The 285,509-nt window shown below is 48.9% G+C and overlaps 7 protein-coding genes and 1 long non-coding RNA gene across 19 annotated transcripts in view; 5 read left to right on the plus strand and 3 right to left on the minus strand.

The window, feature by feature from the left end:
- Positions 1 to 44,599: 44,599 nt before the first annotated feature.
- On the minus strand, positions 44,600 to 162,395 carry SMARCD3 (SWI/SNF related BAF chromatin remodeling complex subunit D3). 9 transcript variants are annotated; one of them, XM_075042351.1, is made up of 14 exons: positions 161,777 to 162,395; positions 158,825 to 159,018; positions 107,066 to 107,283; positions 103,909 to 103,951; positions 82,908 to 83,030; positions 71,256 to 71,378; positions 69,322 to 69,417; positions 68,719 to 68,820; positions 66,555 to 66,716; positions 62,873 to 62,970; positions 54,590 to 54,725; positions 52,260 to 52,382; positions 48,854 to 48,955; positions 44,600 to 48,755 (listed from the first exon to the last, which is right to left on the minus strand). In XM_075042351.1, the coding sequence occupies exons 3-14, from the start codon at positions 107,272 to 107,274 to the stop codon at positions 48,702 to 48,704; spliced, it is 1,371 nt and encodes a 456-aa protein (XP_074898452.1). In that variant the 5' UTR covers positions 107,275 to 107,283; positions 158,825 to 159,018; positions 161,777 to 162,395; the 3' UTR covers positions 44,600 to 48,701. The 9 variants fall into 9 exon arrangements, with proteins under 9 accessions (XP_074898452.1, XP_074898469.1, XP_074898460.1 ...); XM_075042368.1 differs by lacking the exon at positions 161,777 to 162,395 and adding an exon at positions 160,304 to 160,570; XM_075042359.1 differs by lacking the exon at positions 161,777 to 162,395 and adding an exon at positions 160,298 to 160,570.
- An 8,554-nt stretch (positions 162,396 to 170,949) lies between these two features.
- CHPF2 (chondroitin polymerizing factor 2) lies at positions 170,950 to 175,259 on the minus strand. 2 transcript variants are annotated; one of them, XM_075042410.1, is made up of 4 exons: positions 174,571 to 175,259; positions 173,344 to 173,908; positions 172,716 to 172,898; positions 170,950 to 172,430 (listed from the first exon to the last, which is right to left on the minus strand). In XM_075042410.1, exons 1-4 carry the CDS (start codon positions 174,843 to 174,845, stop codon positions 171,168 to 171,170), a joined length of 2,286 nt encoding a protein of 761 aa, XP_074898511.1. In that variant the 5' UTR covers positions 174,846 to 175,259; the 3' UTR covers positions 170,950 to 171,167. The 2 variants fall into 2 exon arrangements, with proteins under 2 accessions (XP_074898511.1, XP_074898520.1); XM_075042419.1 differs by lacking the exon at positions 174,571 to 175,259 and adding an exon at positions 174,223 to 174,458.
- A 269-nt stretch (positions 175,260 to 175,528) lies between these two features.
- ABCF2 (ATP binding cassette subfamily F member 2) lies at positions 175,529 to 186,615 on the plus strand. The gene is made up of 15 exons (XM_075042434.1): positions 175,529 to 175,655; positions 175,969 to 176,137; positions 178,546 to 178,758; positions 179,692 to 179,874; positions 180,207 to 180,378; positions 180,533 to 180,628; positions 181,748 to 181,850; positions 181,942 to 182,037; positions 182,146 to 182,265; positions 182,823 to 182,912; positions 183,148 to 183,258; positions 183,519 to 183,581; positions 184,051 to 184,179; positions 185,023 to 185,226; positions 185,998 to 186,615. Exons 2-15 carry the CDS (start codon positions 175,984 to 175,986, stop codon positions 186,133 to 186,135), a joined length of 1,872 nt encoding a protein of 623 aa, XP_074898535.1. The 5' UTR covers positions 175,529 to 175,655; positions 175,969 to 175,983; the 3' UTR covers positions 186,136 to 186,615.
- Positions 186,616 to 190,632: 4,017 nt separating this feature from the next.
- On the plus strand, positions 190,633 to 191,667 carry H2BK1 (H2B.K variant histone 1). Its single transcript, XM_075022417.1, has 2 exons — positions 190,633 to 190,752; positions 191,431 to 191,667. The coding sequence occupies exons 1-2, from the start codon at positions 190,633 to 190,635 to the stop codon at positions 191,665 to 191,667; spliced, it is 357 nt and encodes a 118-aa protein (XP_074878518.1).
- A 3,798-nt stretch (positions 191,668 to 195,465) lies between these two features.
- LOC142037850 (uncharacterized) lies at positions 195,466 to 199,155 on the plus strand. The gene is made up of 3 exons (XR_012652449.1): positions 195,466 to 195,845; positions 198,100 to 198,211; positions 199,008 to 199,155. It is a non-coding gene; the product is annotated as an uncharacterized LOC142037850 (long non-coding RNA).
- An 8,276-nt stretch (positions 199,156 to 207,431) lies between these two features.
- On the plus strand, positions 207,432 to 216,358 carry ASB10 (ankyrin repeat and SOCS box containing 10). Of its 2 annotated transcripts, none has more exons than XM_075042446.1 (5): positions 207,432 to 207,859; positions 212,657 to 212,924; positions 213,481 to 213,985; positions 215,338 to 215,451; positions 215,711 to 216,358. In XM_075042446.1, exons 1-5 carry the CDS (start codon positions 207,547 to 207,549, stop codon positions 215,894 to 215,896), a joined length of 1,386 nt encoding a protein of 461 aa, XP_074898547.1. In that variant the 5' UTR covers positions 207,432 to 207,546; the 3' UTR covers positions 215,897 to 216,358. The 2 variants fall into 2 exon arrangements, with proteins under 2 accessions (XP_074898547.1, XP_074898555.1); XM_075042454.1 differs by lacking the exon at positions 207,432 to 207,859 and adding an exon at positions 210,339 to 211,391.
- A 17,566-nt stretch (positions 216,359 to 233,924) lies between these two features.
- On the plus strand, positions 233,925 to 241,633 carry GBX1 (gastrulation brain homeobox 1). The gene is made up of 2 exons (XM_075042477.1): positions 233,925 to 234,711; positions 240,824 to 241,633. The coding sequence occupies exons 1-2, from the start codon at positions 233,925 to 233,927 to the stop codon at positions 241,342 to 241,344; spliced, it is 1,308 nt and encodes a 435-aa protein (XP_074898578.1). The 3' UTR covers positions 241,345 to 241,633.
- Positions 241,634 to 249,803: 8,170 nt separating this feature from the next.
- The window catches only part of AGAP3 (ArfGAP with GTPase domain, ankyrin repeat and PH domain 3), a 152,370-nt gene continuing 116,664 nt past the window's right edge, over positions 249,804 to 285,509 (minus strand). For both annotated transcript variants that reach the window (XM_075042498.1, XM_075042489.1), the window contains exons 12-18: positions 272,130 to 272,303; positions 267,282 to 267,443; positions 253,952 to 254,106; positions 253,323 to 253,413; positions 252,743 to 252,965; positions 251,396 to 251,651; positions 249,804 to 251,110 (exon numbers count right to left, since the gene is read on the minus strand). In XM_075042498.1, the coding sequence (XP_074898599.1) occupies positions 250,883 to 251,110; positions 251,396 to 251,651; positions 252,743 to 252,965; positions 253,323 to 253,413; positions 253,952 to 254,106; positions 267,282 to 267,443; positions 272,130 to 272,303 (1,289 nt within the window). In that variant the 3' untranslated portion in view covers positions 249,804 to 250,882. The remainder of the gene's footprint in view (positions 251,111 to 251,395; positions 251,652 to 252,742; positions 252,966 to 253,322; positions 253,414 to 253,951; positions 254,107 to 267,281; positions 267,444 to 272,129; positions 272,304 to 285,509) is intronic.

Raw genomic sequence — 285,509 nt, forward strand, 5'->3', positions numbered from 1 at the left:
GCGCTGCTGCCCGGCCGCCGAGTCCGCGAAAACTACAGCTCCCGGCATGCCCCGGGAGGCAGCCTGCCCTGCTGCCTGACCCCGAGGGGACGCCGCTTCCGTTTCCGCCCACCCCCACGCCGGCGCAGCCGCAGTCCCCGCCGAGCCCCCAGCGCCGGTCCGGGCGGCTCCAGCGCGCTCCCGCCCCCGCCGCCGCCCCGGCACGGCGCGGCCCCCCCCCCCGCCCGCCCGGCTCCAGCTTCGGGCAGCGCCCGCCGCCGCCGCCCCGGCACGGCACGGCGCGGCCCCCCCCCCGCCCGCCCGGCTCCAGCTTCGCGCAGCGCCCGCCGCCGCCGCGCCGGCACGGTGCACCCCCGCTGCCGCTCCGTGCGTGCGATACGGACCCCGCCGTCCTCCTCGGGGCTTTCCCCGGGACCCGCCGGGCGACTGCGCAGCCCCGCCACGGGGCCCGGTGAGCACCCCCCCCACGCGCACGTGCTCCCAGCCGCCCTGTGAGCCGCCCCCCCCTCCCCCGCGCGCACGTGCTTCCAGCCCCTCTGTGAGCCCCCAGCTCCCCCCCCCCGCCCCCGGCCTCGGCACAGGCGGCCCCCACCTCCCCCGGGCCACCCCCGCCTCCGACGTTCGCGGTCCGAGGGGCGCCCGGCCCCGCTCACCTTCTCCCGAGGGGCAGCCGCAGCCCGGCCACCGCTCCGCTCCGCTCCGCTCCTGCCTGGGCTCCCACCGGCCCCGCCCCGGCCCCTCCCCCGGCAGCCCCCCTTTCCAGGGAGGGGCCGTCGCCATCAGCCTCACTGCCCGCACCTGCGGCTCCTCCAGCCCCGGCCCGCAGCTGGGGGACCGAAATCCGGAACAAAACTCCTCAACACCCATGGGAAGTTAAGCAGCAGGCACTTCCTTGATTGAATGAAAGATGGCAAGAGTCACCTCATTTGGAAGAGGTGTTAACTGGGGTCAAAATACAGATTTTAATACCCATCTTATTTTAGTTCTAAGACTTGGCGATTGCCAGGTATCATCTTTTCCATTGACCCAGGTCCACCAGCGAGGCCACAAGGGAGATTTCTTCCAGAGAGAGGATAGAGTTATTAAGTCTAAAGTCCACGATTTGCTTTTCTCCTTCATGAAAAGATGAGTGGATCATATATCATCACTAGTCCCCCAAACTGTTAACCCTGAACTTTTCACCTGTCCTTTAATACAGTCAACTCCAAGCTAAATTTTTTCCGTCATTAAGAGGGGACCAAAGATCATGTAAAATATTATTATACTTTCTACAAATACATCCCCATCTTAGAGCTTTAGCTACTAGAGAAAGTCGCTGGAGTTTGGGGTCAGAGGAGCTGCAAGTATAAACTTTCATACAGCTCTGTTTAGGATGTGTGATTTTTCTCTGGTTGTCTAAAGCAGTCTAAATTTCCGTAGACGGTCCCGACTCTGGGTGGCTCTAACAAGGATCCTGGAACTCCAGTAAATTCTAAACAGCGTTTTATATTTCAAATATGATGCCAAGTTCCTTTTTGCACTTGTCTCTACGGTTTTGGCAACTGACAGACCCAAGGGGTGCCTGTACAAGTTTCTCCCGAAGGGCGATTAAATTAATTCTTTTGTCCATGAGGTGGATGGTTTGGTAATGTTATAATTCACAACGCTATAACTCCTTCTTTCAAATTTAAAAAAAACAATTGCCTTTTAAATCCATCCCATTTAATTTGCTAAAATGATTCTCATTGTTCTACATCTGTTCTCAAGTTTTGGTTAAATTCAATGTCAGTATTCTCCACGGAACTCGATTTTCATCTGACTTTGGAATCGGAAGGCAGGCTGTTACTGAGGTTAAATTTTGTGTCTTTACCAAACTTTGAATCAATTACAAAACTAGATTTATTTTTTTTTTTAATCCAAATTACAAAAACGGTTAACATCAAGATTAATAGCTCAAACAATAATTGTTTCATTTTGTTTATCTCATGTTTAGAACCCCTCAAAAAAAACCCACATAAACCCTATAAACACACAAAAAGATTACTGCCCTCGACAATATTCCTAATAGCAACCCCAATAGTATAAACTTTACACAGCTGTTTTCCCAAATAGATAACGTGAAACTTACTTATAGATTTTCAGGTTTAAAGGGCCAGTTTCTTTAGACTTCCAATTTCTTGTTGGTGCTTTCTTTATTCTTGAATAATGAAGCCAAGGTTCTTCTCCCAGACCTTTACTGCTATAAGGGTTGTTAAAATGACTCGATACGGTCCTTTCCACTTCTCCGTGGTTTTATATATAGTCAATCTAATCTCCTGGTCGGAAGGGATGCGCTGCTACGTCCAATTCTAAGGGTCCAGCTGTGGAGACATACTGACAAAGTTCCTGAAAAGAATTGCTTAAAGAATTCATAACACCTTTTAAAAACCTATCTCCAAAGGCACTCAAGATACTCAGAACATAGGACTCTTGATATGGTCTTTCATACAATATTTCATAGTGACTTCAATTTTCTTTCTCTTCTGGCTATACTCTGATTCTTAATAGAGCCATGGGTAATGCTTTAACCCATGTGAGTGAGGTTTCCTGACAAATTTTACTCGACTGTTGCTTAAGGGTATAGTTCATTCTCTCCCCCCCCCCCCCCGCCCCTTGCTTGTGGTCTATGTGGGGTGTGATAGTCTCAATCTATAGATAATACTTTGCTCAACTTGTCTCCTAATCTTTGCTATAAAATGAGGGCCATTGTCAGATGACATTCTTACAGGCACCCCACATTTTGGTATTATCTCTTTGAGCAAGACTTTGACTTCTTCCCTTGTGACAAGGGAAAGCCTCGAGCCACCCAGTAAAGATATCAACTAAAACTAGGATAGATCCTTCTTTTCAAGGCAATTCTATAAAATCAATTTGCTAATATTCTCCTAAAAAAATTTCCTTCTTTAATAATCCCAAAGATGATCTTATTACTGATTCGGGGATAATTTTATATATAAATTTCACATCCGCTTATAATTGTTTAAGCAATCTTTGTCATATTTCGCTTTCTGTTCCCCAGTATACTTTGTGATGTTCAGCTCGGGCAACTTCTCTTATTATTGTGGGTGGGACTATTATTTGACCTGTCGGTGTTACAGCCTATCCTGTTTCATTTTGTTAGCCTGCAATCTAATAATTAATTCTTCATCTTTTTCGTTATACTTTGGAGTTTCTTTAGGCAACTTTATACTTTTCTCTGGAACGAGTGCTAGGATGCCTTTTTCTGCAGCCTCTTTAGCAGCTTTATCAGCCAGTCGGTTACCTGCGTTCGGACCGGTCTTACCTAACTGATGTGCTTTACAGTGCATCATCGTGACTGCTGTTGGTTTTTGAATGGTTTCTAACAATTCCGGTATTTGTTCTGCGCGCTGAATGGTGGTTCCTTGTGCAGGTAACAGTCCTCTTTCTCTCCGCATCGCTCCATGTGCGCGTACTGCTCCAAAAGCATACTTTGAGTCTGTCCAAGTGTTGACTCGCTTTCCTTGACTTAGTTCCAGAGCTCGAATAAGAGCTATCAATTCAGCCTTTTGGGCAGATATCGTCGAAGGCAAAGCTGGCAACGCAATTACCTCCTCAGTAGTTATTGTCTATCTTGATAAACGTTTTCCTTCACAGATGGAACCGCTTCCGTCGGCATGTAGTTCCCAATCCGTTTCTTCTAGCGGCACATCTCAGAGATCCAGTCGGCTGGAGTAAACTCTTTCGATTGTCTGCAAGCAGTCACGTTCCAGTTCTCCTTTAACTTGAGCAGTTGTTGAAAACGCAACAGGGTTAACGGTGGTAGTAGTTTTTAGGTAAACATCATCTTGTTCCAGCAACACCACTTGGTATTTCAGCATCCTGCTAGGGGATACCCAATGCCCCCCGTTTCTGTTTTAGCACAACAGTTATCATATGGGAAACGTACGGTAATCCTTTGTCCTCAGGTTAAACTTACGAGCTTCCTGGATCAGTAGCACAGTTGCAGCGACGGCTCTCGGACGACCAGAGCATCCCAGACTCACATTATCTAAGCGCTTCGAGAAGTAGGCCGCAGCTTGCCCACTTGGCCCTAAATATTGGGCCAGGATACCCAGAGCTATACCTCTTCTTTCACGAGCAAAAAGTTCAAGTGTCTTTGTGAGATCTGGCAGGCCTAGGGCTGGCACCCCTATTACAGCCTGTTTCAATTCTTGGAAAGTAGCTTTCTCGGCATCGGTCCAATCCGTTGTTTGAGGTTTTGAGCTGCTCCTATAAAGGTCAGGCCAGCAAGCCACAATTTATCATCTACAGGTGACACCACTCGACCATTCCCGGAAATGCTCGTCATTAATTTTTTTCGTCTTAGGTTCGGGGAGATGACAAATTGCCTCTTTTCTCTCAGTTCCCAATTGTCTCTGCCCTTTTAGGATTTTAAAACTCATTTACGTAAGTTTCTTCTTTCTGGGTTATTTGTTTTTTTTCTTTTGACGCTCGATATCCACCGATTCCCCAAAAGTTCAAAAAGTTAATAGTTAACTTTGTGCATTGTTCTTCCGTCTCAGCTACAATTAACAGATCATCCATATATTTCAGCAAGATTTCTTGATTATTTTCTTTCTTCCATATCTCTAATTCTCGTGCCAATTGATTTCCAAAAATGGTAAGACTATTCTTAAAGCCTTGAGGCAAGACTGTCCACGTATATTGTGTTTTTCTCCCAGTCTCAGGATTTTCCCATTCCAAAGCAAAAACCTCTTGACTATTGGGATCCAAGGGAATACGGAAAAAGGCGTCTTTTCGGTCTAACACTGTGAACCATTCTTGTTTCTCCGCTAGGGTTGCTAACAAAGTATAAGGATTTGCTACTACCGGATGAATATCTTGTACTATTTGATTTATTGCTCTGAGGAGGTCTTGAACTAATCTATCATCTTTTTCATTAGCCTTTTAACAGGCAAGATCGGGGTGTTATATCTGGATTCACATTCTGTTAACAATTTGTATCTTAAAAATTTTTGTATTACCATTACTAACCCTTTCTGACTTTCCGGTTTTAGGGGGTATTGTTTAATTCTTACCGGATTCCATCCCGGCTTTAAATCAACTCTCACGGGTTCTGCTTTTCGGAGTTACCAGGAACTTCCCAGTCCAGACGATTGGAATTACAGCATTAGACTTTGACTGGTATAATCTTCTGCTGTCAGTAACCATCCTGTTAACAACAAAACCAATGCTTCGATACGTTTAGTTTCTGGAATTAAAATTTTAATCTCTCCATTTTGAAATTTAATTTCTGCCTCTAAGTTCTCAAATAGATCTCTCCTTAACAGGAGTTTAGGAGAATTTGGCACATACAAAAACTGCCGAGTGACCCGTTGCTTTCCTAATTTCATGGTTAAAGACTTAAAGAAGGGTCTAGTTTCTCGTTCACCTGTTGCACCGACACCACCAATTTCTTCAAAACTTAACTCTCCCTCTAAGGTATTTAAAACTGAAAAGGTGACTCTAGTGTCAATGCAAATTCAATTTTCTGTTCTCCCAGTTTAGCTGTAACCAGAGGTTCTGCTGGGAGACTCCCTTCCGGTCCCCGTCAGATACGTTCACTTAAAAAGAACAAATCTACATATGGCACTTTATTCCAGTTACTCTCTCTCCTACAAAACGACAGTAATTGCAATATAGTATTGTAACTCAAAGTTCTGTTTGTTTACCATTTTTCCTGCAACTCACCCCAACGTGCCAATAAACATCCCGACGCTGATGTTTTTGGTATCTTTTCATCAGCAGTTCCATTTCCTGCACTCTTATTCTTAAACAATTTTGCTAATGCCATTATACTTATATACATTCAAATACCAAATACCAAACAAATGCAAATGACAACTGTCCCAAATAATACACAAAGTCCAACCCAGCAATAGCTTTCGCTTATGACTTACGGGCAGACGCCTAGGCTTCCACTGCAGACGGGTACCCTCCAAGCCCCAACCCTGCGAAGCTTTCGCCACGCCTCACGGGCAGGCTTTCCAAACAAATTCCAAAGCAGCAGCGCCTCACCTTTTTTGCAGGGAACGCTGCGAGGAGCTTTGCGAGTCGAGGGTGACGGTTCTCCCCGAGAATGCCTCGGTGCCGGCCGGAGTTCGATCGACACTCGATCTCGTCCAGTCTCACTCGCAAGGTCCCATCTGGGTCGCCAAAACCGTTCCCAAAATCCAGAATAAAACTCCTTAACACCAACGTGAAGTTAAGAAGCAGGCACTTCGTTTATCGCAGCGCTGGGGACACGGGGGATCGCTCCTCCAAAGGCGTGCCCCACGTAGTATCAAAATCCACCAGTTTTCACAGAGTTTTTCTGTCAGGTCATTGTTACCTAAGCTCCTTCTGTAAAAATGCATACTATGCTCGTTCTTAAATTTAACCTTTATAATGATCGGTCCTTTGATTATATAACCTTATCAATAGCCTTATTTAAAAACAATCATTGGTCAGTTACACTTAGCTCTGCTGACTGGCATCTTCGATCCTCAAATCGAGATGGGAAGGGTAAGGGGGTTTCCAAGCAGCAAACTGGTGTCCACGACAGTTTCCTTAGTTTCCTGAAACAGAACGTAGAAAAGCCAGTAACTTCCTGGTGAGGTTTCTAGGGTTAGCTCTTTCAAACTTTAACAATATTAAGGTTCCTAGAGTCACGCGTAACACAGCTCCTAAAGTTTCTATGGCTACGTTTCAAACTTGACAATCCCATACGTTATGCTTCACAATTTTACTTCTTAATCAAACCTAACTCTTCTATGTGATTAAATTTTGATTTCTTTACCAGAATATTTGCAACAGCCGGAGCCCAGCAGGAACAGGGGGGGCACGGCCCGACCCCCCCAGCGCCTCACCTCCTCCTCCTCCCCTGGGCTCCCTCACGGCCCCTCGCCCCGTGCAAAGGGAGCGCAAACGCAGCCCGGAGGGCAAAGAGGACGGCCGGCCAGCGTTTATTCAGTCAGTCGCGTGCCTATCGAGTCCCGCCAGCGAGTCTGCTCCGGGGCTCGGGGCGCCCCCCCGGCGCTCCCCCTGCCCCTCAGACACCTCTGATAGCATATTTCCATACATTCTGTATGGCCCGTCTAAATATTGGGATGGTTTTAATATTTTGTACCAGCTGTGGAAACTGGTTTGCTGCTAGGTGACTGCAAAAGTGAGATTTGGTAAATAATTATTAGAAATCTTATACTAACACTACGATTGAAACAATAGACAAAAGTACAGCCAAGCAATCGACTAGCAGAGGTAGGTACTCCTAAGTTTTGCAGTTCTTTGCTCTTATGACTAGATGTTCCTGGACGCCAGATGAGAACAATGCTGAAACTGACCACACGTGATTGAAACTGCGTTAAGCTTCAAGATCAAAGAACAAGGACGAGAATAAAGACTTCAAGGACAGCCAGCAAGAACTTCAAATGGGTCCGTGGTGGTAAAAGCAGCCCTTTGCCTCAAAGGGATCCTTCATTGCGCGTGATCGGATGTAGGCAGTACTACGATAATCAGTTATAATCATTTTTATGTATACGTATTCTAATCTGATTAATATGCCATTAGTTATTCTCTATAACCTGTTTGTGCTAAAGCTGTGGCATGCACGCTAGGTGGAACTATCCCCCGTGCATCCAGCGCTGCAATGAAGAATGCCTGCTTTCTAAAACTCCAAAACGAGTCTTAGGGAGTTTCTTCGACCGGCTTTTCAGTATCAGAGGTACAAGGGAGGAAAGAAAAAGAAAAAAAAAAAAAGAAAAAAGAAAAAAAAAAGGCAGCGGTGTGGGAAAGAGAGGGGACCAGGGGAGGGGCAGGGCGGGACCAGAACGCAGAAGAGGGGAGTCAGGGCCCCGAGGGCCCGGGGCTCACCACAGCTCTCGTTCTTGGCGCTGCCAGGAGAATTTGCCAGTTCAGACGCTTCTTTCTGCCCCTCTCCCGCTCCCCTCCTCTTCTGTAACTCCGGCGGCACGGCCGTCCTCCCCCTAGGAGAACACGCGTCTCGTAGGTCTTGCAAGACGAGGCTTCCCAGGCACGAAGCCTCGCTCGCTCGCACACTACGTGGCCGTACCGCACCGTCGGTGCTGCATACGGACCCTGCGGACTACAAAGAGGGATCCTTCCACACGCGGAGAGGCAGGCTCTCTCTTGCCTGCAGCGGGAGGCAGCTGCCGGCCGGCCGGCCGGCCTTCCATTTCTGCTTCTCTACCTTTCTGTGGCCTCTCCAGCTTCAGCCGCAGCAGCTCCTGCCCGCAGCCGGTAAGCGCCCCGCCTGTCCCTTCGTGCTCCCGCGCCGCGAGGAGAGGGAGGCCGGGCAGCGACAGCCCGTGCCAGCTTTCCTTGCCGGCGGCGTTTCCTTACCGGGAGGAAGCAACGAGCGCGGCGGCACCTCCCGCCGGTGCCGCATTGCCGTTACAGTCGGACGGCACGTGCAGGACCGGGGCAGCCCCGCGCACTCGCAGCCTCCGAGCTGCAGTACCGACCATTGGTCGCGGGGTGGCAGCGGCGAGCGCTTGGCACAACGCGCCAGCGCGCATGCGCGGCACCCCAGCCGCAGTACCGAGCTCTGCTCAATAGGTGGCGGAAGAGAGCGCAGGAGAAACGCGCCGCTACCGCGCATGCGCGGCTCCCGAGCCGCTGTACCGCGTTTTGGTTGCCGGGCAACAGCAGGAGGGCGGCAAAAGGCGCCACCGCGCATGCGCGGCACCCGAACGCCAGTGCCGCGTTTTGGTTGCCGGGCAACAGGTGGAGCGCCGTAAACCGCGCAGCCGCGCATGCGCGGTGGCCGAGGCGTCGTGTCGCGCTTTGGTTGCCGGGCAACAGCGGCGAGCGCCGTAAAAGGCGCACCGCGCATGCGCGGTTGCCGAGCTGCCGTAACGCGCTCCGGTTGCTGGGCAACAGCACGAGCGCCGTAAACCGCAGAGCCGCGCATGCGCGGTGGCCGAGGCGTCGTGTCGCGCTTTGGTTGCCGGGCAACAGCGGCGAGCGCCGTAAAAGGCGCACCGCGCATGCGCGGTTGCCGAGCTGCCGTAACACGCTCCGGTTGCTGGGCAACAGCACGAGCGCCGTAAACCGCAGAGCCGCGCATGCGCGGTGGCCGAGGCGTCGTGTCGCGCTTTGGTTGCCGGGCAACAGCGGCGAGCGCCGTAAAAGGCCCACCGCGCATGCGCGGCTGCCGAGCTGCCGTAACGCGCTCCGGCCGCTGGGCAACGCCAGGAGCGCCGCCGCGCATGCGCGGTTGCCGCCACGCCGTGTCGGAGCTCCGGCGACTCGGGGGAAGGCGCCCGTTGGCCGCGCCTGCGGGGTGCCCGCCTCCGTCCCCTCTTCCCTTCTATCGGCTCTCGGGGAACTGCCCGGCGCTGCCCTGGCCCGGCTCGCCTCCGGCGGACCGGGAGCCTGCCGCGGCGGCCGCTTCGCAGCTTCCCGTCCCGCCAGCCCCGGCCGGCCAGGAGGCACCCCTCGCCACCGCCCCCGCCGGAGCGGATCGCTCGCCTCACCCGCGGTCCCGGCGCTCGCCCGCTGCCGCCGAGACCCGCGCCCTGCGCGCCGCCACGGTGCTCCCGGACGGCGCGCCGGAGGGCTCAGAGCCGGCGCGCGAACGCCGGGCTGCAGTACCACACTTTGCCCACAAGGCGGCAGCACCCGACGCGGCGGCGCTGCTGCGCACCTGTGCGGTGCCGCCGCTGCTGTTCCGCGCTTTGCCCGCTGAGCGCCCGCCCACACCGCGCACGTGGGGCGGCACCGGCGTTTCCTTACCGGGAGGAAGCAACGAGCGCGGCGCCACTCTCCCCCCGTGCCGCACTGCCGTTACCGTTGGACCACGGGTGCCGTTACAGGGGCACCACCGCGCCTTTGCAGCCTCCGAGCTGTAGGACCCCATTTTGGTCGCCGGGCAGCAGCATCCCCACAACGATCCTCTTCGGAGCAGCGGCTGGACGAGGGATGACTGACAGCTCAGCCCAGCAGAGACCAGACACAGGCGGCAACTACTTACTGGGGGCACAGGGCTTACGTTGCCCTGCCCTTTCCCCACTCGCAGCCCAGGCAGTCATCTTCATCGCCTCCGTTCCAAAAAGCACCCGAGTGCCTGGAGCGTTTACAGCAGTCAAGTGCAAAGAACAGACAAGTCGGGTGGTCGCTTCTGCCCCTGCCCTCCCCACCCCATTATCTAGAGAGGAGAAGCAGCACAGGGAACCTGCAAATGGGGGGGGGGAAGCGGGGGGGGTGTCCCCTGGAGCAAGCCCCAGGGACTGCTGTATCCCCTCTGCATGTGGCATCAGGGTTGCGGGAGTGACAGCAGCCAGTCAACAGATGCTGGCGACAGATTTTAAAAACAAAAAATAACGCCTGGTTCAGCTGACAGCCTGAAGGCAGGCCACAAGAGACCCAAAGCTGCTCTGTGCCAGAGGGGCAGCTCTGTTCAGCAGGAAACGCCGCGTCCCAGCGCACCAGATGCCAGCGGCCCACCTGCAAGCGAGCGATACCCTGGCGACCCTGGGGCTCAGTTGGGGTGGGCGCACCTTTCCTCACCTCCGTGCCGTCAGAACTCTGCTCTCCCAATCCTGCGCGCACGCAAGGCTTCTTGTGCGGGGCTTGTCTCTTATCGAAGAGACGCTGCACGGTGTTACTTACCGCCCCGCCCTCCGGCGTGCAAAGGAATCAGCGGTGAAGCAGGGATAGCAAAGAGGCCTGTCGGGATAGTAGTAGTCCTCAGCAGATGACCGTAGAGCCCTCGAGGTTCCATCTTTGCTCCCTACACGAGGGTGGCTCCGCACTCCTTGCCGCTCCCGCCAGCAAGCGACACAATTGCCCTTTGCTGCCTGCAACACGCAGTACCTGCACGGCCCCAGTACTGCCGCTTACAGAGCGAGAGGCGCTCGCTATAAAGCGGCAATGAAGAACAAGGACGGCCCGTCAAGATGGCAGGACGAACATAGAGAGCCTCCAGCATTAGCCAGGCAGGGCTTGCAACTCACCTCGTGTCGTGGTTTAACGCCAGCCAGCAACAAAGCCCCACGCGACCGCTCACTCGCTCCCCCGCCCCCAGTGGGACGGGGAGACAATCGGAAGGGCGAAAGTGAGAAAACTCATGGCTTGAAACGAAAACAGTCTAATCATTAAAAAGAAACAACAACAACAACAACAACAACTTGCAAGGAAAAGAAGAAGAAAAAATGACAGAGAATGGGGTGCAGGCAGCATGCCAGGGGTCTGGAGCCTGACGGATGATTGGGGGGGGTGGTGGTGGTGGTGTGGAATATGGAGGAGGGAAAGGAAGAAGGGGGAAACGGGGGGGACGGGACAGGAGACAGAAGAGCAGGGGATGCAGGGGGAAACAACTCGCATGGGTTAAAAACTCGCATGGGTGAAGGGGGCGGGCTGGAGCAGCAGGGGGCATATGGGGGAGAAACACATGCGGGGGGGGGGGGGGGGAGGGTAGGTGAGGGTACAAAGGTGCATGGGGGGACACGGGTGGGGATGACCTACCCCAGGGAGTCCACCCAGGATGATCCACAGCAGGTAACTCGCCTGGGATAACCCGCAACAGAGCATCCACAGCAGATAATCCACACTGGGAGGACCCCCAGCAACGCCCCTCAAACTGCCTGTGCTTCACCCCCAATCTTCCCCAAACTGGGGAGTTTTCTGCTTTTTCAAAATACTCAGTTTGGGGTGTGTTTCAGTGCTTTTCCACAACATAAAAAGGGGTGATCTTTTGGTTGCGGTTTTGTGCATGAAAATGGGGTGGGTTTTTTGCTTTCCAGCTGCACAAATCCAGGCGGATTTGGCTTTCCCAGGAGTCCCAAATTTGTTTGGTTTTTTCCGTTGCAGACCCAGAATCAGGGGGTTTGGGGTTGTCCTGGTTTCGGCTGGAATAAAGTTCATTTTCTTCTGACTAGCTGGTACAGGGCCATTTTGGATTTAGAATGAGAACAATGTTGACAACACCCCGATGCTGTAGCTGTTGCTAAGCAGCGTTTAGACTAAGTCAGGGACCTTCCAGCTTCTCATACCGCCCTGCCAGCAGAGGCTGGGGGTGCACAAGAAGAGTCGCTGAGCTAAAGGAGGATTCCAGGTAAACAGGTCAGCTTGAAATACACCACCTCCTTTACAAGTTAAGAGCGATTTGAGCACTTAAAATCAGCACTTAGGCTAATTGATACCACTTTGAACACCTTCTTAGCATACAAGTAAACACTCTCGCCGGTGTTGGAAAACGTCTCCTCCCTTCCTTACAGCACTGCTGCAGGGAGATAACCCTGGGAGGCTGCGGGACGAGGTCGTACACAATCAGAATCTACGCTTACGGATCCACCGCAACAGCTGCAGCCCTTGCGCTGCTGCTCCTGCTGCTGCTTTGCATCTTGCTTGTTTGGTGAATAAAGCTGAAAGCGAAGTGGAAAACTTCAAAGAGCAAAATGAAAAATAAAGAATAAATCTCAATCATTCACTTTACACTAAAAAGGTGTGCCCATGTTTATATACATCCAATAAAAATACTTATACTATAAAAGTATTTGATTTTCCTTTTCCATTACCTTAACTTGCACAGCTCTGAATTCATACCATTAAATTATCTCTCTCCAAAGTACACGGTTTTAATGGGACTAGGGGTTTTTGTGCGTGTTGCATAACGCGGAGGGACACCTGGCCAGCTGAGCTGCCCAAGAGAGGTGCTACTGAACTGCCAGGGAAACGCACCATTGAAAGCCAGACAGAAGGAAAGTACTTCAGAGCACTCCGTCAAAACATCAGGAAAAAAACCCATAACATTCAGTTGCCTCTCTTTTTAAATGTTTAGACAAATACCTAACTGCTTACATACACCTAACAAATCATATACTACAGCTATTTGGCAGTTACAGTTTAAACAATGCAAGTCAATTTGTAAAATCCCCGCTGCTGCAATACCTCAGACTACCAAAAAGGACTGGTGGGTTTCGTAATGCTTTTGGCAGTACTGAAGCATGCAGAGCAACACATTTTCATGTTATCTCGACTGTTACAACTGAGAAACCAAAGACCAGTGATGCCATCAACTTTAGGAAGATGGGCTGTGCTTGGGTCTTTGGAAGGAAATTGACCTTTTTTTTTTTTTCCCTCTTTTTTTAAAGAGAGTGAAAAGTCTCGTTACTGATGACTTCTACTGTCAAGTCAATCACCTCTGAAGATCCACTCTGATGGGAAGTTCCTAAAACAAAATTTCTTTGAGAGAGAAAGACTTCCATTTTGGAAAATCTCTTTCCAACTGAAGTCAAAATTACACACTGTAGGTTAAAGGAAAAAATACATTACTGAAGCAGTAACTCATCAAAACCACCTCAGGAATCACTGTCACTAGTTACAAGGCTACTAATGCTTCTTGGGAAAGCCTGGCAAAGCCTGGCAAACACACAGATGCGACGCCCATTTGTCCTGTTTTGCCCGCGTCTCTTCTTTGACCTTGACTGCTTTTAGTACAGATGCTAATTATCTCCGTAACGTTTTTGAGTACTACTATAAGATATTTAAAAAAAAAAAGAAATCATTGACTGTAAAAGCATAAAGGTTTTATCATGAAAACAAAGTCTGTTTCTTCTGAACAGCTGAACTCTTACGAACAGTTTCTTCCCTCTTTTAGTACAAAATTAGTTTCACAGTATCATTTACTAGCAAGCACACAGCAACAGAAGATTATGCTTTCAGGAAGAGAAAATAAACTGAGGGAAGTAAACTTTGTATAGGTGTAACATGCTCCAGAACAGAACTTATTTTTAGTATTTCTGTTAAAATATTTCATGTAAAAAAAAGTAGAAGGAGAGCTGGCACACTCTCAACGTTAAAGTCCGTACCGCAAGTACCTTTGGAAAAACGCAGACACACATCGTAGGCGTACCTTGTACTTGCAGGCCACTACGGAATCTTTCCATCTGTCTCGTACCGTCACGGCAGAAGAAAGGGCAACCACGGCAAAACGGTGCCAGCTGACATCCAGCTGAGAGAAGAAAAAAAACCATTAGCACAAAGCTGGGTAGGAATCCAAAGCTGCTGCCTTTTTTTTTTTTTGTGAAGGTTTGTGAAGACAGTACGACTGAGCGGAGGAAAAACTATTTTTGCGTCATCTTCGGTACGGTTGTTGACACGGGCCACTAGAGCTTTTGCATTTTTCAGACAACTGTGCCTTTTCTTTTTTTTTCCCCCCTTTCTTTTTTGACTCACTGGCAACTTTACTTTCACTAGAACTCACTTTCCTAGATACACGCAGGTGACAGACATAGAGACCTACCTACATTTTCTCAAGCCTTAGTATAGCCGAGGCTTCATCACCCTATACGTCCCAAGTTGAGTATTTTTGCTAAGGAGCACAGCAACACATCTGTCCTTGTGAACTGCCTCGTTGCAAAAAAAGAATCCTTTTTTCCAGGCCGTTGCTCCAACCGGGCAAGATCTTTTAAAACCGCAGTTGTGCCACCAAACCCGCTCAGGGTCCCTCCTAGCTTTTGACCGCCCTGAGATTTAACAGGCACACGCTCCATTCCATCTTCCAACAGCAAAAATACGTTAACGCTCTCGGACCCAGAGCGCAACCCTACGGATGTCCACGCACACACCCTGCCGTTTTGATGAGGAGCCACCGAGCACCCCTGCGAGCACAGCTGCACGCGCCAGATCGGTTTCCCCTACGCCGCGAGTTACCGGTTCCGGTGAACGTAGTTTCTGACGCTTTAAACCGAAAACCGTATCTCGACGCTTCGCCACAGTAGAAACGACCCATCGCCACAACGCTACAAAAACGCAGTAACACCAATTGCAAACCCACAGCAGCAACAGCTCCAGAAATATTGAGACCAGGAACAAGGGAGAAAAATAAAACAGCTTCATCTCACGCACAGGGGAGCGGCAGGCAGAGAAAAGGGTAGGCATTCTGAGCCCTTACAGAAAACAGGCATTCTCCTTCCATTCCTCAGCCTGTCCGTGAAGGTCTAAATACCGCAACACTACCACGGCAACGTCGAGAGCAGGGAACAGCAGCCCAGCCGCTGGACTTGCCACTGACCCACGCTATTTCCGTAGCAGGACGCGTACGCAGAGGGACACGTTTTGCCACACACAGCCCTGAACTTCCTGAAAATTTACATTTACCAAAAAAAGCCACTTGGAACATATTGCCAAACAACATTCGGCAAGAAAGCTTTGATGCGTTTGACACACGCAAGTTTTTGGTCACTTGCTATTTGCTTCCTGTTGCTGCTGCTGTTCTTCCTTCAGAAATTCTACTCGTAGCCCAGTTATTCACTACCGGTTCAAGCATTTGCCTTCCTGGTATTACCAGCACATTCACAGAGGCAAATAACTTACTTGCTCTTCTACAATTATCCAAACGACAATTACAGCCATGAAAGAGAAGGAGAGGTCAGGCAGCAGAAGAGCTCTGCAGGCTGGCACCAGTCAATATTGCACTCTCGAAGAACAAACAACAACAAAACAAAACCGTGACCCTGTATCCTTCTTTTTTTTTTTTTTTTTTTTGTTCCCCCTTCTTCTTTCAGAGCTCATCCCTGCCTCAGCATTTTGTCTTGTCAGAGCATGAAGCGCAGGTGATCCGTACCCTGGCGACTTTTGCGTGTGATGAATGCCTGTTCAGAAATAGCCCAGATCTGCAAGACTGGTGTCATTTCTATGGTTTTAATCATCATAACTCACATTTTATTTACTCACGCATTTGTGAGGAAACTAATTAACTTTTAGACACTGCCTCTCCTTTTTTTGAGGGGTGGGGGTGGAAATGTGTTAGAGACTGAAAAACATTACGATTCAGAGCTCCCAACCACGAGGGAGTGGTGGAGAAATCAATGAAAGCAAAGACCAACAGCAGCAACATCAACTGAAAGTTGGCTTTCATTCCGATCACGTACTTAAGCGACTCTCCTTGCAAGTCTATGCCTCGGTCCTAGGAATGACTAGTCCCTTTTTGGAAGGACAAACTTTTTCACTTAAAAGTCCTAGACTGAAGACTCCGCTGAATGGAATGGGGATTGTGCCACGGGACAACATGCCATCAACACTCTTAATGGGGAAGGGAAAAAAAAAAAAAAAAAACAAAAAACCCAAATAAAAATCAAGTACCAGTTCCCATCATGTTTCACTCATTACATTTCTACTGGCATCTAGGTGCTCAAAAATGAACTACAGGGACACCACATATTCCTAACAATTCAGTTATACATGAAAAAGTAAAAGGCTATTTCCAACTTGCCCATAAAATCAGTATGAACAGAGAGAAGAGAAACACTCGACCCCCTAAAGAAGCTAACAGGCAGCTCTGAATTTACCAGACAGGACATTTCATTCTTTCACCTGAAACAAAAACACATCAAGAGACCGGTTCAGGAACAGGGCACGATCTGCTAACAGCAATTTTTCCATCAGCTTTTCGGCACTAGCAGCAAATTTACCTTCTCTGTGGGTTTAACGTGGAGCATCTGTAGTGCCCTCGAACTCGCAAGTGTTTCTCTCCGCTCCCCCAGCCCGATACGTGCGATTACCTGAGCAGCAAGCAGAATTAACCACGCGGGATTTTCTTCGTGTGACGCGGAAGGTGACGCTGGGAGAAGAGGAGACAAAGAAATGAACCTGCTTGTCACACCCAGCCAACGGTGAAAAGACAGGGGAGGATTCTGCCGGAAGGGCTCTGCACCCCAGGAGCTCTCGCCAGCCGGTTTCTCTCCCCTTTGCCCGGTACCGAGGGGACGACGACACCTCGCCCGTGCCCCCTCGCGGGGGGGGGGGGGGGGGCTGCCCCAGGTGAGCCGGGGGACCCCCACCTCGCTTCTGCCCGCGGGAACGGACCGGGAGAGACACTCCACGCAGAGAGAGGAGCGTGGTGTGGATTGCATGCCCGAGGGAAGAGGCCGGGCTCCCCGCTGGCAGAAGGACAACTCACCTCCCTGCTGCTCGGAGCTGCTTGCTGCGGACAGCCCTGCCTGCGCCCGGCCGCTCTTCCGCCGTGCTGGGAGCGCAGTCCGGCCGACGGACGCTCCAGCGAAAAGACGCTCCAGCTAATCGCGCCCCCTGCTCGTTACAGCCGCAGGTACTTTTGCCTCTGGCTAATGCACGCTCCAGACAGCGGACACCCCGCCTCGTTCCAGCTCCCGCTTGCTACAGTTCTGGCTCCTTGAAGCCCCAGCTCCGCACTGAAGCTCCGCCTGATTTCAGCTGCTTCTCCTTACAAGCTCCAGCTACGTGCAACGGTCTGGGCTTTCCATAAGGTTGCATATCAACTGCTGTCAGAACTGGAGCATTAGGATTAAACATCAGAGTTACACGCCAAGTAAATATGCGTTAAGTTTGGGCGATTAATTACTTAATAACTATTCTGAGCGGCGCAGAAAGAAGAGCTGGACTCAAAGAGGGCACGTGGGGTGTGAAAAGCGCCTTCCCCCCCCACAGACCATCGCAGATGTTGAGCTCGGCCTGCTGCGTGCCGGCCTCCCGAACTTCGGCGTCCGACACAACCAGACCCCCATCTACGGGGAGGGACCACGCACCCTGCCCGCCCCCCGCTTCCCCCCGCAGCCCCCAACACCCTCCCACCCGCCTGCAAAACCAGCCAAGCCGGCTCCCGCTTTTGGCCCCCACACCACCTGACTCGGGGCCCATTTGGGAGCCAAAAAACCCGGCTGCTGAGCCTGTTCTCAAGGCTCAAACACGCAGGGCCGGACCTCTGTTTCTGGGCCCAAAGCCGCCCAGCTCGGTCTGTTTCCGAGCCCCCGAATCAGCCACGCGAGCCTGCTGTCAAGCCCCAGGAACAGAAAACTTGTTCTCCACTTCTGACCCTGCATTGCCCACGGGCGACGCCGAGCGTAGCCACCCCACAGCCCTGCACCCCCGGGGCCCCACGCGCAGTTTCGGGGAGTGCTCGGGACCTGCAGAGGGCCCGGCCCCACGCCTCTGCAGGGCAGCCCCAGCACAGGCAGGGCGTCGCTTCTCGACTGCCGTTTCAGGCTTTATTTCCCCGCCATCACCGGCACGGCCAGGCCCCCCACCCCAGACCTCCCAGCCGAAGCACCCCCACGGGTAGCCGGGCCCAGCCACCCGGAAAACAAGAAAACCAAAGAGGGAACAACAAGACAGACAACGTGGGGAAAGGCAAGGAGAAGGACACAGAAACAGAGAGAGCGCGGGAGGGATAGGGAGCAGGACAGAGAGATGGAGCAAGAAAGGAAAAAAGGACGGGAGGCAGAACCAAGGGAAAGAGAGACAAGGACGGGGAGCAGGACAAAGGGACGGAAGAGGAAAAAAAATTAGCGACGGGCTGCAGGACAGAGAGGAAGGGATTAAACAGACACAGGGAGCATGACAGAAGGACAGAGAGGAGACAGACAAAAGGGACAAAGAGCAGGCCAGCATCGGAGGGGAAAAAAAACCAACTGCAATGGGCAGTGGGAGAGAGATATGGAAAAAAGAAAAAAATACTGAGGAACAGAAAAAAGAAAGCAGCGACAGCTAGCTGGACGGGGGGACACAGTCAGAAAGGGCGGGAGAGGGAACCGGGCAGAGAAAGACAGACAGAAAAGGTAGCGCAAGAAAGCAAGGCAGAGGGACAGCAAGGCGGGGCGGGGGGGGGAAGGGACAGGGGTCTGGACAGAGATGGAGAACTAAGCAGCAGGGACAGAGGAAAAGCGACAGAAAGAGGGACAGGGAACATGGCAGAGAAGGAAAAATCAGGACAGCGGCAGGACGGAGATCAAAAACTGGGACGGTCCTCAGGACAGAGAGGAATACGAATACGAGCAGGGAGCGGGACAAAGGGATACAGCGAGAAACGACGGGACAGGAAGCAAGACAGAGCGACAGACAAGAACGATGACAACGAGAGAGAGAGCGCGAGAAAGACAAAGACCGTGAGAAGCACGGGGCGGTGGGGAATTTAGAAAGAGAGGTATCAGGAGCCCTGCAGAGAGAGGGAGGGTGAATAAAAAAGGGGCAGGAAGCAGCACAAAGGGTCACAGAGAGTAAGAGATGAACAGGAAGAAGGACGGGGACAGCGAGATCCAGAATGACAAAAATAAAGAGCAACAGCGAGCAAGACAAAGGGAGAGAGAGAGAAACAGAAAGTAGGAAGAAGAGAGATAGGAAGGCAGGGACACAGAGCAGCACATAGAGGCGCAGAGAGGAAAAGAACGCCAGGGGAACAGGCCAGAGAAATTGGGAGGCGGGGAAGAGGCGGATGCAGATCAGGACAAGGAGATGGAAAAGGAAAAAACAGCAACTGGCTGCAGGACAAAGACGGGGGTGGGGGTGGGGAGAGGAAGAGGGAGCAGGACAAGAGAATAGACAGAAGAGGAGAGGTACAGGGAAGCAAAATAAAAACAAAACAAAACAAAACAAAACCCCAAACGTCACAGCACCATGAGAAAGCGAGGGGGAGGCAGGGAGGGACCGGGACGCACAAGAGGAGCGACAGGGCCCCGAGGGCCCAGGACTCACCACAGCTCTCGCTCTTGGAGCTGCCAGGAGGCCTTGCCAGCTCAGAATCTTCCTTCTCCTTCTCTCCTGCCTTCCTCTTCTGTAACTCCAGTCGCTTGGCTGTCCTCCACATAACGGAACACGCGAGCGCCTCGCAGCTCTTACGAGATGAGGCCCCCTAGACACGTAGCCTCGCTCGCTCGCTCACTACGTGGCCGTACCGCGCTGCTGGTCATGCATACAGACCCTGGCGGTCTGACCTGCTGTGGACTACGAGGAGGGATCCTCCCACACCCAGAGAGGCAGGCTCTCTCTTGCCTGCAGCGGGAGGCAGCTGCCGGCCGGCCTTCCGTTTCTTCTTCTCTACCTTTCTGTGGCCTCTCCAGCTTCAGCAGCTCCCGTCCACAGCCAGCAAGCGCTCCGCCTGTCCCTCTGTGCTCCCGCGCCGCGAGGAGAGGGAGGCCAGGCAGAGACAGCCCACGCGAGCCTGAGGCTGCCGCAGTCAACGGCATCCCCGGGGACGAGCGGACAACCGCACTCACAGCGTGGCCTCTGGGAGAGGGAAAGAGGCAGCAGTGACCGTTATTAGCGTAGCTCGACCCTGGCCGGAGCCCCTCCTTCCGCAGGGGCTTCCGCAGACGCCGCTCGTTCCCCGCACCGCTGCTAACGGCACCCACGTTCAGGGAGACTCGAGAACATCGGAGAGCCAGCTTGCTGCCCTCACGACAGGGCTCAGGGGCTGCCTGCGGCTACAGCACAGGCTTCAGGGGAGGGGCTGGAGCTGGGGGCAGCCGCACGGGCCGAGCGGGGCCGGGGGAAGGCGCCGGGGGAGCTCCGGCAACTCGGGGAGGTGCCCGCTGGCAGCGCCTGGGGGGTGCCCGCCTCCGTCCCCTCTTCCCTTCTATCGGCTCTCGGGGAACCGCCCGGCGCTGCCCTGGCCCGGCTCGCCTCCGGCGGACCGGGAGCCTGCCGCAGCGGCCGCTTCGCAGCTTCCCGTCCCGCCAGCCCCGGGCGGCCGGCGGGCAGGAGGCACCCCCCCGCCACCGCCACCGCCCCGGCCCCCGCCGGAGGGGATCGCTCGCCTCACCCGCGGTCTCGGCGCTCGCCCGCCGCCGCCACGCTGCTCCCGGACACCGCGCATGCGCCGGAGGGGCCGGAGCCGGCGCGCGAACGCCGGGCTGCCCCACGCGCAGGACGGCGCATGCGCCCGGGAGGCGCGTCCGCACGGCTGGTCGGGGAGCGGGCGCAGCGGGAAGCCCGCGGAAAACCACGCGAAACCGGCAACGCTCCTGAGTCTGACCTGGTCGGACTCCGGGGGCCGCGGCGGCAGCGAGGACTACGCCGCGCCCGAGAGCCGCGCTGCTGCCCGGCCGCCGAGTCCGCGAAAACTACAGCTCCCGGCATGCCCCGGGAGGCAGCCTGCCCTGCTGCCTGACCCCGAGGGGACGCCGCTTCCGTTTCCGCCCACCCCCACGCCGGCGCAGCCGCAGTCCCCGCCGAGCCCCCAGCGCCGGTCCGGGCGGCTCCAGCGCGCTCCCGCCCCCGCCGCCGCCCCGGCACGGCGCGGCCCCCCCCCCCGCCCGCCCGGCTCCAGCTTCGGGCAGCGCCCGCCGCCGCCGCCCCGGCACGGCACGGCGCGGCCCCCCCCCCGCCCGCCCGGCTCCAGCTTCGCGCAGCGCCCGCCGCCGCCGCGCCGGCACGGTGCACCCCCGCTGCCGCTCCGTGCGTGCGATACGGACCCCGCCGTCCTCCTCGGGGCTTTCCCCGGGACCCGCCGGGCGACTGCGCAGCCCCGCCACGGGGCCCGGTGAGCACCCCCCCCACGCGCACGTGCTCCCAGCCGCCCTGTGAGCCGCCCCCCCCTCCCCCGCGCGCACGTGCTTCCAGCCCCTCTGTGAGCCCCCAGCTCCCCCCCCCCGCCCCCGGCCTCGGCACAGGCGGCCCCCACCTCCCCCGGGCCACCCCCGCCTCCGACGTTCGCGGTCCGAGGGGCGCCCGGCCCCGCTCACCTTCTCCCGAGGGGCAGCCGCAGCCCGGCCACCGCTCCGCTCCGCTCCGCTCCGCTCCTGCCTGGGCTCCCACCGGCCCCGCCCCGGCCCCTCCCCCGGCAGCCCCCCTTTCCAGGGAGGGGCCGTCGCCATCAGCCTCACTGCCCGCACCTGCGGCTCCTCCAGCCCCGGCCCGCAGCTGGGGGACCGAAATCCGGAACAAAACTCCTCAACACCCATGGGAAGTTAAGCAGCAGGCACTTCCTTGATTGAATGAAAGATGGCAAGAGTCACCTCATTTGGAAGAGGTGTTAACTGGGGTCAAAATGCAGATTTTAATACCCATCTTATTTTAGTTCTAAGACTTGGCGATTGCCAGGTATCATCTTTTCCATTGACCCAGGTCCACCAGCGAGGCCACAAGGGAGATTTCTTCCAGAGAGAGGATAGAGTTATTAAGTCTAAAGTCCACGATTTGCTTTTCTCCTTCATGAAAAGATGAGTGGATCATATATCATCACTAGTCCCCCAAACTGTTAACCCTGAACTTTTCACCTGTCCTTTAATACAGTCAACTCCAAGCTAAATTTTTTCCGTCATTAAGAGGGGACCAAAGATCATGTAAAATATTATTATACTTTCTACAAATACATCCCCATCTTAGAGCTTTAGCTACTAGAGAAAGTCGCTGGAGTTTGGGGTCAGAGGAGCTGCAAGTATAAACTTTCATACAGCTCTGTTTAGGATGTGTGATTTTTCTCTGGTTGTCTAAAGCAGTCTAAATTTCCGTAGACGGTCCCGACTCTGGGTGGCTCTAACAAGGATCCTGGAACTCCAGTAAATTCTAAACAGCGTTTTATATTTCAAATATGATGCCAAGTTCCTTTTTGCACTTGTCTCTACGGTTTTGGCAACTGACAGACCCAAGGGGTGCCTGTACAAGTTTCTCCCGAAGGGCGATTAAATTAATTCTTTTGTCCATGAGGTGGATGGTTTGGTAATGTTATAATTCACAACGCTATAACTCCTTCTTTCAAATTTAAAAAAAACAATTGCCTTTTAAATCCATCCCATTTAATTTGCTAAAATGATTCTCATTGTTCTACATCTGTTCTCAAGTTTTGGTTAAATTCAATGTCAGTATTCTCCACGGAACTCGATTTTCATCTGACTTTGGAATCGGAAGGCAGGCTGTTACTGAGGTTAAATTTTGTGTCTTTACCAAACTTTGAATCAATTACAAAACTAGATTTATTTTTTTTTTTAATCCAAATTACAAAAACGGTTAACATCAAGATTAATAGCTCAAACAATAATTGTTTCATTTTGTTTATCTCATGTTTAGAACCCCTCAAAAAAAACCCACATAAACCCTATAAACACACAAAAAGATTACTGCCCTCGACAATATTCCTAATAGCAACCCCAATAGTATAAACTTTACACAGCTGTTTTCCCAAATAGATAACGTGAAACTTACTTATAGATTTTCAGGTTTAAAGGGCCAGTTTCTTTAGACTTCCAATTTCTTGTTGGTGCTTTCTTTATTCTTGAATAATGAAGCCAAGGTTCTTCTCCCAGACCTTTACTGCTATAAGGGTTGTTAAAATGACTCGATACGGTCCTTTCCACTTCTCCGTGGTTTTATATATAGTCAATCTAATCTCCTGGTCGGAAGGGATGCGCTGCTACGTCCAATTCTAAGGGTCCAGCTGTGGAGACATACTGACAAAGTTCCTGAAAAGAATTGCTTAAAGAATTCATAACACCTTTTAAAAACCTATCTCCAAAGGCACTCAAGATACTCAGAACATAGGACTCTTGATATGGTCTTTCATACAATATTTCATAGTGACTTCAATTTTCTTTCTCTTCTGGCTATACTCTGATTCTTAATAGAGCCATGGGTAATGCTTTAACCCATGTGAGTGAGGTTTCCTGACAAATTTTACTCGACTGTTGCTTAAGGGTATAGTTCATTCTCTCCCCCCCCCCCCCCGCCCCTTGCTTGTGGTCTATGTGGGGTGTGATAGTCTCAATCTATAGATAATACTTTGCTCAACTTGTCTCCTAATCTTTGCTATAAAATGAGGGCCATTGTCAGATGACATTCTTACAGGCACCCCACATTTTGGTATTATCTCTTTGAGCAAGACTTTGACTTCTTCCCTTGTGACAAGGGAAAGCCTCGAGCCACCCAGTAAAGATATCAACTAAAACTAGGATAGATCCTTCTTTTCAAGGCAATTCTATAAAATCAATTTGCTAATATTCTCCTAAAAAAATTTCCTTCTTTAATAATCCCAAAGATGATCTTATTACTGATTCGGGGATAATTTTATATATAAATTTCACATCCGCTTATAATTGTTTAAGCAATCTTTGTCATATTTCGCTTTCTGTTCCCCAGTATACTTTGTGATGTTCAGCTCGGGCAACTTCTCTTATTATTGTGGGTGGGACTATTATTTGACCTGTCGGTGTTACAGCCTATCCTGTTTCATTTTGTTAGCCTGCAATCTAATAATTAATTCTTCATCTTTTTCGTTATACTTTGGAGTTTCTTTAGGCAACTTTATACTTTTCTCTGGAACGAGTGCTAGGATGCCTTTTTCTGCAGCCTCTTTAGCAGCTTTATCAGCCAGTCGGTTACCTGCGTTCGGACCGGTCTTACCTAACTGATGTGCTTTACAGTGCATCATCGTGACTGCTGTTGGTTTTTGAATGGTTTCTAACAATTCCGGTATTTGTTCTGCGCGCTGAATGGTGGTTCCTTGTGCAGGTAACAGTCCTCTTTCTCTCCGCATCGCTCCATGTGCGCGTACTGCTCCAAAAGCATACTTTGAGTCTGTCCAAGTGTTGACTCGCTTTCCTTGACTTAGTTCCAGAGCTCGAATAAGAGCTATCAATTCAGCCTTTTGGGCAGATATCGTCGAAGGCAAAGCTGGCAACGCAATTACCTCCTCAGTAGTTATTGTCTATCTTGATAAACGTTTTCCTTCACAGATGGAACCGCTTCCGTCGGCATGTAGTTCCCAATCCGTTTCTTCTAGCGGCACATCTCAGAGATCCAGTCGGCTGGAGTAAACTCTTTCGATTGTCTGCAAGCAGTCACGTTCCAGTTCTCCTTTAACTTGAGCAGTTGTTGAAAACGCAACAGGGTTAACGGTGGTAGTAGTTTTTAGGTAAACATCATCTTGTTCCAGCAACACCACTTGGTATTTCAGCATCCTGCTAGGGGATACCCAATGCCCCCCGTTTCTGTTTTAGCACAACAGTTATCATATGGGAAACGTACGGTAATCCTTTGTCCTCAGGTTAAACTTACGAGCTTCCTGGATCAGTAGCACAGTTGCAGCGACGGCTCTCGGACGACCAGAGCATCCCAGACTCACATTATCTAAGCGCTTCGAGAAGTAGGCCGCAGCTTGCCCACTTGGCCCTAAATATTGGGCCAGGATACCCAGAGCTATACCTCTTCTTTCACGAGCAAAAAGTTCAAGTGTCTTTGTGAGATCTGGCAGGCCTAGGGCTGGCACCCCTATTACAGCCTGTTTCAATTCTTGGAAAGTAGCTTTCTCGGCATCGGTCCAATCCGTTGTTTGAGGTTTTGAGCTGCTCCTATAAAGGTCAGGCCAGCAAGCCACAATTTATCATCTACAGGTGACACCACTCGACCATTCCCGGAAATGCTCGTCATTAATTTTTTTCGTCTTAGGTTCGGGGAGATGACAAATTGCCTCTTTTCTCTCAGTTCCCAATTGTCTCTGCCCTTTTAGGATTTTAAAACTCATTTACGTAAGTTTCTTCTTTCTGGGTTATTTGTTTTTTTTCTTTTGACGCTCGATATCCACCGATTCCCCAAAAGTTCAAAAAGTTAATAGTTAACTTTGTGCATTGTTCTTCCGTCTCAGCTACAATTAACAGATCATCCATATATTTCAGCAAGATTTCTTGATTATTTTCTTTCTTCCATATCTCTAATTCTCGTGCCAATTGATTTCCAAAAATGGTAAGACTATTCTTAAAGCCTTGAGGCAAGACTGTCCACGTATATTGTGTTTTTCTCCCAGTCTCAGGATTTTCCCATTCCAAAGCAAAAACCTCTTGACTATTGGGATCCAAGGGAATACGGAAAAAGGCGTCTTTTCGGTCTAACACTGTGAACCATTCTTGTTTCTCCGCTAGGGTTGCTAACAAAGTATAAGGATTTGCTACTACCGGATGAATATCTTGTACTATTTGATTTATTGCTCTGAGGAGGTCTTGAACTAATCTATCATCTTTTTCATTAGCCTTTTAACAGGCAAGATCGGGGTGTTATATCTGGATTCACATTCTGTTAACAATTTGTATCTTAAAAATTTTTGTATTACCATTACTAACCCTTTCTGACTTTCCGGTTTTAGGGGGTATTGTTTAATTCTTACCGGATTCCATCCCGGCTTTAAATCAACTCTCACGGGTTCTGCTTTTCGGAGTTACCAGGAACTTCCCAGTCCAGACGATTGGAATTACAGCATTAGACTTTGACTGGTATAATCTTCTGCTGTCGGTAACCATCCTGTTAACAACAAAACCAATGCTTCGATACGTTTAGTTTCTGGAATTAAAATTTTAATCTCTCCATTTTGAAATTTAATTTCTGCCTCTAAGTTCTCAAATAGATCTCTCCTTAACAGGAGTTTAGGAGAATTTGGCACATACAAAAACTGCCGAGTGACCCGTTGCTTTCCTAATTTCATGGTTAAAGACTTAAAGAAGGGTCTAGTTTCTCGTTCACCTGTTGCACCGACACCACCAATTTCTTCAAAACTTAACTCTCCCTCTAAGGTATTTAAAACTGAAAAGGTGACTCTAGTGTCAATGCAAATTCAATTTTCTGTTCTCCCAGTTTAGCTGTAACCAGAGGTTCTGCTGGGAGACTCCCTTCCGGTCCCCGTCAGATACGTTCACTTAAAAAGAACAAATCTACATATGGCACTTTATTCCAGTTACTCTCTCTCCTACAAAACGACAGTAATTGCAATATAGTATTGTAACTCAAAGTTCTGTTTGTTTACCATTTTTCCTGCAACTCACCCCAACGTGCCAATAAACATCCCGACGCTGATGTTTTTGGTATCTTTTCATCAGCAGTTCCATTTCCTGCACTCTTATTCTTAAACAATTTTGCTAATGCCATTATACTTATATACATTCAAATACCAAATACCAAACAAATGCAAATGACAACTGTCCCAAATAATACACAAAGTCCAACCCAGCAATAGCTTTCGCTTATGACTTACGGGCAGACGCCTAGGCTTCCACTGCAGACGGGTACCCTCCAAGCCCCAACCCTGCGAAGCTTTCGCCACGCCTCACGGGCAGGCTTTCCAAACAAATTCCAAAGCAGCAGCGCCTCACCTTTTTTGCAGGGAACGCTGCGAGGAGCTTTGCGAGTCGAGGGTGACGGTTCTCCCCGAGAATGCCTCGGTGCCGGCCGGAGTTCGATCGACACTCGATCTCGTCCAGTCTCACTCGCAAGGTCCCATCTGGGTCGCCAAAACCGTTCCCAAAATCCAGAATAAAACTCCTTAACACCAACGTGAAGTTAAGAAGCAGGCACTTCGTTTATCGCAGCGCTGGGGACACGGGGGATCGCTCCTCCAAAGGCGTGCCCCACGTAGTATCAAAATCCACCAGTTTTCACAGAGTTTTTCTGTCAGGTCATTGTTACCTAAGCTCCTTCTGTAAAAATGCATACTATGCTCGTTCTTAAATTTAACCTTTATAATGATCGGTCCTTTGATTATATAACCTTATCAATAGCCTTATTTAAAAACAATCATTGGTCAGTTACACTTAGCTCTGCTGACTGGCATCTTCGATCCTCAAATCGAGATGGGAAGGGTAAGGGGGTTTCCAAGCAGCAAACTGGTGTCCACGACAGTTTCCTTAGTTTCCTGAAACAGAACGTAGAAAAGCCAGTAACTTCCTGGTGAGGTTTCTAGGGTTAGCTCTTTCAAACTTTAACAATATTAAGGTTCCTAGAGTCACGCGTAACACAGCTCCTAAAGTTTCTATGGCTACGTTTCAAACTTGACAATCCCATACGTTATGCTTCACAATTTTACTTCTTAATCAAACCTAACTCTTCTATGTGATTAAATTTTGATTTCTTTACCAGAATATTTGCAACAGCCGGAGCCCAGCAGGAACAGGGGGGGCACGGCCCGACCCCCCCAGCGCCTCACCTCCTCCTCCTCCCCTGGGCTCCCTCACGGCCCCTCGCCCCGTGCAAAGGGAGCGCAAACGCAGCCCGGAGGGCAAAGAGGACGGCCGGCCAGCGTTTATTCAGTCAGTCGCGTGCCTATCGAGTCCCGCCAGCGAGTCTGCTCCGGGGCTCGGGGCGCCCCCCCGGCGCTCCCCCTGCCCCTCAGACACCTCTGATAGCATATTTCCATACATTCTGTATGGCCCGTCTAAATATTGGGATGGTTTTAATATTTTGTACCAGCTGTGGAAACTGGTTTGCTGCTAGGTGACTGCAAAAGTGAGATTTGGTAAATAATTATTAGAAATCTTATACTAACACTACGATTGAAACAATAGACAAAAGTACAGCCAAGCAATCGACTAGCAGAGGTAGGTACTCCTAAGTTTTGCAGTTCTTTGCTCTTATGACTAGATGTTCCTGGACGCCAGATGAGAACAATGCTGAAACTGACCACACGTGATTGAAACTGCGTTAAGCTTCAAGATCAAAGAACAAGGACGAGAATAAAGACTTCAAGGACAGCCAGCAAGAACTTCAAATGGGTCCGTGGTGGTAAAAGCAGCCCTTTGCCTCAAAGGGATCCTTCATTGCGCGTGATCGGATGTAGGCAGTACTACGATAATCAGTTATAATCATTTTTATGTATACGTATTCTAATCTGATTAATATGCCATTAGTTATTCTCTATAACCTGTTTGTGCTAAAGCTGTGGCATGCACGCTAGGTGGAACTATCCCCCGTGCATCCAGCGCTGCAATGAAGAATGCCTGCTTTCTAAAACTCCAAAACGAGTCTTAGGGAGTTTCTTCGACCGGCTTTTCAGTATCAGAGGTACAAGGGAGGAAAGAAAAAGAAAAAAAAAAAAAGAAAAAAGAAAAAAAAAAAGGCAGCGGTGTGGGAAAGAGAGGGGACCAGGGGAGGGGCAGGGCGGGACCAGAACGCAGAAGAGGGGAGTCAGGGCCCCGAGGGCCCGGGGCTCACCACAGCTCTCGTTCTTGGCGCTGCCAGGAGAATTTGCCAGTTCAGACGCTTCTTTCTGCCCCTCTCCCGCTCCCCTCCTCTTCTGTAACTCCGGCGGCACGGCCGTCCTCCCCCTAGGAGAACACGCGTCTCGTAGGTCTTGCAAGACGAGGCTTCCCAGGCACGAAGCCTCGCTCGCTCGCACACTACGTGGCCGTACCGCACCGTCGGTGCTGCATACGGACCCTGCGGACTACAAAGAGGGATCCTTCCACACGCGGAGAGGCAGGCTCTCTCTTGCCTGCAGCGGGAGGCAGCTGCCGGCCGGCCGGCCGGCCTTCCATTTCTGCTTCTCTACCTTTCTGTGGCCTCTCCAGCTTCAGCCGCAGCAGCTCCTGCCCGCAGCCGGTAAGCGCCCCGCCTGTCCCTTCGTGCTCCCGCGCCGCGAGGAGAGGGAGGCCGGGCAGCGACAGCCCGTGCCAGCTTTCCTTGCCGGCGGCGTTTCCTTACCGGGAGGAAGCAACGAGCGCGGCGGCACCTCCCGCCGGTGCCGCATTGCCGTTACAGTCGGACGGCACGTGCAGGACCGGGGCAGCCCCGCGCACTCGCAGCCTCCGAGCTGCAGTACCGACCATTGGTCGCGGGGTGGCAGCGGCGAGCGCTTGGCACAACGCGCCAGCGCGCATGCGCGGCACCCCAGCCGCAGTACCGAGCTCTGCTCAATAGGTGGCGGAAGAGAGCGCAGGAGAAACGCGCCGCTACCGCGCATGCGCGGCTCCCGAGCCGCTGTACCGCGTTTTGGTTGCCGGGCAACAGCAGGAGGGCGGCAAAAGGCGCCACCGCGCATGCGCGGCACCCGAACGCCAGTGCCGCGTTTTGGTTGCCGGGCAACAGGTGGAGCGCCGTAAACCGCGCAGCCGCGCATGCGCGGTGGCCGAGGCGTCGTGTCGCGCTTTGGTTGCCGGGCAACAGCGGCGAGCGCCGTAAAAGGCGCACCGCGCATGCGCGGTTGCCGAGCTGCCGTAACGCGCTCCGGTTGCTGGGCAACAGCACGAGCGCCGTAAACCGCAGAGCCGCGCATGCGCGGTGGCCGAGGCGTCGTGTCGCGCTTTGGTTGCCGGGCAACAGCGGCGAGCGCCGTAAAAGGCCCACCGCGCATGCGCGGCTGCCGAGCTGCCGTAACGCGCTCCGGCCGCTGGGCAACGCCAGGAGCGCCGCCGCGCATGCGCGGTTGCCGCCACGCCGTGTCGGAGCTCCGGCGACTCGGGGGAAGGCGCCCGTTGGCCGCGCCTGCGGGGTGCCCGCCTCCGTCCCCTCTTCCCTTCTATCGGCTCTCGGGGAACTGCCCGGCGCTGCCCTGGCCCGGCTCGCCTCCGGCGGACCGGGAGCCTGCCGCGGCGGCCGCTTCGCAGCTTCCCGTCCCGCCAGCCCCGGCCGGCCAGGAGGCACCCCTCGCCACCGCCCCCGCCGGAGCGGATCGCTCGCCTCACCCGCGGTCCCGGCGCTCGCCCGCTGCCGCCGAGACCCGCGCCCTGCGCGCCGCCACGGTGCTCCCGGACGGCGCGCCGGAGGGCTCAGAGCCGGCGCGCGAACGCCGGGCTGCAGTACCACACTTTGCCCACAAGGCGGCAGCACCCGACGCGGCGGCGCTGCTGCGCACCTGTGCGGTGCCGCCGCTGCTGTTCCGCGCTTTGCCCGCTGAGCGCCCGCCCACACCGCGCACGTGGGGCGGCACCGGCGTTTCCTTACCGGGAGGAAGCAACGAGCGCGGCGCCACTCTCCCCCCGTGCCGCACTGCCGTTACCGTTGGACCACGGGTGCCGTTACAGGGGCACCACCGCGCCTTTGCAGCCTCCGAGCTGTAGGACCCCATTTTGGTCGCCGGGCAGCAGCATCCCCACAACGATCCTCTTCGGAGCAGCGGCTGGACGAGGGATGACTGACAGCTCAGCCCAGCAGAGACCAGACACAGGCGGCAACTACTTACTGGGGGCACAGGGCTTACGTTGCCCTGCCCTTTCCCCACTCGCAGCCCAGGCAGTCATCTTCATCGCCTCCGTTCCAAAAAGCACCCGAGTGCCTGGAGCGTTTACAGCAGTCAAGTGCAAAGAACAGACAAGTCGGGTGGTCGCTTCTGCCCCTGCCCTCCCCACCCCATTATCTAGAGAGGAGAAGCAGCACAGGGAACCTGCAAATGGGGGGGGGGAAGCGGGGGGGGTGTCCCCTGGAGCAAGCCCCAGGGACTGCTGTATCCCCTCTGCATGTGGCATCAGGGTTGCGGGAGTGACAGCAGCCAGTCAACAGATGCTGGCGACAGATTTTAAAAACAAAAAATAACGCCTGGTTCAGCTGACAGCCTGAAGGCAGGCCACAAGAGACCCAAAGCTGCTCTGTGCCAGAGGGGCAGCTCTGTTCAGCAGGAAACGCCGCGTCCCAGCGCACCAGATGCCAGCGGCCCACCTGCAAGCGAGCGATACCCTGGCGACCCTGGGGCTCAGTTGGGGTGGGCGCACCTTTCCTCACCTCCGTGCCGTCAGAACTCTGCTCTCCCAATCCTGCGCGCACGCAAGGCTTCTTGTGCAGGGCTTGTCTCTTATCGAAGAGACGCTGCACGGTGTTACTTACCGCCCCGCCCTCCGGCGTGCAAAGGAATCAGCCGTGAAGCAGGGATAGCAAAGAGGCCTGTCGGGATAGTAGTAGTCCTCAGCAGATGACCGTAGAGCCCTCGAGGTTCCATCTTTGCTCCCTACACGAGGGTGGCTCCGCACTCCTTGCCGCTCCCGCCAGCAAGCGACACAATTGCCCTTTGCTGCCTGCAACACGCAGTACCTGCACGGCCCCAGTACTGCCGCTTACAGAGCGAGAGGCGCTCGCTATAAAGCGGCAATGAAGAACAAGGACGGCCCGTCAAGATGGCAGGACGAACATAGAGAGCCTCCAGCATTAGCCAGGCAGGGCTTGCAACTCACCTCGTGTCGTGGTTTAACGCCAGCCAGCAACAAAGCCCCACGCGACCGCTCACTCGCTCCCCCGCCCCCAGTGGGACGGGGAGACAATCGGAAGGGCGAAAGTGAGAAAACTCATGGCTTGAAACGAAAACAGTCTAATCATTAAAAAGAAACAACAACAACAACAACAACTTGCAAGGAAAAGAAGAAGAAAAAATGACAGAGAATGGGGTGCAGGCAGCATGCCAGGGGTCTGGAGCCTGACGGATGATTGGGGGGGGTGGTGGTGGTGGTGTGGAATATGGAGGAGGGAAAGGAAGAAGGGGGAAACGGGGGGGACGGGACAGGAGACAGAAGAGCAGGGGATGCAGGGGGAAACAACTCGCATGGGTTAAAAACTCGCATGGGTGAAGGGGGCGGGCTGGAGCAGCAGGGGGCATATGGGGGAGAAACACATGCGGGGGGGGGGGGGGGGGAGGGTAGGTGAGGGTACAAAGGTGCATGGGGGGACACGGGTGGGGATGACCTACCCCAGGGAGTCCACCCAGGATGATCCACAGCAGGTAACTCGCCTGGGATAACCCGCAACAGAGCATCCACAGCAGATAATCCACACTGGGAGGACCCCCAGCAACGCCCCTCAAACTGCCTGTGCTTCACCCCCAATCTTCCCCAAACTGGGGAGTTTTCTGCTTTTTCAAAATACTCAGTTTGGGGTGTGTTTCAGTGCTTTTCCACAACATAAAAAGGGGTGATCTTTTGGTTGCGGTTTTGTGCATGAAAATGGGGTGGGTTTTTTGCTTTCCAGCTGCACCGATCCAGGCGGATTTGGCTTTCCCAGGAGTCCCAAATTTGTTTGGTTTTTTCCGTTGCAGACCCAGAATCAGGGGGTTTGGGGTTGTCCTGGTTTCGGCTGGAATAAAGTTCATTTTCTTCTGACTAGCTGGTACAGGGCCATTTTGGATTTAGAATGAGAACAATGTTGACAACACCCCGATGCTGTAGCTGTTGCTAAGCAGCGTTTAGACTAAGTCAGGGACCTTCCAGCTTCTCATACCGCCCTGCCAGCAGAGGCTGGGGGTGCACAAGAAGAGTCGCTGAGCTAAAGGAGGATTCCAGGTAAACAGGTCAGCTTGAAATACACCACCTCCTTTACAAGTTAAGAGCGATTTGAGCACTTAAAATCAGCACTTAGGCTAATCGATACCATTTTGAACACCTTCTTAGCATACAAGTAAACACTCTCGCCGGTGTTGGAAAACGTCTCCTCCCTTCCTTACAGCACTGCTGCAGGGAGATAACCCCGGGAGGCTGCGGGACGAGGTCGTACACAATCAGAATCTACGCTTACGGATCCACCGCAACAGCTGCAGCCCTTGCGCTGCTGCTGCTGCTGCTGCTTTGCATCTTGCTTGTTTGGTGAATAAAGCTGAAAGCGAAGTGGAAAACTTCAAAGAGCAAAATGAAAAATAAAGAACAAATCTCAATCATTCACTTTACACTAAAAAGGTGTGCCCATGTTTATATACATCCAATAAAAATACTTATACTATAAAAGTATTTGATTTTCCTTTTCCATTACCTTAGCTTGCACAGCTCTGAATTCATACCATTAAATTATCTCTCTCCAAAGTACACAGTTATAACGGGACTAGGGGTTTTTGTGCGTGTTGCATAACGCGGAGGGACACCTGGCCAGCTGAGCTGCCCAAGAGAGGTGCTACTGAAGTGCCAGGGAAAGGCACCATTGAAAGCCAGACAGAAAGAAAGTACTTCAGAGCACTCCGTCAAAACATCAGGAAAAAAACCCCATAACATTCAGTTGCCTCTCTTTTTAAATGTTTAGACAAATACCTAACTGCTTACATACACCTAACAAATCATATACTACAGCTATCTGGCAGTTACAGTTTAAACAATGCAAGTCAATTTGTAAAATCCCCAGCGCTGCAATACCTCAGACTACCAAAAAGGACTGGTGGGTTTCCTAATGCTTTTGGCAGTACTGAAGCATGCAGAGCAACACATTTTCATGTTATCTCGACCGTTACAACTGAGAAACCAAAGACCAGTGATGCCATCAACTTTAGGAAGATGGGCTGTGCTTGGGTCTTTGGAAGGAAATTGACTTTTTTTTTTTTTCCCCTCTTTTTTTTAAAGAGAGTGAAAAGTCTCATTACTGATGACTTCTACTGTCAAGTCGATCACCTCTGAAGATCCACTCTGATGGGAAGTTCATAAAACAAAATTTCTTTGAGAGAGAAAGACTTCCATTTTGGAAAATCTCTTTCCAACTGAAGTCAAAATTACACACTGTAGGTGAAAGGAAAAAATACATTACTGAAGCAGTAACTCATCAAAACCACCTCAGGACTCACTGTCACTAGTTACAAGGCTGCTAATGCTTCCTGGGAAAGCCTGGAAAACACACAAATGCGACGCCCATTTGTCCTGTTTTGTCCACGTCTCTTCTTTGACCTTGACTGCTTTTAGTACAGATGCTAATTATCTCCGTAACGTTTTTGAGCACTACTATAAGATATTTAAAAAAAAAAGAAATCATTGACTGTAAAAGCATAAAGGTTTTATCATGAAAACAAAGTCTGTTTCTTCTGAACAGCTGAACTCTTACGAACAGTTTCTTCCCTCTTTTAGGACAAAATTAGTTTCACAGTATCATTTACTAGCAAGCACACAGAAACAGAAGATTATGCTTTCAGGAAGAGAAGATAAACTGAGGGAAGTAAACTTTGTATAGGTGTAACATGCTCCTGAACAGAACTTATTTTTAGTATTTGTGTTAAAATATTTCATGTAAAAAAAAAAGTAGAAGGAGAGTTGGCACACTCTCAACATTAAAGTCCGTACCGCAAGTACCTTTGGAAAAACGCAGACACACATCGTAGGCGTACCTTGTACTTGCAGGCCACTACGGAATCTTTCCGTCTGTCTCGTACCGTCACGGCAGAAGAAAGGGCAACCACGGCAAAACGGTGCCAGCTGACATCCAGCTGAGAGAAGAAAAAAAAAAACATTAGCACAAAGCTGGGTAGGAATCCAAAGCTGCCTTTTTTTTTTTTTGTGAAGGTTTGTGAAGACAGTACGACTGAGCGGAGGAAAAACTATTTTTGCGTCATCTTCGGTACAGTTGTTGACACGGGCCACTAGAGCTTTTGCATTTTTCAGACGACTGTGCCTTTTTTTTTTTTTTTTTCCCTTTCTTTTTTGACTCACTGGCAACTTTACTTTCACTAGAACTCACTTTCCTAGATACACACAGGTGACAGACATAGAGACCTACCTACATTTTCTCAAGCCTTAGTATAGCCGAGGCTTCATCACCCTATACGTCCCAAGTTGAGTATCTTTGCTAAAGAGCACAGCAACACATCTGTCCTTGTGAACTGCCTCGTTGCAAAAAAGGAATCATTTTTTCCAGGCCGTTGCTCCAAACGGGCAAGATCTTTTAAAACCGCAGTTGTGCCACCAAACCCGCTCAGGGTCCCTCCTAGCTTTTGACCGCCCTGAGATTTAACAGGCACACGCTCCATTCCATCTTCCAACAGCAAAAATACGTTAACGCTCTCGGACCCAGAGCGCAACCCTACGGATGTCCACGCACACACCCTGCCGTTTTGATGAGGAGCCACCGAGCATCCCTGCGAGCACAGCTGCACGCGCCAGATCGGTTTCCCCTACGCCGCGAGTTACCGGTTCCGGTGAACGTAGTTTCTGACGCTTTAAACCGAAAACCGTATCTCGACGCTTCGCCACAGTAGAAACGACCCATCGCCAGAACGCTACAAAAACGCAGTAACACCAATTGCAAACCCACAGCAGCAACAGCTCCAGAAATATTTAGACCAGGAACAAGGGAGAAAAATAAAACAGCTTCATCTCACGCACAGGGGAGCGGCAGGCAGAGAAAAGGGTCGGCATTCTGAGCCCTTACAGAAAACGGGCATTCTCCTTCCGTTCCTCAGCCCGTCCGTTAAGGTCTAAATACCGCAACACTACTACGGCAACGTCGAGAGCAGGGAACAGCAGCCCTGCCGCTGGACTTGCCGCTGACCCACGCTATTTACGTAGCAGGACGCGTACGCAGAGGGACACGTTTTGCCACACGCAGCCCTGAACTTCCTGAAAATTTACGTTTACCAAAAAAAGCCATTTGGAACATATTGCCAAACAACATTCGGCAAGAAAGCTTTGATGCGTTTGACACACGCAAGTTTTTGGTCACTTGCTATTTGCTTCCTGTTGCTGCTGCTGTTCTTCCTTCAGAAATTCTACTCGTAGCCCAGTTATTCACTACCGGTTCAAGCATTTGCCTTCCTGGTATTACCAGCACATTCACAGAGGCAAATAACTTACTTGCTCTTCTACAATTATCCAAACGACAATTACAGCCATGAAAGAGAAGGAGAGGTCAGGCAGCAGAAGAGCTCTGCAGGCTGGCACCAGTCAATATTGCACTCTCGAAGAACAAACAACAACAAAACAAAACCGTGACCCTGTATCCTTCTTTCCCTTCCCCCCCCCCCCCTTCTTCTTTCAGAGCTCATCCCTGCCTCAGCATTTTGTCTTGTCAGAGCATGAAGCGCAGGTGATCCGTACCCTGGCGACTTTTGCGTGTGATGAATGCCTGTTCAGAAATAGTCCAGATCTGCAAGACTGGTGTCATTTCTATGGTTTTAATCATCACAACTCACATTTTATTTACTCACGCATTTGTGAGGAAACTAATTAACTTTTAGACACTGCCTCTCCTTTTTTTGAGGGGTGGGGGTGGAAATGTGTTAGAGACTGAAAAACATTACGATTCAGAGCTCCCAACCACGAGGGAGTGGTGGAGAAATCAATGAAAGCAAAGACCAACAGCAGCAACATCAACTGAAAGTTGGCTTTCATTCCGATCACGTACTTAAGCGACTCTCCTTGCAAGGCTGTGCCTCGGTCCTAGGAATGACTAGTCCCTTTTTGGAAGGACAAACTTTTTCACTTAAAAGTCCTAGACTGAAGACTCCGCTGAACGGAATGGGGATTGTCCCACGGGACAACATGCCATCAACACTCTTAATGGGGAAGGGAAAAAAAAAAAACAAACCAAACAAATAAAAATCAAGTACCAGTTCCCATCATGTTTCACTCATTACATTTCTACTGGCATCTAGGTGCTCAAAAACGAACTACAGGGACACCACATATTCCTAAAAATTCAGTTATACATAAAAAAGTAAAAGGCTATTTCCAACTTGCCCATAAAATCAGTATGAACAGAGAGAAGAGAAACACTCGACCCCCTAAAGAAGCTAACAGGCAGCTCTGAATTTACCAGACAGGACATTTCATTCTTTCACCTGAACCAAAAACACATCACGGGACCAGTTCAGGAACAGGGCACGATCTGTTAACAGCAATTTTTCCATCAGCTTTTCGGCACTAGCAGCAAATTTGCCTTCTCTGTGGGTTTAACGTGGAGCATCTGTAGTGCCCTCGAACTCGCAAGTGTTTCTCTCCGCTCCCCCAGCCCGATACGTGCGATTACCTGAGCAGCAAGCAGAATTAACCAGGCAGGATTTTCTTCGTGTGACGCGGAAGGTGACGCTGGGAGAAGAGGAGACAAAGAAATGAACCTGCTTGTCACACCCAGCCAACGGTGAAAAGACAGGGGAGGATTCTGCCGGAAGGGCTCTGCACCCCAGGAGCTCCCGCCAGCCGGTTTCTCTCCCCTTTGCCCGGTACCGAGGGGACGACGACACCTCGCCCGCGCCCCCTCGCAGGGGAGGCTGCCCCGGGAGAGCCGGGGGACCCCCACCTCGCTTCTGCCCGCGGGAACGGACCGGGAGAGACCCTCCACGCAGAGACAGGAGCGTGGCGTGGATTGCATGCCCCAGGGAAGAGGCCGGGCTCCCCGCTGGCAGAAGGACAACTCACCTCCCTGCTGCTCGGAGCTGCTTGTTGCGGACAGCCCTGCCCGCGCCCGGCCGCTCTTCCGCCGTGCTGGGAGCGCAGTCCGGCTGACGGACGCTCCAGCGAAAAGACGCTCCAGCTAATCGCGCCCCCTGCTCGGTTACAGCCGCAGGTACTTTCGCCTCTGGCTAATGCACGCTCCAGACAGCGGACACCCCGCCTCGTTCCAGCTCCCGCTTGCTACAGTTCTGGCTCGTTGAAGCCCCAGCTCCGCACTGAAGCTCCGCCTGATTTCAGCTGCTTCTCCTTACAAGCTCCAGCTACGTGCAACGGTCTGGGCTTTCCATAAGGTTGCATATCAACTGCTGTCAGAACTGGAGCATTAGGATTAAACATCAGAGTTACACGCCAAGTAAATATGCGTTAAGTTTGGGCGATTAATTACTTAATAACTATTCTGAGCAGCGCAGAAAGAAGAGCTGGACTCAAAGAGGGCACGTGGGGTCTGAAAAGCGCCTTTCCCCCCGCCCAGACCATCACAGATGTTGAGCTCGGCCGGCTGCGTGCCGGCCTCCCGAACTTCGGCGTCCGACACAACCAGACCCCCATCTACGGGGAGGGACCACGCACCCTGCCCGCCCCCCGCTTCCCCCCGCAGCCCCCAACACCCTCCCACCCGCCTGCAAAACCAGCCAAGCCGGCTCCCGCTTTTGGCCCCCACACCAGCTGACTCGGGGCCCATTTGGGAGCCAAAAAACCCGGCTGCTGAGCCTGTTCTCAAGGCCCAAACACGCAGGGCCGGACCTCTGTTTCTGGGCCCAAAGCCGCGCAGCTCGGTCTGTTTCCGAGCCCCCAAATCAGCCACGCGAGCCTGTTGTCAAGCCCCAGGAACAGAAAACTTGTTCTCCATTTCTGACCCTGCAGTGCCCACGGGCGACGCCGAGCGTAGCCACCCCACAGCCCTGCACCCCCGGGGCCCCACGCGCAGTTTCGGGGAGTGCTCGGGACCTGCAGAGGGCCCGGCCCCACGCCTCTGCAGGGCAGCCCCAGCACAGGCAGGGCGTCGCTTCTCGATTGCCGTTTCAGGCTTTATTTCCCCGCCATCACCGGCACGGCCAGGCCCCCCACCCCAAACCTCCCAGCCGAAGCACCCCCGCGGGTAGCCGGGCCCAGCCACCCAGAAAACAAGAAAACCAAAGAAGGGACAACAAGACAGACAACGTGGGGAAAGGCAAGGAGAAGGACACAGAAACAGAGAGAGCGCGGGAGGGATAGGGAGCAGGACAGAGAGATGGAGCAAGAAAGGAAAAAAGGACAGGAGGCAGAACCAAGGGAAAGAGACAAGGACGGGGAGCAGGACAAAGGGACGGAAGAGGGAAAAAAATTAGCGACGGGCTGCAGGACAGAGATGAAGGGATTAAATAGACACAGGGAGCATGACAGAAGGACAGAGAGGAGACAGCCAAAAGGGACAAAGAGCAGGCCAGCATCGGAGGGGAAAAAAACCCAACTGCGATGGGCAGTGGGAGAGAGATATGGAAAAAAGAAAAAAATACTGAGGAACAGAAAAAAGAAAGCAGCGACAGCTAGCTGGACAGGGGGACACCGTTAGAAAGGGCGGGAGAGGGAACGGGGCAGAGAAAGACAGACAGAAAAGGTAGCGAAAGAAAGCAAGGCAGAGGGACAGCAAGGCGGGGCGGGGGGGGGAAGGGACAGGGGTCTGGACAGAGATGGAGAAATAAGCAGCAGGGACAGAGGAAAAGCGACAGAAAGAGGGACAGGGAACATGGCAGAGAAGGAAAAATCAGGACAGCGGCAGGACGGAGATCAAAAACTGGGACGGTCCTCAGGACAGAGAGGAATACGAATACGAGCAGGGAGCGGGACAAAGGGATACAGCGAGAAACGACGGGACAGGAAGCAAGACAGAGCGACAGACAAGAACGATGACAACGAGAGAGAGAGAGCGAGAAAGGCGAAGACCGTGAGAAGCACAGGGCGGTGGGGAATTAGAAAGCGAGGTATCAGGAGCCCTGCAGATAGAGGGAGGGTGAATAAAAAAGGGGCAGGAAGCAGCACAAAGGGTCACAGAGAGTAAGAGATGAACAGGAAGGAGGACAGGGCCAGTGAGATCCACAATGACAAAAATAAACAGCAACAGCGAGCAAGACAAAGGGCGAGAGAGAGAAACAGAAAGTAGGAAGAAGAGAGATAGGAAGGCAGGGACACAGAGCAGCACATAGAGGCACAGAGAGGAAAAGAACGCCAGAGAACAGGCCAGAGAAATTGGGAGGCGGGGAAAGAGGCGGATGCACATCAAGACAAGGAGATGGAAAAGGAAAAAACAGCAACTGGCTGCAGGACAAAGACGGGGGTGGGGGTAGGGAGAGGAAGAGGGAGCAGGACAAGAGAATAGACAGAAGAGGAGAGGTACAGGGAAGCAAAATTAAAAAAAAAAAACAAAACACAAAAACAAACCCCAAACGTCACAGCAGCATGAGAAAGCGAGGGGGAGGCAGGGAGGGACCGGGACGCACAAGAGGAGCGACAGGGCCCCGAGGGCCCAGAACTCACCACAGCTCTCGCTCTTGGAGCTGCCAGGAGGCCTTGCCAGCTCAGAATCTTCCTTCTCCTTCTCTCCTGCCTTCCTCTTCTGTAACTCCAGTCGCTTGGCTGTCCTCCACATAACGGAACACGCGAGCGCCTCACAGCTCTTACGAGATGAGGCCCCCTAGACACGTAGCCTCGCTCGCTCGCTCACTACGTGGCCGTACCGCGCTGCTGGTCATGCATACAGACCCTGGCGGTCTGACCTGCTGTGGACTACGAGGAGGGATCCTCCCACACCCAGAGAGGCAGGCTCTCTCTTGCCTGCAGCAGGAGGCAGCTGCCGGCCGGCCTTCCGTTTCTTCTTCTCTACCTTTCTGTGGCCTCTCCAGCTTCAGCAGCTCCCGTCCACAGCCAGCAAGCGCTCCGCCTGTCCCTCTGTGCTCCCGCGCCGCGAGGAGAGGGAGGCCAGGCAGAGACAGCCCACGCGAGCCTGAGGCTGCTGCAGTCAACGGCATCCCCGGGGACGAGCGGACAACCGCACTCACAGCGTGGCCTCTGGGAGAGGGAAAGAGGCAGCAGTGACCGTTATTAGCGTAGCTCGACCCTGGCCGGAGCCCCTCCTTCCGCAGGGGCTTCCGCAGACACCGCTCGTTCCCCGCGCCGCTGCTAACGGCACCCACGTTCAGGGAGACTCGAGAACATCGGAGGGCCAGCTTGCTGCCCTCACGACAGGGCTCGGGGGCTGCCTGCGGCTACAGCACGGGCTTCAGGGGAGGGGCTGGAGCTGGGGGCAGCCGGACGGGCTGAGCGGGGCCGGGGGAAGGCGCCGGGGGAGCTCCGGCAACTCGGGGAGGCGCCCGCTGGCCGCGCCTGGGGGGTGCCCGCCTCCGTCCCCTCTTCCCTTCTATCGGCTCTCGGGGAAGTGCCCGGCGCTGCCCTGGCCCGGCTCGCCTCCGGCGGACCGGGAGCCTGCCGCAGCGGCCGCTTCGCAGCTTCCCGTCCCGCCAGCCCCGGGCGGCCGGCAGGCAGGAGGCACCCCCCCGCCACCGCCCCGGCCCCCGCCGGAGCGGATCGCTCGCCTCACCCGCGGTCTCGGCGCTCGCCCGCTGCCGCCGAGACTCGTGCCCTGCGCGCCGCGACGGTGCTCCCGGCGACCGCGCACGCGCCGGAGGGGCGGGAGCCGGCGCGCGAACGCCGGGCTGCACCACGCGCAGGACGGCACGCTACGGCACATGCGCTTGGGAGGCATTTATGCACAGCTAGGAGGGGAGCGGGCGCAGCGGGAAGCCCGCGGAAAAACACACGAAACCCACAGCACAACTACACCTCGTGTCGCGCAGCGGTGTCCCCAGCGGCGGCAGCAAGGACTACCCCGCACCGCATGCGCCTGAGAGCAACGCTACTGCCCGCCTGCGAAAACTACAGCTCCCGGCATGCCCTGGGAGGCACCGTGGCCGACCGGAAGCTCCGTGCCCCGGGACTACAGCTCCCAGCATGCCGCGGGAGGCAGCCCGCCCTGCTTCCTGACCCTGCGGGGTCACCGTTTCCATTTCCACCCACCCCCATGGCGGCGTAGCCGGAATCCCCGCCGAGCCGCCAGCGCCGCACTTGGGGCTCCTCCAGCCCTGGCCCACAGCTGGACCCCCCCAGCGTCTCACCTCCTCCTCCCCTGGGCTCCCTCACGGCCCCTTGCCCCGTGCAAAGGGAGCGCAAACGCAGCCCGGAGGGCAAAGAGGACGGCCGGCCAGCGTTTATTCAGTCAGTCGCGTGCCTATCGAGTCCCGCCAGCGAGTCTGCTCCGGGGCTCGGGCCCCCCCCGGCGCTCCCCCTGCCCCTGGGACACCTCGGCACTCGGTCCGAGAGCCACGCTCGCCGGTCCGTCGGGGAACGCACGGTCGGTCGGCTGGCTCCTGGAGCGATGGGCTGCTGGGTAGAGGCGAAGGCTGCCAAAAACAAGGAGCAGGACACTAGAAGAGAGGAGAAAATCAGCAGCTGGCTGGACAGCGGGGGTGTAGCGAGAAAGTGGGGAGCGGGACAGTGAGAGAAAGAAAAGGACAAGAAAAATGACAGGCACAGCAAGATGTGGGGGAAAGGGAGCAGGACAGAGAAAGAGAGGCAGAAAGAGGGAGTGGGAGCAGGACAGAGAAGGAAAAATAAGGACAGGGAGCAGGATGGAGATGCAGGAAAAACCTCGCATGTGCAGCATGACAGGGATTTAAAAAGAATAGGCACAGGGAGCCAGACAGAGGGATACAGTGAGAAATGATGGGACAGGGAGCAGGACAGAGCAACTGAGAATGAAAAAGGAAGAGAGAGCATGAGAGAAACAGGGTACTGGGGGGGAGAAGGTCAGATAGAAGGACAGAGGGAATGAGGGTCAGGGACCAGGGCACTGGGACAGAATGAGAAAAAAAGGGGCAGCAAGGAGGACAGAGTGGTAGAGACACAAGGACAGAGAGAGAGAGAATGACAGGGGACAGATGGGGGCAGGGAGCAGCAGGGAGGGTTGGAGAAAGGGATGGGGAGCAGGACAGAGGGTTATAAAGAGAAAAGTAAGATGAGGGAGAAAGACTGAGGAGCAGAGACAGAAAGGTACAGGGAAAAGGACAGTGAGATGGAGGAAAAAATAGGGTCAGGGAGCAGGACAAAACAACGGACAGAAAAAGGAGAGGAAGAAGGAAGGATAAAGATGGGGACAGGGAGTGGGACTTACGGGGAGAGAAAAAGTAGGACAGAGAACAGGGGAGAGGGATTGCATAATACAGAGAAAGATGCAGATTGGGACAAAGAGATGGAGAAGGTGAAAACAGTGATGGGCTGGAGGACGTGTTTCTGACAACCTGTCACTCCTGATGTCACTTCCATGGCCTCAAAAACGGGACACAGCACAAGACAGAGGAATGACTGAGCGAAAGAAAAGGCACAGGGAACTTTTTAAAAAGAAAAGAAGAAAAAAACAAGAGAGTGCAAAATAGTGATGGGGAACAGGATAGGGATGGGGAGCAGACAGAACAAGAGAGGAACAAGAAGCAACAGGAAACTTAAAAAAAAAAATAAATCTGCATTCCTCCTCTCAGAATTCTGGAAAAAAGAGCCTGCCTGTTGCTGCTCCAAAAGGAAAGGGATAAAATGTGTGGGACTGTTGTTACTGCAAGACGATTGCTACTTGATTTTCCTTCTCCATGAGGAACTGTGCAGACACTCATTTTTTCAAAGGCAAAAATAACTTTTGTTTATCTCAGCTGCTGAGATTTCCTAGACAAACTTCCAAACAGAACTTTCCCCATGCTAGGTGGAGTATCTATATAGACATGCAGGAGTTTTTTTTCAAGTCTGTTTGCTTTCTCCTCAGATAAAGGTTACTACTTCTGCTTTCACTAAGCTGCTGAAGTAATTCTAGGTCTTCTTTTCCACTTTCACCCTTCTTTCTACTCTTCACCCACCCCACTTCTTTGTGTCATTCTCTCTTGAAAGTCTGTTGGGCTAAGAAACCTTAACCCAGAAACAAAACCCTCTTCACTGAGCTGGTGAATTGCAGCTTGCTCCTCCTGACAAAGGTTTCTAATATTAGTGGCTGTGTAGTACCTCTGTTGGAAGGCTGCTAGCTGTTTGCACAGCTTACTCCAGGCTCCTCTGTAGTTAGAGACTAATTTGTGCCAGAGCTTAGCACTAGTGACTAAAGTACATGAAGACTTAGGCCACATGAATTGTACTTTAACCCTTGTTTTTATCTATGGAAATGTAACCAGTAGATAAGGAAGTATAAATAAAATTTTAACTATAGGATATTCTGTAACAAAAGATAAGGAAATGTCTCAAGACACAGACAAAAAGGGTGTCTGGAGGCTGCGGGAGCAAATGAGAAGAAAAGATCCCAGACTCTGCAAACAGGAATGGATGAGTGTTAAGTGCTATCAGGAAATCAAGTCACCTATAGAGACTATAAAATCCAGTAACAATTGACAGGCAGGGTCCCTCTTCAGAGGTACCCAGCTGGAGTTGTAACTACTATGACATATTAAGCATAGCAGAAGGAACTCTGATTCTTTTATTAAAGCGGAACCTAGGGACAAGCCCTGTTGAGGTGGCATCCGCATAATTCCTACTATGGTCTAGATGGTCACTGTATAATTCCTACACCACCTCTCAGCATCCAAGCTCTAGCCCCAGCTGCAACTTTTTTGTTGACTACAACTAATAACAGTGATAATGTGAAATGTACTCCAAATGACCAAGCAACTGACCCGGAGAAGAGCCAGACCTCTCCAACGGTAAGGATTTCTCACTTAGTATGGAAATGGCTGAAGACGGAATCCAGTGAAGAAACAAATTCACGTAAGAAAGATCTAAAGAGCAACAGTTCTCACCTTTGTCAAGTCCCATGAAAACCTGTATATGTATGTACCTCTGTGTGTGCGTGCAGGTGCGTGCACAAGTGAAACAGAAATCCCAAAACGCAAGAATGTTATCAGGAGCAGAAAGAAACCAACTGTACCTGTCTTTGTTAAGACACATAAGGTTAGTGCAAGAGATACAAAGAAACAAAGTATTTATTGTTAAAAGCTTTTCTACGAATCACTCGGCATCATACAATGAAGATATGGTGGCTACAGAGTAGAGGGAGTGTCTCTCTCTCTCCCCACCCCCCCCTTATACACGTATTTGCTCACTCTCACAAACCCACAGTTGTATTTTTTTAATGGAGTTCCTTTCTTCAATGAGATTGGAAAAGGTGTTTATCATACAGGATCTGGCAGAACAGATACATCCTATTAAACAACAGAGCAGTTACAGAAAGGAGACCTCTTTCTTCAGGAAAAAAGAGCTTTCTTTTCCCCCTCATCTCTTTGCACTGCCATAAAAGGGTTCTCAACACAAAAACAGGCCAAAAAGTCCCCAATAGCTGACTAGCATTGTGGCAAAATTAGGAGCCCTAGGATATGCACCAGTATTGATATATGCACTAATATTTTCACTCAGCTTCCACAGGATAAATTCTAAACAATGTGGTGTAAAAATCTGCCAGCTGAAACAATGTCTGCATTACAACTACCAACCCTGCTAAGTCAAACAACTGAATCCCTGTTAATAACAGTGGAAAATGTTTTGACAATGTGTCTCAGAGTTATCTGCAGAACATTTGGTTCTGTCCTGCATGCCCATTTCCTGGGCTATATACAAGTTGAGACTGGCTCTCTCCCACATGCTCTCTACATGTATACATACACACATGCACACAAATACTGACTCACATGGACTGTGCTATTTCCAACAGTACTCTGCACATTATCCTGTGCTATGTCTTACTGGCACTTCAGTGGCGCTCTGCTCCATCTTTTAATTTCGTTTTCCACTGCTGTATTCTTCTCTCTATTCCATAATCAGTTTTTTCCCTTTAATTTCTAAGAAACACTTGGTCTGAATGCTGACTCATGGCCAACAGCAAAAAGGACTAAAGAAAGTGTTTCAAACCTGCCATGTCAACACTTCAGCTCCAAGATATATTTCCCTTCTATTGGTGCTCCAGAATTCTGCTTTAACCCTTTCCTAGTCTGATGCTATATTTTCTAAGAATCTATATTACCATGGATACATGCACTACTATGCACAGAAAGTTTTTTTGCAGCATGCACAGATTTGTATTGTACTGTGGCAGCAACTGAAGACCCCCAAACATCTTCTTGTCATCTTTTGTACACACAAAAAGACAACCATCCTGAACTTAGAATGAATTAATCATTCACAATCTGCCACAATTACATGCCTGTTCAGTACCACTGCCTTTCATTTTCATATGCCCAAGCAGCATTTGGTCCAATTCCTCCCTGTATTGATCCATTATTTCTCTTCAAATATAATTTCTCTTTTTTGCAAACAAGCAAGCTCCTGACTGCACTCCTGGAACAGAGGACAGAACTCCTCTCTGCGTCTCTTCAGTAAAAGGCCCAAACTGCTTCTGAACACAGGAAAAAAGCATCAAAATATCAAACCCCAGTTTGACCAAAGGAAAGACACGTGACGGCTATTCCTAAGACTCACTGTTGGTGACTAGTCTTTTTATGTATAGTAGGAATATGGACAGTGGGACATAAGAATTTAGATTTTGGACTGCCATCTTCAGTGCCATCTACAGTGGCTGACTCACGTATGTGCATGCATGTGTGCGTGTGTGCACGCACACACTTCGGTATAGCATTGGTGCTTAAGATAGATTCACCTTCCAGTGATGCTGTTGTGAACGCTGGGCAGCAATACCACATTGGTTTTGTTAATTTTCTCTGAAAGAGACTTGGAAACAGATCCGTCCAATTCTGCAGAGAGATTCTAAAAGCAGGCTGGACTCCATTATGTTGCCAGCTGTGGCACATGACTGAAATTTCTCTGTACAAATATTTGTCACTTCAGTTGGAAAGTTCTCAAAAAACAGAATTCCCTGGCAAACATCCTACAGGCATCTATCCCAGTCCCACGCCCTTCTCACATCCTTCTACATCTGTCTCTGCATTTCTTATTCCTGGAGACTGAATGCATCTCCTGAATGTAGCTGCTCTGTTTACCACATATAGAAAAGAGTTTTATACACTGGACAGCATGCACACAACTGACACAGCAGCGCAATAAATATGGAAGCACAGTAGCAGATGACCCCCACTGTTTTCCCTCATAATGCTTGCTTGTAGTCCAATTAGTGGAGTCCTAATGTAAATGAGATTTCAAGTCATTCATTGTCTGGCAGCCTCACAGCCCCTCACTATACTTAGTTTAAGATTGCAGGATTTCACATTTTACTGTAAAAAGAGGTTTTAACACAAAAAAGTTCCAAACAAAGCCATTCCCGGTAAAAGGCCTCAGGCAAAAAGGTACAGCTATGCTTTTTCTCACACCAGTGGTTTTGCATGATGGTACTGCCAATATATGACTGCACTCAAATGTAAATTTTCCAAGACATCTCTGAACACAATGGACAGAGTAAAAGCTATGGCACTATTGTGAAAGCAGAGGTATTAAATAGAGGGGTGGAAGAGAAGACTGTCTCTTCTGTGACTGGACAGAAGAAACTTTTAAGTTCAACTAAGAAAGAAATTGGCAAAGATAGCAGAAGAGAAACGGACAATACTACAGCAAAATGCATTAGTCATAAGAGTTGCCTCCCTTCTGTACCACATGTGAATTCGATTCTCTTTCCAAGAAAGTGAAAGAAAGGAGATGAAAAGGAGAAACCTAGGAGAGGGTTTTGAGTGCCACATCATCTGGACAAAGAGTTATACTTTGGCAGCTGCTTTTTGGACTAGAAATCATGTTGGGCTATTAATTACAAACTAATCTATGCACTACAAAAAATGAGGTGGTGGGAAGGATTTAATGAAGATGTCCCTGCTTCCAAGTAACATGGTATAAATTCCCATAGTCTGAAATTTATTGTACATTTACAAAGAAGATGGTTTCCAAGGGATATGTCCTCTGGGCTATTTAAGGCTGATAGTGCTTTATAACTCAACAGCATCCTATATAACCACTATGTATCATGTATGGGGGAACTAAATAATTCATAGTAAGAGGCAGTTCACCTATGATCAAAATGTGAGACCAATCCAGAGACTCTGTTAATATCTTGAAGTAAAGAGAAAACTGCCATGTTATATGAAGTTAAGCTTCTTGGATTCTGCACCAACTTAACAATTAGGGAAGTCCTCTTCAGTGCTGATCCCTACTAGCACACAGAGAAACATTTAAGAAATTTTGTACTTTACATATATGCTTGTTGTTAAAATCTGCTGTGTTCAAGGCAGGTATCAGCAAAGTACCATTAAGTTATTTTCATTTTCTCAGAATGACTCATTTCTTGCTTCAACCTCAGCTTTGCTACCACTGATACCAACAATGCCTAAGAAGCTCTTATCCCAGGGGTAATTCTCTTCCTCTCAGTACAGCATATTGATCATACCCATCTAGTGATATGTAATTCAGTCTACCTTTCAATGCAGGGGCAAGGGAAAGAGGAAGTATTAGAGTTTGCAGAAGGGATGTCCTGACTATACTTCTTTCTTCCAGAGGGGCTCTTCATTCCAGGAATGAAAACCCTCCTAGTTTGTTCTTTCACATGGTGAGATGGCTTCTTGCACTGCTCCAGCTGAAATAAAAACTCTGTTCAGGAATATAAAGCATTCCACAGCTATAAGAAAGACTATCTTCTCTAATTCCAGAGAAGTTACTATTTGAGACTCTTAGGTAACATAGGATGAGAACTGCATTTATTTCTCTAAATCTGTAGTCTCCTATAACACCTATCTCAACCTCCCCCATCAATGCCACCCACGATTCTATGCATAGCCCATTAGGATTTGCTGTGTAGTGTCTGAACTTTCCACTAAAACTTAATGATGCGCGTTGATGAATGAACCTTTTATCTTCTTTGACACTTGTACGGCGCTGTCTGTGGCCTGGAATGGTTTGAGACACCACCCACGGGCAAGATTATCAAGGGTCACACTAAAGCTGGTGTTCTGACTGGTGTGGTGATGGTACATTCTCATCCAGTCAGGAAGCAGGTCCATGTGTAACAGTGAGCTAAGTAACACTGAAAGGTCCACTGGTTTGGTGGTCATGATGCCAATGGGATCTTGTGAGCAGTACTTATGTGTTGCGCACTCCCAGAGATTGTTCCAGTTCCTGCCGGCGCTGCTGGATCTGAAAGAAAACGAGAAACTGCACAGTTCAGCAGATTCAGTTGTTCAATGGCAAGAAGATTCATTTATAAGCCAGCAGTGTGGATAATTCCTTCATACCTTGCAGTAGAAATATCTGCTCACAGCCTCTTGAGACCATGGCTCATGATAAAATTCAGCTCTGCGTTCTTCCTCTGGGTTTCCAACTACATCAGTCATCACCTATGACAAAAATAAAAACATTTTTCACTATAGCTCTTCTACCACATAGAGAAACATTCAGATTTACCTAGAGTAAAAATTTATCTACATTACTACATTAAAAATGTTCAGGACTGTTCTCTAAGCCCAAGGCAAATGGACAATGAATGGCAGGTGTGCTTACTACCAAACCAAGATGGTTGCATACAAACTGTCAGCTGTGAACAGCTCCTAACTTCTGCTTCTCAGCTGTGGCTAGGAATAATTCTAGACACCAGTAGTTGCCCAGGCTAAGTGCCACGATCTCTAACAATTTAACAGCATGGACAGTTTAGATCCAGTGCCCAGGAAAAGTTCCATGGCACTATATATTTTATTAGCCTATGTATCCAAAGAACCTCAGTAGTTACCCATAAACAGGGTAACAGCTTGAAATTGTTAAGGTATTCACATCAGATTGAAGCACAAGTCTATACTACTGTTGCCCTTATCTCAAAGCATACGTTACCTTGATTTTAAGTAAAGCTCTGATGGGGAAAGTATTAAGGAAAAATAACTATTAAAATGCGAGGAACAGAAAACTCTAATAATTCCAAAATGGCCAAAGTGCTGAGCTGATTTTTCAGTCTCTATGCAACTGCCAAGAAACCAAGATTTGAAAAACTTGTAAGTTAAGGAATTAGTGGATGAGACCACCTGGAAAACTGCCGTTAGGGACAAAAGAGCTGAACAGAGCTGGCAGCTCTTTAACGACATTTCTCCTACAGTGAAAGAGCTCTAAATTCCCATGTGTAAGAAACTGGACAAGGAAGGCAGGAGACCGGCATGGCTCAGTAAGGACCTCTTGGTCAAACTAAAGTGTAAGAAGGAAAGGCATAGGCACTGGCAGCAGGGACATGTATCTTGGGAAGAATATAGGGATGCTGCCTGGATGTGTAGGGATGGGCTCAGTAAAGCTAAGGCACAGCTGGAGATGAATTTGGCAAGGGATGCAAAGAATAATAAGAAGGGCTTTTACAGGTACGTTGGCCAGAAAAGGAAGATTAAAGAAGATGTACACGTCCCCGGTAAATTAAACAGGAAAGCTCGTGAAAACCAATATGGAGAGGCTAAGTTAATAATTTTTTTTGCCTCAGTTTTCAATGGTAATCTCTTCACACATCTCTCAAGCCCCTGAACCTCAAGGGGGAAAGAAGTCCCTCTCATCACAGCAGAAGATCAGGTTTGAGACCATCTGAGGAACCTGAACATACTCAAGTCCGTGGGACCTGATGAAATGCACACCAGGGTCCTGAGGGAACTGGCTGATGTAGTCACTAAGCCACTCTCCAACACATTTGAAAAGTCATGGCAGTCAGGCAAAGTCCCCAGTGACAGCAAAAAGGGAAACATCACATCCATTTTCAAAAAGGGTAAAAAGGAGGACCCTGGGAACTACCAACCAGTCAGCCTCACCTCTATGCCCAGTAAGATTATGAAACAGATCCTCCTGGAAAAATGTCAGAACATATGGAAGGCAGGGAGGTGATTAGAGACAGCCAATGGCTTCACCAAAAGCAAATTGTGCGTGACTAATCCAGTGGCCTTCTACAATGGAGTAACTGCATTGGTGGATAACAGAAGAGCAACACATGTCAACACCTGGGTTGGGGCAATCCTCCGTATCAATAAAGGCTGGGGGATGAATGGATTGAGAGCAGCCCTGTGGAGAAGGATTTGGGGATAACTGTCAACAAAAAATTAGATACAAGTCAGCAATATGTGCTTGTAGCCCAGAAAGCCAATTGTATCCTGGGCTGCATCCAAAGCAGTGTGGCCAGCAGGTCGAGGGAAGGGATTGTGCCCCTCTACTCTGCTCTCCTGAGACCACACCTGGAGCACTGTGTCCAGCTGTGGGGTCCACAGTGCAAGACAGACATGGAACTGTTGGAGTGGGTCCAGAGGAGGCCACAAAGATGATCAGAGGGCTGGAACGCCTTTCCTATGTAGAAAAGATGAGAGAGTTGGGGTTGTTCAGCCTGGAGAAGAGAAGGCTCCAGGGAGACCTTATTGTGGCCTTTCAGTACTTAAAGGGGGCTTAAAAGAAAGATGGGGACAGACTTTTCAGGAAGGCCTGTACTGATGGGACAAGGGCAATGTTTTAAAATTGAAAGAGGGTAGGTTTAGATTGGATGTAAGGAAGAAATGTTGTACGATGAGGGTGGTGAGACACAGGAACAGGTTGCCCAGGGAAGCTGTGGATGCCCCATCCCTGGAAGTGTTCAAGGCCAGGCTGGATGGGGCTTTGAGCAACCTGGTCTAGTGGAAGGTATCCCTGACCATGGCAGGCGGGTTGGAACTAGATGATCTTTAAGGTCCCTTCCAACCCAAACCATTCCATGATTCTATAAAAAAATAAAATTCTGATGACTATGCCTCCAGCATCACAGAATTAAGGGTAAATATAAAATTATTAGCATCTTTTGCACAGTAGTACTGTGCAATCACAATTCTAATGACAGTAGGGCAGAACATTATAGAAAAGACCCTTATGGGACTGGTTGTCAGTCAGGGAGAACACTGAACAACTGTCGTATGTATGCAGCTAGAGAAGCTCCACAATACCTTAGTTTGTAAGTTCTTCAAGCTAAAGGCTGCTTTATTTAAACGTTCTTTCAGATGCCTGTCTTAATAATAATAATCATAATCTTAATAGTAGAGCTTTGGAAGACTATTGACTAACAAACTAGACATTTATATTTGAAAGACACAATGATTTTATGAAAATAATTTCATGGATTCGTTAATACAACTGGTTTTGAAGGACCTGAGTTAAAGACACAAAGTGTGAAACTTTATGAGGAACAAATTATTCGTTTTTGCTGGCAAACAACTGAACTTCTTTACATTCCATTTCTTGGGTATCTCAAAGCTAAGCTCAGAGGCAGCTGATATTTAATCTGCCTATTTCTTACATAAGATTAAATTATGAACTACTAAAACACCCAAATTATGTTATTGTACTATAGGATGCTCCTACTGAGTTTTATATAGCTTTAATTTTACACAGTACACCAACACAGCCTTGCACTTTGATCTTACTGTCCAACCACAAATTCACCTACCACCCCCATTAAGCACCACTGTTCCACTGGAAGTGGAATACAACCTAAACTGTCTTTCCTGCATACTGTCTGCTCTGAGATTGCAGTATTCCACTCATTGTCTGTCTTCCACCAATTTTTCATCCTGGATGTTTTAGCTATACACTCTATATACATCTAGATAAAATCCTTACTTAAAAGTTCTGGTTCCACTATTCATTCTTCTTCAAACCTTAGCTCACCTTAAGATCCCTACTTTGGGACCGGAGAAGGTCTTGGATGTATCCTTTGGGATCTTTGGAGAAACTCAGCATGAAATCACGTTGTATTTTTAACTGATTTATGGATTCGATTGTCTCATGAATCTGACAGAAAAAAAACAAAGCAGATGTTACTTAATCCCTCCCATGCTCCAGTGACCCTGAGGTCAACCCCATTAGCATCTTTGTGCTTCTTGTAATGTGCAAAGGTGACAATTCTACACCGCAGACTTGTGCAGGTTCCCATGGCTTTTTCCCTTCAAAGAGGGAGTTAACCACAATCCTGCAATTGCATTTTGGTTTCACTTGTACTGCAGTACAAGTATGTACAGGATTCTTCTCCACTTCCTGCGTTGAACTGCTGGATGGCATGCTATATACAAAACTGAAGAGCTAAGTCATGTCACTGTAAAATGTAATAATTTCCTGTGTATAATCAGTCTTTCTGCCAAGTCTGTGATTCTTCTGCAAAGGTGCTATATAAATATGCCTTTAAACAGTGCCCAATGCAAGAAAGCAGTTATTCTCCTGGTTAATCATCATCCTATATTCAATACCCTGCTGTGATCCTTAAAATTTCTAGTGATTGCCTTATCAAGTCCATGTTAAATAAACTCACATAACAGCCATGACTTCTAGACTTTTTCTTAAGAGAAAGCCTACTAAAGTCACAATGGCTGCAAAGAGAAGAGTGTGAACAGGGAGAAATCAGGAGTGTGGAAGTTTTATAGAAAATTAGTCATATATTAGAGAATACATGAGAAATACTATGAAAGAAATGAGTATTAACATGCAGGGAACAACAAAAACTCCAAAGAGAAGTCAAGGTCCTATAATCATCCTGGATAACAAAATCAGGTATGATCAATGGGAGGACAGTTAATGAATCATTTGGACATACACACAGAAAAGCAAACTTTTGCTACCCTGTTCCTCTAAATTTCTAGTTTGAGATTGTAAACCTATCTTGTGTAATTTCATGTATACATCTATTTTGCCAAAACAGCTAATGTGGCCAGGCACATGGGAGAAAATAATCCTCCCTTGATCTGGCTATCCCATCAAGGTCACCACTGTAGGCACAACAATATCATATGTTAACAGAAGAGAGCGGCTGTCAACTTAAAATCACTCCTTATTTGGGAAAAGTATGTAGCCATGCTGAAGAGAAATCTGTTGGCATGCACCGAGTTTCCACTAGAGGACTCTGTGGCAGCATAGCAGTAAATGGTACAGATGATAATAATGCAGCAGTCAATGCCTCTTTACCCAGAAGTGACTTCAGTAACTTTACTAATCACAGCTTGCCCTCTGCTGTAGCAAATGCTCAAAAAAGAGGTGATACAGACATGGGAAAAGGTGAGCTGTACTAGAAACAGAACAATCCTATGCATGCTGTATGCAAGCTTATATAGGCTGGGAACCAAGTGGCCAAGCAGCTGCCCTGCTGAGAAGGACCTTTCTCAAGAGCCGTAAAACAAAAGATGCCTCAACAGTTACCACAATCCATAGGATTGCTAGTGTCCAAAACCCCTTTAAAATCACATGAAGACCACAGTTTAACATATTTGTTTGTATTAGAGGTAAACAAACAGAAACCGGGCCTGACTGTATGTCACATAAATCATCTCTGGTCCACGATGTCACACTTCTTCCCTTGCTCTGAGAAGTCACTTTTCTTTATACCCTACCAAGCTAAATCAGCCATTTACACATGTGCCAAAGGCTGGCTAACAGTCCCCGTGACATGAACCCCTAATGCAGTCTGCAGAGCTCACCACTGCTATAAGACAGATACTATTATTTGAAGTGCGCATGATCCTCTTTCAATAACCCTGAAAACAAGTCTGCCAAACTGCTCCAAGTGATTTTTCTGCCATGCATTTTCCATATTTGCACCTGTGGCAGAGAGCTGTTCTGCAACCGTGCATGCCTAAAACACATCTGGAGTATGAGATTCTCTTAGCTTTGCCTTATAGCAATTTAGCAAGATACCATGACTTCTCAATAAAAAGTCACAGTCAAACAGTTCAGATGATTCTTGACTGTCAGGGGACTCATTATACAATGGAGCACAAGTCTGTGAAACTCTGCTTCTACCACCTGGACAACTGTGTCAGGCCCTGGATCAAACCCTAAGCGGGAATGCCACTCACCCCTCTGTATTCCCATTCCATGTGGCTCATGAAAGCACATCCAATTGAGAAGTCCCTGTCTCACGACATTACTGTCTTTGACGTGTGACACCAAACCCACATGAAGGTACACAATGAGTATATATGCCATGTGATACTTTACTCCTGGGCTAGTACCTTGTTGTCCAATGCTGTAATCTCCTGTTGGTTAGCTGTTGAGAGAAGAAAACTACTCATCTGTCCCTTTAATGGGTCTTCAACTTCTACATCTATGTCATAACAAGCCGTCTTCTTCTGATCGTTGGGGTCAACACTATGGAGAGTAAAACAGAATATCATAAGAACTGCCATAATGAATCAGAATAAATATCCATCCAGCCCAGAATACACAATTCGATAAACCCTGTTGCAGATGCTGTAAGAAGAGTTTAAGAATAGGGTATCTTTATACATTTGTATATCCTAGTACATCCTCTCATCTTTCATCAGTCAGAAATCGGAGACTTTTTGAGCTGGAGCTTTTGTCCAGACCATCAACTTTAATAGCTACTAATGGACATAGTCTTCATTAAATTGCCTAACATCTTCCTGAGATCCGTTATAACTCTGGCCTCCAAAGCAATCCCCAGCGGTAAATACCATACTGGCCTGGTCTCTGCTTGACTGCATCTTTTTTGAGATAGGGTAAGTCGAACTGTACACTACCATTCTGGATGGAGCACATAATGACATTTTATTTGGTTCTCGATTCCTTCTCTAATAATTCCTAGCACTGTAATTGTTTTGGCAGCTATGCAGCATTGTAATGATTCCTAGCTACTTCTTAAGAGGTAGCAGTGAATTTGGGGACCACCACTTTGTTTGTAAAGTTGCCTGCTTAATTCTTCAAAGAATATAACCAGTCATGCCTTCCTGTTACAGAAGTCATATTGATTCTTCCCCAATAGATCACATGTCTGTTAAGACCATTCTCTACTACAGTTAGTACCAATTGGCTTCCAATATCCAGGATTGGTCCCAGTATGTTTTTGGCATCACATTAACTATTTACCACCCCGCTGGTACTGAAGGAAATTTCAGTAATAGGTAACACATTGTAGAGAATCATAGCATCATTTAAGTTGGAAAAGACCTCTAAGATCATTGAGTCCAACCATAAATGTAGCACTGTCAAGTCCACCACTAATCCATGTCCTTAAGCACCATGTCTACATGTCTTTTAAATACCTCCAGGTATGGTGACGCAACCCCTTCACTAGACACCCTGTTCCAGTGCTTGAGAACCCTTTCAGCAAAGAAATTTTTCCTAATATCCAACCTAAATCTCCCTTGCCGCAACTTGAGGCCATTTCTTCTCGTCCTATCACTTGTTACTTGGGAGAAGAGAGGGACACCCACCTCACTACAACCTCCTTTCTGGTAGTTGTAGAGAGCGATAAGGTCTCCCCTCAGCCTCCTTTTCTCCAGACTAAACAGCCCCAGCTCCCTCAGCCGCTCCTCGTAAGACTTGTGCTCCAGGCCCCTCACCAACTTGGTTGCCCTTCTCTGGACATGCTCCAGCACCTCAATGTCTGTCTTGTAGTGAGGGGCCCAAAACTGAACACAGTATTCAAGGTGTGGTCTCACCAGTGCCAAGTACAAAGGGACAGTAGTTGGTAGTTAAGCAATTTTATGAGAGTCCTGCATGAAAAACCATTTACAACTCCTCATTTAGTGTGTGTTAAATTTATTTCTATTCGATATCTTGGTGTGAAAAAGTTTTTCAGAGACGGTCTTTCCACCTGCCCTCCAAAACCCAAACTGCACAGGTATGGGACCTTCCCTAATCTCTAAAGTCAACACTGATTGGAAGAATGAGTTTATTTTCTTATCTGACTTTAAGCAGCTGACTTCCAACAACAGGCTTTTTAAACTTCATTAATTTCTCAGTTTCAGTAGTAGGCTTCCTACTTCCAATATATTTAAACCAATCTTACTATTTTCTTTTTCATCTTTAACTCTTTGGCTTGTCCTATCCTAAATTTATATTTAATTTGGGGGGGTTTAGACTTAACATTTACTTTCTCTTTATCTTTAGACTAAAGTTTCTTAGCAAGAAAACGGTTTTTCAGCCCAGTATTTGGTAAATCAGACTTCAGTCATTGTCACTTGTAATATAAAAGTACTGGCTTCTCAACACTATTTTTAAAATGTCTAGGTTGTGTGCATGTGCTGCAGGTAGTAAAAAAATTGGCTCAGGATCTCATTGAGCTTGTTAGACTTGGGGGAGCAGAAGAACTTCCATGGATGGATTTGCTTTAGGAGTGTTGCAAGAAGGTGGAGGGAGATGATCCTTCTTTATACTCAGCACTGGTGAGGCCACACCTGGAGTACTGTGTTCAGCGCTGGGCTTCCCAGAACAAGAGAGGTATGGACCTACTGGAGAGAGCTCTGCAAAGGTCCATGAAGATGACTAAGGCATTGGAGCACCTCACACCTGAGGAAAGGCTGAGAGATCTGGGACTTTTCAGCCTACAGAACAAAAGGCTTTAGGGGGGAGGGAGAAGGAACTCAGCAATAACTGAAGGGAGAGTTTAAAGAAGATGGAGCCAGGCTCTTTTCAGTGGTACCAAGTGACAGGACAAGAGGCAATGGGTGAAACTGAAACACAGGAGACTCTGTCTGGATACCAGGAAACACTTTTTTACTTTACGGGTGACCAAGCACCGGCACAGGTTTCTCAGAGAGGTTATGGAGTCTCCCACGTTGGAGATATTCAAAAGCCACCTGGACACAGTCCTGGCCAACCAGCTACAGGTGACTCTGCTTGAGCACAGGAGGGCATTTGATCAGATGATCTCCAGAGGTCCCTTCCAACCTCAAGCATTCTGAGATTTTGTGATGCTGTGGCCTTCTGCAAGTGAATCAGCAGCAGAAGGAAGACTAAGGAAAACCTGGGTCTGGGTCTGGTTCTGCCGCTGATGTTGAAAGCCATGAAGGCTGCGGCACTCAGCGTTGTCTTTGCCTCCATTTTGTGAAGAAAAGTGAAGAAAAGACAGAGCCAGCCTCCTCTTGGAGGTGCACAACAACAAGATGAGAGGCAACAGAAACTCACTGCAATGTGGGCAGTTGACTTAGTATAAGGAACTTTTTTAAAACAAACAAACAAACCAACCATGATGGTACCAAAACGTTGGAACAGGCTGCCAAAAGGTGCTGTGGGATGTCCATCCTTGGCTGGAGGTAGTCAGAACCCGACTGGACGAGGTCCTGAGCAACCTGCTGTAATTTGAACCTGTTTTGTGAAACAGTTGGTCTGCATGACTTGCAGAGGTCCTTCTGATCCAAACTATCTTGTGATTACTGAGGCTTAAACAGCTGTCTACCCAAATCATGGTTTTGCCAGATATTCAGTGAATCCTTTGTGTTGTTTGAGGACTAAGAGGTCACTTTCAGCCTGTATGTTACAGAGACTAAATTACAGTTAATTTTAATTTTGTTTCTGCAGCTGCAAATACATGTTGTATGTACTGCATGTGTTGCAAGTAAAACGTACAAGTAATATATTTAAATTATGAGCACATATGCAAACAAGGCTTACAACTCCTCAGGAGGGTTACAAAGGAATCAGCAGAATGCTAGTCTGTCTAATATCCTCTAAGTATATTTAAGGATATCTCCAAATCAAAAACTGTGGAGGACATTAACACTGACCAAAAGTAAATGAGAACAGAGCAGCCATACAGCAACAGGGACTCTCCATAAAGCTCGGCTACTCAAGCAAACTTTTTTTATGCAGCCAGATGGAGCCCAGTAATGACATTCACCCTTCCAGAACACTGGCTAACTAACCTTAACACCTCTGAAAACAAGAAATTAAGATCTACACTTCATCTTTGTCCTTCCCTTACTTCAGACCTGGCACTAGCCACCAGGAAGGGCTAATCTGTCATTACCAAACAAACAAACAAGTCATGGATAATCCAATCCACCTTTCAAAATCCTCAGTTCAAAACAGGTTAATGGTACTACTGTAACAGATGAAGTATCTAAGGCTATGGGAGAGGTAAGGTTGAGAGACAGAGAAATCTTTTGCTCGGCCAATAGCATGGCTGGAGAAGAACAATTCTGGAAGAGGCGGCCTTCCTTCACATTTGAGGCTACCATTTCACACCTGAGACTAGCAGATTCTGCTCAAAACACTGATCAAGATCAGCTGCAGGTTTCTGTCAAAACGGCTAGAGTACCTCATGTAGAAAGTACACTGACTTTAAGCCAACTGCAAGGTCCGGGGTGGTACAAAGTCAAACTAGTAAAACTTGGTAACATATTTGAATTGTCACAGGGAGTTAATGCTAGATCTGATATATGCTCATTACATTTCTGCTTCTGTATTTGCAGCTGAAAGCAACATTTATCTTACCCTTGAACAATGGTGTGAAATAGAAGTGTCAATCTTCAGATCAAGTACATACAGGAAACAACTGCTCTGAGTGTATGATAACCTAGTTATCTGCTAGATGATTTGAGAAAAGGATGGTCACCATCTATGAAACAGAAGCAATATTACTATGGAAAGAGGTGACTGGTTGTTGTTCTGGCAAAACAGAAACCTTGAGGAACACTGCTAGTAGGAGACAGAAACAGGAGTACCGTAATGCCTGTGCCTCTGCTAAATTCAATACAAAAGTAATAGGCTGAAGTTGTCAGGCCTATACTCTATAGGACATGTACCAGCTCCTCCTGGTCTTGACAAATACTATATTAGAAAGTACAAGAGAGGCAGAAATAAGAACAAACTGTTGCTTGTGCTCTGTCAGCTTCATCTGCTTCAAGCATGTCTGAATCACTGCTTTCCAAGACAGACTCTCATACTGCCAGATTCCTCGGTTAGAAATGTACTGCGCTCATCTGCAGAAAAACTAATTTTGCTGTGTCATGACCACTGTATTGGGCAACTCAGATAACACTTTGGAGCAATAACTGTCCTTCTCCCTGTGTTTATTTACTGTTCCATTAATCTTACCCATAAATTTTACCATCAGATTTCACATATTATGCATGACACTGGGGAAAAAAAAAAAAGCTACGTCGTGCTGGGCCGAGAACTGATCCTTCTGGTCCCACTAGAAATGACCCACTCACTGATACGTCTCCAAATTGACAGTGAGGGACTTTTTCATTTAAGGTAACCAATAAACTCACTCATACTGTAAGATTTTTAATTGAGTTGTCATTGATAACAGATCACATGACTTGAAGAAATTCAATAGTATCAACACAATTTCTGTTATCAAAGAATCCTGTGATCTCCTCAGAAAAAGGCAGGCTTGTTGAACAAGATTTAATTTTTACAAAGCTGCACGTGGCTTTATGAAGCACTGAAGTGCTCAGAGGTCTTCACTCCAGCAGAGGCACAAGGATCCCCTCAAATAATGTAAAACTTAACACAGAGATCAAGAGAAGCCCAGGCAGGGAACAAAAAGATCCTTCCTCATCTAGAGAGCAGGAAAACCTTCCAGAGGGGAAGAGAGATTCCCCAATGCTGAATTTATATTATGCTGTCTGCCTGTCACCAAGAAAAGGAAGGGCTGTGAGTGACCCTAACTGTCACTAACTGGCAGCTGTCAAGCAGAGAGGAGAACATCAGGAAAATTTTGTTTAATCAACTGAAGTGCATTCTCCCCTCCTTCTCTGCACCTGCAGCAGAGAGTAATCTCACCCAGCAATCCTTAGTGCAGAGGGGAATCCCCAGTCTTCACTTCCCAACCCTCAAAAAATCATGTTCTAATTCAAAAACTTTTTCCCTCTCCTTTTACTTTGACGTCCCATTAACTCCTAGTCCTATCCCTCACTTAGCCCCAACTTCATCATAACCACCATCATTCTAATAATGCTATTGTGTTGGGGAGTAGTGCATTTCTAAATTTATTTAGAATCTTTATTCTGGCTGTCTCATTACCAAATAAATATTAGCAATATTACTACCACATCAACCCTGTTGCATTTTTTTTCTTTTTCAAAAAGGGCAGGTGGTTGGTGCCTGCAGAGTGGTTCTAAAATACTATTATTTGTAGAATGAGTTTAGATTACCTCATGTTTTAGTCTCTCTGCACATACTTTAAAACTAGAATGAATAATTGTGATCTAGTTGACCTTCTTGTAAAAGGCAGGCTTGAGGATTTATCTGAATTAAGAGCACACATATTTAAATCACTAGTGATGACAAATTCCCTGTAGCAGTGTGCTGGTTTTGGCTGGGGTAGAGTTAATTGTTCTCATAGTAGTTAGTATGGGGCTGTGTTTTGGATTTGTGCTGGAAACAGTGTTGGTAACACAGGGATGTGTTTGTTACTGCTGAGCAGTGCTTGCACAGAGTCAAGGGCTGTTCTGCTTCTCACCCCACCCCACCAGCGAGGAGGCTGGGGGGGCACAAGAAGTTGGGAGGGGACACAGCCGGGACAGCTGACCCCAACTGACCCAAGGGCTATTCCAGATCATATGATGTCATGCTCTGCCATAAACTACAGGGCAGGCACTGCTCAGGGACTTGCTGCGCATCAGTCAGTTGATGGTGAACAATTGTTTTCATTTGCATCACTTGTCTTTCTTGGGTTTTATTTCCCTCTCCTTGTTATTTTCCTTTTCATTACAATACTAATACTAATAATTATTATTAGTATTGTTGTTGTTATTATTATTATTAAATTATTAAACTGTTTCTATCTCAGCCCATGAGTTTTCTCACTTTCACCCTTCCGATTCTCTCCCCCATCCCACGGAGGCGGGGGGTGGGGGTAGTGAGCAAGCGGCTGGGTGGGTCTTAGTTGCCGGCTGGGGTTAAACCATGACAAACAGTTGGCAAATTGTTTCCATGGTTGACTACATTCACTCTGAAAAACTTAATGCAGGGGGGCAGGGCAGAGGGTCTGTGAGAGTCTGTTTAAAGCTCAACTGGACTAGGCCCCTAAGTATCCTGATACAATTTGAACCCGCTTTGAGTTGGGAGAGGGGAGAGCTCTAGATGACCACCAGTGACCCCTTCTACTGTACGTTATTCTGCGATTTTATGGGTCTGAAAATTACTTACTTCCTTTAAATTCAGTGCCAGACTTCCAGATTTATTTTAGCTTAGCTTGAGACTGTAAAGACTCTATTGCAAAAGTATTCCCTATTCTCAGGAAATTAATAATTCCACCTTCCGCAGCCTTGTGTCAGTGCAGTGTAATGCTGACAGGTGCTGTGTGGTGCACACAGTGTTATCAGAGAATACTACTATACACAAGGTCCTGCTCTTTAGCTTGTATCTCACAGAAAACATAGTGCCTCTAGAACCTCTTTGCCAACTCTCTGCCCCTGGAAACATAACCATCGGTTCCTTGTCATTTTTCTCCAAGACAATGACTATGTACCTCTGCGGACCTCAGCTTATTTTGGTCCATCAAACAGGTCACTGTGTTGTCTTCAATGACGGTACGTACGCAGCTATCAATCTAAATGGTAGTCAAGCTGCTTTTTCATTAGTCTGTTTTATATATTCAAATGAATCAAAAGCAAATTTTATTTTGATAGCCTACGTAATATTTAAACTTCTTATCACATATATTACAGATTTAAAATAAAGAACCCAATTTTAAGCATATTGAGAAATATTTGTTGTCAATATTCTGTCAGAAACAAAATCACTATGCTTAGTATTAACAATCATGTTTAAACACCCAGAATCAGTGTTTTGACCAAGACCACAAAGGAACTTGGGAAAGACTGAAATACCTTAACAGCAAGGTTGCAACCCCCAAAAGTCTCTTCATCCCCCCTGCCACACACACAGTTGTCACTTAAATGTGGAATGTGCTGGAAGTGCCCTAGATAGCTGAAAGTTGTATTTCATCTACTATGCCAGAAATACATCTGTTTTGACAAGGATGCCAGAAGCTCAGTATCTTGGTCACAATGACCTTCTCTTTTATTGTAAATCTTTTGAGATCTAACTAGTTGGCATTCTTAGAATAAGACTAACACCCAGATAGCTGACCCAATCCCAACAAAGCATGCATGGACTGGCCACTGTGTTTGAAACTGTAATACTGTTGTACATTTCACATAATAACTCAGTGATTAGAATGACTGCCCATGACATACAATATCTTATTTCAATTCCTTTTTTTCCCCTCTAAGTGCATTCAAATTCTCATTCCTCTCCCCTTAGGAAAGAAACCTGACCAACTCCCTCAATGGTATTCTAGTAGGGATAAAAATAGGAAGTTGTTTTGCATACTCCTAGAGAATTGGTGCCATTCTACTGAAAATAATTCAGAATTATGTAGACCAGAATGACACAGAGAATGAACACACAAGTCCAAGGTACTCACCTGGAAGTTATAAAAACTGGGTTCTGGTCCCTGCTACTGTAGCTGTTTCTGTATTTTTATATAGTGAGTGTTTTGCACATGACAATGCTGAGCTGACTGACCAGCTTACCTGATGATATGGTTTATCACTATAGGGTCTGGTGGCAGCAGCAGGTTAGTCAGTCTCTGAGGAATCTCAGAAAACTTTAGCCGTGGACAGTCAAAGATCTGGAATACAATAAAGCATGTTATCCTTGTCCAAAACCTAACTTGCAATTAAATGAGAAAGGAAGAAATCAACAGTTCAAAAGTAAGATGATTTTGAAAGCTATAATTCTGGCTCCTTGCACAGAATAAACTTTTGGTGACTTTTGTCCCTGCAAATTGCTGCTGTACTTACAATCTGGGCTAGCTGACAGATGCATCAGCTGACGACAATTTCAGGTGTCCCACTTTTGGTTTAGCTGTTGAAGGGCACAGGCTACTTTAATGGGACATCAGGATGAACTGTATCAGTAATAGGAGAGAAGTGAACGCTTCCTCTCTCACTAAGGGTTTGCAGCAGCATCTCATAAAGAAAACAATTTATTTTTTTACTGGAGGAAATATAAAACTATTTCCACCTGTCAGAAGAGAGACACTACTTGTAGTATTGTATCTATAAACAGAAACAGGCTTTGCAGCTCTGGAGACAAAGGATGCAGGCAGGGTAGAAAAGAATGGACTATCAGGTTGTAGAACAGACATATGAAGTCAGACTGTTCAACTAGGATGCTGTGGTTCCTCAGACAGAGTATCTTCTGAAATCCGTAATTTTCCTTCTGGAGTGAGGGAATGTGGTAGCAGAAAAACCTAGAAGCCAGCTCTGGCTTTTGAAATACCTTTGGACACTTTTTCTTTCTTTTGCTTGTAACACAGTGGATTTCAAATCTCCCAGCTTACATAAACAGTGTTTCTAAACAGAAAAGGATCCTTCTTCATGAACTCTAAAATCTGTCTAACTTGCTGGACTTATCTGCATCCAGGAATTCAGCCAGCTAGTTTCTAAAGAGCAAGGAGGTAACCAAATCTACTGAGTCTGTAACTCACTCTTTATTTCAGTTCTGAATTCTGACACTTGACAGAGACAACTGTGGAATTCCCACTCAAAATCTTTGCATACCAAGCTCCATCCAATCTGCAGTGACCGCTGGTTCAACACCCATGTCAAACTCCTATTGTGGATGCCCAAGAGATGAGAGCTTTAAGAAGGGAAAAGGGAGCAAGGGCACACAATAGTGAGAGAAGGGGTGGGAGACTGGAAACTAAGGCTGGATGGAATTTTCCTAAAGCGTCTAAACTTATAACCACTGGCTCTGAAAGCCTATATGGCTATAGTAATTCTGATGCGTGAGGTAACTCATTCAGTGATAATTTTTTAGTCTGTACTGTATTGTGTCATTAGATATAACCATAAACACAACAGTGCAGGATTTAGAAATGCTGGCATACCAAATGAGAAGACCGGTATCTAAAAGCAAATGCTAGAGACACTGATGTGTTATGTTCTGCTCCCCTAAGTGATCTGTGCACTTCCAGCTATGACCATGATTTTTTCCAGGAGTTACATGTCTAAAACTATATAGTCTACAGAAATATCATCACACTGGAAGGCATTTCTAACCCAGTTCCTTTACCCTCCATATCTCAATCTTAGAGCATTAGGGTGAAAAACAAAAAAACTCATCATGAAATGTTTCATTTGATTTAAAGGGATTCATGTTCCTAAGTACTAACATCAGTTTTGAAAGCAAAATTAGCTACTTATGATAATTTTGCCAGAGACGTAAGGAAAATGGAAACACTCAAATCAATCCCATTTATGATTTAAATCTATGCAAGCACTGCATTCTTATGAAAACTATTCCAGATTAGCCAGCTCTTGCAGGGATTGAGGCTCAGTATTCTAGAAAAGGAATCTGCTACTTCTCAACTCTCTCATCTGACTAATCCTTGGAGGATGGGAAGACAACTGTCAGGTCTGATGGTATTCCTGAAGAGTTCTAACGCAAAGGAGACCTATGAGGTAATAAGCCTCTGATGAGATACACAAAGAGAAGATGGCTTCAGCAAGTTCTTATTCTAGCAAAGTTCTTAAGCTGAAAATTAAAATAAATAAAAGTGAGAAGGCTCTCCTGCTTACCATAAGTAAGGTATGAACTGCTGTACTGGATCAGACAAAGGATCTACTACACATCTACCACACTATCCTGCCCTTGATAGTGGCCAAAAGAGGATACTAAACGAAACATGTAAGAACAGGAGAAACATATACGGGTGCTTCCCCAAAAAACCTCTCCCAATCTCCACAGCTTTGCAATTACCTTGCATTTACAATAGCCAAAGATTTTTTTTCCATTGCTTTGTCACTTCTGGAACCTATGTACACTTTTCGTATTTGTAATGTCCTATCACAAGGATTAATTTGCTACCTGCCAGTTTCAGCTGATGGCCTCTAATTATCTAATTATTTACCAAAATAAAAAATAATTACTTCTTGTTCACCTTTTCCATTCTGCTAATGATTTTCCAAATCTTTTTCACATTCCCTTTACCATTTCCTCTTTGGGCTGGCGCAAACAAAACTGAGTCTAAATTGGCTATAGATAAATAGAGAATGGAAATCAAATCATCTAAGCAACAGAGCGAACAACTTTGTAATTTTGCCAAAAGTTTTTACAAGGTTTTAAGATGGAATTTTCACTATATATGAAAAAGACTGCATGCTGTAATTCTCAACCCCCCCCCCAAACAACCAAACAAGAGAGTGACTATATAATCCAGATCACTTTGATTCTATATTCCTATAACTAACCATGAATCTCACAATTCTTTTGTTGTTATTTTCAAATGTGGAAAAACCCAGTGCTGCCTTTAAGTTTATTTCAAGCATTGGTCACCTTAAACCATTGTAAAGCAAATTAATATCATAAAATAAAAGCTTAAAAAGAAAACTAGGACACAACTTTCATTGCAACATTTACTTTCAATGCTCACTGAAACATTATTCATTTATTATAACTGTCAGTACTTTCCCTAAACAGAAGTCTGTCACAAACCCTACCTTCAGGTACTTTCAAAATAAATTAGGTAAGCCTGAAGCTACAGAAAAACAAAGCAAATTAAGATAGTGATAGCTCAGATAACATTACCTTTACAAAATAAATACAATCATATTTACGGAAAAGGTGGAGATGCTTTTAAGTGACCTTCTTGGTTAATTCTAGAGGTCATTGTGAAAGACAAAAAGTCTTAACGTACTACTTTCAAAACATCATGCAGATCATTGAGGGCATTTTGTAATCTGAAGCAGACTTAGGAAAAGATAGCTTTTCTAGTTATATCTTCCATGTCTTCTGCCCTTCATAAACAGGGAAAGAAAAGGGAAGAAAACAGCTCTACATATGATTCAGCAATCAGAATCAGAAGATTATTTCATGTTTCTTAGTACAAAATGATCCATCAGGGGGGAAAAAATAGTAAATCAATACAGTGGAACAATTAAAGAAGGTCTTCCTTCCTGGAAAGGCCACAACTTATGTGGGAGCGCTGAACCACCAGATGTGGTTTTTTGACAACACTGGCACATGGGGAGGGTGCTTATTATATTAGTTGTAGTGATTGTTGAAAGCCATTCAGTACTGAGGATACTACAAATCATATGGGGAAGATAAAAATCAGCAAGATAAAAATCAGCAATTTTCATCCATTCAATCTGCGGATGGATATTATAGTTTGCCTCTAAAGAGCTACTGCGTCCAAAAAGGAGTTACCTGCTGGAAGTACTTGTCGCAGTTAATGTATTCCTTATCATGGGAGTCTTGCAGCTTATTTGTTTTGATGTACTGCCAGAGAGCCTGGATGATGGCTGATCGGGTCTGTGTGTGTATCCCCAGCAAACGGGCTAATCGCGGGTCCAGTTTAAACTGTGGAGGCTGTTAACAGAAAGAGAAAGAGATGGAGATGGCAACAGAGAGAAAAGCAGACAGATACACAAGTATGAAGTTTCAGCTTTAATTCTCAGGGGGCTCTGTTCCTCAGGAGAAGCACCCTATTCAATGGCAGAGATTGCAAAAATACAAGTTGCTCAGATGTGTACCACTGTCGGTGCTCTGGAAGAACTATCCAGGGTTTGAAAAGAATGAGGGATGCTCCACACATGCTATGCACACAGACTATCTGTATCACGTGCTTTAGATAGTAACAACTTGCATGCAGACTCAGGAAAGAACTTTCCTTTTCAACATTGATGCATAATTTGACTTTAGGGAGTGGAAGAAGAAAAGGAACGGTCCTTCCTCTGAACTACTGGAGGTTAACCACAGATACAGAGAATGAAGTCAGGATGATGCTTCTACTGTTGCTACTAACTGCTCAGCTGCCTCACATCAACAAAGTACCTTGGAACTCTGTTTTTCAGGCAGGTTCCCACCATTCTGCTGCATACCAGAAAATTTACCCAACCACAACTAGTCAATGGAATGTATTTCTTCTCCTGACCTCTGTGATACAACTCTTCAACTACCCTGTTCTGCATCTCTAGTAATATACATTCCTTGGATACTGTGGAATTTGGTGCCTCTTCAACTGTGTACCCATACTCAAGTTTAATATTTGCCACATTATTAGGCAAGGATTACCCTGTTGGGTGCCAGGTCACCCAAAGCTAGCTTTATAACAAATCAAGGCTTAAGGATAAGAGAACACCTATTTTAAAGCATAAATTTATAATAATGGTGAGCATAACAAACATCATTAGATTGTCTTAACAATAAAGATTCTCACTGGTTATATCAGCATTTCAGTTAATTCATACGCTCCCTAAAATTAATAAATTTTTCTGTCTGTCAACATAAAATGTGAGTGTCTTCATCCTGGAGAGATGCTATTTGCATGGAGGGGAAAGAGAATGGCACAGAATGAGTTCTTAAAGTTATACAATCAAAATGTGTCTGAGACTGAACTGCCATTGAAGAGGGAGATCCTGTCTCCTCTCAGCAGTGCATTTCTATCAATTTCTTAGGACAGCAACACTTCTTTCAGGGATGGTTTCAGTCAGGTTAGTGAGCTCCACAACTGCAAATCTCCATCATTTGTGCCAAGAGAATGGAGACTGTGGCAGTGCACACCCACAACTGAAATGAAAGTGGTCTTTTGGAGCAGTTTAGCTTTACAGCAGCTTAAACCAGTTTGAGACTGTGCCCAGGAACCTCTTTTATACTCTATCCCAAGACAGAATAAACTAATTTTGCCTATTGTTTTTTTTGTTTCCTGTGACTGGGATCAGGGAATTGATTTGCAAGTAAGTTTTGTTAGCTTTCAAATGGATCAGTTCCCTGACTTGTTTGTGTTCAGTCGACAAATACTACTAGTACAACAGAACTAATCCTGACAAAAGAGAGGAAGCAGGAATGCCTAACAAAGCCTAAGAGTAATGGCAAATATAACCCTTGCAGGGCAATATTGCCTTATGCCAGATTAGGGTGACAATTTTACCAAAACTTAACAAACCACGAAAGCTGTGTAGTCTGCTCTGAAAAAAAGGCTGCCACAGCTCCACAGCTAGTTCAGGTACCACTAGCAAAAGCCACTCCTTTGAATTTCTGTACAGGACTACACACATAACTCATGAGCAACTTATCTATTCTCTAAGAAGCCTGAGGTGGAAATGCATATTTTTTCTGCAGATGGGCAATAAAAATACTAATTATCATAGTGCCAAGAACAATATTTTGGTAGGCTAGAATAGAAACTTACTTGATGTGTCCCCTTTACATCTTAAATAATCTGTCAGTTTGGTATCATTCTAACCTCAATGGACTACGTGACATTCTGAGTCCAAGTATATTGTTTTTTGATGGATGTGACAGGATGAATTTGCTCTGTTGCACTATGTCCCAATGGCTGTATTTTCCACGCTAAAAGGAGTGCACTGACCTGGTAGTCCAACATGAGGAGTAATGTGCACCGCACGCTGACATCACCGGGTCTTTTCACCTGGAAGCCATCTGTCTCCTGGGTTGTGGGAGTTCTGTGCCACTGCCAAAGGAAAAAACAAGTAAGACGGTCAGTCTTTTTTTCACTGATGTCCACACAGGTGTATCTTGCACAGTAGGCCATGCAAGAATAAGACAAGTACAAGCCTTCTGAAGATCCTGCAATTAAAAAAAAAACAAACAACACAACACCCCCCAACACCCCCCCCCCAATCATTTCTTGCTCTGCCCTTACAATTCAGCTTTAGTGCACAATCTGTTCTGCTGTTAGCATGCTTTACTTGTTAGGAAAAATGCACACAATTTTTTCATCATTTCATACATTCTGTTCTAAGGTGGCACTACTTCACTACCGCATCTATGTTAGACTATATAGATTCTGTTAGGAAAACACTCTTAAAAAGAACGGAATTTTGAAAACTTTGAAAATACCTTAAATGAGATAATGAATGCAAGGTAACTTAAACAAGGTAGACAACAGGTACATAGCTGTTTATCTGTGCTAGTATCAGGTTTGTATGCAAAGGGTGCACGACCTTCTTACCTCCACAAGATGGTTGTCAGGTCCATAAAGATCTTTGTCCAGTTCAATAACCAAACTCTTAAAAAAAGATGAAAACTTTCGTTTCTGTTTGCTGAGCTGCACAATCAGAAGAAACAGAAATGTTTAAGGCTGCATATATTAGCTTGTGTTCTATGCTTCATTCTCAGGCTTTCTCTTTCTCTTGAACATTAATTCCCATATAGACCACAAGTGTGATCAATCTAATTGAGTTTTCCCTCTGACAAATGCAGGGTAAGATGCAAAAATCTCAACAGTGGTGGAACAGTGCACACTTAAGGGAAGATTTCCCTGACTCTCTTAATGTTGTTGGAAAGGACTGGCTTGTAAGGTGAACATGGCACCCGTGAGAGCGGGTCCAGAGGAGGCCATGAAATTGATCCGAGGGCTGAAACACCTCTCCCATGAGGACAGGCTGAGAGAGTTGGGGTTGTTCAGGCTGGAGAAGAGAAGGGTCTGGGAAGACTTTATGGCAGCCTTTAAGTACTTAAAGGGGGCTTAAAAGAAAGATGGGGGCAGACTTTTTACCAAAGCCTGACAGGACAAGGGCAACGCTTTTAAACTGAAAGAGGGTAGGTTTAGATTAGGTATAAGGAAGACTTTTATGATGAGGGTGGTGAGGCAGTGGAACAGGTTGTCCAGAGAAGCTGTGGATGCCCCATCCCTGGAAGTGTTCAAGGCCAGGTTGGACGGGGCTTTGAGCAACCTGGTCTAGTGGAAGGTGTCCCTGCCCATGGCAGAGGGGTTGGACTGGATGATCTTTGAAGGTCCCTTCCAACCCAAACCATTCCATGATTCTAAGGCCACTGTATACCTTTTATTTTAATAGCTTCGGGTTTTTGATGAATGCTGATTTCTTGGCCTGATTTATAAGATGACAGTAAATTTTACAGATTAATCATACACTAAGTAAAAGTACTTCCTTTTACATTTTGCCTTTCCATTTAATTATCAGTATTCACTGTTTACTACACAGCTCATACTGTCTAAATTAAAAACTGAGAGATCTATAATCACATAATCTGACTTTCCACAGAATACAGTCCACAGGATTTCAATGAATGTCTTCTATTTAATACAGATAATCTTTTAGAAACACATCCTCCTTCGATTTAAAATTTGCCAGTAATTGAGAAGCTATTTTGTTCCAATAAAGAATCTCCTTCTTCTTTAAAATATCTGCTCTAATTTCTAAGCTGAATTTGCCTAACTTCAACTTCCAGATGTTGTGCTTTGTCACCCCTTTATCTTCCAGCAAGACTATAATTCTGATTCACGTACAGTTATTTCCAGACAAACAGACGTGCCTTGAAAGCCTTGCCCTCTCCATACATGCATGTTCTCTATCTGTTTATCCTATCAAATACTTAGCTTGTGAAGTCTATTCAAATAGGTGACACCTGTGTTAGGAAAGTCCAGCCTTCCCCGAGGAATGTTAAATCCATCACTGAGGTTTCTGAGGACTTCAGAATGACAAAACTTTTCTTCCATCTTGCTCTGACCATCCATACATCCTCTTGCCCTCCCTAGGAACATAAACCACTCGCTTGTCCTTGTTATCCTACTCTTCACAACATGCAATGCCTGCTGTAGGTCTGACTCATCACACCTCTCGTGACCTGAAGCCTGCCATATCTTTTAAGGGAATCATCTCGGCCCTATTCTCTCCACCTCCTCCTACCTGTCCTGTCCTTAAGTCTGCTCCATTTCCTGCTGCCCTCCCCACCGCTCCCCAACATTCCCATTATGGCATTATCCCTCACTCCGGCTGGACATGGCACCTTCCCAGCAGCAACAAGCCAATGCTGCCATTCAGAGATGTCTTGTCTGAGTTGATGTCCCCAGTAAAAGTCCACCACCCCACAGGACAATCTCTAGATCCTTGCCAGCCCCAGTGAAGCACAGGTAAGTCATACGTCATCCAGGAGTTTCCCCTCCACTCGCAGCTCCCATGAAGCAATGCTGCCATCAGAGTCATCAGCGTCAGATTTTGCAGGATTAAATGTGTTGGAGATGTAAAGTCTCAGTTTCCGCTTTTGCTGTTATACAAATAGAGAAAAGAAAAATACACATCCGGTTTAAGTCCAAGACCTGAGGAAGCCACAGGAAAGGTGGTAAGTTACACATTTAGTAGAGAATCTGCATGTTCAGTACCGTTGCACCAGGTTATACTAGAATTTAAGATTTTAAGAAAATACACTGAAGAGCTGATCCGAAACTTCCTTTCAAAAACTACTGGCCATACAAACATGCTAAGATCCACTGTAAGTGGAGAAAGACAGGAGGTTGCAGGGCCAAGGCCATGAGGCTATACATCCTGTACTTTCGGATTAGATATTTGAGAAATCATTGTAAGAAAAGCACGATATGATGCCCTTCCTGTCTAGATCCTAGCTAGATTGCTAAGACTCAGTTGCAAACCTCTTGCTACATGAGTGTCTTTCACAGTTGCATCAGTTCTGATTTGTAAATGGCATTCACAAATACAGCTAATGCTGCAAATTACATGCTGGGCCCATGCTCTGCCCATCTTCATTCTACCGTCATGCAGAGCCTGTTAATAGTCCTCCTATAGACACACACTCAAATACACACACACCCTCCTGCTGCCTAACCTTCCTTCTTTAACTGCCTTTCACCCTAATAAACATGTTGCAGCTCCAACTTGCTGTGAGACCTGAGTGGAGGAAGGCACTGTGCTTCATCCCTAACCCAAGTGCTCAAGTCTGTAAGAGATACAATCACGCCCATCTGTTGTCATTTTTACAGGCTTTCTAACATTTCCCAATCACTGTACTGGCTTATGGCTATGTTATTGCTCAGAGCCCTTCTCTCCCGTGCACCATGTGGAAAACCTGGCCATTAACTATGATGCATGGATTCCAGAAAATATATTGCCAAAAATTTCTTTGGGACTCTAATCTCAAATATCTGTTTATAATATAATGACTAAAAGGCTACAGTTGTCCAGTTAATGCAGTCAAAACAACCTTCATTCAACATAAGAAAGGAGTAGTCTTATAAAGCTTTCATACTCAGACATACACACATATAGGAGAGAAGAAAGTTGTATACATCAGGTCAGGAAACTAAAAATCTGATATGGCATAGAGGAATGTGGGAGGCAGAGATAGATGTGCGGCTAAAGAGGAAGAAGAAACTGACTACACTTTGCCAAATCTAGAGAAAACAGTGACATAAAAGTTTGATGGAAATGGAGTGTCAATAGTATGCACTGACGGGTAAGAGGATTTTCAAAAGTGCCAAGAGTCCAGAAAATAACAGGTTGACACAGATAAGAACAGGCAGATAGGTAGAAAAATATTCCTAGAAATCTTTATTCTTTCTCCATCCTTTCCTACAGGATTTCTGTTGCTAAAGTGCTCTTTCATTATATAAGATGGGTTTTTTTAAGGCCCCAGAATCTCTATTTGTTGTGGAGGATTTGTGAAGGATTTCACATTTCTAAATTCACAACTCCTCAAATTAAGTTGCACATTTTGTGCACTGTTCCTAAATTTTATCCCCACCTGGATTATTTGCAAAACTGTATCTATATACATAAGCAGCTTTTTTTTTAATAGTTCTTCCTAGATACTCCACCGACATTTCAGGTTTATATCACTGATTCCATTTCCTCTTCTTTTGATTTCCAAAGACATTATCTCCATTCTCCCTTTTACCCTGGAAACTCCTCTCCTCATACCTCCCCATATCCAGATAGGAACTGTGTCTGTTTCCTTCGAAGTCCGACATTTTCATCACTAAGATCATCCTCTGCAATAACATCCCTATTCAAATCTGAGTATTTTAGATGTCTTCCTTTCTCCTAGCTTTCAGGCTCTAGCTGCCTTGTACAGTCCACCTAAACCCAAGTTAGTAACAATGCCTAACTCCACTGTGAAATACAAAATACCTCTCCTTGATATTTTCCACTGTTTCCCTTTGCTAACCCCTTATCATTTTTCTTTCAAGTCAAGCACAAGCCAGATGCAGCTTACATTTCAGAACTGGTCTCTTGCTGTGTTCGCTATACTTTCCCTGCTCTGCCAAAGTCAGAGTCTGCGTATCATTTGTTTGTTTGTCCCACATCTCTCTCTTCAATTTACAGTGTTTTTTTCTACACAATGAATTATCTTTCTCAGATTTAATCCTTTCCTCACTGTAATCCCTATAAATCAGCCCACTTCTTCCACATTGTCATCAGAAAGGAACTTAGAATAATTATGAATAAAAATCCTAAGTAATGGCTATCTCTAAAGTTACCTTTTGTCCTACTTTCTACATATCTTCATTTTAGATCGAAAACCATTTAGCCTTTGACTCCCAACATGTTGCAGACACTACTGACAACCTGTAAGTACTATAGAATGCTGAGCCTTTAGTCTCTGCTAAGAAAAGACATTCTATCCAACATGCAAAATGTGTAACTTGCACCCTGGGGGCTGTCTTCAGATTTTGGCCCAAGAGGTACTGCAAATTTGCAGCACTGTTAAGGCAGTGATTGTCTCCCAAATGCAACCACTGAAAGATCCTTGCTTCTGACTCATCAGGAAATCAGTCAAATAGCACAACTGCACAGCTGCAAGAGGATCCCAACACCAAATGGGCTTTAAATCTAACAAAAATCTTTATTAGAACACAAAGCAGAATAAGGGAACATAAAGAAAGAAAACTCACATTTGCCTGGTAAAAAGGAATTAAAAAAAAAAGGTTTTGTAAACCAAATTTTCTCTGCTCACATGTCCTTGAAAATGGTTCATTTCTTCAGGCTTGCTCTTATTCCAGCAATTGTGTGATTTCCGGAGTTGCAGAAAACTCTGTAGGGTCATTTCTGGGGAGACACAGAGAATCCTCTCTTTTTATTCCTTAAGATCCATCTGTGTTTGTGCTATTGCCTTCTTTCAGGAGACTCCAAATTTCTGCTTTTTCTTCCGGCTTCTTACTGAATGAGGCAGTCCCTCATCCTTTCTGCCTCACTGACTGGCCTACCCTGCACTCCAGCTGGCACAATCTTCCCCTCCCTCTGAGGGCTCTACCAGGCCAAGTGCACCTTAGGACATGGCAAACATTAGCCTTCCTTTCTACAGCTGAGCCACCACCCTTAAAATGAACCTGCACAGCCAACTGCAATCAGGTGTCAGCCATCACAATTGTCATAACCAGTATCTCTAGACCTGACCTGCAAAGTGCAGCCAGATCTGCCAAAGATGTTCTGGCAAGCAGTCTAAAAAAATTGTGGAAAAGACATTTGGCCATGAACATTGCTTGAACAGCCAAACCTGTCCTTCTCTGTACAGCACTGTGCTGACCCAGAAACATTTAAGCCTCCACAACCACTTTTCTGAAGCTGCTGCCAACATGTCCACCTCCCGTTTGTTCCCTTATGAGTTGCTGCTCCATTTTTTCCTTCTTTCTGCCCTTCCCAGAATTCCCACTACCACCTCCTCCTTACACATGTCTAGTGTTGCCAGCACCACTGGCTCCTCATAAAAGCTACCTGGGAACAGCTCTGCTCAAGACATTCTGGGAGGCTGACTATCTACCAGTTCCAGAAACTAGACAACAGCATTTGAACTTGCCCTGCGTACGCTTATCACCAACTGTGGTAATACATACTTTGAGCAGTGGCATTAAAGAAAATACACTTAGAAATCTCCAGCAAAACATCAGAACCATAGCTCTACAAATGAACGTTTTCTTTGGACCAGCAGGGTCCTTCTCCTCTACCATGACTTTTCTCCTGTCAGCTGTGAGACACTACCATCTCACCTGATGAAGAAGATCCTGGCAGAGATCCAAGATTATAGTCTGAATCCCTCCTGAAGGAATCTACCCAGTGAGTAACAACTTCAGCACTCACAGCTATACTGCTAGCATAAGGAGGTCCAGTCTTGGAAGATGGCAGCTCAGAGATGATATAGATAGTCAAAACTGAGCTCAAGAAAGAAGGAACACCAAAATGGTGCTGGCTGGGGTTTTATAGCCACTATACAGACCATAAAGCCTCCTTGGCTAAAGACACACACCCAAAATCACTGCACTCAGTTCACTTATCAGTACTCCTGGGTTCCACAATAATGCCAAGTTCATATCCAGAAAGCTCTGAAAGTGAGGTATTCTTCCGTCTCCAGCTGAGCAACTCCATCTCACCCAGACGGGAAATGATACATCAGTTACCTACAACTTGGTTACTCTGCAGCTTAAATACAGCAGCGCAACATACTTGGGCAAGAAGCCGCTGCCCTTCAACAAATTCTACAAATTTCTTAGCGATGCACGTTATAGCACAGATCTAAAATCTATTCTCCTCTCTGTGTGGTGGCTTCTCAGAGAACGGAAAAGCAACCAACCAAAACCTGAGGCCTTGTTTTTTACTGGTAGGATTCTCAGAAGCTTGGGGCAAAAACTGAAGAGAAAACTTACAGCTCTAGGGCAAGAAGAAAGCATCACATTTCACCTCTTCAGACACACTGAAAGTTTGCCACCCAGAAAGACAAAGCCCAACAGGGGGGAATATCACAGAGACTTGATCAACGTTGTGAATCAAATAACCTCTTGCTGAAGTTAAAGTTTTCTTCAGTGAACTCTCAGGCAGGACACAGTACCTCCAGGTCACTTCCAGGGAAGTTGTGCTTGGGATTTCAAACAAATTAACTAAGTTATCAGCAGATAGACTATTGCTGACTGAATCAAGGAAATCTGGCTGCTGATCCTATGAATAGTATTAAGAGCTCTCTATGCACGTCTTAAGGATGGATTTCTATGTACCTCAACAAAGCATAAAAACCTCATGCATAAAGCACAGTAAAGATTAAAATCTGTGTTTCTGTCTTCGTATGGTCTCACAAAAACTTTTTAGGAAGGAAAAAGAACCATCAAAGATAAAAGTATCATGGAGACTAGAAATCAGGAGACAAAAAGAACAATGACCACCAATAACAAGTGTTCAAGTCTGACCATTATAAAAGAATCGAATGAAACAGAGACTGTTCATATAAGAACTGGAATATAGAGGTATTGCTCACCCAGAGTAGCAGCAGACAGATATGTCAAAATTTGTAGAAGAATCAAAATTAGTTGGGTAACTCATGACAACAAAAGATGGATGAGAACTTAAAAATGGCCAATCCAAAGCAGGAAAATCAGTGACTTGGTAGAATATGCAAGTGTCATGAGTACTAAAAGGAACTATCCAATATTTACTGAGTTCAAAATTGCACCAACACATGAAAAACACCTGTAGACAGTTCTATAAAAACTTCAACAACAACAACAAAAAAACTCAAAAAAAAGTCAAACAAATGTTATAGAGGAATAAAATGGAGACTAGTATGCACAATAGTCTATAAAATCAGTTATAGCAGCTTACTTAGCAGTTGTATACCATACTCTCTCAGGAAGAGAATCAGGAGGTGTATACTGATGGGTGATAAGAATAGCTAGGTGCACTGAAAAATTCTTTCTCTACAGTGATTGGGAGGGCTGAATTTTTTACCTAAGAAAAGAGAACATTAAAGAACCTGGAAGACGTATTTAAAATATGGGCTGATCTAAAGAAGATTAGGTGTTTGCATTTTCCTTATCTCACAATGCAAAAAGCATAACACATAAAATTATGCCACAAGACCATAAATTCAAACCTGATCAATGGAAGTATGTCATGTATACTATACAGAGCATAATGAAGCATAGTTAACCCATAGAACTCATTGTCACAGAACACAGATTTAGAACTTGCAGGTTTATAAGCAAGAAGAGACTTTATTGTCCAGTTCAATTTCCTGTGCAACACAGGCTCTAATCATTCATCAAATAGGGCAGCTCTTTTTAAAGGACATCCAGTGTTGACTTAAAGATTTGACAGAATGAAAAATCTATTACATCTCTGATATCTTGTTCTAGTGGTCATAAATATGCATATTAATCAGCCTCAATTGGTCTATTTTTGAACTGCCAGTTGTTGGACCAAAGCCAAAAGCTCTTTAAACAAAACAAACAAACAAACAAAACAAACAAACAAACAAAAAAACAGGGAGTGACTATATTATGTACAGATCCCAGGAATATCCAGTCATATCAATATATGAGAATTTAAAAAGATGTCAGACCTTTCTGTGTCTTAATATAAACTGATCTCTAATTACTGGAATTTAGGTGGAACTGTCACCTACAGTTGGAAGGGTTTCTGGCACCTTCCTATGAAGTATTTAGCATTGGAACACATTACCCAGAGAGGTTGTAGAGTGTCCCACCTTGGAGATGTTCAAAAGCCATCTGGACATGGTCCTGGGCAACCAGCTGTAAGTGGCCCTGCTTGAGCAGGGGGGTTGGACAAGATGACCTCCAGAGGTCCCTTCCAACTTCAACCAACCTGTGATCCTGTTACTGGTCACTATTAGTAAGGACACTGATTCACACCAGCCTCATAATTCCTGTTGCTACTGCATGTGGGAGAAGGAGGGTGATTATGCAAGACTTAACCATGTTCTTATCAAATACTTAAGCTAGTTTGTGATGGGTTGAAAATGCACATGTACTTTGCCTGTTTGTGTCGGGCCTGATTAACTTTTTGCCCAGTGGCATGATTCGGTCCTAACTAGTTAAAAGCAGTGTAGCATGGTAAGGCTGCGGGCACAGTCTCTTGACAGTGAGTAACTATCCAGACAACAAGCCAACCAGTAATGCAGTAACACTTCTTGGTGTGGTCCCGTTGGCAACTCAGTCCTCTCAATAATAACATGTGTAAGAACCCCCAGATCAGTCTATAGAAGACAACCTGGGAACTCCTAGGCCCAAGTTCAGGGGTATCCAAAAGGAGGTGGACTCACCTAAAGCCCACTGACTCTGAGGTGACCCTCAAAGATTGGGTGACTGCAGATCAACGTACATGTTAAGGCTAAGGACAGTAAGACAACCACAAGCCATGACCCAACTCACCCAATGTATAACCGCATACTAATCAGACAATATACCTGTTGCTGGACTGACCTCCTCACACTAGCGAAACTGTAAGCTATTTGGCTTTTTTTTATTTTGTAAATGTTATGGTTGACGATTAAAGATGAGAAAATTCCTAATAAAATTCCCTCAATAAATTGTTTTGTTTAAATTGAAATTACCATAAATTCTGTTCTGCCTTCAGCATATTTCTACTTTAAATGACTTGTGCAGACATTTCCCCTGAAGAGCTTTAGAGTATCTTATCAAAACCACTGTAGTGCTTGATGGAGTACACCAATGGGCCCTAGGGTCACTGAGCTGTCAGCAACAGTAAGCCCAGGTCACAGGTCTGTATCATGTAATGCTTTTCAGAACCCATGAAGATACAATTTCAAAAACGAAATCTCTGTTTCTGCTCCTTGATTTGGAGCAATTTTGCTTCTCTGACAATTACGACCTCTTTCTAATTTCAAGCCTAACATTTACTCAGTCACCTTTTCCCCATTTGTTCTTGTGCCAGCATTGTCCTTCAGCCTAAATGTTGATACTTTTCTTCCCCTCTACCAAAAAGACAGCCACTCCCAGTTCCTCCCCAATTTTTTTTGTGTTCACATATAAAAGCCGAGTGACACGCACAAGGTGAATCTTCCTTTCCCTAGATTGTTGCAGAAGCTCTTTTTTCACATAATTGTTCTAGTTTGAACTGTTCATTTGGTGTATCGATGACACTGTATTCCAGCTTTAACAATCAGATGAGATGCCACTAGGGTCTTCTGCAGCAACACTAGACCTTTTCTGTTGTTACAGGGAATTCTAGTTAACTGACCTATCATAATTTTTTTTTCTCTCAGTCACATCATATTAAGATTGTTATTATCAAAATAATAAACCTCACTTTTAATGATGTTTCAAATCAGTTGGCAACTATTTTATAGCAGAAATTCCTCCAATTAATCCCAGTCAGCACCAAGACCAACATGACAACCACAGAAAAGGAAGTACACTGCCCATGTGCCGCAGACCTCAAAGTGCAGAGGGGAATCTACAACAGCTAAAAAGTGATAGAGCTGCCACTGCTCTCAATTACCTTGAATTTTCTTTAGTAATCCCCACCTCTTTCTCCATAATATCCCCTGAAGAATGAATAAAATGCTTTGCTCAAGTTGGGATAAATGATACCTACTGCATTTGTTGACTGAAGTGAGTGCAGGTTTGATTCTAAGAGCTCAATGACAGTAGGGTTCAGAGTATGACACAAAAATCTCCACAAATTATTTATTCTTCTGCCCCTAAGAATATCCCTTGGATGCTTGAGGTTTAGAACTCATTACACGGAAAAGATGAGAGTCTCTTAGAACAACAGAACTGCAGAGCTCCTGTATGAGGTGCTGCAGACACAAGGCATACTGAGCAAAAAAACCCAAAAACAGTCTTGCCTGAGAGGGCAGAGAACCAGGCAGAAACCTTAGGATTTCAGAAAAAATGCAAAATCCCTTCTGCTGACAATCTGATAGCAATTCCTCAGTCATCTTAAAACCTGAAAGTGGGGAACCTGGGAGTAGATCATTTAGTTTGAGGAACCACAACCACACACAGGTCTGGTAAACTCCACGTCCCACACCAGTTCACTGTGAAAGAGTGACAGTCCCTGGATAACAGTTTCTGGTTTGGGTGAGACCAAACTATTGTTCGTGGTGCCAGGGCTTGGAGTAGGAGCCTTGCTTGTGGGATGGGTCACTAGATGCCCTTCTTTCAGCCAGGTGACCCCTGATTCAAGACTTGGGATGAAAATCATCTCAGTCTTAAAATTACGTTTATGTCCACAACTGACTAGTTATCTCAGGCTTAGTTAATCAAAAGAAACAGGCACTTTTTAGGGTATGATTTATCTATATTCTTTTAAATATCTACTTCTGTATGAGAAGAACTGTGCCCTAAACTCCATTGCCTACACTAACTAAACTGTTCAACTATAAAGGGAGCCCAGAGTAACGAACTTACATATAAATAAATACAACATAGATGTCTATACTTAGCCAAATAAATCCCACTCCCAAAGTCCACCATGGCCCTAGCTGTCCAGATTTTCAGTAATGCATTCTTCTTTAATGACATCTACTCATCTGAAGTTGAGCCATACAGTTTCTGTTTCCTTCAGGCCATGGAACTTGCTATTTCTGTACCTCTAGCCACACTGCAGTCAAACAAACCTGCCTGCCTGACTCCCCACTAAAAAGTCCTTCCTGGAATTCTGAGTGTGTGAGTGGGTGGGTCTTCCATAAAGTCAGTGCAAGGACTCCTGCAATGAGTGGCATGCAGCAAATGCTGCTCTGCGGGCAAGGAATTCTGAGACTCTTGTGATAGATGTAGTCCAAAAACATAGGACTGACAGGAGAGGAGAGAACACACTAGTACGCAATAGGCAGAAAAAAGGGAAGGCAGGATCTAGACTGGAAAAGCTGGCAGCTGAGAGGGGCTGCTGACAGTGGTAAAGTGAGCTGGCAGGTGGTGAAGGCCGTTTCCCTCCCTTCAACCAACCTCACGACCCCAAGGCCTCCTTGCTTTCTGAGCAATCCCGCAGCTGTCATCTGTTTCAACAGTGCAACTGTTCACAGAAGATCCAAGTAGGACCAATAGGCCCAGTATATTTTATGCACTGTCCTCAATCAAAAGCATTTGAAACATCCCCCCCTAAAATTTCTCCAGAATAATAGTCTTCAGACAGAAAAAAACAGCCTCAGCAACACTAGACCATAAACTTGTGGTTCCCAAAGACTGCTTCTAGCTACAACTCAATTGCTGTGAACAATGAGATAACTGCAATTACAACTGAAAATTCTGAGGAGTCCTGCATATTCCCTACATATTATCACATACCTCAGACAAATTTAAATTTTTCCCAGGATTACAATCCCAGTTTGGGAACCACTGTTTTAAGGCAAATATTTCAAAATTACAAGAGCTTTGATAAGAGATGGAAATGCAGAGGTAATTTTTACTGCTGTTACCAATGCTCCAACTATAGTATAATGAAAATACTTGACATCAGAATAACCCAATAGGCTTAGCTTTATTTTGACAGGTCTTGAATTTCACGGATGCTACGTGCTAAGTCTAGACATGAATTTGAAAAACATCTGTTTGATCATTCTTTAGATGTTAACTAGCTGAGTAACTGATACTTAAAATGTGTTTGCTGAGCCCTAAATGGAAACAGAATTTTCTGTCTACAGTTTCTCTAGACTGTTGTGCCTCCTATAGTCTTCCCCATTAACAGGCCCTGAATATCTCCATCGTATAGCTTAGAGCTGGCACCTCATGTACTGGTCAATTCCCTAGTTAAAGGGATTACCACAGAATAAATGTCTTCCTGCAGATTTATGAATGAGAGTCTAAGTCTTCAATTACTTTTAAACATGGCCAAGTTCCTAGCTGATTTAAAATAATGGTGTTCTACCCACATTAAGAAGCTAAGGCAAATTATTCCTTTTGAAAGTCCAATCTACTATATACAACACTTTTTGACTACAAACTTGTGATTTAAACCATCCACACTTCAGTTTCCTATCTATAAAATAGGTATGTTAATGGAACTTAATTTTTCCATTTTTTTTCTGTTTCATACATATCAACTGGAAAAACATCAGAGGTAAAAGCCTCCACATCTTATCAGATACCTGTACAGTGACAAATAGAATGGAATCTTGATCTTAGTTGAGCTGATACCCATTTCTGTGGTACAGACAAGAATGACAGCTTTATTCACAGTAGACATACAGCTACAAAACTCTTCATACTACAGGATTTATTACATGAATAATATGAGCATTCAATACAGTCACAAGAACTTAAATAAGACATGAAAAGAAATTCTTCACAATGAGAGTGGCCAAACATTGGAACAGATTGCCCAAAGAGGCTGTGAAACCTCCATCCTTAGAGATTTTTAAAACTCAACAAGGCCTTGACAACCTGGTTTTGAGCAGGAGGTTGAACTAGATGACTTTCACAGTTTCCTCCTACGTAAACTTTTCCATGATTCAGTTGAATAGACTCAGAAAACTTAGGAAAAGACCATTTCAGAAGGATATTATGAACAGTGAAGTGCTGGACTTGATCTAATAGAAATTGCAGAAAATATCATCCATTCTTTTCTTACATGAATCATCCTTTTACAGACTATGTAAATGTGTACACTTTTGCAGGATCTTCAACAATTTTTCTGTAAGTAATTCTTCCCATTATATATTCTGTTATTCCACAACTTTACCTTTTGACTGAATTCTAACAGGAAATGTAACACCTCTCTTCAGACATGCCTCTATTCTCTTATTTTCTTCTTTTTAATCATTCTAACACAAAGTTCCAAAATCAGTGTTTATTTATCCAGAAGCTATTATTCCCCTTATTAAAGGCTTTCAGAACCTAGAGCTGGTAATATCCACAGAATTTTATCCACCGCTTTTTTATGCATGCTGCTTCCCAGCTGCTTATTCTTGGGAGCTTTCTCTGATCTGTTTCAAAATATCTCTGTTAACAGGACTTCTACTGGAAAGATCATTCCACCATTTAATACAAGGATTATTTTTTCCCCCTAACTCAATCTACAAATTTTCATGACATACCTTCATTGGCCTCTTCAGCGCTTCCTGAATATCCACACGCTTCCGCATAATGGTCTGGTCTAGTTTGCGTTCAAAGGCCAACAGATCCATGTAGGCCTGGGACTCAGGAACCAGCTCCCGGATCTGAGAAGGAAGCAAGGAATATCCAAGCACTGGAAGCAAGAATCTACCATGTTCCAGAGCAGTAATACTGACACCTTCCCAGCCCTTAGACTGATGTGCTCAGAAGGAGTTATCCCTAAGACAATAGTTCCCAATTAGCAGGGCAGGTCTCAGTGGCATGGTACAAGCATACGACTGAAAAGCTGGAGCACAGAACTAAAGCTAATGAACTCTGGAAGACCCCAGCTGGACTCACAAGGCCTGAATCATGGCTGCTTCTTTTCAAGTGAGGCTTAGCTACAAGCAACCTGGGAGCCACTCCTCTCAGCAATGTAAAGGACAGTATATTTGTCCTGTTTAAACTAAAAATGTTCTGGGTCTCTCTAGACTGACAATAAAGGGGGTGTGTTCATGTTGATTTTTTTAAAAACAAGTGTTACCCATGGTAAGTAAAAACTGCCATTTAGGAAGTCAGCCTTTGTCAATGCATCTTCTTGGCTGAGGTGCAACTGACCTTCACGTCCAAGTTTCAACATGACCAGCTACGAGGTGTCAACTTACAATCTTGCTAACTTTTACTGGTACTTTAATACATTAGCTAAACTACATTAGTTCTATTAACAATCCCCCTTTTTATTTTCCCTTTTCCAGAGAAGTCAGCAGAGGAGGTGATATGAAGTAGGTTAGGAGGAAGACCTAATGATCTGAGCTTAAAAATGGGCAAGTATACCCTTACATGAAAAAGTCAGTTCTTAATTGAGAATAACTCATGCAGGCACACCATAAAAGAAAGGAACTGTAAGTAATTATAATAAATCTACTGGACTGCCTTGTCTATTTCTACAATATTCACTCTAGCTTTCATCTATATAACTAGAATATTTAACTGTTAGAACACTTCTGTTCTACAGGAATTAAAAGCTAATTAGCATTCCTGTTTTGCTTTAGAATCAGAAGTCTACATTTTTAATTTGGTGTAAGACACAAACACCTACAGGAGAGACACCAGGCATACACCTGTTCACTGTGTTCTGCAAGGACGCAAGAACTATTGCATGAGGTCATCCCAACAGTCGTCTATCCTAGTACTGTCTCTGACAGCATTTGAAAGTTGTTGCCCTTTAGAGCCTAGAACAGCCTGAAAAACAGCATTCCAGAACCTCAACAGACAGTGCGTGAAGAAGTACCTCCTTTTGCTCATTCGAACCTGCCATCTGTTAGCTTCATTTCATGCCATCTTCTTGCATTTCTGGAGCAGCAGTGGGCAGGCATTCCCTATGCACCTTCTCCATACTGCTCATACATTTTACAGTTTTTTGTCATCCCTTTCTTAATATTTTTCTTTTCCAGCCTGAAAAGGAACAATTCCTCCCTTCTGCATTTAGACTGATTGAGACTATCAAACAAATGTCTCTTTCAACCTTATTTATTTGTCTATTTGTTTTGAGATGCTATAACACCTGTTCTATTTACAGCAGGACTGACACTTTGGAGAAGCAGAAACCATGGAGCCAAAAACTCTGTTCAGCTTTAGCTGAACCACTATATTTTTAACTGCTTGTATTCTTTCACAAAGTCTTAGTATCAGCAGAATAATAAAAGAACATGAACATTTTCAAGAGCAAAGCACGAAGAGCAAGCATTGCCCTGGAAACATCGAGTTGCCAGATAGCTTGCAGAATAAAGACAGCTAGGCAATACTTCCTCCACACAGTGAATACAAATCTTTGGACTCAACAAAATACCTCAGTGCTTTTATCCTGTCCCACACAGAAGAAAAAATTCCTCAGTTCCTTCCCCACAGAGGAAATTAACCATGCTGTACTGCAGTCAATTAAAAATTGGACCCAGAACATAGTTTCAGTCTTTTAACTCCAAGTTTCAGCAGAGTCAGTTCATGAACTCCTAGGCACATGATGAAGCAGGGAGCTGGCCTACACAGCCCTCAAGTTAAAGCATATACTACAGCTGTAATACAACCTTTCCAGCTGGTTCACAGGGTACTGGACTTGGGTTCTAATGAAATTTCTAATAAGTTTGTAGGAACAGCAGTGATCTTCAATAAGTATTTCTATTCCATGCTTTTACATCTCATACCACATGGAAGTGAAAGGGTATTTCCTATTCCATTCCTATAACCAAACTGGATGTTAAACATTATAAGATGTTAAGAAAGCATAAAGACTTTAAAATCAGCCAACAAAGATAATGCTGTATATAATTCCTTGAACTGCAAATGGCTGCAGGTTGGGAGAGTATTTAGGAGAAGAACTGTACTTGCCTGTGTTTGTAATCTTCTCTAGGTATGTGTTACGGTCACAGTGAAGACGGGATACTGGGCTAGATCAAAGATCCACTCAGGCCAGTTTTGGCTGCTCTTACAGTCTTTTGCTTTCTCACCATACTATTGGAATAATCTTTTGGAGGCACGATAGCGTTCCAATTTCATACTCTTCCCCAATTTTCCCTCAAGAGTGAGAGAAAAATTAAAGGGGAGCCCCAGCAGTATCATGTCACAAAGAAGAATTTTGTTTCTGGTACATTTTAGCTCAAAAAGATAAAGGTACTCTTACACTTCAGCCAGTAGTACCTACTTCATTTTTCAGTTTTCTTCATAGGTAATTGAACCCCAGTTCTTTGGTGTTTATGTGATAAGGATCAGTGCAGCCTGCCTAATTCCTCCTTCTTGCATGCTTTGCCCTAACTGAAAAGTTCATAGCTCCATGCAATTCTCCTCTCTTCTTCTACAAAAGTTCTAACTACATATGTGTAAAGAGTATTACAAGACCTCAGTTCTCCATTCTGGCCTTTATCTATTTCAAAAAACTGCAAAAAGCACTTAGCAGAAGCATCTCACCATCTGAGGTTTTGAAGCATGTATGTTAAAATTTATCTTAGAATTATATGGATAACTAGAATAGATTATTATTAACATTAGTAAGATAGTGTCTTTCTAGAGGCTGGGGTTGTCTTTTTCCTATAGTGAAAATTCAAATGTTTCAAATTTAAAAAACATTAATAAGAACAGATTACTATTAAGTTATGCACTTTTATCCTTGACTTCCACAGATTTTTTTTTTATTGATGGTGACAAAAGAATGGAAAAATTATAAGAGTGGGGACTGGGAGGACAATGTGCAGGGAACAGCATGATAGGAGAGGCTCTCAGTTTCCTTGTAAAAGCAGCACACTGCGGGGGGCCCACCACACATGCCTGTAAACAAATGTGCAAGGCTTGTGAAACAGAATCAGAAACCAGTGAACAGCTGCAACACTACAATCTCTGGGATATGAAAAATATCATGGGATAGCTTCTATGACTGGCACAGTACAACACCTTGGAAGGCAATGACAACAGGCTGCACACTAGGGAAGGCTTCATCCAAATGCTAAGAATTGCACTGGAACAGAAGATACTGCGATGGCCACGTACTACAAAATACCTAGTCAAGAAGGAGACAAGTTCTTAGACATCTGGAGGAAGCACCGTGGTTGCAGGCCCGCATACTCATGGGGGAACTTTAACCAGCCTGACACCTGCTTTGAGGGCAGGAGCACTGGGCACAAGCACTACAGGAAACTCCTGGATCGGATTAATGACCATTTCTTGCCACAGGTGATCAACAAGCCAACAAGGGGAGGTGCTCTGTTGGACCTGTTACTCACAAAGAACAAAGAGCTGGTTGGGGATGTGAAGGTTAAGGGCAGCCCTGGCTGCAGCAACCATGAGATGGCAGAGTTTGCAATCCTGAGAGAAGCGAGCAAGACCTGGACTTCAGGAGAGCAGGTTTTGGCTTGTTCAGGGATCTGCCCAGAAGGATCTTATGGGACAGTGGGGATCCCGGAGGACAAAGAGGCTCAGGGAAGCTGGCTGAACTTCAAGGACAACCTCTTCAAAGCAAAGGGGAATGATCAGACCGATGGGCAGAAAGTTGAGCAGGCCTGGCAGGAGGCCAGCAGGGTTAAGCAGGGAATTCCTGCCTGGCCTCAGATGCAAAGAGGGAGTGCACGGGGGTGTAAGCAGGGATGGTCTACCCAGCAGGAACAGCACAATGGTGCCCGAGCATGCAAGCATGAAATTAGGGAAGTCAAAGCTCAGCTGCAACTGAACCTAGCAATGGACGTGACGGGCAACGAGAAAGCCTTCTGCAAAGCGTATCAGCAGCAGAAGGAAGACTAAGGAAAACCCTGGTCTGGGTCTGGTTCTGCCGCTCATGTCAAAAGCCATGGAGAAGGCCGTGGCACTCAAGTGTTGTCTTTGCCTCCGTTACTCCTGGTAAGTCCTGTCCTCAGGCCTCCCAGGTCCCTGAGCCTACGTCAGAGTCAGGGGAGCATGGCTGCTCAGAGGGACCTTGGCAGGCTGCAGGAACAGGACGGCAGCTCAGCATCAGCAAAGGCAAAGACCAAGTTCTACTCCTGGGATAGAACGATACCATGCAGTGGCACAGGTGGGCATCAACTGGGTAGAAAGCAGTTTTGCAGGAGAGGACCTGGGGTCCTCATGGACAACAAGTGGAGAATGAGCCTGTGAGGTAAGCCAGCCGTGACAAAGGTCAACTGCAAAATGGTCTGTATTAGCGTAAGCGTTGCCATCAATTCAAGGAAAGAGGCTATTCCTTGCTATGGCACACTTGTGAAACTGCGTCTGGACTTCTGGGCACAGGACCACAAAGACGTGACGTCCTGGAGTGAGGCCCGCAGAGGACCACCAGGATGTCTGGGGGCTGGAGCACATGCCTGCCAAGAGAAGCTGCAAGAGCTGGGTTTGTCCGGCCTTGAGAAGAGAAGGGGAAAGGGAGATCCTGTTGGTGAGTGCAGCTGCCATATGGGGTGGTGAAGAGAAGACGGAGCCAGCCTCCTCTTGGAGGTGCACAACAACAAGATGAGAGGCAACAGAAACTCACTGCAATGTGGGCAGTTGACTCAGTATAAGGAACTTTTTTAAAACAAACAAACAAACCAACCATGATGGTACCAAAACGTTGGAACAGGCTGCCAAAAGGTGCTGTGGGATGTCCATCCTTGGCTGGAGGTAGTCAGAACCCGACTGGACGAGGTCCTGAGCAACCTGCTGTAATTTGAACCTGTTTTGTGAAACAGTTGGTCTGCATGACTTGCAGAGGTCCTTCTGATCCAAACTATCTTGTGATTACTGAGGCTTAAACAGCTGTCTACCCAAATCATGGTTTTGCCAGATATTCAGTGAATCCTTTGTGTTGTTTGAGGACTAAGAGGTCACTTTCAGCCTGTATGTTACAGAGACTAAATTACAGTTAATTTTAATTTTGTTTCTGCAGCTGCAAATACATGTTGTATGTACTGCATGTGTTGCAAGTAAAACGTACAAGTAATATATTTAAATTATGAGCACATATGCAAACAAGGCTTACAACTCCTCAGGAGGGTTACAAAGGAATCAGCAGAATGCTAGTCTGTCTAATATCCTCTAAGTATATTTAAGGATATCTCCAAATCAAAAACTGTGGAGGACATTAACACTGACCAAAAGTAAATGAGAACAGAGCAGCCATACAGCAACAGGGACTCTCCATAAAGCTCGGCTACTCAAGCAAACTTTTTTTATGCAGCCAGATGGAGCCCAGTAATGACATTCACCCTTCCAGAACACTGGCTAACTAACCTTAACACCTCTGAAAACAAGAAATTAAGATCTACACTTCATCTTTGTCCTTCCCTTACTTCAGACCTGGCACTAGCCACCAGGAAGGGCTAATCTGTCATTACCAAACAAACAAACAAACAAGTCATGGATAATCCAATCCACCTTTCAAAATCCTCAGTTCAAAACAGGTTAATGGTACTACTGTAACAGATGAAGTATCTAAGGCTATGGGAGGGGTAAGGTTGAGAGACAGAGAAATCTTTTGCTTGGCCAATAGCATGGCTGGAGAAGAACAATTCTGGAAGAGGCGGCCTTCCTTCACATTTGAGGCTACCATTTCACACCTGAGACTAGCAGATTCTGCTCAAAACACTGATCAAGATCAGCTGCAGGTTTCTGTCAAAACGGCTAGAGTACCTCATGTAGAAAGTACACTGACTTTAAGCCAACTGCAAGGTCCGGGGTGGTACAAAGTCAAACTAGTAAAACTTGGTAACATATTTGAATTGTCACAGGGAGTTAATGCTAGATCTGATATATGCTCATTACATTTCTGCTTCTGTATTTGCAGCTGAAAGCAACATTTATCTTACCCTTGAACAATGGTGTGAAATAGAAGTGTCAATCTTCAGATCAAGTACATACAGGAAACAACTGCTCTGAGTGTATGATAACCTAGTTATCTGCTAGATGATTTGAGAAAAGGATGGTCACCATCTATGAAACAGAAGCAATATTACTATGGAAAGAGGTGACTGGTTGTTGTTCTGGCAAAACAGAAACCTTGAGGAACACTGCTAGTAGGAGACAGAAACAGGAGTACCGTAATGCCTGTGCCTCTGCTAAATTCAATACAAAAGTAATAGGCTGAAGTTGTCAGGCCTATACTCTATAGGACATGTACCAGCTCCTCCTGGTCTTGACAAATACTATATTAGAAAGTACAAGAGAGGCAGAAATAAGAACAAACTGTTGCTTGTGCTCTGTCAGCTTCATCTGCTTCAAGCATGTCTGAATCACTGCTTTCCAAGACAGACTCTCATACTGCCAGATTCCTCGGTTAGAAATGTACTGCGCTCATCTGCAGAAAAACTAATTTTGCTGTGTCATGACCACTGTATTGGGCAACTCAGATAACACTTTGGAGCAATAACTGTCCTTCTCCCTGTGTTTATTTACTGTTCCATTAATCTTACCCATAAATTTTACCATCAGATTTCACATATTATGCATGACACTGGGGAAAAAAAAAAAAGCTACGTCGTGCTGGGCCGAGAACTGATCCTTCTGGTCCCACTAGAAATGACCCACTCACTGATACGTCTCCAAATTGACAGTGAGGGACTTTTTCATTTAAGGTAACCAATAAACTCACTCATACTGTAAGATTTTTAATTGAGTTGTCATTGATAACAGATCACATGACTTGAAGAAATTCAATAGTATCAACACAATTTCTGTTATCAAAGAATCCTGTGATCTCCTCAGAAAAAGGCAGGCTTGTTGAACAAGATTTAATTTTTACAAAGCTGCACGTGGCTTTATGAAGCACTGAAGTGCTCAGAGGTCTTCACTCCAGCAGAGGCACAAGGATCCCCTCAAATAATGTAAAACTTAACACAGAGATCAAGAGAAGCCCAGGCAGGGAACAAAAAGATCCTTCCTCATCTAGAGAGCAGGAAAACCTTCCAGAGGGGAAGAGAGATTCCCCAATGCTGAATTTATATTATGCTGTCTGCCTGTCACCAAGAAAAGGAAGGGCTGTGAGTGACCCTAACTGTCACTAACTGGCAGCTGTCAAGCAGAGAGGAGAACATCAGGAAAATTTTGTTTAATCAACTGAAGTGCATTCTCCCCTCCTTCTCTGCACCTGCAGCAGAGAGTAATCTCACCCAGCAATCCTTAGTGCAGAGGGGAATCCCCAGTCTTCACTTCCCAACCCTCAAAAAATCATGTTCTAATTCAAAAACTTTTTCCCTCTCCTTTTACTTTGACGTCCCATTAACTCCTAGTCCTATCCCTCACTTAGCCCCAACTTCATCATAACCACCATCATTCTAATAATGCTATTGTGTTGGGGAGTAGTGCATTTCTAAATTTATTTAGAATCTTTATTCTGGCTGTCTCATTACCAAATAAATATTAGGAAAGGAAAGACAGTGCCACAAGAGAAAACTTTTATCTGTTTATAGTCACAGAGTTAAGGGAAGAATACCAAAGAGTTAAGCTGTATTTTGATTTAAAGCAGAGAAGAATCGTGGAACCAGGACAGATGCACCTGTTAACTTGCAGCTAAAAGACACAAGCAAGATTTAGAGAGATTTACTCTGATTTCCCTACAATGCTTTAAGCAGAATGTCATGAACGTTTCCCAGTTATGAAATACAGAGTCATGGACATTTAAATCTAAGCTAAACTCTCTCAAGTACACCAAAGGAACAACTCTGCTTCAGTCTCCAAGGCTATAGAGAAAGATACACATTATGTCAAAACTGATCTAATATGTTCATTCCAAGCTAACTACTGCTGTGGCTGGAAGAGTACTAAAAAGCATCATGTGAACTCCAAATTTATTCTTCTAAGTATCAAGAGACCTAGCTGCATCACTTCTGCAAGAAAATTATGTCCCATCCATTCCTTAAAGATGTCAGAAATAATGGAAAAAAATAAAGGAACACAGGTATTTTAGACTTTCAAGCCGTCCTTAGGGATATAATCCTTCACAAGAACTTTTTGAGGAATTCACAGGGACACATAGATAAAAAGCAAATACTGGCCATGTGTTGCCCAAGAAAGCTGAAAAGAAGCTGTAAGATAAAAGATTCGATTTTCATCACAGCCAAGTGATCTACTTTCAACAACTTTGACTTGGCAATGATCCAGAAGAGGAAAAAGAGACATAAATGCATTAAAAGGTGTAAAATTTTTAGTTAATCGTGACCTGAAAAGACTGTAAGACACTTCAGAAAATACTTGTTCTGAGTTTGCTGACTGAGCTGCATGGTGGCAGATGAGTTGCAATACTGAACAGACACAATGGAATGCACAGTAACCCAAGCAATTTATGTGTACTGGTGGGTACTAATGAGACCATGGCTACTGATGAAAGTGACCGAAAGTCTGGATAAGTTAATGAAGTCATCTGCATGAGGAGCAACAAACAAAGATGCAAGGTATAAAGAAGAGGAATGGTTCTGGCGCTTTTCTAATTTAACCTGAATGTAAGGAACAAAATCTACAAGTGACACAGGATGGGGAAATCAGAAATAAAGAGGAGGACAGGGATATGGATCCATAACATGGTGAACTAGGAGAAAGAAAACAAAACAAATTATTAAAGGTATTTGTACAATCAAAAAACAGAAGAAGCAAAGAATGTAGGACATAGCTACAGCATGGTGACTCTCACTTCTTCCCAGGGAAATCTTAAAAGGATTTAGGAAATGGTAGGGGAGGAAACAATAGCCCAGAACACCACTGTAGCCTAACAGGCCAGTGCAGTTTTTAAATACATGAGCAGGAAGACATGGAGCAAGACTAAGGATTTTACAACTACTGCCATGCTTGGCAATATCATAATCACTAAAAGAACACCACAATCACAAGTGAAGAAATCTACTGACTAACTCAAGAAAATTCTGAGAAATGCTATTGAGATGACTAGCAGACAGGAAAACATCCTCTATAATACAAGTTTCCATGAAGCCAATTAATTTAACTTCACTTATGAGTTTGTATCTACCTACACAAAAAGAAAAAGAAGTTTCTCTGCCTATCAAAGTGACAACACAATGAACTTGAAATTGTTTAACTTCAGATTAGAAATAAGAGGAAAATCCTTAGGAGTGAGTATAGCCAAACACTGAAAAATTTTGACAATGACTGCAGGGAATATTTCAACATTAGTAATTTTAAATACATATGTTCTTACTTACAAGTAAATCCTCAGGCCTGTCCTGTAGAACTTAAACAAAAACAAAACAAAGTAGCAGTAAATTCTCATGATAAGTTCAGACTTCAGATTGTCTGGTTGTATGACACTAAAAATAAATTACTACTTTTTTTTCTCCCAGATCAAATATCTGCTCTTTCTTTTCAAAGTCTTCCATAAGAAGGCTTGCCACACTCTAGTAAAATTAAATAGAACTCTCAATACAACTATTAGGAGTTGATATACAAGTATGCAGACCATAAAGAACAGACAGAATACTGATAGGAAATGACAGAAAAAAAAAATCAGTGTAAGCGATGGAAAACCTGAGCTTAAGCTGGAGATAGAAGTTTTCTTGAGTTGTACTCATTGCCACCGACACATCTGAGATCAGAGACAGAAGAAGAAACAGATGTGAGATTTCCCATTTCTGCAAAAAACAAAGCCATCTCCCACACTCTTTAACGCTACTTGAACAGACTGCAAAATATAGGTCTCCAATATCTCCTATTGCAAACAGGTTAGCTCTTGATTCCTCTCTTTTGAAAAAAAATTATAGTAATCATTTCAGCAACTTCTGCCATCAGAAAACACAGGATCCAGGAAGTGCATTTTTGGCATAGAGAGTTTTCTAAAGGGAGTTTTTGCATTTTCATTAGCATCCCTAGGTGAAGCGTGGACACCACCAAACCTAAGAAGTCTATCTCTGTCAGCCTCATTGACCTCCAGTATGACTGTATGTATAAAATCTTTCCTGCAGACAGTGTATAACCCATTCTGCCATAAACTTAACATTGTAGGATACTGAATTCTGAAAGAATTTGAGTCTTTTCAAGTGGAGCCCTGACAGGAGTAATGCTGGCTACAAAAAACTTGATAAGCGCCTCAGCCTTCCCTGGCCTCCACAAGCCTTCCATGTTGAAGCAGTCAGTACTTCTTTGCTAGTCAAGGCATATCAGAAGCATCTACCACAGTTCCTTCCAACAGAAGACAAAACCAAAGTCACCTGCATCCTGGGAACAATCCGTTTGAACTTCTAAGATTATGCTGATGAACAGTCCTCAAACAACACAAAGGATTCACTGAATATCTGGCAAAACCATGATTTGGGTAGACAGCTGTTTAAGCCTCAGTAATCACAAGATAGTTTGGATCAGAAGGACCTCTGCAAGTCATGCAGACCAACTGTTTCACAAAACAGGTTCAAATTACAGCAGGTTGCTCAGGACCTCGTCCAGTCGGGTTCTGACTACCTCCAGCCAAGGATGGACATCCCACAGCACCTTTTGGCAGCCTGTTCCAACGTTTTGGTACCATCATGGTTGGTTTGTTTGTTTGTTTTAAAAAAGTTCCTTATACTGAGTCAACTGCCCACATTGCAGTGAGTTTCTGTTGCCTCTCATCTTGTTGTTGTGCACCTCCAAGAGGAGGCTGGCTCCGTCTTCTCTTCACCACCCCATATGGCAGCTGCACTCACCAACAGGATCTCCCTTTCCCCTTCTCTTCTCAAGGCCGGACAAACCCAGCTCTTGCAGCTTCTCTTGGCAGGCATGTGCTCCAGCCCCCAGACATCCTGGTGGTCCTCTGCGGGCCTCACTCCAGGACGTCACGTCTTTGTGGTCCTGTGCCCAGAAGTCCAGACGCAGTTTCACAAGTGTGCCATAGCAAGGAATAGCCTCTTTCCTTGAATTGATGGCAACGCTTACGCTAATACAGACCATTTTGCAGTTGACCTTTGTCACGGCTGGCTTACCTCACAGGCTCATTCTCCACTTGTTGTCCATGAGGACCCCAGGTCCTCTCCTGCAAAACTGCTTTCTACCCAGTTGATGCCCACCTGTGCCACTGCATGGTATCGTTCTATCCCAGGAGTAGAACTTGGTCTTTGCCTTTGCTGATGCTGAGCTGCCGTCCTGTTCCTGCAGCCTGCCAAGGTCCCTCTGAGCAGCCATGCTCCCCTGACTCTGACGTAGGCTCAGGGACCTGGGAGGCCTGAGGACAGGACTTACCAGGAGTAACGGAGGCAAAGACAACACTTGAGTGCCACGGCCTTCTCCATGGCTTTTGACATGAGCGGCAGAACCAGACCCAGACCAGGGTTTTCCTTAGTCTTCCTTCTGCTGCTGATACGCTTTGCAGAAGGCTTTCTCGTTGCCCGTCACGTCCATTGCTAGGTTCAGTTGCAGCTGAGCTTTGACTTCCCTAATTTCATGCTTGCATGCTCGGGCACCATTGTGCTGTTCCTGCTGGGTAGACCATCCCTGCTTACACCCCCGTGCACTCCCTCTTTGCATCTGAGGCCAGGCAGGAATTCCCTGCTTAACCCTGCTGGCCTCCTGCCAGGCCTGCTCAACTTTCTGCCCATCGGTCTGATCATTCCCCTTTGCTTTGAAGAGGTTGTCCTTGAAGTTCAGCCAGCTTCCCTGAGCCTCTTTGTCCTCCGGGATCCCCACTGTCCCATAAGATCCTTCTGGGCAGATCCCTGAACAAGCCAAAACCTGCTCTCCTGAAGTCCAGGTCTTGCTCGCTTCTCTCAGGATTGCAAACTCTGCCATCTCATGGTTGCTGCAGCCAGGGCTGCCCTTAACCTTCACATCCCCAACCAGCTCTTTGTTCTTTGTGAGTAACAGGTCCAACAGAGCACCTCCCCTTGTTGGCTTGTTGATCACCTGTGGCAAGAAATGGTCATTAATCCGATCCAGGAGTTTCCTGTAGTGCTTGTGCCCAGTGCTCCTGCCCTCAAAGCAGGTGTCAGGCTGGTTAAAGTTCCCCCATGAGTATGCGGGCCTGCAACCATGGTGCTTCCTCCAGATGTCTAAGAAAGGCTTTGTCTCCTTCTTGATCAGGCAGATTGTCTGTAGCAGACAGCCATCATGCTGTCACCTGCATAACTTAACCTTGGTTTAAACTAAAGTCAGTTAAAAAAAAAAAAAAGATACAGAAAAGCATGCCCTTCAGATTGAGGTTTCTTTCCACGTGTAAGTTGGTTTTCTTTTAAACGTCCCAGAAAAAAATAATAAATAGAATTTCAAGTAGGAAATAACAACTGGAGCTGCATTCTTCACTACCTGAGCAGGACAAATAAAACTGTTTCAGCAATTTGCTTTTAAAAAAAAAAATCATCAGTCACTAATAAATAGAGATTTGGCAACTTCCTTAGAATTATGCTAGCCTGTAATTTTCATCTTTGAGAGAGGTAATAAAAGCCAAGACCTCTTGCTCCCCCAAGTCTGACAAGCTCAATTAGATCCTGAGCTAATTTTTTACTACCTAGAGTAGACACACACAACCTAGACACTTCAAAAATATTGTTGAGAAGCCAGCTTGTTTACATTACAAGTGACAATGACTGAAGTATGATTTACCAGATACTGGACAGTTTCGCTGCTAAGAAACTTTAGCCTATAGCTTATTGACAAAAGTGTCTCCACCGTTGAGGCTTCTATGGTGGTTAAAGAAGAATAGCTAAGGGCTGACACTCCTTAGAAATTGTAACTCAGTGCCACCTCGAGAGTCTCGATACCTAAGAGAGAGCATTTCAGGGAGGATTTCTGACTGGCTACCACAGAGCCAATAATGCAGTCCAGTAACATGGTAAAAACAATTAAAGACTGTGTCATTCTGAATTTCATGGCCACATGCGGATACCATTCAAAAATGCAAAGATCCTGCAACACTACAAGCAACAGTTAAGCAAGTCTTTCACCCGCCACTCATGGTAATCAGTTATGAGCAGAGACTAACGTGGGCAGATAGAAGCAATACATATATGCACCTAAGCTCTACACTGTTTATATTTGAATGTTTAATTACATAAAAGAATGCTATAGATCACATCTATGAATTAGGATTATGAGGAGTCCTTATGAGTTACTCTCAAAGTTCTAGTAAAAGCAATTCAATAGCGCCTTTGTGTTCAGTGGCCAGGCAGCATCTATGACCCAGCCAAACCCCTGAGGCATACAGTCCAAAGAAACAACTAGACAGGTGACCACAGCATCAATCAGCACGGAAAAGCATCAAGTCTAGAGCAGGGAGTCTGACGGCATATGAAGGTAACATTTCTGGAGACTTCTGTTGGAGATGTTCTATGGAACAGCAGCTGGATCACAAGTACCAGCTTGAACGGATGTTGGGAGGTCTCTAGTCCAACTTCCTGCTCAAAGCAGGGTCAATGAGGAGGTATGTTGGGGTCTGAAAACTTTCAAGGGTGGAGATCCCACAACCTCTCTGAGTTCCAATGCTTGACTGTCCTGTTGTGAAAAGGTTTCTTCTTACATATAGCCAGATCCTCTCCTGTTTCAACTTATGCTCACTGGCTCTCATTCTCCTGCCATGCTCCACTGGAAAGCCTGGCTCCATCTACTTGACCATCCTCTCTTAGGAGCTGGCAAGCTGCTGTTAGGTCACCTCAGAGCCATCTTTCCTCCAGGCTGAACAAGGCCAGTTCTCTCAGTCTCTCCTCATGTGCTGATCCAGCCCTCTGACCAACCTAACAACCTTCTGCTGAACTCAGTCCAGTTTGCCAATGTTTTTCTTGAAATGGGGGTCCCAAAACTAGACACAGTGCTCTAGCTGTGAGCTAATGAGCAAAGAGGCGTAATCAAGTCCCTCAATCTCTTGGCTGTGCTCCTGGTTCATACAGCCCAGGACGCTGTTAGTCATCTTTGCTGCCAGGGCACACTCTCGCTCATGCTCCGCTCACTGTCCACCAGGGCCTCCAGGGCCTTTCCAGCAGTGCTGGTCCCCAGCCAGGCAGCCCTAGCAAGAGCTTACTGCCCCTCACTTTCCCAAGGAAGAACTTTGCATTTGACCTTGTTGAATTTCATAAAGTTCCTGTTGGCTCATTCCTCCAGCCTGTCCAGCTCCCCCTAAATGGCAGCCTGTCCACAAGCATATTGACTGGTTCCCCTCACCCCGCCCTGTGATTTGGTGTCATCTGCGAATTTTATAAGCAAGCACTCCACTGCCTCCTCCCGGTCATTGATAAAGATGCTAAGCTGAACAGCTGCCAGGATAGATCCCTGCAGTACTCTGCTTGTCACTGTCTTCCTGGTACAGTGCAACCTATTAGCCACTACCCTCTAAGCCCAATCATCCAACCAGATGGTTGTCCACCCATCTAGACCAAAATGTCCCAACTTGGATACAAGACTATTATGGGAGACAGTGTTGAAAACTTTGCTAAGGCCAAGGTAAGTTACATCCACTGCTATCTCTTGCTCACAGATCCAGTCATTTTATCAGGGGAGGCAATCAGGATGAACAGGCATGATTTACCTTTGGTAAATCCATGCTCTCCTATTACCTTCTTCTCCTTCACATGTCCAGAAATGTGTTTCAAAAATTTGCTCCACAATTTTCCCAGGGACCAAAGTGAGGCCGATTGGCTGCAGTTCCCTGGATTGTTCTTTTGGCCTTTTCTAGTCATCGGGAACCTGCCCCGATTTCCACAACATTTCAAAGGTGATAGAGAGTGTCCTTGCAAGGACATTGGCCAGTTCCCTCAGCACCCTCAGATGCAGCCTGTTGGGTACCATGGAGTTCTACAGGTCGAGTTTTCTCAAGTAATCTCTGGCTCAATGCCTGTCCAGTACTGGCTGTTCCTCTTGAATGTGTTCACAAGGTATGGGAGACATCGTTAGTGCAGACTGAGACAAAGAAGGCTTTGAGTACTTCAGACTCATCTGTCTCTGTCATCACTGTATCACCCAGCCCACTCAGCATCATACATTTTCCTTAGTTAGCCTTTTATTACTAGTCTAACTGTAGAGGCTTTTCTTGTTGCTCTTGACGTCTCTTGGAAATCTCAGCTCCAGCTGAGCTTTGATTTTCCTGATACCATTCCCTATACACCCAGGCAACATTTCTAAATTCCTCTTTTGTAGCCTGTGCCTGCTTCCACCTCTTGTATACTGTCTTTTGACGTTGGGACCTCCACTGTGAGTTCCCTGCTTAGTTAAGCTGGGCCCCTCATAAATCTGCTCATTTTCCCGCATATCAAGACAGACTGCTCTTGTGCTTGGAGGGTCCTTAAAGACCTGCCAGCTTCCCTAAGCCACTTTGCACTTCAGAGCTGTTTCCCATGGGATCACATGTACTAGTTCCCTGAATAAGCCAAACTCTGCGTGTCTGAAGTCTGGAGTCTGTACTTCGCTACTCGCCTTCCTCATTCCCTTCAAGATCCTTCCCCTGTACTCAGCACTGGTGAGGCCGCACCTTGAGTACTATGTTCAGTTTTGGGTCCCTCGCTACAGGAAAGACACTGAGGTGCTGGAGCGTGTCCAGAGAAGGGCAACCAAGTTGGTGAGGGGCCTGGAGCACAAGTCTTAGGAGGAGCGGCTGAGGAAACTGGGGCTGTTTTGTCTGGAGAAAAGGAGGCTGAGGGGAGACCTTATCGCTCTCTACAACTACCTGAAAGGAGGTTGTAGTGAGGTGGGTGCTGGCCTCTTTTATCAAGTAACGAGAGATAGGACGAGAGGAAATGGCCTCACGTTGTGGCAGGGAAGGTTTAGGTTGGATATTAGGAAAAATTTCTTTACTGAAAGGGGTGTCAGGTATTGGAACAGGCTGCCCCGGGAAGGGGTTGAGTCACCATACCTGGAGGTATTCAAAAAGCACGTAGACAAAGCACTTCAGAACACGGTTTAGTGGGCATGGTTGATGGTTGGACTCAATGATCTTGAAGGTCTTTTCCAACCTAAATGATTCTATGATTCTATCTTGAACTTCATTATTTCACAGCTGCTCCATCCAAGGCTGCCAATGATTATCACATCTCTAACCATTTCTTTCTTATGAGTGAATAGCACATCCAGGTGTTCCTCACCTCTGGTTGGCTCAGATGGAGCAAGAGGTGGACAACAGCCATGCAGTGACCAAACAAAACAGGACAGCTATTATGGTATGGGATCTGTGCAAAGAATCCCATATGGTGGTCAGTGAACAGCAGCAGGAGTTGACTGAATATTTTTATAAAGGAGAATGAAGTAGGGAGGGTGAAAAGAAGAGGACAGCTGTACAAAAACCTATCAGCACAGCTAGACAAAAAGTCCTGATGAGAATTTGGGGCCCAGTGAGAAGAAGAGTAGCCAATGCTAAGAGACAAGCATGCCATTGAAGGAGAAGCAGTTTGCTGTTTCAAAGTTGCACTCCACTCAGCAAGTTAAATGAGGAAAAGCAGAGACACACACAGCTATGGAGTCAGAGTGATTTTCAGCTGAGATTTTTGCATCAGAATGGGTAGGCAAGGAAGCTGAAGAAACAGAACAGTGAATCACAGTCACGGTGCCTGGGAAAAAATGTAATGACTCAGAACTAAGAGAAAAGACACTGACCAGAAGTAAAGAGGAGACAAGGCCTGGAGAAAGATGAGGCGCAATCTGATGTGCAGTCATGTTTCTCTACAAACCGTTTGTGGCCTGAGGTTGAAATTGAAGCACACCTGCTGGACTTGGGTCACAAAGGCCACATCAGCTCCAGAGATCTAGGTCTCCAGCTATGAATGAAGATGCCTATGAACTTTCCTGAAACTGAATGAGAGTTGTGGTGACCTGAGAACAAGGATCCAGAGGTAAGAAAAATGGGGTGAGGTATAGCCTGCTGCACAGAACTGGAGTTAATGTTGAATACACTGTAAAAAAATGCTAAGCCTTGTTACATTACAGTGTGTCAGCCTGGGCTTAACCAAGTCTATCTTTTCATTAAAGCTGGATTTTAGACAAAAGATATGCAGTAGATCCAAAAAACTTGCATTTAAGTAACATACAGTCATAAAGGGAACCACTACTTAAGACTGAAAAATGGGAATTAGAACAAGAACAATAATGTGGTAAAGAACTGGCATAGTAAAAAAGTATTAAGCAGGAAGTACCTCATGGACCATTTTTGAAACTGATTTTATTTAGATATTTTCCTTAATAGCTCCAGCACAAAAAAGAGAAGTACGCTAACAAAACTTAATAATGACAAATTTGGGTGGTACTGTCAATACAAGGCAGAAGACAGTACAGAGAACGTAAGGAAGCTGAGAATCATATAATAGAAATGGGATGAAATACACCATTACAAAGCACAGGATCAAGTTCCTCAGAGTCTATATCCATAATTCCTGCTGGGAAAGGGAATTCATCAGTTGCAAACAATATAAAGCAGAAAAAGTTGTGAGTATTAGTCAATCACAGAATGACCATATGCTGTATCAATGTGATGAGGCCATAAAAGATAAGATGTGATCCCAATTTGCATCACTAGTGACTTCCAGTAGAGATAAAAATGCATTAGTGGCATTCAAGTACTGGTGATACTGGTAACCTGAACACTATGTATAGTTCTGGTCTCCTAAAAAGGTAGATTTAAAGAGGTTGGAAAGAGATGAATTTAGCCTGGAATAGAAATAACAAAGGAGTGTGAGCGTTAGAATTGTGCAGAGCCCCTCTTACTTGGCAAACTAAAAGCACTTGCCTTGCCGAGCCTAGCAAAAAAGAAAAAAAAGCTGCTGGATCTAAAGTATCTCAGAAGTAAGGAACCTGACTAGTCTTGAGGCAGTAATTGTGTCACAGCTTCCATGACAGAGGGAACCAGACTGGATGTGCCAGGAGGTCCCATGCAGTTCCATAATACTATCTTCCCACATGTAATAGGTTGCTAGGTCGAACTTTCTCATACGATTATACCCATGCAAAATCAAATCCTTCTCAAATAGCTGTACTGTAGCAGCTGAGCAACCCCATCCAACTAGCAATATGCTCCAGCGCTATAGCACAGGCTTGATCAGAAAGCCTGGAAGCCCAACAGCAGGTTATCTGTGCCAACTGCCTGACTCGCATCACTATTACTTACCCAAGACGGTTTTCCAGAGTAAAATGTATTTAGTATCTTCCCCTCTCCCCTTCACAGTTCCCAGGAAACACAAGCAAGAGCCTGCAAAAAGTCTGTGGATAACAGATGCTGATTGGCTGGAAAATACTCCAGAAGTAGCTCCGGAAAGTTGGAAGTTTTACCCTGTATTTCGTGTGCATTCCACAGCCACCAGTGCAAGTCTTCCACTTGACAGGACACCGATGCACACAGCATTTTCCCGTCCCATGAATGGTAAGCGTAAGGAGGTTCTGATACGCTGACTGCAGCCTAATGGACTGCAGCTTTGTTGCACTGATAAAAACTCCATTGCAGACAGAACTCTAGCCATTTATATTGCCTTATCACTTTATCAGTTAAAATTATTGGCTGCCAGCAACAAAGACACTGAAAAGCAAGAAGACTTGGTGACAGCATGGTTCTGAAAGGTGCTAGCATCTGTATAGGTTTTTGACATACTTTAATAAGGCTCTACCTATTTGTCTTGGTTTTGGCTGGGATGGAGTTAATTTTCTTTCTAGTAGCTGGTATAGTGTTATGTTTTGGATTTAGTATGAGAAGAATGTTGATAACACTGATGTTTTCAGTAGTCGCTAAGTAGTGCTTATACTAAGTCAAGGATTTTTCAGCTTCTCATGCCCAGCCAGCAAGAAGGCTGGAGGGGCACAAGGAGTTGGGAGGGGACACAGCCAGGACAGCTGACCCCAACTGGCCAAAGGGGTATGCCATACCATGTGATGTCATGCCTGGTATATAAACTCTGGGGAGCTGGCCTGGGTGGGGGGGATTGCCACTCGGGAACTAACTGGGCATGAGTTGGCGAGTGGTGAGCAACTGCATTGTGCATCACTTGTTTTGTATATTCCAATTCTTTTATTATTGTTCTTGTCGTATTATTATTATTTTTTGCTGTTGTCGTTATTTTCTTCCTTTCTGTTCTACTAAACCGTTCTCATCTCAGCCCATGAGTTCTACCTTTTTTTTCCCCGATTCTCTCCCCCATCCCACTGGGTGGGGGGGAAGTGAGTGAGTGGCTGCATGGTGCTTAGTTGCCGGCTGGGGTTAAACCATGACACTATTACAGAGTTTTCATGGATTTGATAAACAGAGGCACAAGTCTTCTGTTGCCAAAAAAGTTTGGTTACCTCTCTTCTGAGACCTTTTTATCTTACAAAGGCATCAGGAAAAAAAAAAAAAAAAAAAAAAAGGGGGTGCCTTAAAAAGGACATATATATTGAAAGTGATAGCCTCACTACACAGGATGTATAATTGTCTGTGAAAACAATTTGTGTGGGAAAGACAGAACTGACAGCACAAGAAACATAGGTTTTGTTCTAAGAAAGTACGGACTCTGAGCAGAGCAGGAATGAGGCTTTAACACAAACACCATGGAGGCTGTGAGTAGTTCAAAGGTCTGGATTTGATGGTAGCTTAGTCCTTTCAAGACAGCAACGTGAGAGAACTAATGGCTAACCTACGAGAGGCTGTGCTTTCAGAGGGTAGCAAGAATTACAAGAAAAGAAGTGATAACATGACATCAGGAGTACCAAAGTGGGTTTACCTCCTCAGGTGGCTGGCACTAGGTACCTCTGGAATGTCACATAAGAGAAACTGGAGGCTGCCAGCAAGTTTGGGTTTACAATAGCAGTGGAGAGGTAGACTCGAAAAGGACATGGAGATCTGCACACCTGTCAAGGGGATTCTGAGCCCAGAAAAAGCACCAGAAGCCAAAGAAACTGGGACTAGGATGTGACAAGGGGGTGTGTTTTGAAGACTAAGGAAGCTTGCCTTTTGAGACCAAGTAGGTTTTGGGGGAACTGTACTGAAGAGGTCACAGGAAAGGAAAAGTCTGGGAATAATGAAAGAGAAGGGGAGCAGAGAGAAATTCCAATGTTTAAAAAGGAAGTAGAAGATTGAAGCATTGAGGATCAAGCCTAGGCAGACACCAAAAGCTTAGACATATCCCCAGGGATAAGAGAATTAATAACTCTCCAGACAATGCAGGCTCCTTGAAGTCTGTTGTTTACATGGGTCCACTTTAGTCCTACTAGGACACAACCACGAAAATTAGAACCTGGCAGCTCTACTGGGCCAGAGAGACCTGAGAATGAGCCCATCTCCTACAGGCACAGCTGTGCTCTGAACCAGCTTTTGGCCAGCCTCAAAAATTGATCAAAAACATCCATAAGACCCAGAGGGCCCCAGCGTCAAGTCGTGTACTTCGCAGCCCAGCACCACTGTCCATCCAGCAAGTGGCAGTGCTGGCTCGGCTAATCCAGTGCACAAGGATGACACAGGCCAGGCTGTACTCCACACTCCCAGCCCCCAGCCCCAGCCCCAGCCTTGCTCTCTAGACTTTCACCCACTGCCTACTTACTTTTTAATTAGATTTTTAAACAAAAAGTGAAAGTATTTTCTAAAATCCCTCTAATTACACTAAGATGCTAAACTGATTGTGAAGGGAATAGGAAATGAAAGCGACTCACCCTCTGAGGGAGAATTTTGTCAGCCATCTTCCTCCTCTTGGCACTGTACATTTTTTAAAGAAAAAAACACGTTACCATGGTGACAGATCTAGGAGTAACGAGGCCACCTGCTAAATTATCCTGACATCTCCACATGCTGGTGCACAGCTGTGCATGCATCAGCAAAAGGGTCTCACCCATGCCCAGGACCTAGGACCCCTTCTCTCAGCAGCCTAGGGAGGTAGTTAGCTAAGAACAAATCAGGGCTGTCTGTTATGCATCTTGGAAAGAAGTGTGCAAGTTCTTTGATCACAGCATCTTCTACAGTGCAGGGCGGCTATGTATGCAAGTGCATGTGCACATGTCGTCTATAGATACAGAAAAAGGATGTAGGAGGACAGCACGCACGTGTGGAAGTGTGCACCGATACACCTATCCATATGCACATGTAAGTAGTTGAGTGCCTGTAAACAGAATGTGAACTTGTTCAAACAGATGACATGCATTCATTCATTCGTGCCCAAAATTGAGTGCTGATGAAAACACACATATATATGTGTATTTCATATGATGTATGAAAACACACATATACACACACCCTTCCCTAGGTATATACACTTGTTTTACTGTAACAATTTACATGAGTGATATACAAAGGTACGTGGGCTTATGTTTCCGTATTTGTTCATCTTTATGAACGCACATGTGGGAAGATATGTGTGCCTGCAGTGTATATACATAATGTGTCCACACCCATACATAAGGACATTTATATAGCTATGCTTTTAAAAACATACTTGTGTTTGCGTACGTACACACAAATGTATATGTGCCGAAGAAACGGTACTGTCAGGAAGATTGCCAAATACATTGTCTTTTGAATTCTTCAGATTCTAAGAACCATTTGTGCCCACCAAACCTGTCACCTAGCTTTCTCTAACAGGGCCAAGAGGGAATTCAGGCCTTATCCTTCACCTCTGTAATTTGTGAGGCCTTTATCTTAAGCAGGAGATGAATCACTCCATCTGTGACAGACAAATGGGAGAAAGCGAACCGCCTGCTGCCTGCCGCTCTGCCATGTCACAAGGATGCCCCTCCTTACTGTTTTCATACAGGAAGTCTGTCAGCAGCCATGTCCACGTAAAAGCTGTTTCCACACACATCGATGTGGCATACTCCCTTCCTACTTTTGCTAATAATAAGCCTGGCCTGAAATACTGGATTCTTAGATTCTTCCCCATCCCCATATAAACCAAGCCTGAGGAACTCTTTGTGCCCAGAGGTGCAAACTACACCCTTCCTCAGGGTCAGAAAATTCATCTACACAGTACACCCAACTTCATAGGTGAGCAATGTCCCTTTGTAAAACTGCAGGAATAATAGGACTGGAACGTTACATGGTGTGAATCTCCCAACACCTTCCACAGCTCACAAAATCGAATCTGCACTGAAACACTTCACAGAATCTGGAAGTAATGCCTGAGCAAGTTCCACCCTCCCAAAGGGAAATGGGATATGCATGCACCTGCAACAACCCCAAAGGCTTGCAATTAAAAAGCAAGTAACAAACAAACCAAAAACCCCCAACAACTTGGGTCTCAACTAGTTCTCCAAAAGTCTATTACAGAAATGAGATTTCTGTCTCCACCAAACCTGCCAAGAAAGGACGACTACACCTTCTTGGCCCATTTGTGCCATAAAACATAGAACTCAATTACTCCCAGAACTGGACCCAAGGTGCCAGAAAGTTTGCCCGAAAAACCAGAAAAATTTCAATGGGAAACGACAGGGAGGTGGAAATGAACAAGGGGAAAACGTTCAACAATCAATCTGGAGGGAAGGCATGGCAGAAGAAACAGAGAAACTTTCCTGAGTACCTAGGAAGCACTGGTGTGAGCTGAGATTACTGCTGGGTTCCAAACTAGAAGCACTGAAGTTAAGAACTGGGGAAGGGGAACTGCTTCCTTCTGTGAGTTAGGCCATCAACTTTTAGAAACCACTCTTCTTTAGTGATCCCTGGAAACTAGTTAGTGACGAAAGTTTACCTTAATTATCCAATTATTTACCTTAATTATTATTTGAAGGCTAGGCATTATTTTGTGCAGTTTCCTGGAGTACCTCCTGGGACGTGCTGTGGAATGTGCATTTTGGCTAGTGCTGGGCAAGGCCTCCAAGATGCACATGCATCTCTTGTGCTCACATGCTGCACTCGCACGCGTTCCTTCTGTATTCAATCTTATTAAATTGTAATATGTTAATACTCTCAGGATTGGTGTCCTTTCCAGATGCATCACAGATATAAGCATTCCCAAGTCTGGCTTGCTGATCCAAGGCATATAACCTGGACAGAGCAGGGCTCCTGAAGCACTGAGCTTAGAGAGTCATGTTCTACCTACAGCTAGATTCGATGACACCACCAGAACACTGTCTGAATCTATATATACACCTATAATGATTCTGCAAAAGGCAGACCACCTAGATGACTGCACCCTACATATTTATCAGGAACTGGCTCACGCTTGGAACTCAAGACTGCCGAGGTCTAATAAGTTGTAAAAAGAAATTGGCAAACTGTTACTTAGGAGAGAATGCATTCAGCATTGTACAAAGTGAGCATATGTTAAAAAGTTCCTTTTAAAAGATCCCTCGAATTCTATGGAATTATCTCCTTTGCATCTCTCTCTACTTTATATGTAGGAATGCCTGTGACAATTGCAAGTTTTATGACCACTCTCCTGAGTGCCCATAGTACAAGTATTCACATGACGAACCAAACATTTTTTCCACTTGTCTCATTTAAAACCATTTTGTTAGCCAGTCAGAAATCAGAGGAACTATACAGAACAGATAACAAATAATACAATAATTGTACTATATTAGAAGAGAACTGTTCATTAACTTTAAAGGCTAAATATAACGGCCAGATTTATAGCCCAATAAACCTGCGAGGTGAAAGCATTATAACTGCAAAACCAGACGTTAGTGAAGGTCAGTTTGTTCAAGACCATTCACAAAGTAAAGAGTAAAATTTACCAATGTTTTTCCTGCTTTAAGAAACTGACAACTTATAAATATTGTAGTCTGCCTCATTCGAACTTAAAGGTCTTACCTATTGCTAAAAGGTATCATTTTTTCTTCCTCAAATTGTCCTCCCATGTTTTCTTTCCAGAACACTCACCTCCTAGTTCGGTTCTGAGTAGCTTGCTGCTGCTGTTGCACTTGCTGCTGCACTTGCTGTTGCTGGACCTGCTGTGGTGCAGTGCGTTTTCTTGTTGATTCCATCACAGTCTGAGGCATCCCAGGTCGCACTGAGGGGCTTCCAACGTATGGGGGGCCTGGGGGACCCATGGGAGCCCCCTGATGGGGCATTCGAGCTCCTGATGGCATCCCAGGTCGCTAGAGAAGAAGCGAAACAGAAAGAAGAGCCAGTTTGGTCCCCGTTTCTTCAGCTGCAAAGACATTTGTACATAATCAGACACTAGCTCCAGCAGCTTCCCCATTTTGACCATCCTGATAAGCACTAAGCAGCAACACAGAGCACATGAGCTCTGGACTGGTATTTCCTGGACATTGTAAAGAGGCATTCAGTGTTTAAGTAGAGAGGAAACAGGGATGAAAAATACTAGGCTTGGGAAAACACTCAGTGGTCAGTAACATATCCAGGCCAGCTTACAGCAGAAAGCTCTACCTTCAGACCGAAGAAAAAGCTCCATGGCAGCTACACACAGTCCAAACTGGTGCAGTTCACATGCTAATCAAAACTACAAGCAAGCTCACATTTACAGTGCCTCAGATTTTGCACTGACTACCAGGCTGCTTTGATCAGTAGGGAGACTGTAACAAGCAAAGGTGAACCATGAAAACACTATGATAAAACGTTTTCCATTAAAAGCCCTCTCCTTCACCTACACTGGAGAGCAGTGTAAGTTCACAAAGTGACAAGAATCCTTTAAGAAAAGGTCACGTCTCTGATCAAGCCTCTTAAATAAAAAAAAAAAAAAAAGCGGTCATTTGTCAGCAGCCCCTGCAGGCATTCTAAAGTCCTGACATTTATGTTGACTTCAGAGTGCTCTGAAGAAACACTTTTCGGTCAAATCACAAGCTTAATGCTGTACAATACACACAGTAAACTCTATTCTAAATACTGAAAGTTTATAATCGTCAAGGAAAAACACCAGTAAAATAATCACCACCTGTAAAATGCAATTTAAAACAGAGAGAAGAGCTTAGTTTCATTCTAAGAATTATCAAGATGTTTATTATATGTCTGCGTATATGTGAATATTCAGACAAATACACACACACTCCATAGGCATTTGAGCCAGTATGTGAATAAGAATAATCATACACAAAAGCCTTTTGAAAGTCAAGTCCCTCTACAAAGTCTTTTAAGGAAACCAAGAAGCAATGGCTTCCATTATGGATAAATAATTGGTTGAAGGATAGAAATGAGGTAAAAGTAATTGGTTTTGAAAATAAAAAGAAGGCACATGCAGAGTTTTGCTGGGACTCAGGCTTTTCAGCATATTTATAAGCAACCTGGGGAAAAAAGGAGGGGGGAGAAGAAGCAAGGAAGTGAAAAAGTTTGTTGGTTTATTCAAGCTGGCAAGGATGAAGGCCAGCTTCAGAGAACTGCAGAGGGACTTTATGAGACAGAATGAACACTTAAAAGGAAGATGAAAATGGATTTCAATACATATTGAAGTGAATTACACAGGAAAAAACAATCCAATCATCACATACAAAACTGTTGCCCAACAGAAGCAAGATCTCGGAGCTTAATCAGTAACTTCCAGGGGGGAGGGATCAGTTCACTGCTTACTAGAGGTCAAAAAAAGCCATTAAACAAAAGAAATGACAAGGAAGGGAACAGAGAACATCACTATGCCACTGTCCATGGTTTGCCCACATGTTGAATGCTGTGTGCAGTTCTGGTTCCTGCAGTTCAGTAATGGTAGAGTAGATCTGAAAAAAGTACAAAGAATGGCATGAAAATGATTAAGATACGGAACTGCATCCACATAAGTAAAAGTAAATATACTATGATCTTCCACCTGGAAGGAGGTGATCCAAGGTAATCTAAGGGGGCATTTGCTAGATAGAGATCTGCAAAATCATGAGTGGCCTGGAGAGGGCAGTTGGGGATTGACTGTTCACTGCCCCTTCCAGAATAATAAACTATGGCCATCAGAGGAGGCTAGGAGGAGTCAGGCTCACAGACAACCAAAAGAGGGTATTTTGCCACACAGTGGGTACTCAGCCTGCAGAACCCGTTTCCAAAGGGGTGCTAACGACACAGAAAACATATTTGGCTCAGAAACTTCTCTGAGTTATCAACAGCTAAAGATTGAGAAAGTACTTGGGAGAAGTACACTAGTGGTCTCCAAAGTGAGGTGCGTGCACCCCAGAGGGTATGCAAGACAGTCCTTTGGGGGGTGGGAAGAAAATGGGTTTTGCGCTGTTAATAAAATAAAATAAATATTTTAAAAATAGTTTATTTCATCTTTATCTCATCTTTTTATAATTTCTGAACATATAATTATGATAGATATTATAATAATGTATAATTCTAAATATAATTTGGACCTGCATCTCCAAATTAACCACCCATATCCATTGTAGTCCCCAAAGCCCCCAGTTCAGTACCCTCCCTGATCATCACAAGTCTTAGATATTCCTGGCGCTTGTATGCATGAAGGAAAACGGGAGAAAGAAAGAAGGGGAATGACTGATCAGCAAAGAACCAATGGCTATAATTGGTACGGACAGAGAAGGAACGCTGAGGTAGGAGAGAGACCAGCACAGAAGCCAAGCAGGTGATCTCAGCAAGTATTCACGTAGGAAACCGATTGTGGGCATGGCCACTGAGCAGAGAAGCAGCAGGAGGCAGCAAACAGGCAAAACTGAGGCTTTGTGCAGAGCTGGAAGCATCTTCTCCCATAAACACGGAGCTATGAAAACTGCTGGAACAGAGCAGCTCTCTCCATTCCCACGTACTCACCCCCACCCTCTGACCCAGGCAGAGTCAGCAGAAACAAATGGCCCAGAAAATGCTTCTCACTTGAGCTTGTATTTAAGATCTCTCTGTTGTCTGTCAGTCTACACATTGTGGCCTTCTTCCAGCAAAGAGCAGACCATTGGGCCTGCTGTTGCCTGTCAATCAGCCGGGGACATTTGACAGTCATTCAGAAGAGACAAGATCCTGAGCACAGCCATCTCATATTCATCCCTCCTGGAGACTGTCTGGCCACAAGGATCAGACTGCAGGCCCACTTTTCTGTTTCTATAAAGGATACTTTAAGGCCTGGAGAACAAGCTCAGCAAGCCAAACCTACTCCCAATCTAAGTCTGACATCTTTGAACTTCCTTCAGTTCCCTTTGTTAAGTATCAAAATAGAGAAATGTAGAGAAAGGGCAAAACTGAGAAAAAGGAGACAGCTCTAGCAAAAGCATATTCAATCTCACCCCTTGCCTGCCCCATTCCTTCCCCTCCCTTCTCATGTTCCTATCTCCAGTATCACCCGTAGATAAAATATTACTCACTACGCAACTGCCATCTCCCTGCTGCAAGCCCACCAGACTCCCAATATACAGAAATGCTTTCTCTATCTAAACTCTTCTAAAAGAACACACAAGCAGTACCTTACCTTATCTAAAAGCTTACTTTGCTCTCAAACACATCTGCAAGACAGTGACAGACAATACATCAAATTTTTCACAATACTGACATAAAAAAAAAAAGTCTTGACACTGAAGAGTCTTACAATACCATTATGTCTTTTGAAAGAGATCTTGAAGATGCACCTGTCTACGGGTTAGGATCTGTCTCTCCCCTCTTCCTCAGAGGGATGGAATCTGTCCCGAACAAGTATCATCCATGGTGAAGGCTGCAGTGCAAAACAGCACTGACACATCCTCCTTCCTGGGAAATCATCTACCCTAGACCCCTCTACCCAACCCAACTCTGTTCTTTCCCACAGACCTATCCCCTTTTTTCCTCCATTGATTCCCTATACATGTTTTACTCTGCACTACTTCAAACACTTTACTGGACAGAGGGCAAAACCATTGTGGGCCACAGAAGATGAGAGAGAACACAGTACATACCCAGCGGAAGGGACCACTCTCACACTCTGAGAAGATGAAGAAAAGAGTACAGTGGAGCTGCCTGCAGAGCAGCTAGGCAAGGCCAAACAGTACAGCAGACAGACAAAGGCACACAACCAATATTTCATGCATGCATACTGGTCCCTAAGAATTCTGCCGATTGCCTGCATTCCTCTACTCAGTCCATCAGTGCCCTGGCTACACCCTTCCAAAGCTGAGCATACTGTCAGTGCAGCAAGCATACCACCTCCCCAACAACTGCTGTCAAGTCCCTGTCACTACCTTCCACTGCCCAGTTTCCCAAGCCACACATTTGGCTTTTCTACTTTCTTCCCTGCCTGAACCTCCGGTCATATCAGAGGACTGCTTCTTTTCTCTTCCTCTTTGTCATTCTTCAAGTGAACTTCTCCTGTCTGATGACAGAAATGAGACAACATTGGAGTGGTGCTTTTCTATGTGTTTCTACTGCAGAGTCTTTTCTCAAGGGACATCAACATCGTAGCAGCCAAAATGCTGAAGCAGAAAAAAGGAAGGTTCCTGTCTGGACATACCAGATAAAGGAAAATAACCTGGAGAACTGATGGGTAAAAGAAAGCATCAAGAAAAGAAAAGCAAAAACACCTACAAGACCCTCAGAAAGGGACTGAACAGGGAGCAGGGAGTCACTACAATGCACTATAGCACTGAGCTGTGCCTACAGCAATCTCCTGTTCTCAAAGACATACTCTATCCATCTTGGCACCATGCAGGAGGACTCTGATGGCATGCAGTGAACATCCACAGCCTTCTTTTTAACAGAGAAACTGACAGATTTTGACAAGAAGAACAACAATTACCAAGTATACAAACAGCATTTTTTTTAAACTAAAAATAGAACCTACCTTGGCTAGACAACACATCGTGTCAAGGCATTACAGTAGCTACTCATTTCTATAAGGCAAAAACATAAGCAAGAGGAGATGCCAGATGCTGTCTGGAGATAAGAACGGGTCACTAGAAGTATCTGGAACAGTTAAGAAATATAGACTACACTGATATTGTCTGATGGCAACAGGTTTCTGACTGCACAAACAGTTTCCCAACTGAATGTGCCATTTCAAAATGGAGTCTTAGAACTACAAGAAAAAGTTGTAGACGGCTTCTCTCCTCTCCTATAACTAACTACAGATGTTACGTCATAGGAGTTCCTTTTCTTTAATGTCTATGAATCTTTTAGAGATTTAGTAAGCAGAAACACCAGTATTGCAATTCTTCCTGCTTGTCTGCCATATTCACCTTCCCCCATTTCCCCAAAGCTCTCACATCCTAGAATCAAGGTCCAAGTGTTCCAGGTTCCACCCATTTTTAAATAATGTTCATGACAATCCAAAAATCTTTAACTTAGTAAACATCACATTTACAGAACTGTGAACTGTATCTTGAGACAAAGTTAAGTGACCACCTTTCTATTGCATGCATGTCCACTCACAGCTCTGAGTAATCAGACACCAAACATCAAACCAAGCACTTGGATGCAACCAAAGAAAAAAAAAAATTTGGAATTGAAACTAACAAACCTTATATACCATACTTGAGTTCCATCAGCTTGCTTGTTTTAATAGATCTGATCACATCCACTACTGTGATATAAGGTATGGAATGGATTTTGTGTGAAGAACTACCAGAATGTGCCTCCTGACTCTGTAAAAAGGATGGCTTTGGGAGAGGAGAGGTAACAACAGAGCTCTGCAACATCATGACTAGCATGGCGAGAGAAGAGGCTGATCAACAGCTCACTGTCTCTTCCCTTACAAGAATTAGACAACAGCTAGCAGCTGGCAGGATCAGGTACTTCTTTATGTAAGATAAGCTGCAAAAATTCCTTACACAAAACACTGTGAATGCTAAAAGTTTATATGGGTTCAGGAAGACATCAGTGGACTAACCTACATAAATAAAATCCATATAGAGGTACTAAACATAGAGGGTAGCTTTGGGTCCGAAAGCTCCAGAGCTACAAAGTGCAGAGTATTTGGAAGACACATCACTAGGTTTTTGCCTTGTTCCTGTACCTCCATGCAGTCTTCTGCTGCTCCCTGCAACTGGGAACACTGGGCTAAACGATCCAGTGTGACTGTTTTCATATTGCTACGGTGTTTCTTTTTAAAAAAAAACAGAATAGCAATTGAAGCATCTCACAGATCAATTACATCTGTGCACCTATATTCATCAGCAAATCCATTCTCTCAATGAGCAACTCAAATTTGTTTAACAAGCCCATATTGTATAAAATCACATTGATCTCTGTTAAAGCCCTAGCTAGAATTAATATGATTTTCTTTTCTTAATTACATGTGAACTTTTCTGTATTTGTTAGCCTGTAATTAGTCCAGGGCTAGGAAAGGACAAACCTTCAGTTTCTACTGGCAGCTTGCTTACATGGTTGAATGCTGTACAATGTTTTCACTCTACCAGTGTTCTGCAAGTACCTTCCCAATCAAATTTCTTCATTGCCGTAACGTCCCTTGATTTTTGCAGGCTGCCCTACACTTAGCTCAAACATCTCCTTGTTTAACAGCACAGGGAATACATACGCAGCAAACCATTGACTCCAGTTCAGGCCCTGTTCCCTGACAATGTCCTAGCACAGAGAACCGTGCAGACAGCCCTGTGTTAGGGAAGTGGAACAAACTGCCCCCCCCCAAAAAAGACAGTTCATGAGGCTCTTTTCTAGCCTTTCTACTGTTAGCTGATTTATGCTCTGACAAGATAGTATTTATATCCATGATAATATAAAAATTAGTGGGATATTCTTCATTAGCAAACTTCTACTTTTTTCAAACCTAACATTCTCCTCACCTCACTACTTCTAGTAGTGATCTCTACAAACTGATGACTGGCTGGAAGAAACAGCCACTTTTAACCACTTAAAACAGATCACCATTCAATTTGGGGAGAATATCTTTAGTTCTTCCCACTCTAATAAAACAAATATAATTTTTATAATATACTTGAGGTCATCCAGTCCTTCCTCATCTCAGAGAAGTATCACCAGTATATCCATCATCTTTGATAGATACTCACTTCTTTAACCAGTGCCTAAAAGCCTCCAGTGACAGAGATTTTACAATTTTCCAAATCAGTCTCCATCCTTAGATATTATAAAAAAATCCTGTTCTCTTTCAATGAAGTCTTCACAGGCCTCCCACTACTACTGCCCTCTGAGTTACCCCTCTTTCTGCTTGTTAGTCATGCAGATGACCAAAATCAGAAAAATGTTCTTGTAAGTGTACGCCACGGATTTACTATTGCTTCTGTATTATTCTCTGCCCCATTTCTTAATCAGGCTAACAGTTTACTTGCTTTCTTAGTAGCAGAGGCTGTATGAGGGGATGCAAAACTTGTTTATGAAATTCATTGCTCATCCCCTTTTCCAAATCACTGATAAAACTATTAGACACTCCATACGTATCTTTGGGGCACGAGACCTGTCTTTTTGTCTGTTTTAACATTGGCAATGAGTTATTTATCACTATATTAAATATTTGTTTACATGATGGCATGCTTTGAGACCCTTCTTTCACTGTAGTAAATGCCATGTCATACAACAGTTTCTGTACTTACCATAAAATTCTATGACTGGATTTGAGAGGTAGATAACCAGACAAAAAGAAGACTGAGGATAAGCAAAGGAGTCACATAAGTGATACATAGGTTTGTATAAATTAGCAGTCTTGGTGTGTAACTAATATTAAACTGTAGACATTAGCAGGAACTATGCAAAAACACATCTTAGCAGAAAATAAATATGGATAATGACTTATGTTAACAGGAGGAGCTTCCTAAGCATGGCACAGAGGACAAAGAACAAGATAGCTATGGGAAAAAGAAGGTGATTTGAACTGACAGCAAGTATATTGTAAATACAGATATGACTTGATAGTTAAGAAAGGGACATAGACCTTTATAGGTGTATCTTGTGTATAAAAGGCAAGAAGATTGGTTTTGGAAGGAAGATAAAGTGGGAACAGAAAAAGGACACAGAAGCAGATTAAAAAGGTCAGAACAACAGGACAAGAAAACGAACCTCTCAGCAGCTTCTTGTGTGAAGATGACACAGGCAAGGTCGACAGTACAAGGCACCAAAGAGAAGATTGCTGCAATTGAGTCACAGGAAGACAGATGTCTGGACAAAAGCTTTGGCAAGATCTGCACCATGGACCTTCTCAAGGCTATATGGGAAGAAACCTGTTTGAGTAAGAAAATGAAAAAAAAAAGCAAGAAAGAAAGAAAAAAAAAAAAAGGGAGACAAAGGTAACATCCGTTGAAGGGATCCAGTCAGCAGAGAGGCCTATGATAGGCTCTAGAGGACAGAAGAAACTGAGAAAAGGAAGGGCATGCAGGAAGATTAATAACTTGGTTCGGGTCAACAAAATTTAAGGCAACAGCTGGACACCCAGAGGGAGATGTCACAAAGACAGCCTGAAATGTACTACTGGACAGCAGAAAAAGCATCAATAAAGAGATAAATCAACATAAATGTGGTGATTAAAGCCATATTTATCCATAAAAGTGCTAGACGAAGAGCAGAGAGGAACAAAAAAAAAGGACAAAGTAAAGGATGAAGCCTTTGGGAGAAAAAAAAAAAATTCTCTCTTCCCACAAATACAATGTGCAAGACCCTGATGAAACAGAACAGGAGTAAAAGAACTGTAAAAATAAATAACTGAAAGAAATTTAATCTTTTTAAAAGAAGAACTGCTAACCAGAGGTGTAACAAACTATCAAGAACTCAAGCAGGATGAGAACAGAGTTATCACAGTTGAGATTTTTAACCATTAAGAGATTTCACCTTTCAGAGGTATCCTATTTGACTGGGACAAACAAGGAAGAAGACATCTTCTAAGCTGGCAATATGGAAAAGAACAAAGGCAGGATCAGGTGCACAAGAGCAAAGGGCGAAATGACCTTAGCAAAGCAACATATGTTTCCAGAAAGATCAAGTGAATCCAAGAGCTAACTGCCCTTAGGAAATACTACAAAATTATCCTATTCATTTAAGTGTTCGCATGGCAAAAAATTTCCTCACAACATTCTACCTGTATTTACCTCTCCCTCTCCCCATTTTTTTGGGGGGGGGGAAGAACCCTGCAATAACCAAATCAAATAATGTTATCACAGATAAAATAAAAAATAAGTAATCTGAAGAGGTGATTTTTCGCCTTAAATTACAGCAGAATCTGACTCCAAGGAATTCCAGTAAAGTCTGCTATGTAACTTGATTTTTCAAGGAATTAATTCATATGATGACACACTGTAGATGGTAATAAAACTCGATAGCCAGCAATATGTAAACTCAAGATAATAGCTGTGATGGCACATTCTCTTATTTGGTAGGATACAGGACCTGAAGAGATAAAATGAAGTTATAACTTTTTAAATAATTTTTAAGTAATGAAGACTGACTACCCCAACCTGTGTTTTGATCAAAATGAACCTGAGATGAGGGAGAAACTAAAGGAAAGAACAAACAAGGAAGCAAAGGCAGAACTAAATGAGAACATAATGGAGGAAAGGAGAGGGTCATACATGAGGTGTTCAGGCAACAGAATTACAGATGAGAAGCCCCAGCCACACTAACAAGTAGCGGGAAGATGACAAACAAATGCAGATAAGGCAGACTTCTCTAGCATCCAAGTAAGTAATGGAAATGAGTTCTGCTATATTCATTCTGGTATAAATTAAAAATTCCCATGCTTAAGAGGCTAGCATGCTACTTTCACATGAAGTCCATCTAGATGTGGAAGAAGCAAATTCATATAACTATTTTTGCCACTCTTCTTGATACTAAAGGAAGACCACTGATGTGCAAATGCCAACAGAAACCGTGGAAAAGGCAAAAGCATCCTATATGCCCACCCCTCCCAATTTGCCTATGGTTCTGCCCAGCTGTAGCCATCCTGAGCCAGACTACCTTAATGAACCCACACATCCACAATAAAACCACTGCTACAGACCTACACACCGGCTCTTCAGTCATCCCTGTACATCTGCCGCTCTCGCAACAGACTGCTCCTGCACACTGGCACCACATGACCTGTTCACGGTTCTCACAAACACAGAATGCCACCTAAAAGTCTTTAGCCTTGCAAGTCCCACCATATCCAGGATCTGCAGGACACACACTAGATCCTACAAAACTGGAGTAAGCCTGAATTACAGAGACAACTTAGGAGCCTGCCGTGAGCTCCGCACATTTCTATGAGCTTTGCACAAGAGCCCCCACCTGATGTCTTCAAAAAGGTGTCACAGAAGTGCCAGAATCCTCAAGAGAGAAAACACTCAGGACTATCAGTAACGAAACAATATCTGCATTCCTTGGGGCTCTTATTTAACAGTCTTATTTTTGTTAAATGTGTATAAATACAAGAAATCCAAGTGTTATAAATGGTGACTCCTCTCAATCACTAGAGAGTCATTTAAAGAACATCGTTTCCAATGGCAGCAAAACAGGGTTAGCATTTCCCCTTAAATGGAGATCGAAGACCTGATTCTTAAAAGCTGGAAGATTTTTAAAGACCTGAAGGATTGCTTTAATTAAGCATGGCACCCTGAAATTCTCTCATGGGTGAGTTCCCATAGACTGTTACAGATCTGCAGAGCTAATCTCTTCAAGCCCCTGAAAGTCACCTGTTAAGTAGCCAGAGGATACATAAGAGCCAAGACTGGAGACAAGAACCAGAGGCAGTACCACAAGGCTTCATCAGCCTTTCATCAGAATTGTTTTTCAAAACACAAGTTTGATTACAGAACGAAGTGTCCTACAAGCCCATTTGGGTCAGATCTAGTGCAGATTCTGCACCATGATCAGGCTCAAAAGCACGCTATTCACCATTCATGGAGAATCAAAGCAAAAATCACAGCACACATCCCCCCAGACACAAGCCTGTATTATCAATGAATCAGTGCATATTCTGGTGGCTTTACAGACCCCGGTGCTCTCCTGGCAAGGCAGTTACCAGCGCCCCAGGAGCCCACTGCAGGAGCTGATCCAGCCCAGCACAGAGCCTCCAGTTTCCACTCATCCCTCTATTCAGAGCCAGCCAGCTCACTAACTTTCCCGACTCACCACCCCATGGACCAGAAACTCAAAAAGTTTGCTTTTCGTAGCTTTGCGAGCCCCTCCTGTAACTTCGTCTGTAGCCATCAGGGTCTGCTCAGCCTCTCTCACTCTCTCTCTTCCTCTTTCTTTCCCTTTTCTGCCTTTTTCTCCAACTCTCCCCTCTGAGTCCTGCTGGGCTCTCACACTTCTAATAGCGCGGAGTGGGGAGGGGGCCCCTTCAGGGCCTTCCTGACGGCCCACTCGCGCTAAGCCTCAGCTGCTGCATTCCTCCACTGATAAGCCAGAAATAGTTTGTGCTGCCGGGTTCTGTGTGTTTACTCTGCAGGGACAGAAAATCCAGCTTTTTAAACCTCTCTGTCCAAACAGGAGAGATAAGCAGGAGGCATACTGAAAACACGTCTCAGCTTTTTCATAGCAGGGCTGCAACCTCTCCTCCTCTGCACCAGGGGATGGTAAATTCTGGGGCAAGGGGGAAGGGGGAGGGGGCAACTTCAGCAGTGACATAAAACTCAGTACCTCACAGAGAGTGTTTTCCCATTAGAAAATGCAGCAGGCGAGCAGTGAGAAACAATGGTTTTCCCTTGCTCCCACTGCTCCTCCTGCTCTGCATTTCCAGGCCTTTTCCCCAGGGACCTGGCGGGCAGCACACAGAAACATTCACTGGCAGGATTTCCAGCATGCGAGACTGAGAACTAACCCCTTTGGACAAGAGAGAGAAACAGCAGGAGGCAGAAAGCTGGGAACAGGGAGGGACAGCGTGTGAGAGCGAGGGGAAAGAAAGAGTGTGAGAACAGCGGGAGGAAGGGGGCGGGGGGCAGCATGGCGGCACAACGCCTGACTTGCTTCCACGTTCCCAGCCGCCCACAGCCTCTCTTGCAGGGTGACCGCCCTCAGGATGCTTTGGTACCACTGTGACGGATCCATTAGAGACCCCAGATGATTGACAGACGCAGACAAATTATTAACACCACAGCTGCCGTGAGACATCAGCAGCTCGCCGCTTATCACACAAAGCCCTGTGCGACAACGCGTGTCATCCCAGGACACTGCTGGGAACGCGGAGCCCACCTGCCACCCAGGGGAAGGGGGCAGAAAGCAGCAGACCACCCCCTCCGCGACCGCTTGCTGCTGCAGCGGCCCTGGACGGACGTCGGCTAGCGCAGCGCCAGACGCTGGCAGCACGGCGGCCATTCTGTGAGCAGCAGCGGTGCTGGCTCCTCCATAATGGCAGAGCAGGCAGCAGTGGCCTGGGGCACCGATCTGCTTACCGACAGCTCCTTGTGTGTCTGCGGCTTGCAAGGGGCTGATGTTTCCCAGTGTGCCTAATGCAGCAATAGACGAGATGTTGCCAGGTTACGAGAGGGGTTTATTCTATTCCTCTACTTGAAATTCTTGTCTAGGGGCTGTGAATTTTCTGGCGAGACTGCAAACAGAAGAGAATCAGATCTGAAACAAATAAATAAATTTCTGCCCTCAACCAGTAATAAAAACAAGCACAGAGGAGACACCATGTTAGCCAGCAGCAAAGAGCAAGCCATGAAGATCATACGGGCTTTTGCACATGGGGATGACGGCAACAACTTCCACTGATTTTTAGGGTGACCCCAATCCAAGTGTCACTGTGTGGGAACAGCCATAGGAATCACAGATATTTTGGGAGGGTGTGCATTGTTATCAGCTCCCCCTCCCCCTCTCAGTCCCTCAGAAGGAATATGCCAAGCAAAGCGGTGTGGCCTTATTCAGCGCCTAAACTATTCCTGGGGTTCTAGCTGACTTGGACTAAAGGCACGTGTAATCTGGAACCAAACTGCTACACGCCTGGTGAACTTGGTAGCGTTAGGTTAACGGTTGGACTTGATCTTAAGGGTCTTTTCCAACCTAAACGATTCCATGTGTCAGCATGCCTGGCAAGGTGGCACTGGGCCTGCAATTTTTTTTTAGATCCCAGAACCACACTGAAATGTTGGCTCCCATCTCGTGAGCCCTTTCCCCTGCTCCCGGCAAAACAACACGAGTTTTCTTTAGAGACAGCGCTGACTGTTGGCTCCTGCGCTTGCCAGGGAAGCACCAGCCTTCCCTGCAGCGGGGCTACCAGCACGGGCCTGTGCAGGTGTTGCTATTCCCATTCCTTAAGGGGAACCCTGCAGCCGCCCCCGCTGCACGGAATGGCACAAACGAGAAGCTCGCGGCACGCTCAAGCCCGCCCCGGCTGGCTGGAGAAGGCTCCGGGCGAACAGCCGCCACGGCCTCCGGCCGCCGGCACCGCCCGGGCCGAGGAGCACGGCCCGGGCCCTGCGCCCCCGCCCGCGGGAGGGCGGCCCGCCCGCCCCGACTGCGCACTCGGCGCGGCGGAGCGGGCAGGGGCCGGCGGCGGCGGGGCGCGGCTGTAGGCTGCGGCGCGGCGCGCAGTCCCCCCTCGCGTCCCCCCGCGCTCCTCCGCCAGCACCATCGGCACCGAATGGCAACGGCGCGCCCGGCACGGGCAGGGCGTGCGCCAGCCGCGGTCCCGGGCGCGCCGCTGGCGGGCGGGAGGGAGGGCGGGCGGAGGGCCGGGCCGGGCCGGGCCGAACCGAAGCGACGCGAAGCGGGCCGCCCGCAGGTCCCCGCGGGCCCCGAGGGCGGCGGCGCGCATGCCCGGCGCGGCTCCCGTGAAGGTCAGCCGTGGCCTAGCGGGGGACGCGCGGGCGGGGACGGCCGGACGCGCGGGAAGGAGCGGCCTTAACCCCTTCCGCGCCGCGCCCGGGGGGGGGCGCCACCGCCGAGCCCGCCCGGGCCGGGGGCCGAGCCGCCGCCCCGGGGACCGCGACCGACCCCTCCCGGCGTGCAGGCAGAGCTGCGGGGCTCGGGGAGGGGGGCGAGCCCACGTCGCGACGGGGGCAGGCGGCGGCGGCGGCGCTGGGGCGGGGGGGGCGGCTCCGCCCGTCCGCGCCCCCGCCGGGGACGGAGCTCGGTGCCGCGGGCAGGGCCGGGCCGCGCCGCGAGCCTCGGGCCTCGGCGCTCGCTCGCCGCTCCCCGGCGGGAAACGTTGCCGGCCGGGCGCTGCTGACGCCGGGCTTCCCGGGCTGGAGGTGGAAGACAGAGCAGAGTCGGGCAGTTCGCAGGCGTTCTGCGATTCCCGTGACACAAATTCGGTTGGCGGCGGCAGCCGGAGAAGACGGCGAGCAGCCCCGAGCCCCGGACTCGCCGCCGAGCTCGCTCTGGCGCTTAACGCCCCCGGCGCGCCGGGCCCTGCGGCCCCGTTGCCGTCATTGTCGGGACGGAGCAACCCGGGAGGCGTGCGTTATGGTTGCGGGTTTTAGGCTTTTCTATTTTTCCGATTGCTTATAGGTAGCGTAGTAAGCTACAGTTGCTCCCCTCTCCATCAACAGCCGGCTGCTTTATTAGATTCTGGAGCAGGAGGATACATGATGAAGTGTTGCTCAATTTCCATTTAATACCATACTGTATGTATTGTATTCTATCTGGATGATCTTAACAGGCATTACACAAAGAGATTTCCTCAAAAGAACACCAGATTACAGGGTCAGCCACTTGAAAATTGAGCAATGGCAGACTCACTGTAGCCAGACTGAATGAGTACAAGTCAGCCCCCCCCCCCCCCCCCAATCATGTAACAATAAATCTTGGCTCTTAGTTTGTATGATTGTAGTTCTCTAAGTACTTTAGAAATCAGTAGAAGTAGCTCTTTTGTTTTGCAAATGGAAAATAAGGTACAAATGGATGGAAGTGAGTTGCCCAACATCACCTAGTTGAGAATGAAACCTATTTCCTGTGATTCTTCCACTCGCCACAATACTGTCAAGGAAAGCTACTGTGTAATGCATTTGCACAGAAGGGTGAAGGTTACAGTGCAAGGGTGTCTTCTCCCAAATTAAGAGAAAAATCATAAAATTTTATTTTAAATTGTTTCTTTTTCTATTTTCCCCACATGTTTTTTTTCATAAAGGTGTAGAAAAGAAGTGTCTGTTCTTAAAAAAAGTGCCTGGTTCAACCCCAGTCTTCCCCAGCTGCTACAAGTATCCTGGCAGCTCCCAGCCATTTCTGGTCTAGATGTTGGTGGCATGGGACTCTCTCCACAATGCTTGTGTTCCTTTACTAGTTCTTGGGGGCAGAGCACACTCTGGGGCCTCCTTTCATGCCTCCCCTGCTTACTTAAAGCTCACTTTATGCAATATTCCTAGCCCATTTTATTTCAAGGAAAGGCTGACATTCTTCCTCCTGGGGCTCTGAGAGGCACCTCATGTGTTTTGGTTTTACTTTTGTGCTATTATTCAAGCTTTTAAGATTGTTAAACTAAGATGGTCAGGTTAGAAAAGATACGAACAAAGTTATTTTGGGGAGATATGTTTGGAGCTGCCTTCAATTTTTTGATCTGTAGGTAATTAAAGTAGTACATGAAGGTGGTGGTTGCCTTCAAGAGACATGGTTTCTCTCATTCAATTTTCACTTAAGTCAGTAGCGCTCTGTTCACTGAAACTTAAAATATTCTCAACAGTTTTGGAATTGATGTGATATAGCATAGAAAACATGCTGAAAAACAGACAGAAAATATCCCAAGATTGAGGCTCTGCTTATTCTAAAGAAATGACCACTTGTTCCTGAGTTCAGAATTACTCAATATTCTCATTAACAATGTGGATAATGAACTAGAGAACATGCTTATTAAATTTTCTAGCAACATATGGTTTGGAGGGATTACAGGTATGCTAGGAGAGATGATTAAAATTAAAATCCTGAGAAGCTGGAGATGTGGTTTGAAAAAACAGGACGTAATTCAATCAGAAATAGCACAAAGTTCCACATCAATATAGAAATCGACAACTATATAAATGGAAGATTGAGAACAACTGGCTGTAGATATTTTTTTCAGAAAAAATATTTGAGGATACAATAGATCATAAACTGAATGTGAGTTAACAGTACTACACTGACACAAAATAAGCAGGTAAAAAAAAAACACAAACAAAACACCAACGGAAGAGTTGTAACTCAATGCTGCCCCACTTCTCTCATCCCCTTGGTGGCAGCATAAGCAGTGACAACGATACCCTAGATTCTTCTTTTTCTCCTCCACATTGTCCCTATCCCTTGTCCTCTCCAGGGCAGAAGCAGTCCCAGCTCAACATTTCCCTGAGTCTGCAAAATTAAATTTTGCCAGTATTGCTGAGAAACCTTTCCAAACTAATTCTTCTGTTGTGGTATGAATTGTTAATATCTCAACCAAACTGTCCTTTGCAGTTTGTGGCTCTGTGCATCAGAGAAAATATGTGTGGGAGAAATCAAGATGGTTCAGGGGAGAACAGTAAGAGTGATAACTGTGAAGCCCAAAAAGAGAGAAAACAAGTGGCTTCAGATATTCAACAGGCTGCAGCAAATACAGGGAAGAGCTGCTCCCCATACATACACTACAGGAAATAATGGATTGAAATTTCTCCCCAGAAGATTTACATAGATATTAAGGAAGAGTATAGCAGTAAAAGTAGAGATGTTCTGGGATAGTTTGTCCAGCAAGGATGGGAATCTCTGTCACTAAAGGTCTTTCAAGAATAGGTTAGACAAGCATCTGTCCAGTAGATTCTGACTTGGGGCAGGACAAGGGACTAGCTGATTCCCAGAGGTTCCTTTTGCCTTATTTCCCTATGGAAACTGTATGGAATTTCGTAAGACAAAGATACGGCTTTTTTCCATCCAGGGTGGTTTCCCATGACAGATTCCACAGATCTGATGCAAACAAGTTTAAGCTGATCAAAAAGGGTCACTTATATTTTTTATTTTGGAAAAAAATACACATCTGATCGCTACAACAGTGTAATGCCAGTTATCCTCTGAGACTTCCCAATTATCATATAGCTTTTATACTGTGGCTTTTTGCTCTTTCCTTGACTCACATATCTTCAACTCCCATCTTGCATCACTGTCTCATAGACCTACCTTTAAATGTTAGGCCCTTCCACTAACTTTTTAAAATCTATCTGCAATGAATAAATGCCATAAGCAATTTGTAGCATGCATAAAGAAAGAAAGACGACTTGAAATAAAGACAAAAAATAATAAATGAAAGCAAAGAAAAGAATTTGTCTGTCTCCAGAGGTCCCAAACATTATTCTGCAGAGGTAGAGAGATAATTACAAACTTACCTCCTGATTATTTTAAAAGCAATCAAAGGCAACAGCAGGGATGCCAAAAGATAGTAATACTATAGGATGCAAAATAACGAGTAATGAGTATTATCTTGATATCAACCATACTTGTATTTTACCTAACTCTGCACAATTCTGTGTGACCTCATAGTAAGCTGTCTAGCCCTACTATGCCTCTACCTCCACTTTTCCATCCTCACCAAACCCACTTTCCACAGCTTGTGCAGTGACATCTATACATGGCTTCTCACATCTTAGCAAAGCAGCAGAGTGCTACAGGCAGCAGTCCACAATACTCTTTTTCTAGCCAAGGGCCAAAGCAGAGCTGCAAACTATGAGAAGTTAGTAGAAGACTTTGGTCCTGGAAGGAGAATAGAGAAGACATGAGATTGTGTGGGAGTGTGGATTTCTGTTTTTCAAAAGTGAAAGAAATAGAGGAATTCTTGGTGGGAAATCCTGGGGGAACAGACAAAAAGACCTGTCAACGACTACCCCCAAACTTACTGCCCCCTAGTCCAAAAAGTGTAAGTATCTTCATGATACTTGGCGATTAGAGTGATGGGTTTGGGGTGTGTTTGGTAAGAGCATCATAAAGGATTCACCTGCTATCACTAATTGACAGAACACAGATGGGGGAACCACTGGGTCAGTAAGTCTGCTGTTGTATAATCAATAGCAACCACGTCATATGTAACCCTTTCAGACATAAATTTATTGCATAGCACTTTAAACCTTGGTATTGCTATGGCAGAGCTGCTAAAAAACAGAGTTCTTTGAATAACTGAGTATGTTCTTTTAGTATATCTGGCTATTCCAATTTATTCTTTTACCAACATTGCCCTTAATGGTTCTTCTCTGTGTCTAACTTTTATGCTCCGAAGCATTTATACATAGCAGTCATACCCACACTCACTCGTCCTTTTGTCACCAAGTGAAACTGTTATTTGGTCTCTTAAAACCGAGTGCCCATTTCTCATCATTCCATCAGCCTCTTCCATGTCAATCCCAGTTAACCTGTCTAGAACAAGGGCAAACAGAACTGCACCTATAGTCTCCAGAAGGTCATGTACTCGTGTGGCATTAATACTTCTCTTACCAGCACAAATCTCTATCAAACTTTGCTGGGTTCACAACTGCCTTCCACAACAGTATGACAGTGATAACCCCACATTCTCCTGCAAGTGGACTAAGGTACTGGGCTGTTTCTCTTTCTTAATCACGGGCATTAGATAAGCCTCCAGCTTAGAGTGCTGATTTCTGTTAGCAAGTCCCTAAATGCATGACTTTGCACTATAATGTCATTCAGATATCATCTGATTTCTATTTGTGTAGTCTTTAGAGTCATCCAGTTCTTTCCATATAACTTACTCTCTTCTGCTTTAAAGATACCTGTCTATTTTGCATCATCAACAAATTTAATTGCTATGCTTCCTCTTTTTATGCCATGGGCATTACTGAAAATATTAAATGACATCAATCCCAAGGCAAATACTGAAGAAACTGCAATGTCTTTTGTGTCATCTTTACTGAGCTCCTTACCTACCTTGCAATTCTTCTATTATCTGTCTTCTGAGGTCCCAATTAAATTTTCAGATAGTACTGTATCAAAGGCTTCACTGAATTCTAGATAACTAAGACATACACTGTTTCCTTTGTGTAGAAAATTAGCTATCTGAGAAAGAGTAGGTTAGTAAACTTACGCTGCTTTTTTATCCCATCTACCATCTACGTCCTCCTCATGCTTGGTTATTTTCTCTTTCAAAAATCATTCTTGAGCCTTCCATGGACTTAGGATCAGACTAATGCAACTGCCTAGAGTATTCTTGCCCTTCTGTATTACAGGAAAACCAACAGGATTTCCTGTTTATCAGGAAAAGAAAAAATTAAAGCCCATTTTGATTAATATTAATAATGCTAGGAATTATATCCTATTCTCACTGAAAATAATTTGAAAAGTATCTATAGTTTAAGCAAATCAATAATAAATAAATACTGACTGAAGGATGTATTAATATGCAAAGCTACGTAAGAACTGACAAACAGTCTTAGAAAGCACTAGGAGACTGGAGAAAACCTGTAACCAAAGAAGAAAAACAGAGCATTCTTGGCATAGACTGTCTAATAATCCACCTCCCATTTCAGCTAAACTACTAGAACAATTAATAGGTGAATACAACCACATCAGACTTAAAGCACAATGGAACTAAGAGCAACACGTAATATTGGTGTTCATAAAAAAACAGCATTGCCAGACAAGCCCAAGTGTCTTTTTAAATTATTTTATTTGGCAGAATAATTACAACAATTACAAACAGATTACCTCCCAAAAAAGTCAAAGTTTATCTCAAACGGTACATAATTAGAGCAAACATCAATGACACTGGAAATGGCAGCCAGTGGGAAATGGCAACTGTAACTTAAAAGCAATGTAGTAAAACATCATTATATGCCTGAAGTTCTTAACATGAACATAATTTGCATGCAATTGTCAGGAAAAATAAAAATTACTGAGAGGTCAAAACCAGAAGGGTATAAACAAATGATAAAAACAAGTGGAAGGGAAGTGGCTGCTAAGGACTCCAAGGATGGTTGTTATATCCAGATTGTTTTACCATCTTCAAAGATCTAAAAGGGGGAAGTAAAAGACATGTGGATTAAATCCTCAAATGAGAAGATTTTTGGAGAAGTTTCACAGCCAGTCAGGACAGAGGATAAAAAAAAAAAATCAAATGGACCTATAAGGTGGTAGAAGATAAATCCTGAGGTGAAAGAACTGTGTTATGTCTGTAGCAGCAGGTGAAATGGTTTTCTAATCTTTTCAGCATTCCATTCACCTAGTACATAAATACATATATGCAGTCACAGGAATACGGAAATGCCAGGCACAGCAACTCATGACACAGAGACACGATTACAGTAGCCAGGCTTCAGCTGGACAATAGGCTTTCAACTGGGGCTCTTTTTGAGCAACTGAGTGTTGCAAAAGTGGAAAATGTCTGGCTCCAGCACAATACAGTGGTTTGTCTCCTCGCCTCTCTCACCAGAGCATACGCACAGCAGGCTGTCAGATTACAGCTTAGAGCAACAAACTGCACTTGACAATGGGGTCATGAAGTCGTAAAGTGTGCACAGTAACACACTGCATATGCTCCCAGGAAAAAAAAGCATGTCTAAATGACAAGGCACGTAAATGGTGGCACAAGTTACTTGTTAAATGGGTTTCAAAACATACATAGAAGAAACATAGGCAGAAGAAAGATAAGTTGAATAATTATGGCATTCAGTGCTTTGTAAAATAAACAGAGTTTACAGTGGTAGAACTCAAATAGCAGAGGGGTGCGTTTGTGTGTGGATGTGAACTGTGAGAGGGAGAAGAGTTATGCGTTGTACCTTATGTCATATTATCTGTCACATTTCACAATTCTTCCCATTCTTGGTACTCAGTTGCTTCCAGGGCCTGAGAGTACTAGGAGGTACAGATAAAAACAATGTAGTCTCTGGCCTTTACAGTTTACAAATTAAGTCAACAGATGGAAATAGAAAGAGAGCAATGGAACAGAGAGAGCACTAGTCATCCTGACAGGCAGTGGACTTGGCGCACCAGCTGTCTGGCTATGCTTATTTTGAATAGCCACCAAATTCCTACTCTGTGCACCCCATCCTTGGCACCTGTTTTCTGATCAATTTACACCCAGCCTGCAACTTGAAACCATAGAAACAACGTACTTGTGGGGGATTTTGACTACCCTGTTCTCCCTTGGGAAATAAGTATGCTTCAAAGAGATTCCCTAGTGCTCAGATGCTACAACCCAGCTAGTACATGTACATATCATACAGCAACACTGAGTGTTCATTATAAATACGATGCCAAATAATAAGACACAAATCTCTGCTAAGGTTATAGAAGGGCTTTCTAAATTGTTAGTTAAAAGCCCGAGATACCAAGCAAATTAGAAAATTATTCTTTAAATTCCTTTAGTTAAGATCTTGGATATTAATCTGGAGTAGGATATTCACCTAGTCTAAACAAGCATAAAACAAACTTAAAAAAATAGTGAAAAGTTTATGTCATGGAAGGTCAATAACCATAAGAAATATGGGGAGCACAATATTGGGGGGAAAAAAATTCCAACACAAAAAAAAAGCTTGTCAGACTCCTGTTCTTGAGAAAAGCTTCTTTTGTCTGTAACGTAACTGATTCCTTTCCTACTGCATCTGATCTGTACTAACTCTTCCACTTGGCTGATTTTGTCTTAACAGTTACCTTTTTTCAGTTTCTCCACCTCCTTCTGCTATTCAAGTCAATCCTTCCTTCCCCCAGTCAAACTCCTGCCATTGCATATCTCACCACTGCAATTCTGTCTTTTCTGAACTTGGCAAATACTTTTTTTACTCTGATTAAATCCACTTGGAATGCTGCTGGTAAAAATTTGCTCTGAAACTGTCTAAAATGCCAAATAGAGGAGTAAGGAAATGCCCACTTCTGCATCCCTCTGTCTTATCCACTTGCTGATTTTACCCCACCCTATGACGGCTTTGCTGTGCATTTATCCTGCCACTTATCTCCGGGATGCCTTGCCTCTTCCACAGTGCTGCAAGAAGTCAACAATCACAATTCCTCATAAGAAATAATTTAATCAAGAATCAGTTGCAGGCCTATACCCCTCTCCTTGTTGTTGCCTTACTTTAAGGCTTAGCATTGTTCTTCCCTATTTCCCCCTTTATATGTTCACTCCATTTCTCTATCAAAAGACCAATTCTGTGAACTTCTTGCACGCTTACGGGACACAGTTCTCTGACATTTCAAACCAGACAAAGCCCTGAAGAATACCTTTGGAAAATGACTGTTCTGTCTGGCAGCTGGTGAAGAATGAACCACATATAACTAAAATAGTTAAAGAGTCTTTCAGCTTGTAAGCCTGTTGCAGTCTCCCAAAATAAAAATGGTTAGGATCCTTCCTGCAGCAAAGCATGCAAGAGAGCAGGAATCAGTCAAATGCTCTTTCAGTCATTTGCTTTTGGCTAGAGGACAGAATACACTCTCTTAAGACTTACGAAGATGTGACGTATTCCCTTGATTCCTATAGCAACAGTGCAGTATCTACTCCTAGACTGGTCGGCCACCTCTCTCTCCTCACGGAAAGCTGCTCTGTTTCCTTTCCCATCCTAAACATGCACTGAATTCTAAGGTGGCTGACAACTCACAAGACTGGAGTGCTGTGATGGATGGATACAAGCTCTTTAGGAAGGGCAGGCTGGGAAGGCAAGGAGGGGTAGTTGCCCTTTAGCCAAGAGATCGCAGCTGGAGTGCAAAAAGTGAATAATCTGAGAGCTCATGGGTCAGAATTAGCAGGCAGACCAACAGGGGTAGGTAGCATTGTGGTGGGTGTCTGCTACAGACCACCTGCTGAGGAAGAAATAGATGAGAACTCAGACAGCAGAAAAATCCTCATGTTCACAGGCTCTGGTCCTTATGGGAGACTTTAATCACTCCAATACCTCTGAAGGGATAACAGAGCAGGGCACAACCAATCTAGGAGGCTTCTGGAGCACGCTGAGGATGAATTCCTACCACAGGCAACTGAGGAGCCAGACAAGCAGAGGTGCTCTGCTGGACCTGATTCTTATAAATAAGGAAGAACTAGTCAGGAATGTGAAGGTTGGGGTAGCCCTGGCTGGACCATGGGACGGAGGATTTTAGGAACATGAGAGGATGGAGCAGGGCAGAAAACAGGATCACAGTCCTAGACTTCAGAAGAGCAGATTTTGGCCTGCCCAGGAATCTGCTTGGAAGAATCCTATGAGTTATGGCCTTAGAAAGAAGAGTGTGCCAGGAGAGCTGCTTGATTTTCAAAGATCACCTCCTCCAAATTCAAGACTGGTTCATCCCAACAAGCAGGAAATCAAGCAAAAGCAGCAGGAGGCCTGAATGCATGAAGAAGGAGCTCCTGACTGAGCTCAAGCATTACAAGGGAGCATACGAAAGGCAGAAGCAGGGACAGGTGACCCAGGAGACACTGCCCAAGCATGCAGGGATGTGATTAGGATGACAAAAGCCCACCTGGAGTTGAATCTGGTGAGGAACATGAAGGGCAGACAGAAAGGCTTTTACAAGTACATCGGCAGCAAAAGAAAGACATGGGAAAATGTGGGCTTACTGCTGAATGGGGAAGGGGACTTGCTGAGAAAGCACAGAAAAGGCTGAAGTACTGAATGCCGCCTTTGCCTCCTTCTTTACTGGCAAGATCAGCCATCAGGAATCCCAGGCTCCTGAGACCAGTAAGTCTGGAGCAAGGAAGACTTGCCTTCAGTGGAGGAAGACAAGGTTAGGGAACATTTAAACAAACTGGACATATAGTAGTCCATGGGACCTGACAGGATGCACCCACAAGTGCTATGGGAGCTAGCCAATGTCGTGAGACACCTCTCAATTATCTTTGAAAAGTCATGGAGGTTGGGAGAGTTCTTGAGAACTGGAAGAAAGCAAATGTCACTTCTATCTTCAAGAAGAGGAAGAAGGAGGAACTGGGAAAAAATGGGTCATTCAGCCTCACCTCAATACTAGGGAGGAAGCATATCCTCCTGGAAACCATTTCCAATATCTGAAGCACAAGAAAGTGACTGAGAGTAGTCAGCATGAATTTATGAAAGAGAAATTGTACTCATGCACCAGGATAGGCCAGGGGATGACTAGCTGGAAATCAGCTTTGCAGAAAAAGACCGGGGGGTCCTAGTGGGCAACTAATTGAAGATCAGACAGCAATGTTCCTGTGCAGCAACAAAAGCCAACAACATCCTGAGCTGTATTAGGAAGAACACTACCAGCAGGTCAAGAGAGGTGATTCTTCTCCTCTACTTGCCATTGTTGAGACCACATCTGGAGTCCAGTGTCCAGTTCTGGGCTCCCCAATACAAGAAATACATGGACATACTGGAGTGAGTGCTCACAAAGATGGTTAAGGGATTGGAGCATCCATCATAATGAGGCAAGGCTGAGAGAGCTAGGATTTTTTTAGCATGGAGATGAGAAGGCTCACGGGGTATCTTATCAACATGCATAAATACTTGATGGCATGGTGTAAAGAAGACAGAGCCAGGCTACTGTTAATGGGACTCAGTGACAGGACCAAAGGCAATTGGCACAAAATGAAATACAGGAAATTTCATTTACACACAAGACAAGCTTTTTTACTGTGAACAGGTGAACTGGTTGCTGTTGTGGTTTAACCCCAGCCAGCAACTAAGCACCATGCAGCCGCTCACTCACTCCCCCCCATCCAGTGGGATGGGGGAGAAAATCGGGAAAAGAAGTAAAACTCGTGGGTTGAGATAAGAACGGTTTAATAGAACAGAAAAGAAGAAGCTCATAATGATAACACTAATAAAATGACAACAGTAGTAATAAAAGGATTGGAATGTACAAATGATGCGCAGGGCAATTGCTCACCACCCGCCGACCGCCACCCAGCTAGTCCCCGAGCGGCGATTCCCCGCCCCCCCTTCCCAGTTCCTATACTAAATGGGACATCACATGGTATGGAATACCCTGTTGGCCACTTTGGGTCAGGTGCCCTGGCTGTGTCCTGTGCCAACTTCTTGTGCCCCTCCAGCTTTCTCGCTGACTGGGCATGAGAAGCTGAAAAATCCTTGACTTTAGTCTAAACACTACTTAGCAACAACTGAAAACATCAGTGTTATCAACATTCTTCGCATACTGAACTCAAAACATAGCACTGTACCAGCTACTAGGAAGACAGTTAACTCTATCCCAGCTGAAACCAGGACAGTTGCCCAGAGAGCAGCTTAACTCCATCCCTGAAGATATTCAAAACTTCACTGAACTTGGTACTCAGCAAGTTGCTCTAGATGACGCAACTTCAAAGAGGGACACTGGACCATAAGATCTCCAGAGGTCCCTTTCAACCTCAATCATTCTATGATTTTATGATTCTACACAGGAAAGACTTAAACGTTACAAGTAACTCAAATACATGGCCCATCAACATGCAATAGATTCACATGAGGAACCATGGAATAGAGACGGACAGCAAAAACAAAGCAGTGACAAAACACCTGGAATGCCCATACCTGGAAACATCTATGCAGACCTAGCTGCTGTCTCTTTGCAAACACAGCAAAATTATAGCATGCAGAGATGGGGAGAAGAATCAGGGGTTTGAGAGGCCGGTTCAGGAGTACTGATTGAAAATGCTAGGGTTTTTTATCTTACAAGGTAGGTATTAGGGGGCAAAACAGTAGGATAATGAAGGTAAATAATGCACTTCTATTTACTATCCCTTAATGCAGGACTAGGAAGAAGCTACTGGAATGAAAGGCAGGCTGTTGATCAAAAATCTTTAAAATGAACAAACACACTGCTTAGTAATACCTATATGTAATACATACAAATACATATAAAATGCTGCTTCTAAAATAATTTTCCCAGTCCATCACTTTGAAATGATCACTGTTCCACTAGTGCTTCTGCATCCCACACCTCATATTTAAAAAACCAAAAAGATCAAACCATGTTTGGATCCTGCTTCTGGTCCCTGCTAAATGTAAGTTTTCTCCCTTTGAAGAGCATCACAATGGGTTTAGAAGAAGTGGTGCCTATTACATACAATTTGTTTATTGTATTAGCAGTTTCTTATTTGGCGGATCTAGTGCAGGTAGACCTGTCAGTGCTTCTACATAGTTCTCCTTTTCTCCTTTCAGACATCAGAAAGGACTGCTGAGATGCAGACTCCCTGCATACACTTTGTTTCCGGTTTTTCAGATTTGTCTCTCTACTCCTTTGAAAGAATTAGTATAAGAAACCCTCTGATGGCTCTCTGGCTAGCAAGAATGCTGCCTTCCTTAGGAAGAGCTACAAAGAAGTCTTCAATGCTGGCAATTAGTGACTGAGGAAGGAACTCCTCAGATGGGAACAATAGTGCACAATTGATCTGTTTTATACAGGGAGCCAGGAACAGCACCACACTATTCGCAGATCACTGCTCATCAGCTGCAGGATCAGAGCACCTGAACATGCCAACAGCCTCCCACTTCAGGTACGAGCAACAAAGAGCTTGGAGCCTGCGCTGTTGAGCTCTGAACAGAATCTTCCCTGTGAAGCCTTCACAGCACATTTCCATGGGAACAGACACATGCCTTTCTTGTTGCCGAGGAGACAGTCACTGCTTTTTGAGACTGGTGAACATTGTGCCTAAAGCATTTCAGCATCTTTAAGATCATAAGGAGCTTTACACAGGCATAATCACCCCCCCCTCCAGTTAAACATGTCAATCATTCTCCTCATTCCTATTTTTCAGAACCTGCTTTTGATATAATATCTCAGATTATTCCTAATATCTGGTTTTGATATGAACATTTAAAAGGACATTGTCAACCTAAACACCTCTGTATGCCTGGAGTTGTTCTGTAACGCATCCCATTCACTCTCAGTGACCTAACTTGCAGTGAAACCAATTCCTTCCTCTCCATGCGTTTCCTGTGGTATTGATCTGTACTTAAGAGAAAAGCTGGCTGGCAAAGCCAGCGACCACCTCTCCTCCGTCTTCTCCCACTTCCACTATTTTTAAACAGAGAACATGTTTGTAAAATCCAAGGGCTCTGTACACTCGAGGCCTCAGGGTGGCAGTAGCGCTGGACGGCAGCGCACGCACAGAGAGGAGGAGGATTCCTGCGATGGGTCTGAGCTTTGCTGCCAAGTGAGGGAGCTGCTCGGTGAAGCCACGGTCAGCGCGGACACTATGCCCCGTGCAGTTTCTTACCGCCCCTGTGCGGCAGCCTTTACCAGTTCACCGATGAGAAGTACTGCAGTGTGGGACCACGGTGGAGGCGGGATCTGCACCGCAACCACGCAGGAGCAGCCCTGCAAGCCCTTGTAAGCTTAACGAAACATTCCTCAAGCTGCTGTGGAAGAGCAAAGGCGGTTCCCTGGGCCGCAGGAAGCGGTGGCCACCGGACTGCTGGGGCCACCGGTTCTCTTTTCACGCTCTCTCCACCCTCACACAACTTTTTCCCCATCCCTTCTGAAAAAAATGCACTGGTAGTTGAGATTTGCAATTTGGGGAGGGAGTATGTTCAACTGGAACAGGGGCCCACTACTCCCATATACCTGATGTGGGGAAGGAGAGACAGCTAGAGACTATGCTCAGAGGAGCAATGGATGGAGTCTCCCATAATGGGGGAGCCTGGAAGCTTAGCATTTCTGGCAGTAGGAGGGCCCTTTCTCCAGACTTGTTTCTGAATTTACAGAACCAGCACAATGCCCTAATAGTGAAGGGGAACAAGGTCCAGTCACTAATCATAGAATCACAGAATCATTTAGGTTGGAAAAGACCTTTAAGATCGTTGAGTCCAACGTAAACCTAACACTGCCAAGTCCACCACTAAACCATGTCCCTAAGCGCCACATCTACATGTCTTTTAAATACCTCCATGGATGGTGACTCTACCTGGGCAGCCTGTTCAATACTTGACAACCTTTTCAGTGAAGAAGTATTTCCTAATAACTTGAGGCCATTTCCTGACAAGTCCTGTCACTTGTTACCTGGGAGAAGAGACTGACACCCACTCCACTACAGCCTCCTTTCAGGTAGCTGTAGAGAGCAATAAGGTCTCCCCTCAGCCTCCTTTTCTCCAGGCTAAGCAACCCCAGGTCCCTCAGCTGCTCCTCACAGGTCTTGCTCTCTAGACCCTTCGCCAGCTTTGCTGTTCTTCCTTGGACACGCTCCAGCACCTTAATGTCTTTGAGGGGCCCAAAACTGAACATAGTAGTCGAGGTGCGACCTCACCAGTGATGAGTATGATCACTGCCCTAGTCCTGCTGGCTGCTCTATTTCTGATACAAGCCAGGACGCTGTTGGCCTTCATGGCCACCTGGGCACACTGCTGGCTCATATTCAGCCAGCTGTCAACCACCACCCCCAGGTGATTTTCTGCTGGGCAACTTTCCAGCCACTCTTCCCCAAGCCTGTTGTGTTGCATGGGGCTGTTGTGACCCAAGCGCAGGACCCAGCACTTGGCCTTGTTCAACCTCACACAATTGGCCTCGGACCATTGATCCAGCCTGTCCAAATCCCTCTGCAGATCCTTCCTACCCTCCAGCAGATCAACACTCCTACCCAGCTTGGGGTCATCTGCAAACTTACTAAGGGTACACTTGATCCCCTTGTCCAGATCATTGATAAAGGTATTAAACAGAACTGGCCCCAAAACTGAGCCCTGGGGAACACCATTTGTGACTGGCTGGATTTGACTCCATTCACCACAACCCTCTGGGCTTGGCCATCCAGCTGGTTTTTTACCCAGCAAAGAGTACCCGTCCAAGCCATGAGCAGCCAGTTTCTCGAGGAGAATGCTGTGGGAAATGGTGTCAAATGCTTCACTAAAGTCCAGGTAAACATAATCTGCAGCCTCTCCCTCATCCACTAAGTGGGTCACCTTGTCATAGAAGATCAGGTTGGTTAAGCAGGACCTGCCTTTCATAAACCCATGCTGACTGGGCCTGACCACCTGGTGGTCATAGTTTTCCAGCTGCACAATGGTTTCCAGCTCCTGCTGTTTGTTGCCCATGCTGCGTGCATTGGTGTAGATGCACTTCACTTAGGCTATTGATCCTGCCATCTTTTTGGGGGGACAAGCCCTAATTCCTATGTGACTGTTCTCAGGCACTTCTGTCATTTCTCAGCACATCAATAACCCTTGCATCTTTGCTGTCGTATGGATCTCCATCCCCTACCTCCACTGAGATGGCAGACCGAAGGACCTTGCTAGCACACCATCCCTCAAACATTGGTGTGCCACCCCCAGGCTTATCTCTAGCAAGCCTGGTTTTATCCCTTTCCTCCTTCAAATCTAGTTTAAAGCTCTTTCAATGAGCCCTGATAACTCCCACGCAAAGATCCTTTTCCCCCTTTGAGACAGTTGTACCTCATCTGTTGCCAGCAGGCCTGGTGTCATGTAGACTGACCCATGATCAAAAAAACCCAAGTTCTGCCAGTAACACCAGGCTTGGAGCCAGGTATTGATCTGCTGGCTCTTCCTGTTTCTTCCCTCTCCATTCCCTCCAACTGGAAGGATAGAGGAGAAGACTAGTCGTGCTCCTGATCCCTTAACCAGTCATCCCAAGGCCCTGAAGTCTCTCTTGATTGCCCTCGGACTTCTTGTTGCAACTTCATCGCTGCCTACCTGAAAAATCAATAATGGATAATAATCTGAGGGCCGTACCAGGATAGTAAGCTTTATCTTCACATCTTTAACCCAGGTCCCAGGGAGGCAGCAGACTTCCCTAAGAAGTGGGTCCAGTCTGCATATTGGACCTTCTGTTCCCCTCTGGAGTCGCCTATGACAATGACCCATCTTTTTCTTCTTTATGGAAGCAGTTTTGACGCAGGGCATAGACCGACTTAACCTTGGTGACACCTCCAACCTAGATGAACCATCATCCTTGTCCTTGTTCAGTTCCATTTGCAGAGCCTCGTACCTATTATGCAAGGGCACCTGGGACAGTGGGGTAATCACAGAGGAGACGCACCTGCTGCGCCAAGCAGGAACTTGTCACCATTGCCCCCTATCCCTTAAGTCACCGCCAGATGATCCCTTAAGTTCAGCCACGTGGAGAGAGGATAGGGAATCCTCCATATCATGTGTCCTGTCTGCCTGACAGGCCTGTCCCAGGGAAGGTAGGGCATGATTCCAGTAGTCTATCTCTCTCTACCGGACTCCCTGATACTCCTCAACCTACTCACCTCCTCCTGGAGCTCTGTCAGTAAGTAGAGGAGTTCCTCTGCCTGGGTGCACCTTCCATAGGTGTGCTCATGTCGTGGTTTAACCCCAGCCAGCAACTAAGCACCACGCAGCCGCTCACTCACTCCCCCCCATCCAGTGGGATGGGGGAGAAAATCGGGAAAAGAAGTAAAACTCGTGGGTTGAGATAAGAACGGTTTAATAGAACAGAAAAGAAGAAGCTCATAATGATAACACTAATAAAATGACAACAGTAGTAATAAAAGGATTGGAATGTACAAATGATGCGCAAGGCAATTGCTCACCACCCGCCGACCGCCACCCAGCTAGTCCCCGAGCGGCGATTCCCCGCCCCCCCTTCCCAGTTCCTATACTAAATGGGACGTCACCTGGTATGGAATACCCTGTTGGCCACTTTGGGTCAGGTGCCCTGGCTGTGTCCTGTGCCAACTTCTTGTGCCCCTCCAGCTTTCTTGCTGGCTGGGCATGAGAAGCTGAAAAATCCTTGACTTTAGTCTAAACACTACTTAGCAACAACTGAAACATCTCTTGCATACTGAACTCAAAACATAGCACTGTACCAGTTACTAGGAAGACAGTTAACTCTATCCCAGCTGAAACCAGGACAGCTCACTACTGCAATCCCGAACTGCTGTAACAGTAGGAAGCCTAAGGAAGGCTTTAGAGCCATCTGGGTTAAACCATGCATTAACACCCAGAGAAAATGGCAAGTGACTCTCTTCTGCAAGGGATGGAGGCAATCATCTGCCAGCCAGAGATGTTGTCATGGGAGGTTTGTTGTTAACTAAGGACCCTGATCCAGGTTGTTGCAGAGAGACTACTGAGTTTTGTCTGGGCCTTGAAGGATCACCCCTTGCTGCTCATCCACATGGCAAATAACAACACTGCCTAGGGAGTCCCAGAGCAAATCAAGAGGCATGACAGAGCTCTGGGGGCAAAGATGAAGGACATGGCACCTGAGGTAATCTTCCTAACCTTACAGGTACAGGGGAAGGCTCGGGTAGGAGCACACTTATCCTGCAAGTTAACAACTAGCTGTGTGACTGTGACAGACAGAGCTTTGGCTTGTGTGACCATGGTTCCCTCTTTCAGGAACGAGAACTGCTAGCATGAGACAGGACTCATTTGACAACATGGTGCAGGAGCATCTCTGGCCACAGGCTTGCCAACCTGGTGAGGAAGGATAACAACCCAGTATGTTAGGGGTAACAGCTTGCAAATAAGCGAGGGAATGGAGACTGGCGGGGAAGTACATGGTGCAGAGCAATGGGAGCGAGAACGCCCTTGGGAAGGATGAAACAGATTAAAAGGGACCCACTTTAAGTGCCTGCACACAAACACACACACCCTGCGAAACATGAAGTCCAATAAATTATTCCAAGCATACATTTAAATTTTTGTACTTCAGAAACTCTCAGAGATATTAATTATCTGAAGGAAATGCTTACATAGACTCTAAGGCTAGAGGGCCTGTTACAACAATTGGATCTTATCTTATATACAGTGGCACCATTTTTATGCTATACCATACCTCTGCTCAGTCCTGGAGAGTATTCAGGGCCAAGTACCAGTATATCCCTCCCCTGTTTTCATACTCCTCATTAAAGTTACTCTCAGCCACTATGAAAATACTATGTTATACCCATGACGTGATCCAGGACAGCTGCTCCCCCAGCACCAACCTAAAATCCCTCACTCAACAGATTCTTCACAGAATTTACTCTTAGTTAAAAGCTATAAAGATGCTGGAAAGTCATGCAATCCTGATTTAAAGAATCACAACAGTCTAGGATCTACTGTGTCCTGACATCTGTTCTTCCACTGCTTAATTGTCCTCCTTATAAAACTATGCCTTACTTCATGTTTGAATTTCACTAACAGCTCCCAGACATGCCTTTTCCACCTTATCAAGACTTCCTGGGCTGTGTGTGGCCACATACTTTAACTGATGGCAGTAGCAGCAATAATTCCTAAATTCACACAGAGCAAGAGGCAATGCTCATCTGTGATATGCATATCAGACTAGAAATCCATGTCTTCATATAAAATGGTCTTGCGAACTATCTTCCCCACTTAGATTCTTTAAGATCAGAACAAAATCCCTGTCAACCTCTCCTGAGTGAATGCAATACAGTGAGTCCTTGTGATTGCTCACTATAAAAAAGTATTAACTACATCTTTAATCTCTTTATACATCTCTTCACAACACTTTTTCATATTCCATCAGCCTTCCTGAAGTACAGATACTTGAAATGGAATCTGTATTACAGTAATATGCAGTAATGTCCCTAGAATGGCATCATTCTAGGACCCTGTTTTTACTGCTTTACTACCACAATCCCAAAGCCGATTTACAACTATTCTTTCTATACAAATTCATCTTTTTTTTTTCCTCAGTATATGGTCTTTGTATATTACTCCACAAAAAAATTGGGGGTGTTAAAAGGAAACTAACATACAAATCAACTACATAAACAGTCCAAATTGGTTGGTATATATAACCTTCCACACTATTCACCACTGCACTAATTCTGTTATCTGATATTCTCCTTCCATGTTGTTGTGGTTTAACCCCAGCCAGCAACTAAGCACCACAGAGCCACTCACTCATTTCCCCCCCACCCAGTGGGATGGGGGAGAGAATCGGCAGGAAAAAAAAAGTAAAACTCATGGGTCGAGACAAGAACAGTTTAACAGAACAGAAAGGAAGAAACTAATAATGATAATTGTAGCATTCGCTACATATCAAGGTGCCACGCTTAGATCACTGGTCGGCCCGGACCAGGGAAAGAGACAGATAACACACACAGTGTGAGCGCCAACTTCCCCCTTTTATTGCGCAGTTAATTCCTTTTATACTAACAAGGGGAGGTGGGGTTACAGGTACATCACAAGGCTGCGACTAACCCTCTAACTTTCCGTGACAATGCGAGATCTTCCGAACGCCGACCCCTACATATAATAATAATAATAATAGAATTACAACAATAATAATAAAAGGATTGGAATATACAAAACAAGTGATGCACAATACAATTGCTCACCACTCGCCAACTCATGCCCAGTTAGTTCCTGAGCAACAATCTGCCCCCTGGCCAGCTCCCCCCTGTTTATATACTGGGCATGACATCACATGGTATGGAATACCCCTTTGACCAGTTGGGGTCAGCTGTCCTGGCTGCGTCCCCTCCCAACTCCTTGTGCCCCTCCAGCCTTCTTGCTGGCTGGGCATGAGAAGCTGAAAAATCCTTGACTTAGTCTAAACACTACTTAGCCACAACTGAAAACATCAGTGTGTTATCAACATTCTTCTCACACTGAATCCAAAACATAACACTATACCAGCTACTAGAAAGAAAATTAACTCTATCCCAGCCGAAACCAGGACACATGTACTTCTTCCTGCATCCAAGGATTTGGATTACTCTGTAACCTCCAAGACAGCACAGCTTCACTGCTGACCAAGTGATGCAGTCTGTCACAAGAGCTTGAACTGGTCAAGAAATACATACTGGCCACCGCTGCATTACGTGGTGTCTTAAGGTCTTTGGTGACTGTACATAAAGAGCAGCTTTCCTCAAAGAGAGCTTTGAGCCCCAGAAGAAGAAGTATCTGAGTCTATACTATCTAAGAAATCTTACCATTGCCACTGGTTTTATACAGGAAGATAAATAATACAGAAGTGAGTAGTGAAATAAGTGAAAGCTACAACAAAGTGCAAATCTGTGAAGGGTGCTGTCACTAGGTGGTACTTATACGTAACACTGTAACGAAAAGTTGGGCTTAACTTTCTCTACTTCATCTGATTTGTATCTGAAAAAAAACCCAAATAATTTACTAGGAAGACAAAAGCTAATGCCAGACATGCATTGCCTCTAAATAACGTTTCCAGTCAATAATCATGGAACATAAAATCATTATCTGTCACTCCACTCCTGGGCACCCAAATGTCTATGCTTTTAAAGTGAAGATCGTATTATTTACCTTCACTGCAAAGAGGAAAAGTAAAGCTGAAGAGATAGACATCTGCTCCTGGCCAATGGAACTGTGCTTAACAAAATCAGCCCTGTATGTGTTTTCACTCACACTAAGTCTGTGTGATGTGAGCTGCATTGTCCACAGGTGTCTAATTATTTATCAGCCCTTCCTGTCAAGTTCAAAGTGAAGGAACTTTTTCTGGGGACAGCAGATGTCAGGAGATGATGGCACGGAAAAGCCTTAAAGACAAGAATGCACCCAACAGCAGGACAAACCCTTGCATTGCATGGTGGCAGGAACAAGAATGAGCCTGACCCATGGGCTATCTGCTAAGAAGCCCAGCTTTGTTTTTGCAGAAATAGGGCCTAGCCAAAAGGGAACAAGCAGTCTTCTTATCCATAGAATCAATATAGATTGTAGTATTTGTGCATACACTCTGTCACTGACATGAAGTAACATGCCTTTCATGCACACATGTATCTTAAAAATACTAACAATCATCACAAAAATACACATGTACAGTACTTTCTTAAAAAGCAAATTGCTCCAGACAGAAAATACTGAACAGTAGGTACTAAAAACTCTGAATTTCTGTTACTTATGTTTAAGAAAATGAGAGCAATATGGGGGAGCTCCTCAGTTAAGAGCGCTTTATTGGAAACTCAAAAAAACATAATCCCAAAGAATAACAACATTATTAAAGAGATTCTCCTTTAGATGGGAGACTAACAAGAGAATAAAAAAAAGAGGCAATAAAATAAATTGTACAAGTGATACTGACAACTTTTACATTGCAGTCTCTACTATAACACTCAATGAGAGAACTTAACATAACTGACTCAAAAATCCACAATGATACAAAGTCAAAAACAATACAAAAAGATTTTTTGGTATTTCAGTAACAAAAACGTGTCCTCCTAGAAATAATTAGTTTGATGCACTATCAAGAGAATTTACAAAATTGTTGATAATGAGCATTCTGTTAAGTATTTAGAAAGAAGTCAGAGGAGATGCTCTCAGTTTATATTGGTGATAAAATAACAAAATGCTTATTACTACAACCATTCCTACACAAGGGTGCTCAAGTTATATGATTTAAAATTATTAGCTGGATACTGCCATTCAACAGCTTTACAAGAAATAACTTGCGCGTTCCTTAGAGCATTATTGTTGACTTAAGAAATCTTGAAACACTAAAGAAGAATGAAAGAAAGTTAACGCTGTATCAGATAATTAAGAATAGTGAACTGGATGGCATGACTGATTATAGACCAGTAAGTCTGCCATAGTACTCAGCAAATACGAGTACTACTAAAGAATGTTTTACAGTTAACACTAATCAAAATGGCTTTATGGAAAACATATCTTGTCAAACTAAGCTGATATATTTTCATAAGAATATTTTCATATTTATAAAAATTGCCAATTTGTTCATACAGCCTTCCATAAGCCATTGACCATGTGAGTATGTTTGTTTAACTGAGGTTAGAGCTGAGGCTCTAACCCAGCCAGCTGGTAACAACAGACATTTGGTAGACTTCATCTCAACCCAGTGCAGGTGTGTGCAATATTTATGAGCTGCCCACCCTTGACAGTCAATGGAGAGAAACAGGCACTTTCAGGGGCATTTCAGGAGATTACAGTATGATCTATTTAGGTCTTTATATTACAGTGTGGTGAGTCAAACCCTCTACTCGCTTTAAAAGGAACCTATGACAACTAGTTCAGCTGCAGACATGTACAGTTAATCAAATAAACCACATCATCTTTATGCACTTGTAATGCAGGGTGCCAGAATTTAAACCAAGAAATCACAGAATAGCATAGCAAAAGCATTTTGAATAACCTAACTATTTAGCAAGTACTGAGATGTACAGTTGCAAAGTGACTGGTATTTGTAAACTGCTACTCTTCGATTAGTTGCTGTGATAAAAAACTGCTGAGCAAACTCCAAGAACAATGATTATGCTCAGAGTAGCATCAGCTGAACACTACTGTCTCATTGTCTTTAGCTGGGCCATGGTCCTTGTTTTCCTCATGTTTCAAGAATTTCTTTACAAGTTAGAAATGACAGAGGAATACTGTGACAAGAGAATACTGTTCAGGTTAAGAACCGGTGTTAACCTCATTTACAGGTCCCAGAAGTTGCTACAGCAAAACAGTGCAGGGGAGAAACAAACGACCACAATAAGCAGGAATAAGCAGCCAAGGCAGAGTGGGAACTTCTTAAATAAGCTTTAATCAGTTAATTCCATTTATGTCAAACCATGACTTAAATGTTTTCGAAGATAAGAAAGAAGCAGAGCAGTTGGAAACATTTTTACAAATGGGAAGCAGGAAAGGTGAAGAAAATTCACAATAAAATTCACTTGTAAATAGCTCTGTAAGCATTTGAAACAAACTCATTTATATTAGTGCAGTATTATCAGTAAAAGAATAAAAGCAAGACTGCCACATATTGCTGGCTCAGTGCTGGCCCTTCAGAAAAAGTGGGTTTTGGAGAAAAAGAGATCAAGAAAGCCCAGGAGACAGTCACAGGAGTTCAACAGTTTAAATGCTGGTCAGGTTAAGAAAAGTCCTTAGATTCTGGCTCACGCATACACTGTTGAGATATGTGCTGTAGCCCATAACACTTTTAATAAAATACTCAACACTCCACAAAAATCAATACAGCACATAGTTCATATATGTCAAAAGAGAGTAAATCCTAAGTAATAACAGCTAAATGAAGAATCATCATCAGATCATGTCCTGGGACATGGAGAAGGCTGAGGCAGTCAACGACTTTTTTTCCCCTCAGTCTTTACTGGCAAGTGCTCCAGCCACACCACCCAAGTCACAGAAGGCAAAGGCAGGGACTGGGAGAACGAAGAACTGCCCACTGTAGGAGAAAATCAGGTTCGAGACCATCTAAGGAATCTGAAGGTGCCCAAGTCCCTGGGACCTGATGAGATGCATCGATGGGTCCTGAGGGAACTGGCAGATGAAGTGGCTAAGCCACTATCCATCATATTTGAGAAGTCGCAGCAGTCTGCGGAAATTCCCACTGAGTGGAAAAGGGGAAACATAACCCCCATTTTCAGAAAGGGAAAGAAGGAAGACCTGGGAAACTACAGGCCAGTCAGTCTCACCTCTGTGCCTGGCAAGATCATGGAGCAGATCCTCCTGGAAACTATGCTAGGGCACATGGAAAATAAGGAGATGAGTGGTGACAGCATGGCTTCACTAAGGGCAAATCATGTGTGACAAATCTGGTGGCCTCCTATGACGGGGTTACTGCACGGGTGGATAAGGGAAGAGCAACAGCCGTCGTCTTCCTGGACTTGTGCAAAGCATCTGACACTGCCTGCACAACATCCTTGTCTCTAAATTGGAGAGACATGGATGTGACAAATGGACCACTCCGTGGATAAGGAATTGGGTGGATGGTCGCACTCAAAGAGTTGCAGTCAACAGGTCGATGTCCAAGTGGAGACTAGTGACGATTGGCACGCCTCAGGGGTCAGTATTGGGACCGGCGCTGTTTAACATCTTTGTCAGCAAAATGGACATTGGGATTGAGTACACCCTCAGCAAGTTTGCCAACAACCACCAAGCTGTGTGGTGCGGTCGACGCGCTGGAGGGAAGGGATGCCATCCAGAGGAACCTTGACAGGCTTGAGAGGTGGGCCTGTGTGAACCGCATGAAGTTCAACAAGGTCAAGTGCAAGGTCCTGGACATGGGGCAGGGCAATCCCAAGTACAAACAGAGGCTGGATGATGAGTGGATTTAGAGCAGCGCTTCAGAGAAGCACTTGGGGGTATTAGTGGATGAAACACTGAGTATGAGCCACCAATGTGCATTTGCAGCCCAGAAAGCCAACCATATCCTGGGCTGCATCAAGAGGAGCGTGACCAGCAGGTCGAGGGAGGGGATTCTGCCCCTCTACTCCACTCTCATGAGATCCCACCTGGAGTACTGTCTTCAGCTCTCAGGGCCCTAACATAAGAAAGACATGGACCTGCTCAAGCAGGTCCAGAGGAGGCCATGAAGATGATCAGGGGGCTGGAGCACCTCCCCTATGAGTATAGGCTGAGAGAGTTGGGGTTGTTCAGCCTGGAGAAGAGAAGGCTCCAGGGAGACCTTATAGCAGCCTTCCAGTACTTAAAGGGGCCTATAGGAAAGATGGGGAGGGACTCTTTATCAGGGAGCGTAGTGATAGGACGAGGAGTAATGGTTTTAAACTGAAAGAGGGTAGATTTAGAGTAGGTATTAGGAAGAAGTTCTTTACTGTGAGGGTGGTGAGACACTGGAACAGGTTGCCCAGAGAAGTTGTGGATGCCCCATCCCTGGAAGTGTTCAAGGCCAGGTTGGATGGGGCTTTGAGCAACCTGGTCTAGTGGAAGGTGTCCCTGCCCATGGCAGGGGGGTTGGAACTAGATGATCTTTAAGGTCCCTTCCAACCCAAACCATTCTATGATTCTATGATAGGACCCGTTGTCTGCTTAACATCATGTAATATATTTGTCAGTGATTCAGGCGAAAGTATGAAATGGAAACGAATACTAATTAGGCTTGCATTAGTCACAAGGAGACAGGACAAGTCATTTATACTCTTATCCAAGTCATTTGGTGAACTGGGAACAAAAAACTGTATATAAATGAATGTGCATTCAAAGAGCCTGAAAGAGTAGGCAGACCACTAGTTGCATGGAATGTACACTCTTGGGAAGCAAGAAACCTAAAAAGGTCTTCAGAAACAGGGAAGAAACAATGCACATAAACTGTCCACGCAAAGCAAGAGCTAAAGAGGGTGCATGAGCCAGGGACAACCTGGTACACGCAGCTGATGCACACTACTGCAGCAGCAAGGCCATACTGGTACCCTGAAACTGCCATGAAGAACAAAGCCAAAACACAGATGTAAGGGGTAAAGTAGGAGGAAGGAAATAGCAACAGAACCTTTAGAAAAAATAGTCAGTACAAAACACGAAGATGGGGAGAAAAGCACAGTAAGACCAGATAAGGAAAAGGGATTGTCGTGGTTTAACCCCAGCCAGCAACTAAGCACCATGCAGCCGCTCACTCACTCCCCCCCATCCCACTGGATGGGGGAGAAAATCGGGAAAAGAAGTAAAACTCGTGGGTTGAGATAGGAACAGTTTAATAGAACAGAAAAGAAGAAACTCATAATGATAATGATAACACTAATAAAATGACAACAGTAGTAATAAAAGGATTGGAATGTACAAATGATGCGCAGGGCAATTGCTCACCACCCGCCGACCGCCACCCAGCTAGCCCCCGAGCAGCAATTCCCCACTCCCCCTTCCCAGTTCCTATACTAAATGGGACATCACATGGTATGGAATATCCTGTTGGCCACTTTGGGTCAGGTGCCCTGGCTGTGTCCTATGCCAACTTCTTGTGCCTCTCCAGCTTTCTTGCTGACTGGGCATGAGAAGCTGAAAAATCCTTGACTTTAGTCTAAACACTACTTAGCAACAACTGAAAACATCAGTGTTATCAACATTCTTCGCATACTGAACTCAAAACATAGCACTGTACCAGCTACTAGGAAGACAGTTAACTCTATCCCAGCTGAAACCAGGACAGGGATCAAGGAAGGAATCAAAGATGTATAGAAGGCATTTACTAGAAAGTGATGTAGGAGGCCCAATAAGAAGGTGCAAGGAAGTTATTGGTACAAGAAAGAAATTAAGATGGAGCACAGATCCAGCAAGGCAAAAAAAAAACAAAAACAAACAAACAAAAAAACCCACTATGACAGCACTGTCAGTGACTAAGGAGAAGGAAAAACAGTTGCAGGACATAAAGATAAGAGACAAGTTGTATTAGATGGTACCAAAGCTATGTGATGCGGTGAGAGGATAATACAGTCACTCTCATATGGCCTCTGCCATGTACCATGCAAGAGCTTCCTAGGAGCTATTCCCCTGCTGAATGGCCAAATGCAGTAGAGAAACTGGGGCAGCAACAGCCACTCAGGGAAGACATGTCCACACGAGTCTTGTCCACACAGGCTCAGCATTCTGGAAGAAAGGGCAGGCAATGTGGCAGGAGTACAGGGATCTTGTTAGGTCACACAGAGAGGAAATTAGAAATGCAAAAGCTCAGCTAGAACTAAATCTGGCCACTGTCATAAGGGACAACAAAAAATGTTTTTACAAATATGTTAACAGTAAAAAGAATCCCAAGGAGAATATCTATCCTTTAATGGATACAGAAGGGAACGTTGCCACCAGAGATGAGGAAAAGGCTGAGGTACTTAATGCCTTCTTTGCCTCAGTCTTTAATAGCAAGACCAGTTATCCTCAGGGTACTCTGCCTCCTGAGCTGGAAGGCGAGGATGAAGAGCAGAATATACCTTCCTTAATCCAGGAGGAAATAGTTAGTGACCTCCTATGCCATCTGGACACTCATGAATCTATGAGACCAGGTGGGATCCATCCAAGAGTACTGAGGGAACTGGCAGAGTGCTTGCCAAGCCACTCTCCATCATCTATCGGCAATCCTGGTCAATGGGGGAGGTCCCAGAGGACTGGAGGCTTGCCAATGTGACACCTATTTACAAGAAGGGTCAGAGGGAGGATCCGGGGAACTACGGGCCTGTCAGCCTGACCTCAGTACCAGGGAAGATTATGGAACAGTTCGCCTTGAGAGAACTCACATGGCAAGTCCAGAACAAGCAGGGGATCGGGCCCAGTCAGCATGGGTTAACGAAAGGCCGGTCCTGCTTGACCAACCTGATCTCCTTCTATGACAAGGTGACTCGCCTAGTGGATGAGGGAAAGGCTGTGGATGTTATCTACCTTGACTTCAGCAAGGCTTTTGACACTGTCTCTCATGGCATACTCCTTGAGAAGCTGGCGTCTCATAGCTTGGACAAGTGTACTCTTCGCTGGGTGAAAAACTGGCTGGCTGGATGAGCCCAGAGGATTGTAGTGAATGGGGTGAAATCCAGTTGGCAGCAGGTCACAAGTGGTGTTCCCCAGGGCTCCGTGTTGGGGCCAGTTCTGTTTAATATCTTTATCAATGATCTGGATGAGGGGATTGAGTGCACTCTCAGAAAGTTTGGAGACAACACCAAGTTGGGAGGCAGGGTCAATCTGCTTGAGGGTAGGAAGGCTCTACAGAGGGATCTGGATAGGCTGGATCCATGGGCCGAGGCCAATTGTATGAGGTTCAACAAGGATGAGTGCCAGGTCCTGCACTTTGGTCACAGCAACCCCATGCAGTGCTACAGGCTTGGGGAAGAGTGGCTGGAAAGCTGCCCGGTGGAAAAGGACCTGGGTGTGCTAGTTGACAGCTGGCTGAATATGAACTGGCAGTGTGCCCAGGTGGCCAGGAAGGCCAACGGCATCCTGGCCTGTATCAGAAATAGTGTGGCCAGCAGGAGCAGGGAGGTAATTATTCCCCTGTACTCAGCACTGGTGAGGCTGCACCTCGAGTACTGTGTTCAGTTTTGGGCCCCTCACTACAAGACAGACATTGAGTTGCTGGAGCATGTCCAGAGAAGGGCATCCAAGTTGGTGAGGGGCCTGGAGCACAAGTCTTACGAGGAGCAGCTGAGGGAGCTGGGGCTGTTTAGTCTGGAGAAAAGGAGGCTGAGGGGAGACCTTATCGCTCTCTACAGCTACCTGAAGGGGGATTGTAGCAAGGTGGGTGCTGGTCTCTTCTATCAGGTGGCTGGAGATAGGACGAGAGGAAACGGCCTCAAGTTGTGGCAAGGGAGGCTGAGGTTGGATATTAGGAAAAATTTCTTTACTGAGAGGGTTGTCAGACATTGGAATAGGCTGCCCAGGGAAGTGGTTGAGTCACCATCCCTGGAGGTATTCAAAAAGCACATAGACAAGGCACTCCAGAACATGGTTTAGTGGGCATGGTTGATGGTTGGACTCAATGATCTTGAAGGTCTTTTCCAACCTAAATGATTCTATGATTCTGTGATTCAAATAAGGAGCCACTGAGGATGTTCAGCTAAGCAGGAGAAAGAAGTAAGAGATGGAAGCAGTCCAGGCATGGTCCCTTCGTAAGCATGCTGCTCAAGGCCTAGCTATGTCAGCACAACCAAGTAGCTGCTGCCAATTTTGCTGGAGAATCGCCATCCATTCTATTCATACCTGGAAAGTTGGGAAAATTTGGCCATAACCTACAGGTGCTTGAAGGAACTAGACTGAAAGTTTGTAAATAAGAAGCAACCTGAAGTGCTTACAGAGAAAATAAGCAAGTACTTCATAATATAACCATAACAGTAAAATTATTACCCACCTTAACTTGTAATACTTTTATTGAGGGATTAAATGTCTTTTGTAAAGACAATGTATAATATTAATGTGTGTGCGAATTTGCATAACAGTATTTCTCTCCACAATTGCAAGTTCTGGTACCATGACAATAAAAAAAAGCGAGGATCTCCAAAAGCCAAGTTCTCAGGTCAAGTCAGGTTCCTCCCACCCAGCCATCACATACAGCACCGATTCCTGAAGCCAAAAAGTTCTCCCCAAACAAACTGAAACTACTTACCACCATTTCCTTTTTCTACTTCTTTTTTTTCCCAACAGGAGCATGAGTAGCTGGCAGGTGGGCAAAAGAGGTTAAGTTGTCCTGGGTAAAGAAAGCTCTCCATATTTACAGCCCTTTTCCCCAACACTTTTTGCATACCCTGCAGCTGGCTGTTTTTCATTTCCTAATCTGCATTTCATCTCAAAACAACCTCCAAGCCCACCTCCAGAACTCTGGTCATTTACCAGAGCTCCCTACCCCTTCCTCTATCATTTATTATTTTCCTTATTTTCCTACCATTTTCAAGGCACTGCTTCCTAGCCTACCACTGCTCCTCTGCCTTTTGACTCTTCCTTAAGCTGAGTGCTCCAACATGTGCTCAGATGTCTTTACTATACTGATGCAAAGAAGTATTTAGCTCTCAGCTATGGCAGGAAGCAGTGGTGCACAGAAACAACATTCCGTGCAGTAGAAACAGAGCACAGGCGAGTCCAAATGTGATGTGCAGAATAGGCCTCCACAGAACAGGTCAAGGAGACAAAGCAGAGGAAACAAAAGACAAGGAGAGTCATATGCAACAGTGCAATCTAAACAGCAAGTAAGCCATCAGAGTAGCACTAAGTGCAGATAGATCCTTGCTAAAATATTGGAGAATTTCCCACTCTTTTCATCTGAATTGTCCAGAAGATTTCAGAGGGTTTCATTTTAATTTTCTCTTTTAAGTAGTGTTTTTCTTCGGTACTTGCTAGGTCTTTTTTTCAAATTAAAAGTGAAGGGACTCGGCTATGCACAACACTCACTACACAGCAGCATAATTCTCCTATTAAGCTTTACTCTCAATTCTGTAAATCCAGAATGAGAACTCTCCCATCCTTTATCACCCAGGCCTACTGGATGGTATAATCCAAGACATCTGTGTTCTGCTTCTCTCCAAGGCACCTTCATCCTTGTATGAAACTCAAAGAAAACCCTAAACTCACCACCTGCTTCCAGTGACTCCATCTATCCACACCATGCAGAATACCCACTACATGACTAAGAAAAACATAATTGGGCTCGTGAAGTTTTACTTCCTTTTGGTGAAAATTGATTTCCAAAAAAAGTTCTCCTATCTTCACTCTTCTTCCCATCCAAAGTACACTAAAGAAAGTATTTTTATGTTCCATTTTAAATCAGTACAAAAGACTTGTATAGGTATGGGAAGCCTATATAGTTCAGATGGCTAATACACAAACAACAAAGTCAAAGATGGGGAAGGGAGTTTCAGCTAAACTATTTAACTGCTATATTTTTTTTTCCTTTAAAGTTGTTTAACAGCAATGACTGACATCTAGAATAAAAGAAGCCTTTATCATTTACTATCCTCAGACTTTTAACTAAGACTGTGGAAAAATTCACATTTCTGACACCATCAGATCTCAGACCAAAGGTCCACTTAGCCAACAGTTAGTACCAGATGCTCAAATAAAGACTCTAAGAAATAAAATTAAAAAAAAGAAAATCTTGTGATTTTTTTTTTTTTTTTTTTTTTTTTTACAACTGTATCAGGTATTCTAATAAACATACTCCTGTACATTAAAACCTTTTTTCCTATATGGGTAGACCATCATAGCCACAACACACTTATTGCAAAAAACAAGACATACATATTCCCCTTGTATGACCTTCCTGCTTCCAACAGCCATGGTTTACTAACATCCTGAACCTGGATGACCATGTTTAATAGCCAGCAGTGGACTTGTCTAATACCTGTGTTTGAACCCATACCTACTGTAGACAGCTAAAATATATTAGTAATAAATGCTACAATCTAATTTGGCATGAGCTAAAAAAAAAAAACCAAAACAAACACCATTTGTGTTTGTTTTACGCCTGTTGCCCGATAATTTCATCACATGTTCATATGTTCTATAAATAGTAACTTGCCTTTCCTCCATGATGACTGATGATCTCTAGCATAGTTATCTTCATCTATCATTTTTCTAAAGAATTCTCACGTGCCTCCTCTGATGGAAATCTCTCCACCTCTCACTGTACGTATCACTTTCTCTAGATTTCTTCTAGTTCTACTAGTCACTGCATCTTAAGGGATCTAGAACTGCATTCACTCTTGAAGACACAGGCGAACCATGGATTTATACATTATAAGAGTAACTTCAGTTTTGTTAATTCTTTTCCCGTAATATCTAACATTGAATTTTCCATTTTAATTGCTACTGTTAAGCTTAGGTTTGCAGAGAACTATCTATAAAGATGCTAAGAATTCTTTCCTGAGCCAAAAGAGATAATTTTGACAACAATGTGGCTACATTGGTAGTCTTATTTTCTCTACACAATTTACATATGAATTCATCAACCCTAAATTTATTAGGCCATATTATCATTCAGTTTTGAAACACCCTTCCCCAATCTTAAGAGACAGATTTAGGTTCTACTGCACTGAATACTGTTACATTATCAGCTAATTTTGTTGCTTCACTATTTATCTCTTTAGAAATCATTCATCGTACACTGAACACCAATGGGGAACCAAAAAGGCACTCCTTCCATTACAGAAACTGAACATTTTTTCATCCTTCTGCAGCCACCACCTCCAGCAGCTCTGGGGGCCAAGGGATTCTACTAGTTCAGGTTAGTCCTCTCCAAAGCTACGCCTGTAGTTTCTTAATGGCTCGTCCATTAGTGAAAGTATACTTTTGGTCTTTGTCTCCATTATCCCTTGACTAGCAGGTTTGTGTCTCTCTGTGTTTTTCTTTAGCACTTCCCCCATTTACTTATTATCCTCTTTGCACTGAAAACGTCCTTGACTGCACAAACCTAATGAAGAGGTGTACTCTCACCTTGCACATACCCTTACATTTCCTCATGAAGTTCAACAAAGGGACATGCAAAGTCCTGCACCTGGATTTATGAGAGAAGGAAGCAAAGACAGTAGGATGATTTTCTATATATACTTCAATCACTAGAGAAATCCATGTTGGAATACTGAATAAAGTAGTGCCAAGTACAATCCAGAAGTCTGAAAAATGTTGTCCGTGAAAGATTTAAATAATACAACACGTTTAATGAACTAAACATAAAGTTGAGAGATGAACGTGATGATGATGATGTTTAAGTATATTCAATGTAAGTACAAACATTCAAAAAATCTCAAGTGATAAAAAGCTTTTAAATTAGATAGAAAGAAATACAGAACAAGAGCCAGTGGATGAAAGCTGACACGAGACAAACTGTACCACAAATCATTACCACGCAGCGCACGTCAGTTCAGAGCATGGGGCAGGGATCACGCTCCTAACAGTTACAATGACACTCTCTCCTACATAAGCACAGCTGACACTGTTAAAACCTTCACCCCTTGCCTTCAGGATAGTCTAGCCCTCACAAACAAGGTATCTACAGAATCAAAGTAGAGGGGCTAGCATGGCCATTAGATCTTCAAATCCTTTCTTGCCCCAAATCAGTATTGACCTGCGAAACCCCTTCTTAACAGATATTTATCTAAGTTCTTAACCGATAGAGGCTCTACAGCCATATATTCCATTTTTAATTTACAACAGCTAAACAAACTGCAGCTTGTCTTTCTGGTAGGTATAAGGCTCACAGTGAGGACAAATGAAAGTCCACTAGTGCTTAGTAAAATACAGGTGTCAGGTGATCCAAAAGTCTTCTTTAGCCATAAATTCCATTAATCTGTAAACAACCATGATCATGCAGATCAACACCTGGCTTCATGGCTGGTGTTGACACCAGGGCTTTGGCTTCTATGATCACAGGCTGTTCTTTGATGAATACAGATTACTGGGGAGAGATAGGATTCACCATCAGCCAGTTCCCTCAGGACTCTGGCATGCATTTCATCAGGTCCCATGGACTTGTGTATGTTCAGGTTCCTCAGATGTTCTAGAGCCTGATCTTCTCCTACAAAGGGTAGGTCTTCTTTCCCCCAGTTCCTGCCTTGAGATTCAGGGACTGGAGAGATTTGGGAAGAGCAATCGCCAGTGAAAACTGAGGGGAGGAAAAAGTTGTTGAGTACTTCATCCTTCTCCACGTCTATTGCCACCAGATTGCCCGTCTCCTTTATTGGGGGGTACAATTTCTTTTGTCTTCCTTGTCTGACTAGCACACCTGTAAAAGCCCTTCTTATTATTCTTCAAATCCCTTGCCAAATTTAGCTCCAGTTGTGCCTTAGCTTTCCTGATCCCATCCCCACACTCTTGGGCAGTATCCCTACATTCTCTCCAGGATGCATGTTCCTGCTTCCACTGCCTATGCATTTCCCTTCCTTGTGTAAGGAGGTCCTTACTCAGCCATGCTGGTTTCCCACCTTCCTCACCTGATTTATTGAACATGGGAATCCATAGTTCTTGTGCTCTAAGAAAAATGTCTTCAAATAGCTGCCAGCTCAATGTCCAAATGGAGATCAGTATCAAGTGGCGTCTCTCAGGGGTCCATACTGGGACTGGTACTGTTCAATATCTTTATTAATGACATAGATAGTGGGATTGAGTGCACCCTCAACAAGCTTGCAGATGACATCAAGCTGAGTGGTGCAGTTGATAGGCTAGAGGGGAGGGATGCCATCCAGAGGGACCCTGACAGGCTTGAGAGGTGGGCCCGTGTGAACCTCATGAAGTTCAACAAGGCCAAGTGCAAGGTCCTGCACATGGGTCAAGGCAATCACCAGTACCAGTGCAGAGTGGGGGATGAATGGATTGAGAGCAGCTCTGTGGAGGACTTGGGGATACTGGTAGATGAAAAATTAGACATGAGCTGGTAACGTGTGCTTGCAAGCCAACCACATCCTGGGCTGCATCACAAGCAGCATGGCCAGCAGGTCGAGGAAAAGGATTGTGCCCCTCTACTCTGCTCCCCTGAGACCCCACCTGGATCCAGCTTTGCGGTCCACAGTACAAGACATGGACCTGTTGGAACTGGTCCAGAGGAGGGCCATGAAAATTATCAGAAGGCTGGAACAAAGATGAGAGAGTTGGGTTGTTCAGCCTGGAGAAGAGAAGGCTCCAGGGAGACTTTATCGGGGCCTTTCAATACTTAAAGGCTGCAACACTATAGAAGATGGAGAGAGGCTTTTTACCGAGGCCTGTAGTGATAGGTCAAGTGGCAATGGTTTTAAACTGAAAGAGGGTAGGTTTAGATTGGACATAAGGAAGACATTTTTTACAATGAGGGTGGTGAGACACTGGAACAGGACTAGATGATCTCTGAAGGTCTCTTCCAACCCAAACCATTCTATGAACCACATACTAAATGAGCTTTGTACTTTCTCCTGCAACTACTCATATTGGCCACTGTCCACATAGAGTCTGATCAGCACTCCAGCCAGCTCAGTCACTATATCGTTATCCCTATGATCTCAAAGAAGAAAAAACAAGAATGAAAAACCTTAAGTAACCTTGCAGTATGTCCTTTCTCTACCACAGAAATGGAAAGCTTTAAAAAATTATCTACAAGCAACATTTAAAAATCATTCCTCACTGACCTAACAGCTGCAAACACAGCTCCTGTTCTCCATCTAGACATCACCTTTTAACTGTAAATTCTACAGTTGCCATTAATCATTCATATTTTGCCAGGGGAAAATGACTGGTTTAAATCTTTAAAAATCATGAATTTATAAATTTTGAATGTTATGCCTTGTTAGGCCTTGCAATTTCACCAAATGAAGTCCAATTTCTTTCACATCATCAAAAGCACATTTGCAAACCAAAGGCCACATGCTTATCAAAAGTTAAGTTTATACGATTTCCCACTTCAGTGCAATAGTTATGCTTATAAATTTAAAAATATATGGTTGGTAAATTGTATTTTCTTCTCTGCAGTTTAGGATCTTGAAAGGAGCTGAACTACCTTTAAACAAATTATTTTTAAAATTCATTCACAGACAGAGAATAAGTGTGCCAAATTTCAGGGTAAAGAGTAAAAGATACAGTGTTGATTAGACTCTGAAACTGACATTCTTGGAGCAGGCAAATTCTGCAGTCCAGCTAAGGGCTTTAATTAAGTCATGGTGATGGTCATATTCAAAGAGAAATGCTTCTATTCCTAGCTTTGGACAACTACCATAGACAAACATAGACATCATCATTATGTGTCATGGTTTAACCTCAGCCAGCAACTAAGCACCACACAGCAACTCACTCATTTCCCCCCCACCCAGTGGGATGGGGGAGAGAATCGGCAGGAAAAAAAAAGTAAAACTCACAGGTTGAGACAAGAACAGTTTAATAGAACAGAAAGGAAGAAACTAATAATGATAATAATAATAGAATGACAACATTAATAATAAAAGGATTGGAATATACAAAACAAGTGATGCACAATGCAATTGCTCACCACTCGCCAACTCATGCCCAGTTAGTTCCCGAGTGGCAATCCCCCCCACCCAGGCCAGCTCCCCAGAGTTTATATACCAGGCATGACATCACATGGTATGGAATACCCCTTTGGCCAGTTGGGGTCAGCTGCCCTGGCTGTGTCCCCTCCCAACTCCTTGTGCCCCTCCAGCCTTCTTGCTGGCTGGGCATGAGAAGCTGAAAAATCCTTGACTTAGTATAAGCACTACTTAGCGACTACTGAAAACATCAGTGTTATCAACATTCTTCTCATACTAAATCCAAAACATAACAATATACCAGCTACTAGAAAGAAAATTAACTCTATCCCAACCAAAACCAGGACACTATGGTAAGAGTACAAAATAGTAAAGGCTATTGGACTATCAAAGGCCATAAAGGAAAGGACAGGCAGTTTGCCTCTCAACACTGGAACCAACGAATAGAGAGTTTTTAAAAAAATGGAAGGAAGATCAAAACAGCTTTCCATAAAATTCATGGGACCCTTGTCCAGCATTGAGGTGCCAGTGCTATCAATATATCCAAGTACAAGAATGACCATATCACTGCTACCTTCATGTTTACTTAGTGAATATCAGAACCATTTGACAAGGGCATCTCAGGCTGTCAGTTCACGAAAATCAGACATACTTCACTTGATGACCTCTGAGTAACATTTCCTGAACAAGACCTACCAGCCACTGTCTACATTATGCAAGCATTACGGAGAACACAGCAATAACTTTGTGAGCTAGAAGAAAAAGCATGCAAGTTGTAGTTATTTGCTTGTTTCTATGCTCTTAGGACACTTCTGTATAAATGAAAAACCTGGATAACTCCCAGGGTAGAATACCAGAACTCTTAACGCTGTACATTTTGCATTAAGAACCATTCAATTCCTCCAACTGCACCTTTCCAGAAAAGCTAAGTTCCTGGAATGCTATTCAAGGGGAGACTAGCAAATTCCAGGTGCTAGCCCAAGCACTCTGTTTGGAAACCACTGTGGCAATACTGTGCTAGAAGAGGAGTAAGCTCCAAGCGATTAAGAGTACTGGAGTTAAAGTTAACACCTTTCATCAAAAAGCTAAAGGAGTTTTAGTACATAAGCTCTTTTGATTTCAGTGAGGGTTGTGGATTCTCTGCAGGAATATACATTAGCAGGTATATTCTGCATTAACTTTAACATCAATGGAGTCTTAACAAGTTAGCATAGAGAAGAGGGCATGTGATAGTTACAGGAACAGAAAGAAATGGAGTGGGATGTCAGAACTGAAAAGAAAAGAAACTTTCCTTAATGTCAACTAGAAGAAGCCTTTTGCCACATTTGCTGCCTGGCATTCAGTGGTCATCTTGAACCCAACACCATCCATAAGTACAAAAAGAAGTAAAAAAATTACAAAAGCATTTCCTGCTTAGCAGGTTATTATTCTCATTGTCTTTACTTGCAATTTCTTTGCCAAGCATCTGCAGTCACCCCCTTTTTGTCTGGTCTCTCCCTCTGCCAAATAGCTCTCATCCCTACCTCAGCCTTATACCAGTTGGAACCTGAATGAGAACTACCAAACTGCCTTTCTAAAAGACACACCCTTACTCATCAACAGCTGCAAACTGGATCCAGGTACCCACTATCTTTAGGAACATGCCAAAGTGAATGGTCCTATAGACCTCCCCAGTCTCAGAATCCAAGAGAACATTCAACTGAACAGAAAAGGACAGAATAGTGATGGAAAACATCATCACAGAAAACTGGAACTACTCCTTCCAATGAAGATAACTTAACATTGAAACAGCAGACTTAAGCATTTGGGGGATTTTCTAACGTTATTTACTCCCAACTGCTGACTCCATAATTAGATGACTGCAAAAATTTAAAAGGTATGTGGAAGAAAAAAAATGATTCCGCATTTGCCTCATTTTCCTATTCCTTTCCCACATATCCGTTACTAGTCAGAGACAGGATACTTTGGTCTGACTCAGCGCAACGCAGTTCTTAAGTTCAAGTAAGTTATGATTGGTAGACTAGTATTGGTGTGTCTCTGGAACAGACTTTCCCCAGCTCAGCCAGAATCAAAAAGCCAGAGGTAGCAGGCACTGGGCACAGTTCATAACTGTGCTGCAGCAGGCTAAGCAGCATGGTTGTTAAAGGGGCAAATTAGATGACAATAGCAAGCCTAATGTGTCTTAAAATTAAAGTTATAACCTAGGCTATTTATTTCCAATGCAAAATAGAATGCATTTTTTGACCACAAAATTTACGCTACCAGAGGAGTGACCTGTGCAGGCTGTAAAAGGTGAAAAGACACTCATCCAGTTGTGAGAAAAACAAAGTCCCTTACAGGCATACTGTGCACTGACTGGGAGAAAAGATACATGGATACAGGTGGATATTCACCAGTGGAAGCAACAAGAATGGAACTAATGGTAGAACATAAAGACCCGAGTGGCAGATTTGAGTACCTTATCATGGAGATGATCAATGCGTATCCAACAACAGCAGGTACTGAAGAAGTCTACCAGCCGGTAAGATCTAACCATGTTAATTTAAACCTGCTGCGAGAAGCATGGTAACCCTAAAAATCAACAACCATCTGACAAGAACTAATCACATTCACTTGTAGCTAATGAAGTAATGAATTATGACAAAGAACACCTGCTACTACTCCTCCTACTTTTCATTCTTTCCTCTATTAGGCCTGCTCCTAGCAACAGCATTCTCTAATGTTACTCACTCTGAGCCAGTCTACTCTGCCTAATCAGCACCCTCCCTGCCAGCACTAGCAGAAACTATCACAGAAGTAGTTGGCTACTTAACAGACCAGCTTAGGTCAACAGCAGCAAGCAGGCAGTTCAGGATTTATTTCACAAAATAACATTTCCCATATGTCCAAAGGCAAACATTTTCTAGTCCCAATACAAAGCACAGACACATTCTTTCAACCTAGAACAGGTCATTTTTCAAAGGGCTAAAACCTACCTGTACCAGACTAGGTAGCTGATGAACACCCGGAGTCACATGTGTATAGACCAAGAGGAAGCAGGAAACTTATCCAACAGAATGGGGCAGGAGACCAGATATTATGTCATGATGAATTAGTAGAAGAAACTCTCATTGACCTGAAGCAGGAACAGCTCTAAGACAGCAGGCCGAGGATGCATTTGGATCCAGCTCTGAAAAGAGAAAGTACACACTGAATGAGAGGGAAGTAACATACAATATAAATAAAATTTCCTAGAACAGCACCAACCCATGTGACACTTCATAAGCAACACAACTGGGGAAAAAAAAAAAAAAAAGAGGGAAAAAGCAAGAAAGAAAAGATACAACTGACATAGTGATCAGGGACTTCTCTGCAGACAACTGCGCACAGATGCATGTCCATGTTGCCAAGACAGTGCTCTTGCCCAGGCACTAGGCGATCCTTACAGGCTATTCAAGCCAGCTTGTATCTGGGGACACTGGAAAAAACATGAAGTACACCACTTGCCTATAGCCTGTCAACATGTTGAGGCATGCTCTAATAAGAACCATAGGGTGGTTAAGATTGGAAAGGATCCCTGGAATTTGCCTGGCCTAACCAAGAAGCAAGGGTATCTTCTTAAATAGATGTTCTCAGTTATGTTCCTGCCATCAGACACCTCTGGTAACCCTTGGGAAAGTAGGCCAGTTCAGGAACTTTAACCATGTCAACTTGCTTTCATTCTTAAAAAATCAAATCCTTAAAGGCTATCAGAATACTCTAGCATTTCAGCAGGCATCGTTAGCTGCCCTGGCAGGATGGTGAGAGTGTTGCAGACTGGGAGAACTAATGATCCTACAGATTTAGGGTATAGTCAGGCAGCTTCAGTGTCTGCATATTCATGATAGGTCCCAGAGCAGATGAGCCAGAGTAAGAAGGAAAAGGGAGCTGCTCCTTGGGAAGAGCTGAGCCAGCTGCACATGTGTATACAAAGCACTGCTTTTTCTGACAGATCTCTACCGTAGTTGATGAAGAAATGAAGCATTACAGCAGAACAGATGTGAACACCAGCACTTACAGCATTCACGGGTGTAAGCGCATACCTAGTCATTCAGTTAGAAGCAACTGCTCAAAGAACGGATAGGCATGAAAGGGAAATATGAGCATCACAGTGCCAGCCTAGGCAGCGCTGGTCAGCACAAGAGCAGACAACTCCATCAGGGACAGTAACAAGGCTCTAGGTCCAGCAGGGTCAAAACAAGGGAAGAACAAAGGGCAGAAAGAAGATCATGGCGTGAACTGTGCTAAAATAGAGCTGAAGTCAAGGAAGGATAGAGTCCAAGAAAGCAGTGGCTGAGCCAGAACACAGCAATGGAGGCAGTGCAAGTGAGAAGGGCTGGGCCAGGAGAGCGCATGAGGTACAGAAAGGAATACCACTGCAGCACGTGGAAAAGGAGGCAAGCAAAGGCTGACAGTATTGGGAATCTCACCCTCACCCTGCCTTATGGGCAAGGCCAGGCTAGGAGTTTCTTCCTCACAGACAAGAGGGCAGAGGATTCTTCCAGAGAAGATGGGCTGTTTTCTCATGGTGGTGTCCCCATGGTAAACAGTAGGTTGTTGATTGCTCCTGAGGCAGCACCAAGGAACTGGTTATTTTCAGAAGCTGCAGCACCGCCCTGGATGGACAGTAGCATGAAGCCAGTCTCTCCAAGAAGGGCAGTGCTGAAAGCACAAGGCAAGGATACTGCACAAACGCACCGCCAGACCATGCAAACTGGTGAATGACCTCGCTTTCTCCTCAGTCCCCCATTTAATTTCTACCTCAGTCTTTCCCAGCAGCAGCTTGCACACAGGGTCCCTCCACAGGCCATGCTGATAGAGGAAACCGAGGAGAGTTCAAGCCCCAGGGAACAAGAGGGAGGGAGGGAGGGATCAGCAATCTCCAGCAGCAAGCTTGTGGCACCAAAGTGCGATGGTTTCCTGTGTGGGAAGTCAAGAATATCTTCTGGAAGGCCATGCAGAGCATTAGTCTCCTACAGATACAGATCAGTTTGTCCTGAGAGAGTATCTGGGACTAAGTGTCTCCCTCTGAAAACAGAGCTGAGGGGCAGTTTAGTGGCTGCAAGTCAAACACTCTCTCTCAAAAGGTGTTGCCTCCTGCATGAAGGCTGGTTGTTCCTGGATCACTGGAGACAGCTGTCAGTTAGTCGCAGATCAGCACTGGGGTGTGGAGTGTCTCCAGGGTCAGGGTGTTAAGAAGAGGACCCTCCTCTCCAGAGGACCATGCCAGGGCAGGTTGGATGATTCCAGACGAGCGTGCTGCTCTCTCCCCCAGCAAAAGTCACTCCCCGATGAGGGAAAGCCTCCCGAGGGGGCCTGCAGTCCACATTGGGGAGTGGTCAATGAGCATCGGGCTTCCCCTCTCTGCCTGCCTCTCCAAGCTAGCTGGGCCCCTGTGAGGCAGCAAAGCCACCGCAGCTCGCCCAAGGATGCGGGGGCACGCGCCGGGACAACCGGCGGGGGCCAGGTGGGCGGCTGCACCGGCGCAACGCCGAGTCCGAAGGGAAGAACGGAGAGAGCGGCGCGACAGCTGTCAGGGTGTTCCAGCCCCCGGCTCCGCGGGGGAGCTGTGCGGCGGCAGCGGAGCGCCGCGGGGCGGGGGCACCACCGGGCGGCATACCGGCGGCCCGGGGTCTGCTGCCCGGACCCCGCCAGTCTCCCGGTCGGACGTGCCCTGCAGGCAGCACCGGGGCGGGAGCAGCGCCAGCGCCCGGGGTCCGTGCCCGGCCCGGGGGTGCCGCTGGCAGGGGGCAGTGCCCGGGCGGAGGCGTCCCGCAGCCAGAGCTCCCGCAGGTGCCCGGGGCAGAGCCACGGCAAGGCGCCGCCACGGGGTCGAGCTGGGCGAAAGCCCGTGGCAGGGGGCGGGGAGGGGGGGGGGGGGGCGCGCCGGGACCCGAGGCGAGGCTCACCGTCCCGTCCATGCTCCTCCCCGCCGCGCCGCTCTCCCGCTCGCACCGGGGCCGCCGTCCCAGCGCCGGGCGCGGGGCGCCTGCGCGGCGCTGCAGACAGCGGCGCAGGGACCGTCTGCAAAGTGCGCGTCGCCTGCCGCCCGCGCAGGAGCGACAGCGCGGTGCCGGGACGGGCTGTCCGCAGCGCCCCAGCCGCCGGGGAAGAGGGTCCCGGTGCGAGAGCGACCGCTCCGCCGACCCAGCCGCGCTCCGACCTCCCGCGTTTTAGCGCCGCTTCGACAACGGGAGGACGCTGTAGCCGCTGTCCCCGCGCCCGCTTCCCAGCCCTGCGGGGGCGGCGCGGCGCGGAGCTCCTCCTGTGGACGGGCGGGGGCGGCGCCCGTACCTTTCCAACCCCTCGGGCCGCCCCGGCCCTACCGCCTCTGGAAGGCTCTCACCCGCCCGCCGGCGGCGTCCACGGCAACCGCGGGCGAGGGTCGGATAAGCTGCGGGTCCGCCGCCACAGCGTCGCCGGCGCGGTCCGTCCCGCCGCCACGACCCCCAGCCCCCTGCCAGCACCGAGCTGCGGTGCCACAGCCCCCTCACCCGCCAGAGCACCTCACTCGCCGCCAGAGCCCCCCCACCCGCCAGAGCCGCCTCACTCGCCGCCAGAGCGCCCCCCGCTCGCCACAGCCCCCTCGCTCCCCGCTACGGCCCCCTCACCCGCCCGTACGCCCCTCACTCACCACCGCGCCCCGCCGCCACAGCGCTCCGGCTCGCCGCCAGAGCCCCCCGCGCCACCCCAGCGCCCCTCGCCCGCCGCCAGAGCAACCCTTACTATCACAGCTCCCCCAACCCGCCGCCACAGCCCCCCGCCTCCAGAGCGCCCCTCACCCGGCAAAGCCCGCCCCGCCGACGCAGCGGCCCTCGCTCACCGCAGCGCCCTCCCGCCGCCGCAGCCCCCCTGACTCGCCACCGCCCCCTGCCGCCACAGCGCCCCTCACCCGCCGCCAGAGCCCCCGTTACTGTCACGCCTCCCCTAAGCCGCCGCCGCCCGGCCCCGGCCCCGGCCCCGACCGCGCTCTGTCCAGCCCCGGCCGCCAGGCGGGTCGGGCTCCGCCACAGAGCCCACGCCCAGGCCGTCGTCGGGCCGTAGCGACCGCCCGCCGCCCCGGCCCATCTGGCGGCGGTGCCGGTAGCCGCCTGCCCCGCCCACCCGCCCCGCGGACCCACCTGGCGGCGGGGCGCGTGACGGTGGCGCCGGGAGGGCGCGTGCCGCCCCGGGGCAGCGCGTCGGGTGGGCGCCTGCCCGGCCGGCGGCGGAGGTCGGGGGCCGTGTTCGGAGAGCGGCGGCGGCCGGCGCCGAGCGAGGGTGGCGGCGGCTGCCGCGGGGGCAAGGCGTTACCGAGACTCGGCGAGAGCGTCGGTGGGGATGGGAAGAACAATGACCCGTGTACGGGGAGCGCGCGTGGGGGGAGAAAAGCTTTGAAGCGTGTGTGATATTTCACATTCAGAACTGGCCTGTACCGAGAGTTGTTATCCTGTATTTGCACGCGCTTTTGCACACCCTTCTCCTAAGGAGCTAGTAACTCCTGGGAGGATGAGGATACCGGCACTGGTGGACCCAAACCAGTCCAGTTTTGGACTGCGTCTGTTGTACTCTGCCAACTGCAATGGGAAAAGAAAAGGAAAATTTTTTTTGTGAACATCCGGTGGAAGACATTTATGAAGTACACTTTCAAAGAACAATTTGAAGAAGCACTGAGGAGAGCCTGACTTAAGTTGAAGAAGCACTGCAAACAATGAGGGATGAGGAGGGGAGTTGGTATAGGATGAACACTGAAAGTGAATAATCTTCAAGTGATGCTCCAAGGAGCTGTGAGAAAGGGGTGAAAGGAAACAACTCAGTTTAAAAGCAGTATCAGATGAGCGATTCTGCCAACTCCAAGTGTTCAAAAAGGCTATAAGTCTAAAAGCTGGAATAAAATCTTGTAAAGATTATGAGGTGGATTTATGTCTCACTGGGTATTTTTAAACGGGGGCTATATATTTATGTGCCTTCAGCTTTTTCAGCCTGCATTTTTCATGTGTGTCACATTTTCAAGCTTTTCGCTACAGCTATTTGCACTAGGAAAACACTGTTGTAAATGGAAAATAAGGTTTTGTGTTACCTATAATCTGGAAAGAAATGGTTTAGCGTGCATGTTGAGAAGATAACGTAAGTGCTAGGTACATCCAGGTAAGAGAATCTGAAAGAGGAATGCAAGAGAGGGTGACTATCTTGGATAAGGTACATGACTCATGAGGGGCAAGCCCTGAGATAGTGTTGCAAGAAAGCACTTTGTGTAGTGGTTCAGGCTAGGACTCCTAGCAACAGAGGGAGCGAGCAGCCTGCACATGTTTTGCAGTACTGTAAAGTATGTTTCATGATGGATGTGTGACAAGATAATGCTTAAGGCCAAGTAGAAGAGAGCAAGTTCCTCAGAAAAGAAGTCTTCATGCTGGACTGAAGAATGAAGGAGTCTGCTGAGCAAGAATACCTTGCTTTTGCTGGGGAAATGTGCACCTGTTGATGAGATTGTATCATGCTCTGTATCTGGTCATCTGATCTGACCAACAGCAACTCCAAAACTCCTCTGTGGAACAGCCAGGACCATCTGCAAGTGATTGGCTTGCACTCTCCAGAGTGCAAGCAACTGGCTGTGAACCACTTTGGAGTGAGAAAATTCAGCGTCCTGTCAGCTGTGACTGAGATAAGCACAGCCATCCTAGGGACTGCACAGACACAACTGAACTGTGAGGACCGCCAAGGGAGGAGAGGGGGAAGCCACCCCATGCAGGTTGCCCAGATGAGATAGGCTGCACACACCCCTCACATGGGAGAGTCACATCACTGATATTCCAGCCTTGGAGAAGATTGACGGACACCATGATCAGATACAATATCTGAGTTCACAACATCCGTATTTTTATTTTTTGAAAAAAAATATACCTTTTAGTTAAGGGTAGAGTGGCAGCTCCTTCATAGGTGAGAAGATGGTGAATCTATTTCACCTGTTTCTGGACATTAACAACACAGCTGGGACAAAAGCTTCCTGTGTTTGTAACATATACTGTACATTTTTCTCTGGGATCAGGAAATACTATTCCAATAGGATAAGCAAGCCTGTCTAGGACATCCAATGGAGCAAGTTACTCATACCACAGCTGAAGACAAGGAAGAAAAATATCCAAGGACATGGAACCCAAAGGAAGTGAAGTACACGCAAAAGTACACACACCTGGCGCATGACAGGGTGAGCACAGTTGAAGGCACAGCAGACACCTAACAAGAATATGCATTTTCCCAGTTTTACAAGGTGAAAGATTACAATTATGGTCATTTGTCTTCCTGGCCAATCCATGACCCCATTGTAGTCCATGAATTCTGTATCGTGATCCTCACACAGTTTATAATTTCTGGCTGAACTAAAGTGTGTCCTTGAGAAAGTTCTAGTCCTTTTTTGCAGCTAATGACAAAAAAATGGTGGTACAGTCAAATCATAAGTACACCTGACTCATTTACCCTGTTCCTGACAGCGGCCAACACTGAATGCCTAGAAAAGATCATAAAAATACGGTAGACATACGGTTGATACCTCCCTGAATGCTCTCCTAGCTCATAATGATTTGTGATTCAGAGACCTACTGTGACAGAGGTGTTGGCTTTGTGCTTAATAGCCTTTGATGGATTTCTCTTTTGCAACTTTCATCCACTATATATTCACAGTCATGAAATTTAAGGCCATGAAGGACCATTAATTCTACCCACTTACATATGACAAGTAATTTCACATGGGCCTCCAATGATCTCTGTTACACAAACCAAGTAAATTGTTACATACTGGAAAAGCTACCACTCTGTAATTTCACTAGCTAATCACTTTAATCACTAAAAGCTTATATCTATTTTCAGTTGGAATTATCTGTTGCGGTTTGAAGTTGTTAGTTTTGGTGTTGCTGTTCTTGTGCCTTACCCCTAGACAATTAAAAACCTCTTCAGTATCCAGCATTTTTACTCAGTAAATGTACTTGTACACTCTAATCAGATTACCTCACAATCTTCTAAGTAATTAGAGTTCATAGAACTACAGGATGTTTGGGTTGGAAGGGACCTTCAAAGGTCATCTAGTCCAACCTTCTTGCCATGAGCAGAGACATCTTCCACTAGATCAGGTTGGTCAGATCCCCGTCCAACCTGACCTCGAATGTTCCCAGGGATGGGGCATCTTGTGCCAGTGTTTCACCCCCCTCATCATCAGAAATTTTTCTTATATCTAGAATGAATCTACCCTCTTTTAGTTTAAAACATTAAAACCAGTTCAAAGACATTACCCCTTGTTTTATCACTACAGGAGTTCTGCATTTCTCATTGTAAAGTATTTCTTCCAATCTTCAGGTAAATTTTGTGAACCTCTTGTACATTGTTTTTTTTTTTAATCTCTGTTTCCTTCAAGCCTTAAAAAAAAGGGGCTATGCCAGCAGGGGCCTTGTTGCTGTCTCACATATCAACAGCATCTGTTTCCCCCAGATTGTCTACCTGTATAGATCTGTCATTATCATGTCTTAATCTTAAACCGTAAACTTTACAGGGCTGGGATAGCTCTGTATTTTAGTGTCTAAAATAGCAGGTCCTGGTCAAATTAAGCTCCTTGCGCATTAGTACAGTCATTTTCTTTCCAGACTTACCTTTTTTAAAATTTTTTTTTATACAGTCCTCTTTGGAGGAGTGACAGGCCTTCATTTTCCCCAAGCATGTAAGTTTGCACTTGACTGCTTTAAGACAAAATCTATTTGAATAGCCTTACTCTGCTACACACTCTTCTCCATTGTTTTCCTGTCTTTATGTCTGGTTTTTGCAGTACTCATTTTTTACACCATCTGCAGATTTTATCAGCAGGGATCTTACATTTGCTTCCAAACCATCAATGAAGTGTCACACAACACTGGCTGGAGAACTGTCCCCCTAGGACCTAAGTAGAAGTGCCCAAATCCAACAATTGGCCCTTACTTGATATGCCAATCAGTTCTTAATTCACGTGATTTATTTGCTGCTGTATAACTTTCTGTTTAATAGTTAAAGCATTGCATTAAATCAAATGGCTTTTCAGGTCTGTAATGGCTGTCTGATCATCTTTAACTCAACGTGTAACCTCAAAGGCTTAAGTCAAGTTGTTTGCCAAGTCTTACTTGCTGTACAATAACCCTGACTAGTATGAGTTACAGAGTAATGCCAACTACACCAAATTTCTTATCAGTTAGCATTTCCAGTTTCAGTTGCTTATTGTCTCATGTTAGGTATCCGTAAAGAGCGATTAATATCTTTCCTGTTTGGTGTAACACTGGATCAATTAATTCAACATTTAATTTTATTTTTGTTTTCTTTCCTCATTACAGCATTTGCCTTATTGCATTTTTAGTTTACTATCCCCAGGCTATTCCAGCTAGAGCATAACTGTGAAAGTCAACCTGTCTGCCTGTAAGACGCAAGTTGTTCCTTTCATACAGCCTAATCTCACCTGGGAATGCAGAGTTTTGATCAGTAAACCAGAATCTTCAGCTTATGGACTCAGCAGTTTGCTGGCAGTATTTCCTGCCTTTCCTTTCCCACAGAGCTGGATTAAAAAAAAAAAAAAAAAAAATCACCTTCCAGCTTCCCTCAGTTTTCTCCCAAGATACTAGATGCTCTTAAGAGTTTCAAGTTCTGTGTGGTATTGCATCGTTGTCTTGTATGCACTGACATGGGCAGTGACTTGCCATCCACTCCAAATTTTTGGTTAACCTCTTTGTTTTGTTTAAATGACAGTCCATCAAATCTCACTATCCTGTTTCCCATGATCCTCCTTCTTCTCTAATGAGGACTAATAATTCTAACTTGCTCTATGTAATTTTAAAACCTTCTCTGTAGCAGCTTGTTTTACATCACAGATATCCCTAACTGCTACATCCCCTACAGCTTTCAGTTTCACTACCACAGAGAGAGATTTTTACTGCATCTTTTTCAATGTTTATTCTTTCAACTTGGTTGCATGACACCTGTTTTACCCCCATGCATCATATCAGGCTGCCTGCTTTGCTTATGTAGTTTTCTACAGCATCCAGTGCCCATTGCCAGTCATTCCAAACATGTGGTCTAGAACAATGATTCAGGGAATTCTTCTTAGATATTACACCATACTGAAACTTGCATTTACAAGTTATGCATCCTCTCTGGCACCATGAGGTTGTATTTCATGCATCAGAATCTCTTTTATAGTCAAGACACAAACACACCATCACCAAGGCAAGCAGCAGCAGGGGTTCTTACATTGTCCATCTTTGCTATTGTAGTGATCCTGACTGGAAGACAGTCCCTGTACATCGAGTTGATGCCCCACGTAACAGTTAACCTGAGTGTGCACGGGCCTGTGCTGTGCTGCCCACACTGTGGGACATTCAGGCCTGTTTGCTGCATAAATCCTTGCTCGCAGGACAACCTCAGCCAGCTTGTTGTAACAGAAGAGACTGCAGGCAGCTCTCTGTCCACACCGGAGATTATGCCACCTGTGTGGCCTTGCCTTTGTCTAAAAGCGAGGCAAGAAATTCTCATGCAAACATCCTTTCTGTCTGACAGTAGAAATGATGAATAGAGTTGTTTTCTTGTAATCCTGTAATAGCTGTAATGGCCAAAACGGGAGAATCTACTCCACAGATGGAGTCTGAATGGTGTGCTATGTGTGGATCAGAGGCCCATTCCAGGCTACACCACTTGGGGTTCCCCGCATCTCAAGGATGTAAGATTATCTATACTATTTTCTTTATAGTGTTAGCTCTAATACATCATATTTTAAATGATACCTTACACAGTCTGAGTGCCTCTCCTACTGGGATCATAACAGATCAGCACCTCCTCATGCAAAACAACCACTCGTAACAAGAAAAAAGTTTCCCAGTTAGCTTCTCTCGTTCTCACTCTTTGAAGGATTGCTTAGCCACAAACATGCATCCCAGTAAGACATTCAGCAGAGATCTGACTTCTTCCCATGTAAATGTGATCAAGACATCTCTCACATTTTAAATAAACAAATCTGAGATTTCTATCCAATTTGAAGCAATGTCTCAGACTTTGAATACTTCTTTTGAAGCTTTTCTAATCTTTCAGCATCTCTTTTGATGCTGACACCAGATCTCCACCTCATAGTCCTCACGAGTATGGCAAATACAACCTCTTTCCTTAAACAGTGCTTATGCAGCCATGAATGGGGCTAGTCACACTCACTGGCTCATTGCACTGAAATTCACAAGTTCGCATCAGGGCTTTGACCTTTGATTTCTAGCATTCTGGCTGGAAAGAAGCAGCTGGAAAGCTGAAAGCTTTGCAGTGAAAAGATTGGTGATGTCCTGATGAATAACAAGTTAAATGTAAGCCAGCAGTGTTCCCCTGCAGCAAAGGCAGGCAACAGCATCCTGGGCTCCATTAGGAGGAGTGTTGCCAGCAAGTCAAGGGCAGTGATCCATCTCCTCTGCTGAGCACTGGTGAGACACGTTTGGAGTGCTGGGTCCAGTTCTGGGCACCCCAGTACAAGACAGACAGGTACATACTGGAGCGAGTCCAGCAAAGGGCTGTGAAGATGGTTAATTGGAGTGTCTGTCATAACAGGGGAGGGTGTGAGAGCTGGGATTGTTTAGCCTGGAAAAGAACAGGCTCAGCCTGGCTCTTACCCATGTAAGTCATTGATGGGAGAGCATAAGGAAGAGTGGAACAGATGCGTCTCAGTGGTGTCCAGTGACATGACAAGAGGTGTCCAGTGACATGACAAGAGGCAGTGGCCACAAACTGAAATGCAAGAAATTCCATTTAAATACAAGAAAGAACTTTTTAACTGTAAAAGTTATTAGACACTGGAACAGATTGCCAGGAGAGATGGTGGAGTCTCCATCTTTAAAATGCAACTGGACACAGTCCTGAGTAACCTGCTCTAGCTGACCCTTTGTGCAGGGTTGAGGTTGAACTCCAGAGGTCCCTTCTCTGGGATACAGAATAGAGAAATCCAAAACATGACCTGCTTGCTTCATTTCTAGATAAATGATTTTGCAGTTAACCTGTCTTACATATAAGTACATCTTATAACTGAATCATTCTGCATAACAAACCTATCCTCATTTGCTCCCATCTGGTTAACCTTTGTTAGCTGCGAACTTTTACCAACATTCTTCTCTTCAAATTACCTAATGTAATGAGTGACATTTGGCCAAAAACCTGTTCCCACAGAAGCACACTGAAAACCTATACCTGGTCATTAAAAGACAGCTTTTCATCCATTTAATAATTACATTAATGAAAACATGGACATCAATTGGGAATAACAGCCCTTGAGAATAAGCAAACAGTTGCCTGCTTCCATCTAAGATGCATGTGGCAAGCAGGTGGATATACCTGATGGACACCAGGTCCCAAAACTGTGTGTACTGAAGTTGTCTAGAGCCAGGAGCACAGTCAAAAAGTATGGTGTAACTGAGGAGTTTTCTTTCCCTTAGTACAGGTGCACAGGCTCACCACTTTAACAGGTGCAGGACTTACCCAGTAATGAAATTGAAACTGACCTGTTAAATCTGCTCGCCATGCCATCTGCACATCTGTGATAGGAAGTGACATATCTGTTATTATCCCTGAAAATACTTTGCTCAATCTGTAGAACTGAAAGGTAGTTGTTGGGACCTTCAGACAGTTCCTGGTTGCTCTCTAGGGCATACAGCAACCCTGTGTCATACCACAGTGCTCAGCCCAACCGAAGCAAGCTTGGTGCATGTCAAAGGGAAGTTCCTGCTCCTTCACCTTCCCAGATTACACAACAAAAATCAACATTCTGCAGTTGCGGAGGAGCCAAACGTAGTGAAATGAAAGTGCACTTGAATAGCTTTGTCCAACAGCAAACTGGACAAACTGTTTATGCCTCCTTGCAAAATGAACACATGAAGACACAAACACACAGGAGGGTGCAACAAAAGCACTGAGAGTAGCATAGTTGAGGTAACTTTGTTATAGTACATAGCTCATTCACCCTCTCTCTGCACTGCTCAGCAGAATTGCGTGGCTTAAAGTAAGGTCGACTCTACAGCTTGTTTTAAATCCCTCATCCCAGATGCTATAAAGTTTACAAGTAACCACATGAGTGTGCCTGGAAAGAAACTTTTATTTATTTAAAAAACAAACAAACAAAAAACCCCACAGAAACAGCCTCTCTCCGTAGCCCATGCCTGTGCCTCAGAGCAGGGCTGGGAAAGTCTTCCTCCTCCCTTGACCTCACATGCCCTTCACCCATGGCAAGGCTGGGAAGGGGATGGAAAGTGCCAAGTGTTAAGGTGCTGAGAAGCTCTTGATGTTTCTAGTCTCTCAAGTGCTGTTGGCCTGTTCCTGCTCAAAGAGGGCCATGGCTAAATGTGAGCGGGATGCAAGTCCTTCCAAGTTACTAAGCACACAGCGGTGGTATAACTCCTCACTAAGCCGGGGATTGCAGCTCCTCAGTGTGTACTTCTGCACTAACCCTGGCTCCACAGCCCTAAACAGGTGCAGACCAGAATAGTGGAGGAAGACATCAAATACCTCCATGCTCTCCAGCACCTCATCTCGGTCTAGGATATCAGCTGCTAGCTTGGTACGTGCCGTCATATAGTCAGAGTTATAAAAGCAGGCCTCAGCAAAGGAGTATCTGTCAAAATGCCCATCCCTCAGGAAGTCAGTGCTGGAGGATGCAGTCTGCTCACCACGGTACACAAGTGCAGGGTTGAACTCTTGGAAATGCACTGGGAAAAAGACCTGCCAATTGCTGATGGTATTCATGCGGCAGCGGTTCAGGAATTCCATGTTGATTTCTGTCCATACACTGGCCAAGAAGAATAGTGTATCCACAGGGTGCTTCTTTGAGACTATATCCATGAGTTTCACTTGTGATGGCACCTCAGTTTTAACACTAATCCAGGGGATTTTAACTTCTGCATAGCGCTTCTCCAGCTCTCCTACCATGGCTTTGACTCCAGCAAAAACATCCACCTGACTGACTCGCTGGGCATCATAGGGATGGTAGATGAAAAGCAAAGTCAGCAAGGCATTATCATGTGTATCCAGTGTGTTCATAGCAAACATATCCAGGAAGTTTGCCACAAAATCCAGGTCCTGTACTGTCAAGGGAAGCACCAGTTGCACCCGTGTGGCCTCTGTCACGTATGGCATAGGAATAATTTCCACCTTACTTAAGGGCCGCACCAAGCTCACTCGTTTGGCCAGAATGTGACTGTGGCCCTTTTGGGTCACTGCCTCCAGCAGTAGGTCCAATGTATATTCCATGCCCCGTGTGGGGTCAAAACGCCGATAGCCATTCAGCAACTGCCGCTTGCTGAAGCGGAGCAGAGGCTGGTAGCGGCTGTTAAGTTGCTCAAGTGCAGACTCAATGATTTCACTGACATCTGCTTTGCCAGCTCCAGAGAGCTCACACTTGGGGGAGCCGTCAGGACAGGAGAATAGGTGCTGCTCAGTGAAGTAGTCCCAGCTGATTACCTCAAAACGTGACTTTGGAAGAAATGGGGCATTAATGCCCACAGGCCACGTCAAGCCTGCCTCACCTGCAGGGGTCAGTGACGTCAGGTTCCTGATCTGCATCTGTGCAAAGAGAGAACACGCACTGATCCCCACCACTTTCTCAAAGAGGTCCAGTCCATCTCCCACCCAGGCCTGCCTCACCACCTAAAACTGTATCTTAGTAGTATCACACCAGCAGTTTTGGATAACGTGGTATCAGAAGTGCTACTTCTGAGATGCAGGACTATACCCTGTGTCTGGCTGATCGCCACCTACAAACAGAAGCAATAATCTTCCTTCACCATGTTAAAAGAAGAGGAAACCTGTTTGGTCGAGGAGTTTTTGTAGATATCCCTCACCACATACCTGGAGGTCCTGGATCTCCTGGTAGGCTCTGTCCAGCTGGATCCTGCTGAAGTGCTTATGCAGCCGGTACATCAGAGTCATGTCAGAAACAGGGTGCACAGCAAGAGCTGCCTGGAACTCCTCTTCTTCCTCCTTCTCCGGCTCAGTATTTTTGGCCAATTCATAGGTGTGATAATGCTGGCCCTGAAGTGGACAAGAGCCAGAAAGACTGGCACGAAACTCGAGTTCACCAAGAAGCCCTCCCTCACCCCAGACATGCATTTGTCCCTCTTTCCATGCTGACTGCAGTGCCCAGAGATGAAAAGATAAGAGTTGTGTCGTTCTCCTCAACACTACATGCCCACTTGCTTATTGGTACCGATGTGCCCTTTACCTGACCTCCAAAAACCTGTGGATCAGCATCTGCTCGTAGGCTGAAAATTAAATGCTGTATGTGCTCTCTCGCCCAATGTCTCAGCTTTGATTATGGGCCTCTCCCCGATGCTGCCACACCACACAGACCTTTTCTCCTCTGTAACTCACAGCAGAGGCTCACAGAAAAGCCCCTCTGCTATGTCGCAGGGAACTAGTAAGAACACGGGTTCATTTGGGCTTAGCTGACACAAAACTCTGAGATGGGAGGTAGTACCTGGAGCTGGGAAACACAAGTTATGCCAAGGAAATCGATGATGCAACGTCCCAGCCACTCATCTGGCCGCACGCTGAGGATCTCATTGCGACAGCTGTCCAGGTGCGGATGGAGCTTAAGCAGCAGACTGCGGGAGATCAGGTAGCCAAAGCCACCATGACAGTAGCGGGCCTGCTCATCTCCCCCGATAAACTCCTCCGCTCGTCCCAGGTAGACATCTTGGTTAATACTTAGGTGCGTCACCAGAGCCTTGACCTGTTCAGCCTGGGCATAGGTGTCATCTTGCATGATGTAGAACCAGTCATAGTCAGAACCAAAATGCTGATGGATATAGTGCATGGTCTCATACATGAGCCAAATGGGACGCTCATCGCCATGGGCCACCAGCACCATGCCATGAGGCACCTTGGCACTGCGCAACCCCGTGAAGTACAGCAGGCGTGGGAAGTGATGGGCTACTGTCTTGTTCACTGCCACTGCCAACGTATTCAGGGTAGCCTTGGAGGTCAGCACAGCCACAAACAGTCTCTCATGGAATCCCAATTCTGTCTGGATATAGCGAGTTCTGTAAAGGAAGGACATACCTATGTGACAAACAGCTGAGTGACAAAAATCAAAGGATTAAGGTAACTTGGGATATGTCTTTATCTGCTGGAGTCTACCAGTGGTGAAACAGTTAAACCTAAAAGTAGAGCTTTAAGAGAAGACTCACTATTAAAAACCCCATTTTGCAAAATCTTTGCTTCCTTCAAGGAAACCACAATCTCACATCATTTCTCTGAGCTAGGAAACTGTGCTAGCGTAAGTAAAAAAACAAACAAACAAACAACAAAAAAACCCCAAACAAAAACCAGAACTAACCACTTGCAAGTTACATACCTTATTATTATTAACTGCTCAAAATTTTCCTAATGAATGGATTGGTCAAAAAAGTTTTGAAGAATAATTTAACATCTTCTGTTGGACATGAGTAATAAAAGAAGAAACGTTCTCAATCTTCTTGGGCGTTTCTGTTGCCTTTTTTTTTTTCTTTAAATTAACTTCTTAGATACGTCTCTTGCACCCCTTTAAGGTAACAATCTTAGCCATTGCCTGCTACACAAGGCATTTCAAACAGCATACTCTGCCTTGAACCTGTTAACGTGCAGAAAGATTTAGAACCCCAAATACCATCCGTATGCAACTGCTTTCCTCGAAGGAAGGCCTGGCCAAAAGAACAGGTTTTACCTGAGCACTTTTTTGTAAGGCTTGTTGGGGTCTCTGTAGTATGGAACAATCCTAGGCCTGAAGTCCTCGTGGCCGGGGCCTGGCCTTCCATCCGCTGCCTCCGGACGCGCTCCGCCAGCTAGGGGCCCGGGCCGGCCGGCCGCCCCCAGGCACCGGTCCTCGCCTCCGCTCTGGCTCCAGGAGGCGCGCAGCAGGCTCAGGCTGCAGCCAAGGGAGAGGCCCAGGACGAGCGGCAGCACGGGCCGCAACGCAGCCAGCAGCGCAGCCAGGCGCATGGCGGCGCTGGGGCCAGCGGGGCCCCGCCGGGGCGACGTCCAGCCGCGGGGCGGTCCGGTCCGGTCTGGGCGGGCGGCGGCGGGCCCGCTACGTGCGGGGCGGGCTCACGGGGCCGCTCCGGCGCTCGGGGAGCCGGCGGCCGCGGGGCATCGCCGGCGCGGGGCGCTCGGGCGGCACGGGGCGGCGGCGGGCCCTGCGGGGGCAGCGGGCGGGTGGGAGCGCGGCAGCCCCCGCGGTGGCCGCGCACCGGTCCCCGGCGCCGGCCCGCGCGGGTCAGTGGCCCCGCGGCTCTCTCACCTGCAGGCCGGCGGCAGGGCCGGGGGCGGCGCGGAGCTCCGTGCCGGGGGCGCGGGGGGAGGCAGCGGCTCCCGCCCGGCCGCGCTGCCGCCGCTGCCACCTCAGCCGCCTCATCGCGACCCTCACGCGCTTCCGCTTCCGCTTCCCCTTTCCCCCCTCTATGGCGCCCCGGCGGCCGCTCTACCCCGGTGGCGCCGCCACCTCTATGGTACCGCCAGCCACCGCCCCCTGCCGGCGGCGGCCGCGGGGTGCGCCGGGGGTGGGGCCTGGGGCCGGTGCTGGCCGGAGCGGCGCGGCGCGGTGCAGGCCGGGACGCGCAGTGCCCGGGAGCCGGCGGCGCGCTCCGGCCCGGCGGGCGGCAGGGTCCGCGGACTCCCCTTCCCAGAGCAGCGCGGTCGCCTGGCGGCCGGTGACGCTTCGCGCTCCGATTGGTCGCTGTTCCGGGAGGGGCGGGGCGTGCGCACGCGGTAGCAGCTGTCCTGTTGCGACAGAAGGAAAGCGCGGACCAGCCGGTGCGGGCCGGGCGGGCGGCGCAGGCTGGGCCTGGCGGCGCGGCGCGGCGGGGTGGGGGGGTAGGAGGAAGAAGGGGAGGGGGAGGAGGAGGAGGAGGAGGAGGAGGAGGAGGAGGAGGAGGCCGGGCAGGAGGCCGGGCTGGGTCGGGCGGCGCGGCGCGGGCGGGCGGGCAGCCCTCGGCCGGGCCCGTCGGCGCCGCGTGCTCCGGGCCGGGGCGGGCGGTTCGCGGGGCCGCCGAGGCGGGGAACGGGGGCGGGGCGGGCCGGATCGGCGCGGCGCGGCCTAACGGCGCCTGTCGCACCCCCGCCGCAGCCCCTACGCCGCGCCATGCCTTCGGACCTGGCCAAGAAGAAGGCGGCCAAGAAGAAGGAGGCGGCCAAGGCCCGGCAGCGGCCGCGCCGGGCCCCGGAGGAGAACGGCGATACCGGGACGGAGCCGCAGGAGGTCCGGCCCCCGGAGGCCAACGGAACGTCGCTGCCAGGTGAGAGGCGGCCCCGCCGGAACGCCGGTCCCGCTGCGCCGGCGGGTGCCTGGCTTGTGTCCCTGTGCCCCTGCTTGCCCTCGGTGGGGGTCGGCCCGGCGGCCCCGTGCGTGCCGATGCTAGGAGCGTCCAGGCAGGGCTGTTCGTGGGCAGGGCTGTACGCATTCGGTGGCGCCCACGGCCCAGTAAACTGGGACGCCTGTTCCTCTTCAGCTGAAATAGCCCGTGGGCACGGGCTTGCGCTGAGCTGGGTTGGCTGCAGCGTCTGGCACGAGGACCATGCTCTCTCTTTGGAGCCAGCAGGACACCGACAGAAATGTGTGGCGGCTCCCCTTAAACTGGGCAGGCGAAGGACTCCCCAGGCCCCCACTTGAGGCTTGCGCGGTAAAGGCAAAGGGCGCTGATGGTATCTTTTCCCTCTCAGGCAGATACCGTCCCAATCTTCTGGTACTTGATGCCCAGACCCGTTTGGGTTTTTTTGTTTTGTTTGGGTTTTTTTACTGCTGCAGGGACCACTCTAGTGGCTGAACAGTCACTCTAGTGACTGCTCTTACTGATACTGCTACGGCCCTCTTTTCATCTGTTTTTTGGGGACAGAGTTGGTTTGCAGAAACTAAGAGCCCGGCTATCTTAACAAGAGAGACTTTGTCAACAAAGAGCTGTTGACCTCCCTAAAGGAAATAGGCAAGGTGAAGCTTACAGAGAGAGAGAGGTTATTTTTTGTCCTTTAGCCCACCTGGTAACCAGCAGGCTGTTGGGCACACAAGTTTTTTCAGGCTCAGCCCCCAGCGCGTCGTTTTAAGAGGCACTCGGTGCGTGACACAGAGACGCCGGGCGGCCGGAGGCACGGCGGTCGGGAGGGCGAGGCGAAGGGGCCGGTCTCCCCAGGACCCCGAAGGCACGGCGGTCGGGAGGGCGAGGCGAAGGGGCCGGTCTCCCCAGGACCCCGCTCTTCGCCAGCGCCCCCCGTGGTCCCCAGGCACGCTCCGAGTTGCTGGCGGCACCTGCGCCTGGCGGCTGGGCCCGGACCACAGGCGGGACGCGGCCGCTGCCTGAACGCGGCGCTGGCCGGGTCACCGCAGGCGGCTCGGCCGTCCGCCGCGGCGGGGCGACCCCGGGCCCCGGCCCGCACCGGCGCCGCCGGCTCCAGGCGGGGACTCGGCGCCCGCCCGGAGCCGGCGGCGGCCAATCGCCGCCCGCTCCCGTGGCTCCTTGGCATGCCGCCTCCCTATTGGCGAGGCCTGGGGAAGCCGCGGCGGGGCCGGGCCTCGGGCTGTCGGCGCCCCGCCTCCGGGACCGGGCCGCGGCGGGCAGGGCGCTCCGCCGGCCGCTGCGAGCGGCGCTGCCGGAGGGGTAGGCGCGGGCTGGGCAGGCGCCGCTGGCTCGGTCTGCTGACGAGCGAGGTGCTGAGCCGGCGTTGGGAGTGCAGGGGAGGCTGGTAAACCGGTGCCGACATCAGGGCACGGGCGATGCGGGTCGGTCCCTGCCTGTTCCTTACTGGCAGTTCCCTGTGAAATAATTACATGTCCAGGACAAAACTGCCTCGCCCCGCTTTTCACTAATCTGGTTTGCTTGTGTATGTAACTGGACTGCTTGCACTGCCCGTGCTTTTCAAAGGGGGTCCTGTGTCAGCGCAGCTGATGTTTTTTGCTCCTTCTTGGCTAAGGCACGTTTGCCTTGGTGGCAATAGTGATTTTTCCAGGAGTGCTAGACATTGATAGCTGGGGTGGTATCCCTCATTGGCCCGAACAATCTGAACACCAGGTCTCTGCTCTGAGCAGCTGGAGTATGGCTGAGATCCTGAATGCCATTTTCTTCTTCAAATGGCAGTGTCTCACCAAGGGGTGAAAATTGGACTCTAACGCAGGGCTGCAACAGAAGATCGGCCTGACAGAAAAGATTTGCTTGTGCTGTAGGAGGAAAGGAAGAGTGGGGCAGGCATATGGACATATTAACTTCTCAGAAAAATGGTAGGGCCTGTTCCAGTGCTGCTGCTTCTTTCATCCTCTCAGCTTTCCCTTCATTTCTTTTCTAGCCAAGTTTTCTTCTGGCCAGCCCTTTGCTTAAGCTTGCAAGCAATACTTTATAAGTTCTCTTCCCACCCCTGTCCTTCCTGCAGTGAGGGTTAGTTCCATCATACTCAGATAACAGGCTAGCTGTTCTTGCTGCTCACTTAGTTCTAATGGTCATATTTTATTTAGAGAGCAGGTGGAAGTTCCTGTTAGACCAGATATATCCATCTGCTAAGCTGAAAAGCTGAGTGTCATTGCATCTGGGCCTACACAACGTTTCTGTAGAAATGGGGACATGGGAGTTGTTTTCGTGGTCCTTGGCCTATTGGTACAGGGGTTTATGGCTTCCCTTGTATTTGTAAATCAGTAACACTTCTGGTCTGTCTCTGCATATAGAGGTGGATGCTCTTACAAAGGAGCTGGAGGACTTTGAATTAAAGAAAGCTGCTGCCCGTGCTGTGACAGGAGTGCTGGCCTCCCATCCCAACAGCACTGATGTGCACATCATTAACCTTTCGCTGACCTTCCACGGCCAGGAGCTGCTGAGTGATACAAAACTTGAGCTGAACTCCGGGAGGCGCTACGGCTTGATTGGACTCAATGGGATTGGTAAGCTGTGGGGCACTGTGACATGGGCTTCTTGGAGCTTGGTGAAGATTCCGTGCTGCTGAGCAGCTGGACAGATGCAGGTAGTAAATGCTGGAAACCACAAACAAGGCTGTTAGACAGATGTGGCTGGGACACAGCAGTTTCTGTTCTCCCAACTCCCCACCCAGGAAGAGGAATTGCTAGGATTGCTGGTAGAAGTATGGGGTTGCATTGTGGCTTTAGACTGTGCATTGGAACTTGTTTCTGTGGAGAGCTGGATGAGATGTCTAGGATCTGTGAAGCTGTCTGATTCCTGTTTGCAGCATTTGTTTAGCAGTGTCAATAAACCCAGTTCTGATGCTATTGGTCAAAGAACTTGCACAGCATGGAGGAGTAGGGAGTGTGTGGTTTGGCCTGAATGGGAAGACAACTGCACAGTCACTGGAGAAGGCGACGCTCTACATGGAGAGATGCAGGATGCGGATGTAATTGAAGAAGAGCTAGTAAGAGTGACCAGCTGGTTTAACTTTCAGGAAAACACTTAGGTTCTCTAGTGACGAGTGCATTACTTTCCTCTATGTTAGAAGTCTTTAGAGTCAGGGGTCCTGGTAACAGATGTCAGACCTGGTTAGACAGCAGGAAGTATACAGCAGAGATAAAGTTCCCTAAATCCAGGCAAGGGCTGAACTGCAGTGGTTTCCAAAGAGCTTCTTTGTGTCTCAATCCTGTCCTTGGTGTGGTGAGCCTTAGCTGGGGGGGAGCCTGGCACAGTGAGGCAGTAGGCTCTGCTGTGTCTCTAATTATTCTGGCCTCTTGGGCAAGAAATTCCCAAGGATTTTCTGGGGTGGGAAAGGGAGGGAATCAATGGGATCTGACTGCATCTCATCCATTTCTCTTTGCAATTGTATCTTACCGAATCCAACAAGTAATTGTGGAATGTCTGTCTGCACACAGGGAAATCCATGCTTTTGTCAGCTATTGGGAAACGAGAAGTGCCCATCCCAGAGCATATTGACATCTATCACCTGACCCGAGAGATGCCTCCCAGTGACAAGACCCCTTTACAGTGTGTGATGGAAGTGGATACAGAGAGGGCCATGTTAGAACGAGAGGCGGAACGTCTGGCTCATGAAGATGGTAAAGCTTCTTGGAGTCCCTGTGGACAAGGGACATTTCCTCCATTTCCCTCCCCACCGAAGAAAAGGTGTTACTTGGGTTCCTTGGCAGAGTTTTTACATGTTACGGTACCTCTTTCCCCCAGCTGCCCTGTACTAGTTGAAAAGTCCTGTGGGATTACACTTCTTTGGATGAAATTATTCCATGCAGCTTCTTAAGAAGTGTCTCAGGCTTGGGAATGGAGGGGGCTGAATAGTGGTAAAGCAGATGGACTATGAGCTTTCCCAGCTGTATAGAGGTGCAGCTGAGAGCCCTTTATTGGTAGAAGTGCTGACAGGCAGGCTCTCTTTCAGCGGAGTGTGAGAAACTGTTGGAGTTATATGAACGTCTGGAGGAGCTGGATGCTGACAAGGCAGAAGCACGGGCCTCACGTATCCTTCACGGCTTGGGGTTCACGCCAGCCATGCAGAGGAAGAAGCTGAAGGACTTTAGTGGTGGCTGGCGAATGAGGGTGGCTCTTGCTAGGTGAGTGGTATACTGCCTGGTGCCTCCTGGGAGAATGCCTGCCTGCTCCTGACTCTGCAGCACCGTGTACACAGTTCTAAGAACTCAGAGCAGAGCTGAGAGGCTTTGGGTTACCTTCATTTACCCTACACTGTCATCTCCCCTCTCCTTTCAGAGCCCTCTTCATTCGGCCTTTCATGCTGCTTCTAGATGAGCCCACAAACCACCTTGACCTGGATGCCTGTGTGTGGTTGGAGGAAGAGCTGAAAACGTAAGCATGAACAAGTTTGCTGCTTCTATGGGTTGTGCTTTTCTGCTGGAACATCTTGTCAGCACATGAGCAAGTGCTACAGGAATAACCGTCTATAGTTCTTGTGGCTACATAACTATATTGCAGTACCAGTGACACCTTCTTGTGCTTGCTGCTACATGTGTCTACAAAGGGTTCTTGATGCAAGGGTAATGAATTCAAGACAAGCCCCCGTCTCTCCCTCACTGAAGAAATGAGAAGTGCTAGTTTGTACTCCCTGGTTAAAGCTACTTCCTTGAAAGCCAGGAGCAGCCCTGGCAGCCTGTGTACCGGCACTGTGTGCGGTACCAGTAGTGTGAGCTTTCCAGACCTGGCTTCCAGCTCATCTTTCTGCATATTGTTCCTCTGTTTTCACAGAACTGTAGTATCTGAGTGAGTCAGTTTCATCTTGTTCTAGTACGTTGGGTGACTTTTTCATAAACAAAGGTAAAATGTTAAGGCTTAAGGCAAAAAGCTTAGGAATAGGTAGGAATCTTAGGTTATCTGGGTTGTGCATTAAAAGGACTGTATTGTGAGCATGGCTTTTCATTTGCAGAGGTTTTTTCCATCAGCTTTGTCAGCTGAACCTTCTGCATGCTTGCTTTAGAAGTCAGCTGTTGTAGGAAAGTAATGTGAACCTCTCCCTTTTGGGGAGGCTTTAACTAGTCATCTTACAGATTAGGAGCAGAGCCAGGCATAGTGTACCTAACAGATGGTGGTCTGTACCAAGGTGAAAGTAAGCAGCAAAGGTTGAAACTTCTAAGAAGTGTGATGCCAGTGGAGTCAGTTGCATCAGTAGCACTAGTCATCTACCAAATGGGTAGCCAGCTCTTGACTCTTTGTGAAGATGGGTGAAGACTGTCTTATGGTGAAGAGTGTTTTAACACAATGAAAGGTGTTTGCAGTATTTGCTTACTGCAGCTGATTGTAGCTGCTTTACTCCAAATTTCCCAAAGCATCTCCAAGGCAGTTATCTTTCTGTTCTTAATCTGATTATAGGCAAGAGAGACCTGGTGCATGTAAATCCTTTGTCATCATCAGGGCCAACAAGCAAGAATTCTTTTCCTAGCTTAGTCTCTAATAACTTATGTGGTGCCACAGGTTCAAGCGGATTCTTGTGCTGATATCCCACTCCCAGGACTTCTTGAATGGTGTCTGCACTAACATAATCCACATGCACAACCGCAAACTGAAGTACTACACGGTGAGTAAGTGGTGCCCTGTCAAAAATTGCAATTGTCAAAACCAGGAGCTGTTCCCTGGGGCATGTCTGATATTCTATGGTCTCTTTCTAGGGAAATTATGATCAGTATGTAAAGACTCGCTTGGAACTAGAAGAAAATCAAATGAAGCGATTCCACTGGGAGCAAGATCAGATTGCCCATATGAAGGTATCTGCCTAGCTGCATGAACTTTCTTTCTACCCATGCAGGTGGGCATCCCTGCACCTCCTCAACCTTGTTATCATGGCTTTTGGCTAAGTCTGTGTTTTGTTGCAGAATTACATTGCACGATTTGGTCATGGTAGTGCGAAGCTGGCCAGGCAAGCTCAGAGCAAGGAGAAGACCCTTCAAAAAATGATGGCTTCTGGCTTGACAGAGAGAGTTGTGAATGATAAGGTAGGATTAGACATGAGATTGCATCTAGAGATCAGTATTGGAAACATGGGCTAGATAAGTAGAATGATCTTTAGCTGACAGCAGGAATGGCTGACGCAGCTGGGAGCAGGAATGGTATACCCTTCCTGGTGCTAAGGATGACTGTACTGAAGATAGTGTAATGCCGAAGAGTGGAAAGAGGAGGAGTAAATTTCTAGGGGAGAGAAGGGGATTTGTCATATCAGTAAGGCTATTTTGCAGACACAGAAATCAGAAATGAATGTTTAAGGGTTGGAGAAGATGGGGGAGGATGCTTATAGCAACTCCTACTTGTTTGAAGAGTATAAGCCCACATTTGCTTCAAGGGGAAAGAAATAGGGACTCATTAGCCAGCAGATGAGCTTGCAAGCAACTAATCAGAATAAATCTGTGAGTGAGTTGCTAGAGGGGCTCGTAAAAAGTTGCAGTCTGGTGCCTTGGTCTACAGATGATGTTTGTAGTGAGGCATGGTTATACCAGAATAACTGGGCTGTCTTGTGCTCCAGGGTGTCTAACAAGTGGATATTCTGTGTTAACAGACTTTGTCATTCTATTTCCCACCCTGTGGGAAAATTCCCCCTCCTGTCATCATGGTGCAGAATGTCAGCTTCAAATACACCAAGGATGGGGTGAGTGTGGGGAATGTGCATGGGTTGTACGGAGATTACTTGTATCCCTGCCTTGTTTGGGAATGTGAGCCTTTTGGCTAAGCTTTCTGATCAGTCTGCAGCATATGACTAGTGGATCAAACTCCTTGGCAGTGTTAATGCTGAGTCTGTTGAGAACAGAGCATTACAGGTGCAGCACGGAGGTTCTGGGTAGTAGTGGAAAGGCATAATGAGTCAAGATTTTTGTGGTTTGCAGCCATGGATCTATAATAACCTGGAGTTTGGGATTGACCTGGATACCCGTGTAGCTCTTGTTGGACCCAATGGAGCCGGAAAGTCAACACTGCTGAAACTGCTCACAGGAGAGGTACGCTTCCTACATTGTCTGCCCTGTTCTGGACCTTTATCCTTGGGGTAGTCCTCAACGAAGCTGCACTTATTTGCCAGAGCACCCCAGTCAGGCCTTGGAAATCCTAAGGTCTTGCTGCAATATAGGGCTTTTTCTCTCATATTATCCGTTCAGGCTGCTTCCTCTGTGCCAGAGTGGAGATGGCTGGATTCTCTATTTCTGGCATAGGGCAAAAGGAGGAATTTTCCTGGTGAAATGTTTTTATCTTCCCTTTCTAGCTTCTGCCCACAGATGGGATGATTCGCAAGCACTCACACGTGAAGATCGGTAGATACCACCAGGTACTCCCTACAACAGCCACCTGGGACATGATACTGAGGAAATTGCTGTCAGGAATGAGGAATCTTGCCCCTCTTATTTCTGCTTCTAAGGCCCCTCCCACTGCTGCCCTTCTGTGCCTGGAGATGGGGGAAGGAACTGTTCTGTTGGCTGAACAGGCTCTAGCAAATGTTCTTACCCTGAAAAGAGGCTTGCTGTCGTCCTTTCTGTTTACCCTCTCACCTTTTACGGGAGAGATGGTTGCCTTGTGCTTGGTGGTGGACAAGTCTGCTATTCTGAAGCAGCACTCCTGCTCCTGAAATGGAGACTCCTTCCATAATAGTTGAGCACAGTGGCTGTACTGTGAGTGGGGTTATTGGCTCTTGTGTTCTGCTGCTCAGCTGGCACCAGAGGGGTATAAGGGGGGGAAGTACTTTTGGCCATGGAGTGGATGGCTGGCACAGCCTGAAGGTGAGTTTTCTTCTCTGTCAGCACTTGCAAGAGCAGTTGGACTTAGACCTCTCACCCCTGGAGTACATGCTGAAATGCTACCCAGAGATCAAGGAGAAGGAGGAGATGAGGAAAATCATTGGCAGATATGGTCTGACAGGGAAGCAGCAGGTGAGTATGAGCTGTTGAGATTTGCTTTTTGCTCATTAGGGAAGTAAGAGCTGCTGCATTTTCTGTTGCTCTACTGATAACTGACAGTGTGATGCAGTATGCAGCATGGCACACCACAGCATAAAAATGCTTTTTCTATCTCTGCCTTTGAAATTGGAGAAAAAATAACTTACGGCACATAGGAACTTTCTTTGCATTGCAGCAATATGTGGGTTGGAATGGGTTACCTCCTCAGAACCTGGGTGAAGAGAAGACAAGTTGTGGCATAGTGCTAGACTCGAGCATATTTTAATTGTAACTTGAACTAGTTTCCTTATCTCTTATTTCTGAGATGAATACCAGGCAGAAATGCTAGAACACATTCTCAGCTGGGAGTAGGGACCACTAGGTTCAAATAAGAGGATAGGACCACACTAGTGGCGCTCTAAGTCCAAACATGACATGCTCCTGTATGTCATACATCACATGTATGACAGGAGTTATCCTCATCACTGCAGTTCAATGTTGATTTTTACGTTGTTCTTCCCCATTTGTCACTTCAGAAGTTGAGAGTAGTTTTATAGCTGTGTCAGGATGCAACGAACACTAGTCAGATCTCAATTAACTGTCCCTTGGAACCTTTAACACAAGCTGGGTCTTGCCATGGACACTCCTTCAGAAGCCCCCGGAATTCCCTTGTTCTGCTGGTGAGAGAAGCTTAGTCTAGCTTTAAGACTGACTAAACTTTGTCCTCTTGTGTCACGTAGCTACTGGAATCACAGCGTGAGATCTGAATATTTTGTGGTCAGGGTGGCAGCCTGCAAGTTTCCCTGCAGAGCTGCGAACAGTGTCTGTGTTTGTCAGGTGAGCCCCATTAGGAACCTCTCTGATGGGCAGAAGTGCCGTGTGTGCTTTGCGTGGCTGGCCTGGCAGAATCCTCACATGCTTTTCCTGGATGAGCCCACCAACCACTTGGACATAGAAACAATAGATGCTCTGGCAGATGCTATCAATGAATTTGAAGGAGGAATGATGCTTGTCAGCCATGACTTCAGACTCATCCAACAGGTAAGAAAAGTAGTGAATGTTGTCAGCACCTTTCTAACACTTTAAGTAATTAAAACAAGGTGTTTTCAACTGACTGACTCTTACTCGTCCCAAAAAGATGTGTGAGTGGAAAAAAATCACTGGACATGATTCTCTTGCCATGTTCATGTGAAAGAATTACTGAGCTAGCCAAGGAAAACATTAGGTACTTGAAAGAAAAAAAAATAAAACAACCCAAAACCTAGAAGTGAAGAATAAGTTAAATGGAAATCATGACATATTCCGGAGGCCTTAACTAGATTTTTTTTTTTTTTTTTAAACGATACTGGAGTAGTTCTAGCACAGTTTTTTATCACTCAATCTGCACAGGTGAAGGAAATTGCACCACGTACACACAAATGTCAAGTGCTGCTTTATCTGCTATAGCTTTGTCTGCAAGTTCAGGTATAATTTTATTTTTCAGGGTGTTATATCCAAGTAGTTCATGTCAAGAACTACTTTTTTATTCAATTCCCAATTTAGCAGGAAAGGCTTTCCTTCTTAGTTCATGAGCAAAAAAAGAAATGTTGAGGGGTCAAGGATTTTTAGTTCTAAAATCTTCTATAAATTATGCAGAAAACACCAGTTGAGGTATTTCACTGCAGATATTTTTCGTAGGTAGTTGAAGTGTGAAAGTTATTAAACTCTTTTCTTACCAGACTTCAGAGAGTAGATTTTGGTTAATTTTATAATTTTGGTAAAATTATGAAATGCTGTACTGTAAACCTTTCCTTCTTGTCTGCTCGCTTTCAGGTTGCACAGGAGATCTGGGTCTGTGAGAAGCAGACAATCACAAAGTGGCAAGGTGACATCCTCGCCTACAAGGAACATCTCAAGTCAAAGCTGGTGGATGAGGATCCACAGCTCACCAAAAAGACCCACAATGTGTGAGCTCTAGAGCAGTCGGTCAGGTGCTCCCTGTGGAGACTGACAGTGGCCAATGTGACTCACTCATCTGCCGACTGGAATGGGACTCTGCTGCTATCTCTGGCTGTGTTCTAGGATTGCTGCAATACTGCTTCCCCTTGACTTGCCTTGCACCTCTGTATCTGGACAGATCTCTTCTCTCCTGATCTGGCTACGTTTGGGCAACCATTTCCATATTTAGATGATGTCCTATCTGAGCCAGGCCTTGAAATCTAATGGTCTGGGGTCATGGCAGTGGCAGTTAGGGTGTCTGAGCTGCAGTGATACAGAAGTGGAGACCCCAGCCCAGCTTCTCCCGCCTCTTTCTTCCCAATTTCTGCTTCAGTTTAGATACTTCACTTCAAACTCCTCTGGCCTTGGTTTGTTTTTAACTATTATTTAACAGTGTAATTAACAGATCTGCCTGAGAATCCATCAGTCAATAAAGAGGGAAGAACAGTCTTGTCTCGTTTTGTGAGCCATAGTGGTCATTAGGGCATGCTGGGGCAAATCAGCCTAGTGCTGAGCTTTGAGTAAGGATGCAGAGCCCTTTCTTCTGGGGTGAAGGTTCATTTCTTCAGTAGCACCAAAGTTGTGACCAGAACTTGTGGGATGCATGAAGTGGTGAGTACTGAGCTCTGGAGGTACAGAGCAGTGAGGAGGATCCTCACGCCTGGGAAACCTGCTAATCGAGAGTGAGCACTGGGTTTTCCAGTTAGTGACAGAAGGGGGAGCAAGCCACACATGCCTTATTTGTTGTTGACCAATACAACTTGAAAGCGTTCTGAAGACTGGAAGTTAGAGACAGAGTGTAGATCTATAAAATACCAGTGTGTGTTCTCTACAACAGAGTGGCTTAGGTGTATGCTTTTTCCTTCGCCTTGAATTGTATGGGTCTAATAATGAGAATCGATAATTTAGGATTTTTGGACTCTGAATTAATTATTTGTTCCTTGAGGTTTAACTAAACAAGACTAATCAACTGAAGTTAGTTTAAGGGGTTTTTTTTGTTCTTAATAACAGATTTTTAGAAAAGCTGGTGTTTAAACCTCACCCTGTGCCACAAACTTGAACAAAATAAATTTTTCATGTATTTTTAAAACAAAAGGTACTAAAGAGAAAGGTAGCAAATCAAACCAAATAGCTTCTTGTGATCGTGAGTTATCATTTTAATTACTTCTGACACATGAGAATGGCTGCACTGGTCATGTGAAAGGTTCTTGTAGCCCAGTAACCTGTTCAACAGTACATGTTGACAGGCAAATTGAAAAATAGGACAAATATGTAGTACTTACACTCTCTTGCAGTACTTTCTCAGGTGCTGACCTTCTGTGGGTCTGACTTTTTGAGTAGACTATTTCCTTGTTTGGTTTTTTTTTTCCAAAGGGACCATCCAAGTTGTGATTGCTGCTATAGAAGCACTGCGTATCATCAATAGGACAAATGTCACAATGGGAGCTGCTTCCAGTAGATAGTTCAGAACATTCAGGTTTTTCAGTGTTTTTAGCAGTGATCTGAGAGGGAAAAAAAAAAAAAGGAAGTCTTTTCTGCAAAAATAATGTAGACGAGTGTAAATGCTGTTCAAGTTAGTTCTGCAGAAAAGTCTAGATTGCATTGAAAAGTCACTTAAATGAATATCTCACAGTGTAGTACTCAGAAGTTAACAGACAGTGACGGAGTAAAAGCAACCCACAGATAAGTAATTACTGTAAAGGCTGGTGTCACAGAAGTTGGAACAAGAACAGATGAATGCATGTCTGTTCATTCTGCTCTCTAGGTTTTAAAAAGATGTTGGTGAGTTGGAAAGGGTTGCAAAGTAGCTACGAGAATGCTGAGGTCAAGAAGTCCTGCTTGAGGCTAGAGCTGTTCATTCTTCTCTTTCTTACCCTTAGCAAAGATTTGGCAACAACTCTTATCACTACATTTCAGATCTGTGTAGTTGAGAGCCATGGTGGCAATAATAAATGCAGGATATAATCTTACACTGAGTTCTTTGAGAATGGTAAATCCCGAGAAGGGCATGGGAACATTGGGATGACAGCCAGCATGATGAACAGTAGTTGGAGAATTCTTGTAGCTGATGTAGCGGAGAGCTGTGTTAGCTGTCTGCTGCTGCGAAATGAGAGGAACTCCTCAGTTGCAGACAGGTCTCCGATTTAGCAAACAAGGACCACAGGTACATGTTCAAACCAAAAGTAGCTCCAACTGCACTGGAGATCACAGTTAGTAGGCCAGGACTTGTAAAATGGAATATAAATACATGCTTTATCAGTCTGGTATTTCAGCCTTGATTTAAACCTGTTCTGTGGTCACAGTTTGTTAAGACTGCACTGAAGCAGCTGTGGCAGGCTTATGTCCTGGAGTACCGATTTCTGAGAGAGAGACAGCCACTAGCTGGGGCAGTGGCATTTTGAACCATTTCAGCTAAGGCTTTTCTGGTCATGCACAAAAGCAAAACTGTATCTAGATAAATTATGAGAAATGCTTGTTGGTTGCTAGGATGGTCGTTTCTGTGAAAGAAGTGGCCTAGAGCCTCTATACTGTTACTCTTGCTCATAGTGTAAAAGTGAGGTTGGCTCTAACACTGCTACAGCCAGAAGTGGTAGATACTACATCAAGTGCAGAGTTGTGGGGTTGTCTTTGTTGTGCATTGATCCATACACCACAAAAATAGCACAAGGATGAGTCAAGTCCAGCATACAGCTTCCGGAATGGACAGCGTCTAGCATATGCAATCTAGGGAAGCAGATGGTAATTCCCCAAATCTGGGAGTTCAAATTTGACTATACTGCTCAGTGGATGAGCCTCTGCCTCTGCTATATATAATGGCTCCCTGTGCTTTATGCTGAGTGACCAGTCACTGCTCCTTGTCCACCAAAGGGCTTCCTTCTAACTAAACATTTTGTCAGAAAAACAAGCTGCATGTGTATAACTGCTGGTGCCAGACACAGCTGCAGCTGTGGAGAGAGACAACGGCTAACAGCTCCTTTAGCATGAAGGCACCTTTGTGTGCTATGACCGGTGGAAAAGGTAAATGGTTCCAGTTCCAGTGAACGGCCTCCCTGAACACAAAAGTCTCAGCTCTTTACAGCTCTGTACATCAGTGGGTGGGTGAAATGTACATCGGAGGGGAAGCCCCATGCTGTTGCTTGTCAATGTGTGGCCTCTTACAAAACAGAAGTGGTGATATTGCCTGCTACTTACTCCCAGTATGAGTCATCCACTGACATCCCTTGATGTTAGGTATCACAGAATATGCCACTCCTGTTCCCAGAAGGATTCCACTACCCCATATCGTTAATGCCCAAGCCCGTTCCCCTTCACAACTGCGCTGACGTGATCATTCCAGCATGTCCCACCTGACCACTAATGTTTCAGTTCTTGGGTACAAGAAGCCCTTCTGGGTTTGTCACTGTGGCGTTTATTTGCACTAGGTGTGGGTGATCAGGTGCCTCCCCATGAGGACAGGCCTAGAATAAAACTAAGTTCAGTGAAACGCTATTGGCTGTACAAGCACTGGCAGAGTGGCTGATGAGCAGGTCTCCCAAACTCAGTCCTTGGAAGATGTGATTTACTAAGGATACATCAGTATAACATGTGCCCCTGAGCAGGAGACAGCATGCATGGCAGCACAGTGATACCAGTGTTCCCTCCTCCAAAGGTACATACTAGTATTACTCTTCTATGAAATATCTGCTGTGGTGCCTGCTGAGAGAAAGGCTTCCTTTTCTATCTAAAGGACAGAAAACTTTTTCTATTTTGTTCACTTCTCGAGTGTGTTGCTGCACATTTTTTTTCCTGGCTTAGCTTAATTCCTGCATCGTAATTACCATCGCTAGTGTGACCACTGATTTCCAAGAGAGATCAAACACATACTCGGGGTGTCAGCCCTCCCCTCTTGCTACCTCCCTTCTGTCCTTTGAGGCCCTGTTGCGTGTAGCAGGCAGCACTCCGAAGAGCAGGCTAGCTGAGATAGTGGGATGAATACTGGCTGTTGGGATGTTTATAATAATGCTATCATTCAGTCAGTAGGCTGATGTTCCCTCCAGTTACTGAATCTCCACTGACTGCGTTAACCTGTTCCATAGCACACAAGTGGTTCCACCCATTTGATTCTAGAAGCAATGCCTTGAGTACTCCAATTTACACCCTTCCACCAAAGCAGGAACGCTCCTTTCACCAAAACCATGGATGGACCTGGGACACTTCTGCCCCATGTCAATGAGGTGCCACTGCTCTTGCCCACGTCTTTGCCCATGTCACCCTCAAACTTTTTCTCAGGTCTGAAAGTCCAATTGAATCAGTGACTTCCAAGCTCCTCTCAGGCCAGCTGCCCTTCACTTAGTGCAAAGTGGAATCATCAGTCACAGGTGTGTATTCATCCTGCTCCTTGGGGGCTGCACCTGAGGCAGGTGAGGTACTGCTGCCTTTGCTATATAACCAGCCCCAGGGCATCTACTGGTTGCTCTGTTGGAGCTTGAAATGAGTGCAGAAGCTGGGAAGAAGCGTGGTCATGCTCCTGCCTCTGGGGACAGGAAGTCTAGGAGGAAGCCTAAGAGAAAGGAAACCTATTCAGTCTATATCTACAAAGTACTGAAGCAGGTGAGTAAATGTTTCTTTTCTGCTTCATATGTAAAGTTACTTTTGCTCATTGCATGTTAACCTTATAAAGAGGAAGGAAGGAAGGAAAATCTGCTTTTTAGTGAAAAGAAGAAAAAAAAAGAGTGACCCCAGCTGAGTCTCAAAAGTGGGTGGGTGGGTGCTCATGGGGTAGGAGGCAAGAGACAGATCTAGATGGGAAAGGGTTTCCTAGAGAGATTAAGCTCCAGTGCATGGCTCTGCTTAAAGAAATAATTGCGCAGAAGTCAACAGGGCAAGAACAGCTGCTGTTGGCCCTATGAGTAACTACTAAAATATTTCCGGTAACTTCTGCTGGCAAGATGAGCAAAGGAATTGTGAGAGGTGGCCGTGAGTTGTCTAGGCCTCAGTTGTCTGCACAAGCCTGTAGGAAGGACTTGGAGCGTGTGGGCATTTCCACCCCTTGCAGGCTTGTTTTCCATAGGGGATTGTGCAGAGGCTCCTGCCAGCCCAATTCCAAAGCCATAGTAGTGTCATGGGGGCCGCTCGTCGGTCTAATGCAGCTTGCACACAACTCGAGACCCTCAGGGTGGCAACCGTGGGTCCCTCTGGGGTTGGAGCGCCCTGTCTGGGGCAGGGAGGGGGTCCCGTTCCCTCCGAGGCGATGGACGCATGAGACAGTGCTTCGTAACCATCCGGCAGGTGCACCCAGACACCGGCATTTCCTCGAAAGCCATGAGCATCATGAACTCCTTCGTCAACGATATCTTCGAGCGGCTGGCCTCGGAGGCCTCGCGCCTGGCCCAGTACAACCGCCGCTCCACCATCACCAGCCGCGAGGTGCAGACGGCCGTGAGGCTCCTGTTGCCCGGCGAGCTGGCCAAGCACGCCGTCTCCGAGGGCACCAAGGCCGTCACCAAGTACACCAGCAGCAAGTGACCGGCCCGGGCCCCAATAAAGTCCCGCTGCACTGGCCGCGCCCCGTCTGTCATGGCGCCGCCGGGGGGGGGGAGGGACGGCGCCGTTGCCCTGGCGACGGGCGCGCACTGGTGTGCGCGGAAGCCGCGCCGCCATCCCGGGGCCCGGGGCAGGCGGGCGGTCTGCGGGCCTGGGCGCCGAGCCGCCGCTCCTCGGGGCCTGGGCCGCGCCGAGCCGGCGGCCGGGCGCCCTGTCCCTGAGCGCCCCGCAGGCGCCGGCCCCGCGGGGCTACGCCGCGTCCCGGGGAGCGCTGCTGGGCCGAGCGCCCGCCTGTCGGCGCGGACTGCCGCGGGGCCCGGCTCGGCGCGCTGGGACCTCTCCGCCGGGGGCGGCCGCCTCCGGCGCGGCCCGGGGCGAGGTGGCGGGTCGTCTCCGCCGCGGGCGGGCGCTGGGCTCCGCGGGAGCGAGCGCGGCGGCGGGGGCGGGGGGGGGTTGTCCCGCGGAGCTGGGCCGGAGCTTTCAGCCGGGGCGGGAGGCGCGGGGAGGCTTCTGCTCCCGTCCTGCCCGTCACCCTCTCCTGCCGCTGACTCGGTGCGGAGCGGCCGCTGCCTTCGCCTGCGCGGCTGCGGTGGGAGGGGGTGCCCGGGCTGCGGCTGCCGGTGCGGGCGCGGAGAGGAGAACGGGAAGGACGGCTCTCCTCGCGGGCGGTGGTGGCGTCTCCAGCCCGGGAGAGGAGCTGGGAGCTGCCGTCGGTGAGAGGAGGCTTAGCGCGGGGGTCCTGCGGGAAGCGGTTGGGTGTTTCCTGAGGGGGACGCGTGCGAATTGCCAGCCCGTCCTTGAGCGGGAAGGGTGCGGGTGTCCACGCAGGTGAAGCGTGCTCTTGGCGCTGGGGGAGCTTTCAAGCACCCAGGGGTGGGCGGGATGGGTTTTAACTAGCGATCCAGGAGGAGGCTCGAGCCCAAACCTGTCAGTTTGTCACAGAGTACTGGTTGAATTGCCTTCCGCGTGCTCCTTTAAGGAAGTTACGGGGAACCTCAGCGTGGGGAGCGCAAGCTGGAAGCCTGATACAAACTGGTGAGGTGGTTGTGGTGCCTAAATATTCTGCAGTCTTCCAGTACAACCTTTTGCAGCTCCAACGAGTTACCTGTAGTCTGGCCCCTTTACATCGAATAGAGATGAGCTAGCCACTGGACTTGGAAGCTGGTTGCTGTTAAGGTCTTGTCCTCATCATAAGCATGATGAGCAGATGGAAAACTTTTGTGTTAATGATGTCACACTTCAAAGGAGGAAAACTGTAAGTAAAGTTTTCTCTCAAATTAGCTTCAAGAAGGCGGGGGGGCAAGATAAAATGTTTTCTGAAGCCTTTTCAGATGTTTGTAGAGTTGGGACCTGTTGATGAAGGGAGCTCAAAGTTGAACTGAAAAATCAAACCTGGTTCAGAGAAAGCTGCAACTGGGATGTTGGAGGGTGGCGTAATCAAAGTGTAGGATAGATGGTAAGTGGAAAATACTTGGCAGCTGTAGGCATAAAGGTAGTTGAAAAGATGTGCAGGTAGTGGAGAAATGAATGCAAGATTCTACATGTAAAGAGCAACAAAAAAAACTTGGAATGGCAAAGTACACAGTAAATACAGAAATACCATCTGTTTCTAATAAACTTTTTTCTATTTGATTAAAAAAAAGTTGTTATTAAAACAAAAAAAGCTACTTCCTTGTTCATTTTTAGGTAAAAAAAAAAAAGTTGTTAAATAGCGGCTATATGGGGCAACTGCTTCAAGGTCAGTATGTCCATAACTTTTACCTGGGTTTTGAAAAAATGGGGTGGAGTTCTCTGGTCTACTGGCATTTATTAAAAAAAACAAAACAAAAAACACACACCCAACCCCCCAAAACCAAACTGGAGTAGCAGGAAATTGTAAGTAAAGGATCACAAACATAGCACTGTACCAGCTACTGGAAAGACAATTAACTCTATCCCAGCTGAAACCAGATCAGAGGAAACGTGTTGCACTGGAAAAGGAGGATAGCATCATTAGGTCTGGGTCAGTTAGCCTAGAATTGGTTCCAGGCAAAATAAAAGAAACCTGCTCTCCGACTTGCTTGATAATAAATTAAGGGGTTGGAACATAAGTAATTGAAGTGGTTTATGTAGAGTATATCTTATTTTACCAAATCACAGGCTTGATTGATAACGTCACAGACTTGTCACTTATAATTTTTAGAAAGATTCGCTTTGGCTTTAATTAGCTCTATTTGTCAACTATGGAGTACCCAATAACAGGTTGATTTCTCTGAGCTACCCAGTTCTCAGCAAGTTGTTAACAGGGATCATAAATGGAGACTTTCCTTCCTGTGCAGTCCTGCAGGAGTTGCTATTCAGTCTTATGCAACTAAAAAAGCAAAACCTCCTGTTGGCTGCCTGCAAATAAATGTATAAAAACACAGATAATGTCTTTAATCTTTGCATCACAAATTGTGAGGCAGTTTGAACTGTGGCCATCTGGGTTGTTTGGTAGGACTGGATGAACAGCTGCCTTTGAAAACAACCAAATACAACTAGGAGCAGAGACTGCAGGGTATACTTGTGGAAAGCTGGGGTCATTCTGGGAAGCAGAGCAGGCTCTTCCACAGTTCCCCAAACTTCTTACTTCAGTTTTCAGGTTCCTGAGTGCTAAAAGCTTGTGTTGTCTGAGTTTCCTGCTGTTCTTCCTCAAGTGCTTCCTTACTGTGCTGGGCCTCTTTGCACCAGCTCAGGTTTATCAGCATGCTGTTTATCAGTTTGTACTAGTCAGAGCAGAGACTAAATCTCTCTGTCAGTGGGGTGCAGTTAGCAGTGGGTAGAAGGTTTTTCTTATGTTTATAAACTGTTTTCAAAGGCGTTTTGGCTTTTCTGGTGGGTTGTTGGGTTTTGGCTTTTTTTTTTTTTTTTTTTTTTTCCTCCTGGTGAAAAATTTCTCCCTTTCAGGTAGGGGAGGAAGAAACAGTGCAAAAGGAGATGGCCTGGCAGGAGAAACAAAGGGTATTTTCCTTCTAGGACTTGTGGACATATCTCTTCTTGTTTCTAGTAGCTTTGAAGAGACAAGTTTGTCCTGCAGGGCTATAAACTGGGCTAGGACTGAGCATCCTGTGTTCTGCCTTGGACCATCATGTTGACGATGGACCCTGTCTGTTTTTCCTCGGGCTGACTGGGGAGTCCATATCCCCAGGTGCTTCCTATGTGAGCGAGCCCAGGCCCTGAAGGGACCATTAGAAGATTCTGTCTGTCCATGTGGATGCTGAGCAGCCCACAGGGCTGAGTGCTGTGTCCAGAGTGGTGGTGGAGCGTGGGACCTCCTGGGCTGTGGTGGGACAGCCTGACTGCCCCAGGAGTTCAGCACCTTCTCAGGGTGTGCAGGGCTGTCCCTGGGTTCCTGCGTGGAGGTGCTACCTCAGAGTCTGTGGTGAAGCGAAGGGAAGATGTGGGCTATATTCTGAGTGGAGATGTGGAGGAGGCCCTTTGCCAGCTTCACGCTGGGACTGGATGCCTGGTTCTAAGGTCTTCTGGTGGCAGCAAAAATCAGGGTAGGAGTGTCAGGAGGAGCCAGAGCTCTGGTAGGTTCCAGGTGACAGTATGTGGGGCAATCCTGGACTTCACAAGGCTTGTGAGGTGATGCTGAGTCTTGTGAGCTGTGGAGCTCTGACGGGTGCTTGTCTGTGTCTGACTGGGGTCAGTCTGGCTCAGTAGCGTGGGCCAGACAAGATGTACGTGATGCTCCTGGAGAGAGTCCAGGAGGCAGCAGAACTGGGACTGAGCACGTTTCCTTCAGTCCCAGCCCTGTTGCTATGGTGTGGGGCTGGCTGGGGGAGGGAGGGAAGGGGTTGTACTGGGTGCTCTGTTTCCCTTTGACTGTAGGACGGCATTGAAGAGGGCTCTTTTCTTCAGCACCCTGCCTGCAAGCCGGAACTGGTCCTGGTGCAGGTGTTGCAGCAGCATCTCGCCCAACAGGGCTGTACTGCTTTTCTTTCCTCCAGCCCTTGCGGCCGGTTGTGCTGTGGGGGGAGGCTGTGCAGCTGGTGCAGGTGGCAGAGCGCCTGTGTCAGACCTGCCTGTGAGCCAGGTTCATGGGGGAGACTCGGACGGATCCAGCACGTCAGAGGCAGGCCTGGGAGAGTCTGGCCAAAGAGCGGGATTGTGAGCAGGCTGCCGTTTGCATCTAGGAGGTGAGCAGTCCATCTCCTGGCCCAGTCTGTTCTATTGCTCCCTAGGCCACAGCGTCTGTGTTTGCTTCCCTTTCCAGCAGCACTCCCATTTCCCTAGCTTAGGATGTGCAGTCTTGGTTTTTGTGGGATGGAGAGTGCTCATGAACAGCTTGGAACTGCAGTTCTGCTTCTGCCCTGGAGGTGGTTCTCTCTGACTACCTGATGTCAAATATATTGCACTGCATGGGCAGGAGGCTGGTGCTGCCCAGCAATAAGTGGGCATGTGGACCATGCAACTTCACTCTGTAATATCCCGGCTCTCTTAGCAGGTAACAGCCCATCTGTGTGGGTGGGCGGCTGTCTTCTGGAAGTGTCTGGTAGAGCATCTAGCACTAGGTGAGCCCAAGAGGAGTGAGGCTTTAGTGGTGCTTGATTCTCCAATACTGCGATCTGTGCATGCCGCTTCATGTCTTCTCCTCCCCACCCCCTCCCCAGTTGCCCCAAAGGTTGGAAGAATGGGGTTGGTGATTGGCCTCGTGTCCCTCCTACTACATCCCTGCATTTCCCCACAGATGTGGAAGGGCAGCCTGCAGTGTAGATGCACCAGCCTTGAGAGGCAGAAGGAGATGGTTGCTCTTGGAATGATGAGTTCTGCACTGAACCTGCACAGATTGTCTTTTTTTTTTTTTTTTTTGCATTTCACATATGGGGATAGGTTCATCTTTTGCTGTGCAGGCATCATGCTGCTTGTTTCCCCACAGTATGTCCCCATGGAGCTGCCCTGATATACCTGCACAGGATGTTGTACACAGTCTTCCTTTCCTGAGGGATCACTCTGCATGCTTACCACAGATTAGCTTTTGTAAGGACTGCTCCACAGCTCAGCTTCTTCCAGACTGGCCTTGTGGCTCCATGCCCTGTTTGTGCCATGATGCTCTAGTGGATCAGGTGACATCTGAATGAAGTTGTTTTGGGAGGAGGGGGTAGACTCTGCCAACCAGCAGGGATTCACAAGAAATTGGTCACTGTGAGAATGACGCAGATGCACTGATGTCACAGTAAAAAGCAAACCTTAACTCGGATCCCATACAGGCACTCTTCCGAAGTGTCCTGGGACTGCCTTGGTCCGTGTGAGTCTGTCTTTTTCCAGGTCTGCATGTGTCCTTGCAAGTCTCCCAGTGAGTTCTTAGTGCTGCAACACTGCAGCATTGTCATGTTGCATGTCCCTGGCCCCATGTCTATGTCCGTCTGATTTGTTCTTGCCAACCTATACAATCCCATGAGCTACAAGCATACTTTTTTTTTTTTTTTGCCTTGGTCCACTCTTGAAACCCCTCAAAAAGAACACTATAGTGTGTCAAAGTGAATCAAAGTGTTCATAATATCAGTAATGCCTGTGTTCTCTATTTTCCTTTTTGTAAGAGCACAATAGCTTAAGAGTATGTGCTCTTTTCTCTCATGGGGTGGGGGACCGTGAGGCAGAGCATCTTCTCTGGTCTATGATGAGTGGTGCACGTATGAGAGGAGGGAGCTTTTTGGGCGATGGAGGCTGGCACCAGTGTGCAGACCTCTGTGCGTTTCTCTTCCCATGTTGTTGTGTCCCTTGGCAGCAGTGCTGCCAGGTGGCTGCTCTGGTGCATCATTAGACACTGTTCCAAATAGCATAGGCAGGAATGGTTCAGCACTCAGAGGAAAATGAGCTGGTGATAGATAGCTCTGGTGATGCCAAGGCTGTTAAAATATGAACCTCTGAAGTGCAGCCAGGGTTCCAGCAAGGTACTCTCATCCTCTCTGTGCTCAGCTGCTGGTGTGTGGGGACAGTGCTGGTCTATGTCCCTTCCCTTTTCTGGTTTGGTCTGAGGTAGGCTGTTGTCTCTGAGTAATGGTAACTCTGAATCTGTAACTCATGGTGGCCCAGAATCCCTGCCTGGAGAATGGGAGATGAGTGATGATCAGAGGTCAGGCAGACACTCCCCCATGAGCACACACATTGCTGTTATCCCTGATCCTGCCAGCACTGTAATGGGGCTGAGGATCCATGGCATCCTTGAAGCTGTGTCTCTGTCTATGTTCTCCCCAGCAAGAATTGTTGCAAATAGTTTGTTTCCTTGTTCTCTCTCTTCATACTCTGTTCACTCTGGAGTCCTGGATGCAGCCAACAATAATGCTGCTTCCTTCATCTCCCCTCCTTGGGATTGTGCAGTGGGGGTGGGGGAGGTATTCAGAAGTTAATTATGTGAAAAAGTAAGTCTTATTTGATATCTATAATTTCCAGGGCCGTATAACAACGGGGGTCAGAACGCATCCTTGTTCTAATGTCGTCTCCTTGTATAGCCCTGTATTACCTGCTGCCGAACACGGGGGGAGACTGAAAGACCTGCTGTCTGGTAAGGTGCTTCCTGATATGGAGCTGCAGCCAGGGACTGTTAGAGCCCCAGTGACTGACTCGTGGTGCCTCCAGTGCTGAGAAGCTTGGGGCAGGGCAGAGTGCTCCTCTGGGGCCTGAGGACAGAAATGGGATGGGGACAAAAAGCGTGTTCTCACATAAGCAATGTGTATTGGGCCGGGCTCAGGACAGTTACCTAGCGGTACCCTGCACGATCTCCAAGTGGGAGGAGGATGCTTCCATGTGGCCCCATGCAGGGTATGGGGCTGGAGAAGAGGATGACATGGGCAGAGTGGCCCCATGAGGAATGGCTGCTGCAGGCCACACGCCGTTTTCCCATTAGCGAGTGTTTAGTTCAGCGTTTTAAATAATTGTGTCCTCGGAATGATATTTAAAATCCATTTGGGAGGCAATGAGGCGGGAAAGTGCCTGTGCCATTGTGATGACGCTGCGCAGGCCGCGCCACACATGCATATTACAAACTCGTTACAGGCTCGTTTACACGCACGCTGCTCACTCCACACAACCTCTTTCTGATGCTCCTAATGTTTCTTCCCCACCATGGCTGCTTCTGCTTGGCACTAGGGAGAAATTTACTTGATAAGGCAGGCCTGGTGTCATCTGCTGCAAGAGGAGCAAGGGGCATGGTCAGAGCAGTTGGGTGCTGGCCTTTGGAATGGGGATGTGTGGGGCATGCTTGGTGATGGGACTGCTGCTCAGGTGTCCTGTCCTTTACCTGTGCTCAATGTAGAACCGTGCTTACTTTCTGACAAGCCCTTGCAATTGTGTTATTGCAGGCTCCAGACCCTGCAGCCCCAAGGCTTTCAGCTGCTGTGCTCTGGGCACAGCTGGAAGAAGAGTTGCAGCTCTTGTGCCAGGCTGACTATGAAGCTCTTGCATGTGCTCTTGAATGTCCACAGGAAGCGGTGTGAGCTGGAGGGTCTAGGCACGAGGGAGCAGGTGGAGCAGCAGCTTCAGCAGTGGTTCCTTGAATGCTGGCTAGTGGCTGAATGGGAGGGTAGTCTTGCTGCTATTCCTCTACCCCCATTCCTCTCCAGCTGCTGCATGGGCACCCTCCACTGTCCTCCCCATCTGTGCAAAATAGAAATACTATGTGGTAGTACAAGGCTCCTGGTACCACTTTATCCTTGTCCCTTTGGCCTTGGTGGCATGAGCAGTATTCCGTGTTCTCCCCTTGTCCTCTCCCTCCTGATCATGTTCAGCCCCTTCTAGCCAGGGTCCCAGCTGTGGTTTTGCTTGGTGCCACCTTGTGACCAAACGTTAGTGGGGTGAGGATCAAGCCCCCATGTATACTTAAGGGCATGTTGGGTTCTGACATCTATGTCCCTTGCACAGTGACTTTGCTGGCTGCTTTCCTGAATAGGAAATGGATGGCTCTAGCATCCTTTTCTCAGAAAAGACTGCTGAGCAGATATCAGGGCAGAAGCAAAGCTGGAGTAGGGGCAACGGTTGTCAAGTTGGAGGAGGAAGGGCAGGGTATAAAACATGGGGCCTATCTGTGGTTGAGGCAGCAGATGTTCTCAGAAGGTGGAATTGTCCCATTCCACCCCAGGGCTGGTGGGTCTGAATTTCCAGTGCATTTGGGAAACATATGTGGCAGAATGGTCTAAGGATGGAGGGGTTGAGTCCCACAGCCGTATGCTGAAGGGGTGGTAACTGATATAATCTGGGGCAAGGAAGTGCTTTGCACTGAGCCTGGAGGTGCTGCCTTCATCCATGTTCCTGCCAGCAATCAATGGAGCATTCACAATGTACTGTCCAAGTAAGGGGGCTGCATGCTGTGGTTGGGAGGGGACTGGGGCTGCTGTAAATGCAACACAGATCACGAAACCAGAAGCTGATACTTAATGGCTGGAACTTTGCAGGGTTTATATGCATGAGTTTGTACATGGTTTTGTGTGGTGTATTGCCCTGATTGTTCCCTCCCTCTGCATGTGCCTATGAGTAGTAAGGCTTCAGCTGAAACCTTAGCCTTGCTTTCAAAGAATAGAACTGTCTGTGGTGGGTTTATTCTTCAGGACACTATACTTTGTCTTCTACGTGTAGGGCTTTGGGTATCTGCTCTCTGCTTGCCGCTTCTTGTGGCCACAGCTGTGGTGCAAGAGGCATGAGCCCATCTTGGGTTTCCAGGTGCTTGCTTATTAGCACGTCTTGGTGTGGACGGTGGGCAATGCCAAATACAGGCATTTGGATTTGCACATGCATGGGATGCTTGGCTTTCCTTGCTGAGACCCAGAGTCTTGTCTGGAGGTGGGGAGAACCTGGCTGCTCTGTCTGCTAAGCTTTATTTTTCATGTGTATTGTGGTTCAGCTCATCCAAGCCAGGCTGTGTTGCATGTCTGTGAGCTGCCTGTGCAGCTGCCCTCCCAAGGGGATGGCTCAGAGGTGCTGTAGGGAACAGGGTGGGCTCTGCTGTGGGGAAGGCAGCAGTTCTTCCCTGGTAGTGGCAGTGGGCTGAAATGCAAGCAGGGAGGGCATGACATGACAATGAATGAAGGGATCAGATGTGATGAGATGTTCTCCTGATAGATGTGGTATGGAGATAGGGAGACCTAAGGTAACAGCCACAGTGCCTTTGGGAGGTAGGGCAAAATGGAGCTGATAGAAGGAGTCTGGTGAAGTTCAGCTGCCCCATCTTTGCAGACCGAGTCCAGCGCTATGACCTGAAGCTGATCAAGACACAGAAAAGAGGTGTAAAAAGAGATTTGCCTGCAGATGAGGGGTGTGGGCCCTCATTGTCTTGAATGTGCCCTGTGGACCTTCTTATTTGGCAACTGTAGGTGTTTTGCTTGGAGATGCTGAAGGGGAATGGAAAGGCTTTTGTGATTCATGAGGTTCGAGAGCAGAGCCCTCAGGCTTAGGAAGGTGTTCATGACTGTTTCTTCCCAGAGAAAGCTCAACTTACCACTGCTCTGTGCAACCTGCGTCCATGTGTTGGAGGGAGTTAGGCTGGGAATGACTAACGTGTGCTGTGGCCTCTAGGGACAGTGTTCCTGGTTAGAGCTGAAGAACAGTGGGGTGTTAGAGGGGAACGAGGAGTCTACCAGGTGCTATGTTGAGGTTGTCTTTTCTCCAGATTAATGATGAGCTGTTGAGAGAAGAGTCACAGGTACTGAATGTGGCAGTGGACCAAGAAGATGAGAAGCCACATGAGGCAAAGAAGGCAGTAAGGTCAGGAAAAGAGCCCTGTGTTTCATGGGTAGGAATGCATAGCTAGTGAACTAGTAATTGAGCAAGGCTGTGGGTAGAGTTGGGACTGGATCACCTGGAATTGACTGTTTGGGCTAAGTCTCTGCTGGTATTCCCCACTCAGACCCCCATACTCTAGCTGTGGTTAAGGCCTCTGTCACCTGCTTCTGACACTGCAGCTAGCAAAGTTGCTGCAGCTGTCAGTAATCTGGGTTGGGAATGAAGAAAATTAATTTTGTAAGAAATCTTCTGGGGAGAATGAGGTAAAACCTAGAGAGAGATAGGTGGGCTGTCAGTATGTATATTCAAACTTCCCTTCCAGCTGGGTTAGAAACCCATCAATTTCTAATAATGCAATTCACAATCCCTGCCATGTGCTGTCCTTGTCAGGACCTTTGCCATGAGAAGCTGGCTTGCTTGTGTCAGAAGTGAGTCAGCCTGGAAAGCTCTTCTGAATGACTTTTTGCCATAGCAAGTTGCTCCTGAGCAGCAGAGAAGGTATTAGTGAGGGCGGCTACTGCTCCAACCCATGTCCTGCTGTGCAAGAGCAGTCCCGAGATATGTTTGAAGGACAACCTTCTCTACCCACAAGAGGGTCTTCTAACTCAGTTCCCACATCTCATGGCCCTACTTCTGAATGAAGGCTTCAGCTCAGTAATGTTGGATCAGACACGTTCTACTTATCCTTTCCTTGGAGCCTGGTCTGAAGCTCTGTGAGGTCTCTCTCTGCTACCTCTGCTTACAGAAGGGACTCTTTGTGCTTGCTGGAGTAAAGGCTTTCCCAAAACAGCAGCATCTGTCTACAACAGTTATTGCATTAACCTTTTGCAGACTAGCAGGATCTAGCTGCTGGTCCCCCTTATGCTCAGGGTACAAGTTCTTTTGGATCCCTCTTTCCTTTCATCTACTGTATTGTAGAGGTGTGTACTTTGCTTTTGGCTTCAATCCAGTGCAGCAGCTTCTGTATACCCAGCAGGTTTAACAGTAAAACAAAACCAGCATTTATTAATGCTTAAGGTAGAAAATGAAGAGCTAATAGTTCAAGACTTGAAAACAAAGTGCACAGTATGGGCTCCAGTGTTACTCTGTGTCATCAGGACGTTTTGAAGGTGGCAGCATTTAATACATCATGTTAATGTATATCAGCAGCTAATATCTGCATAAAATCATGGTTTCCTGGGTAGCCTCTGACCTGATAGGGCCGTATGCTACATCTTTAGGCTTGTAGTTTACACAGATTACTTTGTGAGTAATAAGGTACTCTCCCTAAGTCTGTCTTCTGGGGTCAGACATGCTTTGTCATGCACATGAGCATGTGTAAATGGACACACTTGCATTACTGTTGGGCTAGAGATTCCAGTTCCAACACCCTTGTTCTGTCCCACATTGTGGACACATTTCCACCTTGTCTCTTTATACCAATTTGGGTAGCTGCTGTGGGGCTGGTTACCTCAGTTTTGTTTTAACATCTCTCTCATGGGGAGATAGATGGAGTTATCCACTCAACCTTGTTCTCCTTGCTCTGTCCTTAATTACTGCTTCTTGTGGGGAAGGTGTGATGTCTGGAGGTGTACCAACAGTGGGTGGTCCCCACATCTAGAGGGGGTGGGTGGGTTGGGGGTGGTTGCTTGTGTGTGCTCTAGGGAGTGCTTTTCCAAAAGGCAATGACTGTCAGCCTCTGACCCCATGCAAACCTGCAGACAGGACTTGATCCTCTGAACTCCTCTAATGTTTCTGAGATGTTCCAACATGTCTCTCATGCTCTGTTATATCATACAAGAAATACACTGTAACATTTCTGATTTCACTCTGTTCATCTTGTCTCCAGACACAAGGCAGGTGTAATCATAAAACAAATCGATGATTTAGCAAGAGATAAAACAAATCTTCTGCAGTAAGAGCAACAATGTTTAGAAGCAGACAGCTGAAAAAAATTGCAACACTTCCCCCCCCCCCAAGGATGTGCATCTTCTTCCCTCTGGTCAGCCTTGGGTCATGCGATTGCACCTGATCCCCTTCACTCTGACCTTTGAGGACCCTCTTCTTCCTCACAGACAGATCCAAAGGATCTGAGGAAGGACTTGCTAAATGCCCTGAAATCACTGGGGCCAGAGGATTGGGTGCTGCTGATCTGTGCATCAGACAGGCCCTTGTGCACCTGATCTGAAGGTATTATACAAAACCAGTGAGGAGGAGCCTGCTTTTTTCCTCACCCAGACTATGCAGCCCACTATGGAGTGTGCAGTGAGTGGGTTCAGTAAACTGGATTTGAAGGTAAAGCTTTGTGCCAGTAGCTGGACAACTCCTGCCAGATGACAGTGCTGAGGGGACAGATGGTCCTGACTTCCCTCCTGTGACCTGTCAGGCAGAGCAAGTAAAGGACCTCTTTTGCTGTGGGGCCAGGGCAGATGCCAGAGCTCTATCAAACATGAAAGAAAGGCTCTGCTGGGAGGAGGGTGTGTGTGTGTGTGGTTGGTTGTGCTTTGTGGTTTTTGTGTTTTGGTGGTTTTGTGTTTTGTTGTTTGGTTTTGGTGGGGTTTTTGGTGGTGTTTTTTGGTTTGTTTTTTTTTGTGGTGGGGTGGTTTTGGTATTTTTGTTGTTAGCCTTGGGAATAGGAGGAAATCTCCAGGGTAGCTGGTGCAAAGGCAGAAACGCACACCCGCTCAGCCCAAGGTCTGTGAAACTGCCTGAGTGCGAAAGCACTGCCTGCCCTCTGCCAGCATTCTGGGTGTGATGACTAGGGACCTGGCCTCAGCCCAGCAGTCAGGGTGTTTCTCCTAGATCCTTTCCTGGATGTTTATAGGGTGCATGAACAGTACTGTGCGTGAAGTTTTGGATTCTGTGCCCAAGCCCATGGCTGGGGGAAGGATGATGGCCTTGGTTACAGTGACAGGAGCAGTAGGAGGTGGAAAGACAGGTTGGAGAGAAACTAAAAGTTCTCCTTAGTTTCTCCTTTTCCTCATCCCTAAAAGAATCCAGCCTTCTCTGTATCCAAGTTCCCGAAGTTGGGCCTGTTGTGCTGAGCCCCTCTTCTGGCCAGAGGAGACTGGCTATTTGTCATGCTCTCTCCACCCCTCCTGCCATGGTGTCTTCTCATGGGCTCTCTGCTTTGTTCAGAGACCTGGCAGTGACTGATCCAAAAGCGAGTGGGATGTTCTTACCGGCAGCTTGGGCATTAGGACCCTGGTCAAGGTGTCAGATGGCTATAGCCAAGGCCACATAGTGCAAGCTGTGTGCATTGCTGCTGATAGTGTCACATCCTGCAGCTGTCCAAGGAGCATGCAGTGGAAGTATGTGAGCTCCTGCAGCTGCTGATCAAGGTACGCCCCATCTACAGGGAGGGGAGACTGGTGGAGTCTGCAGGTAATTCAGCCTCTCCCCTCTGCCTTCTCCTGCTTGACTCTTCTCCAGTTGGTTTCAGCCTGATTTGTCCCATTTCCTTTGTGCTTTGGACAAATGGCTAGCCCTTCCTCCTGCCCCAAACCCGTTTCTATCTTCTTTGCTGTGACCCTCCTTTGCAGCCTTTTTTACCCCCTGCATACTTGCTCTCTCTGCAGGACTGGTAAGTGAAGAGAGAGCTGGGTAAAAGATGGCTCCAGGCAGTGCAAGAGACTGCAGAAGTGAAGGAGGCACAAGGGAAAGACAAGAAGGGGGGAGGGGGCATGGGGGGGGAGGAAATAAAGATAATAAATAGTTCTGATGAGCTCTGTACTTGCTGTCTTGGGTGAGGACAGCTGTTTGTCAGTTTTGGCCACTGTCTGTGTGCAGAAGGGGGACAAACCACTGAGTGGGAAGGGGGTTTGAGAGGGGTGTGTGTACAGAAGAAAAACAAAGCCACTGGGCATATGTGTACAGATATACTTGTGATGGGGTTCTGTGGTGTGTGAGCATGGTGAAGCTCACCACGTGAGTGAGGCTGGAGAAGTCTCTATATGTGTGTTTGGACTGTGGTTGTGTCTGGAGGGAGAGCCAGAGCTTATATGAAAATCCTTACAGTAGTGGCATCTACTGCCATAGTGTCTACATCAGTCTGGGAGCTCTTGGACCTGTCAGCTCTTTGCTGGTCTTGCTATAGAAATGGGACAGGGAAGAGGAGCACAGGGAGGAACCACTGAGTGCCTCTTCTGCCTGACTCCTAAGCAGACCCTGCAACAAATGAGGGGGGCAAGGCAGGCCCTGAGCCCCTTCTGAGGATCATCAGATCCTTCTGGTCAGTGTGTTCTATCTAGATGTGCCCTCCTCTTACACCTGTGCCTGGGCAGTCACTTTGTTAAGCTTGAACACTGATTCCAAAGTGGGGCTGGAGATTCGGCTACTGCATCCTTCTGGAGAACAAGTGTGCCTGTGACCCCAGTGCTGCACCACCAGTGAGATGCTACAAACTGGTCATGGCCATAGAGTATCTGTGCAGGGGCAATGGGGAACATGTCTGGCAGCTCTTGAAGGCAGCCAGCAGACCTGGGACTTGTTCATGGACCCTTTGCAGCTTCCCAGTTCTTACATAGTCCTTTTCTCTGCACTGGAAACAGCCACCAAAAAGAACACAAGCAAAGCCTAGCTCCCTGTCTGATCAACACATACAGCCACACTAGAAAGAACTCTATCACAGTTTGGAACCAAGTTGACAGGGTAAAGACTAAATGGGCTCAGATTTAAAAACAAACAAACAACCACCAAAACAAAACCCAAACAACTCTCCCTCCTGCCCCCCCCCAAAGAAACTCAACAACACCCCCCCCCCCCCCAAGAACCCTCAGCCCTAAAAAAAAACAACCAAAAAAATCCACCCAAACCTCAAAAATCCTTCTAGTCACATTTATATTTAATCTTAACAAGTGACACAACTTGCCTGTTTTGCAGAATAGATGGTGCAGTCCAGGAGATAAGTCAGGTGGGCCAATGTGATGGCTTCCGACAAAACCTTGTCCAGTGGGACAGCATGGTCCAGGAGAAAGTCAGTGGGTCAGGGCAGCTGTTCCAGGTAGAGGCATGTGGTCTTGGGTGCACAGCTACCCCTGTTAGCCCTCAGGCACTCTTGCAGGTCTCTACTATGTCACCCCAGTGACCCCAAACACTCTCAGTTATGGATTGGGTAGAGAATACCAGCTGAAATTCCCACAGCAGCTGATGAGTCCCTGTTGCCATTGCTGTCACTCACAGCCTGCCCAGCTGGAAGGTTCTCATGTTGGCAGGGACACAGCAATTAACAGGTTAGTAACAGGAGAGTAATTTGAGAGTAAACAAAGTTTAACAGGTCCCAAACCTATGTCAAGCTACCACAATGTCCTAGCTGGTGAGATCCACTCTACGTCCTGCAGAGTGAGCGGTGATAACTGGGGCAGGGCAGGGGGCTTCAGCATCTTTCACCCCTCCAGATGTGACTCGCTATGGCTGGAGAGGTGGATAGCATAGCTGAGCATACCCCCCTCAAAAGCCTGAAGATGCTTGCCAACCTCTTGAGGTTTGCGTGGGAGACTGTCTTCCTTATTGCCAGGAAACTTGGTTCATGTTATACAAGCTGTTTTTCCAAGGGCTTGCCCACGTGCCCTCCTTTATTCTGCTCAGCTGTGTCTAGGCAGCCAATCTTGCTGCCCTAGTGAAGATGCTGGGTTCTCAAGGGCAATGTGTGGGGCTTGTGAGAGTTTTTTTGGTCCCTGTGGCGTTGCCTGTGGGGAAGGCCTCTGTACTCAGTCTCTTATGACTTCTGACACCACTTCTGCTGCAGGCCTTTCCCTAATTACCCCCCAGCGTGATTGCCCCTGCCTCGCTCTGTTTCTTTCCAAGTGGGAGCATGGTGCAGAGCAGAGAGACTTTGCAGCGTGCACAAGCAAGCACAATAGAGAGTGTTTCAAAGCTGCCTGCTACCTCTCTCCCGTGCCTAATCTGTGCTGATGATTGCATCCAGCAGCTGAAAATAAGCTCTTGGAAGGAGGGGAGGTGGTGAAGGGGAGCTGCCAAGCAGGACTATTTATACTGGGTGAGTCAGGCCTGTGCCTGAATCCAGCCAGACACTGGGGAGCTGGAACCCAGGAGCAACCTGCAAAGGACATAGCCTTGGATAAGAGGCTCTTGCCTGCAGCAGCTTGTTTGCTGTAAGGTTCGGGCTTGTCCTCTTTGTTCCCTGTGATGGACTGCACCTTTCCCTTCAGCTCTGCCACACAGCGCTTGCTGCAGCTGGATGAGGAGCAGCTGGATGAGCAGAAGTACTCTCGGCATATAAGGTCTCGGTACCACCACAGTGAGCGCAGCCTGAGCCCAGTTAGCCAGGGATGCCAAAACAGCCGCTTGGAGCCACTGGAGTGCCGGGATCTGCTGGTCCAGAATGCGCTCTTCACTGGGGACCTGGAGATGGTGCGGAAGTACTTCACCAAGAGCGCAGCCATCAATCTCGTCATCGAGACCAAGGGTGATGAGCTGCGCTGGACTAGCAGGAAATTTGGTGGGTGTGCAGGGCTGGGACATGGGGGGATGGAAAGTGCCCAGGATGGGGACTAGAGAAATAGCACAGACTCTTGAGAAAAGTCTTGAGAGGAATCCCCAGTGGTGGAGACAGGGTGGTGGAAGAGGGACTTAGGAAGAAAGACTTTTGGATGAGGAAGGAGGATTCTAGGGCTGTAGAACAAATGGTAGCAGGCTTGGTGAAGGTGACCAGAGGCAGATCTACTGGGAAATGGTGAGAATAGGGCCCTTGGAGGGGCTGCTGGAGAGGAACAACATCAGGACTGCCGTGTTAGAGATTGCTGGGATAGATGTGAAATATGTCTGAGGTGGAGAGAGTGCTTGGGTGAGAAGGCATCAGGTGGCATAAGGATGCTTTTCCTGCCTTATGTCTTAAGTTGCATCTGTTACTCCAGTTCATCAGAAACCGGAGGCTGTGACATGCTTTGGGAACAGCAGAGAGATCTTAGCAGTGCCCTTCAGGCAGACCTTAGCCCATATCCCGAGGAAGAGGCATGGCTGTGCTTCAGCCTTGTAGGCAGCTGTCTGGGGACAAAGCCACAATTGCTCCGTATCTACCTGGTGCTGTAATGAAATCCAGATGTGAAGCAGACCCATTATGATCCCTGCTCCAAACACTGACTTTGAGAAGCTGCAGGGAGGTTGATGTGGAAGGGTTAACAGTGATCAGCTGGAGGAAGTCTTTGCTCTAGAACAAAAGCATTTGGTGTTTTGCTTTCTTGCGTGTGTGGGGTTTGCACCCAGCAAACTGTTCTATTCTGTGAGATGGATTGGGCAAGGCGAGCAGAAATCTAGTCTGCCAGAGAGATGGTGGAATTAAGCTTGTCCTGAGTGACAGGAAGTAGAAGATGGTCATCCTTGGGTTTCCTCCCATCTGTATACCTCACTGTATCTTGCCCAGATGCATCTTGTGGCTAGCACACATTCTTCCACACTCGTTGGTCCCTTTTGCTTACCTTCTCATCAGTGTCATCTATGAACGTTTCAGTAAGCAGCGCAGCTGATGTGTTAAAGGGTGAGATGTGCTTAGCAATCTGGAAGTGCGCTTGTCCTTGCTGCTCTCTGTTAGTAGTGTGGTGCAGGCAGGCTCCCAGAATTTAAGACGGGGAGTGTCGGGTGTGGAGGGGCCATAACTGCACCACTCTTTTCCACAGAAGGTTGATGGCAAAAGCCCCCCTGTGCCAGAATGGAAGAGCTGCTGCTGAAGGCCACTTTCCCAGAGGTGTGGGTTCTTTTCAAGTGTGCTGGTGCAAAGCTGTGGAGCACACTGATAAAGCTTGACCGTGACTGAGTGTTTTGTAGCGATCCACACTAGCAAGAGACAAACAGCTAGGGTGGGCTTGCAGATGCAAGTGCTACTACTTGTGGGTAGTGAATATTTACTGAGTTCCAAGATTTGTGCAACCCAGGTTTTGAATTTTTAGTCTACTTAGGAATAAAAATACAAAAGGTATTACCCTTTGTGTAACTGGGACCACTTGTCAGTAAAATATTAATTGTACATTTTAACTCCTGTCTTATGTTGAGCTGACTGACACTTGAACAGCAAGTCAGTCTGCCTGTAAAGATTTGTGCCCCAAAGAAAACAGAACAGCTGATGTAAAAGCAACAACTTCACACAGAAATTGCTCTTCTCACCAAAGTCTCAAGATGTGAAATACCCAACCAAACAAGATCATTCATCAAGCACAGACCAAAAATGTACCACCAAATTTATCAGACAAGGGTATGGAACAGAAACCAAAGCAAAACTTCATGCTGCCTAAGGCTTTGGTTATGTATCTCACTGGCCTGTAGGGACAGTTTCTTAAAGTTTACCTAGCCAGTGACCTTAAAAGTAGATTCTAGTGACCTGATTTTTTCCCAAGTCATCCCTATTGACATTTTAAGAAGCCCAGAGGAAGTGTAAATTGTTTGGTGTTACCGACACTAACTCACACAGCCTTTTGCCTCCCTGGTGATGCTTTTGTGATTGGGAACCTTGGGCTCTCGTGGGATGCCTGCTTATATCTTTGGGGAAATAGAGGATCCCATCAGGTGAGAAAGCCTGCTAAGTGTTTCCCTCTCTTTACCCTTTCACATACTACACTTTAGCTAGACAAGGTGGTGAAGTCTGCACAGACTGAGCGTGCTGGAGACTGTCAGTATAGAACTTGGTCATTTATTTTCATTACTGAGAAGGGTAAAGTTCCCTATCTTACACTCTTCTCTGGTCCCCCAGGTATTTGTTGCTTGGTGGTCTATTGGGGTCACTTGTTTTCAGCTGCATGATTTGAATAGTTCCACGACACAAAATTAAACTAAACACTGTTAGTCTTCCATGCAGTTTGATGTGTTCTTTAGAACATATGGTCTGAACAAAATGCATGCAATGCTGATGAACTGTGAGCAAAGTGCGCTGTTCTGTAACCAAAGTAGGGGCAGGGTGGGTTTATACAACTACGTGGGGACAGGGGAAAATGCCATCTCAGGTGAAAGGACAGCTGTGAGGAACCCTGAGTGAGGGGACTGTCAGAGGATGGGAAAGGGAGTACTAAAACCATGCAGGAGCTCTCTGCAAGGCTGAATTTCAAGGAAAAGCAGGAAGGGGGTCTAACGGAAAGTTACCTTCTATGGTTTTACTTCACTTGTAATGCACAGTTTCCCATCCTTGTACTTATTTCTACCTGTCCTTTGGCTTTAAGCTTTGATTAAAAAGAACTTTCCTGTGGCTTGTTTAAAAACCTGTCTAATACCAAGGGCTTGGGTGGAACTAGCAAATGGGTGTGCAGTGCTGGAGGTGTGCGTGGAGCCAAGGGCCGGACAAAGGCGTGCTGCTGGTGCATGGAGGCAGCTGGGTTGCGCTGTTGCGGTCTGGGCAGCAACTGGGTGACAGCAGGCTAGTTGGGCATGAGGCTACTTCCCTCCCTGTTTTCGTAGTGATGTCCCGTCTCTGTTTCTACCCTTCAGGCTACTCTGCTACCCTGCGCTGCCTAGGGACTTCCCCTTCGCAGCCAGTGACTGCAGAGATACTGCTGCCCGAGAGGAGTGTCCTTATCAGCCTCTTGGCCCAAGTACTTGGTCACAAGGTTTCCCAGAATAGAACAGCTGAGACCCGAGCCGTGCCCAGCCTGGGCCAAACGGTGATGTGGCATGTCCTCCCTCCCTGGGGAGCGGCCCAGGGCTGACAGGCAGCCTGTCAGCCAGGGCACCGGGCACCGGTGGGGCTGTGCCCGCAGGCTCAGAGCCTGGCCGGGAAGGCAGCAGCAGGTCCTGCCCTCATTTCTGTGGAGGGTCTGGGTGCTGCCTCATGGGCAGCATCACCGGCAGAGGAGGCAAGAGTCAGGAGCCCATTTGCACGCGGAAGGCAGATGGCCCTGCCCAGGCCTACTGGCAGGCCCTGCTGACTGGGGATCGGGGGACTGTGGCCGAGATCCTCAGCGACCCTCAGAACAACCTGAGTCCCAATGCCGTGTTTGACACCAGTGACCTGGAAGAGTGGAAAAACTACCGCTTCAACCTCCGCCGGCTGAGTACGCAGGGGGGCAGTGGGCAGGCAGCGTGGCCCAGCCGGACGGGGGCTTGGAGCCTTTTGCTTGCGCTGCAGGGCATTACTATTTCTGGGACTGTGTTACGGGTGCTGTTTGGGTTACAGAGGAGTCGGGATGGCAGTGAGAGCTCTGGGATGGGGTTGGGTTCCCCTGTGCCGCTTGTGGGAGGGTGTGCATGTGTCTGGCAGCGTGAGGTGCGTCTGGGGTACCCGGCCCTTCTAGCAAGGATTGTGCAAATGCTTGGAAACTGCTTGGGTTCCCACAATGGGCAAAGGAGATTCAAGCTCCAGGTCGTATTCCTTCTGCGACTGGCCTGGTAGCCTGACTCTGCGTGCCTGTTCTGTCTGTGTGCAGCCTGTGCTGCGCTGCTGGTTCCCTCTGTGGGTTGTGCTGGGCAACGAATTGTCACAGCCCTGCATTAGGTCCTCAGGATGGTTCGGTTTGAACCTGGCCCTGTGAAACACGGTTGACTGCGTGCTGCTTCTGCGAGAAAGAGGTGAGAGGGATGTAGTGTTGAACATGTCACGCAGGCTGGGATGTGGTCCTCCAGCCCAGCCTGGATGGGCAGCAAGAAGCATGATTTAAGGAGCTCTTTTCCTGTAACAGCTGCAGGCTGTTTGCCAGCAGACTGCACCAGTTCAGCAATGGTTCCAGCTGGGTCAGCATCTTTGAGAGTTGGCAGGTTTCAGCCCCTTGCCCTCTCCTAGGCCCTAGATGTCCATCTCTGCTGAAGCTTGCTTGTCTGCACCATGCTCAGGGCTTGTCTGAATCCCCTGTGTGCGTGGCAGCCTGCTCCAGCACCTCTTTGTTTTACTGCCTGGCTCCTTGTCTTTGTGGTGCTTCATGCATGGTGGCCTTCCCAGCCACCTTGCTGCTTTCAGCCCTGCCTGTGCCCCAGGCCCTTCATCTGCTGTACCTCTGTCAACGGAAACCCTGTGCTGCATGACTGACCTGCAGGTGAAAAGCACACTTTCTGGGAACAGCCTCTACCCCAAGGCTCCTGCTCCTTCGAGCTTCTTGTCAGCATGGCTGTGCAGTGTAAGAGTCACCCCCAGATCTTTGCCTTTGGCAGGCCAGTCCAAAGGCAGCGACCTTGTAGAGAAGGGAAGAGGCAGTCCCTTGAAGGGAAACTCGAGTCTCTCAAGGGGGGATGTACATCAGGTACCCCAGGGGAAAGGGCAGGTCTGGGCCCAGTGCTTTTGTGCACTGTGGCTGGATGCGGCTCCCTGACCTCTCTTTCCCTGCAGGACTGTGGTCTCTGAACTATGAGCAGGAGCTCACCACGCCTCTGCACATCACAGCCAGCCGGGGCTACACAGACTGCCTGCGGCTCCTGCTGCTCAGGGGAGCTGCCGTCAACTTTGCACCAGGGGGTAAGACTGCCCTGCATGAGGCTTGTGCAGCACCCAGCACAGAGTGTGTGCGCCTGCTGCTCAGCTTTGGTGCTGACCCTGAGGCTGTCTCTGAGGATGGCTACAAGCCCCTGCACCTCTGCAAGAGCCCAGACTCCATCGAGTGAGTTCTGCCCAGGGGACACAGTAGGCCTCCCTCCCCCTTGAGCCTCATCCTATGTAGAAGGCGTCCCTACTCATCCCTGCAGGTGGGCTGGTGGTTGCAGCAATGGCTGCTGAATGGGGTGGCCTTACTGCCTGTTCCTGGACCAGGATTACCTCTGAAGTCCAACAGATGACTGCAAGCTCTAGTCCTCAGCTGATGCAGCTGAACTTGGTGCTGGCTGTCTTGCTACCCACCAGCAATGCAGAGCTGATGGTTCACACTGCGAAGCTCGGGGCACGAGCTGTGCAAACAGGCCTCTGTGGGGTGTGGGAGCAGACTCTGGGTGTGACGACACATTGTTAAAGATCTGCGGTGAGTTGGCTAGAATTAGGATGGCAGTATCTCTGCTCACCAGTCATCCTGGCTTAAAACCACTGCTCCAGGGCATGAGGGGCAGAGATTTTTGGACTCTTGGGAAAAGCAAAAGCCATGGGATGGTACAGACATGTGGGGTGGGAGGAAGGGTAGGAGCCAGAGATGAGAGCCTGTCACTGAATCATCTTGGCCCACATAGGTGCGTCCAGCAGCTGCTGCAGCATGGCGCCAGTGTCAACAGTCGGACTGAGGAGGAAGATGACACAGCACTGCATATAGCAGCACGACATGGCCTAACAGACCACGTCCAGCTGCTTCTGCGCTATGGCGCAGAGCTGGAGGCAAAGAATGAGGAGGGGCAGACGCCACTGAATGCTGCCTGTGCTCAGCCCCACCAACCCCAGGACATGGACCGCTACTACCGGGTCTGCCAGCTGCTGGTGGAAAGTGGTGCTAGCATCAATGCTGCAGATAGGGACTGTCAGCACCCACTTCACCTGGCCTGCAAGAACGCCAATGCTCAAGTAGCAGAGTTACTGCTGGCCCGGGGTGCAAATGTCAACGTCATGAACTACAGTGGCAACACGGCACTGCACAATATCCTGCAAGCAACTGCCTACAAGCTGGAGCACCACCCGGAGCTTGTGGTGCGAGCCCTGCTCAACTACGGTGCCATCCGCATCTGGCCTGGCTCCCTCCTCAAGGTGTGGGGCTCACAGCTGTGCTGGGAGCATGGTGGGAAGGGAAGGCTGTGACCATCAGGGCCCCGGTGAGAGCAGGGATGTTTCTGTCACAGCAGGGCTTGTTCTGTGCCAGCCTGCTTGCTGTCCTCCCTCTCTCTTCCCAGGGGCTGGGGGAGGGGGAATTGGTGTTACTGGTAAGGGATTCCCTGAAGTTTTCTCCTGGGGTATGTTCTCCTGTAGGCCTCTCCTGCTTCTGTTTGTTAAGCTGTGTGGACAGTACTTACCCAGTTTCCATAATCACTTGCCCTGGAAAGCGTTGGCCCTTTTCCTCTCAGGGGATGTGTTTCCTCTTTGGGACATACCCTCCAGCTCATGCTCTCTCTGCAAGACACCAGCAAACAAAGGGTTAATTTCCTGTCTTAATTCCTGAGCAGTGCAATAATTACCCAGCCCGGAGATCAGCAGATTGCTCTCCCCTTTGGGAAAATACAGGAAAATCAACAATTAACACTAATTAATCTCCTATTAACGCCAGATAATGAGGATCACTCCTACAGCCGGAATAGACTCTGACAGCTACTGCTGGCCTGGGCCGTAGGGAGTGGGAGCCAAGAGCCGGGGGGGATCTGCCTCTGTGCAGCTATGCGTGGGTGGGGTGTGCTCCAAAGGCCACACTGGTGGTGTAAGATACACAGCACCAGTGTGTCATTTGCACCTACGTGGACATGGTACACACCAGAGGTGTGTTGCACAAAATAGGTGCGATGTCTTCCTGGGGCTCTGTGTAGCAGCTAACACGGGCACAGTACTTCTTAGGACACCCATTGCACACAGCACAGATGCGGGATGTCTCTGCAGCCCCATGCTAAACAGGCACAGTACGTCCCTGAGACCCCTGTGTAGCCCTCAACAGAGGCATGGTATGCCTTAGGCTTGCTGCACACAAAATGGTTGTCAGTCCTTGCCCCAGAATGGCTCGTGCTCTAACTAGAAAAATGCAGGGAAAGGAGCCTGGCATAAAGCAGAGTGTTGGTTGCATATGAGCTACTTGCAGCAGTGAGGCAGATGAAGGAGATCTGCATCCCAGCCAAGTATGTTAGTCCCTGCATCTGAGCAGCGGCTGTGGGGACCCGGCTGTGCTGAATGCAACTGCTGTGCGTGCTGGGTGTTGGCTCAGTCACCCTCTTTTGCAGGAGTGGTGCTCTGGCATTTCCCACCATGTAGTGGGTTTGATCTCCTGGGACAGCATGAGGGAAGGACATTAGTTCCCTAGATTTACCGAGGCTGGTTTTGAGCAGCTTTTTAGGAGGCGAGGGTGGGGCTTGCAGAACCTTGCCCAAAGGCGGTGTTCATCTGCTTTTTCCCTGGCGCAGGTGCTGCGGTACTGCCACGCCTGCCCGCGTGTCATTGAGGCGCTGATGAACAGCTATGATCACGTCCGCATCTCCGAGGACTGGGTGGAAGCGGTTCCTGCGGAGGTTGTACAGGTGAGGGAATGCATGCTGCCGGCTGGAGAACATGCAGCCGGGCTACCGCGGCAGGGTACCAGAGGAGGCTTGGGGCTGAGGGGGGGTTTGGGGCAGGACAGGGCTGCGAGGAGATTTGCAGGGCACAGGGGTGATGCTGTTGGGGAATAGGGAGGATGCACCATAGCAACTAAGGTAAAGGGATCTCTGGTTCTACCTCTGCTCCCAGTGTGATATCTTCAGCTTTATCTGCCTCTGGTCCTCTCTTTTCTCTCTGTAGAAATACCCACGTTTCTACCAGTCACTTTTCTCCCTGGAGCAAAGACCTCGCTCCTTGCAGCACCTGGCTCGCTGCGCACTCAGGACCTTCCTGGAGGGCCGGTTGCTTCTGGTCCTGTCTCAGCTGCACCTGCCAAGTGCCTTGCACCGTTTCCTGCTGCTCAGCTTCGAGGACGTTCTCTACTAAGGGCTGTGGTTCCAGTCCTACTGTGCCTTTCTCTGCAGATGTTCCATCCCTGCCAGTGCAGCCTATGCCTTCCCAGCTAACCCCTTCCCCTCGCACACCTCCTGCCAGCCATGTCAGCCTCTGTGCCAAACCTGTCGCTGTGTCCTTGTCCCAGCCTTGTGCTCCGCCTCATGCACATATTTTGGAGCATTCTGTTTACCCGTACTAATCAGGACAAACTCCAGACTCACTAAGAAAAGCAAGATATGGGCATTAGGGCATTTTGTGTGACAAAGAGCAAATACACTGCATTGATCGCAGTTTTAGTTGTATGGTATCAGTCTCCCTATCCCAAATCTACAAAGTCTAACCTGAACCGGGCAGCTCTGGGGCCCTGGGCATTTGTTGGGATCCTGTCTTTAGTCATGTTGTTTACAGTTTGTACCCAAAGGTGTTTGGAATAAACCCTAGTCTTTCTCTATACCTACCAGAGTACAACTTCTGCCTTGCCTTGAAGACTATCCTGACAGAGCTCATCCATGTGACATGCCATGCGTAGTGGCATGTACACTCTCAGACCTACACAGCCATCTGCCTCTCAGAAGACATAGGGAAATGTGTGGTGGGTGTGAGGCTGAGGCCTCCCAAACAAACACTTCCCATGCAGGTACAATGTCCGGGGTTGCCTGGCTTTGCAGCTTGGGGCAGGACAGCAGTGCTTGTGCCAGCACCAAGGGCTTCAATGGGGTGAGGAGGAAGCATGCCATGAGAACGCTGGTCCCCTGGGCACAGAGCAGCCAGCCCCTATGACAGCCCAGACAGCATCTACCAGAGCACAGTCTGGTAGACAGGCCCACGCACTGCTGCCGGGGCTGCACTGCACTCTAGACAAGGTAAAGGGTAACGTTTGTTCCTGCGATTTAAAGACACAGTTGTAAAGAAATCAAAGCACTAACCACCCTTTAAAGATTTGCAGTAAGCTAAGTCCATTCCTGTTCTGACTCAAGGAGTGCCTGAACTGCTGCTGGCTGGCAGAAGGTACACTAGGGCAGCACTGCAGGTTGCTCCTCTTGGTGGACTGGTGTTTCAAGGCCTCTGTTAACGTCAACATCAGCACCAGGACACTGGAATGCACAGATCTGAAGGCTAAGCAGTTTGACAGACCCAACGCTTCTGTCTTTTTCTGCCTCTGTTGGGATACAGGGTGTAGCTCTGCTACCATAATTATCACCACCTTACACAGCTAGAGCATGCTGCTCTGAGGTAGCAAGCTTGAAATAACTACGTGAGGTTCAGCGTGCCATTCCTAATGCACGCACACCAGTGATGCACCACAGCATGAATGCTAATAGGATACAACAGGAATGTGTTTACATGTTACAGGCTTACAAAAGGTGTCAGGAAACCAGTTCTGGCAGCCTGTGTGTGGACGTACTACTGTTGCAGTATAGAGATGGTATATCTCAAAAAGGTTTCACAGTGTGCTTTATGACATCCATGGGCAGAGAGGTGAGGTGTTGGCTCGACGTGACTTATCGAGCCTATCTGCAAAACAGGGATGAAGGGAGCAGGGGAGTCAAAGCTTTTAAAATACCTGGATAATGGCCTGCACTCTTACCACAGATCAGTAGTGCATTTCCCCTGAACCAGTGCAGGAACCCAGCCTGAAGTCACCACCTTCCTGCTAGCTGAGCTCTCATGTCTGTTCAGGGTGATCTGTTTATGGGATCAGGTCCTCTAGTCTTATTCCCCAATTCTAATCACCACGTTAGAGTGTTCACTTTTATCCAGATCATGTCTGTGACTGGAGGAGTAGCAGAAAAAGGAGAGTCTGTCCCTTTTGGTGGCAGTGCAGTCCAGGATTGCCTTAGCCTGAATGGGTATCTTTGGTATGAAGGCAGTCTGCAGAGCAGCACATGTGGAGCTGGTTTATCAGTCCTCCTTCTTTCCAGCACTGTCCGTATACCTGCAATAATGCATGTTCAGTAATGTGTACTCAGCTACTAAGATAATATCACCCGAAGGACAGGGAAGGATTGAATTTAATGCTTTGCTTTATTTTGGAATTGTTTCTTGCAGCTGTTAGACTTAAAGCCATGCCTCAGGTCTTGCTGATTACTTTTGCTAGTTCTGAAGTCTGCCCTTCATCATTTGGGTGATGAGGGCAGCTTGGCTTGAAAGAGGTAAACCTGCAGTGTTTTCTTTCTGCAAACGCAGGAGCGTGCAGTGCTGCTGCACACACGGGCAGGCCAATTCCTGGCACTGCCAGTTCCTCTTTGGACAAAAGTGTCCTGGTGTAGACAGGCACCTGTTGCAATGAAGGACCTGTGCTAGGACTGCAGGTGAATTCCAGGGTTCCTTTCAGAGCTGCCAGGTTTTCAGGCAGGGGATCCCAGCGTAAGTGGGAGTGCAGAGGTCAGGCCGGTGGCTGAGAGGGGCAAGCCAGCCCTGGGCACAAATCTTCATCTATGTTCCCACTGAAATTAAAAGGGCATGATTTCATTGTGTGTAAGGAAACCACTGAGTAACCATTTTCAAGGAATGTGAGGCTAGTAGGAAAAGGGGAATATCTTTTACAGATTGACTGATTTAACTGGGGGGAAAAACCAAACCAAACCAAACAAAACCCACCAGAAAAGCTTTTGGCCACTCAAGCCTTTTTTCAGAACTGAAACAATCAGAAAAGTTCAAGCTAAGTGCAGGCTGAGAACAAATGCTCTGAGTTTAACTCAGTTATGCTAATTGATTAGCAACTGATTTTTAAAAACATTTACAAGAACAGAACAGAATTTAAAAGGTTTGATGTTCCAGAGCACATTTTGGCAATATAACAAGCTGTGCTACTTTTTCTCAGATTTCTAAAGGGGAAATTTCTAATGCAGCATTGAATGTACTTTCTGGGACAGGAGTTATGCCAGGGAAATTTAGCTGTCCTGAGTGTGAGGGCTATGGTCTCAACCGAGAACAGCAAGCATGTGACATTATTAGCACAGGGGCATGTGGTTCTGATGTGTTTTTACCAACTGCCACAGGCACAGGCAGCTGCTGATTGCTACTGTGTCCCAGGTTCACTGGGAATGTCTCTTGGGCACATGCTGTTGTTCCTGCTTCAGCATCCACCTGGTTTTTTTGGCAGAGCAGTCAGCAAGAGACACCCTCATGACTAGCTGAAGTAATGCAAGTTCACTGCCATGTTCTTAGTGCAGCTGCCCAAGTGATGCACTCAGGGAAAAAAAAATTCATCCCATACCTAGACAGAAGTTTCCATCCTAGCTGCAACCACTGGGTCTTACTCTGACCCTCTCTGTGCAGTCAAAGCATTGCCTATTCCTAGTATCCTCTTCCTTTAACTGAAAGATCAACTGCATCAGTATCTCCCTGTACGCTTCCCAGCCTTGAATATCTGCCCAACCTTTACTTGATCTTTCCTGTTCCTCAGTAAAAAGCATGACATGCCATAATGGGTGGACTAGTAAATCACAGTAGTGCTTATAGAAGGGTACAAGAACAAAACAAGTATAGAAAAGCCCTTCCCTTGGATGTCCATCCCCACCCCCAAGTTCTGTAAACTGCATTTCAGGTACTTTTGAGTCAAAAGGGCATCTTTGTATTTAGCAGTTGTATAGAGATTTTCTTTTTTTCTTTTCCATAAATTTGACCAGTCACTTTTTGGACCCATGTATGTTTGAGCATTCTGGTATCCTTGTGGCAAGGACAACTTAATTGCACATTGTGTTGATCACCTGCTTTTATTTGTCTTTATGCTGCCACCTTCTTGGTTCATTTGATGCCCTTTAACTCTTGTATTCTAAGAATATGTGGGTAACCATATTCTGTTCCTCTCCATTATTCAGAACTATATAGATCCCTGTTATTTCTCTCCTTACTCAGGCTGGAATTCTATTCAACTGTGTCATTCCCTCTGTGGAAGCTGTCACTCAACCCTTAACCATGAGCACTGGCTTTCCCTGTCCCTTTACTGATCCTAGTGCACCACTTTGAGATGAAGGGAGTACAACTGTGCACAACATTCAAAATATGGTTGTGCTATGATTGTGTAAGAGTTATTGTTAGCCATGTGGATGTGAGATCTACACAAATGCCTCAGGAACCTTAGATTCATATTTGACATTACTTGATTATTTACACAGTCCAGGAGGAGGATGGCCTTGGCAGCAATGCCCTCCCATTCAGTGTGTTTTGTGTTCAGATGGCATATGTTGCAACCTCTAAACTTTTTTCAGACTCATTACTATCCAGGATGCTGTACCTATTTTAAAATGAAGCCCAAATTCTTCTTTCCTATATATTGCACCTTATAGTTAGATGTAATAAACCAGGTTTTTCATGAGTCTGGTGTTTCAAGCAATCCAGATTAGGTTGTCTTGGGCAAGTGTCACCTGTTACTTTTACCATCCCAACAATTCATTTTTATCCACCCCAGTAATTTTACCAGCAATTGTTTTATTTTCTCCTTGATTGCTAATAACATATAGCATTGATATGTTGTATTGGGTCTGGCTGAGATGGAGTTAATACTCCCCACAGCAGCCCTCATAGCACTGTGCCCTGCATCAGTAGCTAGAAAGGTGTTGATAGCACACCAGTGTTTTGGCTACTGCTGAGCAGTGCTGGCACAGCATCAAGGCTGTCTCCCCAACATTTTTGCCCTCCCCTCAATGGCAGGCTGGGGCAGGGCAAGATCTTGGGAGGGGACACAATCAGGACAGGTGACCTAAACTAACCAAACAGATATTCCATACCATATGACGTCAGCTCAGATATAAAAGCTAAGTAAAGGGAGACAGAGGGGGGGCATTTTGTCTTCCGGAGCAACCACTACGCGTACTGAAGCCCTGCTTCCCGAGAAGCGGCTAGACATCGCCTGCTGATGGGAAGTAGAGAATAACATCATTTGTTTTTTTTTTCTTTGCTTTCACGCGCACGACCTTTGCTATCACTGTATTAAACTGTCCTTAACTTGACCCACGAGCCTTTTGTTATATTTTCTCCCCCCCAGCTGAGGAGGGGGAGTGATAGAGCGGCTTTGGTGGGCACCTGGCATCCAACCAGGGTCAACCCACCACATATGTGAATAGAATACAACTAGAAATACATCTGTCAAATGGCTATATAGAATAAGTCTTCTCGGTTACCCAATTCTTTCAAATCTGTTAATACTGATCACACTGACTGTAGCATACAGCTAATTTTTCGTATTAGAATGTCATGCAGAACTAAGTCAAATGACTTACAGGAGTCTAAGCATGCCATATCTATCTAGTTAGCTCTATAAAACTTGTAGGCTTACAAAAAAATTACATAAAATTATTTGAAAGTCCCTCTTTCAAATGACATTAATTTGAATGACATTAATTTGGGTTCTAGCTTTTACTAATTTACTCAGAACATCCTTTGGCTGCTTGTTAGTGATTGCTTGGGAAGTATGTTGAACTAACTGCTTGGTAGTTTCTTGGATATCCATGTGAGCACATTTAAATACTGGCAAGACATTGGAATCCCCCCCCCCCCCAGTTATCTTAAGTTCCCCAATGTGCCATGGTTTGTTATTAAGAAAAAAATCAATGGTTCAGTGAACTCATTAGCCAAATAAATACTCTTGCATGTAATTTATCATCCTGCAGATTATAAAATTTGTTACTTCAACAGTTTCTCTCTAGCATCTTCCTTAATTACTGATGGAATAGAAAGTATTTCATTACCACCGTAAAATCCAAATATTATCAATTGTTGTTTCAAATACAGAGCAGAAATATTTATTGAGTTCTTGGTTTTCATTATGCAGAACATACGTTTACACACAGAAACCTGGAGCAGGTGCCCAGTGACTGCAATTCTTTGGATTCTCTGCTGCTGGGGCATCCTGCTCTGGGGTCAACATTTCAAAAAAACTGAGAATTTGGAGAGGGTTCAGAGAAGAGCCATAAGTGAGTTATGGATTGCCAGTGATTCCTGCCAGTGGGAACTTCGGAGGGGCGGCGGTTGGACACACCGTGGTTGATCCTGGGAGCCTCATGTGCAGTTGTAGTTGCCAGTTCTTCGGTTCCAGACTTACAGGGCAGGAAGGGTTGATAGCACTCTTCTGCGAAGCACTGTGGGCACGCGGGCTAAACTAACCCTCCGTCGCCATGCTGACATCTATTGCTGGTCCTCAGCTGTGCCTTACCAAGCTTTCCGAGGGGCAGACTGCAGAGTTTATTCAGCATTGCCAGTTCTTCTGAGTGGCACTTAGAGTTAAAACTAGATCCAGTGGCTGGAAATTGAAGCTGGGCAAACACGTATTAGAAATGACACACATTTTTAATAGCAAGGGCAATTAATCTACTAGTTAATTGCATCTTAGAATAGCTTATCATGTTTCATGTAGATTTCTCATCTCTGGCTTTTTTAAAAATCACCAGAAGAGCTGCCCTAGCCCAGACCAGAATTAATCCTGCATGGTGCTCAGGCCAAGTCCCAAAGAGATCAGACTGCTTAATTACAGATCTATGATCCATAGTCTTGTCCCTCTTCCACACTGGTCTACCACTAGTCTCTGTCACCACTGGGACTGTGTTTGGCCCCAGGGTAATGAAACAGTTTCATGTTTCCCTTAACAGCGCTGCTCACTTCATTGATACTTCATTGATGTCTCTGACTTCCCCTTAGTTCCCTTCATTTTGTAACTGCTGGTTTGTATTGGCTCTATCAGCTTCCTTGCTCTGAATTTGCTGCCTGTGCTGGTTTCTGAAAAAGACATTCTGAAATAAATGGTGATGCTACTTTATAATTTTATTTAAATATTTTCTCCTACTCAATTTCCCTTACGAACCTTAGCTTGGAGACTTCAGCCATTTGGAAGCACTAAGCATGTTTCACCCTGTGGGACTGGGCAGTGTTTGTGGATTGCCAAAGGACCTCGGGGCTGGATGTGACACACAAAGGCAAACTCCCTCCTCTCACCAGTCTGCCAGCACATGAGGACCACACGGGGCTGCCCCATGGCACTTGCAGTGATCCCGCCTGAGGAGGCACTCCAAGGATTTCTGACTGATGGCAGTAGGAGCCTCCGTGTTTGCCCCAAGCTGCAACCCCACGCAGCAACACAGCTCTTCTTTGAGCAGCCCCATGCAGAGCTCTGCTGGACTCACTCCAGTAGCTGGTTTGGCCCTACAGCAGCTCTCCTGGTGCTGAGTGCTTCTGGTACTTCACCGTTAGGAGCATGACTCCAAATGCTTCCCGCACTTCTTTTTCCATCCAGATGCTCTGCAGCAGATGCTGATGCTCCTGAGGTACCATGCTCTGCAGGTGAAACCTGGGGGAGCACACTCCTTTTGTACAAAGGCGCTCTCTGGGGCCTGTCAACCCCTGCTCCATTCCTCCAGCTCATCACCAGATGCCAGCAATGCTGCTCACATCTGCGCCATCCAACCCACCTTCATGCTTCTAGCTGCAAGGCTGTTCCTTGGCCTTCTGGGCCACATGGGCTTGGGCCAAATGCAAGCACATGTTTGATAGTAGAATCATAGAATCCTTGAATGGTTTGGGTTGGAAGGCACCTTAAGGATCGTCTGGTTCCAACTCCCCTGCCATGGGCAGGGACACCTTCCACTAGACCAGGTTGCTCAAAGCCCCATCCAGCCTGGCCTTGAACACTGCCAGGGATGGGGCATCCACAACCTCTCTGGGCAACCTGTTTCAGTGCCTCACCACCCTCACCGTGAAGAACTTCTTCCTTACATCTACTCGAAATCTACCCTCTTTCAGTTTAAAGCCATTAACCCTTGTCCTATCACTACATGCCTTTGTAAAAAGTCCCTCAGCTTTCCTGTAGTTCCCCTTCAGGTACTGGAAGGCTGCTATAAGGTTTCCCCAGAGTCTTCTCTTCTCCAGGCTGAACAACCCCAACCCTCTCAGCCTGTCTTCATAGGAGAGTACCCTGTGACTTCTGGCCAATAAGGCTGCCTGGCCAGCCTTACTTTGATTCCTGGAAAACACTACAGCAAGTAACTGAACAATTTGTAAGTGCCTGGACACATGCAAAGTTGGTCAGACCAATCCTACTTCCTTCTGTATCTGGCCAAAAGACCCGTGGTAAAGGGACAGAAGGAGCAGATGTTATGTGTCTTAAATGTCTTCATTTCATGCTCTCTCACATAAGAGTCTCGGGATGAAATTGTGAAAAGACAGTATAGTGTGAATTATACTATTAGGTGAGAGCATAACTAGTCAGAAAACCCTATTCAGAGTTAGCTATCACTAGTCAAACTGCAGTGATACATACAGGGTGTTACCTGGAGGTCTGTCCTGCATCTGGCACTCTTCTAGAGTTGTTAAAGACTTGCATGAAGGAATAGACATTAGGCTTATTTAATCTGCAGAAGACACTGTGCTGGTTGGGGTTGTGGCCCCAGCTGCAGCTCAGGCAAGCAGATCAAATGCCAGGTTCTCCCCTCGAACCTGCAGAACTCAGCTGCAAAAGCCTTAGGAAGGCCTGACCTGCCAGAGATGGTGCAAGCTGAGAAATGCAGGAACAAACATGCCATGTACTGCCCATGACCAGCCACATGCTGCACAGAAAAGGCATAGCTGTCATGGCATGCACAGATCAGAGTCCGGACTGTAAAGAAGTGCTACATGAGTCTTCTCTTCCTGAGGTGCGATGACCACAGCATAGTGGGTGGGCTGTGGTGGGAGCAGAGGACACCAAGAATGGTAAAAAGACAAGGAAATGACCAACAGAAAGCGCCCCAAGGACCTGGAGCTGTATATTCTGAAGAAGAGAAAACTGAGTGGTGACAAAATAACAATATCTAAACATGGAAAAATTACCTGAGCATTTGTCCTATGAGGAAAGGCTGAGAGAGCTGGGACTGTTCAGCCTGGAGAAGAGAAGGCTCAGGGGATATCATCAGTTTAGGTAAATACCTGAAGAGAGGGCGCAAAGAAGATGGAGCCAGGCTGTTTTCGGTGGTGCCCAGTGACAGGACCAGAGGTAATGGGCACAAACTGAAACACACAGAAGGCTCTGTCAGAACATGAGGAAACACGTTTTCACTGTGAGGGAGACTGAGCACTGGCACATGTTGCCCAGAGAGTTTGTTGAATCTCCCTCCATGGAGATATTCAAAAGCCATCTGGACATGGTCCTGGGCAACTGGCTGCAGGTGACCCTGCTTGAGTGGGGGGGGTTGGACAAGAGGACCTCCAGAGGTCCCTTCAAACCTCCACCAGTCTGTGATTCTGTGATGCTGTGACTGAATGAAGAGAGCCCTCTTCTTCATAATGCAGGGCCCAGGACTAGCAGTACTTTTCTTATACACTGAGTCCACACTAGATGATGGTGGTGTAGAAATTAGGGCCACTGCATCTTGCGATAAGCCAGTACCATATTCCCAGCTGAAGAAAGGCATATCAGCATTATTCATGTACCAACCTGTATTGCAGATTGTGTTGCATAGACCATTTTGCTCTGAATCCTGCATCCTGCACTCTAAGAACACCACCTTTTCTTATAGCCTCTTTGCTTCTGGAAGATAGCCATGAAACATACGTTCACATAGTGACCTGCAGATGACGCATGTCGTCTGAATGAAAGCATCCAGAGTGCCATGCCCACATAACTTCTGGGGCAGAGCAGTGCACTTGGAGAGGTCTTCTTCTAGGCTAAAAGTGCAAGAGGTATCAGGCCTCGCCCCTGGGAGAGACCATCTGCTCATGGGCCAGATAGGACTATGTTAGCTGAAGGCAGTGTGCACAACTCTAGCACTTGGGCACACTTGTCCTCTGGCATCACTCCCTTGCAAAGCCTCCTTCGTAACCTCCAAAGGATGCATTATGCAGTGATACCCCTTGCCCCTTCCTTGCATCTGGGGGCTGACAATGTGCCAGGTATGCCATCTTACAAACTGCATCCCATCTTGCCTGCTGAGGACTCTGCACTGCCCTGAGCAGTTTTCTTTTCATGAAACTGATGACTTTCTGGTGATAGTTTCCCTCTGGAGATCTCACACTCTCTTGGCTTTCTTGTGCTCTTTCTGTCCTTCTCTTGCTCTCTTCTCCCCTTTCTCTCTCTTTCTGCCAGTTATGCTTCCTGAACAATGTCTCTGATCAGCATGGGGAACAGCCATGCTGCAGCTGAGAAGCTAGACGGAGTGAACATGTTGATGCTCCTAGAAGACCTTATCCAGATAGGAACTGAAGACAGCTTTGCAGCCCAAGTATGGGCATTGCTTTGGGAATGTTGCCCAGAATGCCTAGTCTTGGTCTGCTGTACAAACACAAGCCAAAAGAAACCAAGAACTTTCAGCAGCACCCAGTGCCAGAATGGAAATGAGACAGTACCACGATGCTGCCAATAGAAGCCAGCACTGTGCCCTAGGTGCCCAGCAAATTATCTGGTGTTTGGCTAATATCACTCTCCCAGAGCAGGATCCAAACCCAGGAGCGAAGAAGGTGTTAGCTCTCCTAAACAGAACAATCCTCAAAGTGATGTGTGAAAGGCTCCTATCTTGTCCAGGAGTAAAGAAACGAAAATGAGAGACACTTGCCAGGTGCAGACAAGTTGGTTAACAGTGCCATCTTCCAAGCTGAACTCTCATCTGTGGGGCGAGTGGGTTGAAGGCCTTAACCCAGCTTCCAACTGAAATGGTACCTGTGACCGGTCCCATCAGGCTGGCCTCTGTATACTTACTCTGTTTGTGCGTTGCTGCTCCTCAAGCAGGCTGGAGCAGGGTAAGTTCAACATGTTACCTGAGACGTGTAATCGCTATAATCACTGCCAGCAGCTTGCCTGCAGAGCCTGCTACCTTGGCAATTTGCCATCCCCATGCTCACGGCTCTGTGTCTGCTGAGCAGCCTGTTCCTGCAGGGCATGGGGTCTCGGGGATCTGCCAGCGGGGCTGGGGGACCAGCAACATTTGCTGCTGGGGCCATGTCTAGTACCAGCTTTAGGTGGTGAAGCTCCCAGCACTGTGTCTTCACCCCCCGTCCCAGGCGAACCAAGTAGCAGACAGCCACACTGCCCACAGAGCATGCACAAATTCATTCTGGGTCCTGCCTTAGCTTGAGCTGCTTGCCTGGCAAAGGCCAGTGTGGCTGGATAAGCTGTGGTCCATTGAGGCTCACTCTAAGCTTACGTGGAAAGGCAGCCAGGGCGGCAAGGTGGCATGCAAAGAATCCCAGGGAACTGATAGCCACAGGGGGCTGAGCTAGCTCTGTCAAGTCAGCGCTGTTGCTAATGAGCCATAAGACCATTTTAAAGTGCTCCTCGCAGGAAATCTGTCTGCCCAAGGTGTGGGTGCAGCATTGGGTGCAGGAGTCAGGAGAGGTGCCAGGAAAAGTTGAGCTCCTCCAGGTGCAGATGCACTCTACCCTGTGACAAGGCCTGGGGTATGGTGTGCTTTTTGCTTGATAGACCTGCTGGCTGGTGAGGTTGAGGGTGCTTCGCCTGTGCATTGCCTGTGGTTTCTGCCTCACCTGTTGGGCCTGGGGCTAAAGGGCAAGGGGAGATGGTGCAGAGGTGCCTGCCTCAGCTGCTGGCATGCTGAAACAGCTGATTGGTGTCTTAGATGGCCTGTGTGCCCTTAGCAAACCCAACAGCCTTCAATCACCTGCTCTCAGAAAGTATTCCTTTGCTAACACCATGCAGGAGCTGTGCTCCTGTGCTATGTGTATGCCCAGTGGGCAACCGGGAGCTGAGCCACTGTAGGTCCTGCCGGGAGGCCTTTGTGGCTGGGAAGAAAGCCTTTGCTTGTCAGTTTGGGAAAAGAAGAGGTTTTCAGATCAGGAAGACCCAGCTTGGGGGCTGCTTCTAGGCACTCTGCTGAACCACAGAGGTCGGTACACAAGACAGGCCACTGTTACTGCTGGCCTTGTGCAAGGCTTATCAAAAAGACAGGCATGTGGTCTTGCTCTGCCCTTAAGTCCTAAGATGGACCACTCTGAGTTTTCCTCTCTTTAAGTTATAGTCTTTGCCTATTTCAGAAACCCTGGCTTGGGACAGGTCCTTGGAAGTAGCCTTTTTCTGCTCTGAGATCTTGTCAGCAGCAAAACTATGCACCCAGGAATGCTCTTCCTACTATTAGTGAGGATCCTGGATCCTTATTGCTCCAGCTATGGCTCTGCCAGGGCTAGTTCTAAAGTATGTTCCCCAGGCATGAGAGGGTGTCTCCTCAGCTGCTGCAGACAGGTTTTGCTGTAGGAAGCTGAAGACAGAATCACATGGGGCAACTCGACAGTGGGGTGAAAGCCTGTGAGGCTGTATTTGCAGAGGCCGGCGGGAACCGCCCGGGTGGTTCTTGCATCCAGGTTGCCTGCTGGGGCAGGACTTGCACATTAGCTGTTACCCACCAGGCTGAGTGTGCCTACAGAGCCTGATGGCTCAAGCCAGGTTTGTTTCATCTGGACCACTTCACGGGTATAGCCCAATAGCAGAGCCTGTGCCTGATAGGAGCCTAGCTTCTGTTGACACGACATCACAGCCGTGGCCAGCCCATTCTCTAGACTTTCCAAACTGAGTAAATAATTTTGCAACATTACCCTTGCTTTAATATGTTTAGCAGCTATATTGCAGGAATGCCTAGGGGCCGTGACTAGATTTAGCCCTGTTGTGCTAGATTCTGTGTAGAGATCGTAAGTGGAGCAGGTAGAGGCATAAAGTTAAGGTTGCATAGCAGTTTCCATTAGAAAGACCTGCTTTCATTTGCCAGTCAGTTATTAAACTTTAACTGATGCAGTTGTGGTTTGCCATGCTGTGTGCCTGTCTCACACTGAACTTTTCCCGTTACAGCTACAGCAAAAATTAATTGGCCTCTACTTAGCCAACAGCCTGTGTATCAGGAATACGCTCCAGACTCCCCACCTTGGAGGAGCAGCTTACAGTGCAGGAAGGAGAGCTGACCCGGATGTTTCTTCTTCTGCCCAGTAGCGCGGGATCAACTTTTCCTAAATGACCAGCCTCTGAGGATCCCATTTTGCACGTACCAAGCAAGGACGTTTTTAGAGGCCAACAGTTTTCTCCCAGGAAGCCTCTGCCTGTGCTGAGCAGTTTGAAGTTATACCAGGTCCTCTGTGCTGACCAGACAGGTCATGTACCATCTTCAGCATAGACACTGTGTCCAAAGTGTCAAGTGTTGATCAGGACACTTTCCAGTCTTGCCTACTGACTCCAGAAATGCAGGCAAACTGACTTTTCCATGCTCACATGCGTGCAGCGAGGAACAGAGAAGAAGAGGAGGAAGAAGCTTCAACAGTACTAATGTGGAAAACAGACAAGAGGAGGGGTGGGAAGCAAAGGCAGACTGAGGAAGGAGGGCCAACTCGGGAGGTGACATGATGGAGGAGATGGGACAGGCTGCTTTGCAATTGTGTAAGGGCACTGCTTGCAGAGACTGGACTTGAATTCAGTACTCGGGGCCCAGACTGGTGAGACTCAGGACCAAGTGCTGAGGCTGATAAACACAGAGCTATGACCCAGCACCCCCAAAACAGAAGGGAGAGAGCAGGTCTCCTCCTGAGACTCTTTTTTAGCTCAGTGTCTGATCATGTATCCAGCAAGGTCCTCAGAGGTCTCTGTCAACAGCTGAGAGTGCAGTGAGACCAGCACCTTTACAGATTGCACGTGCAATTAATATTTCTCATGTACCCGGTGTGTTGGATGGTGTATCTCCAGGCACGTTAAGGGAACATACCAGCTACATGCGAGTGGGGGATGGAGCCTGATAAAATGGAATAGAGTGGCTCCCCGCAGAGAAGGCGTGTGGGGAAGGAGAAACGCCCAGGGAGCATACTGAGCAGTGAACAGCGGAGGTCTGAGCCTCAAGTGGAAGCCATGGAAACTGCATTTCCACTAGACAGTGAGAAACCGTGGAAGATCAGATAGAGGATACAGAAATTGGGAAAGCCCCTGGAGGTAGAGTGGTGGTAGAGTTACCATGTCCAACCTGGACCCTCACCCTTCCAGTTTGGCTCACCCTGCAAGGATGGTGGATGTGGGAGCTCTCAATCTGTGTCTTGTTCAATGTACGCACTAGAGTACAATAGTACAGTATTTGCTTTATTTTGCTTGCAACCCTTTTATTTCCCAGTCCTTCGACCTTTTGTTCTCTGAATCTTTGCTTTACAATTTGGCAAATTAATTTCTACCTTACTTTACTGCAAAGTCTCAGGAGACAAAGTAAACCAGAGTGGAGTAAGTTGTCGGGGCCCTGAGTACATTCCCCTCCTCCCGGGGGTTTGGCTCTCTGGGGTCAGGGCCAACTTAGATGATGCAGCTGTCTGTCCTTGGGGAACCTCAGCAAGAGCCTGCCCCTCTTTGGCTGAGGAGCTGCTTTTAAGCTCAGGCTCTCACCCTTAGTCTCTGCCTGACCTAAGCTGGAGGTACACCTGATCTTGTACCTCTCTGATGCTGACAATGATCCCGACACACTTATTTGATTTTCCGGCTTGGCCTTCGACCTGCCTCACCACTTGGAGAGTGGGACTTGCTGGGTGATCACTGGACTATTGGACACCCTGGTTACTGTCACCAGATCTGCTCTGCCCACCTTCCTTGAGTCCTGTAGGACTGCACCCTTGTCAGCGAAGCCGCTGCCTTACTGCAACTCTTGCTTCCTGGCTTCCCTTCCCTATCCGAGCAGCCTGCCCTTTCTGCTCCTGGCATTGAACTGAGATTCAGTGTCTGGAGAGGCAGGGGCTGCAGGTAATGCAAGTGTATGGTCAAGTAAGCAGGACCTTAATCTTGGAGCCATATGTAGGGACTTGCAGGGTGCGGGCTATTGATTTGCAGAGGTCAGTGTGGGAGCTTGTATAATTGGCTTCAGGGGGGACCTGCTGCTTCAGGCACAGGCAGCCATCCTGCCTTGTGGGAGCTGTAGTTCAATCCCCAGCTTTCTCGGTTTCCCCAGCAAGGTGACCAAAGATAGCAGTTTCCTGTTGCTCTCAAGTATCTTGCTAACTTATATGAGGGCGTGAGGTGTGGGTTGAATATTACATACAAAAGGTTAATTGAACAAGTGATCAAATTGCAGTTGCTCAGGACTCAGGAAGTTGCTTGCATAGTCTTGATTTGGACCCTTTTGACTACAGGTCTTGAGATCCAGTAACTTACGGGTGGCTATGCTTTCATTTTCTCCGTGGTCTAAAGTGCTTTGATAGCAGTGGAATGAACACAAGCTGTGTGCATGAAGATGACTCCAACCTAAAGGTTCCTTTCCCACAGAGACATATGGTGGATGAGGCAGGAGGGCTGGCCCAAGGACAGAGAGAACACGGATGCTGACCTGCAGACTTTGAGTGTGTCCCTTACCGTGTCACAACTGATTCCTAAGGTGGGATTCATCCAAATGCTAGCCACTGCCAGCCTCCTTCCCAGCCTGAAATCTGGGCCCTCATCCTAGACAAGGGGCCAAAAGGCCTATGCCCTACGAACACGAGCATCTCTTCCTCAGTGATTCCAGGGCCATCTGTTAGTGGGAGGTTGTCCCGGTTCCAGCTGGGATAGAGTTAACTTTCTTCCTAGTAGCTGGTATAGTGCTGTTTTGGGTTCAGTATGAGAAGAATGTTGATAACACAGTGATGTTTTCAGTTGTTGCTAAGTAATGTTTAGACTAAGTCAAGGATTTTTCAGCTTCTCATGCCCAGCCAGCAAGAAGGCTGGAGGGGCACAAGAAGTTGGGAGGGGACACAGCCAGGGCAGCTGACCCCAACTGGCCAAAGGGGTAGTCCATAACATGTGACGTCATGTCCAGTATATAAACTGGGGGGGAGTTGGCCAGAGGGGAGGGGGATCGCTGCTCGGGAACAAACTGGGCACGAGCCGGCGAGTGGTGAGCAACTGCATTGTGCGTCACTTGTTTTGTATATTCCAATTCTTTTATTATTATTATTATTATTGTCATTTTATTATTGTTATTATTATCATTATTAGTTTCTTCCTTTCTGTTCTATTAAACTGTTCTTATCTCAACCCACAAGGTTTGTTTTTTTTTCCAATTCCTCCATCCTACTGGCGGGGGGGCGGGGAGTGAGAGGCTGCGTGGTGCCTAGTTGCTGGCTGGGGTTAAACCATGACAGAGGTATCTGCATCAGAGCGGTGAGAGGGATCCCTCTTGCCGGGCCTCAGTTTTATCATTCAATGTTTGAACCTGGATGATTATTTTAACATTGACTTCTCCACATCTCTGTTTCCCTGGCTGGGGGTAGGGCAGCTCTCACCACAGAGGGATATTTCCTTGAGACTGCAAGGATATACCATAGAGAAAGGCATAAAAGACATGAAAGAAAGAGGAGGCTCTGTGCAGGCCCTTGGTACTTATGTCGCAGCTGGACCCTGGGGATTCAGATCGTGCCTGTTTAGTGGAGGAAGGCTGAGTACCATACCGTCAGCCTGGTGGACCCATTTGGCCTCATTTACATGCTCCACACAGGATTCAAGTGTCCAGCTCTGTGGCTGGACTGTCATGCCACACAAAAACCACACGATTCAACGCTGCAGTAAAGTGGTGCCCACAGACCACAGTGGGGACAGAGTAGCAGAGGGGAGTGGTGGAGAACTCCGTGTATTCACTTAGATACCAATGCCACCAGGGAGCCTGGGTAGCTAAGCAGCCAGATGTACGGCAGTCCTGGTCAAAGGGTGAGTGCAGGCAGGAACACACAGGGGTCCCGAGAAGAGGACTACCCCTAGGTGAGAGCTGGAGGTCTGGCGCGTAGCTGCACCACTGAAAGGGCAGTCAGCATGAGTTTAGGCATGACTTCAGCTCTGGCATTTCTCAGCTTCTGAGTGCTTTATGTGGTAATCCTGATGCTCTTCTGAAGCAGGGCGTTAGTTTGCCCCACGTTCAGGATACTGCAGGCCTGGTGAGCACCTCCCTGTAGAAAGGAGCACAACGTAAGTGCCGAGCCGGGGGAGGGGATAAGTACTCCATTTTAGCGTGGGGACTCCCCAAGCAGGGTCGGGCCACGCTCGCCACGATACGCAGCCGGGCAAGGCAGAGCCGTGGACCTCTCGCCGCAGCAGTTCAGGAGCGTTAAGGCTCGCGCTGCTCTCGCTTGCTCCGTAGACGGAGTGATGTGCAGAGGGCCCCTCGGCAGCCAGGCCGGGTACGCCTCTGACACCCGACGAGAGCGCAGGCGGGAGGGGCAGAGCCCGGCGGCTGCACGCAGCCCAGCCACGGCCGCCCCCGGGCTGCCGCAGCGGCGGACAGGTCCGGGCGGGCTGCCGCCGCTCTGGCAGGCGCTCCCCCGGCGCCCCGGACGCTCGGCGCCCCGGGCTGCGGCCGCGCTCAGCCGGGGCTCCGCACTGCCCGCCTGGTCCTGCCCCGACGGAGCCGGGCACCGGCGGCCCCCCCTCCCCGCGGTGCTCACCGCGATGCCCAGCGCCTCATTCCCCGCTCGGGCTCCAGACGCCCCCCCCCCCCCCCCCCCGTTCCCACTCTGGCCCTCGCCCGCCTCCGGGCGGCCCCGCGCCGCCCTCGCCCGCCGGTCCCCCGGCGGCCCCGCTCCGAGCCTGCCGCCGAGGCTCCGGGGCCTGAAAGGGGGGCAGGCCGGACTCAGCCCGGCGGCCCCCCCCCGCGCCCGGGAGGGAGGCGGGCGGCCTTCCGGCGCAGCACGGTCGCCCCGGAGCGGCGGGGCCGCGGCCGGTGCCCGGCGAGGGCCGGTCCGTCGGGGCGCTCGAGCCCGTCCGGCGCCGGTGTCCCCGGGCCGCTCCCCTCGCAGGCTCGGCCGTCAGGAGCGTCGGCCCGGGCCGGCTCCGGGAGACGGTGGGGCCGGGGCGGAGCGGAGCGGGCCCGGCTCGCCCCGTCCGTTGTCCCGGGCCCGGGGGCAGCCCGAGGAAGGCTGTGCCGAGCGGCGCGGCCCCGTCCCGTCCCCACAAAAGCGCCCTTGTGCTGGCCCCGTAATTGCTAATCATCAATCACCATTAATAACAGCTGATGAGGCGGGAGGGGGAGGCGCCTTCCCAGGGGCCGGCCGCGCCGGGGGGGGAGCGGGGAGCCTTGCCCCGCCGGAGCGGGCGCTGAAGGAGGAACTCGACCGTGATGTGCGGAAGATGGATGAGAGCAGAGGGCGACACCCCCGCCCGCCTCCCCTCCCCTCCCCTCCCCTCCGCGGCCCGGCCCGGCCCCCCCGCGGCGGGGCGGGCGGGCAGGCGGCTCCGAGCGCGCCTCCACTCCGCCGCGCCGAGCCAGCGAGCGGGCGGGCGGGCGGCAGCTCTCGCCGGGCGCCGGAGCCCACGGGAGGCGGCGGGCGCGGGCCGGGGCCGGGGCCGGGGCCGCGGCGGGGCCCGGCGGCGGCGGCGGCGGCGGCGCGGCGAGTTGGCGGCGGCCCGAGCTCGCCGGAAAGTTGGTGCCGGCTGAGCCGGCGGCGCCCGCTCGCCATGCAGAGACCCAGCGGCCAGGGGACCGCCTTCTCCATCGACTCGCTCATCGGGACGCCGCCGCCGCGCTCCGGGCACCTGCTCTACACCGGGTACCCCATGTTCATGCCGTACCGGCCGCTGGTGCTGCCGCAGGCGCTGTCCCACGCGCCCCTGCAGTCGGGGCTGCCGCCGCTGGCGCCGCTGGCCTCCTTCGCCGGCCGCCTCACCAACACCTTCTGCGCCAGCCTGGGCCAGGCCGTGCCCTCCATGGTGGCGCTCACCACGGCCCTGCCCAGCTTCTCCGAGCCCCCCGACGGCTTCTACCCGCCGCAGGAGCTGCCCCCGCCGCGCGCCAACCCCGACGCCGGCTGCCGGCGGGGCGCCGAGGGCCTGGAGGCGGAGGAGCTGCCCCCGGGGCGCGACAAGGGGCCGCCCGAGCCGCCGCTGCACTTCCCGGACCCCTTCCCCGGCCTGGCAGGTAAGAGCGGCGCGGGCCAGCCCCGCCCGGCGGAGAGCGACTCGTCTGCGGCGAGCGCCGGCCCGCCTCGCCCGGGACCCCCGCAGACCCGAGGGGCCCCGCGGCGGGCAGCGCCGCCCGCCCGGCCCCTGTCCGGGCCCTCCCCGCCGCGCCAGCGGCGGCTGCGGGCGGCACCGCGGGGCCCCCGAGCTCGCCAGGGCGGCAGCCGCGGAGCCGGCGGCGCCGGGGACCGGGGCGCGGCGGGCAGGACGGCGGGGGCCGCGATGGGCCGTGGACGGCGGGACCTGCCCGCGGCTGCGCTCCCGCCCTGTCCCGGCGGGCCGAGCCGGGAGGACCGGGCCGCTTCCCCTCCGTTCCGTTCCGGGCCGGCTCCGCAAGCGCCCGCAACTTTCGCGGGCGGGAGACAAAGTCCGTCCGCCGCGCCCGGGCCGCGGGGCGGGAGAGCCGCGAGAGCCGCCGGTCGGGGCGGCCGCCCCGGCGGGGCACGGACCGCCCGGCGGGACCGGAGCGGCGCGGGCCCCCGGAGCCGAGGCCGGCCCGGCGGCGCGGAGCTCTCCGAGGTCCTGGCAGCCGGCCCGGGGCGGGCGAGGCGGAGGGCAGCGGGGCGCCGCCCCGCCCCGGGCCGCGGGACTGCGCGCGGCCCTCCCCGCCCGTCCCGGTGCCGGTGCCGCTGGGTGCAGCCGCGGTGCGGCGCGGGGCTGCGCCTCGTCCCCGGCACGATGCCGCGGGGCTGGGGGCTCCCTGGCTGGCCCGCAGCCCGCGCCGTGCCGGGCTCCGCCGCCCTCTCGTCCCCGTCGTGCTGCCGGCTACCGGCGCCCCGAGCCCCTCCCGAGGCCGCGCCGCGCCGGGGGGGTCCCGTGCCCGGGCGGCCGCCCCGCTCCCGGCGCCGTCCGGAGCCCCGCTCCCCTTCGTCTCGGTCCACTGCCCCGCGCTGTCGTGCCCGCTGCGCCCACGGCCTCGGCACCAGCGGCCTCGGCACCGGCTTTGCCCGACGGCGCGGGCGAGCGGCGGCTCCGCTCCCGCGCCCCCGCTCGGGGCTGGCCGGGGCCGGCTGCCGTGGCGGGGCCGTGGGGTCCTCGCCGTTGTGAGCTGCGGCCGCTCCCCCATGCGCGCAGGCATCGGCCTCGGTGACTTGTTGCTCTGTGTTTCTCAGCCAGCTCCAGCTCCTGCTCTCTTCCACCTCAGCTCCTGCGGCACGGGGCTCGAGGTGTCCCTTCTGCGGCGAGACTGACACAAACCAACTGCTGGCTTTCTCTGACATGGCCCGTCCTGAGAGCTGTCTCCCCTCGTCACCCCCGAGATCCACCTTTGTCTCACAGGCTTCCCGGCGTGGATGCGTGCTGAGAAGTCTCTGCTGCTTCTTGCAGTGCTTGGCTGTTTGTTCTCCATCCTCCCCTTAGTCTCTCCTGGGTAAGCCCGGGTCTTTTCCTTGCCCTGCCTTGTTCTTCCCTCAGAAGACTGTTTCCCTCGCTCAGGTACCCCTTGAACCTCATCCCTCAGCAGGACAACTGGGGCATTTGCCTCCCCGTTGCCTTCATGGGTTATCGGGGCTTTGGTTGCTCCTCCAGCGCTCCCAGGCCTCTGTGCCGAGTCAAAAGCCCAGTGCGATCTCACGTCTGTTGTGAAAGTCTCCTCGGGGATAGAATTGCCCTGGCCAAAACCAGCTGTCCATATGACCACATCTTCCCGCTCTATGGGGAAAGGAGCTGCATTGTGCTTAATCTCCCTCCATGGCTCCTCTGTAGCTGAGCCCAACATATTCTCTCCTCCCGAGGGACTCAGATGAACTGTCCCAGACAGTGGCCATTTCTGCTATCGAGAAATCATATCTCTAAGACTTGCCTTGTTGTGACTGGCTCATATGATGGAAGGAAATATGTCTTGCTAACGCTGTTCTGCTGCCTATCAGCTGTCTCTTAGCACTGTGCTTGCTCTGGAGCCATGAAGGATGCTTGTCCTTCTGCATGAGCATTTGCCCATGTGGACCTGACTCTGTGGGCTGCTCTGCCCAGGTCCAAGGGGATTTGTCAGGCCAAATGTACCCCACCTTCTGCTTTACCTAATGTTTCTCCTGACTGTAACAGCCAAGGCCCTTGGAGAGGGACAATAGGATTTGTGTTACCAACCTTCTCGGATGAAAGCCAGGATGGTTGCTGTGGGCTTTTTCTACAATTAAAGAAGAGAAAGATGATTCATATCAAAAGGAAGCATCAAAAACTATCTATAATGCAGTTTGTGTTAGCATCCTATCTGTGTCCCGGGCCAAAAGCAGTTGTCCAGGGGAGAGTAAGAGAGCACAGCCTGTGCAATACTTTCTAAAATGACGCTTCTCTAGCATCCAACCACCTGCACCCCAGGGGCTTCCTGAGCCAGGTGTTGTTTCTGGATATTTAGTAACCTTTGTCCAATTCCTCTTCTGTGACTTTATCTAGTCTACCCTGGAGTCCACCAGCAAGGACTTAGCCACATCCTGGGGCAAGGTGTTCCACAGATCTCTTAACTGTAGAACCATGTGAAGGAGAAATGCCTCCTTTTATTTCTTTTGCTGCCATCAAGTGAATTATACCCTAAAGTGACTTATTTCTGTCCCTGGGCTCCATTGGTATCTCCATCATGCAGGTGTCTACGGAGACAAGATCAGTTGTTTGCTGAATCAGCCAAAGGAGTTAATGCTCTATTTTAGGCCCTCTTTCTGCATCTACTATGTTTCAAACTTGCTTCCAGCTGTTGTCACACTTCTTGAGAGGGGAGAGGCATATAGCAAAACTGGTGGTATGAAGCAGCAAAGCTCTGAGTCTGGTTTGTTACTACAGCTGTGACAAAGAGTATGACCCCCAGGATAAAGGTACTCAACACCCCCAGCTCTCCACACCTCTCCTGAGAGCACATTTGTTCCTGAGCTGTAGAGGTCTCCACCGAGATCCAGGCAGTGGTCTGAGACCCTCTCTTAGGTTGATGTAGTAACTGCACATTCAGTCAGGGACAGGGTGAAGTTGTGGGTTGTTCCCTATGAACATGACTGAGAGCTCTTGTGTGCTTACCAACACAGCGCTCTTCTGGCTGTCACAGCACCCATTCTTGATCTGGGTCCCCCTGATCCTGCTTGAATAACTTGGTCGCCTGTGACACCCAACTCTCCTCACCATGCTTACCGCATCCATAATCACAGGGTTCCATTTGGGTTGGAAGGGACCTTTAAAGGTCATCTAGTCCACCCCCCCTGCAATGACCAGGGACATTTTCAACTAGATCAGGTTGCTCAGAGCCCCGTCCAACCTGACCTGGAATGTTCCCAGGGATGGGGCATCTACCACCTCTCTGGGCAACCTCTTCCAGTGTCTCACCACCCTCATCATAAAACATTTCTTCCTTCTATCTAGTCTGAATCTGCCCTCTTTCAGTTTAAAACTGTTACCTCTTGTCTTATCACTACAGGCTCTGCTAAAAAGTTTGTCCCCATCTTTCTTATAGGCCCCCTTTATGTACTGGAAGGCTGCTATAAGGTCTCCCCAGAGGCTTCTCTTCTCCAGGCTGAACAACCCCAACTCTCTCAGCCTGTCCTCACAGGAGAGGTGTTCCAGCCCTCGGATCATTTTTGTGGCCTCCTCTGGACCTGCTCCAACAGGCCCATGTCTTTCCTAAGATCAATGAACAGCTGGGACTTTGTGAAGAGCAAAGCAAATGGTCAATTCTACTCTTCATCTACGGCCTTCTTGTTGATTTTTCAAAGTCACAATGCTTTGCTTCATGACAGCTTCACTTCCTGTTCAAAGGCCTTGAAAGTCTCAGTACACCCTCCCACCAAACGGGTGGGTTCCCCTGCCTCCGTTACTTCCTCGATGGGCGTATACTAGATGACTAACAGACCAATACACCAATTTTCTTTATGAACACCTCTGGTTTATCATCACATAGTTCTGAGTTCCTTACTGCAAACCCAGCCCTTTTATAAGGCACAAATGTGAGATGTGTTAATCTGCTAGAGACGACTTAAAATTTGGGGTCTGATTAAGAAGAGTATATCCAGAGATAGTACCTGTTTTACAAAGTGACATGTTGCTGTTAGTAGCTCAGCCTTCTTCCAGTCTCTTGGGACAGAGTCTGGGCCGACAAGAGCAAACTGCTTAATCAGTACTGTTTGCTAGTGTGGCTGCTGGGATGCTGTCTTCCGTCACTGGGGAAGGGCAGAGTCAGGGCAGGACCTATGAGTACTCTTGGTGAAGGCACTGACGTCCTCATAAGAGCTCTCTTACCTTGTCAGGCCTTGTGCTCCAACGGTCAGAGATGGTACACAGAAATGAAAGCTCTCCTTTTCTTCGGCAAAGTGCTTGCATGAGACTGCATTGGCAGCCACGGTGCTCCATGCCACCTGCTGCTAATGCTCAGCCCTATGAGCATCAATTCTCTGGGTCTTTACTATAGGCGCTGTGCATATGGGAGATTTCTTGCCCCACCTCTCAAGAAGAGAGAGCTTGCTGTCTATTCTTGTGCAGCAGAATAGAGGCGAAGGTGTTTCTTTCCCACTGTATGAAGCAGGAGGAGCAGGGAGGTGATTCCAGATCTCCAAAGGCACCCACTCTCAGGAAGCCACAGACTTGCTGCAGGACCGGCAAAGGATGTGGGAGCGCCACAGCAACCAGGCTCCTAAGAACGTCTCCTGGGCTCAAGGAGTTTCTTGCAGTTGCTGCTTGTGTAATTGCAAGCTTTCACCTTCAGGCATCTGAGGGCTGCTCTGCCTTTCCCACTGAGGTGAGGTGAGGTGCCTGGAGATCCAGTGGCCCAGGGTGCATGTGCCAGTACCTGGGCACTGCTTAGAAGCTTGGAGAGCTGCTGCTTCTCCTTCTGCATGTAGGACTGTATTGAGAGCAGCAGTGCTTCAGAACCAGCTCCTGCCAGCAGTGATTCCTGCTGTTGGGTCGGACTTGGAGACTTGGCTGGTCTCTTCCAGTCTCAGCATGACAGAAAAACTTCTTCATCTGCTTGTGCATAGCTGTGGGTCCTCTCCCTCCATGACCCCCAGCTATGGCCGGGAGTATCTTCTCGCCCAATCTCCTGTGGGGCCTTTGTCTGAGCCTTTCTACCAGGGAAGTGACTGGTTTCCAGGCCTCTTTTCTCCCCACTGTCTCCCACCCATGTCCTCCCTTGCTCCATGGCTGTTTAATCATTCAGGCAGCAGTTTGGGACACAAGAAGCTTGCAAGAAGGAGATTCGTACCCCTACACCCTATCAATACCCTTGCAGGCAGCCTAACAGCGGTCCCTGTGGCAGTCCAAGTGCTGCCTCCAGGCTAGGTGGCCTGGGATGAGGTCCTGTCTGTTCAGTGACGTTGGCAGGCTCCGGCGTGCCCCTCCGCAGGGGCTGGTGGGGGGAGCTAAGCCCTGAGCATCACCTGCCTAAGCACCTTGTTCCCTGGCTGCACCACTCCGCTGTAGTGCATCCTGGGGTTAGGGAGGGAGAGCTGGCAGCAGGACACCCCACGTCCTGTAGAGCCCTGCAGAGAGGTTTGCAGGGCTGGCCCCGGCTCTGGCTGCTGTTCGCAGGACGGTCCTTCAGCTCCTCTTGGCTGGCTTCTTTCTGGGCGAACAGCAGCGGGACGGGGCAGAGGGAGGGCTGAGCCGAGGGGCGAGGTACAGACCTTCCCTCCAGCCGCGGAGGTCCGCTGGGAGGGTTGCGGTGTGCTCTGCGGGAGGGAGGCACTGAGGCCGCTGCGGCCGGGTTCTGGGACGGGGATGGCGGCGGCGGCCGCTCGGCCCCCGCGGTGCCTGCCGATGCTCCGGCTCTTGCGGGCGCTGCCCCAAGGCTGCGGGCAGCGCGGGGCCGGGGACGGCGGCTGCCGGCAGCGGGGCCGAGCGCGCAGCTGGGGCCGGGGAAGCCGCTTCTCCGGCGGGCGGCCCCGCGGCTGCGGGACGCGGCGGTGGCGGGGCCCCGGCGGCCGCGGGCGGAGCTGCAGCCTCCCGAGCGCCCCGGGGCTGGGGACGGGGGGGAGCCCCGGGGGGCGGCGGGGCCGCGGCTCCCGGGGAGGGAGGGGGGCTCCGCGGGCGCGGGGGACCCGCGGGCGGGGGCGGGGGGCGGCGGGCCGCGCCGGCGGGCGCTGACGCTGTGTGCCCCGCAGACGGGAAGGCGTACAGCTCGGACGAGGAGAAGCTGGAGGTGAAGTCGGCGGCGACGCCGTGCAGCGAGCGGGAGGAGGAGAGCTCGGCGGGCGACAGCGAGGAGGAGCCCTTCCTGGACGGGGCGGCCGCCGCCGCGCTGGGCACCAAGGGCAAGGGCAAGGGCGGCCCCACGGCCGAGCAGGCCCCGCCGGGCTCCGGGGCCGGCAAGAGCCGCCGGCGGCGCACGGCCTTCACCAGCGAGCAGCTGCTGGAGCTGGAGAAGGAGTTCCACTGCAAGAAGTACCTGAGCCTGACGGAGCGCTCGCAGATCGCGCACGCCCTGAAGCTGAGCGAGGTGCAGGTGAAGATCTGGTTCCAGAACCGCCGCGCCAAGTGGAAACGCATCAAGGCGGGCAACGTGAGCAACCGCTCGGGTGAGCCCGTCCGCAACCCCAAGATCGTGGTGCCCATCCCGGTGCACGTCAATCGCTTCGCCGTGCGCAGCCAGCACCAGCAGATCGAGCAGGGCGCCCGGCCCTGAGCGCCGTCGGGGCTCTCGGACCCTGGGGCGGGCGGGCCGCCGGCAGCGGGGGGGGCCGGCGCGGCGGGGGCGCGGCCCGGGCGCCCGCTCGCACTCCTCTGTACATGTCCCTTATTTATTCCGTGTAAACTCTGTACATACGGCAGCGTGTCCGTCTGTCCGTGCCGCGGGGAGCGCGGGCCGCCTGGCCCCCGCGGGCCCCGGCCGCCAGCCGCGCCGGGCCAGGGCCGGGGCCGCGCTGCCCGCGGGCGCCCGCCCATGTATAGCTGTGATTTCAATAAATTATTTTCTATGGAGCGAGGCGACGTTCTTCCGCGGTGCTGCCCGCCCGCCCGCGGGACAGGGGCTGGGCAGGGGCAGGGACGGGGGCAGAGACGGGGGCGGGGGCAGGGGCAGCGGGCGGCGGCGCCGACCCCGAGAGGCGGCAGCGGAGGCCGGGGAGGGCGTGCGGCCGGGGTCGGCGGGAGGCTCCGGGGGGTCGCCCGCCCCCTCGGCCGGTGCCGGGGCCCGCGGACCCGGTGGCTGTGCGTGGAGCAGCGGTGGCCTTGCGGGCTCCATCGGGCCCGATCCGGTGCCGGTGCTGAGGCACGGGAGGGGGCAGGGAAGGGGAGGGGCTGGGAAGGGCCCGGGAGCATCGGTGGGTCCGCCCTGCCGCCGGCGGCGAGGTGCGCGGGCCGGGGCCGGGGCCGGGGCCGGGGCCGGGGCCGGGGCCGCCCGTCGCCGCCTCCCGCAGCCCCTGCCGCCACAGCCTGCGGCAGCCGAGGCCAGCAGCCCGCCCCCGGCTGGGAGGAACGTGTGCGCTGCCCCTCGGGCTCCCGGCACGGCCGCCGGCCCTGCCCTGCCCTGCCCTGCCCTGGGACAGCCGGCATCCCTGGTGCCTCAGGCCCTGGGGCAGGAGCCGCTCCCCACGGTGACAAATTGCCACCCTCCCTGAAGGCAAAGCCCTGCTCGTCCCGTGGGCCTTCTGCCAGGACCTGGCCTTTGCTGGCTGTGGGCTGACGAGAGGTCCGTGCCCGCAGCCCCCTTGGCCCCCGCCTGGTGCGGGCCGGATGCCTGACTGCTGTCCCCAGGGCTGCCCCAGCACCCTGTGCCAGCTCTACACACCCTCAGCCCCACATGCCAGCAACACCTCTGAGGCCCAGGGATGCAATGCCCTCCAGCTCTTCAGGGCTGCACCGCCTGCTAGAAGAGTCCTGCCTTGAAGCCTTTCCATCTCCCTCAGCCCCGAGGAGCACACCCCAGCCCACGGGGGACGAACGGACAAATCCTCTGGCAGCTCAGGCACCTTATTGCCGCTGAATCCTGGGGTAGTGCTGGCTGCCAGGGCTGCCTGCCCCCATGGCTGGGCTGAGGGGAAGCTAAGGGTCTTGCCCTTCCTTGGAAATCTCAGCCTCTCTCACCAGTACCAGCTGCTGCTTCTCTTACCACACTGCTAAGGCTCCGCAGCAGTGAGCAGGGCCAGGGCCGACCAGGCGCTGCTGGCACTGACACTGTGTCTCCTTGCCCCAGCCTGGAGCAGCTGCTGGGTCTCACTGCACTGGTGTAGGAGGGGGATTTCAGACTTCCTGAGAAGGGGCTTTCACATCTAGGCCAGCCAGAGTGGAATAGTCTGCTCTTGAGCGCTATTGCAGGAGAAGCTGCTTCTGAAGTCAGGGGGTATTGCAAATGACTGAGCCCAAACCCCGAACCTCATGAAAATCCAGTTTTGCACATGGGCGCAGCTGCAAGCACAATCCTGAGTCAACACTGCAGAGGACTGTGTGATTCCACTACTAACTGGGTGTCCAGCCATGAAAGCCTCTGTCGCTGGTTTGATGAACATCAGCCAGCCAGCCCATGGGGAAAGGGAGCTCTGTGCTGTAGTAGCAACATTCACTGCAATCCCACCAGAGGTTCCTCGACAGGGAGAAGGCTCTCTCCAAGGGTGTGGGACATGGTGCTGCTGGGATGCCAATTGCTCCAAGGTTTGATATGGAGTTTGGGTCACACAGGGTCCAGTTAGTCGCTGGCACCCTTCCCTTGTGAGGGAGACAGAGCTTGTAAGAGTGGGCAGCATCCCTGACAGCCAGAGCTGACTTCGGCTTCTGGGGTGCCCTCCCTGATGCCACAGCAAAGGCTGGCCCATCTCCATGCCGCCCAGCGGGGAGTGCTCCCTCCCCATGGCCCTTCCCTCTTTGCCAGGTGCGTTCTGATAGTCTGGAGTGCAGAGCCCATGCTCAGCCTGCACAGCTGAGTCCTCCTGCAGAGCCCTGTAGACTCAGAGCAGTGGTGGGTGGCTCTCCCTGCCCATCGGCTGCTGGCTCTGGCTGGCCTGTGTGGGGACAGCCACAGCTCGGAGAACAGCAACATTAGGACAAAGCTGTGCTCCTGGTTGTTTTAGGTGGGTGCTTCTTTGCATGGCGATGTTTGTTGCAGGTCCTGAGACAGTTCTGCAGGATCCTTTCATGACCTGGATTTCTGAGCACCTTGCTGGGGCAGCGGAGCACAGCTGGCTTCCTGCAGCCACAGCAGGACGGCTTCTGCCTCTGTCCCCTGCACCACCGACCTGGAAAGGAGAAAGTGTCCTCAGGAACTGCCTGGCCTGGTGTTGCTCACAGCATCCACAGTGTGGGCTTGGCCTGCTCAGGTAGCAACATCTGCTGGCATTCACTCTGGATCAGGGGAGGTAAATGTCCTCTGGCAGCTGACCCCAGCTGCCTTGTCCTCAGGGGAGCTGGCAGTTCCCTTCATGCAGTGGTAGAGCTGCCTGCACCTGAGAGCCACAGCTCAGGTAGTCCCTGCTTCTCCCTCCTTGGGTCTGGGCTGGTCTGAGGCAGAAACTGTTAACTTATCTATGCTACTTGGCTGCAGAAGGTGATAAGATGCCATTTGCAGGAATTGCAATAGCTCCTGCACATGAACTGATGCACGTACATCTAGGCCAGCTGGGGGGGGACGGGGAGGGCTGAGGGAGGCGGGATAAAGCAATTGTGCACCTATAAGCAGTGCTCTGTCACTATAAATGTGTCCACATGAGGGGTCTGTGCCACTGCTACCTAGCACGGCACAGCAGTCCAAGATTAAGCACAGCACTTGGAAAAATGTCCACAGATCCAGGCTTGGGGCTGTGACATTGAAAGGAGTTAAATTTTATTTTAGGGTCCCAGAACCCCCTTATTCGCACTTGGCATTTCTAGCTGATGCTGTGGTTTGATATGTCCTGCGCCAGTGACAGCATCTGTTTATTGTGCTCTTAACCCATCTCCCCCCACCACCACTCTACCCCCCCCGCTGTGCACACCATTGCCAACCTGAACTCTGTGTGCAAAGCAACCCCCACTCTGCACACTTGTTCGACTGCCTGTAGACTGGATTGGAGAACTGGAGCTTTCAGCTTCTTAGAAGTTATTTGGGTTTTGGCTTTTTTTTGTTGTTGAGTTAGATCAGTCCCAGAGCCAGTACACAACGCAGCCTGCAAACTGTCGCGTTAATGTACCTGCAAGTGCTGCAGAGAGGTGCAGCTCAGTCTGGTGCTGATGGAGGTGAGAGACTCACTGCTGTCACCGGGGGTGTTGGAGAGAGCTGCAGAATAGCACAGCGCTCCTTGCGCTGTGCAGAACAGAGCTCCCCTGTGAACCTCATGCATTGCAATGAGCCTGATGCCTCCTGCACAGCACAGAGCAAAGCACTGCAACACACCAGTGAATGTGCGGAATGGCACTGCCCACACTGCACAAAGTGGCTGCAGCACCTCCCCAAATAGAAGAGCTGCTGGGGCAGAGGGTGCAGCATGCCCCACAAGCTGGGCTATAGGTGCTGCATCATTTAGACTGGGGTGGGTGGGAAGAGAGCAACAATAAAAAAATGGGCAGTAAAGAGACCCTGGCATGCATGACAGAGCCATGCAGGGAAGGGACCCTGAGAGGTCTCTGGTCCAACACCTGCTCAAATCTGGTCCCATTAGATCAAGATGCTGAGGAACTTGTCCAGCCGACTTCACAAATCTCCAAGGATGGCGATCCCACGTCTTCAGGCCCCTGTTCCAGTGTCTGACCACCTTCCTAGTACTTTTTTTTCCTTACAGCTATATGGAATTTCCCATGTACCACCTTCTGCCTGTTGTCTTGTGTCCTCGAGTAGGAACTGGCGGGGGCAGGAACTCTTATGTGGATATCCAAATGTGTATGGTGTATGTGCATGTGTATGCTTGCACATGCATATGCAGAGTAAAAGGTAGATACAGACATATGTATATACATGGACATGCATTTATTTATACATATGTTTATACATATATATACACAGATATGTACAAACAAAACTTATTTTGCCCTCTTGAAGACAGTTTCATCATTTACAAGGGAATTCTCTCTACCTAGACCTGCCCACGCATTTACCTGGACAATGGTTCTTAAAGAACTAGGAAAGGAGTAGTGATTACATCCCATGGGGTGTTTATTCAACTCAGTGGTCCCCTCTCAGGAAAAGGTTTTCAGTGCAACAAAGCTAGTTCATAGCATTCTCTAACAATGGGCTTCTATGAAGATTTGATGGCCACAACATGGTGCTGGTGCCACTGTTGTTTATTCAACCTCTCCAGGACTTGCTCGGATGCTTAGCTGCTCACACGGATACTAGGGGCTCACAGAGGAGTTCCCCAGGAGGTCATGCCAGGCTTTTTTTTCCAAAGCTAGTGTGCAGCAGTGGCTGCGATGGGCCCTCTGGTTCCAGTACCAGCAGACTTGAGGCAGGGCAGATGAATGCTGTGCTGTGGGGGAATCTGTGCTGCTGGGGGTTGCCTTTAGGGAGCAGCTCACTGTGCTCCTGGCCTTGGTCAGAAGTACCACGTGATGACCAGAAGTCATCACTGCAGGAATCCTGCAATGCAATGAACCTGTATCCTGGTGGGGATAAATTGGTTCTAACTGCACATGGGCAGGAGACAAATAATCTCCCTTCCCACTGGCCTGGCACCTGGGAAGGGTCATGAGGTCCCCCCAACCACCTCCAATTCCTTTACAGCCAGCTCCACAGCAGCACACAGAGTTTAGGGTGCAGCTGCAGAGGGGATTCAGCAGCTAGTCTGGTCATGATGACCTCAACAGCGGCATGCAAACTCCCGGTGTGTGTATTTATCTTCAGTGTCAAAGGAAAATGAGCCAAGACCTGAAAGAAGTTATCAAGGGCATGCTGGAATTGGGGTTTCGGAGGAGAGAGAGACTGTACCCACATTCTGCTGTGCTGCTGCTCACTCAGGTGCTGGGCAAGCTATGAAGCACTTCACAAGACTGCAGTCCTTGATGATCCCTTGCTAGCCAGGACTGCTGAAACCCTTCCCAAACAGGGGCTCCCACTCACCTGCCTATGCTGGCCCTTTCACAGCCTGCCAGCTTGTGCCAGTGTCCTCAGGTGCCAGGCTGATGTCTCCTGCAGAGGGCTCTGTGAGGACCTGTGCTGTGGACTTCTGCACCTACAGGCAGGCCAGATGATACCGAGACATGAATGGGCATAGGGTGCAGGTGCTGTAGTGGGAGCATATTGGTGCTGCATCTCGGTAAGCACAGGCCAAGGGAGCTGGGACATTGTGTCAAACCTCTGCCCACTCTTTCAAAGAGGCAGGGCTGATTGGGAATGGAAAAGTGCAGACTGATAGCATGATCTCTGCTCTGGCCATCTCTTTTAAAAGCACCTCTGCATGGACCCAGTGTGTGGTCCCAGCTGCCTCAGTGCTGGGTAGTACTGCCCCATGCCATGGCTGCTGCCCACCTATGTCCCCCCCTGCCAGGAGGCTGTGCCAGCTCAGCTAGGGCTGCGAGAGGGCCCATGGGGCTTTGCAAGTTGTGCCCCGTGGGGCTTGTCCTGGCCTGGTCTGCCGTGCCCAGGCTCTCTGGGAAGTGTTGTAGACCTGTGGCATGGCCGGTTTCCAGCCTGGGGGTTGCACACCCTGGATGTGCTTATGGCATGAGTCTGCATCCCTTACTCCTGCCCTGCAGCACCCACACCCTGCTGCAGCCACTGCTTCAGCTGAGTGGTGCCGGCTGGCTGTGGCAGGGTCCTTATGGTGCTGCCAAGGAGCTGGTGTGGTCATCGCTGCTGCTAGGGGCTGCATCATGCAGGGACAGCCCCCCCCGTGCTGCTGCCTTGGCACACTCTTGTGGCATGCAGAGTGGAGGGTCTGCCTGTGCCCTCCTTGACAGCAGCCTGAACATGGACACAGCAACTCCTGCCCCTAAACATGGACACAGCAGCTTCTGCCTCAGCCTGTCCTGGTCTGGGACCGTGTGAAGCCATGTGGGCCACCTTGGTGCTGAGCTGTGCTCCAACAGTGGGATAATGCTGGGCTGGGGCAAGGCAGGGCAGGGCCGGAGTGCTGCTGCTGAGGCCTGGCCCCACTGCCGGATGAGGACATGCTATTTTTCTTAACAGGGACACTGCTGTTCAGCGCAGACCCCTTCCTGCTGGGATGGGAACGGTGTGCCACAGCCCAGAGGCTGCCCGTGCCCAGCACAGGCCCTTGCACTGGGGCAGCACACTGGTATGGGGTGGCTGGCAGTGCATCCTCCCTCAAGGAAACCAGGGCCACTGTTGTTGTGCCAGCAGCCCACGACGGCCTTGCCTGCCCGCTCATGAGCTGGAGAAAAGGGCTTTTGTCTTGGCTCTTCGGGACCATGTCAGAGCCCGCGGGGAAGCTGCTGGCACTCTCTTCCCCTGGGTGCAAGCAGAGGGGCAGCCCCCGGAGCCCCCCTCAGCACCCATTTGCAAGATGCGTGCACAGCCGGGCTCCGGGTCCGTCTCCAAAGGGCTGTGCACTGGCAGTGGTGCCACCACCAGCAGGACCTGGCCAGGGCTGTGGGTGCCCCGAGGGGGGCTGCAGACCCCCACGGGCACCAAGTGGCCCAGGAGGGGCCGCTCAGGGCCGTGTGGCCCCAGGGCTGTCCTCCCGCGGCTCCCGCTGGCACGGCCACCGCTCCCAGCCCCGACCCCGAAGGCAGAGCGCGGGGTGGGCGAGGGGTTTGCCTGGAGCCCCCGGCCCGGGGCTGGCTCTGGCGCGGGGCGCAGGCTGTGCCGCTGGCCGGGGCACCCCGGCGGGTCAGGGCAGGGCTGGGATGGGAAGGGAGGCGCCGGGGCTGGGCCGGGCGGGATCCCGTGCGGGAGATGATGTATGGGCAGATGTATCAGATCGCACAAGATAAACAAGCAGTGAATTTCATCAGGGCCCATCATGGCTTTAATTTGGCTGCCTAATGAGTCAGATCCAGCCGCGCAGATAAAAGTTGTCAGAGCCGCAGCCCTAATGAATTTCTTGCCACTTGTAATCAAGGCAGCTTGTCTGAGGGGGATGATTAATGGGCCCCAGAGGAGCTGCCGTCCCTCGGCTTCCATTCCCACTAATGCAGTCGCCAGGAAATTAACCAAACCCAGCACCGGGCTGGGGCCGGGGCCAGTGCAGGGGCACCGATGTGCGCTGCGAGGGAGAGCGGGCACTGGGAACGGGGGGCAGGCACAGGCACAGGCGGGGACGGCTGGGACCGGGACCGGGACCGGGACCGGGATGGGGACCACGGCACTGCCACACGCAGCCGGCACACACAGATAGTTAAGGGGCCGGCGGAGGGGCCGCCACCAGTGAGGCAGCCCTCTGCCATGGGAAGGGCACAGGGAGGAGGCAACGGGGGTCTGGAGGGGACTGCTGAGGGTGACCTGTGGCAGGTGGGGTGCCCGGGGTGGGGGGAGTGGGGTGTTTTAATGCCGCCTTTCCTTACAGCACTGCCATGCAGGCTTGGGGAACCAGACCTGTGCCCAGTCCCAGGCACTGGAGCCCCGAACTGTCGCTTGTGGTATGGCTTTGGGTGCAGCCAGAGGAGAAGCAGCAGCGCTGGGGCCTTGCTCTGCCAAAAGCTGGGAGAAGCATGTGGGGTCAGGGATGATAAGCCTGAGACCCACGGCTTCCTTCACTGCTTGGGGGGCTGTCTGCGCTTTGGGACTAGATGACCTCCAGGCTTCTGCAGTCATCTTCTTGCCATAGCAAACCACCCAGGCTCCTTGCTTGCCAAGACAGCCCCACCATTCCCTGCCCATCTCTGCCTCCCCCCACAGCTTCAAAGTCACTGTATTGTGCACAGGGACCAGCTGTGCATCTCCCCCAGCACTTCTGACCTGGCATGTCCCCTGCCCAGCACACACCTCTGCTGTGCCCATCTCTGATCTTGCCAGAGCCATGCAACCCTCCGGGGCCATGTCCCTGCATTGTCCCACAGAGCCCGGGGTTGACACATCTCCCCTTCCCATCCCAGCACTCTGCCATGTCCACCAAGGGGCCCAGTTCAGCACGGGACTGCTGTTACCAACTCCCGAGCTGGAGGAGAACAAGCTGAACATTTGTCAGTCTGGGATGGAAATGCACCAGACCTCACGGAGCAGGCAAGCAGCAGACCGGAGGCTGCACTGGAGGCCCAAAAGGCAGCAGACAGAAAACGGCCTGGCAGGAGGTGGGTTGCTTTATTGGCCTTTATCTCCTTGGCTGCAGATAACACACACAGGGCAACTCATGGCAAAGAAACAGTATATACAGAGTGTCCATATAAATATTTCCAATGTACATTTTATACACAAGTGACAGAGACGTTCCACAGCAGCGTCCAAAGCCTTGGGGTTCCAGCGCTCAGCTGCAGGCTTGGCCCAAAACCAATGGGAGACGCTCATCTCCTCTCTCCTCTTGCTCAGCCAGAGACCAGCCCCGCCTGGGCATCAGCGGGAGCCAACGCGGATGCTCTGATGGAGACACTGTGTATGGCTTTGGGGCTTGAACCTGAAAGGACAGTGACTCTACAGACAGACAGACACAGCTGGGGATCCCAGGGTGACCATCCTCTTCCCCCTCTAGGTCACCAGGGAGGCTGGAGAGGCCTTCATCAAGGGGCTGCGTGGGAGAGATGCTCCTTTTGCTTCAGCACGTGGGGAGTGGTACCAGCGAGCGCATCCCTTCCTGCACCAGCGAGAAGCAGAGAGGAGCACAGGGGTGCAGTGGAGAAACATGCACCTCCTGCTGCCCCCCACCTCCCCACTGCACCAGGGGTGCACAGCAAGGCTGACACGGGAGGGAAGGCAGGAGGGAGGTGCCCAAACTGTCCTACTGTTTGGGAGAGCGGGTGCAGCAATCGCCCTCCCCAGTACCAGCTGTGCAGGGGAGGGCCACACACCTGAACTGCCTCCAGCCCCTCTATTATCTACATGTGTGTGTGATGGGGGGCACAGAGAAACTGCCTCTTCTCCCCCTGTACCGGTCGTGAGAACGGGGTGTGCTGGAGCCCCTCTGCAAGCTGACAGCGCCGGGTCTGCACAGCCCCCTGCCCCAGCGGCATGGGCAGAGTCCACAGGAACTGGTGCAGAGGAGCAGGCTGCTGGCTCCCCAGCCTCCTCCCGGCCGCAACTGGGGTCCCGATGGGGGAGCGATCGCGGTGGGCAGCCCGGCTGCGCTGCTCTCGGACCGCTCCTGTGGCCCTGGTCCCCTGGCAGAGCTGGAAGGCGGCCGTGGGGTGAGCGGAGGGCCAGTGAGGAGCTAGACAGCACTGGGGCTGGAGCCGAGCTCAGCTGGCACCACGGTGCAGGCATTGTTGTTGGCATTGGTGTTGCGGCGGGACAGGCTGGGGGTCAGCGTGGTGACGGCACTGTCGCTGGGGCATCCGTGCTGCAGCAGGATGTCGATGCACTCCTGGCTGCCGGCTCGCTGGGCGTAGGCCAGCGGGGTCAGGCCCCGAGCGTCCCGGCTCTTCACATCCACCCCGTACTGTGCAGGAGAGAAAGCAGCCAGTCAGTGGCACCCAGGTGCCACGTAACCCATGGGCATGGGGGTGTCGGCACAGCAAGAGCACTGGCAGAGGCAGAGGGGCTCTGTGGCACTGGGGTGGGCAGGGAGAGGGAGATGGCAGGGTGGGCAGGGCAGTGCCAGTGCGCATGTGGGGGAACCCATGGGAGGAGGATGGACGAGGAGTGTCCCAAGAGGCGCTGCAGTGGGGAAGCACCGGGATAGGGCCAGAAACGCTGTGGTGGAGGCTGCGAGGTCCTGTCTTACCCAGATGAGCAGCTGCGTGAAGACTACGTTGGCCATGGCGCAGGAGAGATGCAGTGCCGTGCGCCCATCTCCATCACCGTAGGTCTCATTCACTTCTTCCTTGGTGCCATGGGCCAGGAGCGTCACCACGAGGCGCAGGTCATCCTCTACCACAGCGCGCAGCAGCTGCTGGCCCAGCGGGATGTCCGACTGGGGCAGCGGAGCCAGGAAGAGCTTCTGCTCATACTTGGCCCGGATCCAGCGCTCCTTCTCCTCCCTGCCAGATGGGACACTGTCACAGGTGGGTCAACCTGCCCGGGCTCCACGTGCAAAGGGGCACGCATGCCAGCACTGTCACCCCGAGTGCACCCCGTGTTAGCAGTGAGCGTTTGTCACACACAGGCATGCCTCGCATAGCCCCGCTGCAGGCACCTCCCCTGCTGTGCCCCCCCCGTGCACGGCTGTCACTGGGGCTCTGTCACACTGCTCCGGACAGATGCCTGAGACACACTTGTCCCACTGCACCTCCTTATAGCTCCCTACGTACACTGTGCACTTATGTCCACGCATGTACAGCAGCCGCATCCCACACCCAGACCCCACACCTGTCACTGTGCAAAGGAACACCCACACCTCTATGCTAGTGCCCCTACACACTCTCCTGTGCGCCCACTGCGTGGGGACCGACTCTGTCCCGCGCTTGTGTGTGGGCCATGGCCAGCGGCAAGAAAAGGTTAGCTGCTGCACATGACAGCCCAGTGCCACGGGAGGCACGTTATCACTGCTGCCGTCTCGCCTGGTGCAAACAAAGGCTGCGGCAGCGTCCGTCCCGCCTGGGGCTGCGGGGCCGGGCAGATCGATGTGTGCCGTGCCGCTGCTATCTGCTGCCATTCTATCCATCTGCATCTGGCGGGCGGCCATCAATGCCCTGCGCGGAGCATGCTCACTCCTGCCGCCCCCTGACCCGCTCTTATCCGTTGATAAGCTGCAGAATGGGCTCTTGTTGGGATGAGTGACAGGAGAGTCGCTCCGATAGGGACAGACAAGGGCCTGAAAGGGACGCACCCTTGAGACCAGCACAACGCTGCCAAGCCATCTCTGTTAACCCCTTCTGCTTTGCAGCCAGCCACGGCTCCGGCAGTCACCGCATGGCCATGGCTGGCCATGAAGCCCTGCTAGCCCACCAGGACAGTGGGAGAGGGCCTCCACGGCCCAGAGAGCAGGCAGGACCCCGAACACTGGAGTACCTCGAGGATTCCTGCCCACCTCTCTGTTTGACTGGATGGCTGCTCCCAACCTCCTGTGGTGCCCTCAAGCCTCCCAGGTGGTTGTCTGAGCAGCATCTCTGCAGTTCCCAATCTCCCTTACCGGCTGCTGTCAGGGGTGGGCTTGGGGTAGCCTTCCACCGCTCCTTCCCAGACAGCGTTGGCCAGGGCATTGCCGATGGCTGTCATGACCATGAGAAGCTCGCTAGGCCAGTCGTCCAGGTCCAAGGAGCGCACGCGGGACAGGTGGGTGCCCAGGTTGCGATGGATCCCAGAGCACTCAATGCACATGAGGGAGCCCAGGTTCAGACTTGCCCAGTCCGGATCTGAGGGCAGCAACATCAGTGGGGGAGAGTTAAATACCAGCATGCACTCACCAGCCTGTCTCCTATGATCCAGGAGACACATATTTGCAGCCACCTGCCCAGTGGATCCCTTCCGAGCCCAGTGCCCCAGCAGCACAGAGAGGCAAGGCCCCCAGGCTGGTGAGTAAGGGGTCACGGACCAGCGTGGCAGGTGGGTCAGTAGCCCATGCCTGAAGAATGGGCCCACTGCAGGAGAGGATGAGACAGCCCCACGGTGTATGTCTCTTTGGGGTAAGAGAGGAGGTGGCTGGGATGGAGTCCCTCTCCCCTCCCTGGGTGAGCAGCCCCACCTCCCAGTTTCTCCCCACTGTTTCTTACTTGGTGCGTCGCAGTCCACACAGAAGCTGTTCCCACGTGCGGTGCGGACGGCCTGCATGGCCTGCGCATCGCTCTGGCTGCCCAGCCGAGCCTGAAACAAAATGCACGGGAACCCCATTTACTCAAGGCCAACCGCCCTGCCACGTGTCCTCTCATCACCAGCCCAAGAGCCCGTCGGGGAGCTGCCAGCACCTCGCTCCAGCAGGCACCCCGCAGGCTTTGCTGCAGGAGTGGTGTCCAGCATGGGGGCTCAGAGGACGGGGTCTGGAGGGAACATCGATTCCTAGCCCGCCGTGTGTTGGAGGAGCAGGGGATGGTGGGCTGGAAGGGGGAACGAAAAGGCAGAGCTGTCCAAGGAGGGAGCGGACAGCGCAGGATCCAGCCCTGGCGGGATGCAGAGAGCTCCGTGGGGCCGGAGCCAGGCTGGGGAGACGACAGGGAGCTCAGAGAGGTGACAGGACACCTGAGGTGGAGCACAGTCCCACAGATGGGATTCAAACCTGACTGGGAGCAGAGAGATCAGGACGGGATCCAGCCTGGACAGACAGGGAAGCCTGGACAGGGATGGACGCAGCAAAGCAGGTGGCAGAGAGGAGGGAACAAAGCAGAACTCGGCCAGGGCCTCTTACCTTATTTTTGCTGCTCTCACAGCCCTGCAGGCTGGCCAGGATCTGGCTTTCAATGGCCTGGACCCAAAGCTCTCGCTCCTCTGACGTTGAGGCCTCAAAGAGCCACGTCTGGCCCGTCAGGGACACGATAATGAACTCAAATGGCTCATCTGGTTCTGGAAAAGAAAGGTGTGCCATGACATGGGTCAGGGAAGGAGGGGGTCTGCCAGCCTCGCAGGGCGTGAGCAGACAGACAGATCCCTCCAGGCCACCGCTGTGCCCATGCACGGGCAGGATCGCCGGCAGCAGTGGCCCCCGGGAGACTGGGACAGGGAAGTGCAGGCGGAGAGTGCCTGCAGGGAGGAACCAGAGCTCTGCGCCAGGCCATCACTCCTGCTGCTTGCACAGCTCCCTGCGTGCCAGCTCTACTAGCGTGGGCTTGCTTTTCCTGCCGCACGTGAACACCCGCAGCCTCGTTCCCCCATCATCCCAGGCCAGGAAACCCAGGAGGGTGTAGCATTGGACTCCTGGAAGCTGTCTGTGCCCTGCTCTCCACGCCCTCGATGTCCCACCCTTGGAAAAAGCTGCTGACCTCTTGAGCAGTGAAATCAGCTCCTCCGCAGAGCTGCTGCCCCTCCCAAACAGCCCCATCACCCCCAAGAGCCCAAGGAGTGCTTGCTGCCTGCTGATGAGTGGCTTTAGTGGGACAGGGCCCTGCACACTGAATCAGGAGATGCAAGGAGGGTCCATGCAGTGGGCTCAAAGGCAGCTCTTCACAGACCTGTGCATTGAGACGGGGCATCATCGCCAGCTGAGGAGCACAGCAGGGCAGGGATCCTGCTTGGGAAGCCCTCGGTGCCTGGGTGCTCCACGGACCCACACAACAGGGCACAGCCGCTGTTTTCCCATAAAGAGGCATTAAGTCACAGAGACCCAGGCAGGAGCCATGGAGAGGCAAGAGTGATGCCATTCTCAGCTCTGGCACCTCGGTGCCCTGCTGGGCAGATGGCCTCTGGCTCCCAAACTGGGGAAGCTGGTGGCCACGGGGGTCCCTGGAAGTTGGCCAAGCAGAGCTGCTTCCATGAGGCGTGTGAATGGCAGTGGGCAGCGGGGACACGTGCAGGGCAAAGTGCCCGGGAGGGCACGACCAGGCAACCTGCTCCTCAGCCTCTCCTCTGCACAGCACCGGCATCTGCGCCCTGCAAGCAACTCCAGAAGATACAGCCTCAATATTAAAGCACTTCTCTGGCTGTGAAACACGTGGGGACAAATTCCTGACTTTCCATCTTCAGGGAAGATAATTTTTGTGAGCCCCAAGGGTTGCTCAGACCACCAGGCACTTACAGGCTGGGTGCAAATGGAAGTGTTAGCATCCCTACAAATGCAGGCTGCCTGGTGGGTTTCCAGGGAGGGTGTCAGAGCACGGGCACCTCTGTGCTGGGTGGCAGAGCCAGGAACAGAGAGATGGGGGACAGTGAAAATGTGTGAAAGCACCTCAGGCCCCCTGGGCCTAAGGAAACAGCCCCAAAACAACCAAGAGCCTGCTGAAAACCAAGGCTTAAAATGTGGTCTCCCCTGCTGGCTACTGCTCTGATTGCTGTAACGCCCCCCCAGTCTGGGCTGCCAGGGCTGGGGTCTGCCCTGCCAGCCCTTGCCACGGGCTGCACCGAGCGGGCGCATGGGCCTCAGCTTTACATGGGGTGCCCTACATGTCTCATCTTTGCACCCGAGCACCACCAGCATTTACCTTTTATTGCCAACTTCAGTAGTTAGTGCAGTAAATGACTTAACTAAGCGGGGCCTGAATGGAATGACTAATAAACGTTATGTCACAGCACACGCTTCAGCTCATAGCAAAATGATTTGTAATTACCTAATTAGCGTTATGCAAATAACACCCTCATCTCCATAATGTGCCTTCCCAGCTCTCTATTAAAAGCAGGGAGTCAACTGCACAGCTCCAGAGACAGCAAGGAGGCCAAGGGGACCAGCCTGGTCCACAGCAAGGCAGAGCTGTGCTGGCCTCCAGCCTGGCAGGGTCTGTGCCCGCTGGGGCAGACACGGGGAGGCGAGCGGAGGGGGTCTGGTGGGGGTCCTCTCTTCTGCCCAACTTCCCCTGCAAGCTGCAGCCAGAAGAGTCTCTTACTGTAGAAGGAAGCAGCAAGAGGGCAATGACTGAGGAGCTTGCTGCAGCCCGCAGCGCCCCAGCAGAGCTAATGAATGGGTGCAGAGACCACCAGCCGGGTCCCACCAAGGGCACGGTCAACCTCAGCTGCTGCTGGGCTGCCTGGCACTGGCTGAGCAAGACCGTGTCAATGAACACTCTCAGAAAATGGGTGCAGCCATGGGAAGTCTCCTTGAGGAAAGACAGCTTCGATGGGGGTGGCGGGAGAGCACAGCCCTTCCTCTCTCGTAAGTGCTCTCTCCAGGCTCTCGTTTCCTTCGCAGGCACCACCACCTGCATTAACAAGTACCGGGCACAGCACCCAACTCTTATCTCTTTCCATCATGCACAGCTGCTTACCCCAGAACAACCTGAGGGTAAAATGCTGCTTCTGCTACTGTGCCAGAGTGGAGAGTGTCATGCTACTCATGCAGCCAGCTCAGGATCTTGTATTTCATGGGGGCTAAAAGCATGAGTGACATCTAGTTGGAAAGAAGCCTGCCCTTTGCCATGGCTGAGACCACTCCATGGTGTGTCCTGCACAGATCCCAGCAGCAGCCATGGGGGCTTGGAGATAATTAGCGCTGATGAAATGGACTGGTGCAGGAATGCAAGGCTTGGTCTCCACACCAGCAGACCCTTGGGATGATCAAATAACTCCAGGGAGAAAGGCTCTCCAGGTGAAGTGCCAACTGGCTTGCCTTTCCCGGCTGGGAAGGGGAGGCTGTTTCACCCATTTCACCGTAGAATCAGCTTGGGACTCTTCCTATGAGGAAAGATGTCTGCAACTGCCTTTCTCCTGCTGGGAAGGAGAAACTCTGGGGCATCAGGAGGAGGACAAGACTGCAAGGTGCTGGCAGCCAGTCACACGGCTGGACTCTCCTCCTCTTTGCGATGCACTTGCCTAACCAGGACATCAAGGTTGCCCAGCACTTCGCCCTTTCCTCCAGCTCTCAGCCACAGAAGAGACCCCACAGTCCTTGCTCTGGGGAGCTCCCTGCAGGCAACATGCCTCCTACCCTAAGGATATTTGCTGTGGAGGCTCCAAGGACACCAAATCCCAGCTCAAAAACAAGATTCTTGGAAAATATACAGCTGGTAGCTTCTGAATACTGGGAGAAGAAATAACCAGACAACAGCCAGGCTAATAGCCACTGTCCCCTCGGCTAACTAGCACCATCCTCTTTGTGAGCACTGCCAGACCATGGACATGGGCAGGGAGCACCCAACCACTGACGGCAGCCAGCAGTCAGGCGATGCAGGAACCTTCTACCACAGCACTCAGCTGGACCTGCCCTGCCCCTGCTCAGCTCCAGCCCACCCGTGAGCAAGCAGCAGCTGCTGCCACCTCTTCCACCATCCCAACCTGTGACTGGGATCTGCAGTCCAGGGACTCGAGTGCTCCAGCTGTTCTGAGACCGTTCCTTCTCCCTCTGCAGGAGGCTGCAAGAGAGCAGGGATCAGGCCCTGAGAGCTGCAGAACCAATTGCTGCCCAAGGCGAAGCATTAATAGACAGGAAGGACAGAGTGGCTTTTTTTCCTGGGGGGCAGTGACGGCCCAGGTGCTTGAGGGAGCATTTGCAGTTCCCAGATCTCGAATCAGGCCACGCCGTTGGAGCAGCGACCAACAAAGCCACTCCTGGGGCACCCCAATATATCAGAATGGGCCCTATTCTCCTTAAATCTCTCCCACCCTTGGTCTGAGCCACCTGTGGCAGCTGTCAGTGCGTTGCAAAGCCCGCTTGGACCTGGCAAGTACTGGATGCACTTCAAGTGCTCCCTGCTGCTGAGCTGCTTCTGCTGCCACTGCAACAGCAGCAAGCAGGTCGGCACAGTCCCTGGGACACGGGATTTCTGCCATGGGCTCACATGACTCCATCCTCCTTGTTCCTTTCTCTCGCTTGCTCAGTACCTCCCCACCAAACACGCAGGCAGGAATCCCAGCCCAAGCGTTCCTGAGCCAGTGTGCTTCCCAGCAGAGACAAGGCAGCAAACGCCAGCCCTGCAGTGCCTGCCTGCCCCAAGGCTCCCACGCGGGGCTCGCTGGTGCTCCTCTGAGGTGTCTCTGCCTCAGGTGCTGTGCTGGGGCAGGGGGTACTGTATATCTCCCAGTCCTCTGCTCAGGCTGCTCACAGAGGAGGGACAGGCAGCTCTCCCTGCTGGGGTCCCTGCTGGGCTGCCCACACCTGACCACGGGCAAACAGCAAGGTTTCTGGGGCTCCAACCCCACTCAGACAGGCTTTCCCAGCATCACAGCTCAGGGGCATCCTGGAGCATGGGGCTGCCCGATCCCAGCCCTGGCAGCGGTCCCAGTCAGACCAAAGCCCTAGTGCCGGCTTTGCAAGCCGCAGGACCTCCATTCCCCTTCCTCCTTTGTGCCTCATGGATTCCAGCTTTACTCTGAACAAAGGGCCTGTTGCTCTCAGCAGAGCCCGGGAAGAGCTAACAAAGGACGACAGCTTTTCTTCCACACTAAGGCTTCTTTTGCAAGCAAAATCACCACCTCTCTCCCTGCAGCAACACAGGACAGCACTGCCGGGTCAGACCTCCTTGGAGGCTTGAGCACGGCATGGCTATGGCAGGAAAGCGGGCAGCTGCGGGATTGCTCACTTGGATTCGCACGCAGGATTTGGCAGAGCTCGGAAGGGACTCGAGGACTCAGAGCAGCTTTGAACAGCATGCAGGCCCAGCTTCTTGGACGGTCTGGGATGAGTTCTTGAGCTCCTGGGGGGGCCCGTACAAGTTGAATCAGACTTAAGCAATAGCTTCAGGGAAAGGGGCTTTCTCAGATTTTCCTGAGGAGAGGCACAGGTTTCTGATGTGGCAGGGGCATTTCTGGCCAGATGAAAGAGTAGCACAAAGTAGAGGACACAGGCAGAAGGATTTGGACTACCTCTGTTGAAGCAGAGTTGGCAGAACACCCTTCCCTGTACCATGTGCAGGGGATAGGCTCTTTTCTGGTGGCCAGGGTGGCCAGAAGAGCCCCAGAGCTCACCAGCCGAGACTTAGCAGGGCTAAGGTCCTGGAGGAAGCCACTCCTACAGGAGTGGGAAGCCCTTTCCAGCTGCCTTGGGGTAGAGGGGCTATCCCAGGGCCAGAAGGCAGAGCTCGTCTCCCTGGCCCTACGGCTGCCTGCAGGCGTGCTGGTGGGAGTCCATTACGCCAGCTCCATTAGAATTAGTGGGCAGTGGAAATGAACGCGCTTGTCTCTCTCTCTCTTGATGATTTTTTGATGATGTTTTAAAGACTGAGCTCCGTGAAGAGTTGCTGAGCAGAGTTCGGTGCGAGCCGGCTCTGCTAATGGGCGTTAACCCCATGACCCAGCTCCAACGCCGCCCAGCAATGAGTGCTCCAAATGAGAGCAAAATTAGCGAGGGCACTGCACAGCGGCCAGGACGGGCCAGGGCTGTGTGGCACTCAGACCTGACTAGCAACTGAGTCACCAAGCTGAGTGGGCTTGAAGACTTCTGCAGCAACCGCAGCGAGGCGATCAGCCCTTGCGGAGTTACCCTTCACCAGCCTGCTGTGCTAGAGAGGGGGGAAGCCAGCAGCCCCCACTGCCAGCAAGCCAGCCTTGAGACGAAGCATCTCCTCAGGGCCAGCAGGTGAGCACCACAGGACTGGGAAGAAATGGGGGAACGGAGACATCCTCTATGCACTGCCAGGAACCAGCACAAAGCGAAAGGAAGAAGGTAAAAGGGAAGAAGAGACCCACCAAGACACCAGGGTGGGACAGAGCTCTGCTGCCCAAAGGGGCCCAAGAGCTGAGATGCCCAGCAGACCAGTGAATCTGTCAGTCACCTGCAGAAGCAGCAGGGGATGTTGGAGAGTAGAAGCAGCACAGAGAGGAAGGGAAGCAGTGGCATCCCGGGACCGTTGCCCTTACGGCTCGTGCCAAGGCCCTTCTCTCTGCTCTCAGTGGGAGGAAGCACAGCTTTGAGCAGAAGTGGTACATCAGGGCGGCTAAAACCACCATAGCTTCAGCACACGGCTGGGCGCAGGGATCCATCCTGCTCTATGAAGAGCTCAGACTACACACTGCATCAGTGCAGAAGAGGCCAGCCCAGAGACCCCACTGCAAGGATCTCAACGTGGAGTCAAGGGAATGGCACTTCCCACCTCCTTCCCACGGACACCCTGCTTCTCCCTGGGGTGCAGCGTGAAACCCCAGGCCAGTCTGCCTCCCCGGGGAGCTACAGTGGGACAGGTTGGCCACATCCCTCACACGTACGCAAGGTGCCCCCCACACAGGGCTGGGGCAGCACCCTCAGAGCACTAATAGCAACATGGGGCGGGATGCTCCCCTATCCCTCAAGCACCAGGACACAAACCAGCTCTGCATCATGCGGTGCGATGCTCCTCACCCAGCATGGCGGGATTGTGCTTCTCCCAGCACTCAAGACACAGGGCTGCAATTCCCTCCCCACACAGGGCACCGGACAGAGCTCCCCCACGCCAGCCCACAGGACACAGGGCAGAACTTCCCACCCCAGTGGGCTGGACAGGATGGAGCTCAACACAGGGGATGGGCGGGAGCACTTCCACACCAGCACACCAGGCAGGGAGAGCCCTCCATGCCAGCCGGCTCCCCAGCTGGCTCCTTCCCTGAGCAGATGGGATGCAGCCCCTGCCCTGCATGGAGGACGGTGTAGAATGCCTCCCCCTGCATCCCAGCAGGTCCAGGAAGGAGGAGCGGGATCCCACTCAACATCAGCAAAACGAGAAGCAGAGCTCACACTGAGCCATGCCGCGCTCTTGTAGCAGAAGTCTCCTTTTTCACCTCCGCTTCCCCCCCGCCCCCCGGCTCCCAGTCACATCCAGTCTCTCCCTTCGCACTGCCCTTCTCCTCCCATCCATTCTTCCACTTTGAGCTGGTGTAGCAGAGGTGCCTCTGGATGCCCTCGCGAGTGGGTGGTCACACAGGGAAGACGCGGGGAGGGGATAATTCCAGCATGTGGGGGCACATGGCAGGGAACCAAGGGCTGGTCCTGCCTGTGGTGCAGGGAGTCCCTGGCCCACAGCTCTGCTCTCTTGCTGCCAAGTCTGTGAAGAGTGTCCACGAGCAGGGCAGTCTGCAGGCCCCCCAGCCTCGGGATGCTTGTTTGCAAGCTGCCACTGTACCACATCATTATGAGGTGTTTGGGATATCAACAAATTAGCAGGCGTCTGGGAAGAGAAGGATGCAGCACCATTCGTAAATGTCAGCTCGCTGCCTCCTCATTTTGCAGATCATTAAACCCAATATTCCTAACCTGTATTAGTGCAACGGGGACAGGCCCCCTCCACAGCAACAAGCCGCCAGGAGAGCCGCAGCAAGAACATTGCTATGGAGACCCCACAGCGCCTTCTGTCCCAGTGCCCCCAGACCCCCAAGCTGAGCCAGCACGTTCCCACCAGCCCACTGCCTGCTCCGTCCCCAGGGGGCACGCTGGGCCAGGGAGGGCTCTGAGCAGCGACACCGGCAGAGATGGGCAAACTCAGGTGTACAACACAGGACATGCTGTGGGGTACCAAACGTGTGCGTGCATGCGGGCATGTGTGGGGAAGGACAGCAAAGGCAGTTGAGCCTGCGTGTCAGGAAGAGAAGGTGCTCCTGAGGGACACTGCAGGGCACGCTGTGACTTGCAGAGGGTGTCACCGCGAGGGACCAGGAGTGTTGTTTCTGTGTATGGGGGGGGCGGATGCCATATGGGGTGCAGCGTCTGCACACAGCGCAGTGGGGCCGGGAGGCAGCAGAAGGGCCATGCGGGGTGCATGCATGCCCTGGGGGCGGAGGGGGTCACACTGTGGGCGCAGGAGGGACGGCACGGGCGGAGTGGGCTTCATGGTGCATGTGGAGGCTTGCTGCAAGATGCACCAGCGGGGTTATGGGTGTGCACATGAGGGGCAACACGGAGCTGTACAAGGTCCCCCAAGGAACCACAGAAGGAGGAGGCTGTGGAGCTGATGGAGATGGGGGACCAGCTGTGGTGTGGCGATGCCCAGGCACAGGCTGCTTTCCTCCTGCCAGGATGGAGCAGGGAGCTTGCGGGGTCTGTAATGAGCAGGAGTGACTTGTTAGCACTGAATTAAGAGCCTTGGTGGAAGGGAGCGCACGGGTGACACAAGCTGCATGGGGCAGCAGGAGCTGAGCAATAGCAGCTGGAATCCCCAGCAATCTGGTAAGCGCAGCTCAGCCCTGCACTCCCAGCTCGCAGAGATCGGCCTCCGACAGCCCCTGACAGTTGGTATTAATCACGCACATCGCCCCAACACAACTCTTTACTGGCCATCAATTTCCCGTGGGTTTTAAAACTAAAAAACAAAGACAAAACCGCGTCGTTTGGCCGCCACTGAGAAGCACATTAAGGGGCTGTCAGCTTCTCGCCATGCACCCTGCATCACTCTTTAAGCACATGAGAAGTTCATTATCCCCGGAGCTCTGGCAGCCATGGGGATGCTGGCGTAGGGAGCGTCGCAAAGGTGCTGCTGCCATCAGATGTGCCTGGTGGCTCCCCGGGGCCCTCCCGGCTGCCCGAACCAGGAGCCGGAGGTCCCGGCACAGAGGAGGTGCGGCAGCAGCGGGGGCTCTGGGCTTGTCTGTGGCAGGACGGGGCACTCCTGGCCGCAGCGCTTTGCTGGGCAGTTTCCTGATCGTCCCTGCAGGCTGATGCTGCAACCCCACCACGGTGACGAGCTCTTCCCGGGGCTGCTGCGACGACGTCCCCTGACAGCCTGACACCACGTTTGCCAGCCTGTGGGTGCTCCCTGACAGCCTGAGCCGCACTCTCCGGTTTGGTGACATCCCCGGCAGCCCAATACCACGCTTGCCATAGTTTGCTGATGCTCCCTAGCAACCTGACACTGCGCTCTCTTTAACATGCGACCATGTAAAAAAGCAACAGCTCGTTTGATTTATGATACTTCAGAACAACTAAGATTCAATTGCTCCGCACGTCCCTGGCTCTGATTACCTCCTAAATGAGATAAACTGATGGCAATTTATCCCCAGACCTCACCAACTTTCCCAGGATGCTAACCTGAGACGCTCGTGCCCTGCACACGCAGGCGTCGGGCTGGGTGCATCCGAAGGCAGCCTGGCCGCAGCCCAAGCCGCCTGCTCCTCCACTCTCCCCTGCTGCTGCTCCTTGTGCCTGGGAGAGACGCCGCGATGGAGGGCTGAGCCTGACCCCATGCCTGGCCCGATGCAGCTGCTGAGGTCTCCTGGCAGGAGGCTTTGGGGGGTTCCAGCAGCAGTGCTCCCCACACTGGCGTGGTCACGCTGGTGTGAGCTCATGGAAAGCACAGCCGGTCGCTGGGCTGTCCCCCACGCTCCTCCCAAGACAGTCTACCCTGCACAGCGGGATGAGCACCACAAGGGATGGGAGGTCTACCTACCACACAGCACGGCAGCCCTGCTCTCTGAACAGCGATTTTTACACTTTCACCACATTGACTATGCGAAAGCAAAAAGCTCAGATTATCCTGCTGTGAAAAAAACTGCTGTAACTGTTCAAAAGCAGCTAAAAGAGATTCAAGGAAGAATCAGACATACTTATGGACAGCAGTCCATGACATAAGTCATCAGTCATGCCCATGATGTGGGGCAATGCTCGGCCCCAGTTTCACAGCTGGAACCAATCACTGACCATTAAGACGTCAGGATGGGACCTCACAGAGAGGCTCATTATCTCTTATTTGCTTGCTGCCAGCTTCCACTTCTAATGCAGGCTGCCATGCAGGACAGTGACCTGGCTGTGACTCCAGTCTAGTGCTCACCGTGAGTGGCTAGAAAGCAGACAACCCAAGCATCGGTCCCAGAGTCACTCCTCTGCATCTGCCCTGGGCTGCCTGGTCCTGGCGATGAGCTGCCACAATGCCCTGAGCTGCACCAGCCCTCGGGAGCAGGAGACAGACAAAACGAGTCTCCCAAGGGGGGTACCACAGGCAGGGAGACCCAGTGCGAATCAGACGTATGGCAGGCAGGGGATCATCTGCCTGAAAAGGTGCGCGTGATTCATCTCCGCAATTTGTGCTGAGCACAGGGATGTACGAGGGCCCTTTCAGGCAGACATGTCCCCCTCTCCTCAAAACGGGGTATACAGCTGTTTGCTGCTGAAACACTGGCCTGGCTACAGTAGGGCCAAGCTGTGAACCTCTAAGTGCGTGCTGCCTCCGCACAGCAGCAGCGGCTGGCCCCCGCAGACGTGGAGCATGGCACCGCTGGCACGGGTGCTGCCCGCAGCCCCTCCGGACCCGCAGCATGCACAGCCTGGCCGCCCAAGGAGGTGCTGATGCAGGGCGACCTGTGAGGATGGCAGAACTGACCCAGACTTTGGAAGCCCAATTTTGCAATCAGATCAGTTTTCTAATACAGCAGATTACATAAAAAATAAACAGAAGGCAAGTTTTTGAAAAGCCAACCAAAAAGCCAGAAAACCCACCGCACAACACCCCATGTGGAAGACGCTGCATGGGACTACTCTGACCTGGCGTGAGCCTGGGAGCAGCAGGCTCTTGTCATCTCTGCACGACAACAGTGCTGAGCCAGTGGATACTGCACCTACTGACTGACTGACTGAAGGAGGACACAGGGACTTGGAAGGACTGGATTCAAGCTGGAGACAGAGAGGTTGGATTGCTCATGTGATCGCAGATCACAGATGCTTGCTCCGCTCTGCCGTGCCCCTCCTGCCTCTGCTGTGCTCTCCTAACTCCTCGCATGGCGTCCTCACTGCTCCCCTTCCACTGCTGCACTGGAGCAGGCTAAGCAGCCTGCTGCCACGTGTCCCAGCAGCGGCAGTACCGTAGATCACTGGGGAGGTATTTTTCCTGCTCTCGGTTCTGGTGCCAGAGGCTTCTGGCAGCAGGAGGAGCAACTGCGTGCGAGGTCTGTGCAGTGACAAATGAAGTTTGGTAACTGACACTTCACTGGCAAATGAAGTTCCATGTTGATAAATGCGAAGTAATGCACATTGTAGGAAAAAATTACATTACTCCAACACCTGACAGGGCTCTAAATTAACTGTATCAACACAAGACAAGGCCTGGATATCACTGCAGATAGCACAAGACCTCTTCCCAGCACACCACCATGGTCAAGGACCAGGGCAGGGAATAACAGAGAATATTCTGATGCCCTCATACACATCACGTGGCACCACATCCCCACTATCTGCAGCCTTGGTCACTCCACCTTCCAAGGATACTGCCAAACAGGGAAGGACAGCAAGAGTGAGCATGTGTCCCCTCAAAAAAAAATCCCTATGAAATGACAGAAAAACTGGGATGGCTCAAAGATTCATGGATTTTGCATCCAAGGAGGAGGGTGACAATCAGCTGGTCTGCCCACCTCGACGCAGAGGGCAGGGAATTCTGCCAGGGGCCAGATCACACACGTCTTGTAGAAAAGCAACTAATTTAATTTTACTACTTTGAGCAGTGGTTAGTCCATATTACTGCTCCATAAAAGTGTGCCCACATTTAATTACCTTTTCCACTAAGAAATTGTATTCAATTTTGTGTAACTTGAGATCCCAGCCTCTGCACCTTCTCATGCACCTGTCAGCTATGCTGAACAGCCTTGCAGGACCAGACTTCTTTCTCTGTAAGTACTGAAAACATCAGTCCTTCGCTTCTCAGTCTTCATTCTGGTAAGCTGAATACCTTAATGTCCACATCATAAATACATTCATCAGACCCAAGTCTATTTTGGGACCTTCTTTACAACTCTGCCCAGTATTTCCATGCTCTCTTGGAGTATTATTTCGAGGATGAGACACAGTACTTTAGCACATGCTTTCTTAGTCTCACGTGTAGGTACAAAGTCATTCTACTCTTTGGTATCCCACTTTTCAGACATATAAAGAATACATGTCTCTCTTTCTTTTTGCCAAAGCACTGGACTGAGAACTGCAAACTGAGAGCTGATGTCTGGAAGGGCCATAATGTGTCTGAAGAGTCAACATATACCCATAGCTAAGAACGCATTAGTTGTTTAACAAAACGTAAATGCAGATACTACTTCTTGCTTTCTGTGAGACATCCAGTGTCTATTATAGACTCAAATGATGCTCAAGATGCCTGAATCAACCAATGCAAAGGCGAAGTCTTAGTTGCTGGATGGGGTTAAACCACGACACCTAAACTCAGTGGTTTTCAGATGCAGATAACTACAACAGAACTGCCAAACTCCTTTGCAGATCATCACCACAACATTTCTAAGAGAGAGAACTTAAGAAGAGTTGTTCTGCCATAGGAAACCTGGGCTGCTGGACTACAGGCTGACCTGTGATTTGGAGCAAGACGCCACGACAGCCACAGCATGCCTTGTTAGGTACAGGCTAACAAATGTACAGGCTAAAATGTTCTGGTTTGGTTTACAGCAGCTATTAGTTTCAAACACTTGTACTTAACCCCTCTCCCCCTGCCTTTAGCCACCTGAATTAATTCTTTATTTTGGTTTACTACAAAAGCTTACTGAGTGCTGTGGGACAGGATGACCTAGGATAAAGTCAAATCTTAAAGACTGAGGATCACTTTTTCCACAGAGGCTAATCATAGATGCAGGCTTTGGAGAACATGTTTGCCAAGCTGATCTCTCTACCTGGACAAATTGGGATGGCTTTTCATAGCAAAATGCACTTCCCTATGCCTTGCAGGCTCCCTGCCAAGCTTGGGTCCCTCTTCAAAAACCAGAGACACCAAAATATCTCAACAGAAAAACCATCAGTACTTTTAGCATAGGCAAAGCAATGTATACGTCTTCAGCTGGTTTCCTGAAGTAGATAAACTTTTCCGAAAGACCCTCAGCTTGAGGCGGATGGCCAGCATAGGTCTTTTAAATGATGAGAGTTTGGCAAATTTACAAGCCAACAGAAACAGGTTCTTTCTTGTGGTAGAAAGTGTCTGCACACCTTAAGCATAGTCAAGTACGCCTTAACTATGTGGTGTGCTCTGCTCTGCTAACACAGTTAGTAATTATTATTAGCACTAATAGTATATGCAGTCATGGGCATGATGGCAGTCCTGCTTCCACTGCAGGTGAGAAATCAAGGGCAGATCAAGAGGCGCTGGTTGCTCCTTTCCGCCTAAGCACAAGCTGGCTCGGACGAGGAGCGCTCCAAGCCCTGGGACCTGACAAGCCCCGGCAGGACTCCTGGGTGCCCGGCGCGCAGAGCTGCCCCCCAGGCAGAAGACCTTTCCTACCTTCTGCTGCTGTGCTGGGGCCGTCAGGCCGGGTCGTCCCTGTGCTCTTTTTCCTGCGATGCTTCTTCCTGTTTGCATGTGGTGATGGAGGTGGCTCCAGCTTCGGGCTGGCAGCACTGGAAATGTTTGGGCTGGAGCTGAGAGAATCGGCAGTACCGTTAGCTGGGAACAAAGATAAAGAAAGTAATGTACAGCAAGACAGTGACAGTCTGTTCTTTCTAGAGACAACCAAGTGTCCTGGAGACAGCCCCAATGCTCTGCCTGGCTCAAAATGCATAGACCCATGAGACAGGACAGCACCTGCACTCAGCCCCGCTGCATGGGGCAGCTCCAACACCCGCTCCAGCTCAGAGCTGGCAGGCTCCTTGGGCAGGGTCAGGCTGGACACGCTCTGCACTGGGATTCATCCGGGATGATCACACCGAGACAGCGCTGGCACCTATGTAGCCGGGACAAGTGCAGCGGCATCACTGGGGGCAGCCCGACATGCCAGCCTCTCGGCGCACGCCCCTGTGCATACTGCTCAATGGCAGTGTCCTCACAGGGCAATGCGTGCGTTTTGGGAAGGGACAGTCCCAGGAGGTGTTTTTGGCCCCCCAGGTGCAGATCCAGGTCCCGGGATCTGCAGTACTGCTGCAGAAGCATCGATCCCCCACAGCACCGCTCTGCCAGACGAGGTGACTGGGGTTGCCACACTTAGGAACCTAAGCATGATGGTCTCAATAGGCTTCCGATACGGAGCTGAAGAAGCTGCATCCCCAGCAGCAACGCACCAAATTTATCCTCAATCATACTGTTCCTTACAATTAATAGCAGAATTAGAAACAATCAGGGAGCTGCCTAATTACTGTCAATTAGAGCGCGCTAATCAAGCTCCGATCACACACACACACGCTGCCGCTGCACTCACCATTAAATGTCAAATTTCATTAGAGACCAGCAACAAAATCAAAAGCCTGACATTCAATTTCAGCAGCACACACAGCGCAGGCTTCCAATCAGCATAAAAATGCAGACTCCGGGGAAGGCAACGAGGCGCAGGAGCCCTCGCTGCACTGTTAACCCTCTCTGAAATACACTCCTGCCTCTCCAGTGTCCACCCGCCCACAGGGCACATATGGCAGCTCCGCTCCCAGCTTGCTTCTGCCCTGGGCAGCTTGCTGTCCTCTTTGCAACAAGCCAGTGTCTCCCGCTAAGTCCTAACCTCCAATTTCCATGTTTTGTGGCACCTGAAATTAAGAAAGCAATCACAGCATCTAACAAGGGCAGCACCCTCCAGCAGTGGGGACTGCTTGTGGCTTCGCAAGCCCTTCTCCCACTCCAGCCTAGCCTCTGCTCTCCCATTCCAGCCCGGCTCGGTCTCTGGGGCTTGGTCTGCCTCTGTGTGGCAACACAAACATCCAACAGTGGGGCAGAGAGGGCTACAGGCAGTGGCCAGGAGCTGCCCCATGCAGAGGTCTGGCACGCAGCTGGCGTCCTCCTCGCAAGGCTGAGAACGGATGCGGCATCAGAGCTCTTCTATCTCTGGTTTCTACTACATTTGACACACACTAGTAGGGTGTTTCTGTTGCTATTTATCCACAGGGAAATAGTTCACCCTTGACAATTAAGAGAGATAAATCTAATAGAATCAGACTTCAGTTTTATAAATATAAATTACTGATACTCTTCAACAGGACTACGCTTGGAACAGGTGTGAGGCACCTTCATCTCCCAGCCTGGATGCCACAGGGGACCTGAACTTTCTCGTCTGAGGCTACACATGGTGCATCCAGCCTACCTCTGCTGCCCACCTGCTCACCAGGATGCCCTCCGGGCCGAACCACGCACCGCCAGCATCCTGCCCCCCTCCGCTCATCCGCTCATCGTAGAGGGTTCATGCATTTCTGCAGCTCCTGCCAACGTGCTTGCAGGCTGCGGTGAGCCTGACATCTCACGCTCCGCAGAGCAGAGATCACCCACGTCCCTGCTCTTCTTACCACCTAGCAGCTAAAGACACGGAGCTGGGGGCTTCCAGGGCCCCCAGTGGGGTAGGGATGGGACTGCAATGGGGCAGGGGCAGAACGTGAAACACGCTCTCTCTACAAGATCAGGTATTGCTTGCTCTCCCTCTTTCCCCAGCAGGACAGAAGTGAGCTCCTCTGACGCACCCAAGGACTTCCAGGTCCCCATCTCACCATGGGAAGCCTTCCACAGGCAGGCGTGGGACCTCCTGGTTCCTCCCTCCGAACCAGCTGGCCTTACAGGCAGCCCCTGGGTCTCCACGGGTGGGCGCAGAGGTCCTCCCGTAAAGGACAAACAGAAAACGTGCTGGAGCGTGTTTACATGGCCTGTACAGCTCGTCCCACCCCTCTCCCATGTGCTCTCCAGGTCACAACTGGAGGAGGCAGCCCGTCCCTAGGAGCCGTGAACGCAGCCTGCACCCTCTGCACGCGCCTGCAGGTCTGCTCTGAGCAGAGAAATATTCCTCATCCTGCCCCGCCATTTAGAGCTGGAAATAACAGCGGAGAACTCAGACCCGGGCTGCACGGACACGGTGGCACAGCCAGGGTTCAGGCGCAGGTGCGAGGCACGCCTGCTTCGGCTTAGCTCAGCCCTGCAGCAGAGGGGCGGACATGCTGCTCAGCTCGGCAGGCCGTACCGCGCAGGACGCACCGCCTGTCCCCCCAAAAGCCCTCTCCCTCATGACACTGAGAACCCACGTTTTCTGCCGGCTGCTGCCTGTGCAGGTACGCAGCCCGGAGAGCCGCCAGCCTGGTGTGTGCACAGCCCAGGGCTGCTCCAGCTGATCGGGACGGGAGCCCAGGGAGCGGCTCGCCACCTCCCTGGGGCCAGGGCTTTGCTCCAGGGGCTCCACCTGCCCCAGCCCTTCCTCGACAGCCCTGAGCGGTTCTGCAGACGGGAGACGGATGCTGGGAGGTATGAAATTGCTGCTTTTCCCACCAGTGCAGCAGTGATGGTGCTGCAAGCTGTGAGCTGGGCGACGGAGTGCGAGGCTGCTCCAGGAGGCTCCCAGGACAGCCACGTTGGTTGCCCCTCGTATCCTGCGGGCCCTTCAGCACGGCCGGCCCAGTGATGTGTCTGTGGACCACTAACGCCAGGGCAGGGCAAGGCAGGATCGACCCACGGGGCTTGGGGTCCAGCACAGTGCAGCGGGACCTGAGAGCGGACGAGCAGCCTTCAGTGCTCAAGACACACAATTAGCACTGAGCTGACATCTCTCCCCTCCACATCACCGGGAGAAGAAGCAGCTTCTCAGCTCCCGTTTGCGTCAGTCTCCTGGTTACTTTGCATGAAAGAGGTAGATTGCTTCGGGTGGCTGCAAGCGCAGCAGGCTCCTCCCGTGGACAGGGAGCAGAGGCTGGCTTGGTCTCCTGTGACACTCAGGCCAGACCCAAGCCAGGCAAAATGCTCAGCATGGCCACGCCAGGCCCTTGGGCTCCTCAGAGGGACTGCTGGGAGGAAGACGAGACCTGCTTGGATGGTTCCTGGGGCAGGAGGCCATCCAGGCAGACAGCTGCTGTCCGGAAGGGCTGTGCCACAAAATTCACCTGTGCAAAGGCGAGGTGCGTGCGGACTGCAGCGCTGCCCGTCTGCTCACCTGCACCAGGGAGCGCAGACCCCGCTGCTGCGCGTACAAGGGCACGCTCGGCAGTTAGCATGGGAGGCTCTGCTGCCTGCCTGCACGACTCCAGTGGGTCAAGGCAAGGTGCTGCCCGTGGTGGGGCACCCCTCTCCCGGCCCGAGGACCGGTGCTGCAGCATCCCAGCAGATGTGCCTGAGTCCGAAGCAGTGCGCGGAGCGGCGGTTCCCCCCTCGCGCCCCGCTTCCTCCGGTGCTGGAGGAGTGGAGGCCGCCCTGCTGCACCCCGTGTCCGAGGCGAGGGGAGGGGGGGCTGCCGGCACATTAATGCTCAGAGCTGCGCCCTTCCGCTCCCGTCGCCTGCGCTGCCCCATCAGCAGTAACAGTCTGATTAATTCGCTTCCAGCAGGGAGCTGATGGGGCCAATGATGGAGCCGCTGCATCAGGCGCGCTGAAATTGATAGTTTTTCACAGTTACAAATGAGGAGCCTCCTCAGCTGCAAATGGCGCCCGCACAGTCGGACTCCGGTAATGATCATAAAGAGGCTCTCTTTAAACTGCGAAAGCCCCTGGGACCGAGCGGGGGGGCGGCTGCCGCGCTAATGAGAACTACAAGGGGCGAGCAGGCATGGAAATGGCTCCTCCACTCTTGATGTGCATTTAACTGCTTTTTTAGTGCGGCGGCAGAGCCAGGAACGAAGGAGTGATGAATGCAGCACAAAAGCATTTATTTTCCAATTCGGCAAAGTGGCTACGTTGGGAAATGTATGAATTATTTTAATTCACTCAACTGTCCTGAAACATCACAGAGAGCGAGTGAGCGTGGGGGGAGGGGGCGGGCGGCGCTCAGTGTGTGCTCCAGAGACAGGAATTACTCCTATTCGTTCAACTGCCCCAAAATCTGGGAGCTGGGGGTGCTGACGAGGAGCAGAGATGGGGGAAAGCAACGGTTATCCCTTGCACGGTGAGCTGAGAGTCGGGCAGGTGGAGGAGAGAGGTCAGAGCAGTCCTCAGAGCAGCATCCCTTGACTGGAGGGAGACTGCTTTACCGTGCCCGGCAAGAGAGCTTCTCCCCCCAGTTTGGACCCTGCCAGCTGACCCTCACGAAGGTGGACAGTCCCAACAAGGCCCCAGGGGCTGTGTCTGACACCCGTGAGCAAAGTCTGGGCTCGCAGCCACAGGGCATAGCTCAGGATTGCCCCATCACCAAAATAAGCCTCCCCACCTGCTGCAGCTGAGGGGAGCAGGGTCAGAAGTGCTACTTACAGGGGTTGGGGCAGCTGCCAGGGATAGCCACAGCCTCGTTCCACTGGTCTGCGCTGGAGACGGAGTAGGAGCGCTGGTGCATGCCGTCTGGCTTTGAGCTGAAGCCCACCAGGTTGATGCCGCTGATGGAGCGCTCTGAGTGCAGGGAGGTACTGCTGGTTGAGTGGGGAGCACCTGCAAGAGAGACGTGAGTTTAGCACGGACCAGCTGCTGCCCTGAAGCACAGTGGAAGAAGGAAAAGCTGTCCTGTACCTGATGTGACATGCCCCCGGGTGGCCCTGCCTGAGGACAGGCTCTGTCTGGCTCTCCCCTCCCAAGGGGTGCAAGTGCATCAGCCCCCAAAGGTGCTGAGAAAAGAGCACTGCTCAGCACACACCACTTCTCAGAGGGACACCCAGCTTGATGGATTTCAACCCAGCACCCTGAGATGCACAGCTAGGCATCTTGGCTCACAGCCTCCTTCTCCAGCCAGATTTTGCAGCTGGAGTTCATGGTCTGCTCATAATTTTCACTATAGCCTTTAGGTACCTGGACAAACACAAACCCACCCCATAGCCTGCATGTCCATCCTCACTCCTTAACTTCACCTCTTGTATGTCCCCAGCAAGAAACACAACCATGTTGGAGGCACTAGGAGTGAATGGAAAATCACACAGAGGATGTCAAAGGGACAAGCAGGGGAACAGACGTCTGTAAGGTGGGGATCGTGGGTGGGAACGCCTCTTCCCACTAGCTGAAAATCCCTGCGGCTGAGCCCAGGAGCTTGAACCCCCAAGAAAGGAGTGGTTTTGGGACTAGAGGCCATCACAGAAGACGAGATCACTCAGTGACTCAAAATGGGTCAAGTGTTTCTGGATTACAAGAATATACACAATTTCCAGAATAGTATACAGAGCAGTTCTGACAGGGAGCAAAAATCTTGCTGTTCAAGGATGCAGGCAATCTGTTAAGGAGGATGATGCTGCCCTAGAGAGATTACCCTACACCTGCCCACTACAAGCACTTTCCTATGCCTGCCCTTAGGGCATTCAGCTCCAGCCACCGTAGAGCAAGTGCTCTGGGAGCTCGGGGGCAAGCAAAGGGTCCCTTTCCCTGCTCTGAAGCTATGTTTCTTCCTTCCACACCCAGAGGCACAGATGCTGAGCTGGGACTCCCACACCAGCCCTTCTGTCCATGGATGAGTGCAAGGCCCGTTGAATGGCTCCAGCTGCAGTGTGCCTGGCTGACGGGATGCACAACCACAGCCTGACCTGTCTGCTTGCTCCAGCCTCGCCAGAGGTGACCACCCTGTGGCCATGCAAGGAGCCAGGCTAAGAGAAACCGAGCAACTTGTTTCACGGGACTGGGATGTAAGTGGGATCCTTTCACAGAATCAGGCTGGAGAGCAGATGGACACCTGCAGGAGCAGGTCCCCAGCTGGATCTGCTGCAGCCAGGACAGCTCACCTGACCATGTCTTTGCTGTGTCAAACCAGCCTCATTTTGCTCTCACAGCACAGCTGAGGTTGAAAGGGACCTCTGGAGGTCATCCTGTCATCCTGGTCAAGCAGGGCCACCCAGAGCCAGTTGCCCCAGACTGTATCTGGATGGTTTTTGAGTATCTCTAAGGAGGGAGACTGCACAACCTTGCTGGGCAACTATTCCAGTGCTTAGCCATCCTCCACAAAGAGCAGAGCCCTGTAAATTCCCACGTGGAGCCCTGGATTCTGTACATAAAGTTACGTTTCTGTCCCTGCTGTTTCCATGAAAACCTAAGAAATGTGATCCGAATGTCACTGGTGTTTGAGTGCTGCCTGAAGCTGCAGAGTGCCTGAAACGACAGCTCAAGAAGCCCAAATCCCCCCCTACAAAAGGTGGATCCAAGGTGTGTGCTGAACGGAGGGGTGATGTGGGCCATCAGCCCTGCATCAGGCATGCCTGCCATCCACAACCACCTTTCATTCATCGCCAGCACGGCGGGTGCCTCCCACCCTTCTCTTCCATGTGCCCACCCTGGACCAAAAATCCCCTTTCTCTGCTGCACTGTGTAGGGACTACCTGTAAGCCTTGCCTGCAGATCCTGCCTGCCCCGGCAGCGGCAATGCAGAGCTCGCATGGCCGCGGTGCCCCGCAGCCCCGCACTGCCAGGGCCCTTGCCCGTGGGGCAGGAGCAGCAGAGCCGCCGGCTCGTCTGCCTCCAGCCCGGCTGCCGCACGCTCCCCCTCCCTCCCCTTGTTCAGCGCCACAGAAACACGTGTAAAACCATGACACTGACTTTGCCTCTAATTAGCCCTTAATTTACAAGACACACTCGGAAGGGTAATTAGCTGGCGCTCCGCTCCTGACTGCCGCATCCATCTCCTCTCGCCTCCTCGTGGGAGGGAGCCTGCTGCCACTGGAGCAGGGACAACGCTGCTCTCCCGGGACTGGGAAGAGCTGGGTCCTGGGGACCGCGCTGCTGGGCTGGGACGGGATGGGATGGGACAGGACGAGCTGCCCCCAGAGCTCAGGCAGTGCCCGCCAGCCCCAAGCCAGGCTGCGCACACAGCACGTGTCTACTGCCACAGCCATAGAGGAGAGGGACGCAAACAGCAGGAGTGCAGAGTGCCTGGGAGAAGCTCCTCCAGCAAAGGGGAAAGTCCTGCAGGGCCCCAGGGAGCCCAGATTTGCCCCTTGCACCTCCACCCCAGCCATAGTGGGAGCCCAAGCCTGCAGGCACGTGCCCTTCCATCGTCTCCTCCGAAGAGCAGCGCGGGCTGCCACAGACGCCCAAGTGCCCCAGCCCCGACCAGAGCCAGGGACATGCGATTCTGCCGTGGCCAAGGCACCCTCCAAACCTGCGCCCAGCGATGGACCTCCTTGGTTTTGTGGCACCGTGCGGTGGGTGAGGCTGGGCAGCAGGAATGAGTGCTGGCAGCAGGAAAGGAATATACTGTGGTCAGACTCGCAGAGCAGCAGCCCCAGGCACCTCAAGTGCCTGCCCCGCAGCCCCGCTCGGCTTTGCCAGCGGCCGCCCTGGGAGCACACCACACTGCCAGGGCAGGCGGCCGCAGCTGCGGCGTGACCTGCGCCAGGCCTGCGGGATGCCAAGTGTGTGCAGAAGAAGACATGCTTGGGAAAGCCGCCGACACACGCTCAGAGCCCACACGCACGCCCACCCGACCCCGCACCAGCGCCCAGCATGAGCCTCCTGAATCTGATGCCTGCCTTGCCAGCAGCGTGTGCCACAAAGAAGCAGTGCCAATTTGAAAATTTCATTTTGAAATGAAACGGTGCTGCTACGACTTCCAGGAACAGCTTCTATCAGCCTCTGCAGTCTCTCCAGGAGCTCCCAGCTGCCTGGATTCACCCAGCTGCAGAGAAATGTCCTCGCAGCCCAGCCACTCGCTTGGCTCACGGACCTCTTGGCCATGCAACTCTGGCTTGTCCCAAGGATCTGCAAGGCGGTCCCAACAAGGCTAGAGCTCTAAGGAATTGCGTCCCTTTGGAAGTGACACCACCGGCAGTCGCTGGATATGTTCCCTTTAAATTAGGCAAGCAAAGTGAAAGGTGAATGCAAGGCTACATGTAAAATACTAACTGCCTCCCTGAGCCAAAGCCTCCAGGAACTGAACTCTCCCTGACCCTGCCTACAGTCCCCCAAGCAAAGCTCTCCCAATCACTATTTCCTCAAAAACCCAGAAAAAAGAGATTCATGTAGACATGTTAGTGTGAGCTCACCAGCAGGCAAGGCTTCATGATGCCTTTTGAAGTAAAGCCTAACTGATGACACGGCAGTAAATGGAAAATGACCCAAAAACAGAATGTCATTTTTCTCAGCGTGGAGTGTGGCAGCCTGGCCGCTTCAGTAAAACACCTGAATCAAAGCAAACTGGAAATTCTTCATTAAGGAATGGACACACAGGGAACTGGACAAAAATGAGTTAGCAAAAAGGGGTACTGCCAGTTGTGAAGGAGATAATTTGCAGAGTCACTTGAGGATCTTTGGACAAATCTTTGGACAAATCCAGTATTTTCAGCAGTGATTTGGCAAAATAATACAGGGGTTCTGGTGAAATTTCCTCGTAACATTAAGTTGGAAGCACTGCCAGTATTCTGGAGATGAAGATGGCATACAGGACTAGATGATTTTGAAAAGTGAGCTAACAAAACCACAACAAAATTTATTTAGTACACAATGCAAAGACGTGTACTCTGGAACTAATGGGCCTGATTCAGAAAAAACTGGGAAAGTACATACTGTTTGCCATGGGATTTGGATTGCACTGCAATGACATGAATGTTTGCACTAGGCTGGGGCTCTTAACTGGGCACACCAGAGGAGGAGGAATTCTGCAAGTATTGCCTCTTCACAGCATTACCAAACTATACCACCACTGAGGCTGGAAAGTCGAATGTGATCCCACGTGTGCAAGATGAGGTTAAGATGAATGTGATCCCTCCTGTGCAAGATGAGGTATGTCTTGCATAAGTGGGAAACACACACTTTCTGCACAAAGCTGGTATGATGCCTCACCTGGATCCTCATGCACAACCTACCACCCTGCAAAAAACTAATTCAAGGTGGAATGGGTATAGAAAACAAAGGTGACTTTCCATTTCTACTAATCCTATTAGCCCACCTGCCCACATCCTACAACCTGCAGTCCTCAACTACTGCAGACTGCCAGTAATAGCAACACGAAGTGTACGGACATGCTAAGTCACATCTTTTTTAATAGGAGTAATACAGAAATACCTACATTCTTGACAACTTCACTGAGGAAAGGACTACTTCCTTCTCTTCCGTGAACATACAATAACCTGACCAGCACTGAACAAACCAAGCTGTGACACATCAGCTCTACCTCCTACCACTAGCATCCAGCATCCACTTCTGAGGAAGCTCCCGGTGAAGCCAGATGTCTCCTTGATGCACGTCCTGGGTGCTGAGTGTCTGCAGTCTGGCCAGGACACGGAAGAGAGACTGCTTCAGTGGCACAGATGGATACACTCTGCGCACCAACAGACAAAGGACAGATACCAGTGATTATGGTCCTGGGCTAATCTCTTTGCTGTGTTTGATGCTGTCAACCCAGGAATAAAGCCGTTTCAACCTGAGAAAGGGGACAGGGTACCAAAGGCTCATCCTCCTTTGGCGAATGCACACAGCAGACTGCAACACAAAAATGTCTTCACACTCTCAGACTCCTGCCTGGTGATAACTCAAAGGAAGAGCTGTCTCTTGCTGGATTTATTCAACATTAAAATGTGATCAACAGGAGAATAGCCACATGGCAGCTAAATCCTGCTCTGCCTGTGCTTCTCCACACCAACTACCCTACTGCGGTCAGGATGGCTTGGTTGGATGTGATTATCAGAAGTAGTGCACAGCAAAGTGAGCTGGTAGCAGAAGAAACACTTTGAGAAGTTTGCAGCTCCCATGAAAACTGAAAGTGCAGACTTCTGAACCAGTCACTGCTGTCTGGAGTGAGCTTCGCTCTCGGTTCCTTCGCTGGAGCTATGTTCTGGTACAGCGTAATTACTTATGGATGAGGTCATTGTTTTTGCTTGAGCAGAAGACTGGGCATCATCCTGTGGATACAGCTTGGCCTCAGTTCTTCAGGCGTCCATCGTTTCTCAGCTGGACTATCCCAACGCGCTCTTTATCTCTGCATGAAGCCACCACGAGCACAGGCTGAGGCAGTGGTGGCAGGTGTTTTCAGAGAAGGCAGGAGGCTGGCTGGACACCTCATCTCAGCTAAGGCTGCTTGTATGTTCTTCTGCCTCCCAGAAACATGAAGGGTAGATCCCCGACCATCTGCACCCCATGACTTCCCCAAGGCCCTGCAGAGCTAAGGGCATGGACAGACAATTGCCTGCAGTTATGTTTCTGCAAGGAGCCACCGACCCCATCCCCACCTCAGCACTGCTCTCCTGGGGCAGACTGGCTGCTGCCAGCCCCTTACAACATGGAAGAAAATGGGTTCGTTCAGGGGAAAAGGGGTATGCTGAATTTTAAAGAGGCACAAGCTGGACAGCAGTTTGGGAATTCCCCCTTGTTTTATGGCCAAGGACAGCACAGGTCTTTTCTCTGAAGTGCCAGGTCTTGCTCTGGCACAGGAAGAGGGCTGCCACTGCCACGCTGTGTTGCAGCAGAGACTGCCAGCTGCATGGCGTGAGGCGGTGATGGAGGTCACCCCAGGATGGCGTGAGGACACCCTGGCATGAAGCAAACCCTATTTTCTCTGGTACTGCAGTAGGCCAATAGCACACTGCAGATTAATGCTATTCACTACCTGCCAAACCATGTCGCAGAGAGTCATCAGTTACCACTATCCATTAACCAAAACTTTAAGGTACTTGTTGCCAACTGCTTATCATTTATTCCAAATAAACATCTGAATTACTGCAAGTCACCTTAGTGTACCAACTCTCAAATACTTTGTTGGTGTCTGCAGCCAGAGCACGTCCCAAAGCCTCCCCAAAAGCTGTGCGTGTGGGGCAGCCGCAGCTGCTCTGGACCCCAACACGCTGCTCCTGGGCTGTGTGGAGCAGGCTGGATGGGTACCCACCTCCAGCTGGTGGGAAACTCCTCAGTTCCGAGAAACTAACTGGTTCTTGAGGGGAGGCAAGAGCCAATGAGCCTGGTTAAGCTGACTGCCTGCGAAATCCCTGCTGGTAAAGACATAATTCACCACTCTCCATCAATGGGCGGTCAGCTGCCATGTACACAGGAATGCAGCTGTCCTGGGAGCACCCCGCGGCTGCCTTTCCCAGAGCTGCCCCCACCCCTGGAGCAGGTCCGGAGCCAGAAGAGTCTCTGTCAGGTTGGTTTTCTGAACGAAGCACTGCATGCTGTTTTGCTGGACATAGTCCGTTCCTTCCTCTCGAACAACTCCTACCAGTAACGAGGCCAAAAACCATAGGCTAGCTCTTATCAACAAGAAGCGTACGGATGGAGACATGTTATTTGAAAGACATCAACTTCAAAGTTCTCCTTGGGAGACAGCAGCAATGCTGAGCACCTATGCAGCCCCACAAGCACGGTGGGGCATGTTCTGAGACAACAGATGTCCTTCCCAGCTCTGCCAACAGTGAATGTCTGTGCGAAATCACTGATCCAAACCGCAGGCGGCCGAGGTTTCCCAGCCCTGCTTCTTAGCAAGGCTATCAGGATCTGCCAGCTTGCACACGGTGGGAGCCATTGCCTTTCACTGGGCCTCACAGATGCTCTGACACAGGGGAATCTCCTTCCTGTCTTAGCACTGCATTTGGAGAGCACATTTTTGGACATATGCACATGGTAAATGACTATATAACACCCTAGCTCCTACCAAAGCTAATCCGTAGTGAGTACAAACCACCAGGAGAAACAGCTCTGTGTAGTCCAGACATCTTTGGGAGGACCAAAAACCCAAGCTGCCTGCAGCAGGACGGGAAGGGCTGACCGTGACACGGTTACCATTTTATACTTCTATCTCCCAACCAAAACTCAGGGACACAGGAGATAAGCCAAGGTGTCCCAAGCCAACACACCAGACTCATCTCTGGTTCAGATGGTGCCCGACTCCATGTACAGATTTAGCAGGACCCCACCAAACCGGAGAAGCCTGTGAACAGGTACTGCAGTGATGGCTGCTCCCCAAAATCCTCAGGCACCAAGAGCACGCCAACAGCCCGAAAGCACAGGCAGCTGCAGCTACTCGGTCCTTCTCCAGCCTGAGCTCTGCCCAAACCAAGCACCCACGCAGAGCCCACGGAAGCACACCTTGTCCGCTCACCGTGCAGCTCCACTGGCCAAGGAAGGGTGGCCAGAGTTGTGTGGGGAAGAGGCGAATCTGCTGGGAGAGCTAGTGACAGCACATCTGGACAAGGAGTCAGAATCAGCCAGGAGGAGCCCTCTGATTGTCTGATCTTTTCTGCACAGCATAAAATTACACCATAGGTCTTCCACTAATTTACTCCTGTCTGAACTACAACGTATCTTTTAGAAAATCTTCTAATCTTGATTAGAATATTGTCAGTGACAGAGAAATCACAGCAACTCTTGATAAGTAGTTCCAGTGGTTAATTACCCTCACTGTTGAAATTTGCACCTTATTTCTAGTCTCAATTGTCTTGCTTCTGCTACCTGTTATTGGATCTTGGTATATTTTTATCTGATAAAGAGGTCTCTATTACCAAATTTTTGTTCCTATATAGGTACTTACAGATGGTGTTGAAATAATCTCTTAACCTTTTCTCCGATAAACTAAACAAATTGAGCTCCTTGAATCTTTCACCACGAGGTACATTTGGCAAGCATTCATTGTTTTTACAGCTATTCTCTGAGCCCTTTCCAATCTATCAGTTTCATTCTCATACTGTGGACACATGAAATCCATGAACTTCAGCCCTCTAGAAGTCCTCTCCATCCCAAAACCAACAGTCACCATCAACACTTCAGAAAGACCTTGACCACATCTTCTAGAATTCCTGAATTAAATAATTCAGACTTGCTGATTCAAACATATCTAAATCTCCTACCTGCTGTTTAATATGCTTCTTAATTACAGTTGGAATATGAAGAATTCATCATTCTGTGATAAGATACATCATCTTGCCTCTTCCCAGACAGCAAACAGAAGTGTTCACTGAACACTTCTTTTTTTTTTCTTTATCGACCATTCTACTATTTCCATACAGTAATGAATGAATGCTGGTTTTAGGATTCATTAGTTCCTAATAAAATTGAAAAAAACTTTTCACCATCTTTAACTCTGCTGCTTACCTTTTCTGTATCCCCTTCTGCAACCATAGTAATGTAGGCTCCTGGAACTAGCCAAGAGGGGGAAGGTGAGCTGGGAAATGAGCTTCAGATACTAAATCCATCACTTCTATTTGTGTGTTATGTAGAGTCTCCATGGAACATGTAAAAGTTGAAGATTAGGAACTTGGTAAGATATATGAACAGTGACTATTCTCATGATTCACAGGCTAAAAATACTGTCATACAGTGATCAAGATGCTGTGGAGAAGAGGCAGCCACTTCAGCAGAAGCTCACCAAGTACAGGGCACAAGACAAGTGTAAAGTCAAGACACATCGCGTGGTGGTGAAGGAGAGACCCTGCTGCACTTCCACACTGCACCACCGAGACCAGAACAGGAAAAAACACCTGGGAGGACACAGGAGCTGCTTTGAGCTCAACATCCTGGATCTGCGTTAGAGGAGGAACCGACATGCAAGATTTGTCTTTTTTTCAAGTAGAGCAGCTATGAAAGAGAAGGAGGGAGAGGTTTCCCTCTAGGAGAAAGGCAGCAGAGATGACAGACTGGGGCAGAAGTCCGCAAACTAAGCAGTTCTCAGATGTGGGAGGCAGTGTCGGTCTTCCCATCAGCTGAGGCACTGATGCCACTATGGAGAAAGGTGGTGGGTAGCTCTACCCAGCCACTGTGGTGTGCTGACTTTTGTTTCTAAGTTCTTAGTCAACAGCATAATTTGCTATATGTATTTAACTTCTTCGCTAAATTTGATTGGTACTATGTGTGGTCTGGGGAAGCTGGGCAGGCACAAGGTGCACGACTTCTCCACAAGCAATGAACCCAGATAAAATGGTGAAACAAAATCTTTGTGCGGCCGTAACCAGAGCAAGTCTGGGAACGTCAGGAGCTGGAATGCTTCCCACAAAGCCAAAAGGGTCACTTTGAGGGCTGCTCATAATTAATCACTCACGGCGGATGTTAGTCTGCAGAGCTCTGGCAAGGGGCTAAATGGCAGAGAGAGCCTCCACCCGTGGTTCCAGCTGGCCATGCAGGACCACACTGGTGTTATCAACTACCGACCTACTGGAGCTTACAACTGCTGCTCAATACTTATCGATTACTTTATTATGTTGTCATTATTTTTATTGCTTTTTATATACATACAAATACACAGATGTACAAAGTATGTTAGCACAATGCAGCTTGCTCCCCTCCACTTTCTTTTGTTCCTGTGCATTCTTCACTATCTGGACAGAGAGAGAGTGAGTAGTTTATGTCTCCTCTTAACCCAGATTAATACATTTTTCAGCAGTGCAACGTTCCTTTTGATTTTAACTTTCTGGTATCCAGTAAAATGTTCTTTAAAAACTCCTAATTATGCTTCACTTTTTTTTTTTCTGTTTAAGTTCTTTCTCCCAAATGATCTGGCTCATAATTGCTTTCAGCTTTGTGAAATTGGCTCAGATATATATTTTTGTGTGCGTGTGTCTGTGTATGTCTGTGTTTAATACTCTCTATTTCTGATTTGAATTTTACTCTGCCTGAACACCAGTACAACAAAGCCAAGGTTACTTCTACCTAAGCCACTACTGAATTTTAGTTTTGTGATTCATTCTCCTCATCTGCTTAGATGAGGGTAACTACTGCATTCGCCATGGGGGCTTCTTTGAACCCCTAGGATTCAGAAAGTCTGAGGAAGCTTTAGTGTCACTTGGCTAAGTCCTTCAGTGACTATCACCACAATAATGTAATTTACTCTCCAACGTGCTATAATGAAATACTTCAGCAACTGTTTCTGAGACATGCAAACCGAAGTGCTGGGAATGAGCAGTGGGGAGCGGAGGAAGGAAAAACGGTCCTTGTTTCGGATCTCTCTCCTGGTCTGTTAATATGACCAGAGGTGTCACTTACAGCCTTGGTAGAAACCTGAAATCATAAGCTGCAGAAAATGTACAAGTAATACTGTTTAAAATACAAACCAGAAAAGATACTGTGCAGCTGGAAAGTCCAAAAGAGATCACCAAGACAGCGGTGGGAGACAGATAATCATGACAGGTTGCAACGATACGAATCACCATTTGCATTTACAGTCAGAAGCAGGAAGCTGAGTCTGATATAAAATTGCGGGAAGGAAGAAAGCAGACCCAGAACTTTTTGGGTTTGCTGCAGAAGTGTGGACCTGGACAAGTATTGCAGTGAATGATGAAAAACCAGTATTTGCACACAGCTCACGAATGCTAGCAACTGAAAAGGCCATTCAGCTTATGCTAGAATTGTATTATATTTTCTTACATAACTTCCGTTTCTAAAGCTATTCACTCATAACATGTTTTATACACTCCTGCTTGCTTCGCCCACAGAGGCTGCCTCGCACACAGCAACGCAACCACCCGGTGTGCACAATACCAAGAGAGACCATGGATCAGCTTGAAGTTCTGCACAGGTCCCTAGGAGGGGACAAAGCAAGCACTGCTCTATTTGGAGCAAGCCCGTAACAGGATGACTCTACCCCTTGTCTGCTAGCAATAGGTTTTTGCACCTTCCTCTCGGGCACCTCGCTGTCCAGCAACAGAATGAAGACCCCAGCCACCGACCCCATGTGCCCGTAGTGCAGAGCAGTAGAGGAGAGATCTGGAAGGGGGACTCAAACCAGGAGTGGCAGCCTGCACTCAAGAAGGGATGAGCTGGCAGGAAGACTGGGCAGCAGCAGAAAGGGCATGAGTTTGTTACCCAGAACAAGTTGCTCCCCTGCCCCTTTCCCTGTTGCAACACAAGCGTGGTCTGTGTGGAAGAGGAGAAAGCATGGTTTTCTGGAAAAGGTCCTCAGTCCACCTCAGGAGAATACCAGCTACTCTGCTGCCCCAGTATTCCTTGGCAACGTGGGGCAAGTTATTTATACTGAGATTTTTCACAGGTGGCTACTAATTATACCCTCTTCATTTTTCCAGGTGCCCTGTGCAAGACACCCAGAGCCAGATGTTCAGAAATCCAGGATGCTTATAACTACAACTGCAGCCGATGGGGCTGGCTTGCTGCCCCTGTGTGACGAAGCTGCGTGCCCATCTGGCTTCCCTCGGCACTTCCATCGTCCCTGGGCAGGGCTCTGATCATCAGAGTGTTCTGTCTGCCTTGTTCTTTTCTCCTCCTCACTTTCTCTGAGGCCTTTTTCCCTGTTCAGCCCTGCAATGCACAGCTCCTTTAGTGTTCTAGCAAGTAATAAGTGTATCAAGTCCCAGTAATTATCTCTAATTAGGGTTAGTGATTATACTGTTGGGTCGGAGAAAATCAATCTCTGGTTTCCCATCAGGGAGGGCAGAGAGAGTCAGGGTGGGGAGGGGAGGAAGCACTGGCAGCTCCCTCCCGTGCTCCCATTCCTCCCGTGAGCTTCTCCCTGCCCGCACTGCTAATGGTGCTGCTCGTCCCAAGGACCAGGAGCTTCGTGTGGGGAGATGGGTCTGAGCACTGGCGACTGCGGCACAGCCTCACTCCTTCACTGGTCTGGACAAGGGAGAGGGCAGCCCTCCCCAGGGATGCAGAGCAAAGCCAGGGCTGTGATGGCATCACTGGGCCCAGCGTGGCCAGATGCTCTCACACCAGCGGCCACCTCCGCAGAACAGGCCTGCGCTGCGGGTCCTTCTCATGGGGACACTGGGACTCGTGCCCTGTGTCTAGAGGCAAGATGCAGTGTGGGGTGCTGGAGCTGCAGAGGCTGGGCTCCCTGGAAGGGCAGCATGGAGCAGAGACCTGAGGAGGTCCTACATCTCCTCTGGGCACAGGGTTTGTCAGGCGATGGCAGCCCACCTGGGCGATGCTCTGCTGCCTGAGTGAAGCCCGAGGTCACAGGTACAAGTTGTACCCCAGCACGCTTACCCTGCATACTCCTAGAGAACATGACTGCTGACCATGTGCGAGTCACACCATGGCCATGGTCTAAAGGATAAAAGGTAGAAGGATTGGATATGCTGGATGACAGCTGTGGATGATGGTGAAAACTGAAGAGGAACAGCCAGAGCAGTCTGTCACACACCAGACAAGCTGCCTTTTGAGAAAAGTCACAATAAAGTGTGTCCATGATGCCCAGCCTACAAGTCCAATGAGTTGAGTGCTCACACCTCCCAAGCAGGAAGGCTCTGGGTGTGGACATACAAAGCAGCGGGATGGGTGAGCGCCTCTCTAGAAGGGGCAAAGATAGAACAGGTTCTGGACAGAAACCTCTGGCAACCGGCAGGTCAAAACAGAGAACGGCAGCCAGATTTCTGGCAAAGGAAGCCCGCAAGAAAAAGAGCAGGTCTGAAGCAAGAAGGTGCTGCCCTTCTCCCCATGTTTGTACAGAACCTCAGCCACTGGGCAGGAGCTGAAATCTCATTTTCATGGCTGGGTGACAGGTTCTACAGCTCCTAGGAATGGTGGGAGCAGGCAGCTCTGCTCCCAGGCATGGTTCCTGGCTCACCAGCTCCATAGGGGAGTCATGCTCTGACAAGGGGAGCATGAGGCCCTTCTGGAAAACGTGACAGATGAAGCTACTTAATACACAAAAGACAGTTGGGTCATCAACTCTCTGAGAATGGTAGCATCTTTGCAAACGTCTGCAGAGTCACCAGTAAAGCTGGAGAATGATACAACAGTAATGGTTTTTCTATATGACTGAATAGGCTACCAGTGCTTTCACATAATAGC

The sequence above is a fragment of the Buteo buteo genome, chromosome 2 (assembly GCF_964188355.1).
Source record: "Buteo buteo chromosome 2, bButBut1.hap1.1, whole genome shotgun sequence".
Classification (NCBI taxonomy): Eukaryota; Metazoa; Chordata; class Aves; order Accipitriformes; family Accipitridae; genus Buteo; species Buteo buteo.

Excerpts from the sequence above, each read along its gene's own strand:
- SMARCD3 (XM_075042330.1), bottom strand. The coding sequence starts at position 118,180 with ATGGCTACAGACGAAGTTACAGGAGGGGCTCGCAAAGCTACGAAAAGC. Across the intron at positions 83,031-103,908 it reads ACAAAATTCTCCCTCAGAGG|ATCCGGGAGCTGGTTCCTGA; the intron begins GTGAGTCGCTTT and ends CTTCCTTCTCAG. Across the intron at positions 62,971-66,554 it reads GCGACAAGTACTTCCAGCAG|ATCTTTGACTGTCCACGGCT; the intron begins GTAACTCCTTTT and ends ATTGTATTCCAG.
- H2BK1 (XM_075022417.1), top strand. The coding sequence starts at position 190,633 with ATGAGTGCAGAAGCTGGGAAGAAGCGTGGTCATGCTCCTGCCTCTGGG. Across the intron at positions 190,753-191,430 it reads TCTACAAAGTACTGAAGCAG|GTGCACCCAGACACCGGCAT; the intron begins GTGAGTAAATGT and ends ACCATCCGGCAG.
- ASB10 (XM_075042446.1), top strand. The coding sequence starts at position 207,547 with ATGGACTGCACCTTTCCCTTCAGCTCTGCCACACAGCGCTTGCTGCAG. Across the intron at positions 207,860-212,656 it reads CTGGACTAGCAGGAAATTTG|GACTGTGGTCTCTGAACTAT; the intron begins GTGGGTGTGCAG and ends CTTTCCCTGCAG. Across the intron at positions 215,452-215,710 it reads TTCCTGCGGAGGTTGTACAG|AAATACCCACGTTTCTACCA; the intron begins GTGAGGGAATGC and ends TTCTCTCTGTAG.
- CHPF2 (XM_075042410.1), bottom strand. The coding sequence starts at position 174,845 with ATGCGCCTGGCTGCGCTGCTGGCTGCGTTGCGGCCCGTGCTGCCGCTC. Across the intron at positions 173,909-174,570 it reads CCTTACAAAAAAGTGCTCAG|AACTCGCTATATCCAGACAG; the intron begins GTAAAACCTGTT and ends CTTCCTTTACAG. Across the intron at positions 172,899-173,343 it reads CTTGTGTTTCCCAGCTCCAG|GGCCAGCATTATCACACCTA; the intron begins GTACTACCTCCC and ends TGTCCACTTCAG.
- ABCF2 (XM_075042434.1), top strand. The coding sequence starts at position 175,984 with ATGCCTTCGGACCTGGCCAAGAAGAAGGCGGCCAAGAAGAAGGAGGCG. Across the intron at positions 180,379-180,532 it reads ATGAGGGTGGCTCTTGCTAG|AGCCCTCTTCATTCGGCCTT; the intron begins GTGAGTGGTATA and ends CTCTCCTTTCAG. Across the intron at positions 184,180-185,022 it reads GTCTGACAGGGAAGCAGCAG|GTGAGCCCCATTAGGAACCT; the intron begins GTGAGTATGAGC and ends TGTGTTTGTCAG.
- GBX1 (XM_075042477.1), top strand. The coding sequence starts at position 233,925 with ATGGATGAGAGCAGAGGGCGACACCCCCGCCCGCCTCCCCTCCCCTCC. Across the intron at positions 234,712-240,823 it reads CCCCTTCCCCGGCCTGGCAG|ACGGGAAGGCGTACAGCTCG; the intron begins GTAAGAGCGGCG and ends TGTGCCCCGCAG.